Source organism: Castor canadensis, chromosome 9, assembly GCF_047511655.1.
Source record: "Castor canadensis chromosome 9, mCasCan1.hap1v2, whole genome shotgun sequence".
Taxonomy (NCBI): domain Eukaryota; kingdom Metazoa; phylum Chordata; class Mammalia; order Rodentia; family Castoridae; genus Castor; species Castor canadensis.
In genome coordinates, this window is record NC_133394.1 from 144,082,499 (window position 1) to 144,329,102 (window position 246,604).

The 246,604-nt window shown below is 38.9% G+C and overlaps 3 protein-coding genes, 1 non-coding gene and 1 pseudogene across 11 annotated transcripts; 1 reads left to right on the top strand and 4 right to left on the bottom strand.

The window, feature by feature from the left end:
* Positions 1-522: 522 nt before the first annotated feature.
* Positions 523-37,809, bottom strand: Bst1 (bone marrow stromal cell antigen 1). The gene is made up of 10 exons (XM_020171645.2): positions 37,788-37,809; positions 28,801-29,185; positions 19,109-19,235; positions 17,499-17,634; positions 16,799-16,881; positions 13,653-13,729; positions 13,234-13,326; positions 10,208-10,294; positions 6,866-6,925; positions 523-2,878 (listed from the first exon to the last, which is right to left on the bottom strand). The coding sequence occupies exons 1-10, from the start codon at positions 37,807-37,809 to the stop codon at positions 2,773-2,775; spliced, it is 1,176 nt and encodes a 391-aa protein (XP_020027234.1). The 3' UTR covers positions 523-2,772.
* Positions 37,810-47,157: 9,348 nt separating this feature from the next.
* LOC141411229 (small Cajal body-specific RNA 8) lies at positions 47,158-47,290 on the bottom strand. Its single transcript, XR_012436044.1, has one exon.
* Positions 47,291-56,057: 8,767 nt separating this feature from the next.
* On the bottom strand, positions 56,058-56,204 carry LOC141411085 (U2 spliceosomal RNA; annotated as a pseudogene).
* A 20,515-nt stretch (positions 56,205-76,719) lies between these two features.
* Positions 76,720-125,548, top strand: Fbxl5 (F-box and leucine rich repeat protein 5). Its single transcript, XM_020171638.2, has 11 exons — positions 76,720-76,901; positions 86,033-86,248; positions 89,082-89,177; positions 90,490-90,676; positions 93,242-93,424; positions 95,953-96,078; positions 99,704-99,852; positions 100,522-100,604; positions 101,436-102,158; positions 117,481-117,629; positions 124,754-125,548. The coding sequence occupies exons 1-11, from the start codon at positions 76,818-76,820 to the stop codon at positions 124,828-124,830; spliced, it is 2,073 nt and encodes a 690-aa protein (XP_020027227.1). The 5' UTR covers positions 76,720-76,817; the 3' UTR covers positions 124,831-125,548.
* Positions 125,259-224,913, bottom strand: Cc2d2a (coiled-coil and C2 domain containing 2A). Of its 8 annotated transcripts, XM_020171637.2 has the most exons (37): positions 224,742-224,913; positions 219,235-219,290; positions 216,848-216,928; positions 214,883-215,006; positions 207,002-207,090; positions 206,573-206,674; positions 202,388-202,489; positions 201,520-201,672; positions 198,154-198,316; positions 193,045-193,181; positions 192,267-192,398; positions 183,657-183,866; positions 182,614-182,717; positions 178,414-178,554; positions 177,222-177,378; positions 176,455-176,693; positions 173,381-173,558; positions 167,836-167,992; positions 165,382-165,529; positions 163,962-164,100; positions 161,961-162,164; positions 160,652-160,744; positions 159,240-159,331; positions 156,448-156,615; positions 154,206-154,311; positions 153,898-154,007; positions 152,376-152,472; positions 151,900-151,998; positions 148,915-149,091; positions 144,965-145,168; positions 140,880-140,969; positions 139,464-139,577; positions 138,353-138,487; positions 133,726-133,848; positions 131,945-132,003; positions 130,063-130,240; positions 125,259-128,887 (listed from the first exon to the last, which is right to left on the bottom strand). In XM_020171637.2, exons 2-37 carry the CDS (start codon positions 219,271-219,273, stop codon positions 128,699-128,701), a joined length of 4,833 nt encoding a protein of 1,610 aa, XP_020027226.2. In that variant the 5' UTR covers positions 219,274-219,290; positions 224,742-224,913; the 3' UTR covers positions 125,259-128,698. The 8 variants fall into 8 exon arrangements, with proteins under 8 accessions (XP_020027226.2, XP_073898680.1, XP_073898683.1 ...); XM_074042579.1 differs by lacking the exons at positions 216,848-216,928; positions 219,235-219,290; positions 224,742-224,913 and adding an exon at positions 216,354-216,824; XM_074042582.1 differs by lacking the exons at positions 216,848-216,928; positions 219,235-219,290; positions 224,742-224,913 and adding an exon at positions 216,098-216,224.
* Positions 224,914-246,604: the final 21,691 nt, after the last annotated feature.

Sequence of the window (246,604 nt, forward strand, 5' to 3'; positions counted from 1 at the left end):
CTTAAAGTCAGCCAAATGGGTGGCAGAGCAGAAAGGGAAGTCAATGCAGAGAGACCAGCATGCTAAAGGACCCCCAGGAGGGAGAAAGAATACATCTGGCTTACAGCAAGCAATTTAACTGAATGGTGCCCAGCTGGGCACAGTTTCTCTAAGAAGCTGGCACCACATTTACAACACACACTGATGGCTGCATCTACCACACTCTACCACAACCAGATCTTTGTCCCTCTACAGTCTCACTTCCCACAGTCTATTTCCTTTACCTTTCTGAGCTTGACCTGCTTCCCAACCCTCTGTCACTCTCTGTCCAGGTTGTGCCCTACCGTAACCTGGCCTTAGAGTATTCTGGTATAGAGCAGGCATTCACTGTCCCACCAAGCAACTGTACATGAAAGCTGGAAAGTGTCACACAGACCTCAATAAATGCTAGCTATTGTCATTATGATAGTAATGAGGGTAAGTGTTGATTGAGGATACATTCATCTGTTTTTTAATTACTATAATATAACAACGCAGGCAAGCTACTTTACAAAGAAAAGGTTTATTTTGGCTCACAGTTCTGGATGTATAAGGTACTAACAGCATAGCGCAAGTTCTCGTGAGTCCCTCCCACTGCCCCCAGTATGGATCCCATCATGATGGGAATGTGTGTGCAACTCTGTTCCATGTGGTCTCTTTTCCTCTCCCTATAGAGTCACTAGGGTGCCACCCTAATGACCTAATCTAATCTAACCACATCTCAAAAGTCCCACCTTTTAACACAATAGTCAAATTAAGTTTTCCCCCTTTAAATATTAATATAAAACTTTGAGGATTAAATTCCTGCATGATTCAAGAGAAAACCCATATTCAATCCCAACAAATGGCAATGGCCAAGTAGCCTGGACTTTCCTACCAGAGAAGCAACAATCCCTGGATTGAGGACCATGGGACTGATCAGTAGTATATGAAGACCCCACAAAGGAAGGGATTAGATGGGAGATGAGGGGGAATCAGGAGAGAAAGACATGGAAAGACAAGGAAACTAGAAAACAGCTGTATCATTTCCAGAAAAATAAGACTGAGGTCTGCCGAGGGCAGTCTGAGATAATCTCTGAATAGACACAAGGTTGAATTATACATACAGGGTGAACATAAAACTGTGTTTTCCCAGGTTTATGGTATTTGATCATGTGCCCACAAAAATTGAGAAAGTGCACCACCAAGTGGGCCGCTCCTATCACCCTTAGTCCAGTGGAAAAGTGGCAGGGTCAGGAAAACAGAGCTTCAGTGCTGCAGGATGGAGAGCAGCACTGTGTGGCCAGGTGCCTGGGCAGGACTCTGATTCTTCACAGAGATTGCTAGGGCCTTCCAGGGAGGCCAGGAGCTCCACTGCCACTGCTGGCTCCAGACATCAGAATCAGGGAGCTCTCATGCCCGACAATCCACATGCACTGTAGGTTAGATAAGGAGTAAAGAGAACCAAGATGTCTGTGACAAGCTTTTGTTTATTTCTCTGTTGAGTCAAATTTTTGTACATATATGTGCATGTGTTTCTTGTTCGGATTATAAAAGTAACTCATTCTCATTGGAGAAGATTTGGGAAATATGGGAAGATTAAAAATAGAACTGTTGGTAAGGCCACTAATCCAGATATAACTGCCCTGCCTTTTGGGTTATTTCCTTTCATTCACTTATAATATGTACAGCATACCTACACAATTCATAATATAGTTTATTAAATTTGCATTATATTCTGGACAAGTGGATCATATGATAAACAGTTTTATGCCCTACTTCTTGTACTTATTGTTGACATTTTCCTAGGTGTTAAGGGTTCTTTGTTGACATATTTTCTTGATTTACCTCAGTAAATCAAAAGGATTTATTCTTTTTGATGTGCAGCTCTAAGAGTTTCCAGAAATACGACTCATACAACAACCCAACACAGTGAAGACAGAGAGCAGTTCCGTCATTCCCTTCTCACTGTCCTCTTCAGTTAGCTTCTCCCCCTAGATGTGACTCTCCCTGTACCCCCATCCCTGGAAACCACTCATCTACTGTCTTTTCCTATAGCTTCCCCTTTTCCAGAATGCCATATAAATAAAGTCATGCATTAGGTAGCCTTTTGGTCTGGCTTCTTTCCCTTATCATAATGCATTGGAGATTTATCCACATCAGTGCCCATATGAACACTTTCTACTGCTGAGCAGTATTTCTCAAAATAGATGTACCACAGTTGACTGATCCATTCATTAGTTCAAGGACATTTGGGGTAGTAAACTTGACTTTTACTTGTTAAATGATATTCCTTCTTCTAGGTATACCAAACCACAGGTCCAAACAGTTCCAATAAAATGGGTAAATATTATTAGATGCTTTGGGTTGCTCTCTTAACATAATTACCCGTTAATTGAACATCTTTATACATAAATCTTTGCATATTAGATATACATGAATATATTTATATAATACATACAGTATAATAGTTTTACTAGAATTTTCTGAATGTTTGATTATGTTCGATTATACAATAGTCCAATGCTTTGTTAAATTACAAAAATAAGAAAATAACTTTAATTCTAATATAATAGATTAGCTCTATGCAGGACTAGATTAATGTCTTATTTCCAGACTCCTGGGAACAAGTCATTGGCATTCCATCTTAGGACGTTCTCCCAGAAGGCAGTTTCTTTAGACGATTGGCTCACTTGGCACACACAACAGGGCATGGACCACACAAGGGTGGGTGTGGGGATGGAGGCTGTTAGAACAGCACAGTCGGGCTTCTCGTTACATTTGAGAACCTGAAGCCAAAGCCACTAAGAGAGGAATGATAAGGCTGGCACTCTGCTCTGTACGGACAGATGGGATCTCTCCTTGAATAGATGCTGCCGCCCTGAAAGTGAAAGAGAAAATGTCAGTACTGGTGTATGACACCTACTTTCAAAAATCACATGCTCACTGCTGAAATTTTAAATAGTATAGAAAGTTATAAAGTGTAAAGGAAAAGTTTCTTAGTCTCCCTACTTCCACTTTACAATGAAAGTCTCTCAGTTGATAATGAGTTGTCCTTTCAAGAAAGTCACTAACACACACACGCACACACACATACATACACACACAATCACTCACATCCTTGTATGTAAGCATGTGGAATGCAGCTTGCTTTCTTTGCCTGACACATGTCCTAGACGTACTTCCATAGCAGTACATGTGGAGCCAATTCATGCTTCCTTGTGCATGAAGTTTCATTGTATGAATGTGTGTATGTATGTTGTGTTAGCCAAGTTCCTTATTGACGAGCAAGACATCACCAGAGTTTAACTGATGACCAGAAAGGGCCTGGCTAAAATTGAATCCTGCTTATAGCAAATAACATCTCATATTTGGAATTTTTTTTTTAGACAGAAATGACTGAATTCTTTTGAACCAATTAAGACATGAATTTTTTAAAGTTTAAAACCATCTTTGGTTCATAATTGGTTCAGAAATAAATCCTATTGCTCTGGATTAGTAGCCAGGTCTTTAAAAATACCTAACTCATGACTGGGAGTGGTGGTACATGCTTATAATTCCAGCTACTGGAGAGTCAGAGGCAGGACTATTATGAGTTGGAGGTCAGCCTGGACAAAGTTAGCAAGATGCTATCTCAAAACCAAAATAAAAACAAAAGGGCTGGGGTGTCATAGCTCAAGTGGTAGAGTAATTGCCTAGCATGCTGGGCTCAGTCCTCAGTACCACACACACACACACACACACACAAAGTCTTGCTCCATTTGAACTCTGGTAGCCTCTTCTTTTTTTTGACAAATGCTCCTCCTGCTGGCAATTGTCTACAATTGCACTTTTGATTCAGTGTCCCAGACTTGGTTCACTCTAAATTGATCATTGTTTTTGCTTTTAAGTATTTAAATAATTAACATAAAGATATATTTATTTTACTTTTAAGAAAATAAAATAACACATAACTAAATGTAGTAATGAGCATCTTCCACCATCCTTTTCCCGTTCTACTCTCTTCTCTAGAAGTAACCAGTTAGCAGTTGGGGATTCATTTTCTGTCTTTAACTCTGAAGAGAGGATAATGGGACCTACCCACGTTAGTTTGGCTCTTGTCAAAATGACCACAAAGCACAGAGGCTTAAAGAAGATAGATGTTTATTTCTCTCAGTAACTGCAAAGGGTTGATTTGGTGATTTCATGGTACAAGAGGACCCTGCTCCTGCTGCTCTACCAGTTGAAGATGGCTTAACACTGGAACCAGACACCAGCCAGTAGGAAATGGAAAGGAAATGCATGTACCTCCCTTTCAAGAGCCTAGCCCAGAGTTTGTAAATATCACTCCCACAGCAAGAAAGGAGGATGGGAAGTACATTCATTATTCTTGGCAACCAAGAATAATAGAACTCAGCCAAACTTCAAGGGTTTTATTATAAATGAAGATGGGAAAAGGGGCCGTTATGGGGTGGGGAGCTATTTATGTATGAATGTATCTATCTATCTACCATCTATCATCTATCTCCCTGCTTATCTTTCTATCTATCCAAAGAACTAGTTAAAAGGATGAATAAAATATTCTATGTCTTGCATACAGCACAATGCCTTGCATACTGTTGAGATACAGCCCTGATTACTTCTTTTTCCTGTGTAGATGGAAAAACGGATCTGATGGGGATTTTTGTGGGGTTTTTTGCAGGGTTTTTTGTTGTCGTTTTTTAGTGCTAGGGATCAAATTCAGAGCTTTAAGGCATGCTACCACTGAGCTACACCCCAGCCCCTGAATGCCTGAGCTTTCAGGAGAACTCCTATATCCAGCTGCTATGAGAAAGACAAAAAGGAAGTTGATGCAATCTCCAAACCAAGTGAGGCAGACAGAGAATGCAGAATGAACTACAGCACAGCTAGGAAGAGTGAGGATCTATGATTAAATTATGTACAAAGTCCTTGGGAGCAAGGTGAAGGAAGTTCTTCCATCCACTCAGAGAGCCAGGAATGCCTTACAGGAGAAGAAACATTTGGGCTTAATAGATAGAAAAGAAAGGGAAGAGATTTCAGGTACAGGAATCAAACCAAAACAACAATAAAGCACTATATTTTACCCACACACAGCACGGTAAAACAATGACAAATAAATCCAATCAAATCCATCAAAACAAAAAAATGAACAAACACATTTATGTATGGCAACACATGTGCTTGTTTGTGTCCTGAAAACGTACAGGAAGAGATTGACCCCAATTGTAAAGGCCATTGCTTTGAAGAAATAGAAGTTGAGCAAAAAGAAGTGCTCTTATTCATTGTTGATATGGTTAACTATTTGAAACAATCTCCCTGTCTGCCTACAGGCAATAAGGTTAAACAAATCATGATACTTGCACACAGTAGATTAATACAGAGCTGTTTAAAAAGAAAGAGGTGCTTAATCATAAGATGGAGGCATTTTCTAGCTCTGTGTACTTGAGCTCTTCTTTTTTGGTTAGTTATTTATTTTGCAGTGCTGGGAATCAAACCCAGGGCCTCATGCATTCTAGGCAAGCACTCTTATCACTGAGCAAGACCCTAGCTCTTTTTAAACTTTATTCTACGTGTGAGAGCATGCAATGTTTGTCTTTCTGTGTCTGACTTATTTCTCTTAGCATAACGTCCTTCAGGTTTACCCATCCTGTGGGAAATGGCAAGATCTCCTTTTCATGAGGCTAAATACAATTCCATTGCATTCATTATATGTATATAAACATATAATTTGTAATATACACACATACCCATTCATCAAATGGGCATTTGAGTTGTTCGCACATCTTGACTACTGTGAATAGTGAGTGCTGCAATGAACAAATACACAAAAGTGAAGAAACAGTGGTTACCATAGCAGGTGTATAGAGGAGAAATAGTGGTTACTATAACAGGCATTGGGAGAGAAAATGAGCAGATGTAAGTGAAAGGATACAAAAAAGCAAATATATAGGATGAACAAGTTTACAGGTCCAATGTACAATGTTAATATGTATTATATTGGAGATTTTGTTAAATAAGTAGATTTTAGCTGCTCTTGTCACAAAAAGTAACTATGTGAGATGACAGATATGTTAATTTGTCCGATTATTGCAGCTATTTTAGTATCTATATGTATCCCACAACATCATGCTGTAAACCACAAAATATACAATACAATTTATCTTTTAAAACATAGCTAAGACTGCCAAGTGAAAAGAAAGGTCCAGAATTCTATGTATATATATTATCATTTGTTATGACTAGTATAAGGCAACTCTCTCTCTCTCTCTCTCTCTCTCTCTCTCTCTCTCTTTCTCTCTCTCTCTCTCTCTCACACACACACACACACACACACACACACACACACACACACACACTCTCACAGCCACACAATACTCTAGAAGGATACACAAGAAACTAGAAACAGTGGTCACCATCGGTCAGGGAATCTGAGTGGCTCAGGAATAGAGGAAGAAAGTTTGTTCACTTCCTTGACCCTTTTATAGTTTTAAATCTTCTCATGCATATATATTAACTTTCCAAAAAGTGGAATAAGAATTCAAATTAGCATTAAGGAATAAATGTTAAAAGGTCCTCTTTCGCCTTTCTCCTAGAATTTCTAATAAAACAAGTTGCTGCTGGAGCAGATGGTGGCCATCAGGCCACCGCTGCGTCTCAATTCCTTGGAAGAGTTTGGTTCAGCTCGAAGATGTCTAGGCTCCAGCACACACCTCCTGGCTCATGACAGTAGGGATTCAGGGCAGAAGAGCTAAACTGACTCTGCAGCTGCCACTTTGGAGGGCTGGTAGAAAATCATATCATAAGCACTAGTGTTCTGTAATACTCAGGATCTTAGGAGAGAAAGATTTGAGTTAAGACATTCACTTACGAATTTAAGGCACAGTCAGGGTGAGTGCTGTGGTCCACGCACTTTAAAAGCTTCACTGGTCTACAGAAAGAAAATAATATTCAAAGAGATTGTTTAAATAACATCTGTCCAATCAAACATTTATAATATGTTTGAACAGTCCTGGACATAGAATGTCTCTGGAACATGCAAACTATTCCTTTTTAAAATATTAACTAGTGTTTATTCAGCACTTACTATACACCAAGAAATTTGATTATATATTTTATATAGATCATGTCAATAGGCAAATAAAGTTGGTACTATTTTCATTTCTTACAACAGAGAAAGCTGACCACAGTGACCATCCCAAATTCTCATAGTAGTGAGTTAGACAGCTGAACTTGAACCTTACAGGCTGAATCCAGAGCCTGGAACTTATAACCTCTTCCATGCACATATGACGTTTTTTTGGAAAAACTTCTTGAGAGGTGGAAGTTTGGACCTGAAATATATATATGGATGATGGCCAGTGCTCAGGCTTCAGCAAAGAAAGCTCCATGGCTCTGCACAATCAAGGAGGAAGGTACAAAGTTCCAGGGCAGCCAGGAGGGAAGGAAAAGCAACAATGGAGACAGGAATAGGTGGCAAAGACACACAGGCCATGAGATAAGAGGCAAGCCAAGACAAAATTTCTATGGCAGGATGACTGGAGAGAATTCAGAATGGAGACGTTACAGTACCATTCAATGGCATACTACGTGCTCCCTCTTGGACTTACTTACCTACATTTCAGTAAAGTCTACTCTACATACATATATGCTGCTGGTGGGTTTTGAGATGGGAGCCTCACTGTGTTGCTCAGTCTGGTCTTAAACTCCCAAGCTCAAGCACCTTCCTGCCTCAGCCTCCTGAGTAGCTGGGACTGTAGGTGCAGTGTAGGCACATATTTTTATGAGAGTAGTTGTTATTGTTTTATGCCCCCAAAAGGCTGAGTTTCACTGAGTTTGGTTCAATACAGTTAGCAGAAACCAACCAGGAGATAAGGGAGACTATGAAAAGGCCTCACCAAAATTAGCAAGAGTCTTGGAGAGAATTTTCTGAGTTAAGTTAGGGGCTACGGAAGGAGTTAGGACACCTAACTGATGGCTGAAATGTTGACATGGAATCATGTCCTGTACTGCCGACATTAATGGAATGACTTGTGACATATAACACCCACATATGGCACTTGTTGACCTATAGAGCCCATAGCTCATAGAAAATGACAAATCTGGTTTGACCATTCAAAACCAAGAACTCCCCACCCTACATATCGAAGGAGTTGATGATGCATAAACTATCTTTGGTAGTTAATGACACAATAACCCAGTTTTCCAGGGCTGACCACTCCCATGTCCACAGACCCCACTAAAAGCTCGAGTTCTTAGGACTACCAGCGTAGTGCTCCTTCTTGAGCCTGTCCACGGTCTCATCTGGAGAGCACAGTTTGGCTTTGCTTTCACTTTGCATTGTATTAATGAACCTGCTCCTGCTTAAGTCTTTTCTGTGTCTGTCCTTGAATTCTTTCTCTGATGAGACTAAGAACACTCTGGCCCCTGGACTTACTGATCTGAATCTGGCAACATCTCAAATAACACAAGATAGAAAGTAATGCCACCTGAATGCTGAGGGGCAGAGATTCTTGCTTATATGTGGGTTGGAGTTTGGTTTGTCAGCCATTGTCACTTTGCCTTTTACTATATGCTCTGTTCTCTATTACCAATACAATACCCCCACCTTTTCAGCCTATGGGTCAAAAATGAGAACCAGGGGTTGCTGAATCAGCCTTGGAAGAGAAGAGCGAATGCAAGTTGAGATGCAGGACGGCTGGAGGTCTGAGGTGGAAGGAGACCTTGGGCTCTAGCCTGGCTGCCACAACTTGGCCTGCTGACTTCTTAAGTCAGCCTCCTGGGGGAGTTTCTAAGCAGAGCAAAGTGGTTATAATGCAGACATTTAGCCACAATTTTCTTCATCATCGAGTTGGTTTTTTTAGAGTCAAAATGAGTTTTTAAAAATTTTTTTTACTAAAATCCAGTGCTTTGATTCAGGAAGGAGGAGCTTGGTAAAAAGAAGGAAAGCGCTTGCTTCAAGACCACACAAAGCTAGATCCAGACTCAGCTCTGTCCCTGTGAGCTTAGGCCATGTGTTCAACTTCTCTGATTCATCTATCCAAAGGAAATATTTAGGAAACCTTAAGAGAGACAAAACAAACCAATGACATTACAAATCTAGAGAATGGTTACTGTGAGTAGAGAGGTGACCAAAAAGGGAGGTTGGGGGAGACCCTGGGAGCTGGTTATGCTCTGCTTCATCTGAGTACGGGCTACAAGGTGACCTTGTGAACACTCCTCCAACTGTATACTTAGGTTTGTGCATTTTTCTGTACATAATTTAGATTTCTAGAAAAGGGAATTTGCTTTGTTTTATTTTTAAAAGGAATGATAAACAACATCTAACCTTTGAGTTTCCTGTGAGCCTTAGCGATAACATATGACTAAAATGGCACAGAGAACAACACTTCAGGGGTTCCTTCTTTGAGGAAGTGGAGTGGGAGGGAGTGATCCACATTTCCAGAGGACTTTGCTTGGCTGGGCGAATTATATAGCTTTAGACGGCAGCTAGAAATGACAACTGATGTCATTTCTACCTTGACACACCCGCAAGTGTTCAAGAATGCCACTAAATCCTTGTAATGTTGGACTTGAGCCCCTGAAATACCAGCAGGCCTATACACTTAGGAACTGAGGCAGAGAGGAGCAGAGGCAGGAATTCTAAGTCCAGGGGAAGACTTACAACTACCCCAGGGTTTCAGCCAAGCTTTTCTCAATGTCCATGAAGCAGGAAGGCCCTCAAATGATACCTGAGTATAAGTACATAAAGTGCCCGGCCATGGAGCGCTCACTAAATGGTAGCTACTCTTATTTTCCTACTGGTCTATGGTCAAGATATACCAGTCTGTAAATAGCTCAAACAAACTCCTACCTCAGCACTTTTCATGGATAATATTTCATAGAATCCAAAGATACAGGCGCCACAGGCCATGGTCTTCTGTTACCACACAGAAAGTAAGGGGAGGAGGAAACTGGGTGTGGGCAAATGATAAAGTTCTGCTTGAATGTCCTTTAACTGTCATTAAAATGAATTATGAGAAGAGGGTGGGACCCAGGTTGAACCCTGGTCAAAAGATTCTTCCTACACCCTTATTCAGAGACAACCCAGAAGACACAATTCTGTGTCCTTTAGAACTGACACAAGCAAAACAATTTTAAAGTTTTAAAGTCCACCCTCTCCAAAGTCACCACTGCACCTTGGTGCACCCTGGTTATAGGTAGTACCACTTACAGGTGATCATTAATACAGCTGTACTGGAACCCCATAGACTTCAGTCTGTCTTCCAGGATTTTCACACTGCCCTCCCCACAGGATTCCCTAAAACATGAAAACACATATTTTAAAAATAAATAAAAAGAGGAGGATAAAGAGGAATCTGTTCTAAGATAACTAAAATTCTTTTGACTATGTGTTCCTGGATTTTCTTCTCTTAGATAGAACATGGGAAAGTCTCTGGTCCAAAAAGTACTACTTCTAGTAAACCTGCAGAATCAGTTAAAGGATCTCTGAAGACCCAACATGGGATCTGAAGGTGGGAGGGCCAGGGATGGTCTGTGCTCTGCTGTCTTCACAGGTTATCATTCATAACCCTGCCAGGTGACACACATCTGTGATGTGCCCAGGAGACAGAACATGTTAACAGTGAAACCTGTTCAAGCTACAGTTTGTTAATGTCAAGGTTTAAGTAACAACAAAAACATACAAATTTTAAAATGACAGAAAATGCAAATAAATGAAAAAAAATCACTCCAAATCTCACATGCCTAGAGATATCTGTTACAAACATTTTCATGTACACTTATCCAAGGTTGTGTTTGCCATGGTTTCAGTTACCCATGGTCAATCTCAGCTGAAAATTACTAAGTGGAAAATTCCAGAAACAAATGATTCATACATTTTAAATTGCACACCATTGTGAGTAGCACGATGAAATCTCTTGCTCGCCCTCTCCATCTCACACAGGACTTGAGTCATCCATTTGTCCATTGTGTCTGCTCTATATGCTATCTATCCATTGGTCATTTAGTAGCCATCTTGGCTATCAGATGAACTGTAATGGAATCACAGTGCTTGTGTTCAAGCAATCCTTATTTTACTTAATAATGGCCCTGAAGCACAAGAAGAGTGAGGTGGGAAGTTTTGGATATAACAAAGGGAAGTTGTGAAGTACTTTCTTCAAGGAAAGAAAAAATGTCATATGCTAAGGTTGCTAGGATCTATAGTAAAAGCAAACCTACTATCCATGAAATTGTGTAGGAAAAAGAAATGCATGCTAGGTTTGCTGACACATCTCAAACTCCAAAGTTACAGCCATAAAAATGAGTGAAACTACTTACTCATTCTCTTCATTTTATCTCATCATATAAGCATGACCACAATATAATAAGATATTTTAAAAGAGATTACATTCATATAAGTTTATTATAGTATATTATTTATTATTGTTTTATTTTGTTATTTGTTATTATTGCTAATTGCTTACTGGGTCTAATTTATAAATTAAACTTTATTCTAGATGTTATGGTTTGTAGATGAAGCACTCTCCCAAAAGGCTTAGTCTGTACCTGGTGGCACTATTTTAGGAGTTTCTGAAAATTTTAGAAGTGGGACCTAGCTAGAGGAAGTAGGTCCCTGGGGGTATGCCCTGGGGAGTTGTATTTTGTCCCAGACTTCCATCTCTTTCCTTCCCCTCGTCCTTCCCTCTCTCTCTCTCATTCTCTCTCTCTCTCTCTCTCTCTCTCTGTCTCTCTCTCTCTCTCTCTTTCCTGTCTGCAGTGAGATAAGTAGCCTCTGCCACAAGATGCCACCACCATGGTCTCCCTTTACATAAATAGACCATAACTCATATAATCAATTCCCTCTTTTGAAGACCTGGGTTGATTAGAATATACATATACATAGTAAAATGGTTACCCTACTGAAAACAGAAGACATGTCATCTCACAGAAAGTCATAAGTTACTTTCTTATGACAAGACTGACTACAATCTACTTAACAAAATTTCTAATACAATTTTATTAGCTATAGTCCTTATGTGTTTTCTCTAAAATCTGAGCAGTCTAAGCCCCCCATTTGTTAGCTCATGACCTGCAAACTCTACCCTGTGACTTAAATGTTACAATGAGAGGTTCTGACTCCTTTTGGAACCTCTCCTGCAACAGAAATGAGCTGAGATGATACTGAATTGCAATGTCCTGATTTCACTATTGGTAGGTTCAAAGGACAAATTCCTGTAATAGATAAATTAAAACTAGTAACTTCCAGACAAAAAGCACCTTCTCATAACAAATGCAACAGTAAGTATGATTTGTCTTCTGGGAAGGGAAATGGATCTTAGTATAACTTATGTAATTTATGGTTTGTAAATTTACTATAATATATAATATATTATGTAGTAAGTAGTTTGTAAATTTATTGCAATCTGTTTCCCAAGACAGTGAATTATAACACCCATTATCTGGGGAGTTTTAGAGGGTCCTAGAGTATGGAAATAGAGAATTTGCTGAGGTTCTCTTAGACATGCATTCCAAGACATTCTCTTGGAACGCTCACATTCTCATGAAACCCACTTCTTGAGTTTGGCAATACTCTCCTCCATGTATCATCATGCTCTGAAGAACAAGACTCTAGCTTGCCTCTGAAGCTCCTGCAAGGCTGCTCAGGTTTCAGTAGATCTGGACTCACTGTTTTTGAACCAAATGGATTCAACTTTTTAAACTTGAGTTTGTGCCAAAACTGCCCTTCATTGGTGAGAAACACAAGTACAAACTCGTGTTTGTAAATTAACTAGACTAGGCTCCCAGAAAACATGGGTGTTAAGAGTTTTGTTGCCCAGTTTTCTGACACCCAGTCATGGAACAGATTGTTCTCTGAGAATAAAGTCTTAATCACATTGTCCCTGGGTTGATTCTGAAAACCCTGGCAAGAGCTGTGGGGCCTCAAATGACTAGAGAAGGAAACTGGTTTGACTTTCACAAAAGCTGACAGAACTCACCTATCCAAAGCTCCCAGATTACTCAGAAAGGAACACCATGTGCCATGGCAGAGAACACACTGGATGAAAGAGGTTTTCTCTCTGGGTTTAGGATTAGCTAGTGGTATTTCTGGAAAATCAAACCTGTCTTTCTCTATACCCACATTAGAACCAAAGAGGACTGACATTCCCCCAAACTGAAAACATAAAATGGACCTGGTCATATCATGTCCAAGAAAAGCATGTTTGAACATTTGCCATCATCAGTGATGCCATCACTTACACATTAGGTCCCCCGATTTCATGCATGACCCAGATTTCAATTCGTGTAATTTTGTCCTTCTGCAAGTATGGAATTTCAAAGTCTGCAAAAAATCTGAGATGAGAAGGACATTTTTTTTTGTAGTCAGTGCATCCTAAAGTATTATGACATTTTTTTCCATTTTAATTATCAGTTGATTTACATATTACTTTTTTAAAAAAGTTTTTAGGTGGGGTTTTAGCTTTTATTTTTAGGTTACTTATTCATGCATTCATCAGCTACTAATGGTTTAACTATTTAGACAAGGCTCTAATGACCAGGTCATTCAATTGTCTTGCTTTACCTGCATTTACAAAAGCAAGCATTAGATTGGGAATTAGGACAATTCTGTCCAGCCACTTGGTATCACCTGTTGTATTTGTTGGTGCTGGAGTTCTTACCCTTTGACGGGATAGGCTCCTGTTGGTTCAGAACCATTCAGCATGACATAAATCACCCCAGAACTATCTCTTGAATACTGCAAGAAGGAACAAGCATTTTCAGCAAACTAAGACATGTCATTTTCCTGTTATGAAATGAGTTTTTAAAAAAATGACAATTCTCAATATGGGAAAATCTGGTATTTCACAAGGCTAGTAGGGGTGCAAACTGGTTTATTTGGGGAAGCAAATTGCTTTCAAATGTCAAAAAGTCACAGACTCAATAATTCCATGTCTGGCATCGTACACTAAGAAGATGATATGAAATGCACAGCATCCTATTAGCTGGAATAAAGTAGCTTAAGCTGCCATATAGAGCTTCAAAATTGCAGTAGCTCCAAACAACGTATGCTCACCCTACAAGTTTACCATAGCCCTGTGGGTTTTTTGATGATTGTGTGTGTTCTCATTGGGGACCTAAGCTGAGGAAGTCTGCCCATCAGCAAAGCTGCTGATTGTCAGGAAGGAAGAGGGAAGATGACAAATCACAGACCAGTTCTTAAAGGCTTTGGCTCACAAGTCCACACACCACTCTCACTCCCACGTCGTTGGCCCATGTAAATCATATGTAAATAATTTCAAGAAGCAGGGGAATGCAAACCACATGTGCAAAAGACAAGCCAGAAATATTTAGTCAGCAGCACAAAGAACCACTGGAAGCATTTTGCACAGAGGTGTGTGGGTGTGACAATGCTTGTAATACCAAAATATGGTAACCCATTTAAACCATTGAACCCCAAGGGGAATGCTGTGTACTTAACCTTGAATACAGCATGGCAGTTAAGTGTCTGAAATATTAATGAGCCATTAGCAAAAATTCACAAAGCATCTGCAATAGCATAGGAAGTGTACACATTCAAAACAAAATGCAAGCACTATTCACAATAGCCAAATTACGGAAACAGCCAAGATGTCCCACTACTGATGAATGGATTAAGAAAATGTGGTATTTTTACACAATGGAATTTTACTCAGCCATGAAGATGAATGAAATCTTATCATTTGCAAGTAAATGGATGGAACTGGAGAACATTATCCTGAGCGAGGTTAGCCAGGCTCAGAAAACCAAAAATCGTATGGTCTCCCTCATATGCAGACTTTAGATCTAGGGCAAATACAGCAATGTGGTCAAACTTGGGTCACATGATAAGGGGAGAGCACACACGGGAGGTATGGGGATAGATAAGAAACCAAAAACATGATAGTATTTGATGTCCTCACTGCAGAGGAACTTATACAGAAACCTTAAAGCAGCAGAGGTCAACATGAGAAGGGGATCAGGAGCCAGTGTAAAGATCAGTTAGAGATGAATCAACTTGGGTTGTAACACATTTGTACATGGAAGCAATGCTAGGAATTTTCTGTATACCTATCCTTATCTCAACTAGCAAAAATGCTTTGTCTTTCTTATTATTGCTTATGTCTTTTCTTCAACAAAATTAGAGATAAGGGCAGAACAGATTCGGCCTGGAAGCGAGGGGGGTTGGGGGGGTGGGGGAGTAGGGGGAGAAATGACCCAAATGATGTATGCACATGTGAGTAAACGAATAAAAAACTGCAAGTTTAGGTGGACAGAGCAGGAGCTCGCTATGTTAAAAATAAATGAGCAAGGCTAAACATGTAGCTCAATGGTTAGAATGTTTACCTAGCATACACAGGCCCAGGGTTCAATTCTCAGCACTGTTAAATAAATTAAAAAAATAAATAAATAGGCAAGCAGAAATCTGGAGTTCCCAAAGAAGAATTAGATTCAGAGAACCCCCCAAATCTCCAGGTCATATTACTACTGGAGCATACAATTTCCCTCGTAAAATGTCTATGCTAGAATAAGGTAAGGCAGGGTGAATTGTGCTACTGAGCTATACAGGGCTGGGTTTACCCCCTAGCAAAGTGATGGTCAATACCAGCTGCACCAAAATGACAATATGCTCCATGTCATCCGTGTCTCGGATTGCTTCCTTATGGTGCTAACAATCTACGTTAAATCCTCAAATGCCAAGGTCTGATAACCTCTATGTTGAAGGGGTTACACTGAGGAGATAGGAAAATGGATGAGTCTCACTTATATTTTCTGTGAGTTTTCATTCTCCATCCACATTGACGATAAGGAAAAATAATTTGAAAATGCAAACAAATACAATGATAATAGACAATGTAGTATATGAGTATCTGCAGTCAGACTGTCTGTTTTCAAATCTTGCATCCCCCATTTACTGCCTCTGTAACCCTAGTAAAGTTGCTTGACCTCTCTGGATTGCATTTACCCTTCCTATAAAAACACCTCATAGGACTGCCATAAAGATGAAAACATTTAAAATAATAACTTAATATCTGGGCTGGGGTATAGCTCAGTAGTATAACACTTGCCTGGCATGTATAAGTCTCTGTGTTTGATCCCAGCACTGCGACTAGTGATAATGATGATAACCTAGTATTTATTAAATATTTATCTGGTAAGTTCCAAGCCCTCTCCTGATCCCTATCCTAGACTGCGCTTCTCATGCTTTGCTACCCTGAGTTCTAAGAGGTCAAAATTTGTGGCACGTCATTAGTTTTCTGTTTTTAAACTGGAGAATGTAGAAACGGTGGTTTGGAGCACACACGTGAAGCCTAGCAGATCCACTAGGTGCAACATATGGTCCCTTCCCATATAATGCTGATATGTCCCCTGTATTATTGTTATGATCGTTACAGTCTCCTATCACGTCCTCCCCCATTAGTATTGGTTTGTGGGTATTTCTGATCCCACATAAAATGTCTCCATAAAATGAAGATTACCTGCATTTTACACAGCAACAAAAAAATCACATTGACTTGAAATACCAAATACACCCATGGTGTAACAGAAATAATGATAGCTATGCAATACTCTAGCTAGAGCTAACATTAACTGAATGTGTTCTCTGTGCCAGGCACTGCAATAAGGATTTAACTCCTTAAATCCTCACAACCTTTTGGAGCAAAGAGAGTAAATAGGATGTTGTGAAATGGGAAAGCGAGGCTCATGGAAATTAAATAATGGCCTGGGGTCTCACTTTGTGAACTCCTCTGTTCCGTGCACATGGGTCACATATGTTCAGCCCCTGAGATATCTAACACAGGATTACCTGAATGGATGCTCTTCTCCAGAAGGAATCCACAGGATTGTTTTCACAGTCTTCTGATGTAGGGCAGGATTGGTAATCAAGTTCTAAGGGAAGAGTGGACAAACACATTGCATTTCAAAGATTATACTATGGAAGCCTTAATTCAGAATATTTTCTAGCTCCACATTTAGCCCGTGCTCTGTACAATGTGCACAAGTTGGTTACCCTACCTGAGCGTCAGTTTCCCCATCTGAAAAATGAGGATAGTAAGCAGAGTAGTTTGAATTGGGAGCTAAGACTCTGGAGTCGGACTGTAGAACTCTGCAGCTAATTAGACATACATGCCTAAGCTTCTTTAACTTTTATGTACCTCCTAAACTTTGCTGTGCCTCAGTTTCCTCATTTGTCAAAATAAGGATTATGTGCTGGTGGGATGGCTTAAGTGGTATAGCATCTGCCTAGCAAACACAAAGCCCTGAGTTCAAACCCCAGTACCATCGAAATCAAAGTAAGGATTATGGTAGCATTCCACGGGGATGTTGCAGGGATTAAGGAGAAAAGAATAAGTGCACTCTAGCTATTGTTGTTTTTGTCCATTATTATCGTTGTCACCTACCTCAGAGGACGTGGGAGATCAAAGGAGATGGACGCATATGAGAGAATGCAGCAGAAATGGGAAGTGCACGGCAAAGAGAAGCTCATACATGTGCAGAAGTCTTACCAGAGGTGTTTTTCTGTCGGCACCAACTCAAGAAATCTCCAACCCTGCCATACAGAACGTCACACAGGGGCATAAGGTGACGGGAATTCTCTGAATAGCTAGTGACAAGAAGGTGGTTATTTTCCCAGAACAGGGACTAAGGAAAAAAAGCAAAAATTAAATTTCACTCAGGCACAATGTCATCAAGACAAGTCAAAGCAACACATCTCTCATGTAACTCTGCCTTGCGGACTGAATGAAGTTTCCTTTTCTTTGCCTTTATTTACCAGTTTGGAGAGTGTTACCATCTCTCCAGTTATTCCAAAGCTCTCATGCAAATGTTAATACAATATTTTGCAGGTAGTACAAAATATATGCACATGGGGTAAGACCCTTGCATTAAAAAAGATCAAGGGACCTGGGTCTGAGCCCAGCTCTGTTGTACGCTTGACGTGTGATCTTGACCAAGGCATGCCACCATTCTTGGTTTCTACATCTGGAAAATGGGGAGCATGACTCCTTCCTTTTGTATTGTAGCTAAGATTTGGAGGATGTTAAGTCACAGAAAGCACTTCCTAGACAGTAAAGTGCCTCAAAAACACATCACTCTTACAGTACACATGATAGTCCCCAGTACAAACAGTGTTTTCATATAACACCATCACAAATAAGAATATCCCCTCATCTGACCCTCAGAAGTCCAATCAGTCTCTAGACTGGAAGGTCTCCAGGAGCTGTTTCCCATTGTTGCATCCTTAACCCTGAACACGATGCCTGGCTTGCGGAAGTAGCCAAGTAAACATTTATTGAGTCAATCAACTAGTCCACCAAATCTAGAGAGGAGAACAAAAATTATGTTTCCCCCTTTACCAACAGGGAGGCAGCAAGGTTCAAAATGCAACATATACTTAAAAATCGTGTTTGGGTCTTTGAACCTCACATTTCCATTTATCTGCCTTTGCAAATAATATACAATGGAAAAAAATCAAGTTAATGATATGTCAGAGAAATGAAAACTCCGCCTGTTTTTAAACTCAAGATACTGTTCTCAGCAACCATTTTATGTAGATTTTCTCATTTGTTTCTATTCTTGGGATTAAATTCAGGTCCTCAGGCTTCTTAGGCAAGTATTCTACCACTTAAGACATGCTCCCATTTTTTTCTACTTTACTCTCTCTTTTTTTTTTTTTTCAGATAGGGGCTCTCACTAACTTTTCCTGGGCTGATCTCAAACTGCAATCCTCCTACCTCTACCTTATTTATTTTCATTTTATCAGAACTTAAGAGTGCAGGTAAAATATAGACATGTGGTTTCCTTAAAGAAACTGGTACTGAACATTTAAAGGAGAGATGTGTCCACTGGAAAGTGCTGACACGGAGGGTTTTCTGAATTACTCATGGTCCAGGCTATGGGACCAGTTAGGATAGAAATTATCCCTAATTATCCAGATTTGGAGAGGCCCAGTGTGAAATGTCTGGCAATGTCCTGAAATCTTTGTAGAGATTCCTGAACTGACCTGATGTCTCAGTGACGCTGTATGATGTTGGGGGCAGCTGACCTCACACCTGACCTGGCACTATCTGCCTCCATAGAGAAAGAGTGATGACGTATCTGAGATAGCTATAGTTACCTTGTCTCTGGGAATGGAGTGCCTGGAGAGGTTAATAAAAAGGTCATAGTCCGAGGGAAGCACAGAGCAAGGATCCTTGTCCAGCACCACCTTAAAGGCTTCCCAGATGGCTGTGCAGTTCTTGTCCCTGTGCAAAAGTACAAGTCAAAGAAAAAAGCAAAACCCAAAACACATCATGATCAATGATCTTCCATTGCTGCAGAACTATATAAACAAAAGGAGAACAAGCTGATAGGGTTCAAGCAATGGATTTCAAAATCTGACATTGGAAGTGTTTCTCAGAAGGTATTGCCAAATTTCTTACAGCTAAATACTACAGCCTTGCCCTAGGCTAACAAAACAAGCAGAAAAGGCCACAAGCTACAAAGTGATAAGTTCAAGTTCAATAAACCACATAACTTCTGGGTTTTAAGTGCCTGTTTATTCTCTTTCTTCCCCCTCCACCCCTGTGTGTGTGTGTGTGTGTGTGTGTGTGTGTGTGTGTGTGTGTGTGTGTTTTGTGTTGTGTTATGTTGTGCAGTGCTGGGAATGGAACCCAGAGCATCAAAATGCAAGTCAAGTCCTCTACACTGAAGTACATCCCCAGCCTTTGCCTCTTTGTTTAAAAAGGAGAGTGGCCCATTGTCCTGATCCTGGGAGCTGTCATCTGGGTGAGGACAGGCCAGCAGGCAAGACTTGTGAAACCAGGAGTGAGTGCTAGGTTTTGAGAATGACTTTTTCCTGGTGAGGCAGAGAGTATGCCTCCAGTGGCAGCCTCTACTGTTGAGGTCCAGGCCACCTTTCAGAAAACACTTCCTACTGCTTTGGTCACTTTTTCTTTCCCATGCTGGCTGATGGGTAACATAGTGCTTTTTGTGTTATTCTCTGTTCTTTTTTTACCTGAAGTGCATCACAATAAAAACAATAGGCACAAGAAAGGGATTATTATGAAAACAGGAAACAAATGGATCTAAAGAAGGAAAGTAAGAACACAGTGTGGGTACAAGGGATACTTAGAAACTATTTTTGCTAAAAAGTACTGACTCTTCACTGACCCACAAATTAATGAAAATGGGATAAAAGCTTAGCATCTCAGCTTCCATTCTGCATCAGTGTCCTTTGCTTTGAGTCTCTCTCCTGAAATTCTCTCAGGATCCAGAAAAGGCAGAACTGATCAACAACAAGGAACGGCACAGCCTCTAAGGATAGATTAGTCCCCAAATGAGGACGATTATCTATAACGATGGGGAATTATGTCTGGGACCAGACTGCTCCCCTCAAGTGATGACAGTGATAACAGTAACAACTCTCAACCCCTGACAGACCCACAACTGAGATATTGATAAACCAGGCCACAATTTACCTAGGACTGTTTAATTATGCAAACCCCTCTCCCGCACCTCAGTCCTTCCTCTATTTAAATCTGAAGCTGGGAGATTCCAAGATGGCAACTGGAGGTAGGAAGCAGAAAGCGTGCTTCCTAAAATAAAATCTTGGAGAGATGCTGGAGATACACCTTACAGGAAAAACCACCGAGAAGAGGCAAAATTCTGACTCCTCCACACCCCCGCGCATAGCATCCCCACTTCACATTAAACAGAGAAACCAGGAGGGCTCCCGCGCTGCCAGACGCCAGCTCCCAGGCCACTTGGGAAGACGCAGACCACTAGGTGAGCTAAGCGGCACATGGTACTCCCACAGACAACCCTGGGCCAGATCAGCATAGCCCCCTGGATAGACTGACCCCCACCCAGGGAAAAAAGAGAAAAAAAACCAAACTGAATAATAAACAACAACAACAAAAAAGACACGTAGCAAAGAGGGTGGGGCGCCCTGAGCACCGAAGGGGGGAGAGGGGCAATCCCTCACAACAAGCCGGCTGGAGAAGGCAGGTGCAGTGTCACCTCCCCCAGTGTGCTTGGAGAGGGAAAAGCTTGTAACAGTGACTGTCGTGCCCAGGAGAACTCTAAGTAAACAAGGCCTGCGGGGCCAGGTGAGTGCTAAGCTCACTCCTGAGATCTACATAAATAAAGCCTGCAGGAACAGCAGGCTGACAGAAGCGGGCAGATAAGCCACAGCCGCAGATAGCCATTCACAGAACTGTCTCCAGACTCTTTTTTTCTTCTCTTCCTTTGATGAGAAAACAACTGAACTATAACTACATGCTGAAAAACTTACTGAAATTGTATTACATTTGAACTTGGGATACTTTGTGGTCTTTTGGGTTTTTTGGGGTTTTTTTGGGTGTTCTTCCCCTTTGATGAGACGACAGAACTACTTCTGAGACACCATCTCCAATTGGAGGCTGAGGGACAAACACCAAAATTATTAATACTGAAACTTTATTGCCTTTGAACTGGAGATTTTTTTTCTTTAATCTTCTCTCTGTCTCTCTAATGCCTGTTTAGCTTACTGTTGATTAGTATACTATCTCTCCCTGTTTATATCTTTGACACTGTTTTGTTTGTTTGTTTGTTTTGCTTATTTGTTTATTTGTTTTTCCCTTTCTCTTTACCTTCTTTGCTTTTCATTGCCTCTTACCCTTCCATTCTCAATATCACCATTGTTATTATTACAAGCTAGAAAATACTTAATTGCACACAGTACAGTGACAGTAACAATACCAAGGGCAATGATGGGAAGACAGAAAAAACAGGGAAACCAGTTTCCCCACAGCAAAAAGTTAGTACAGGAACCAGAGGGAAATGAAGAAAACAGATACTCAGATCCAAACTCAACAAAACAAAGATAAACTATGGCAAAGAACCCAATGAAGCACACAAGAATAATTTGAAAGAAGAAATTCTCCAAGTAATCAATGAGAATTTTATAGAGATGATACTGGATAGGGTCAACCAAAATGTTCAGGAGACACTCAAGAAATTCCAAGACAACAAAAATAGAGAATTTGAGAAAGCACAAGATGAAATAAAAGAAACCACAGAAGCGCTATATAAACACCAAAGTGAAACAAAGAACACGATTAATAAAGAGATAAATGAACTCAGGACAAAAATAGACAACATTAAAGAGGAAACAACTCAGGATATGGAAAACCTCAGAAAAAAGAATGAAAGAGAAATGCAAAAGAAAATGGAAGGCCAGTCCAGCAGAACAGAACAAGCAAAAGATAGAATCTCAAAACTCGAAGATGAAATGATAATTAAAGGAAAAACCGAAGAACTATTAGTTAAACAACTCAAGACCTGTGAAAAGAAAATGCAAGAACTCACTGACTCCATCAAAAGACCAAACTTGAGAATCATGGGCATCGAAGAAGAAGAAGAGGTGCAAGCAAGGGGAATCTGTAATATATTCAACAAAATAATAACAGAAAATTTCCCAAAACTAGAGAAATCCATGCCCATACAGATGCAAGAGGCCTCCAGAACACCAAACAGACCAGAGCAAAATAGAACTACTCCACAACATATCATCATTAAAACAACAAGTACAGAGACCCGAGAAAGAATATTGAAGGCTGTAAGAGAGAAAAAACAAATAACATACAAAGGTAAACCCATCAAAATCACAGCAGACTTCTCAACAGAAACATTAAAAGCAAGAAGAGCTTGGGGTGAGATCTTCCAGGCACTGAATGAAAATAACTTCAACCCCAGGATACTCTACCCAGCAAAACTGTCATTCAAAATAGATGGGGCAATAAAAGTCTTCCATGATAAGCAGAAACTAAAACAATATGTGACCACAAAGCCAACACTACAAAAGATTCTTCAAGGGATTCTGCACACATAAAGTGAAACCCAACATAACCATGAAAGGGCAGGCAGCACCAAACTACAGGAAAAGAAAAAGCAAGAAAGTAGAGAGTAATCTCAACTTAGGTACACACAATCAAACCTTCAAACAACTAAGACAACTAAATGACAGGGATCACCACATACCTATCAGTACTAACGCTTAATGTTAACGGTCTTAATTCACCCATCAAAAGGCACTGTTTGATGAAATGGATTAAAAAGGAAGATCCAACAATTTGTTGCTTACAGGAGACCCATCTCACTGACAGAAATAAGCATAGGCTTAGGATGAAAGGCTGGAAGAAGATTTACCAAGCCAGTGGCCCCCGAAAAAAGGCAGGAGTAGCAATATTTATCTCTGACAAAGTATACATCAAACCTACATTGATCAAAAGAGATAAAGAAGGACATTCCATACTAATAAACGGGGAAATAGAACAAAAGGAAATAACAACAATTATCAACCTATACGCACCCAATGTCAACACACCCAATTTCATCAAACATACCCTGAAGGACCTAAAGCATATGTTAACTCCAACACAGTGGTCATGGGAGACTTCAACACCCCATTATCATCAATAGATAGATCATCCAAACAAAAAATCAATGAAGAAATTCAGATCTAAAATATACAATAGATCAAATGGACCTAGTTGATGTCTACAGAACATTTCATCCAACTTCTATACAATATACATTCTTCTCAGCAGCCCATGGAACCTTCTCCAAAATAGATTATATCCCAGGGCAAAAAGCAAGCCTCAGCAAATATAAAAAAATAGAAATTGTACCATGCACTCTATCTGATCACAGTGCAATAAAACTAGAACTCAACAACAAAAATAAAGAGAAAAAACATGCAAACAGCTGGAAACTGAATAATTCATTGCTTAATGAACAATGGGTCATTGATGAAATAAAAGAGGAAATTAAAAAGTTCCTGGAAGTCAATGAAAATGAAAACACAACCTACCGGAACCTATGGGACACAGCAAAGGCAGTCCTCAGTGGAAAGTTTATAGCCATGAGTGCATATGCTAAAAAGACTGAAAGTTCTCAAATCAATGACCTAATGATACATCTCAAACTTCTAGAAAAACAAGAACAAGCAAATCCCAAAACAAATAGGAGAGAAATAATAAAAATAAGAGCTAAAATCAATGAAGTAGAAAACAAAAAACCATACAAAGAATTAATGAAACAAAAAATTGGTTCTTTGAAAAAATAAACAAGATTGACAGACCCCTGGCAAACCTGACAAAAATGAAGAGAGAAAAAATCCAAATTAGTAGAATCAGGAGTGCAAAAGGGGAGATAACAACAAACACCATCAAAGTCCAGGAAATCATCAGAGACTACTTCGAGAACCTATATTCAAATAAATTCGAAAATCTTAAAGAAATGGACAGATTTCTAGATACATATGATCATCTAAAACTGAACCAAGAGGATATTAAACACCTGAATAGATCTATAGCACAAAATGAAATTGAAGCAGCAATCAAGAGTCTCCCTAAAGACTTTAACACTCCATTATCATCAATAGATAGGTCATCCAAACAAAAACTCAATAAAGAAATCCAAGATCTAAAATATGCAATAGATCAAGTGGACCTAGTAGATGTCTACAGAACATTTCATCCAACTTCTATACAATATACATTCTTCTCAGCAGCCCATGGAACCTTCTCCAAAATAGATCATATCCTAGGGCACAAAGCAAGCCTCAGCAAATATAAGAAAATAGAAATAATACCGTGCATACTATCTGACCACAATGCAGTAAAAGTAGAACTCAACAACAAAAGTAAAGACAAAAAACATGCAAACAGCTGGAAACTAAATAACTCATTACTTAATGAAGAATGGATCATCGATGCAATAAAAGAGGAAATTAAAAAGTTCCTGGAAGTCAATGAAAATGAAAACACAACCTACCGGAACCTATGGGACACAGCTAAGGCAGTCTTGAGAGGAAAGTTTATAGCCATGAGTGCATATATTAAAAAGATTGAAAGATCCCAAATCAATGACCTAATGATACATCTCAAACTCCTAGAAAAACAAGAACAAGCAAATCCCAAAACAAATAGAAGGAGAGAAATAATAAAAATAAGAGCTGAAATCAATGAAATAGAAACCAAAAAAAACATACAAAGAATTAATGAAACAAAAAGTTGGTTCTTTGAAAAAATAAACAAGATCGATAGACCCCTGGCAGACCTGACTAAAATGAGGAGAGAAAAAACCCAAATTAGTAGAATGAGGAATGCAAAAGGGGAGATAACAACAAACACCATGGAAGTCCAGGAAATCATCAGAGACTACTTTGAGAACCTATATTCAAATAAATTTGAAAATCTAAAAGAAATGGACAGATTTCTAGATACATATGATCATCCAAAACTGAACCAGGAGGAAATTAATCACCTGAATAGACCTATAACACAAAATGAAATTGAAGCAGCAATCAAGAGTCTCCCCAAAAAGAAAAGTCCAGGACCTGATGGATTCTCTGCTGAATTCTATCAGACCTTTAAAGAAGAACTGATACCAACCCTCCTTAAACTGTTCCACGAAATAGAAAGGGAAGGAAAACTGCCAAACACATTTTATGAAGCCAGTATTACACTTATCCCAAAACCAGGCAAAGACACTTCCAAAAAGGAGAACTATAGGCCAATCTCCTTAATGAACACTGATGCAAAAATCCTCAACAAAATAATGGGAAACCGAAGTCAGCAACACATCAAAAAGATTATTCACCACGACCAAGTAGGCTTCATCCCAGGGATGCAGGGGTGGTTCAACACACGAAAATCAATAAACATAATAAACCACAATAACAGAAGCAAAGACAAAAACCACTTGATCATCTCAATAGATGCAGAAAAAGCCTTTGATAAGATCCAATATCATTTCATAATAAAAGCTCTAAGAAAACTAGGAATAGAAGGAAAGTACTTCAACATTATAAAAGCTATATATGACAAACCTACAGCCAACATTATACTTAATGGAGAAAAGCTGAAACCATTCTCTCTAAAATCAGGAACCAGACAAGGATGCCCACTATCTCCACTCCTATTCAGCATAGTACTGGAATTCCTAGCCAGAGCAATTAGGCAAGAAGAAGGAATAAAAGCAATACAAATAGGTAAAGAAACTGTCAAAATATCCCTATTTGCAGACGACATGATCCTATACCTTAAAGACCCAAAAAAACTCTACTCAGAAGCTTCTAGACATCATCAATAGCTATAGCAAGGTAGCAGGATATAAAATCAACATAGAAAAATCATTAGCATTTCTATACACTAACAATGAGCAAACGGAAAAAGAATGTATGAAAACAATTTCATTTACAATAGCCTCAAACAAAATCAAATACCTAGGTGTAAACCTAACAAAAGATGTGAAAGACCTCTACAAGGAAAACTATACACTTCTGAAGAAAGAGATTGAGGAAGACTATAGAAAGTGGAGAGATCTCCCATGCTCATGGATTGGTAGAATCAACATAGTAAAAATGTCGATACTCCCCAAAGTAATCTACATGTTTAATGCAATTCCCATCAAAATTCCAATGACATTCATTAAAGAGATTGAAAAATCTACTGTGAAATTTATATGGAAACACAAGAGGCCACGAATAGCCAAGGCAATACTCAGTCAAAAGAACAATACAGGAGGTATCACAATACCTGACTTCAAACTATATTACAAAGCAATAACAATAAAAACAGCATGGTACTGGCACAAAAACAGACATGAAGACCAGTAGAACAGAATAGAGGATCCAGATATGAAGCCACACAACTATAAGCAACTTATCTTTGACAAAGGAGCTAAAAATATACGATGGAGAAATAGCAGCCTCTTCAACAAAAACTGCTGGGAAAACTGGTTAGCAGTCTGCAAAAAACTGAAATTAGATCCATGTATATCACCCTATACCAAGATTAACTCAAAATGGATCAAGGATCTTAATATCAGACCCCAAACTCTTAAGTTGATACAAGAAAGAGTAGGAAATACTCTGGAGTTAGTAGGTATAGGTAAGAACTTTCTCAATGAAACCCCAGCAGCACAGCAACTAAGAGATAGCATAGATAAATGGGACTTCATAAAACTAAAAAGCTTCTGTTCATCAAAAGAAATGGTCTCTAAACTGAAGAGAACACCCACAGAGTGGGAGAAAATATTTGCCAACTATACATCAGACAAAGGACTGATAACCAGAATATACAGGGAACTTAAAAAACTAAATTCTCCCAAAACTAATGAACCAATAAAGAAATGGGCAAGTGAACTAAACAGAACTTTCTCAAAAGATGAAATACAAATGGCCAGAAAACACATGAAAAAATGCTCACCATCTCTAGCAATAAAGGAAATGCAAATTAAAACCACGCTAAGATTCCACCTCACCCCTGTTAGAATAGCCATCATCAGCACCACCACCACCAACAGGTGTTGGCGAGGATGCGGGGAAAAAGGAACCCTCTTACACTGTTGGTGGGAATGTAGACTAGTACAAACACTCGGGAAAAAAATTTGGAGGCTACTTAAAAAGCTGGACATCGATCTACCATTTGATCCAGCAATACCACTCTTGGGGATATACCCAAAAGACTGTTACTCCAGAGGCACCTGCACACCCACGTTTATTGCGGCACTATTCACAATAGCCAAGTTATGGAAACAGCCAAGATGTCCCAGCACTGACGAATGGATTAAGAAAATGTGGTATCTATACACAATGGAATTTTATGCAGCCATGAAGAAGAACGAAATGTTATCATTCGCTAGTAAATGGATGGAATTGGAGAACATCATTCTGAGTGAGGTCAGCCTGGCCCAAAAGACCAAAAATCATATGTTCTCCCTCATATGCGGACATTAGATCAAGGGCAAACACAACAAGGGGATTGGACTATGAGCACATGATAAAAGCGAGAGCACACAAGGGAGGGGTGAGGATAGGTAAGACACCTAAAAAACTAGCTAGCATTTGTTGCCCTTAACGCAGAGAAACTAAAGCAGATACCTTAAAAGCAACTGAGGCCAATAGGAGAGGGGGACCAGGAACTAGAGAAAAGGTTAGTTCGAGAAGAATCATCTTCAAAGTTAACACACATGTACAAGACGAGTCAACTCCCTGTATAGCTATCCTTATCTCAACCAGCAAAACCCCTTGTTCCTTCCTATTATTGCTTATACTCTCTCTACAACAAAATTAGAGATAAGGGCAGAATAGTTTCTGCCTGGTAGCGAGGGGTAAGAGAGGGGGAGGGGGGGAAGGGGGGAGAAATGACCCAAACATTGTATGCACATATGAATAAAATAAAAATTAAAAATATTAATAAATCTGAAGCTCCTGTCAGTACACTGACGATGGGGTGAAATGCCTTCTGTCCTCTTCCCGCACGCAGCAGGTGCACTGATAATCTTTCTCTATCCTCAGCACTGTTTCTCTCTTTGGTGTATTGGGCAGAATGCGACATATTGGAACCCCAGGAGGGGCTTCTGGACTACGATTCCAGTACATGGGCAAGAAAGATGGAAACTTTAAGGCCCCCTATATGCGATTATCTGAAATTCTGTAGGGTGTGGGCTCCAGGAACTCCGCTAAAGACCACACTCTGGGTGAGCTCTGAGGGTCTGGCTAAGCATATGGGGGCTGGCGATGGGCTTCATTCAAACTTACCTGGAGACTGGTATCTACCTGTTCCACGCACACATATCCTCACCTGTAGACTCCTGCCCCACCTAGAGGTCCACAGCCTCCACAGGCTGGTCCCTGTCCCTTAGAGCCCTTGCCCTTCGCCATACACGTCTCACGAAGACTTCCTAATCCTCCCAACGCCCGATCTGCAGACCCTGTGTCCCCTTCCTCGCACCCTGTCCACCTTTGCGTGGCGTCCCCGCCCCGCGCGCCGCGCTCACCCGCTGTGGGCGCTCAGTAGCGCGCTGTACTCGGCACAGCGGCCCAGGAAGATGCTCTGCAGGTGCGGGCTGCTGCCCTCCCCGCTCCAGCGCGCGCCCGCCGCGCCCGCCGCGCCCGCCGCCAGCAGCAGCCGCAGCAGCGGGAGCCCAGGCCGCGGCCAAGGCGTGCGTCCCCGAGCCGCCATCCAGGAGACATTGGCTTCTCCAGCCAGGAGCCTCTTGGACTCCTCCCACTTCCTCTCCCACCAGGAAGACGGTTTCCCGGGGCTGAGATGGGCACCACTCTTGCCCCGACAGCACACCTGCTTGCTTTCTGTCCCCCTTTTAGTTCCAATACTGAGCTTGAGACCGCTCCTGGGATAGGACGATTGCTCGTGGCAGAGTCCTGGAGGAGGCAGTCCCAAAGAAGTGAGGTTGGAGGATAGGTGAGGGGATTTCTGTCATCAGAAGAGAGACTTCTGGCTCCACTATAACTTTGACAGACGACCTCTTTTCCAAGGGCCAATGATGAATGGGGTTTGTTTTCAGGAAATAATAACCACAAAGGCTAATGTTGACTGGGTTATTACTATGTGCCAAACCTACCATAAGCCTTACTTTTCACAACATCCCTCCTAGCTAGGTTTGTAATTATCTTCATTTTGCAGCTGAGTAAATTTAGGAACGCTAATTCATTTCTAAGAGGTTAGAATTCCATTTCCTGTTAGGTGCAAAATCGGAAAGACAGTTTAGAGAGCCAGGGTTAACAGAATTCTCCAAGGAGCGTCAAGTCCTCAGCTCTTACATTAAAGACAGCCCTGAACTCTGAGTGCACAAGCACTTAATAAACCTGGAATTGAGGGTTCTGTAACATTTTATTAGAATTTTTTTGTAACAAAACTTTACATTCTCCTGTCCAGCCTCTCCTTAACTCAAAGTTCACATTCCAGAGATAGGCATTTTCAATTCTTTCAACAATTTTTTTCCTGCTGATATTTACTTCCACATTTCTAAATAACATGGCTGCATGCTGTTTCTATATTATTCTTTGACTTCCTAGTGTGGAAAAGATTTTAGCATTAACACCTCCCCCAGGCATCTTTTCTTACCCTTTATCCTCCCAATATGGTGCTATCACAGCTTCAAATCCATTATGAATCTATCAGCAGATAAATTATTATGACCTTGTGAACATTAATCATGACTGAGCTGATAGCATTCTATGACTACATTTCCTTGTGGTAAGCCTCTAATTAACCCTAGAGATAATTGTCTCTCTTTTCTTCCCCATTTATTTGTTTGCCTGGTATTTTATGTGTACTTAAGATTATGGTCCAACTCTGCAAGACAGAGGCAAGAGGATTGGGAGTTCAAGGCCAGCCAGGACTACAGAGGGAGACCCTGTCTCAAAAAACCAAACCAAACCATCATATAGGGGGCTCTCTGAAGAGGTGTGTGACACATAGGTCCTCTCACCCATTTCAGTAGAAGTAGAGATGGTATTATTCAGTAAAGATCTGTGGAGTAAATTCTTTTGACCCAAAAATCTTTTAAGTCTGTTATATTAAGAAACACTGCTTAAGGTGGACTATAGGGACAGAGATGAAAGAAGGCTGTTGGCCTACCAAAATCCTACAGCAGGAAACAAGCTGATCAGATCATGACAGATGTGTGTATAAGAAAGGACAGCTCTGAGAGTGGGGACACAGGTACAGAGGGCACAGATATGTTATTCCCAGACCTTGAAACCTGATGGAGTTTGCCCATTGGACTTGAAAGTAACAGCTTAGAGACTTTTTTCTTTTTTGCAGTACTAAGGTTTGAACTGAGGGCCTCATGCTTGCTAGGCAGGCACTCTACCACTTGAGCCACTCCACCAGGCCTGAGACTTTTTTCTTTTTTAACCTTTCATTTTCTCCCTTCTTGACAGAGAATGTCTCTGCTTTACCCTATACCTGTTGTGCCACTGTTTTGGAGCCCAGGAGTTGCTTTCTAGTTTCACAGGTCCACAGATAGCTTTGTCCCAGAATGGATTGTACTCAGAGCTGCACCTCTATCAATTTAGATGTGAGATTTAGGACTTTTTAGCTGATGAGACTTAAGATGAAATTTGGGACTTGAGTTGATGCTGTAATGGGTTGGAAACTGTAATGGGGACTTTGAGATGGGCAAACACATTGATCATGTGGAATGGATGAATCTTTGTGTGTGGGTGGGGGGAGCAAAGCATTAACTACAGTAGGCTAAATGGCCTTCCAAAGATGTCAACATCCTAATTCCTGAGACCTGTAAATGTTACCTTACATAATAAGAGATTTTGCAGAAGTGACATAATCACAGAAAGGCTCAAAACCTCTGGGTTAGAGACACAATTTCTCAAAAATAGCAGCCAGAGCTGGGCGCCAGTGGCTTACACGTGTAATCCTAGCTACTCAAGACACAGAGATCGGGAGGATTATGACTTGAAGCCAGCCCCAGGCAAATAGTTAGACCCCATCTCGGAAAAAACCCATCACACGAAAAGGGCTGGTGGAGTGGCTCAAGGTGTAGGCCCTGAGTTCAAACCCCAGTACTGGGCTGGGGGGGCAGCAGCCAGAGCAGTGTTATGGGTCAGTCTCCCAGGCTGCTTCTCTTCATGTGATACAGTGAGGGCCATGTGACACAGAGAGGCCAGGGCCTCTCTTTCAGTGTGTTGCACAACAGGAGGAGCCAAAATTTAAAGAGATTTTGATAGGCCTGCTGACATGTCCCCATCTTCCTCATTGGAACATAAGCAAATGTCTTTAGTAAGGGGAAAAAGGAAAGCTTTTTTTTACCTTTCTGGGATATTTCTAGGGGAGATGTCTCTAGCTTCACTATCTTGGATGTCTCCTGATACAATGTGTGTGTGTGTGTGTGTGTGTGTGTGTGTGTGTGTGTGTGTGTGTGTGTCTGTCAGTGCAGGGGGCCAAACCCAGGGCCTTGTGCATGTTAGGCAAGAGCTCTACCACTCAGCTACAGCCCCAGCCACACACATTCTTAACTTGAATTCAGGGATGTGTAGAAATGTAAGCTGTTCATACAGGAATGTCCCAACACTTTATGTAAAGCAGCAACAAAGAGGAAAAACATCTATTATCTTCAATAGAATAGAAAATCTGAAAAATCTATTACAGTAAGGCTAGGTGCAGTAGCAAATGGAAAGGAATTGCACCCTATTTGGTTTTGTATAGAAAGACCATGCCCAAAGAACCTTATACAGTGGGATCAGGGACTACACACAGAGGCAGAAGCTGAAATTTATTTGAAGATATACTATGCATACTATGTTGCTTAATCACCAGCAACAACATGAAGACACACTTCAATCAATGCAATATTTGGAGGACTGGAGGAATGGCTCCAGTAAAGCACTTGCCTAGCAAGTGCAAAACCCTGAGTTGAAACCCAATATCACCACACACACACACACACACACACACACACACACACACACACACACCCCACCACCACCACCACCACCACCACCATTTTTGGATGCTTAGACTTTAAAGAGGCAAATATTTTTGCCACTCATTTATTATTTTTGGAGATACACCTGCACATTGTAGATATCAGATATATTGAATCATTTGTTTTTTATCAAATGTATACTAATACCAGCTTAAGATGCGTCATGCAACTGGACATGATCTTTGCTTGTCACCCTGCCATCCTGCAATGAATAAAATTATTAAATTGTGTGTTACAAAGAAAAACAAATAAAAAGGTAGAATATTGGAGGACTTGCCTTAATGTGTTTAGGAATGTAACATTTAGTCCTATTTTAGGAATTAAAATAGTAGATAGGGTTTTATAAAACCTAACTCGGCTGGGCGCAGTGGTTGTAATGGCAATGATGATTTTCAGATCAGTCTGGGCAACATAGTAAGACTCTGTCTCAAAAAACTAACAACAACAAAAAACCCTAGCTAATACTCTGGAAGCAATAGGTATAGGCAAGAACTTCCTCAATAGAACCCCAGCAGCTCAACAACTAAGAGAAAGGATGGACAAATGGGACTATATGAAATTAAAAAGCTTCTGCACAACAAAAGAAATGATCTCTAAACTGAAGAGACCACCCACAGAGTGGGAGAAAATATTTGCCAGCTATACATCAGACAAAGGACTGATAACCAGAATATACAGGGAGCACAAAAAACTAAACTCCCCTAAAATCAATGAATCAATAAAGAAATGGGCACTGAACTAAAAAGAACTTTTTCAAAAGAAGAAATTCAAATGGCCAAAAAATACATGAAAAATGTTCACCATCTCTGGCCATAAAGGAAATGCAAATCAAAACCACACCAAGATTCCACCTCACCCCTGTTAGAATAGCTATCATCAAAAACACCACCAACAACAAATGTTGGCAAGGATGTGGGGGAAAAGGAACCCTTATACACTGCTGGTGGGAGTGCAAGCTAGTACAACCACTCTGGAAAACAATATGGAGGCTTCTTAAAAAACTAAACATAGATCTGCCATATGATCCAGAAATCCCACTCCTAGGGATATACCCAAAGGAATGCAACTCAGGTTACTCCATAGGCACCTGCACACCCATGTTTATTGCAGCACTATTCACAATAGCCAAGTTATGGGAACAGCCAAGATGCCCCACTACTGAAGAATGGATGAAGAAAATGTGGTATTTATACACAATGGAATTTTACTCAGCCATGAAGAAGAATGAAAATCTTATCATTCGCAGGTAAATGGATGGAACTGGAGAACATCATCTTAAGTGAAGTTAGCCAGGCTCAGAAAGCCAAAAATCATATGTTCTCCTTCTTATGCAGACTATAGATCTAAAACAAATGCAGTGACAAATTGGACATGGGTCACACGCTAAGGGGAGGACACATACAAGAGGAATAGGGGAAAGGTAGGAAACCCAAAACTTGAAAGTGTTTGATGTCCCCACTGTAGAGGAGCTAATATAGTAACCTTAAAGTGACAGAGGTCAATATGGGAAGGTGACTGGGAAGTAGTGAAGAGGTCTGGTAGAGATGAATCAATTCAGGTTGTAATACACTTGTGCATGGTAGCAATGCTAGGATCTCTCTGTATAACTATCCTTATCGCAAATTAGCAAAAGATGCTATGTCTTTCTTATTATTGCTATGTCTTCTCTTCAACAAAACTGGAGAAAAGGGCAGAACAGGTTCTGTCTGGAAGTGAGGGGAGGTGGGGGGATAGGGAGGGAATGGGGGAGGGGGCAGAGGGAGAAATGGCCCAAACAATGTATGCACATATGAATAAATAAAAAAAAAAGAAATACAATTTGCAAGTGAAAAAAATATATGTTAAGCATACTTTACATAGTTAAGATAAAGCAAATCTCCAGTTGGCTATGATTAAATATAATGGCACTTTTTTGTGCTGCTAAAAATGTCACATTGCTATTAAACTTCCCTTGTCTGTCCAGTTAACTTTATAAAATAAATAAAGTACAGTGTGAGATTAAAAAAAAAAAAAAAACCCTAACTGAGATCATGTCTTAAACCCTTTAATTGCTCTGTTTCACCAACAAAAAGCCAAAGGCTGGATAATGATTTTCAGAGCCCTTCATGATTTGGTCCTTCAATACTTCCTAGTCATTTTATAGCATTTATCTTCTAAATATTATAAAGCTTACCAGGATATAACGTCCACTAGAGAATGATCTTTGTTTTGTTCATTTTTTTATCCCAAATGTCTTTAGAAGAGATTCTAGCCTCTAAATAAGATTTATTAATTTTTTTGTTTAATGAACATAAAATCACTTAATTTTAATATTTAAATATAACAATTAAAATACATGTTACATTAACATTTAAATATAACAGAAAAAATATTACAAAATAACAATAAAAAGTAGTACGATGACAAAAATTAGGTAAGATTGTTATCTAAGGTGAAGAGTGTGGCTGCTGTTCATAAGCTCATTCCACTCTGGAGCCATCTGCTCGTTCCACTCTGCTGCACCATCAAACCCATTCCTCCCTTTGATTTTTTTTTTCATTTTTCTTTTATTATTCATATGTGCATACAAGGATTGGTTCATTTCTCCCCCCTGCCCCCACCCCCTCCCTTACCACCCACTCCGCCCCCTCCCTCTCCCCCCCTCAATACCCAGCAGAAACTATTTTGCCCTTATTTCTAATTTTGTTGTAGAGAGAGTATAAGCAATAATAGGAAGGAACAAGGGTTTTTGCTGGTTGAGATAAGGATAGCTATACAGGGCATTGACTCACATTGATTTCCTGTGCGTGGGTGTTACCTTCTAGGTTAATTATCTTGATCTAACCTTTTCTCTAGTACCTGTTCCCCTTTTCCTATTGGCCTCAGTTGCTTTAAGGTATCTGCTTTAGTTTCTCTGCCTTAAGGGCAACAAATGCTATCTAGTTTTTTAGGTGTCTTACCTATCCTCATCCCTCCCTTGTGTGCTCTCGCTTTTATCATGTGCTCAAAGTCCAATCCCCTTGTTGTGTTTGCCCTTGATCTAATGTCCACATATGAGGGAGAACATACGATTTTTGGTTTTTTGAGCCAGGCTAACCTCACTCAGAATGATGTTCTCCAATTCCATCCATTTACCAGCGAATGATAACATTTCGTTCTTCTTCATGGCTGCATAAAATTCCATTGTGTATAGATACCACATTTTCTTAATCCATTCGTCAGTGCTGGGACATCTTGGCTGTTTCCATAACTTGGCTATTGTGAATAGTGTCGCAATAAACATGGATGTGCAGGTGCCTCTGGAGTAACAGTCTTTTGGGTATATCCCCAAGAGTGGTATTGCTGGATCAAATGGTAGATCGATGTCCAGCTTTTTAAGTAGCCTCCAGATTTTTTTCCAGAGTGGTTGTACTAGTCTACATTCCCACCAACAGTGTAAGAGGGTTCCTTTTTCCCCGCATCCTCGCCAACACCTGTTGTTGGTGGTGTTGTTGATGATGGCTATTCTAACAGGGGTGAGGTGGAATCTTAGCGTGGTTTTAATTTGCATTTCCTTTATTGCTAGAGATGGTGAGCATTTTTTCATGTGTTTTCTGGCCATTTGAATTTCTTCTTTTGAGAAAGTTCTATTTAGTTCACATGCCCATTTCTTTATTGGTTCATTAGTTTTGGGAGAATTTAGTTTTTTAAGTTCCCTGTATCTTCTGGTTATCAGTCCTTTGTCTGATGTATAGTTGGCAAATATTTTCTCCCACTCTGTGGGTGTTCTCTTCAGTTTAGAGACCATTTCTTTTGATGAACAGAAGATTTTTAGTTTTATGAGGTCCCATTTATCTATGCTATCTCTTAGTTGCTGTGCTGCTGGGGTTTCATTGCCTCCCTTTGATTTTTAACTGGGTTCAGACTGAGAACTCCAGTTCACACAAACTAGTTGTTGTGAATGGTGGTAATAATAGGATGTTCTTTCTACTTAGCAAAGGAAAATCCATTGTTTAGTCATCAGCCCCGGCCCCTCCTTCCACCCCTCCTTCCACCCATCCTTCTGCCCACCCAGAACCACAGGATCCCATGAGCCCCCCACATACTCACTCTCACAGACTCTCCAGTCAGCCAGTTTCCATCTACCCTCTCCGGGAAGTGGCTGGAGCAGAAGGCATTGTGAGGGTCCATGTCCCCTTTTCCCTCACTGACCTCTCTCAGATAGAAAAGCACCTTGGCTCTTTCACCACTAACCCAGATTCTTATGTTAAAGAATTCCAATACTTGGCTCAATCCTGTGACCTTACTTGGCATGACATCTATCTCATTCTTTCCTCCACCCTCCTTCCAGAGGAGAGACACAGGGTCTGGGACACGGCTAGGGCACATGCAGATGAGGTCCATCGCACCACCCCCACCCATCCTGTAGGAGCCTAATTGGAATTACCAAACCAATGACAGAATGCTTAGGTATCAGATGGTTACTTGTTTAGTGGCAGGACTAAAAAAGGCAGCCCAAAAGGTTGTTAATTTTGATAAACTCAGAGAAATTCAACAAGAAAAAGAGGAAAATCCAGCTAGTTTCTTGTTCCAGCTCACAGAGGCACTATGATGCCATACAAAAGTTGACCCTGAAACTCAGGACGGGACAATCATTCTTATGACACACTTTATCTCCCAGTCAGCCTCAGATATAAGAAGAAAACTTAAAAGGCTAGAAAATGGCCCTCAGACTCCACAGGCTGAAATTTTAAACATGGCCTTCAAGGTCTATAATTGCCGAGAAGAACAACAAAGGGCTGCTAAGGAAAGGAGAGATAAAGCTAAATTCCAGATGTTGGCACAAGCCCTCTGACAAAGGCCTCTAACCTCTAACTCCCAAGGCCAGGAAAAATCCCAAACACCTCCGGGCCCATGTTTTCGGTGTGGCCTTGAGGGACACTGGGCCCATGCATGTCCTAAACCATGCCACTCGCTAGAGCCATGTCCTAAGTGCAAACTGGAGGGCCACTGAGCAATGGACTGCCCCTCCACCTCTCAAGGTGGAGGGTCTAAGCCCCCTGACCGTCCCTCCTCCCTAACTGATCTTTTAGGACTGGTGACTGTGGCTGATGACTGACAGAGCCCAGGAATCCCTGGCCTGACGACCATAACTTCACAGGAGCCCAGGGTAACTGCCCTCTTCGAAGGTAGGCCTATCTCTCTCCTCATAGATACCAGTGCCACTTTTTCTGCCTTGCTGGAGTTCTGGGGACCTACCAAGCCTTCTTTAACCTCCATAGTCGGGTTGGAGGGAACTCCTACCCAGCCCTTAATGACTTTTCCTTTAACCTGCATACTGGAAGATACACTTTTTACTCACTCCTTTCTAGTCCTCCCAAATTGCCCCACCCCACTCTTGGGAAGGGACATTTTGTCAAAATTTCAGGCCACTCTCACCTTACACCCACCCCCTCTTAAGCCATGACCCATTAACCCCTTGTCTCCATCCTCACAGCCCCTCTTGCTGTTATGGGTGCCCTGCTTCCAAAAGCCCCTCCTGACCCCCTTGCCCTTACCTGCTACACTGGTGGACCCCATTGTGTGGGACCTCCAGAACCCTGCAGTCACTACCCATCATGAGCCAATTATTATTACTCTCAAGGATCCCTCTGTTTTCCCAAACCAACCTCAATATCACATTTCTCTAATCCACTTACAGGATTAAAGCCTATCATCTCAGAGCTTCTCACTAAGGCCTGCTTCACCCAACCCACTCCCCCTATAACACTCCTACTCTGCCTATAAAAAAGCCCAATGGGTCTTTACAGGAACTCCGCTTAGTCAATGTGGCAGTGACTCCTATACACCTGGTGGTGCCCAACCCCTACACTCTCCTGTCTCTCATCCCCGGTACCACCACCCATTTCACAGTCCTGGACCTAACAGACGCTTTCTTCACTATCCCTGTCCACCCACGGTCCCAAAACCTCTTTGCCTTCACCTGGACTGATCCAGATTCTCATACTTCCCAACAAATGACCTGGACTGTTCTGCCTCAGGGGTTCCGGGACAGTCCCCACCTCTTTGGCCAAGCTCTGGCTAGGGACCTCCTTACCCTATGTCTCTCCCCAAGTAAATTCCTCCAGTATGTAGATGATCTCCTGCTCTGCAGCCCCTCTCTCAAGGATAGCCAACAACACACTGCCCTCCTGCTTAATTTTCTGGGAAAAAAGGGATACTGTGTGTCCCTTAACAAGCTCAACTGTCTCTCACCCAGATGACTTACCTAGGCCTAGCAATCTCCCCTACTCATAAGGCTATCACCATAGATCATAAGGCCGTTAGCCTCTATCCCTGCCCACACCACCAAGGCTGAAATTCTCTCCTTCCTTGGCCTGGCTGGCTACCTCAGAGCCTGGGTGCCCAACTTCAGTCTAATGGCCAAGCCTCTATATGAGGTATCCAGGGGTCCCATTCAAGAGCCCCTGGACCCCTCTCGGCCTATGTCAGTTCATTTTAAAACCCTCTTACAAGCCCTGTTACAAGCCCTGGCACTTCGCCTACCAGACTTCACTCACCCCTTTTTCCTTTGCATTTCTGAGAGGCAAGGGTTTGCCCTAGGAGTTCTGGGACACAACATAGGACCCTCCTTCGCTCCAGCATCATACCTCTCCAAACAGTTAGACCCCACAACCAGGGGATGGGCCTGTGGCAGCTGCCTCTCTCTTGATCCAGGAAAGCAAAAAGCTTACCTTTGGGTCCCCCCTTACTGCTTACTCCCCCCATAGCCTCTTGGAAAGCCTCACATATAAGGGACTTTACTTTATGCCCCCCTCCTGTATCCTATCCCTCCAGGTGGCCTTGGTCAAGGATCCCACTCTAACTTTCATCTCGTGTCCCCCACTTAACCCAGCCACTCTTCTTCCTCTCTCTTCAACACCCCTTGTTCACTCCTGCCCCAAGATCCTTGAGGAGCTCCTCCCCTGCCCAGACCACATTCAGGAGGGCACCCTTTCTCAGGCTGACTATACTTGGTTCATTGAAGGCAGCTCCTTCATTCACAATGGACAGTGAAGAGCTGGATACACCATCATGTCTGATTCCACCATCATTGAGGCACGCCCTCTCCCTTTGGGTGCTACTTCCCAGAAGGCAGAATTGACTGCCCTGGCCAGAGCTCTAACCCTGGCAAAAGACAACACTGTCAACATTTACACTGACTCTAAGTATGTGTTTCACACTTTATTGTCCCACTCTGCTATCTGGAAGGAAAGGGGATTCCTAACTACAAGAGGAATTCCCACTATCAATGTTGCCTTTAATAGCCCAGGTCTTAGAGGCTTCAAACCTTCCTTCCCAGATGGGCATTACTCATTGCAAAGCCCACCAAACTGACTCTTCCATAATTACCAGAGGAAATAACTGAGTGGATACAGAGGCCAAGCGAGCAGCCCTCCAAACTGCACCCCAATTGACCATGTACCCTTTACCCCAGCTTCCTCCCCCCCACCAAATTCTCTATCCCTCCTTCTGAAGTTAAAACTCTTCTCTCCTATTTACATAAGCTTTTTCATCCTAACCTTCATGCTCTTTACACCTTTCTATGCCAATCCCTTTCCCTATCTCCAGGAGACATACAATACCTTAAACAGATTACCCAATCCTGCTCAATTTGCCAGCGCACAAACCCCAACTCCAATATCAGACCCCCTCCCTTTCCTACCCACCAAGTCAGGGGATGTCTCCCTGCTGTGGATTGGCAGGTGGACTTCACACATATGCTTCCAGTAAAGAGGATTAAGTACCTCCTTGTATCGGTAGACACCTTCACAGGATGGGTGGAGGCCTTCCCTACAACCAATAAAAAGACCTCCACCATAACAATGATTTTGGTCACAGACACCATCCCACGGTTTGGTCTCCCAGCCTCCATCCAGTCAGACAACGAATTTCCCAAAAATTGGCACAAGCCTTAAATATTCACTGGAGATTTTACAATCCCTATCACCCCCAAACTGCAGGTAAAGTTGAACGTGCCAATCGCACACTGAAAAAATACTCTCACCAAACTCTCCCTTGAGCTCCACCTAGACTGGACAAAGCTCTTACCCCTAGTCCTTCTCCTCCTCCAGGGCCTCCCAAAAAGACCACTCATGCTCAGCCCCTTTGAGCTCCTCTATGGCCGTCCACTCCTCCCTATCACAGTTCAACCAGAACCCCCTAACATTTCCCCCACTCTCCTCAATCCTCTCCTCACTTTTCTTCACTCTCTCCTTTGGTCTCATGCTCATGACCAGTTGCCACAGCCCCTCCCTCCAAATGGGAGATCTGGTTTATCTAAAAAGTACAGCTACACCGGCCACCTACAAGAAAAGTGGAGAGGCCCATTTAAGGTCATCCTTGCCATACTCATGGCTGCTAAGCTAGCAGGATTTCCCTCCAGGGTACATGTTCAAAATCTAAAATTGGCAGCCCCACAAAAGACCTACTAATCTCTTCTTACAGGACCAAACAAAAATAAAGATCTCCTGCCTCTCCAAGATCCTAGAAGATGGAGACACACCCATGGAGACTCCTGGGGTATAGGCCGGAGCCCTATGCCTAGGGACCTGGCATCTCGCCTACTCACTCTTTATACTTCCCCTCTCCTATTCTTTCCTGTCAGTGCCTGTCCACGCTTTTACTCTTTCATATATACACTCCACTCTGAGATTTTTATCTTTCCCACCTCCCAGCACAATCAGCCTCCCTCCTTTTTCATATCTTCTTTTCCCCTACTTCACAGATTGGATAGCCAGCCTTTACCTCCAAGGTACTCTCTCAGACTTTACTCCTGAAGAAATCTATTCATTTTCCAATATTCTTTTTCCCTTATTGTAAACCACACCACCTATGCTTTCACTCTATCCCTTTCTGTGGGTAATTCTTGTCCTCGTCCCTTCTCTTCTAAGTATTGGCCTGTGGGCAACTTCTCCCCCTGAGTGGAGATGGCCCCATCACGCAGCTCTCTGTTTTGGATACCTCACCCTGTGCACCTTACTCCTTGTGCTCTCTTCTTTCTTATGACTTGGACCTTTGCAAGCAGGGGCCTCCCCCACACCGGCCCATGCCAGCCATTTACAGCGTATACCATCATGCAAAAGGCGTGCTATAGCACCACCACTTTATGTCAACATCTTGATCAAAAATATTGGACGGGTATCAGCAAAAGTGACCGTGCTGGCTACTGCTGCCACAGGAAGAGGGGGCAATAGGTATGCTGGACTTACCTCACAGCTTGGTATATCTGATGGAGGCGGAGTCCAGGATGAGGCTCTCTGGAAGGTCCTCCATACCCAGGTACCTCAAAGACTAAATGACTTACTCTTTCCCACCAGAAAGCCTCTTAAAATTCCTTTACACACGCTGTCCCTTTCTGAAACCCTTCTCTTCCAGGTCATAAATACCAGTCATCAACTACTCAACCACACCAATCCTACTCTAGCCTGTGGTTGTTGGATGTGTCAGCAGACTGGCCCTTCTCAGGTCATTGCCAGCCCCATAAACATTTCCACACCCTTTCCCTTAAACTGTTCCTTCACCAAAAGGCCCACTGCCTCCACTCTTTCCCCACTTCCCCTCTCCCAGCCAGCCTCTCTTTGCCTGCACAGTTCCTCAGGGATAGTTGAGGAAGGCTCCCTGGTGGCCAAAAAATGTCACGCCACTAGGGTGGCCAACAAAACCGGAAACAATATCTGCTGCTCCCCATTCCCGGGACTCTCTTTCTATGTGGTCAGGGTGTATACCCATTTACCCCAAGCCTGGAAGGGTATTTGCACTCTGGTATTTTTGGTTCCTAACATGGATATTACTACAGAAGATCAGGACCTCCCCATCCTCCTCACCGCATGCCTTTGATCTAAAAGGACAATTCAGGCTACTCCCTTGTTAGGTACCCTGGGAATAAGAGCTGCCATGGGAATGGGGGCTGCGGGAATAGGAACCTCTGTCCACTACTAAACAAAATTCTCTAATCAATTGATAAGTGATCTTCAAATGGTGGTCAAAAAGAGACTATCCTAACCTTACAAAAACAACTTGGCTCCCTAGCCTTAGTTGTACTCCAAAACTGACGAGGTCTTGACCTGCTCATTGCAAAGAAGTGTGGTCTCTGCCTATTTTTACAAGAAGAGTGCTGCTTCTATGTTAGAAAAATGGAGAAGGGAGTTGGAGGACTCTTGGAGTCCTCTAGGGAATAACATTTCACAGTGGTTCTCCTGGCTGATGCCCATCCTAATGCCTATGTTTCTTGCTCTCATATTCTTAAGCTTCCTCCCTTGTATCATAAGAACAGTACAAAGATTTCTTTTAGACCGTATGTCTGCTATCGCCAATCAAAAACTTAACCAGTTGTACCTCCAGGGATATCAATCTCTACAAAACTGCCTGGAAAAATTGCTGTAAAGGTCCTGCCAGCAGGAAGCAGCTAAAGAGACCGATGCTTCACCCCAATTCCTGATCCTCAGCCCCAGCTTCATCATTATTAAAGAAAAAAATGGGGGAATGATAGAACAATAATGCCACCATTTTATAAATCAGTAGCCATTTTAACCTCAGGCCTCACTTCTCAGAAAATGGAGCCATTCCCAATAACAGCCCTGCCCCTTAGCAAAATATCTCCTGCTCCAAGACAAGCTCCACCCAAGCTCCACCCCCATCAGAGGCCCCAGCACATGCGTTTCCCTCCCTCTTCTATAAAAAGTCATGCCTGGCCTGGACTCGCTCTGTTCCTGTGCCATCTTTCCCAAGTCAGCCAGGTGGCTCCTGCCTGTTATTAAACCCTGCCCTTGGACATGAGATTTTCTTGCGAGCTTTCTTTGTGAGCCACATTTTTCCTAACACTCTTTTTTTTTGGCAGCACTTCTGTTTGAACTCAGGGCTTCATGCTTGCTAGGCAGGTGCTCTTATCATTTGTGCCACTCCACCGGCTTTCCTAACACTCTTAACACACATCAATTCCTCCCTAAGCAAAACCTGAATGTGTCTCCCCTCATGAACCCTGGAATCTCCAGTTCATTCCTATCAGAGGCTGCCTTTCTTACTTATCTCCAGCCAATCACACAGGGCCCAAAGCCCCAACCTTCACTTTCCTGCAGCAGCTATGGGGTACCTTTAGCCCCTTCATCCGCCCCCACAACACCACTTCCGGTCTCACTGCAAAACCCCACATCCAGCCGGAAGAGGGCTGGATCTGCGGTATACGCATGCGCAGAACTGCTTTTCGCTTCCCAGCTCCGAGGCGCTCACGGAAGTCTCGCGGTATTTCCTCCTCGCGCGGGAATTATTTGAAAGCTCCGGCGGTAAGCACGCCTTGGACGCTTTGAGGCCAGCGGGCAGGAAGAAGTCCGAGAAATCTGCGAAGTGGGGCTTGGGGCTGTCGGTCAGGTGCCACGCCGCGCGGGAAGTGCTCGTCCCGACGCCATGGGAGCCGAGAAGAGGCTGCTGTCCGTTAAGGAGGCTTTTCAGCTGGCGCAGCAGCCGCACCAAAACCAGGCGAAGCTGGTGGTGGCGCTGAGCCGCACCTACGGCACGGTAAGCGCCGCGCTGCTCCCCGTCCAGGTCCAGGTCCAGGTCCCCGGCCTCGGCGCCGCCCCCGGCCCCGCCCAGCTCGGATCTGGGTCGTTACCTTAGTGGGTGATTGTGACAGTTCTTGTGCAAGACCGCAAAGATTTCTCAACTTTGATACCGTCTTACCTTGCTACTTAGAGTACTCCCTTGTATTTAATAATCACAGTATTTCTTGTGTCTCTTTAGCAGTCCATTGAATTTTAAAACATTTTTATTTAGCATATCTTAGTTGTACAGGGGGGGGTCATTGTGATACTTCCACATATGCTTATAATGTACCTTGGTTAGGTGCATCCCCACCATCATTCTCCCTCATCCCCTTCCCTTCTTAAAATGATTTCAGCAGGTTTCAATGTTCTGTCTTCATACAAGCATATAAAGTACATCAACCATCTTCACCCTCCTTTGCCATCGCCATTTGCTCCCATACTCCCATTAGTACTCGTTCCCTAACAGGGACCTGGCTTCTATTCCTGTCCTTCAATATTTAAGTGTCTGTTCATTGTTCAAAGGAGTTTCTCCATGGAATTTCACCTGTGACTATATTATACTTTAACCAGTCTAACCCCTCTACTACTCTCCCTTATCCTTTCCCCCTACCCAGCAGCTTTCAGTGCATTTCTTTATACTATCTTCATTATGTTTCAGTATTATTTACTGTCATTCTCTTTTCCTCTCCTGCCTCCCTCTAGCCCCCTCAGACAGTTCAGTAATACAAACATGTTTTATATATGTATGTATATATACGCAGACATGTATATATAATCATGTATGTATTTATAGATACATTTATCTTTTTCTGAACCTACCTTCTCTTAACATGATGATTTCCAATTCCATCCATATACCTGCAAACAACATAATTTCCTTCTTTAGGGCTGAATAATACTGCATTGTGTATATATAATCACTTTTTCTTAATCCATTCATCAGTTGTAGGGCATCTGAACTTTTTCCATAGTTTGTCTATTGTGAATAGTTGTTCAATAAACATAGATGTGCAAGTCATTGAATTTTACAATCTACAATTTCATTAAATAGGTTTAATGTATATATTTATATCTGCCCTGTAATGATTTGAATGAAACATATCTCTTGATCATTAACAAATGAGTCAGTGCAAATAAATGAATCTTTGTTACAAACCAAACACTTTTCTGGTTGATGTATTTATTGTCTCCTTATAACTTAAGAAATAGGAAAAAAGGTATAGAAGTTTAAATTTCAACTCTGAGGTTTCATATGACTGTTAGCATTTCTTTTCCTGAAACTGCTAATTTCATTACTTGAGAGGTTAATTAGACAGTTTTTTAAAAATTTGCTTCTCTTCAGGAGTGCAATCAATTAAGCAGAATAACTTGTAAAGTTGTAGAATAACTGTTGACAACAATTGTGTATTTAAAATAGGTAGTAGAGAGGATTTCAAATATTCTTACACAAAAATGAGAGATGCAATAGATAGACCAGTTAGCCTGATCTAATCATTAAGCTTTGTAGACAGGTATTGAAGTATTACATTGTACCCTATAAATATGTATCCATTATGTATCAATTAAAAATAAAGAAAATTTAAAATGAATTTTGCTTCTCCTGTTTGGATTTTTTTAAACTACTTTTTGATTAGCAATATTGACATGGCTTAAACTATAAAAAAAGAAATGCACCAAGAATACTCTCTTCTGCTCTAGTTCCCATCCAATTCTATTCCTGATAGTCTACAAGTAAGCAAACCTTGTTTATTCTTCCATTCTTCATGTACATACAAACATGAGAGTCTACATTCTTGTTTCCCTCCATCCCTCCTTCAGTAGTTTCTGTATTGCTGCACTTTTTCACCGAGCAGTATATTTTGGATATTCCTCCGTACCACTATTTAGTTAAACTCACTCATCTTTTTCCTTTCACATATTCCAATTTATACAGTCAGTCCCTAGAAATGGACACCCGTGTTGTCTCCAGTCTTTGAATATTAGAAAAAAATGCTTCAGTGGATAATGTCACTTCCTCCTTTTGCAGGGGTAACTGTCAGATTCCCAGAATTTGAGAACTGGATCAAAGAAGAAATGTATTTGCAAATGTGATAATATTAACAATTGCCCTTGACAGAGGTGGCCCATTCTACACTATTCATCAGAGAATGGAGGGTATTTTTTTTTTGAAAAGGAGTATAATTGAGGGGGATTTTTTTTTTAATAGATGAGAGAAATTATAAGCAGAATCCTAAAAAGTTTTGGAATATATGTTAGAGTGATAAAAAAAGAAAAAAACCTGGGAAAAAATTTTAAAGGGGAAAAATATTAACTTGTGTTTGGCTGGGGTCATGGCCCCTAGTTCAAATCCCAGTACCACAAAAAATATTGCTGGGCTGGGATGTGGCTGAAGTGGTAGAGCACCTGCCTAGAAAGTATGAGGCCCTAAGTTTAAATCCTAGTACTTCCTCCCCACCTCCTCCCCTCAAAAAAGAAATTGCTGTGTGATATGAAGGCTTAGTGTCAAATGGCAGTATTGAATTGGGACCATTCTTTTAAAAAACTGATACATTTCTCTAAGCAAATTCAAGGATATTTAGAAAAGTCAAACTTTTTGTGATCAAAGTCTATACTGCCTTAAACCGAGTGTGGTGGTTCATATCTGTAATTTCAGCACTCAAGCAGCATGTAATTCTAGTACTTGGAAGGCAGAGGTGGGAGTTTGAGGGAGAGTTTGAGGCTACCCTGGACTACATAGCAAGTTCAAAGTCAGCCTGAGATACATACTGAGAACCTGTCTCAACTCTCCCACCCAAATCCACTCTAAAATCTGTACTACCTTGAGCTATGACAAAAGTAATTCAATCTCGGGGAACACATGGGTAGATCTTACACAAGTTTGTTTTCCATAGTTTCTTCTACTGGATATATAAAGTAAGAATTATTAAAGGGTAAAGATTTTAGCTTGAACAGTTAATACCTTGGAATCTTAGTGCTGTGGCCAAAGGCTTTTATCAATGTAGTTTGTGAAGGGTTTGTTTTATATTTCTGGTGATCAATAAAACAGTATTTCAAGAAGCATTTGTTCATTGTATTAAATGAACTATGATGATCTGTAAATATGAACCAGCAGTAGAGTGAGAAACAGAACTGAGAGCAATTAATTACTTCATTTTACCAAACAGAAGGAAAATAATGAGTGAGAAAGATGAAAGCAATGACATTTCAAGCAATTTTAATTATTTTACTTCTTGAATATATTCTGGAAATTTTGTCAGTTTTTTTTTCTAAAAGAAAAAAAAAGATAGCAAACTCAAGTTAATACGCAAGAAAAAATTTCATTCATTGATGTATCTGAATAGTATAAAGAAACTGTCTGCCCCATATCTGTCCGTTATGATTTCACTCAATTCGTCCCGCTCATCAAAAGGCAGCTTTTATTCTAGGGAGGTATGGTGACAATTAGAGAAGTATTTCAGCCCAATTTGTGTATCAGCCTCCCAATGTCAATTTTTATTAAAAGTTTTCTGGGTCAAGCCAGGCACCGGCCGCTCACACCTGTAATCCTTGCTGCTCAGGAGGCAGAGATCAGGAGGATCGTGGTTTGAAGCAAGCCCAGCAAATGGTTTGTGAGACCCTATCTCAAAAAAAAAAAAAAAAAATCTGGGTTGAAAACCATAAGGTCTTATATCATTTAGAGAAAATCCAGCCAGGGGTTTAAAAATGTAGGTAAATATTTGTTATGTTAAAGTGACCCTATTAATATTTTTATAGGATAAAATATTAGGGTTGTAATTAGAAGCTGATTTATTAGATAAGGTTAGTTTTAAGTTAACAACTATATGAAACTCCAGTTTCAGGCAAATATATTTAAATGAGTGTTCTACTTGGGAGACAAAAGACTTTTTTTTTTTTTGGCCAAAATTTAGTGTGCTTGTTATTTGGCAAATATTTCAGAAGAGGATTATTTTGAGATTATATAAAATATATATTTAGTATGCCTATTTGTGAAATTAGCATTATAGCTTTTTTTTGCATGAATTTTAGCCACCTCATGAGTTATTATGAAAGTCTTAAGTTCTGAATTTGGGGAAAAGCAAATGGTTATTACAATGCCACCTGAGAATAAGTTTTGATTTGTTTTTGTTTCAACACTGAGGCACAGAGCAATGGCGTTCAATTTTTATTTAGTGTGACAAATTCTAGAGAAGTGTGGGAAATATGCCAGAAAATGCCCAGATTGGTAATATTTTTTAATAAAGTTAATGAAGCCAATCCCATTGTACTGGAAGATAAAACTTCAAACATGAGAATACCTGAGTCCCGGCTCTTTCAAGATTTTAGACCTATGGATAATGACTTACGTCTTTCTTCAAGGTAGGCGTAACTTCATAGTTTTGATTGGAAATTTGCAGCACTTGGATTTTTTCCTTATTACATACATAAAGCATCTACATGATAAGCACACTAAAGATATATCCTGTCCAGTGGGAATTCTCTGACATGGACATTCTATAATTCAGTTCAATATTGATACTAATCTCACAGAATTTGAACCAATCTCACAGGTTAAGGGCTCAGTGCCCAATTTTACAAGACTGCTCCCACTTCAGACTAACGTAGAAAATAGACGGGATGAACCAGTTCAGGCTGTAATACATGTATACATGGAAATGTCACAATGAAACTCCCTGTATAGCTATCTTAAACAAAAATGTCATTTTTCAAAAATGGAGAACAGGAAGGAAAACAGTTCCTGTCTGGAAGTTGGTACGGGTGGGAGCGGAGAGGATATAAGGAAAGGGTATAGGAGGGTGAATATGATGGAAATATCTTATACTTATGTGTGAAAATGAAAAAAAGTCCTGTTGAAACTATTCCAGGAATGGGGGAAGGGAGATAAAGGAGAATGATGGAGGGGGTGAATTTAACTATGATGTATTATAAGAACTTTTGAGAATGTCACAATTTACCCCCAGTACAATAATAATACAATAAAAAATGCTTGAATGACAAAAAAAAAAAAAAAAAAAAAAGACTGCCCCTGCTTCAGATGCTTGCTGCAAGTCTCAGGGATCTTTTAAGCTACTGGCACTTGTGCTTGGCTGACTCTAAATTCAGGGGTTCCCACAATTCTCCTGCACACACTCTGGTTTATAATTTGATAGAATGACTTACTTAAAAAACTCCGGAATGTGCTATATTTACTATTACAGTTTTAATGTAAAGGATACAACTTTGAGAATAATCAAATATAAAAGACAGGGAAAGGAATGGGAGACAGGACAAAGCTCTCATGCCTTCTCTGCATGTGCTATCCTCTCAACACATCTGTGCATTCCCTAGACTGGAAGCTCTTTTTTTTTAATTCATTTATTCACACGTGCATACATTGTTTGGGTCATTTCTCTCTCCTGCCCCCGCCCCTACCCTCTCTCCTCTTCCCCCCACCCTTTCAGGCAGAACCTGTTCTGCGCTTTTCTCCAGTTCCATTGAAGAGTAGAAATAAGCTATAATAAGAAAGACATAGCATTTTTGCTAGTTGAGATAAGGACAGCTAAACAGAGAGATTCCTAGCATTGCTTTCATGTACAAATGTGTTAGGACCCATGTTGACTCATCTCTAACTGAGCTTTACACTAGTTCCTGATCCCCTTCTCGTGTTAACCTCTGTTGCTTTAAGGTTTCTGTATTGGAAGCTTCTTGAGCCTGGTTGGTTGAGAGCTTTTATGTGAGCTTCATTGAGTAGACATGGTTGATTAATCATTGGCCACTTGCTTGAACCCAGACTTGATCTGTCTCCCATTCTCACACATGGGGGATGGGTTGAAAGTGCCAACTCTGTATATACCTAACTGGTTTTCCTGGTGATCAGCCTCCATCCTGAAACTACCTAGGGTTCCTCTCTACCCTCCACCTCCCATGTGTCACCTCATTAGCATAATTGAAAGGAAAACTATGAACTACAAAATATATTCTTGTCACTCAGGAAATTCCAAGGGTTTAAAGAGCTCTGTACTAGGAACCCAGGACAAAGAACAGATGTATTTTTATTGTACCTCATAAAAGGATAATAAAATGAAAGCACATACTCAAGATCCAAGTTAAGAAACAAAATGTCCAAGTAGCTTTTATACCTCCAGTGTTTCTTTCTGAATATATTCCCTCTTCCCAGAGGAAACTACTATCTTGAATTTTCTATAGTTTGCTATAGATTTAAGGTTTATCTAGATGTATCCCAACTATATGTGTTGTATCTTTGTCTCTCATTGATTTCAGTATTAATGGAGTTGCACTGCATGGATGCTTGTGTGATTTTTCCCTATCTATGACTGCTTCTAAGAGTAACCCAAATTTATATACTACAGTTCTTCCCTTGTCACTGATGTATTGTATTCTGTTTTAGATACACAGCACACTTGAATTATTCATTATATTCCTTGCTATTCTGAACTGAACTGTTATCAGTGTTCTCAAACATGCAAAAATTCCTTGGCTAATATGCCCAGAGGTAGGGTTATGAACTGAATTTTCTTACCTCAAAATTTGTGTGTTGAAGCCCTAACTTCCGGTACCTCAAAATGTGACTTTATTTGAAGATAAGACCTTCAAGGTTAACTTTAAAGTTAAAATGAGGTGCATATGTGGGGTGCTAATCCAATCTGACTGATGTCCTTAAAAAAAGCAGTTAGGACATACAGAGAGATTCCCAGACACACACACACAGAGGAATGGCCATGTCAACACATCTCAAGTGGGCAGCCTCAGAAGTCAAACCTGCTGGCATCTTGATCTTGGAGTATAGCTTTCAGAATTGTGAGAATATAAAATACCTTTCTATTGTTTAACGTACCCAGTCTGTTATTTTGTCATGGTGGCCCTAGCCAACCCATAGTTAGTATTGCCAGATGGTAGAATTGTGCAACACATGGCTAAATATTGTTGAGATTTTTCTAAAGACGTTGGACCAACTTAGAATTTTATGGTTTAAACATGGTTTGTCCATTCCAAAAACCAGTGTTGAAATTTAATCCCCATTATGAGATACTAAAAGGTGAGACCTGATGAGAATTTTAAGGGGTGATTAGGGCTCTGCTCATGAATGGGCTAATCCTTTCACACAGTTAGTTGACTGATGGATCATCTTGAGGATGGGTTTGATATAAAAGCCAGTTTTGTTTACATCTCACCTTGTGATGTCTTGCACTGCCCCAGGACTCTGCCAATAAGAAGGCATGTGGACCATAGACCTTGGGCCAGAAGTGTGAGGCAAAATGAACCTCTTTCTTTGTAACTTACTCATTCTGTCATATTGTACTATTAGCAACAGAATAGAACAGATGTAGACTTATTCTACATCTTTGCCAAAACCTGGTATTAATAGCCAGTCTGGTGGAAATGAATGAAATCTCATTGTCATTTCAATTGTTCTTTCTTGTTTTTACATCAGTAAAATGCCTTTTCATATCTTTTGTTCCACTTCTCTGTTGTAATGTTTGTTTGTTTTTTTCTTAATGATGCCTTGGAGTTAATGTTAATAAAAGCAAGATTTATTTGTCCTTTAATGGCCTGTCCTCCTTTATGGCTTAAGAAAGTCTTCCCAACCTCTAGAATAAAAAAAAAATGTCTCTCAAATTTTCTCTGAATGTTTTACCCTTTATATCTTTAATATTTTCACATCTTTAATCTACCTAACATTGTTTTTTGTTTGTTTGTTTGTTTGAGTCAGCGTATCGCTATATAGCCCAGGCTGGCCTCGAACTTTCAATCTTCTTGCCTTGGCTTCCTGAGTATTGGGATTACAAGTGAGTACTACCACACCTGCTTTGGAAATTTGGAAATTGATTTTTTTGTGTTGAATTTGAGATAGGTATGCAATTTCATTTTTTCATATATTTTTTCATTATTTATTGAACTCTTTTTCTCATTGGATTGATAGTTCCAACTCTGTCATACCTCAAGTCTGCATGCAGTGTGATTTTTCTTTCTGGCCTCCAGTTTGTTATTATTTTGCATCACATTGTCTTGATTGGGTTCTATAGACGTGTAGTAATTGAACATTTTTATCTTACATGGTAATAAGTGTATAATTATGTAATATGTCATGATCATGAGCCTCTACTGTGAGGGAATAGAGCTAAGTGTGTATTTTGGCATAGGAAATTTGTTTTCTTCAAAGGCCAAAAACAACTCTTTCAAAGAGAACACAAAAATTAAGCCAATGAGGACCTTTAAAAAAGCCATTTCTAATGTAGGACCTGGGCTTTGAGCGTATCTTTGGTGGGGGGCTTAGATGAAAAAAGATAGGCTGTGAGTTGATAATTATTGAAGCTGATTGAGTATGTTAATTAAACTTTTGTCACTGTGACAAAGCACTTTATAGAACAACTTGAAGAAGGATTAATTTTGGCTCACAGTTATAAGGGTTTCATGATTGGTCAGCTCTGTTGTTTCTGGGCTGTGGTGAAACAGAGCATCATGGTGGTAGGGCATGGAGGAATAAACTTGGTCACCTCATGGCAGCCAGGAAGCAGAGAGAATGTCAGCTCTAGTGGGCTCCTCCTTTTCTACTTTCCATCTGGACCCCCATGCCATTGGAGAGTGCAGCCCACATTCAGGGCAGGTCTTTCCCTTGCAGTCACTTGCTGCATGTCAGTTGTCTCTGGAAACACTCACAGACACACAAGAAGTGTTTTACTAAGCTCTGAGGCATCTCTCAACTCAATCAGGTTGACAGTCAAGATTAACTATCACATTGAGTGCATTAATTTTATAGGTTTCAGTGATTTATTTTCTTGATATAGAATGTAACACTTTATTAGGTACTGTATTGGACCATTAATGACTAATTGTCTTGTCTTAGGTTTGTTTTCTTATCTCAGAGAATTCTGTTTCTTCAACAAGGATTAGTGATATGTAATACCTCAGGTAACAGGTATGTAAAGTTGAATTGAAAGTCATACGTTTTTAAATGACTTATTATGAAAGTATTCATACATACACAAAAGGAAAGAATTGTGTAATTCATCCAATAACTCACCATCTTGCTTCAATATTTGGCCAGTCTTGTTTCTATTCCCTCCCCCTGTCCATACATGCATATCCTCCATGCACTCCACTCTAGTTAGCCTGAATTAGTATTTTTTTCAACAAGAATTATTTTGAAGCAAATCTGACATAACATTTCATCTACTATCTAATGGTTTGGATTTTTCTAATTTTTTCAAAAACGTTTTTGTACTTGTTTCTTTGGATTGGGAACTAGCTATATCTGTACATTTCATTTGGTTGGTATTTCTTGTATCTATTACAACCTGTAACAGGAATCCTCTCCCCTTTTTCCTTGAACTGTCAAGGAAATTTCATTTGTTGTGGAGATTGGGTCTTTTGTCTTGTTGAATTACTCATATTTTGTATTAAACTGTTTTCATTCTCATTCTGTCATTTACTCTGTTTCATTATGTATATGTCTTATAGACTGACAGTAATATCTAGATGCTTAACTAGATTGAGGTTTGGTTACTTTTTAGTGTGTTGGGGGTAACAATTATGTGATTGTTTATAAACAACCTGTAACATAATATCATGAGGTGAAAGGCTTTGATGATATTTTTGGAAGTGTCTTAATATGCATACATGAATTAGGTATTATAGCACAATCATATACTTTCCATTAGCTGTATTCTTTTGTAATGCCATCTCCTTTAACCTCCCTAGTTTTACGGATAGAAAAACTAAGACCCAGAGAGTTAAATATTTGCCAAGGCCAAACAGCTAATTAAATAGTAGAAGCAGGGTTTTTTCCTACCCTCCACCTATTTTAAACCTTTGTCTCAATTGTATATACCTATATCTAATGGTATCTTGTCCCCAAAATAGTGAGAAGTAATGAGGTTAACATTTCTGCCTGTCCAACTAGAGATTTTGGGACTGAGAAGTTAAAACATTGTAAAGTTTCAACTCCCTTGAGTGTTTCTATTTTGTACTGCCAGTGAGGTAGCTAAGTCTTGAGTTCAAAGCAGTTGGGCTTAGCTAGAACCTAAGCCTGGAGCCTACTAAATCTAGGATAATAAGAATGCAAGAAAATCTTTATAAACTAAAATAGTTATCATTTTGTTTGTGGTACTTCATTTTTTATTTTAGTATTTTCACTTCCCATTTTAACTTCTACTTGTCTTATGACTATTAATCATAAGTCAATATTAATATGAAGATGAATGATGGGAGAAAATACAGGAAGTAAAAACTCGAGGGGGGTTGCATTCCTGTGCAGCCCACATGAATGAATGTGAAATCAGTTTTGTGGAAAATCTGTAAGCTTGGTTACACTTCACTGCAACATCTTACAGTTTGCTTCAGCTGGTCTGTACAGTGGTTGGCAGCTGCAGGCTCACAGCTTTCTTCTTCAGTGACTTACAGTGAACTGATGGGAATTTACAAAAACAAATATACCTAATATGAGAAATGAATATGATCAAAAACTATTACTTCAATCACTTTCTAACATGATAGAAATGAATTGGCGACAGAGAGAAAAGTAGGTTTCATGAACAACAGTAACTTTGTATGAAGAAAGTTACGGTCACATATCACTTCACTAATATTCAAATGCAGCAGAGAAATAGTATCAAATTAACAATACAAATAAAACTGGGGAACATTTTATTTAATGTGGTGAGTGTGCTGTCTCTTCATAAGTTCATTCTAGTCTGGGGCAATTCCCATATCTGGTACACTTAATCCTCTTTATTTCTTTTATTTCCTTTGTGTTAATATTAAAGTACTGATGACAGTACTATATCTACTTAGCAATGGACAGTCTTATTTCATCCAAAAGAACAATGTGTTTAGTGTTTCATAATCATTTTTAATGTTTATGAAGTAACATAATATTTCATATTCTTGATGCATCAAGTATAACTCCATTTTAGATTCTTAGTTTTGGAAAGCAAATGATCTATATAGATATTTTCCTGGAATGCATCAAGTGGTTTTTTTTTTAGGACGTAATGTTTAAAAGTTTGAGATAGGTTAGAAACCATAAGAAATGAACAAAATATGTGAAACAATGTTTTCCAAGATATCAGACACCAGTCAATGGAACAGTGAACACTGATCAACAGGAAAATGATGTGAGTTCTATGATTGCCTGAGTTTACTGCATTGGGAACATGTGTAGGCCCAGAGAGGGGCGATAGCACAGAAAGGGTGAATACATGCAGCCTGGTGGAATGAATCCCTGAGTGAAGACCAGAGTCTGGTGAAACCATGGCAGCCAGCGAATGCAGCACAGAGTACTAGATAGGAGAGAGCTGCAAATAAATAATTCTAGAGCTCTGGATTGGATCTCCCTTGAGTTTTCAGCTAAATTCTGATCAGTGCCTATATGTGAGGAAAAGGCCACCCCACAGTATGGTAGTAATGGTGGTGTGCTCAGAGAGGATGGGAATAATAGCTGTTCCCACAAGACCAACTGGAAATGTCATCATTCACAGAGCCCTGACTAGTATACACGGAAGACTCTTGCCTTCAACTGAGCACTGTTCCCGTCTTGCCGACAAATGTTTAAAGTAAGACCTGAAAATGTCGAACTTTCCAAGAAAATGTATAGGGTTACTACACTATCCAGTGTTCAGAGATATATTTCACAAATGTACAGCCCCCAATCAAAAGTAACCCAGGACCAGAGCTAAAGGTGTAGCTCAGTGGTACAGCACTTGCCAGAGGCCCTGGGTTCAATCCTCAGCCCCCCACAAAAGACTACAAAGGATGCAAATAAGCAGGAAAATAGAACCCATAAGGAGAAGACAGATGACATGTTAGGATTCACAGACATATTGTTATTCCAAATACTCAAAAGTTAAGTAGGAAGATGGATGGCAAACTGTTAGAGATGAAAACTACACGATGTGAAAATATAAAATACGATAGGTGGAATTAATGGCAAATTAGGCATTACAGAAGAGCATTCATGAGTTTAAGGACAAGAAACTAAAATCAAAATAGATGGTCAGAGAGTTGTGCACAATTTTAAACAGCCTAATATTCCTATAATGGGACAGGGTGGGGTGCACAAAATATGTGAGGAAACAATAGTTAAGAAATTTCCAGATTTGATGGAAACTAAAGCCACAAATCCAAGACCAGTGAGCTCCAAGCACAAGAACCATGGAAAAATCTGCACCAACGCACATCATAGTCAAATTGTTTAACAACAATGATAAAGGTAAAATCGTCTTTAAAATTGAATTGATTTTTATTTCCACCTGTAGGGGGTGCACCATTTCTGGAAGTACTGCTATACCAGATCAATGCAGGGAGTGGATGGAGCAAGCTGCTATTCCATCTCCTATTTCCAAAAATCCATTTAAGGAATGGATACCACACTTGGTCTTAGCCAAAAGGCTGGGAAGCAATAATAAAGATAAAAACTTAAGAGATGGAAGGGGGAAACGCACTGGAAGTGCCTTTGCTTCCAACTTGGAAGCAAACTTACAGGGGTGAACATGACAACAGATTTCTTGTGGCAAACAATTCAACTGAGAGGTATGCAGCAAACATATTTCAAATACTGGGAAAAACAATCTAAAATTCTATGCTCAAAGAAAATATCTTATTATAATTATTAACACATAGTAATTATACATACTAGTGGTTTCACTATGACATTTCCATTCATGTGGATATCGTGATTTAAGAAAACATCTTTGAAAAACAAAGACAAAATGCTTTTCAGAGAACTAACAGAATTCATCACTTGCAGGTCTGTACTAAGAGCAATTGAAAAGAAGTTTCGTCTTTCAGGCAGATGAAAATACACTAGGGATTGGCAAACTATGAGCTACAGCCTGCTATTTCACAAGCTAAGAACGGTTTTTACTTTTTTCAAGAGTTAGTAAAGGAAATAGAAGCAATGGAAGTGTCTATTCATTAATAGATAAACTGGTATACAATGAAACACAAAAACAATATCTCTAATTGTGCTTCTTTCTAAATAATGTTCTCATTCACATATTGCAAAAATCCAGACATATGTACTAGTTAGAGTGATTACTGTCAAAACATGTCTTTTTGAACCTTGGAAAAAATTGCTGAAATAGATGCTTTTAGTTTTAAATAAACACTATTTATCTATGCAATGTTATTACTTAGATGTACTTAGATGTTGTCTTTGGAAATGTTTACCAAAGAATAATTGCTTTTCAACTGGAAAAATAGTTAACCAAATAGTAGTATTACTAAAAACTTTTCACAGTACGAAGTCAACAGAGTGTCTTTGGATACCAGAGTTTTGTTACACTGTATTAGTTGATACTTGTTGAAGCTAGGTACATGAGGGGAGTTCATTATCATTCCTTCTACTTTTGTGCTGACTTGAAGTTTTTCATCATAAAGCATTTTTTAAAATTTGTGTCACTGGGCTGGGGGCATTACTCAAGTTTGCCTAGCGAGCTCAAGGCCCTGTTCAAGCCCCATACCTCCAATATATATATATATATATATATATATATATATATATATATATATATATATCCTAGCAATATATATTTCACTCCTTTAAGTATATCTAATTCAATTTTGTGTGAGGTTATTTTTAAACAACATAATACCCTTTAGTACATACATCTGACAAATTGAGTGTATTATGCAGCTTATTCTCAATAAGCTGGAGTATGAAATCTGTACAGACTTGTGGTAAGTATTGCTGCTAAATGTTCTACAGCATTTGAAAGTAACTGAGCTGGGACTAGGGAATAGCTTAGTGGTAGAGGGTTTGCCTAGCATGTGCAAGGACCTGGGTTTTACATGCACTACTACAAAATAATAATAATGATAATGTGAATGAGCTATTGTCTTGTCACTGTTACTGTGTGCAGTCTTAATTAAGCAAGTTTTAAAGTTGTACATAGCATATACAAACATGTTAAAAGAACATATGTGAGTTGTTTTCTTTCCCACAATATTCTTAAATGATGATAATAAGACTTTATCACTCACAGTGGTGGAATAACTAAGAAATTTGGCTAAGAAGTTGAATATATTATTTTTCTCTTTATCAATAAGTTGTTTGATAAAGGGAAACATTTGTTGTTTCTAATTTTGTTTTTTCTTCAGTGCTGCATATCAAACCCAGGGCCTCACATGCTTAGACAAGTGCTCTACCACTTGGCCACAGCCCCAACTCCCAAATGGCTTTTTAGTTTTGAACATTTTAAACTTATATTCAGGAATATCATTGGCATATTTAATAAACCTACATATTAAATTACCTTCATTATAATCTTTTGTATTTTTTTCCTGTTTAGAATGTAGTTTGAAGTCAAAAGTTGCTATTTAAAGCCAACATTTTTCTTCATATTATCACTTATTTTACATCCCAGTTCAAGCAGCTGGACTTGACCATTATTTCTCATCACCATTTTTATCATTTTTGTTTTTTAAATATGGTTTAGGTACAGTTTGTATTACTTTGATTAAAATATTACAAGTCATACATTCAAAAATCTCAAAATAGATCATGATTTGACACATGAGCTAAATACTTATAACTGATACCTTTATTTTGTCTTGATACTTTTGTCAGTAGTAGATGAAATTCATTCACACATTGTCACGACTAATTGAATTACATTAACCAAAATTTAATTTTACAGCTATTTAGCTTTTTCACTAAAATAATAGTTAAACTGACATCTTACACCAGGAAATCCAATTCAAACATAGCAATCAAAATATCCCGACTAATTCATGTTTCATTTCTCCCATCCTCTTCATGAATCATTTCTCAAAATAATGACTACATCTGGTCATGGTATTTGTGGAAGTGGACACAGTCCTTGCTCAAACTTTGAGTAAACAGCTCTGCTGTTTCCTATTATAAAGAATCATTGGTTTCAATCCACAATTAGCTTTTGGTTGGTAGTGTTTAGAGGTAATGTGGGACTTTCCTTGGTCTCATTTGAGCATGATGAGTCTTTCCATATCTATATGTCAAATATGAGGATACTGCAACTTATTATGTAAGTCATAAAGAAGGTAAGTTGTTTAATACAAGTTAAAACTTCCATTTTAATAATTAGATGCCTGTGTGAGATAACAAGAACTGTGTCAAGCACTTTTCCATGTTTTCTCTGGTTTGCCATAAAGGTTAAAGAGCTTGTCCATGATCATATAATTGTTTAGTGAAAGAGCTAAGAAGAAAATCCTAAGAACTGTAACATATATTCAAGAGCCATTTGCATTATCCCATGATTCAAATCATTTTTCAAGATGATTTAACAGTTGCAATTTCTAATAGTACTTTTTTGGTTTATAATGTTCACATTAAACTAGAAATTATTCAACAACTAATTTCTTATTCATTTTTATTGATATTTCATAATTATATAATTTGTGTATTCAAATGTGATATATATATAATCAATGTGGAATGATTAAATCAATTAACATCTTTTACCTTACTTAGCACACTTTACAATGAGACACTTAAAATTTACTTAGTTATATTAAAATAACCTTATTGTTTTTTGACTACAGTCACCATGCTATATAATACATTTCAAAATCTATTCATCCTATCTAAAACTTCGTAGTCACTGATCAACACCTTCTTATCTTCTCTCTCCCCACACCCCATGAGTTCAACGTTGGTGGAGTCCACATGTTGGAATTAAAAGACCCTCCAGTGCCGAAGACACACAGGAGAGACAGAGAAAATCTTGGCAAGGCAATTTCTTTTGATCAAAATGGGTGCAAGCACGTATTCACTCCAGCTGAGTGTACACAAAAGCACAAAATGACTGACAGTGGCTTCTTATATCCCTGACACAGATGTACCTGCGCCTGGGATGTGTCCAGGTCAAAGGTTCACAGTCTTTCTTGATTGGCTAAAAGACTTGGGGGATGGGTTACGTCATGTGATTTGGTGGGCAATTTTCAAGAACCCAGAAATAGAAACAGGAACCCTTTAAACAATGCAAGTCCCCTAAGATGGCGACCTGAGGAGTTTGAAGTAATCTAAGAGGGTGACAAATACTTTGACAGAAAAGATCATTTTTCTTACACACTTACAACCAAGACCATGCGTTGTCTTTCTGTGCCTTCCTTATAGTAATTTCTTTTTAAATGAAGCTTATTTAATACCAGTGAATTAAAACACTAGCCCACTTAAAAATCCTAACTAGTAAGCAAGTGGGTAAATTTTTTCATTAGTACTATACTCCCTAACAGGCTACAGTTTAATCAGAAAAAATAACACAATATAAAGCAACTACAACAACAACAAAAAATCTCATTTTTAAAATCTGAAAAGGCAAATCAACCAAAAGGATTTAACTTACATGAGCAAGATAAGGAAATGTTCTTTAAAAAGTATCAATAGGAAATTGAGGCAATTCTGTGTGCATTTGGTCACAAGAAAAGTGAATCAACTTCTTCTTGCTTCATCCCGAGGATGTGGTAACGTGTGTAGTCTTGGACGGTTCACATAATTGTGACCCAGGTTCCTGTGGAGGGTGCTATAACATAGATACCAGTAGATAGTACTCACCAGAATCCCAGCAACAGCCAAATCCACCTCAGTTAAGAATCATGTTTTTGTTTTCTGAGTTTCCCCCCCAAAATAGCAGAATTTCTGTGCAGTTTCAAGTAGGAACCAGATAGTCTCAGTCCAAAGTTTGTGTTCCTTTCCTTAGATAAACTTTAATTCTGCTCAAATGCTATAAATTTTAATTTTTATTACATGTTCAAAAATAAATTGTTTATTAACTCTTTATTATCCCAGAGCTCTATGGTAGGCAATGGAGTTGGGTGGGAAGGCGTGAGAGAAATATAAGGTTTGATTATACACTTTGAGCATTAGCTGTGGATACCTCATGATTCCAATAATTTTAGATACATCTGGTAATTTTGTAGAGTGGCCTCATAAAAATTTTGCCAAATTAGCTGAGGTAAGTCTGGTGAGGCATATCATCCTAAGAGAAGAAATGAGCTGTATCAATTATAAAGCTGTGTGGGAGTGAAGGAAGGATTCTGATTATGGGCTATATCTCAAATTTTCCCTAGCTCGTATTCAGTGCCCAGGAATCTACAGGGTTCTAAGTGAATACAATTTAAAGTTATTTCATTAAACACACTGGCTGAAACAGTCCTCCACTGGGACTCTTAACAGATATCACAAAGGAGAAAGCCATCTTTCCTACCTTGACACTTAAGCCCATGATGACTACTTGAGAATAGAAGGGATACATTGATCTTTCATCTGAGGTATCAGCATAGCTATATTGGGAACAAATTTATGACTGAGAATGTGAGAAATGTCTTTGAGGACCCAGAAGGCCTTTGTATTAAGGGTAGAGAGGACTTTGCTGAAGCTGGAGGTTCTAAACTTGAAGGTGGTCAATGAATCATTAAGAGTCACATATCAATAATATTGTGACCTTATGTGTGCCTTTGGGCAGTTGGGTATACTATACGTAGATGAGCAAAACAGTGTCTCTATGTCTACCTCCCAAAATGATTCACTTTAGTGAGGAAAAAAGATGTATCAATGAGGCTGGCAGAGTGGTTCAAGCAGTACTAGAGCGTCTGCCTAGCAAGCGTGAGGCCCTGAGTTCAAACCACAGTGCTGCAAAAATAAATATAAGTAAAAGACGTATTGATGAGAATTAAATGCAATATATTTAACTATAAATAGGTACTGTACTAGGTGCCTCACTGAATGATTAACCTAAAGAGCCTTTGGGTCCCATTTGTTAGTAATTGTGTTGTCACTCAATGTTTAGCAAAAGGAGAGAGTCATTTTTCATATTTGTGTTTTAGAAATGTTTCTGACTAGTTGGTTTGGCAGGCGGATAGAATTGAAAAGCAGAAGTAGGGCCTCAGTTAAGTCTGTATTAGTGTAAATAAACAGTGGATGTTTTAGAGATATTTAAGAGGGCTATGTACCTTTCTAGAGCTAGACTGCCTATGTTTGAATATTGGCTTTGCTATTTACTTAATGGAATAGACTTGAGCAAGTTATGTAACTTCATAGATATATTACTTCATACAGTCATTCATACAGTCATTCTGTGAATAGTAATAAGTTCATGACTGAAAATCCTAGAATAGTGCCTTGCAACCAGGTTTATTTGCTATCCTTATTCTAGCTTGGGTACATACATAAACAGTGATCATAGTCAATGAGAGGTCAGGTGTGGTGGTACATATAGAAGTAGGATAACTTAAGCCCAGGAGTTCAAGATCAGTCTGGGCAACATAGCAGAACCAGGCTTAAAAAAAAAGTCAATGAGATGAGAAAAGAGAAGACTTAACAAAAAAGACAGAGAACATGGTTAGTTCATTTTTTGACATGATCGATTAGTAGTTTCTGAGCCACAGAATGTTTGTTGAATAATAACAGAAATAAGCATATTTTTCTTTTCTTTTTATAAGTACTTTTAAAAAAGTCATTTGCCAGGCACTGTTGTATACTTTTTACCTACACAACCTCTGCTGACTTAGTAGTATAGTGAGCAAGTTTATGGCTTAACAATATTGGCTTCTTTCCCAGGAGGCAAAAGAGGTTCTCACTTACCCTGCTGGTGGTAAGAAGTGAATCAGCTGGAATTTGAACCCAGATGATCTGATTCCAACACTGATGTGCAGAATCACTATAATTATTCAAACCATTTGAAACAGCAGGCCCTAAACATTTCAATACTAGAGTCTATTAAGATATGACATCCTATTTCGAAGTGTTAGATGTTTAGTAGTAAAGATACCTTTTAATGGTTAATCTTGATTGTCAACTTAATTGGATTGAGAAGAAACTAGGAGGAAAGTAGTAAAGCACACCTCTAGGTGTGTCAATGAGGGCATTTGCAGAAAGGATTAACTAAGGTGGGGAGGGGAGAGGCACACCATCCAAGAGTCTCCCTCTCCCTCCCCCTCCCTCTCTACTTCCTGGCTGCCAAAATGTGAACTGCTTTGGTCTGCCATGTCTTCCTTGCCATGATAGACTAAACCCTCTAAAACTGTGAACCAAAACAAATGCTTCCTCCCTTAAATTGTTTCTCTTGGGTGCTTGCCATAGCAAAGAAAAGTGATTAACACAGAAAATTGGCAATGAGAAGTGGGGGGTCAATGTTTTGACCATGTCGGATAGAAGCCTTTAGAATTGGTGTGTGGGAGGAATTTGCAAACATTTGGAGACACAGTCTAGAGAATCCCTAGAATGCTACCAGCAGAGCTTCAAAAGCAATTCTCGAGGGAGCTAAGAAAACCAGAAAACAGACAGGAATGTGAATAATAAAGATTGCTCACAAACTGGGCATTTGTGGCTCACGCCTACTATAATCCTAGCTACTTGGGAGGTTGAGATCAGGAAAATGGAGGTTCAAGGCCAGCCAAGGCAAATAGTTTGTGAGACCCCCATCTTCAAAATAACCAGAGCAAAATGGGCTGGAGGTATGTGTCAAGCAGTAGAACACCTGTTTTGGAAGCATGAAGCGCTGAGTTCAAACCCTAGTCCTGCTCCTCACCCCCCCCCTCCAGAAAAAAAAGATTTCAGATGGAACTCTGTTAGCATTAGACTAGAGATCATGCATGTTATGTTTTGGCAAAGAATATCTCTACATGTTGTCTGTGTTCTGAGACTGAGTGAGGCTGAATATAAAGATAATGGCCTACTTAATCTGACAGAGGAAATGTCAAGGCTGTGGAGTGTTCAAGCTTTTGCATGGATAATGTTGGCTGCTTTTAGTCAGGTTTACAATGATAATTGTGAACAAAAAGCAGAGCAGATTGGTTTAAAAATCTTGTAGTTTCATCAAAAAAGTCCACATAAAGTTGGGGCTAAGGAAGGTTTGTTACTCACACTTTGAGTCATTGTGACAAAATACCTGACAGAGCAACTTAAAAAGAGGAAAGAATTATTTTGCTCACATTTCAGAGGTTTCTGTCCCTCATGGCAAAAGTGCATGTGGAGCAGAACTGTGTCAACTCATGGTGGACAAAGATCAGAGATAGAGATAGAGAGGTGGTAGTTCTTTAAGCTAATACCCCTGCACCCAAAATTTCTAGAATGACCCAAAATATCTCTACAATATGGCGACCAAGCATTCAGCACATGAACCAGCCCATGGGGGACATTTCATATTCAAACCTTAACAGAAGGCATAGTTTCTGAAGAGACTAACTCCTTCCCCCCACAAAGAAAGAAGTAGTGTACTTTGCATCAGGACAATGAGAAAGAGGCCTTGAAGACATCTCATACATTAACAGACACCTGCCCATCACAGACTCAGTGGTAAAAGTTTTAAGTCATTTGAAAGAGTTTGCTTTGAAAATAGAGCTCTGAGTCTCTCTGTTCACACAGAGCCACCCAGAGAATTATTTCCCCCATTCATCCACACATGCACTATGAAGCTTTGGTTCAGGGGTCCCAGATCTTGCTTGGGCTGGCAGCAGACCTTGGCATTGACTACATGATGTTAGTTTTGCAGGCATGCAAAGTACAAGTTACCAGATTTGAAAAGATGTGAGAAGCTAGGCAATATGTATCAGGGGCAGAGTTCCTGTGGGGAGCCCCTGAGAGAGCAATGTGTTAAGCTATGAGAGTAAAGTTGAAGACATAGTGGAGACCCCAGGAAGTTAGAGGTGCCAGAAATGTGGAACATCTTCCAAGGAGAACTGTAGACAATGAGTGAAGCCAGCCTGTGCAAGAAACCATGTGGGCAGTAATCAAGGCTATAGGGGCAGGGCTGCCCAAGCCCTCGGGAGCTTATGTCACACTATTGTGTACCCAGAAACAGGACATGGAGCTTCAGGATTTAATGGTTTACCCTGAAGGAGTTCATTCTTGCTTTGATCCAGTCCTCCTTTACTATTGTTCTATTCCTCCCTTTCAGATTGGGAATGTTCACTCAGTGCCATTGTATATTGGAAGTATGTAATTTTAGAAAATCTTTTTACAGGACATGCAACTAAGAGTTTGCCTTGAGTCTCACAGGAGACTTTCAACTTGGACTTTTGAACAATGTTGGATCTGTTAAGATTATGGGAGCCTTTGGAGGTGATGAATGGAGTGGAATGTTATGGTTTAAGGAGGTGTGTTTGGGTGCAAAGTCGACAATTGCATGAACTTGTGATGATTAATTTGATTGTCAACTTAATTAGAATTAGAAGCACTTTAGGAGATCAATCAGTCCTTCTAGAGAGGATTAACTAACTGGGGAAGAACCCATTCTATATGTGAGAAGCAACATCCCGTAGTGTACGGGCCTGGATGGAATAAAAGGGTAAAAAGGAGAAAGCTCTTGAGCACAGGCATTCTCTCTGCTTCGTGGACACCATTATGTGAGCTGCTCTGTAACATCATGTCCTTCCCACCATGGTGGACTAAAACCTCTGAAACCATGAGCCAAATTAAATCTTTCCTCTTAATTTGTTTCTCTTGGGTTTTTGTCACAGTGATGGAAAATCTGACCAACACACCTATCATTTTTTGAATGACTACTATGCTAAGCATTACACATACAGTACTGTCTTTAGTCTTCATAGCAACCTATGTATATATTGATATATATATTGATATATATAATCAATGTTTATTGCAGTGTATAGAAGCTAAGGCTCACAGATGTTCAGAAATATCCCCATAGTTGTATAACTACTAAGTAGCAGAAAAGGTCTGAGCACAGGTCTGTTTGTTCCCAAAGCATATACTATTTCTTTACTGATCTAAATTTAGCTGTATTATATATTCAACCCTCTATAGCCACAGGTTCTGTATGCATGGATTCAAATCAACCATGAATTAAACATAGTTTGAGAAACAATTGTGCTATAAATGTACGGACATTTTTCTTGTCGTCATTCCCTCAACAATGGAGCATAACAAGTATGGACTTAGTACTTACTGTATTAGATATTATAAGCAATCTGGACGTGACTAAAGTGTATTGGAGGATGTACATAGGTTATATGCAGATATGATGGTATCTTACATAAAGGCTTGGGGCTTAAGCATCTGTGGAATTTGGTATCCTGGTGGGGAAGGGAGTGTTCTGGAAGCAATACTCCAAGGATACTTAGGGATAACTGTATTTATTTATCATATCCTTGTGTTTGGCACTTAATACCATAACTTCCATGGGCTCTGCATCCATGCCATTGCATTTGAAAAAGTTTTAAAATGAAAGCATGGTTAGTAACTGGAATAGTATTCCTTAAACTTTAGTTCCATAGAAATCATATGTAGAATCCTAGGCTTTGCCCCAAATGCATTCAGATTTCTAAGGTTGAGTCTTGGATATTACATCATAAGAGTACCTGATGTGATTCTGATATAGCCTCTCCAAGGATCATACTTTGAGGACACTGTAAAGGATGAGGCTATTAAGATACCCTTGACATTTGGACTCTATTTGAAATTTTACTGCAGTTGCCTTGTCAGTACCATAGAGTTTATTACTTCTTATTTATTATTTCACATCTGTTTTGTTAATTTAACTGAAGGCAAACACATACCTAAGAATCCTGAAACAAATTGTACCTCTGCCTCCTGCTCTGTTGTTCATTACTTTCTACTCTATACCCCTTCCATGATGAGGTGTCTAGCAAGGTTACATGGTCAGACTTGTTTTAAACAGAAAGTTAGAGATATGATAGTTTTATAAGCTTCAAATTCTATTCCCCCTCTGAACTTTGGTTCCCTCTTCTTTAAAACTGAGTTGACAGACCTTCCTTCACAATGTTCTGAGACAACAAGGTGGCTAGTATATAGTTAGTCTTTCAATCACTGATGGCTATGGTCAAGACATAATGATACACCTTACCCTTGGAGAGGAAGATCACAGAAGCATTATGCTATATGAAAAGGAAGAAATACCATTTCTTTGGAATGTTCAGTAAGAAACTGACAATTTTAAACTTGCGCAAATCTGATGTTCCTCATAATTAATGGCATTCCTTTTATTCCAGTCCATCCCAAACCTGACCCAAAGTAGATATTTACATTTGGCAAATAGTTCACAACCATCTCTTATTTAGTACTTGTTCACCCTGAAGACTAGGTCAATATGACCTGCTAATTTATTTTATGAGTCAGTTATTAGCTATCAAAATGTTATTTTGACAAAAGATCTGGTAGAAACAATTACGCACATTTATACTTTTTTCTGGGAATTAAATTGTCTAGTCACAAACTGCTGCTCCTTGTCTGCAACAAGAATATCTTTGCAAAGGAGAAAATTATAACTTACTATAGTATCAAATACCTAGGAATATTTAAATTACATGAAAATGATGGTGTAATACAATTTTAACCCCTTCCAGAAAACAATTCAGGAAAAGGATTTTATTATTTTAGGTTGGAAATTGTGAAAGGAGGTCATTTGAATTATTCAAGTTGAGCTTTTTAAAAAATTACCAATGATTTCTAAGTGATTTTTCGAAGGAACAAGACATCTCCAATGATCTCTTGGAATACTCTTATTGTTTTAGTTTAGCTTATATAATAAATTATTGAATACTTAGTGTGCCAGGCACTGTGAAAGCCTGTTACACTAATTAACTCACTTAATTCTCAAAAACAGCAATACGAGGTATTATTTCTTCTCACAGTTTATAAGTGAGGACTCACACTTGTTTTTAGAGGAAAAGATTTTCCAGAGGTCACACAACAAGGAAGGATGGAGCTGGGGTGGAGAACTAAATCTGATTCTGATCTCAGAGATCTAACACATTGCTATTCTTCCCATTAACACTCAAAAGTGAATTAGTTTGGGAAATAAATATATGCCATTGTTTTAGGTTTTTGAAAATGGGATGCCATAAAGTCAAACAAAATATGACAGATCTTGGTAATTCCAACTAATGGAAATCCCTGTTGTATGCATGTCTAATTTATTGGCAAATTGGTTACCTTTTCATTTCATGGTGATTATTCCAGTTTGTTTTCAGGAATTTCCCCCCAAACATTTTAGTTATTACAGTAGAATAGACTAGCACTTGCAAAGTGTAGGAAGCAATACAGCATTTTTTGTTTTTGTTTTTGCTTGTTTCTTCTTGGTTCTTTGAGACAGAGTTTAACTATATAGACCAGACTGGCCTTGAATTTGTGATCCTCCTGTCTCAGCCTCTGATTGCTGGAATTATAGGTATATACCACCATGCCTGGCCAGCATTGGGTTTAATGTTTATTAGCAATGTGACTGATGCTAGTGCCTTGGTTTACCTCATATGTAAAGTATGGTATACTAGTAAAACTTTCATAAGGTAGAGATACAGAAAATATTTTCTCTATCAAGATATAATGAATCTTAGGTATTTAGAACACTGCCTATCATTTATTTAATATTCAATAAACGTAGCTTTGCATTTGTGATTACATTTGATTTCCAAATAATTCTGAGATAGGTAATATTAATATGTCTATTTTCATCTAGAAAATCTTACTAAAATTTTCACTGGTATATTTTGCTTTCCAGGATCCTGGGTTATAGACCATGAAAAATAAGAAGGTTAGGGGTCAGGGATGTAACTCCATAGCAGAGTGCTTGCTTAGCATGCGTAAGGCTCTGGTTCAATCCCAGCACCTCGAAAAATGTAAGATGGTTCAACTTTTGTTAAGAGGCGCTAGAGACTAAGAGAGAAATGAAATGCCATATTATTTGTCAAATGAGTCCTTTGTCAGAGATCTCTGTTTGTCCCCTATGTCTTTCAACTTATTCTATAGTAATGGATTCCCTGGGTTTTGGCTTGGTAAATGGCTACCCAGAATACATAGTCATACTTCCTATCTTCCTTGCAACTCAGTAAGCTATGTGGTGTAAGTTCTAGTTTATGGAGTATAAGTGGGGGTGTCATTCAGAAACTTTCTTGCGAGATTGCTAGAGTGTATAAACTCTTTGACTCTCTTCTTCCTTTCTTCCTTTTTACTGCCTAGAATGAAAATGCCCACCCTCTTGGAACTTGAAAATGAAGATACACCCTAGAGTTGGTAGCACAATGAGTTGGAAGGTACTTGTGACCCTATAAACAAAATGAAGTAGAGCTGCCAAACCAAGCCTGGTATTCACATGAGTGTAGTAGCCAGCTTTCAAGAGTACCTGAAATAATCCTGGTGTCCGGTATATACACTCTTGTGTAGTCTTCTCCCACACTGTACTGGGAAGTCATGTGTCTGACCAGTAGCATAGAAGTGATGATGCGTGTCTTCTAAGATTACATTATAAAAGACTGGTTGATCTTCGGTGTTCAAACTCATTTTCACTTGTTCTTTTTCTCGGCACTCACCTTGGGGAAATCAAACTGCCACAATTCTTAGAAAACCGTTGAAGAGTCCTGCGTGGTGAGGACCTGGGAACCTTAATATTATAGCTTGTGAGGATCTGCCACCTCCCCACAGCCACTTGAGCAGATTTGTCAGTCCCAGTTCAGTCTTGAGATGACTGCAGTGCTGGTTGCCCACTTAGTTGCAACCTCTTAAGAGAACCTAAAGTAGAACAATGCAGTTTAAGCCCCTCCAGAATTCCTGGTCCTTTGAAATGGAAATATGTTGCTGTCTTAAGCCACTAAATTTGGGGTAATTTGTTCTGCAAGAATAAATGATTAATACAAATACATGAGAAAAAGAAAATAAAACCTTATCTTGTACAAGCCACTATCATTTTGTATTTTCTGTCACTTGTACCCAAACTAAGGTCCTTTTTTAGTTAAATTAATTTGTAGAATTAACCTAAAGAAATAACTTTCAAGGTACTATACTGAGGGTTCCCAGAAATTGAGAACAGGCAAAGGCCAAAGAGAACATCTTATCCAACCTCCTTATTTTACAGGTAAAAAGTAAGAGCTACCATTTAGTATTTCTTATGCCCGGCTCTCTGCTTAGTTCTACACATTTCATTGTCAGGATAATCTGTGAGGTAGGGACTCATTCCATTTTACATCTGAAGAGACTGGGTCCATACTCCTACCCATTTTACTTTACAGTCTCTCTACCGTTAAAGAGTACTTTAAAAATGATTCCAAGGATGATAGAACACATACTTAGTGTGGGTTCTGTACCCAGCACCAAATAGAAAACAAATCAATTATAACTATATGTCAGAGTTTTGTTATAATCTTGCACACTGGGGAAAAGATCTAAAGTAGTCCAAAGAATCAACTTGGTAGATATATTTTTGGACAAGTGGATGAAGCTAGTTATAGTTTAACTGGTTACATAAAGAAAATAATGACTGATTAAAGATCACCTGACTCTTGACTGGCTTATCTGGTTAGTTGGTGACTGGTTTCTCAGAATAGGTAAGCACTTATGTTTTTGCATGTGTTGTTCTTTAATAATATTAATTATTTAGCACTCCTTATCATTCATTAGCATCCCACACCAAGTCTGCAGGTGAGAAAACTGAGGCCTCAGAATAGGCAAGTGATTAGCTCACAGGCCCAGGTAAGCAGAGGTGAGACCAGAACTCAGGTCAGTGTTTTATATATTAACTAAGCTGTTCCAAAAAAAAAGACAGTTTTCAGTTATTGAAGAGGAATCCCTGTCTTTCCACCTACATAGCTCTCAGCATTTTAAAATTTTTAGAGAGATGGGCTGGAGGTGTGGTTCAAGTGTTAGAGCACCTGCCTAGAAAGCCCTTGGTTCAAACCCCAGTACCACCAACAACAAAAAATTTTTTTTCAGTGAGTTGTTTTATTTAACTGGGAATATTTTTTTGTACTCTGTTTTGAGATTTTTGTCTTTTTGTTTTCATCAGGGGTAGGAAAGAGGAAACAACTGATATTTCCCTAAATACTTTTTTTTCCTCCTCTCTTTGGACAGGGATTAAGCAATCGCCTGCCAGATTTCATCATTATGATGAATGTAAACCCGACTATTTACAGGAAGCTTATCATTCTTTTTCATTCCAGAAACTTGTGATACTTTCCCTTACTACATGGTGCAAACAGTTCACTGAGTCATCCATAAAGCTAGCTACCTTTCCCTCAGGCAATACACACTACACCCTGCAAGCCAGCCCATAACAGAGCCTTCGATTGTTGGAATGGAAGCCAAAGAGTTGGTGTTGAGTTAGCAATATTTATTATGAACAAGATAGGTAGGGGCTGGCTGGGGATGTTATTCAGTAGTAGAGAGCTTCCTAATATGCACAAGACCCTAGGTTCAGTCTCCAGCTCTGCAATAAACAAATGACACACCATAAAAAAGATAGTGACAGCCCAGATATGTTTAAGAAACAGAAAGCTCTTGTCTCTGGAGTGTTTGTAAAGAAGGATGGAACCATTTATACATTAAATCTCCAGATTTGTAAGGAAGCAAAGTATGGTTTTATCATTATCGAAACTACTTGTCATCAAAAGGTGATCTAAGGAATAAAGTTTATTCCATATTTGGACACTTGAGTTGTTTATGCTGTAATTTACATTCTTTTGGGAGAAGGAATTGGAATTCTGGGTAAAGAGGTGCCCCCAGGTGAGCCTCACCTAATACCCAGTTTAGGAATGACATCTTGCTTCAGGGACCAAAATGAAAACCCTTGAAAGGTAGAAAACAATTGTTCAAAGTCTGGGCTTCAAATATAGCACATTGGGATTATTTTTTTCTGAAAAACCGTTTATGTACACTGAAAAACAAAAATTTTTTTGTAAAGGTTTTAAAATGTCCATTCATTCATGTAGCAAGAAATATATTTTGCCTACTATGTATGCCTGCCACTTGTTCTGGTGATATGGATAAAGGCAGATATAAGCACATTACAAAACCAGGTACTTAAAATTGCCAAGAAATGAGATAAAGTCATTAGTAGATTAGTCTTTTATTCATGTCATAGTTCTGATTTTTTTCTTGTGTTAAAAATATTACATAGTGCTCTTTCCAGCCAGTGCAGAGTGATGGGCATCTCTTGGGACAATGGGCACAATTGCTGCAAGATGAGTGCAGGAGAAAGCTCTGCTGTAAGAAGTGGAAGTATGTGCTGGGTTGCCCTGCTCCTGACACTAAGATTGGCTCCCACCCCAGGCACATAGCCCAAGTTCCAGGAGGCAACAAGAAGTACTTCATTCTGGGGCTGGCTGTGGGGAACTTCTATGGTTCTGATCCTCAATAAACAAGGATCATTGATGTCATGTACAGCACATCCAATAATGAAGTGGGGAGCCACCTCTAGGGAAGAAAGCTCCATACATTAGAAAAGTGCACAGCATGTAGTACCCATATTCCAATCCGGTGCTCTATCCTTCATGTCAAGAATACAAGCCATATGCTCCAAATATATTGCCTTAGTCAGCTTTCTGTTACTGTAACAAATACCTGAGATAAGTTATAAAGAGAAAAAGTTTTGTTTGATGGCCACTTTTGGAGGTTTTGGGTCATGATTGGTTAGCCCTGATGCTTTCGGACCTGTGTGAGGCAGCAATCATGGTGGCAGTGGGAGGCAAAACCTCATCTCATGGCTGGGGCATGAAAGAGGAAGAAGAAGGGGCTGGTGTCCCAATATCTCCTTCAAGGGCACACCCTCAATGACTGGAAGACTTCCACTAGGCTCCACCTTTTAAAGATTTCCCCACCTTTCAATAGCATCATAGGAGGGGGACCAAGCTTTTGGGGGACACAGGCAAACTTAAAGATCTGAAAATGGACACTAAGACTCATTGTGGGCACAAAAGAGCCACTAATCAGGAAAATGCCCAAGGTAAGAAGACATGTTCTCAACTTTCTAGCCTTTAAAGAGTTCTGGTAACAACTTTGGCTGGCCATGAAAACCTAGCCAAAGCAAGGGTGTTCTGTGTGTGTCATGCAGGAAATGGCACAGGGACTTGATGGTGGTCTAAGGAATAGAACCCGGGAAGAACTCATTGAAATGGCTACCTAATGACAAGCTGGGGGACTTCTATGTCAGAAGGATTAGATCATATAGCAGGAGATGGAGCCAAAGATCGCTAGGCACAGGTATAGGAAGCATCTTGGTATGTCTGTGAAGGAGGATGGGCCTCCCAGAAACTGTACATAATAACTCTGGTATTACAGATTAGAGGTGGTTAATGTTAATTAAATCAAAAGCTTAAAAAAATCTTAAATGTTTTCCAACTCATAATTTTGGGAAATTTTTTGTTAAAATTTGGCGGGATATGAAGTTCCCCTCCAAATCAGATACAGCTTAGTCACTAAAAAACAGTGGACGGCTACTGTTATCATTTTGATATATGTAAAAAAATATTAAAACTGCTCATTTATAAGAAAGGTATATAACTGCTTTCTATTTCAGAATCACAGCTTGCAAGTTTCTGTTATAATTCTAGAAATATTTTCTCCATAAATGAGAGCATATTTAACAATGTTCTTTCTGCTTTTTTTTTTTTTTTTACTTGAGAGTGAATCTTGGCTTCATTTCACATCAGCAAATAGAGATCAAGCTTATGCTTTTTATAGAGGCATATTTTTCAATCAAATGGATGTGCCATAATTTATCTAATACCCAGTATCTTACTGATGGACATTTATTGTTCCATTTTTATCAGTGTGAGAAAAATTGTATTGTGTCTTTGGAACAAGTCTTTCTTTCTGTATTGCTATGCCTGATTTGTATCTCCTCAAAATTCTTACCTTTAAGCCCTAGCCACTGATACCTGGAATGTGACTGTATTTGGAGATTTGGCCTTTAAAGAGGTGGTTAAGTTAAAAGTGAGGTAGTTGGAGGGACAATCCAATATGACTGATATCCTTATAAGAATAGGATCAGACATATACACACAGAGAGAAGGAGGCCATCTGCAAGCTGCGGAGAGAGGCCTCAGAAGAAAACAAACCAGTTAACACCTTGTTCTTGGACTTCTTGGACTTCAGACAGTGAGAAAATAAATTTCTGATGTCTCCGTTAAAGTCACCCAGTATGTGGTATTTTGTTATGGCAGTCATAATAAATAAATAAACATGGCAAAGAGCAACATGTCTATAATTATATAGTAAAAATCAATGGGGGAAATAAATTCAGTTTAATTGAAACAAAATTGTGCAAGGATTTGGGGGAAACTATAGACAAAGATATATATATATATATATATATATATATACACACACATACACACATATGTACATATATTTTATTGACTAAGGTCCTTTTGTATATGAAGTATGGTAAAGGAAAATTGAAAAAAAAAACATAGCACTTGGCATTGCATTTTGACTCACTAGCTATCTTTTAATACCATTATTCATACTCAAACCTTACTCTTTAATCAACATAACTTGCTGCAGCAGTTTATGATTGGCTATTTTGACAGGACAGTGAGGATGAACTCTGGTACTGAGAAAGGACTATAATTCCAAATGTTTTATAATTGCAACATTCTTTCATTGCTTAGGTTTATAACCAACCCTGTACTGGGAAGTGCTGTCACTTACTGGAATTAGAGTTAAATGTCTTAGGATTGATTGCTCTTACTAAAAATTGTTCTCTCCCAGAACCCTCAAAACTAAAGTTGGAAAATTCTACAGAAAAGGCCTTGTGTCATTATATTTTTAGTTTGCCAGGTAATGATTTAACTTTTTCTTTTTTTAAGCTTTTTCAGAGAGATTGACTGGCAGCAGTGGTGAAGAGAGAGACCTACCAATCTTACAAGGCACTCTACCATGTGGATTTTCCACTGCGCTGCTCACAGCTTATCCAGTTTCCTTGTTGTGGTCAATGGCCAGATGGCCTGTTAGAATTTGTCTTGCGTCATATCTGAAGAAATCATATAGAGAGGTAACTAAATGGACAGCCTTCGCCCTGGTAGAATTTCCTATCTGCTCTAGTAGTAGGCATCACAGTGACACCAACCAATGTCTGTGTCTCAGTTAAACTTCAATATAATCATATTTTCTGTGTATCAGATGATTAATTGCTACATTACTCAGCAGATGGACATATGTTAACAGCTTCATTCAAAAGGAGAAATGACCTACAGGCCTTTTTAAAAAATCACTTTCTTTCATTTTGGCATCTTAAGCAAATTTCTTGAAACAGCCAGAGTCCAAAGTAGCTGTTACTACTCTTTGACCTACTACACAGCTTCAGAAAGGGGTTACAGTGAAACTGTGTGTGGATAGATATTTTTGTTGTTAAACACCTTCTGAATGTGCCTGGTTCCAAGGATAAGCTAGTGAACACCACAGATGCAGATAGGTGAATGGGAAGCACAACATTCGGTGTATTAAAAGTCAGTTAAAAAGAAGAAATTACAAGAATGCCATGAAGTTCCTTTATTCCTTCTTTCTTTATTCCACAAATATTTGAGGGTGTCTTTTGAGGGATATTAAAGTACAGAGACAAAGCCCTAGTGAAAGAGCAAAGGAAAATACAGGGAAAAAAACAGCATGAGAGGGTAACAGGGAGAGGGAGAGAGTAATCTGTCAAGGACTTTGTCTCTTTTTCTGTTCCATAAGCATTTGTTTCTTTAGGATAAACTATATAAAGCCATCTCTGTATCTCAACTTACATAGTAACTGGGAGAGTACTGTCAGACCCAGATTTATATGACCATATTATTCACTTCTTAATTTGTGAGCCCAGCAAGTACCAGAATGTTGATAGTTTGTGTTTTGTCTAATATTAATACTTTACAGACAGTATTTACTTTGTGCCACATAAACCTATAAGCACTTAAAATTCGCTTAATCCTCACAAAAATTCCATGAAGCAGGTATTTTTAATCCCTATTTTATATAAAAGGATACCAAGGCACAGAGAAGTCATGAAATTTGCCCAACGTCCTACAACTAGTCCTTGTTGAAACCAGGAACCGAACTTCCATTTCTAGAGTCTGTGTTGCCTACTGCTCACAATGTCTGTCAATAAATGACACATGGTAAAATTAGAACTAAGCAGATACTGCAGTGCAAGTCTCTTTCTCTTTCTGCTCCATCATTCCTATTCGTGGAACCCCCTGTTGTCATGAAATCGTGGTAGATAACGAGGGGCTACAAGGGTAAACACAGCCTATCTGGTTTTTGCCCTCTTGGAGCTCATGGCAATTAAATAACATACCCTTCCCAAGGCCCTCAACCTTGCCTATTTCTTCTGTTTCCCTCCCTGAATCATCAAGGGTTGATGATGGGTTGAGTGGAGAAGGAGTCTCCTGGAGAGCTGGGGCGCGGACAGATGACCTATGGGGATGAGGCAGCTTGACCTTTCTTTGGGCAGTGATTTAAGTCTCTTCCTTTCTCTGTGAGCCTCGGCTTAAAATGGCGGGACTTGTACCAAGGCCGTTTTCCTGCCCTCCCCCACCCCGGGCCCATCCGGCTAATCCACGATCCTGCGGTCTGTCCTGCGCTTCAGGACCCTCGGGTCACTGGCCGGACAATGTCCTCGTCCCTGGGCTTCTGCAGCCCAAGCGGCCCTTCCTCCCGACCCCCATGTTGCCGCGGGCCCAGTCACGCGCGTTTCCCGTGTGGACCACACGTTCTTGGGAGCGTCTAAGTCCTGATCACTCAGCCCCTAGGCGGGAGCCAGGCGAGGCCCTGACCAACATGGCCAGGGGTGTGTGTTGGGGGGGGGGGCGACCCTCGAAGACCTCAGTATGGCGAATGGCGGCTCGAGGGGGTTGGGTTGCGAGCGCGCGCGCGCGCTGCCCACCCAGGCCAAGGGGTCACTTGGCCAGGCGCCCAAGCCCGAACCCCGACCTTTGCGTCTGCTGTCTCGGCCTCATGGGGCTGGTGGGCGGCGCGGCAAGGCCGAGAACGCCCCCAGAACGTTTTTAGGAGGCGAAACAACAGGGAGACTCGGTTTCTTGCCGCGCACACTAAGACAAGGAATTCGGAGAGCGGAGGCGGGAGGTGGAAGACGCCGGGAGCCTGCCCGCGCGCCGGTCACGTGCGCCGCAGGCACCGCATGGCGTCGGCCCGCGCGCGCCCGCGTCTCGGCCGGCCCGGCAGCTCGGGCGCGCGCGCCGACGGGGCGGGCGCATGCGCAGGGGGGCGCGCCGCCTCTGCCCCGCGGCGAGGGTGTCTATGGAGAGGCGGCGGCCGCGGCTGCTGAGGCGGAGGCTGAGGCAGTGGCGATGGCGCCCTTCCCTGAAGAAGTGGACGTCTTCACCGCCCCACACTGGCGGATGAAGCAGTTGGTGGGGCGATACTGCGACAAGGTAATAACAGAGCGAAGGGCCTCCAGCTCGGGGCGGCGTGGAGGAACGGGCGGGTCCCCGGGGCGGCCTGGCCTGCGCGGTGACCGCAGCCCCCAGGGCCGCCTCCCTCCGCGCCAACAGCCGCCTGCGCAGTGTCAGCGTCGCGCGGCTCCCTGCCGCTGCCCAGCCCGCCCGGGTCCTCGGGGAGCTCGCGGTCCCGCCCGCCGCGGCCTCGGACGTGCCCTCGGGGCGCGCGGCGCGATCCCCGCGCGTCCGGCCGCGTCCTCGTCCTCCCTCCCCCTTCCGAGGGCCCGGCCCTGCGCACCGGGGAGGGGCGCGCCCGGGGCCTCCGCGGCTGCCCCTTGGGTGCGGAGCCTGCGAGCCCTGGGAGACCCTAGGGGACCCCCTCCCCTCCCCTCCGCTCCCCTCCCTCCCCTCCCCTCCCTCCCCTCCGCTCCCCTCCCTCCCCTCCCTCCCCTCCGCTCCCCTCCCTCCCCTCCGCTCCGCTCCCCTCCCCTCCCCTCCGTTCCCTCCCCTCCCCGTGGTACATTTCCCACCCGCGCCCGCAGGCCGCTTCTGCAGTTTCCTCGTCCGCATTGCCATCCCCCCAACTCCGGCCGCGCGCATCCATCCTCCTGAACCTCGGCTTGCTTCCTTCCTGGCTCTGTGGACGCCTTCTCCCAGCTACCCCTGCTTGTTTTATCCCCTGGTTTTTCTCTGGTTTAATTTGGGAGGGAAAACAACAACAAAACAAAAAACAGAAACAGGGTTAGAAACTAGTAGAGGACCATCAGCCTTCATTTATGGTGTTTTTTTTCCCCCCCCCTTGCAACTTTTATTGACCCGGATATTTTATTTTTACTCGATGGAGATTTTGTTTTAAGACAGCTATTCGTCTGTTGGAATTCTTTACTTGGGCTCAAATACAAGGGGCCTCGGGAAAAGTTGGTTTGACTGTGGTGGAACCTTTGTGGATTCTTGGGTGCAGCATAAGCTGAGAATCGATTTTGTGGAGGCAGCTTACGGCTTTGTGCTAAGGATATGAAAACAATATTACAATTGCCCGTATTTGTCAGTTCATTTTGGGAAAGTCATATGGGTACCCTTAAAACTAAGGGCAGTCCTGTTTCTTACAAGAGTGAGCCACATAGCATTTAAACGAAATAAACTTAAAAATTTTCAGACAGTACATAGTATTGAGCAGCATCACTGAACAGCAAAGAGGGGGTGCATTGTAGTCCAGAGAGGCGGATGGAGGATGACCAGTTTTTTCATGGCCAAGCCACCCACAGCACCACCAATTTGAAGTTTCAGATCTTAGCATCCCTGCCCCACAACCATCTTCTCCCTCCATTTTGAAAATTAAAACAAAGCAAAACACACTCCAAATCAGGTTTTAAATACCAGGACTGTTAACATTGTCATTCTCAGATTGGTTACTTATTAGGATTAGTTGAAAGCTGTTAAAAAATCCTGATGTCCAAACCCCGCAACTAAAATTAGGATCTCTGAGGATGGAACCTAGACATCAAGTATAATTTAAAGCTCTCCAGGTGTGCAGCCAAGGGTGAGAACCATTTTTCCGGGAGAAGCATAAGGCATGGCTAAGCTGGTGATCAAAAGTGTGTAAATCTGTATTTTTCAGTTGTCAGCATTGCAGTGTGTTTTTCTTCACTGCCTTTGAAACAGTATCCTTTGATTTCTGGAAAGAAAAAATAAGGTGGGTTTTCACTTTCTCAGAAATCAAAAAGGGGGTGATGAGGGCTAATGGAATCCAAGGTTTTTTCCTCCAGTTTATATTGGGAAAAGGTAGTCCAGAGATTCTTGGGTATTACAGAGAAAATTGCCATTTTCCTAGGAGATTTCTAGGATTTCCTGGGAAGTTTCAGATTTTATGCCTTCCTAAAATAGTCATAATTTTATTTAGTTGTATGCTATGCTAGACTGTCTAGCCTTATTTAAAAAATTTGAAGAAGTCAGTCATTATTTTTGTGTTTCTTTTTCTGGTGATTGAGAATACTTAAATTTTGAAAGTGCAGTTGCCTTTTTTTTAAATCTGAGTCAAGATCTTTTTTTTTTTTTTTTTTAATGGAATTGGGGTTTGAACTCAGGGCTTTGCACCTGCAAAGCAGGCACTCACAAAGCAGGTGCTCTATGGCTTGAGCCACACCTCCAGTCCATTTTGCTCTGGTTGTTTTGGAGATTGGAGGTGGGGGGGGGGTTGTCTCTCAAGCTAGTTGGGGCTGGCCTATCTCAGCCTCCCAAGTAGCTAGGATTACAGGCAGGAGCCACCAGTGCCCAGCTAAATAAGATTCTTTTCAGTATTTAAACGTTCCCTCTTGCATAACTAGTTTAATAAGCATTTTCAATTTGACATTGCATAATTCAGAATTATCGCTAATTTATCTCAGCACTGCAAAATTTATCACTAATTCTGGATTACATATAGTTAATGAGATTACATATGTGTACATCAAGATGAAAAGTCCAATTTTTGTGACCAAGGTGATTTAGCAAAGGAAAAAACTGCATAGGAATTTTATGCCATCATTTCTTCTTGATACCGAGAGCCACTGGAAGTCTCTTAGGATGTCCTTTGTGTGCAGGAATAGGAAAATAAGTATTTTGTGATGACCAAATGATCTTAAAGGAGTTAGTTTCTTTCTTTCTTTTTTTTTAAAATGTCTCACATTTTACCTTCACTGTCCTTTGTATAGATCAAGGATATCTAATCCAAACAGACTACAATAAAACTAAAAAGCTACATCATACATTATTTCACTGTATTCTAAATTTTGACTCTGAATGCCCAGTAACTATAAAGAAGTTAGTTTTATTTCCAATACTGAACTTTTTAAGTACAATATACTTTAGAAGCATCCATTTATTTACTAGTGTTAAATCCGTTATTTGTATAATTAGATTAATTTACTTAGAACAATTTATTCTGAAGCTGTAGGGTATATTAAATACTGTATTATACTAAATTTAATATTTTGCTTATGGATTTTCTCTTTTATAAATGGTCTTACAGAAAGGTTTTTCACCTTTGTTACCCAGATAATAGTCCTTTGGGGTAGGTACAGGCAGGGGGTATTTCTGTCTTTTAGCCTGGAATTTATAGGCCTAGATTAGATAGCGTAAGGATTATGTAAGCAGTTAGTGATAGACTGAGATGGAAATCCAAGTCAGGATTAGGACTGCTAGCTTCATTTTCTTCGAATGAAACAATAGTAGTTTCTGATTTGTATGGTAACAGTCTGCTAAGAAATCTTTTTTGGTAATTTACTGTCCTTCCACATAGGAATTATTTTAGTAAAAATTTCTGTTCACTATCCTCTTCCTGTTTCACTCTGAATTCTCAGCCTTTCCTCTGATCCTCATAACTGAGCTCTGTTAGTCCTGTCAGTGAGAATGGAGTTTCTGCTTGCCAGTCTGCCCTTGTTAGCTTGTGTTAGCAATGTGAGACATGGTCACTGGTCTTGAGTTCATAATTTAATATGTAGTGAGTGACGTCTGCGCTAGGAAGATGTCCAAACAGGGAAGAGTGACAGCAAAGGAAAGTGTATGGTCAACTCCGTGAGAAAGTATCAGAAGTTACCTCTTTGATTGATTTCTGAGAACAGTTAGGTGGCTGGTGGAAGGATGTGCTTAGTATGGACATTCTCAAGATTTATACATAAATGAATTGTAAAAAAATTCAAGTGGAGGAAACCTTAGGGAGTGCCTAGGTATTTTAGGTGAGTCCCATCTACCTCATTTCATATAAAAAGGGACATTTTATAACCAGAATTCTAAGAAGAAAATAATTTCAGAATAATTTGAATAGATTATTATTTTTTTTTAAATTGAATGAATATAGTCTCATGGTCAGTTCTTTTTCTTCTCATTTGTCTTCGTACCTATAAAAACTTACTGTGTTTGAGAGGATTGGTTTATAGGAAGGAATATTGAATTGAGAGCTGAGAGAAGAAGGAAAGGGGAATATAGTAAGTTTTTACTACACACTTGATGTTATTTCTTCTAATCCTCACAAGAGCCCTGTAAGACAAGTATTATCTCTCATTTAAAAGTGAGGAACGTCTTAGTGGTTAAATAACTTACCACTCATCCAACTTGTAATTAGTAAAGCCTGAGTTTTAATCTTAGAGTTTTTTTTTTCCCCTTCTGAAGTGCATGTTCTTTTGCCTTATCTCACTCGTTACTTACTACTAACTCTATGATTTTATGCAAAACAGTTTTTCTCTAAACAGTTTTTCTCTGGGTCATCGGTTTTTCCATCTGTCAAGTAAATTTGACCACTTAAGGTTTATTCATTGAGTGTAAATTTCCCTTGATTAAATGAAAGCATTGTCTAACCAAGTGGACAGAAAATTAAAAAAAATTATTCGGGACTTTGTTATGTGTTTTTATATCTATATTTGAATTTACTGGCTTTAAGAGGCACAACACTTGAGAATCAGTTTGAAGCCAGGTTGTTTTATTTTAGGTTGTTAATTTGGAGTATCTGAGACATAAAGTCAGTTACAAACTTTTTAAAAAATATGGAAGATACTGTGTTGCTGTTTGTTAATATCTGTTGAATATGTGTATCTTGTTCCATAAAGATTCTTCATTGAATTTGAAGACACCAGAGTATATTACCATATGGTCAGTAGTAACCTTTAGAGTCTACAATAGAGCACTGTTTTATAATATATGTACTATGATTCATTGGTAAATCATAAATTGATTTTGTGGATCAGAAATAGTATTAAGGGCTGGCAGAGTGGCTCAAGCAGTAAGAGTGCCTGCCTAGCAAGAGTGAGGCCCTGAGTTCAGACCCCAGTACTGCCAAAAAAAAAAGCTTAGAAAAAAGTGAAGTGGAAAAGTAAATACTAGAGTATATCACAAGTTAGAGAGGGAGATACTGTTTCCTGAAGTCTGCTTAAAGGTTTGTGATACGTGTGTATGTGTGGATTGTATTGCATTTTATCCAGTCTTGGGAACTGACTAGGTCATGGTGAACAGTGTTTCAGAAACATTTTGTCAGAAGCAGCTCACTGTTGCCTTTTTGGGCTTGGTAATTCTTTGTTGTGGGGGCTGTAGAATGTTTTCAGAGGCATTCCTGGCTTTTACCCACTAGATGTCAGTAGCACTTCTCCAGTGGTAGCAGCTGAAACTGTCTCCAGACCTTGTCCTTTATCTCCTGGGGGGGGCAAAATTGTCCCAATAGTGAGAACTTTTGCTTTAGAGCAAGTATTCTTCCTGATTACTTACCAGCTTGGATTTGGAAAGGTAGCTTTATGGTTGAGACAACATTGTACCTTGTGGAAAGAGTATAGGTGTTTGAGACATAGAGACAATCTGTTTCATTGTCTTCTGCATAGTTCTGTGATTTAGGCTAAATTGTTTCTCTGAGCCTGTTTTTAACCTTTAAGATGGGGATGATAATACCTGTGTTCTAACACCTAGTATAGACTTACAGGCCATTACTATGTACTTGAAATTATTAGTGTCCTGGTTTATTTTTTTCCTGAATTAAGTCTAAGTGCTTGAATTACCTTAGTAGAGGCAGTCAAAATTTTGAAAAAAGTATTCATAAAAGCAGACTTTTTAAAGAGTCATATGTGTTCTGGTTATTCTTTTAACTACTAAATCTACTAACTTTCTGTATTAGATTGAAAGGATTTGCACTTTTCAAAAACTGATTTATTTTAACTAATTTTGGGCCTGTCTTCACTTGCTCATGAAATTAGCAAACACTGATTGAGAACTTAGCAGAAATGAAAGTCATGTTTCTTCAGCCTATTGTATAAACCTTTTTCCATTCTCCCCCAAGAATACGTCTTTTCATCTGTTGATCATGTTTCCCAGCTGTATTGGGGGTGTAATTGACAAATAAAGTTGTACGTTCAAGATGTACAACTTGATAATTTAATATACATACACATTGTGCAATGATTACCACAGTGTAATTAATCAGCACATCCATTGTGTGTCTGTGGGGGAGATAAGGACACTTAAGATCTGTTCTCTTAGCAAATTTCAAGTAAACAAAATAGTATTGTTAGCTGTACATCAGATCCTCAAAACTTAAGCATCATATAACTGAAAACTTGTGCCCTTTGATAATCAGCATCTCTCCATTTTCCCCACCCACAGCCCTGGCAGCCACAGTTCTCTATGAGTTTGAGTTTTAATAGTTCCACTTGTACGTGTGACCATACAATATTTGTTTTTCTGTGTCTGGCTTCTTTCACTTAGTGTAATGTTCTTCAGGTTCATCCATGTTGTTAGAAATGGCAGAATTTTCTTCTTTTTTAAATGGTTGAATAATATTATGCTATGTATGGATATATGTGTTTATCACATTTCCTTTTCAGTTCATTCTTGGGGGAGAATGGAAAAAGGTTTATACAATAGGCTGAAGAAACATGACTTTCATTTCTGCTGACATTTAGGTTGTTTTCATATCTTGATTGTGAATAGTGCAGTAATGAACATGGAAGTATAGAGACTTCTTTGAGATACTGATCTCACTTCATTTATACATACACCCAGAAGTTGTTTTTCTATTTTTAATTTTTTTTTTTTTAAGGAACTTCTATGCTGTTTTCCATAATGACTGTGCCAGTTGTTTTAGGGCCTTCTAATGATAGTTTTATTTTAGGTGAAATACAGCAATAGTGACAGAAAAGGCTAAGTAGGGCTAATATCTGTTATATTCTGTGTTCTTTAAATATATTAGCTTATTAAAACATCACAAGAACTCTATGAAGTAGTTAATATTACTAGCTCTATTTTTCAGATGAAGAAACTGTAGGGCTATTTAGTGACTTGCTGTCAGAGTCCATTATTACTTGGCTTTAGAGTTAGTGCTTTGAATCACTGCTTGGCTTGACTCTTAACATAGTCAGGCTTTTATAATAGCTAATGTGCTTCTCAGGTTGTAGCATGAAATCTTAGCCTATTCTTTAAAAGAATTTCCAACGAGAAATAATATGCACAATTTCCTGCGTAACTTTTAAGATGTTATTTTCCTTAACTCGTGAGAGCATTGTTTATTTTGATATTTAAAAAATATAGCCATTAATTATATGCTTTTGATTTATGTCATATTTCTATTAAGAAATATTTTCAAAGATTTTTTCCTTTTTATCTTTCTTTAGTTAAGTAAAATAACACATAATATTCCACATCCAGCTATCAGTCACTAATGAATTTTGTCATAATCTGGTGTGGCATTTCTTAGCATTTAAAATATATACATGAATTTGAGCACATCTGCTCTGTGTACTTTTGTTAGATGGCTCAAAAGCTAAGAGTTGTTTTTACATTGTTACATGGTTGAAAAAAATTAAAGGACTATTTTGTGACATGTGAAAAGTTGGATAAATATTAAATTTCATTGTCCATAAATGCAAAATTTTATGGAAATGCAACCACAGTTTGTGTACATGTTGTCTGTGGCTACTTTTTACACTGCAGCAGATGAGTTAAGTGGTCACTGCAGATCATGTGCTCTGCAAAAGTTAAATAGTTACTGTGTGGCCCTTTGTAGAAAATTGCTAAACCCTGTTCTAGGTAATTACTCATGTATTTAGTTAGGTTAACTTTTTTTTTTTTTATTAATTTCTCTTTGTAAAAGTGTAAACTCCATAAAGACAGAGGTCTTCATTTTGTTTACTCATGTGTCTTAATTACCAGGAACAGTGCCTGGCTCATAATAGCTACTCAGTAGCTAGAGTAAAAAGTGCATGAATTTATAAAAAATGAATGACTTAATTTTCAAAATGATGATAACTCATCCACCCATGTAAAGTATAGGTGTTTTATTCCCATTTAACACCAAGAAGAAACGAAGATACTGAGAGAGAAAAGTAACTTTGGTCAGTTTACACACTAAATAAATGGTAGAACTGGCATCAAATCCTAGGAATCTGAGTCAAGGGTCAGTTCTCTGTCACTCTTATTGTTAATCAGTCTGCATTTTGTAGAAAAAACTTAGTTCTGTTATATGCAGTGGAATTGCTTTAGGAGTTTGTGTCACCTTTTTCTGTGCTGTCACCTAGACCACAGTTTTTGCTGTGAACAGGCTAGTATAACAGCTTAGATTGTGCTCCGTTTTAGAAATACTAGATAAGACTTTAGAAAGCAAGACTATAAGCATGTTGTTAGCATTTGCCTCTTGTTTATCTACCGGGTGTATTTAATCTAATTGTTTCCCCTATAAAATTTGAAGCTAGGATGGGTATAAGGCAGATTTAATATAGAGTATGGAGGATTTGACTGTTATTTTGAATTTTTTAACTTGAAACAGGTTTTTTGATAATGTGTTTTTAAATATTAGAATTTGCCACCAAGTATATATAAGAGTTGTACAGGAATTCTAAATTTCTTTCTTTCTCTTGTTGAATACTAGAATTAAAAGAAAATGATGGTATATTTCTCCATATTTTCATTGATTTGTATCTTTTCTTCAAGTGGATTTACTTTCTCATGTTCTGGTGTATTAAGTTTCTGCATTGCACTATTGTAAGGCCTCCAGCTCAGATAAGTAGATGATTTCCTATATAAGCTATTAAGCATTTATATCCATTTTCTTAAAAAAAATAGCTTCCTTAAATTATCTAGTCATGTGCTAATGTTTTATATTTCCAGACAGACCTTTTTCATTTTGATAATAAAGTTTAAACAAGCTACAATAGAATATTTCTGAATTTTTAAATTTTATAAGTAGTATAATAGCATATAGAACATTCTAAACAAAGAACAAAGCACTTACACCATTACTCTAACTTAACTCTGTAAATGTTTATGTATGTCTTTGGGATGTACCTGCCTGTATTTTTGATACGTACAAAGTAATAGGAGTTTAGGTTTGGAGGGAACCACGTCAAATTCTTTTTTATTTAAAGAAACTATGTGACTTATGCGTGCTTCATTTTTCTGTATCACTAAGTCCTTCACAATGCAATCCACTATTTCCTGGCATAGTGTACTTCTAAATTATAACTTGTTAATTTATTTGTACTTAACATAGCCAAGTATAAGGGAAATATATTGCTGTGTAAAAAAGTAAATAGGAATACATTTGAATGCTTCTTACTGGTATATTGTTTCATGTTTGCATGTATTTATATGCCTTTTCTTTCTATGTTTTTTTTTAGCTTTCTAAAACCAACTTTTCAAACAACAACGATTTCCGTGCTCTTCTGCAGTCTTTGTATGCTACTTTCAAGGAGTTCAAAATGCATGAGCAGATTGAAAATGAGTACATTATTGGTTTGCTTCAGCAACGCAGTCAGACCATTTATAATGTCCATTCTGACAATAAACTATCTGAGATGCTTAGCCTTTTTGAAAAGGGACTGAAGAATGTTAAGGTAAGTTGGAAAACTTGGTGTGTTAGTATTACAAGTTGTGCCATCTGGTCATGTTATTGGCAAAACTTATTAACAATTTATAGTCAATGCTACTATTTTAAAGAAAAATATTTTTCTTGTTGATGATGACTAGAAAGACTATTCCAGAGGACTGATTTCAGTGGAGGCTTACAGTAAGAAAGAGAAATCTGGTTCATTTGAATATAAGGACAAGTAATGGTTTATACCTGGGGAGACAGGTAGAGGGGTCAGTGTGTGGAAAAATTACTGATGGGAAGCATCAAGGCCAGGAGGATTCTCGATAAATAAATAGGATTTTTGCTGAAGGCAGGCCAGGAGAGTAAGGTACTGAGGAGGATGGTAGCAAGGAATTTGTTAAGATATTGAACTGTTCAAATACCAAGGGCAAAGGATTTTTGTTAGACCAACTAAGGAGGATTCTTGCTAAAACTAGACTAACACGTCTAAGGTCAGACCCTAGTGGAGAAGAGCCTGGCTTAGGTTTGGCTACAGTGTTTGTCAGTTGCTGCTTTATTACTGTTTAATAAAAATTTATAGAGAATTGTGCTCACCAAGTTTTAAAGTTGTTTTTATAAGTTGAAATTTTAATTACCATGAACTTGTTATATTTTGTTAACATTTGCTGAATTCTTAAAGGAAAGCTAATAATGCAGATTACTGATGACTTAAGGTAAAATTGTTACTTAGAATGAATAAACAGTTGAATTTTATAAATTTTATTTAATTTAAAATTGAGGGTTGGGGATGTAGCTCAGTAGTAGAGCTCTTGCCTAGCATGTATGAGGCTTTGGGTTTAATCCCCTGCAAAACAACAACAAGAAACAAGACTTGAACATCAACTGTAATGTTTGTTGTATTTTATTTTTTCTTATTATTGGAAGCAAGGTAGTTATATAAGATAATTTCAGTTGTACAATATAAAGTGAAAGGCACTTTTGAGTATAGTTTGGGATAATGATATAGACATTTTCTTTTTAATTAAATTTATGAATTATAGGGTATAGAAATTTGATGTTACTTCCCTTTCAGTTCAGGGATGCATAGGCTTACACTACAACTCTGTCAAACCACCATGCACCTATCACTTAGAGATTTTGTTCTAGAAAGGCTATTCAAGCTGGGTGCCATTGGCTCACACCTATTATCCTTAGGTACTAAGAAGGCCAAGATCAGGAGGATAGCAGTTTGAAGACAGCCTTGGCAAATAGTTCTCGAGACCCTATCTTGAAAAAAATCCTTCACAAAAAGGACTGGTGGAGTGGCTCAAGGTGTAGGCTCTGTGTTTGAGCCCCAGTACCACACACACAAAAAAGGCTGTTCATCAGGGAGGAAGATGGTTGAAGAAAAGAAAAACTGAACAGGAAGATTAGTATTAAAAAATTGTTCTAATCTTCAGAGGCATACTGAGTAGCTACTTGATAGGGAGGTAAGAGATTGAATAGGGTGGCTGATGGAAGGGAGGGGAGATTTACTTTTCTGTTGAATACACCTTTAATTTTATACCATATTCATGTATTACCTGTTCAGAAGATCTGAACCAAAGTAGTGACTAGTGGATGTAGAGGGGAAGGGAGAGCCTTAACAGTCATAGAAAGCAATGATTGTATATAAAAGGAGGGAGAAAAGAGAAAAAGAAATGAATGAGGATTGAACCTGACTTTCTAGGCCAAACAGAAGAGAGTGAAGAAATACAATCTGTTCTGGACACATTAGATTTGAACTACTGTGTAATTCAGGTAGACATTTATTAATAGGAGGAGAAGGCATAGCTGGGTTTGAAGGGCATAAGAATGATCTGGTGTAGAAAAGAAAATGTATTGTTAGGATATATGTGGAATTGGAAACCATGTGGGCATGCTTAAGAAACAACATTGTAGGGAGAGTGAGGCAAGAAGATTGTTAAGTTTGAGGCCAGTCTGAGCTATATAGTGAGATGCTGTCTCAAAAAACCAAAAAAAGAATATAAGTTTGAATTAAATAGAAACAGTTGAATAAGGAAAAGAGGAGACAGGATTCAACAGGGATGAAATAGTCCCATGTTTGTTTTTTTAGATTTCATTATACTGTAAGTTTTCTACACTTTTGAGAGGATAGGTACAGAAGAGGTGGATAAGTTACAGGGAGAAATGGTGTTAGTTCGTATGAGTTTGTAGCTGTTGAGAGTTGTCTAAAATTGGAATGATTTATTTTAAATTGTACTAAGACCCTTGCCTTTAGAAGGTGTGTTGATACTAAGGTGTGTACATTTTGTCAGGGTAAATAAAAAAAAAAAAGTTCCTGAATTTTTTTAGTAGCGAATATACTAGATTAGATTAGGTTATATGCAATAGCTCTTAATTGGATTATGTTATGATACATCCAGTATCATATAGAATATTCAAAGTTAATAGAGAAAACTGACATATAAGATTATATAACATCAATCAAATTAATAGAAGTTTTTGAGTAGATACCGGCTATTTTTAGACTTTTTAATGAGATTTTAAAAAAAAAGAATTGAGATCAGATTACTAAAGAAAAAATTCAAAGCATATTATTCTTAGGATGTTTTTGTTTGTTTGTTCATTTGTTTTTGCAGTGCTAGGGATTGAACCTAAGGCCTTAAGCATGTTAGGTAAGCTTTCTACCACTGAGCTGTACCCCTTCCCCTAAGGACGTCTTGTATACAACAAGTATAGAGACCACTTTGCTCTGTGTGTTTTGTTCTGAGGTTTTATGTTGAAATAGCTGAAAGTTAAATTGACTTCCTGGGATCAGGCACAATATAAATGAAGAAAAACTTTCCCAAAAATACACAATTTTTTGTTTCCAGAATGAATATGAGCAGTTAAATTATGCAAAACAGCTGAAAGAAAGATTGGAAGCTTTTACAAGAGATTTTCTTCCTCACATGAAAGAGGAAGAAGAGGTAAGAATTATTTTTCCTCATTGTCATTTAGATTTATAAAATTTTTAAAACACTGTTTTGCCTTAGGTTCTACAAAATAATGTATAGAAAGATGTAGCCAGTTTATGGAGAGAAGCTTCCAGTTCCTTTTGGGAGCTTTAGTTTTATTTCCTTAGAAAGGTTGTTCTTACTGAACAAATAATTTTATTTATTCAAGAAATGCATATGTGTTGATGACACTGTTAATAACTTTACATCACCCTAATATTTTTCAGAATCTTTAAAGGACTCTGTAAGTCTTTAGATATTTTCTGTATGATAAGTTTAAAGAATGTTTAGTTTCTTTTTCAGTAGTAGGCTTCAGTAGTTAAATTTTAGTTCAAATTTATCAGTGTTAGGTTTAATACACATATGTATTAGGCTATCATTAAACAGATGGGCAAAATTTTCTTTTTTTTCTCTATCATGGGATGATAATCAGGAATAGATACCATGACAGTATTCTATGGAAGTTGGATGGTTTTTCAGCTGTAACTCAGTTACTATAGTGATTCTCAACTGTGGCTTCACCTTGTAATTAGATTCTTAATTAAGAATAAAATAGAGCCTACTTCTTAAGCTCTTCTAAGACCAATTAATCCATATGGGAGGCATTGGCATGGTAGTTTGTCAGGGTTCCCCAGCTCATTGTAATACGTAGCCAGCATTCAAATCACTTATTGTAGCAATATTTCTTAACCTGTGATACCCATTAAAATTATCTGTGGAACTAAAAACAATGAAAAAAAACCAGCCTTATTTCATCCTCTAAAGATTATACTATAAATTGGAGCCATGGATCAGTTTCATACGAATCACTGTAGTAAAGTAATGATTTGAGGAAACATCTTCAAAGTCCAGAAAAGACTTCAGTAGAGTTGTGATTTTTATGTTTCCAGTATATTGGTAACATTGTTATTTGAGGTAAAGGCTCTATTTGGGTAGAATTCAGTTACTTAATACCTACCGGAAGGTAATTAACTGGTCTAAAATGTCTAACAATAAGAGAAGGATTAAGAGTCTTTGGCAAATTCTATACAGGAAAATCTTGTAATGCTTTAAAATTGCTTATGGCCTGACTTACTAGTTGGAGAAACTATAGACAGAAGGAACTTTTTTGGCAATATTCTTTGTAGTTTTTGTATAAACTAACTTAACATTAATAACTAAATTCTTTGATGCATATGTTCATAATACTACACTGGAACCATTAACAATTGAAAGGGTACAGAGCAAAACAAAACTAATAAGCATCTTTCCTCATGAGCATTTTGTTACATTCTGTTCAATTTAGGTTTTTCAGCCCATGTTAATGGAGTATTTTACCTATGAAGAGCTTAAGGATATTAAGAAGAAAGTGATTGCCCAACACTGCTCTCAGAAGGATACAGCAGAACTGCTTAGAGGTCTTAGCCTATGGAATCAAACTGAAGAGCGACAGAAGTTTTTCAAATATTCAGTGGATGAAAAATCAGATACAGGTGAGATTAATTTATCAGTTTACTTATTCAAGGCCACTGCTACCTTGTTATGAATTGCCAATTTTGTAATTTAAGTCAGGCTTGCACCGTGGTCAGTTGAAACCTTATTTTCACATGTAAATGTAATTGAAGACAGTAGTTTCTACTTCAGAATTTAGTGTTTATGGTAATCTAACATATACGTGGGCCGTATGCAATAGTGTTCCTTGAATGAGGTTTTTTTTTTTTTTTCCTTGGTGGAACTAGGGTTTACACTTGGGGCTTCCCCCTTGCAAAGCTTTAGCATTTGAGCCCCACCTCCAATCCATTTTGCTCTGGTTATTTTGGAGATGGGGGTCTTGAGAACTATTTGCCTGGCTGGCCTGTAATCACAATCCTCCTGATCTCATTCTCCCAAATAGCTAGGATTATAGGCACGAGCCACATGAGCCACTGACACCTGGCTTTCTTGAATAAATTTATATATACACAATAATTACAGTTACTGTTGTTACTGTGACCCATCAAAATTGAGAACTATCATGTTCAGAGCACTTTTGAACTATTATCCGACTTTCTGAGTTCCATTGACTATAGTGGCTGCCTTTATCTTTCCTTGTGTTTTTTCATCAGTTTTCAAAATCAGTTATGTTAAAACATACGGTCCATGACTTACCATGGTTTCACTTACAAGGTTTTGACTTTTAAATAGCACAAAAGCAGTTCACATATTATACTTCAAATTTTGAATTTGGATCTTTTCTTGGGTTACCTGTATGCTGCATGATATTCTCTTGCAATATGGAGCAGCCATGTGGTCACCAGGGGAAACAAATGATACTTCGTAGTACTGTTTTTAAGTATGATGTTTGGTAGGCTAGATATATTTAATGTATTTTTGCTCTTGGACGTATTTAACTTACTATGGCTTCATTGTGATGTAACCTCTTTGTAAGCAAAGGAGCATCTGTAGCTTTATTTTCATCCTTTGCTGTTTATCATTGTCTCCATTTAATTCTAGTAATATTCAGAGTACACTTACTTCTAGAATACAAGTGAGAAATGCAAATAAAATATGCCTGCCTTTTTTTCTTAATAGGCTACTTCCTTATTTTTTATTCTTATTTATCTCAATAGGTTTGCCTTTTAAAATATCATTAAAAAAGCAGTTGACATTCTTAGGCTAGTAAAAATTCTTTTGGCTTCTTGTAGGTGGACAGTAGCAATGTCATTCCTGTTAAAATAGCATACAATTTTGTGAATTTGATCCTTTTTTCATATTTTAACAAAATTTCATCATGTTGAAACAAAATGATGTAAGTTAAGCTATGATTAAACCCATAAAGCTTGTCAGCTTTACTCTGAAGTATAGCTTGTGCCTTAGATACCAAGCGAAAACCTGCTGTGTCTTGTTTAATTATAATTATAATATGGGATTTAAAAGCATCACACTTACTGTATTTAATTTTCCCACTCCTTCAAAGCAAATTATAGTTGCATTATGTTTAAAACATTTGGCATTTAAAAAGTGGCAGTTTAAAGTAATTTGATCATTGCATTTCTATATTTAAGTTGCTTTGTGAAGTCAAATCAGATATACAAGGTACTCAAATAATCCATAGTATTTTAGAGAATTTTGTGTGTGTGTGTGTGACTGGAGTTTGAACTGAGGGCTTTCACACTTGTGAAGCAGGTGCTTTACTATTTGAGCCAAACCTTCAGTTCATTTTGCCCTTGTTATTTTGGAAATGGGGGTCTCTAGAACTATTTCCCCAGCCTGGCCTCCTATGGAGCTATTTGATATCAGTCTCCCAAGTAGCTAGGATTACAGGTGTGAGGCACTGGTACCTGCCTTAGAGATAAATATTTTATACATTATTGTAACACTCCTCATTTTTCTTTCACAAAATTGCTACTGACATGGTAAGTTACAATAAATTGTATATCCACTGACTTTCCACAATACTTGCTATAAAGATTTCTTATCAATGCATCAGAAGTAAGTATGTCATCTCAACTAGTGTATAAATAATTTAAGTAGGTTAAGCCATCTGCAGGCTCAAATTAGATTTTATAGATCTTTTATCTTTCTTTTTTATTTGAAATGTGAAATTCAAAGAGGGAGCACAAGGAAGGTGCTAACAGGGGTCATTATGCCTGCGTAGAGAGTGTTGTGAGATTTGTATGTGTCATTAAAGATTTCTTGGAGCTCTCATAATCTAGCTGACTCTACTGTTGTTAATTTAAAGTTGTATAACCTGTTTGACTCCTTTTTCGAATGATGCTACAAAGTGAGTATTGTCTTTTTTTTATCTGATGCCTTTGTAAGAGGAAGTCAATTCTGTGTTCATTATTGTTGTTCTACTGATGAAGTATGATCTGGGCCATGATAGTTTAACCCTACAGGTTCTTAGCAAGTTTAACATCTCCATGTTACCTCTACTACGTGTTACTTCCTTTTTCCATCTTGCAAGCAGGAAGGAATTAATTTCAGGCACTGAATTTTACTTACAGAAATGTGATTGTGACTTCTTACTGTATTTGCTCTTGTAGCCTTTACTGCTAAATCTTTCTTCTTTATTTCAGAAGCAGAAGTGTCAGAACACTCCATAGGTATAACTCATCTTCCTCCTGAGGTAATGCTGTCAATTTTCAGTTACCTTAATCCTCAAGAATTATGTCGATGCAGTCAAGTTAGCACTAAATGGTCTCAGCTGGCAAAAACTGGATCGCTGTGGAAGCATCTTTACCCTGTTCATTGGGCCAGAGGTAGGTAAATGGGATTTTAATTTAAAAAAAAAAAATTTTCAATCTGCATTCCTGGATAAATATTCACAGCCATTAATGAGTAAGGCCAGGAAGGGGACTGAGAACTTGACCAAAAGTAGATTTTGTAGTTAGGTGATATATTTTTGGTATACATTTTATAAAAGCTAACAATGCTAAAGTATTCATGGATAAGTTATTTAGAATAATTAGGAAAAAAGTTGGAAGGAATAAAAAAAATTGGCAAAATGTTGATAATCATTAAAGACAGGTAGTAGGTGACTGGGATTCATTATACTTACTGGTTCTTTCTACAGACTATGTAATGTGTACAATTCTTCATAGTAAAGACTTAAAAATAAGTATAATTGGTTTTCAGAATGCTTTAAATAATTGGATTGAGTATTTTAAAAAAAACAGAATAAACTCTAAAAATTTAAAGATGATACATCATTATGGCTTCCTTTTGGTTGTGGCTCAAAGTATCTGTTAATCTTGTATTTAGCATCTTTTTTTTTTGTATGTGGTTAGTAATGCCTCGTTCTCTAAACCAAAATTTCACTGTGGTAAGTTACCTTTAACATATGGACAATTAAAGAAAATGTTCTTTCCCTGAACATATAATGCAATCATGGCATATATGCAGCTATTTAATGCGGTATATATTTTTCTGTTACTGAACTAAAACAGTTCTTCTAGTTAGTATTAACTTCAAAATTCATATTAATTTTTTATAGTTTTCTATTATAGGTAACTTTAATAGTCTCACATGATTTTGTCTAATATAAATTGTGAGTCTTAATGTAAAAGTTTGTTATTATTTTTGAGGGGAATGAAGGGAATGAGATTTGTACCATGCAGCTCAGGCTACCCTCTAACTTACTGTCTTCCTGCCTCAGCCTCCCAAGTGCTGGAATTAAAACCCTGCCGTCACATTTGACTTGCAGAATTTTTAAAATAAGCTGTTGTTAGATATTTAATATTTTTTTGAGTGAAGATATTTGATATATTGGGTAGACTAATATAACCCAGGTAATAGAATTATTATTTTTACGTGGATTATTTTTTTCCTGTTAGTTGTAGAATAATGAAATAGCTAAAAAGTAAAATAAGGCAACTACGGATGTAGTGAATACTTTTTGTTCAGCTGTTTTTAATTAAGAGTTATTAAGAAAAACATAATTAGATACAATTTGATACATCATCAAATGTGAGAATGCTGTGCTAACTTCCATGAAGTCACTCAGATCTTACACTTTCTAAAAACATTTAAACAAAATGTTCAGTGAAATGATTTTTAATTATTCATGGTATTTCATTGTTTTTGACCCCCCTCTCAGACATTTGAAATGTCTGGAGACATTTTTTCTTGTTCCATTTTTGAGTAGTGGACTATCATCTAGTTGGTCCTAAGCACCCTACAATCAATTTGTCTGCTCCTCCGTGTCAAAGAGTTACTCAGCCTAAAATGTCAATGTTGTCTAGGTTGAGAAACCTAAAGTAAATATAATGTTAAGATTTTAGTAAATTCTTTCTTGTCTCTTGGTTTCATGATCATATTCTTTGGTTATAATATGTTCTCTAGGATCTATAAAATTTTTAAGCATTTTTATTAGCAGATACTAGTCATGCAGGGGGAATTCATTGTGGCATTTCCATATAGGCTTACAATGTAAGCATTGTAAGGTTAGGTTCACCCCACCATCTCTCTCTCATGTCCCTCTCCCCTACTTTAAATGATTGCAGCAGGTTTCATTGATCTATTTCACTTAAGTATATAAAGTATTTATTTATGGATTTACTTTACCTTAGTTTTTTTCTTTGACTTTTGTTCCTACCTACTTTTGAATTGCTGACTGATTCACTAATGATTACAAAGTCCTGCTTCCTTTTGTTTAATTAGCGTCATTGTAATGAGATTATTCTGGAGCCAGTGTGAAAACATGGTAGGGAAAAAAGATTAGGTCAGTTTCAATGATTTTAAAAATTGCATGTAAGGCTAATAATAATTTTTCTTTGAAGTGGGAAGGTAATCATTAAGCTTATTTCCCTAAAAGGTAAAATTTTTTTTTTTTTTTTTTTTGGCAGTACTGAGGTTTGAACTCAAGGCCTCTCACTAGTTAGGCAGGTGCTTTACCACTTGAGCCAAGCCTCCAGCCCTTAAAAGGTAAAATTGAAAACCTTCTTATGTAGAGTAGGTACATAGCAGGCAGATATATAGAAAATTAAAGTTTTTTTGTAGTTCTGTTTCCTTAGTTTTAGGGAGATTTACTTTGGGATAATACCAACTGTTAATTAATTAGTATTGTTAACTGAACTGTAATAGTCACAGTTTATTTTCAGTGTTCTTGAAATTGAATCCTTTGCTTATTTAAGTATAACTTTTTAAACCATAACTAAATATTCCTAAAAATAGCTGTCCCATTTCCTGGAACTGATATATTTCTTGCATGTAGAGATTTTAGTGTAAATGCATTATTTTGGTAATGGTAGACAATGCACTCTTACTCTTAATTGTTTATTCATTGTAGGTGACTGGTACAGTGGTCCTGCCACTGAACTTGATACTGAGCCAGATGAGGAATGGGTGAAAAGTAGGAAAGATGAAAGTCGTGCTTTTCAGGAGTGGGATGAAGATGCTGACATAGATGAATCTGGTAAGTCATGCCTGGAGTTACATTATTTCATGGTGTTTTAATAGCACATTAATTATAATTACTAGATATTAAAAATTTGTGTATTTTGTGGGTTTTGTTTTCTGAAGAAACTTGTTTTTAAGTTTACTGCTTTTTAAAAATTTGGAGTATAAAAGGCAAATTTAAGATTTATTGTGTTTGAAGTGTTTTTTTAAATATATGTAGTGTGTTTTCCCCTGTGGTTTGTTTTCAGTACAGGGGTTTGAATTCAGGGCCTCACACTTGCTAACTTGCTAGACAGACATGCTATCACTTGAGCCACTCAGCCAGCCCTTTTTGTATTGGTTATTTTTGAGGTAGGGTCTTGTTTTATGCCCAAGCTGGCCTGAACTTTGATCCTCCTGTTTGTGTTTCCCTGCCATAGCTGGATGACAGGCATGCCACAGCTCCCAGCCATTCTTTGGTTGAGATGGGGTCTAACAAACTTTTTACCTAGGCTGGCCTCAGACCATGATCCTCCTATCTCTGCCTCCTGAGTAGCTAGGATTACAGGTTTGAGTTACCATGTCTGGCCCTCCTAATTTTTAATATTAAAATTAAAAACCAGAAAATGATGACTACTTTCTATATGGAAGTAAAATACATTCATTATAGTGCTTTATAATTTACAATATGCTTTTTAGGGCCTTTTTGGTTAATCATTTTATCAGAACTCATGTCACTTCATTGAGTCAGTGTTTCCCAGAAGAAGGCAACATACAGCTGTTGAGTATATTCATTTGTAAAGTCTTAACGTCCCTCCTAAGGTTGCTGTGGAATCTAGGCTGGGGTGAAATAGGAAGCTCAGTGGTGTAGCACTTGCCTAACATGTGTAAGGGCCTGGTCAGGGTTCAGTTCCCCACATCACAGAGAGAAAAAAGCTTCATATATGAAAATTCTTTGCTTTACCACACAAATATAAGGAGAGCCAGATAGTAGGTAATGTGGGAAAGCTACCCTTAAAAAACTCAGAAGTCATGGAAAATTGAGTACATAATTCTTAATCCAAGGTACATAATGAAAAAATGCTGTAGTAGAAGTACAGAGATGTTATTTTGGTATATGAAAGAGGAAGACATAAGTTCTAGATAATGTAATTATTAAAAAAACAGTGAAATAGTAGAAGATTAACAAATGAGATCTTTTTGTGGGGATTGATTTAGTTCTCCCTGTGTAGCCCAAGCTTGTCTTGAACCTATGATCCTCCTCCTCACCTTCTCACGTGCTAGAATTACAGGCATTTGCCACCTTGTCTGGTCAGATGAGATATTCTGTTTAATAAAACTGAAGCTGTAGGTAAATTTCTACAGCTTCCTACTTAAAAACAGTAGGCTAGTTTGGTGAAATATGTAAACATGGACCATAAGAACTAATAAGTACAAAGATTAGTATTTTAGCAGCTAAAGTTTTTTTTTTCTTTTAAATGAAAAAGTCACATTTTGGAATGGTTTTGAAAGTTTGGAAGGTCTTTCATGAGGAAGAGATTTATTTTCATGAAGGGTGTAGCCATGTGCTTCCCTGTGGCAGGCACTGTTCTAGGTATGAGTTTGTAATTACATACATATGTGTATGTAATGGTGAACAAAATCGAACAAAAAAATGCTGTTTTTGTTGAGCCTAAGAATTGGAGAGGCAGATAAGAAATACAGGCAAAATACATATTCTATTAAAATATATACTTCTCTACAAGTGTTGTAGAGAAAATAATGAATGGAAAAGATGCCAGAACGAGGGAGAAAGGTTGCAGTTTTAGGTAGAGTGATTGTTTAGGTTCTTGGAAGAATTTGAGTAAAGAACTGAAGGAGATGAAGTTCTTTGCTTCGATATCACCTTAGGGAAAACTTAATCTTTTCTGGGAAAATTGATAATACCCATGATAGGAATTTAAATGTCTTCCTAACAAAACTTACTATGTTTGTCTCAACACTCCAAGACAGCAAAGGGATGACCATCTTTTTCCTACATATTGAAAAGGAAAGGTTAAAACTGTCAAGATTGAGCCTAAGGCTGGGGTTGCAGCTCAGTGGTAGAACACATGCTTAGCACGTTCAAGGGCCTGGGTTGATCCACAGTGCACATGCACGCGCGTACACACACACACACACACACACACACACAGATGAAGCCTTTCTAAGATATTACATCAATTCAGTTGATTAAAAAGACTTAAGACTAAACTTTGAATCTTTCACCTGCTTCAGTGCTTTTTCAGGTTAGCAGTACAGGGGGCAGTACTGGGATTTAAACTTAGTGCTTGCTAGGCATGCACTCTACCACTTGAGCTGTGCTCCCTGCCCTTTTTGCTTTAGTTATTTTTTCAGATAAGGTCTTATGTTTTTGCCCAGGCTGGCCCCAATTTGCAGTCCTCCTATCTCTGCCTTCTAAGGAGCTGGGTTTATGTGCATGAGCCATTGGGCACCTGGCCTCCAAGTTAGCAGTCTTTGCTTATCTTGCAGAAAAACTACTATTCTTCACAGGATATTTAATTTTTAAAGATTTTCTAAAATAAACAATATACATTCAGGTAGGGAGGGCCAAAAAACTCAGAAGAATGGCTTAGCAATAAAATTTTATAGTAGAATAAGTAAGGTTTACTAAAGTAATTTTAATTTATATTTCATTTATATGTCTGGCTAAAGGAGGAATTTAAGCTAATATCGATAAATAGGAAATCAGTAGTAAAACATTTGGTAATTCTTTTTATTTATATTCCTTTGGTGTTTATGCTCCATTTTATTTTAATTAAGTCTTCCTTAGTCTGTTAAGCAGCTTTATTTTTCGTAAAGCATTCAAGTTAGGCATTAAGGTAAGCACAGCAATAAGATTCTGAAAAAGGTGATCAAAATACAGTTTTTCCTTTTTGGTGCAGTGAGTGTGGTGTTGGAGATTGAACCCACTGCTTCACACATGCTGCAGAAGCAGTCTGCCGCTGAGTTAACATCTCCAGCTCCATGGTTTCTTGTGGTGGTGGTTGTAGTAGTATAACCTGTTGTAAATATCTAATCTTCATAGATGTTGCTAAAAATTCAAAAGCTATACTCAATTTTAACTACTTCACATTTCTGTGGTACTTTCTTTTGTTTGATTTTTTTTTGATCAGACTAATTGAGTTCAGTTTCAAATTTCTTCTTTGTCTCTTTTATTTAGGCACAATAACTGATGTTATTTATGGATCGTTTATTCCTTTGAAGTCATACTTTTTTTGTGGTCCTGGGATTTGAACTCAGGCTTCATGCTTGCAAAGCAGGCACTCTACCCCTTGAGCCATACCTACAGTCCATTTTGCTCTGGTTGTTTTGGAGATGGGGGTCTTGTGAATTATTTCCCTGTGCTGGCCTCAACCTGACTGTCCTCCTAATCTCAGTTTCTCAAATAGCTAGGATTACAGGAGTGGGGCACCAATGCCGGCACTTTTCTATTCTTTTGAAGAATTTTTTGCTATTTTTTCAGTGTTCAGCAATCTTTTCATTGCCTAAAATTAGAATTGTTTGCAGAAAGGAGTTTAAAGACAGCACAAAGTATTTTACATTTAATGATTCTATGAGTCTCTAATAGCCTAATTATAATTAATTTATTAAGTTCTTTGGATGTTTGAATTATTTTACAGAAGAGTCTGCAGAGGAATCAATTGCTATCAGCATTGCACAAATGGAAAAACGTTTACTCCATGGTTTAATTCATAATGTTCTACCATATGTTGGTACTTCTGTAAAAACTTTAGTGTTAGCATACAGCTGTGCAGTTTCCAGCAAAATGGTATGTATAAATTAACACTAGTTTGTGTATTAAAAAACATAACAGTGATAGAATTTTGATTTGCAAATTCAATTAAGTGAAATTAAGTGAAAAAGAGTTCAATTAAGTGAAAAAGAATAATTGAGTACCTTCCCTTGGGTAGGTATGCACTGCTAGCTTTCAAATTATTTCACTTCTTATGACCACCTTTGTAATGTAGATAACATTGCTCACATACTATAGATAAGGTAACTGAGACTATGAGAGGTTAAATGTTTTACTCAGTTTCCTATATGTTACGTGATAAAGCCCAGTTTTATGTGATTCTTTATTATATGTAAGGCATGGTAAGATGGACAACTGAGATGAAATCACTGTTTTATAGAAGTGCAACCTCATATCAGAATCTCTTTGAGTATTCTTTATGACTTCTTACATTAAAACAGCCTTGGGTATTCCTTAAAAATGCAGATTTCCTGGGTCCAATGTCACAACTACTACAAGAGACTAAGTTTTGAGCTTGGGTGTGTGTGTGTGTGTGTGTGTGTGTGTGTGTGTGTGTGTGTAATGCACTATATGAATGATTTAAAATCTGCATGTTTGAGAACCACTGGATTATGTTAACTTGTTGTCTTTTGCTTATTTAACTGAAAGTCTGCAGATCTTCACAGTGACTTTTTCCCTTTGTAGGTTAGGCAGATTTTAGAGCTTTGTCCTAACCTGGAACATCTGGATCTTACCCAAACTGACATTTCAGATTCTGCATTTGACAGGTTAGTTATTTTAAAATGCTTAAATATAATAAATTCTAAGTATGGATCAGTAGAATTGTTCTGTAATTTTAATTTATTTGCATAATTGCTATTTAATCACACTGTTGTTTTTACTAATAAATCTAGATGACTGTAACTTGGTAGCACCTCCAGTTTTTTTGTCTTTTATCCATAGCTTCTTCTTAATCCAAAAGTTTTGTATCATCTTTTCATCTCTGTGATCTTGTACTGTGTCTAGACCTTTGAGCCCTGCTTTGTAACCATCTTGAACTACTAGATGTTTCTACGATTTCACTTGGACTCTTAAGTGCCATTTGGCAAAGCTCATTTTAATTTTAACAGTTTTTTTGGTACAGGAGCACTTCAGGCTACACTTTTTGCAGATTATACTTCCTTGGATACTACAAGCTTTCCCGTAGTGCAACCACTTTTCTTATCTGAGCATGTCCTATCACAGAGGGAGACTTATACCCTTCTTTAGCTAAGCAGAGCTTGTTTGTTCTTTACCTTCTCTATTAATCATTAGTTATTACTGGCTTTTATGTGTATATTGCCTCTCCTCTGCTGCTTCCTTTTAACATGATAAACTAGGTCTCTCCTGTCCTTATTCTCTCATGTTAGTTAGCAGTGTTATTAGTTCATTACTACCCTTACTATCTTTTTTATCCCTGCCACTAAAAATAGTGCCTGATAATAGATATTCAATAAATGCTTGCGTAGTTACATTAGATTTTAAATCTTTCTTCTAATACTTATCTGTATACATGTAGTCAAATGCTTTTGGGAAATTTAACAATATCCACTAATAGTCTTCTTACCTCTTAATTATAGTTGGTCTTGGCTTGGTTGCTGCCAGAGTCTTCGGCATCTTGATCTGTCTGGATGTGAGAAAATCACAGATGTGGCTCTAGAGAAGATTTCCAGAGCTCTTGGAATTCTGACATCTCATCAGAGTGGCTTTTTGAAAACTTCAAGTAAATTTACTTCTACTACATGGAAAAATAAAGACATTACCATGCAATCCACCAAGCAGTATGCCTGTTTGCATGATTTAACTAACAAAGGCATTGGAGAAGAAATAGATAATGCACACACTTGGACTAAACCTGTTTCTTCTGAAAATTTCACGTCTCCTTATGTGTGGATGTTAGATGCTGAAGATTTGGCCGATATTGAAGATACTGTAGAATGGAGACACCGAAATGTTGAAAGTCTCTGTGTATTAGAAACAACATCCAACTTTGGTTGTTCCTCATCTGGTTGTTTCAGTAAGGATATTGTTGGACTAAGGACTAGTGTCTGTTGGCAGCAGCATTGTGCTTCTCCAGCCTTTACATATTGTGGTCATTCATTCTGTTGCACAGGAACAGCTTTAAGAACTATGTCTGCACTCCCAGGGACTTCTGTAGTGTGTAGAAAAGCATTAAGGACTACATTGCCTAGGGGAAATGACTTAATTTATTTTGGGAGTGAAAAATCTGATCAAGAGACTGGACGTGTACTTTTGTTTCTCAGTCTGTCTGGATGCTATCAGATCACAGACCATGGTCTTAGGTAAGTAATAAGTATTAAGAAATGGAAATGTGGTCATTCTCAAATGAAATATAAAAATTTTTGATCTAAGTTCTTCCTTTTGGTTGATTTATTTTAGCAAGAGGGTTAACTAAGGTTTGTCTTCAGAGGAGTAAATCTAACTTCTGTTATCAGCATGAAGTTTCATTTCAGTACATTCAGATCCATTTTGATATATACAAGAATGTAAGTTTTAAAGTTTTTTTTTTTTTTAATAAATTTTTATTAGGAAATATTCATTATATGCTGGGGGGGTGGGGATTTGTAGTGACAATTTCAAATAGACTTACATTGTACATTATTTATATTCCCCATTGTCTCTCCCCCTCAGCCTCCTTCCCACCCCACTTAAAGCAATTGCAAGAGTTAGTTCTGTTTGATACAGATATTTGAAGTCCATCAACCATATACTATCACCTTAATCTCTTTCGTTCACACTTTCCCTCCCACCAGTAGCATTTGTTGAAGAGGCTGTCTTTTCTCCACCGTGGGGATTGGGTGACTTTGTCAAAGATCAGTTGGCTATAGATGTGTGGGTTTATGTCTGGATATTGTGTTCTGATCCATTTGTCTTCCTGTCTGTTTTGTGCCAATACCATGCTGTTTTTATTGGTATGGCTCTGTAGTATAGTTTGAAGTCAGGTATTGTGATGCCTCTAGCATTGGACTTTTTGCTCAGAATTGCTTTGGCTAATTGAGATCTTTTGTGTTTCCATATGTATTTCACGATTTTTTTTCTATTTCTGTGCAGAATGTCATTGGGATTTTGATAGGGATTGTGATGAACATGTAGATTGCTTTTGGTAGTGTGGCCATTTTCACAATGCTGATTCTACTGATCTATGAGCATGGAAGGTCTTTCCATCTTCTGATGTTTTCTTTGCGTTCTCTCTTCAGTACCTTATAGTTTTCATTAAAAAGGTCTTTGGTTTCTTTCATTAAATTTATTCTGAGGTACTTTATTGATTTTGAGGCTATTGTAAATGGGACTGTTTCCCCGATTTCTTTCTCAGTCTGTGCATTGTTGGTATATAGAAAAGCTACTGATTTCTGTATGTTAATTTTGTGTTCTGCTACTTTGCTGAGAGAGTTTATGATTTCTAGTGTTTTTTTGGTAGAGTTTTTGGGGTCTCTTAGGTATAGGATCCTGTCATGTGGAAATAGGAATAGTTTGAATTCTTCCTTCCCCATTTGAATCCCTTTTGTTTCTTGCTCTTGTCTTATTGCTCTGGCTAGGAATTCCAAAACTATATTGAATAGGAGTGGAAAAAGCAGACAGCCCTGTCTTGTTCCTGCCTTTAAGGGGAATGGTTTCCGTTGTTCTCCACTTAGTATGATGTTGGTTCTGGGTTTGTCATATATAACCTTTATTATGTTGAGGAACATTCCTTCTATTCTTAGTTTCTTCAGTGCTTTTATCATGAAAGGGTGTTAGATTTTGTCAAAGGCTTTTTCCTGTATTTATTGAGAGGATCATGTGGTTTTTGTTCTTGTTTCTGTTTATATGCTGTATTACATTTATGGATTTACATATGTTGAACCATTCATGCATCCCTGGAATGAAACCGACTTTGTAATGGTTTATGATCTTTTTGACATGTTGTTGAATTCTGTTTGCCAGTATTTTGTTGAGAATTTTTGTGTCTGTGTTCATTAAGGATATTGGTCTATAATTCTCTTGTGTGGTTACATCTCTGTTTGATTTTGGAATGAGTGCAATACTGGCTTCATGGAATGAGTTTGGTAGTGTTCCTTCCCTTTCTGTTTCCTGGAAGAGTTTGAGGAGTATTGGTGTTAATTCTTTGTAAAGATTTGGTAAAATCTGGCCATGAATCCATCAGGTCCTGGGCTCTTCTTTGTAGGGAGACTCTTTATTACTCCTTCAATTTTGTTGTAAGTAATAGGACTATTTAGCTGGTTAATACCTACTTGGTTCAATCTTGGTTGATTATATACATCTAGGAATTTATCCATTTTGTCTAAATATTCCAGTTTACTTGAATATAATTTTTCAAAGTACTCTCTAATGATTCTCTGGATTTCATTGGTTTTTGTGGTTATGTCCCTTTTCTACCTCTGATTTTATTAACTTGGGTCTTTCTTCCCTCCTCCATTTACTCATGTTGGCTTAGGGTTTGTCAATTTTGTTAATCTTTTCAAAGAACCAACTCTTTGTTTCATTAATTGTTTGTATGCTTTGTTTAGTTTTAATCTCATTGATCTTGGCCCTGTTCTTTATTTTTTGTCTCCATCTGCTGGTTTTGGGTTTGGTCTGTTCTTGTTTTTCTAGGAGTATAAGGTATATCATTAGATTGTTTATTTGAGAGGTCTCTGTTTTTTTAATGTAAGCACTTACAGCTAAATTTTTTCCTGTAGCACGGCCTTTCCTGTGTCCCACAGATTCTGGTAGGTTGTATTTCATTTTCATTGAATTCCAGGAACTTTTTGATTTCTTCCCCATTACTTTGGTCACCCGTAGGTTTTTTAGCAGTGTGTTGTTCAGTCTCCATGTGTTTGAATATTTTCTGGGATTTCTTTTGTCATTGAGGTCTAGTTTTATTCTGTTGTGGTCTGATACAATGCAAGGAGTTTCTTCGATTTTCTTGAATTTGTTGAGACTTGCTTTGTGCCCTACAATATGATCTATTTTGGAGAAAGTTCCGTGAGCAGCAGAAAAGAATGTGTATTGCCTAGTTGTTGGGTGAAATACTCTGTAGATATCAACCTATTTGGCCTAATGTGTGGAGTAGCTCTGAAGTTTCTTTGCTGATCTTTTATCTGGACAACCTATCTATTTGTGACAGTGGGGTATTCAGGTCTCCCACTATGTCTGTGTTAGTGACTATCAGTGCTCCTAGGGCCAGTAGAGTTTTTTTCATGTAGACAGGTGCCCTTGTATGTGGTGCCTATATGCTAAGGATTGATGTTCCCTCTTGATGAATTGTTCCTTTAATTAATATGAAGTGACCTTCATTGTCTCTCCTGATTGATTTTAGTCTGAAGTCTACTTTGTCACAGAGTATAGCTACTCCTACCTGTTTATGGGGTCCATTTGCTTGGAAAACTTTTTTCCAGCCTTTGACTCTAAGCCAGTGTTTATTTTTTTTTCAGTGAGATCAGTCTCTTGTAAGCAACATATGGTTGAGTCTTGTCTTTTAATCTAGTTTGCTATTCTATGTCTTTTGGTGGGGCATTGAGGCCATTTATATTCAGTGTTAATATTGAGAGGTGCTTGTTGTTTCTGGTCATTCTTGTTTAGTCTTACCTATTCCTTGTTAATTTGACTTCTTGCTCAAAAGGGTTTTTCTTTCTTGAGTCTTCTGTCTCACACTAGTTTCTTCTTCTACATGTAAATGTCCTGTAAGTATCTTCTGTAGTGCTGGCTTGTTGTAGTACTTGTCACAAATTCCTTTAGTTTTTCCTTGTTGTGGAAGGTTTTAGTTTCTCCTTCATTTAGGAAGGATAGTTTTGCTGGGTATGCTAGTCTAGGTTAACAGTTGCTTTCTTTCAGGGCCTGAATTATGTCTTTCCATGACCTTCTTGCATTTAGAGTTTGAGAAATCTGCTATTCTGGCGTGTTTGCCTTTGTATGTAACTTGTCTTTTTCTCTTTTGCAGCTTTCGGAATTCTTTCTTTGTTCTGTATGCCAAGTGTTTTGATTATGATGTGTCTGGGGGTGTTTCTTTTTTGGTCCTGTTGGTTTGGTGTTGTAAGGTTCCTTTACCTGTGTGACTCTATCTTAAGGTTAGGGGAGTTTTCTGCTATTATTACATTGAATAGGTTGGCAGTGCCTTTAGTTTGTATCTCTTCTTCTTCTACACCCATGGTTTATAGGTTTGGTCTTTTCGTGGTGTCTCAGATATCTTGCATGTTCCATTCGTATTGTCTTAGGATTCTTTTATGATCATTTACTGTTTGGTGTAATTCCTCTACTTTGTCTTCCGCTCATGATACTCTATTTTTAACTTGCTTCACTCTGTTGGCCTAGCTTTCAATTGTGATATTTATTTGGAATATTGAGTTGTTTATTTCGGATTATTTGTCAGGGTTTCCATATCTTTATTGGTTTCTTCTTTCATATCTTGGATAGTCTTCTTAATTTTATTCATCTGTTTGTCTGTATTCTCTTTTGAGCTCATTTAATTGTTTATTAACATTCTCTTTGAAGTCATATACTAACTTTTGTGTTGCTTCTTTGAGGTCGTTAGTCATTTTTACTATTGTTTTTTTGAAATTCATTATTTTTTAACCATGGTGGAATTGGCTTTTGTTTCATTCTGAGTTGAGATTTAATGCATCTGGAGTTGTTTTTAGTTAGGGTTTTGGTCCCTTACACCCCTTTAGTTGGGGTTTTGAATTTTTTCTCCTGGTACTCCCAGCAGTGTTCCTCAGACAGAGGTATGCTGGATATGTTACCCCTTGCAGGGTTCTTGTTGTGGTGTTCATTACCTCTTTTCTTTCCTCTGGAGTTTGTGCTCTTTGATGGGGGCATGGGGACTCTCCTGCAGTCACAGTGTTGGATCTCTGTGCACTCTGGGGGGCGGGCCTCCTAGCACCAGCAGAGTACTGGATTGCCACTCCGTGGAGTAGCTGGGGTTCCAGCTCTTGGACAGGAGAAATGTGACTTTTCTGCAGGGAGGTGCAGTGTGAAGCACTGGGCTTCTGGTGTCGCCTGCAGAGTGGCAGGTTATGTCTTTCCTCAGTATGGAATTTGGTGTTCTTGTTCTTTGGAGGGGGAGAGGGGGCTCTGTTGCTGTTAGGGACAGTAAGGAGTGGTGGGCCTCTGTGCTCTGTGGGGAAGGAAGCCTCCTGGTGCCAAAATATAGCAAGTCTGGAGCCTGAGGTTCACTTGGCTGTGTGGTGGCAGGCTCTTGGCACTGAGTAGCATGTTGGGGGTACCCTTGGGGCAGTAAAGCCAGCAGGCTTGAATCATCTGTGCCCACAAGGCAGCAGTGGCTCTGGAGTCTACTTGTGTTGGAGCATGGGTTTCCAGGAGCCATGGCAACTGCTGGAGACCCTGGGAAACCAAACCTTTGGATAGCAGGAATTCTGGGGCCTGCTTTCCCGGCGTGAGCTCCAGGAGGGTTGTACAGTAGTGCTGCAAGCATGGGGGTGCGGAAGGGACTGGATGGGACGCCAGGCCTTCAGGTAGTGGGAACCCTGGGACCTGATTTCTTGCTCCGGCTTCAGGGAGTGCAATTCAGTGGCTCTGTTGCCGGCCCAGGAGAACCAAGCCTGCAAGCAGTGGGAGTTCCTGGCCCTAATCTCTCATGGTGGCTTTAGGGAGTGCAGTTCAGCTCTTCTGCTACCTCAGCTTTGAAGAAACAAGCCTGCAAGTAGTGGGAAGTTCTGGGCTGATCTCATGCTGGCTTCAGGGAGCTCAGTTCTGTGGTGGTGTTTCTGGGGAGACCAAGCCTGCTGGCTTGTGCCTTCTGTTACCCGTGGAGCAGCAGAAGCTAAGGATCCTGCCTGCACAGGGGCGCTGTTTCCCTGGAGTTTGAGGGTGAAGGTAGCATGCCCTGTGTGGTGGGGGGCTGTGGAGCTCGGAGTTCCTATGTGTGCCAGGAAGTAGGATTTACTGCCAAGGGAGCACCAAGTGATGAAACCTGGAGCCACAAGGCACTCCGTGACTTCAGGGGCAGGGGATTGGGAGTGTTGAGGTGGGGGTTCTTCCCATTCCTCCCATGGTTAGCTGTTTCTCTGTTTGCGGATTCAGAGAGGGCTTTGCTTCTTGCTGATTATGGGATCCCATGGGTAACTTTTGGGGTCCTCTGATTTTCCTTTTTCAGGGTAGTTAGACGCCCTGGGCTATAAGGATGTCAACAAATCACCATCTTGCCTCCCTGAAATTTTAAAGTTTAATGCATACATAATAATGGGTCACATTACATTCTTGTAACATTTTAATGGATTAATAACTTAGTTTTTACTTTCAAGGACTTGTAACAGAGAAGAAAACATATATACCACATTCCCTTACTGGGTAACATTTGTGTATGTTACAGTTTTATGTTCAAGGATTTTAGAAAACAATGTCTGTAGCAATAGTTTAGCCATTTAAGCAGAAACCAAAGCCCTGTTGAGCTAGAGTTAGATTATGTAGCTAGAGTTTTAAGTTTTGGTTTGGGATCATGGTCTACTTATTGCTTTCTTTTTTTTTAGACAGGGTCTCACTGTCTAGCTCGGGCTGGCCTCAAACTTAGGTTCTTCTTGCCTCATTCTGCTGAGTTGCTAGGAGTATAGGCATGTGGCACCGTGCCTGGCCTTGCTGCTTTCTTAATGCCATAAAGATAACATGTGAGAGAGGTTTTTTCCCCTTTGTTTTGGAAGTACAATATTAGTCAGATTAAGCTATCCCCCTCTCCCCCTTTTTTTTCCCTAAGGGAAAGGAAAGGTAAAGGTACATTCATTAATCCTGATTGGTAGATCTCCTTAGCAGTCAGCTCTTTGGTTTTATGGGACCTATTTAGAGCTCTGCTAGGTTATGAGAATGCTCTTACTGTATAGTGTTGGAGATGATACCGTGACTTCAGGGCCAGACAGACTTGGTATGGATTGATGCTGTTTTTTCTCTATAACTGGCTTTGTGCAAAATACTTAACTGCATCGTTGTAAGGCTTACATAAGTTTAATACCTGTAAGGCCTTTAATGATGCAGAGTAGGTTTTCAGTAGATAGTACTTCTGTGCAGTAACTATTTGTCTTGGTATGAGCTTTTGAAAATTGGTTACTTATCTCTTTAATGATTAGTTATCAAGGTAGTATAGTGAAAAATTCACCCAGCATAAAACCTAATACTCTTATCACTAGAAAATATGTTTAATATGAAATTATTATAAAAATCTCTTGTAAGTTTTTTACAGAACCAGGTGTTTTCCCTGTACTATTACTATGGATTGTCTGCTGTTGTTCCAGTTCAAGTGCTTGTATTATTTATTTATTTATTTATGTTGGTACTGGGGTTTGAACTCAGGGCCTCGTGCTTGCTAGGTAAGTATTCTACCATTTGAGCTGCTCCACCAGCCCTTTTTTGTACTGGGCGTTTTCGAGATAGGGTCTTGCAGATTGTTTACCCTGGCTGATTTTGAACTGCAGTCTTCCTAATTTCTGCTTCCTGTGTAGCTAGGATTACAGGCATGAGCCACCAGTGCCTGGCAGAATTCACATTTTTTTTTCTTTTTGGTGGTTACTGGTGTTTGAACTCAGGGCCTTGTGTTTGCTAGGCAGGTGCTTGACCACTTGAGCCATTCCACCAGCAAGTGCACGTATTATAGTTAGAAAGCAAAGATAACCGTATTCTGAGTTTTATTCTTTTGAAAAATTTAATTACAGGGATACATTTATATTTCTAATATAATTTATATAATTCTATAATTTATCTGATTTTAATTTTATTGTTTGCATTACTGGTGTTTGAACGCAAGGCTTTGTGCTTGCTAGGCAAGCAAGCCCTCTACTTCCTGAGCCATGCTCCTAGCCCAAATTTTAAATATTTTTGAATGCAACTTCATTTTAAAGTAAACAAACTTTTTGGTTCACTTTATAATTAAAATAATTCATTTTCCATTACTGTTATCTTTTTCATTACCATCATACCTTATTAAAATTTGAGGGTTTGTTCAGCTCCATTTTCAGTTGTTCAAAGAAGGAAGTCTGTCTATATATATATTTTTATGGCTCTGGCATTTGAACTTGGCCTCATGCTTGCTAGGCAGGTACTCTACCACTTGAGCAATGCCTAAGCGCCCACTACTTCATATATAATAAACAGGGAAAGTTTCTTTGAAAAGAGGCATCTTTTGAGTTGAAATCAAAGTGAACATAGTACATTTTCTATATGTTTTCCAGGAAAGAGGCTAAGGAAAGAGCATACATTTAACCTTTAAAATGCAACTCTTTTTGCATTCATTATATTACACTGTTAGGTGACTGACTTTCTTTTTATTTTAATGCTAACATTCAGAGCTATAAATTTCCCTCATAGCCCTGAATCCTGGAACTGTTGTGATTTTGTTTTCATTCATCTCCATTTCCTTTGGTTTGTTCTTTGACCCACTGGTTGTTTGAGTGTGTATTGTTCAACTTTCACATATGTGACTTTCCAGTTTTGCTTCTAATAATTGCTTTGTAAGTTCATTTCATTATGATCAGAAAAAATACTTTCTTTGATTTCGGTCTTTTAAATTTTATTTTAGTTACCATTTATTTATTTTGCCAGTACTGTGGGTTGAAGTCAGGGCCTCATGCTTGATAGGCAGGTGCTCACCACTTGAGCTATGCCCCCAGCCATTTTTTTGCTTTCAGTTATTTTCCACAGACTCTCATTTTTTTGTGCAAAACTGGCATCAGACCTCTTATCATTCTGCCTATGCCTCCTTCATAGCTGGGATCTCAGGGGTGTGCCACAATGCCTGGCTTATTGATTGAGATGGCATCTCACTAACTTTTTGTCTGACCTGGCCTCAGTGATCCTCCCTGTCTCCATCTCCTGAGTAGCTGGGGTTATAGGCATGAGCCACTGTGCCTGATTTTCTTTTTTGATATTTTGAAACAGTGTCTTGCAGTGTAGGTCAGGCTGACCTTGAATTTAATATGTAGCACAAGCTGGCCTGGAACTCAAGATCTTCCTGACTCATCCCCCCCCAAGTGCTGGGATTACAGATGTGTACCAACATGTCCAGCCTGTATTTTTAAATTTTTTTTTAAAGAACCTCTAAACTATTTTCCGTGATGGCCACATTAATACACATTCCCACCAACAGTATACAAAGGTTCCTTTTTCTCTACATTCTCACCATCACTTACTTTTTCATCTTTTTTGATAACAGCTATCTTAGTAGGTGGGAGGTGATACCTCATAGTGGTTTTAATTTACACTTCATTGATGGTTAGTGATGTTGAGTACTCTTTCATATACCTGTTGGTCATTTATATGTCATCTTTAAAGAAATGTTGAAATCTTTTGCCCATTTTTAATCAGATCATATATTTTCTTGTTGCTAGTTTATATGAGTTCTTTATAAATCTTGGATTTTAACACTTTAACTCATACATTTTTTGCAGATATTCTCTCCCAGTCTGTAGGTTGCATTTGCATTTTCTTTATTACTTACTTTGCTCTGCAGAAACTTTAGTTTGATGCAGTTCTATCCATTTATTCTTGCTTTTTTGTTCTTAGTGGGGTTTGAACCCAGGGCTTTGCACTTACTGTATAGGCACTGTATTGCTTGAGCCACCCTTCCTCTTGATCTCAGCCTCCATGTAGCTTGGAATGATAGTGCCCAGCTTTTGATTGAGATGGGGTCTGGCAAACTCCCTGCCCGGACTGACCTTGAACCACAATCTTCCTGATCTTAGCCCCCCACGTAGCTAGTATAGGCACAAATGATCCACTCCTGGCTGTATTCTTGAAGTTATAACCAGAGCTTTTGGTTTGGTATCCAAGAAATTACTGCCAAGGCCAATCTCAAGGAGCTTTTCTCCTCTGTTTTCTTTAGGTCTTTTATCCATTTTGAGTTGATTTTTGTGTTTGGTGAGAGGCTGTCCCTTCTTGAAAATTATTTCACCATATATGTTTGGATTTATTTCTGGACTTTGTATTCTGTGCTGCTGGCTATATGTCTGTTCTTATGCATAATTTTGATGTATTTCATTTGATGTGCTAATATTTATTGAGGACTTTTGCATTAATGTTCATCAGAGACATTGTTTTGTAGTTTTCTTATGGTATCTTTGCCTGGCTTAAATGTCAAGGTGATGCTGATCTTGTAAAATGTTTTAGGGAAGTACTTGCTCCAGCTCTATTTTTTGGGGGGGAGGTGTGGGAAGAGTTACGAAATACTGCTATTCTTTTTTTTTTTAAATTAAAGAATTAAATAAAATTATTGGTAAAATTCAAATGTAAACATGTTCCTTGGATTTTTTTTCTTCATTGGATAGTATTTAATTATTGCTTCCATCCTTTTGTTTATTTCTTATTCTGTTCAGACTTTCTATTTCTTCCTGAGTAAACTTTGGTGGGTTGTATTTTTCTAGGTATTTGCCAGTTTCCTCTAGGATATTATATTTGTTGACACGTGATTATTCATAATAGATCCTTTTTATTTCTGAGGTGTCTGTTTTAATATATCCAGTCTCATTTCTGATTTTATATGTTTTTACTTTAGCTAAAGGTTTTGTTGATTTTATCTTTTCATAAAAGCTGACTATTAGTTTCATTGATTTGTTTTTTCCTGTGTTTTTTCTATTCTCCATTTGACTTATTTCTGTTTTGATCTTTTTATTTCCTTCCTTCTGCTAATTTTGGGTTTAATTCTTCTTCTAGTTCCTTGAAGTATAATGTTAGGCTGTCTCTATGAGATCTTTCTTTACATATTTATTGCTATAAATGTGTTATTTAGTGCTGAAGGACAGTTTTGCGGGGCATAATATTTGACTGACTTTTTTCTTTTTGATCCTTTTGGCATTTTGAGTATATCATCACATTATCCTGGCTTGCAAAATATCTACTAAGAAATCCATCTAATTGGAATTCCCCTATAATGTGGCATGATATGTATCTCTTGCTGCTTTTAAAATTCCTTTGTCTTTTTACAATTGAGTTCAAATATGCTTTGTAGAGAACTTTGTTCTGTTGAATTTTTCTTAGACATCATTGAGCTACATGGATTTATATGTCTGTATCTCTTCCAAGACTTGGGAAGTTATCAACAGTGATTTTATTAAATAATCTTAAGTCCCTATCTTGTATTTTTTATCACTGAGTTCTTTAACTCCAAAATTACCAGTTGGTTCTTTTTTTAAGAAAGATCTATGTTGAATTTCTCATTTTGATCATAAATTGTTTTCCTGATTTTATTGAAATGTCTGTTCTCATCCCACTGAGTTTCTTAAGATTTCTTTTTAGGCAGTTCATAAATTTCTTTGTGGTCAATTATGGAGAATTACTATGTTCCTTTGATGGAGTCACATTTCTTTGCTTTTTAATGTTTCTTGTTTTACTGTATTGATTTGTGAACATATGGTGGAGTAATCACTTCCTCCAAATTTTACTGAGTGGCTTTAGTAGGAAAATACTTTCACCTGAAGATGGACTTTAGCATGTTTGGTGGCTCTGGTTCCAAGTAAATGAAGTGGTATAGCGTCCGTGCTGCTTCATCAGCTGTATTCTATATCAGCAATGACTGATGTGCTTCAGTGGCCTAGGCTGCAGTAGTTTGTGGCTGCAGTGGTAGCAGTGTGTGTTGTTTGGAGCCTTAGTAGCACAGGTTTTCTGGGTTCTCATGTTCTCATTTTCCCATAATGGGACTTTTAACTAAGGGTATCCTTCAAACGTGGCTCACAGCAAGTGCAGACATGATGGGTCTCAGTGCACAGGTACTCAGAGCAGCTCTTAGATTTGAGGTACTGAATTTAGGATTTCATGACCTTATGAGGCATTTGTGTTTAGAGGAGAGGGTCAATCTGTGAGGCAGAGGTGGTTGAAAATTGCCCACAAAGCTGGTGTATGTGACTCTGAGGCACCTCTCAGCACCGTGAGCCCAGGAGTCGGGATTTTAGCTGTGACTAAACTATTCCTCTGTGGGATGGGGAATAGCAATGGCTCAGCACTAACAGAGTGAGATTCTGGAGGTTTGGGCCCAGGGAGCAGGGTATAGCTGCAGATGGGGAACGAGAGCCATTAGGGCATTAAAGCAGTTTAGGTCACTTGAAGGATGAGGTACTGTACAGTAGTGATACTGGATCCTGGATTGTAGGACCAGTAGTGTTCTAGACTCTCTGAGGCAGAGTACAGTGGCAGCAAGGACCCTTCAGTGGCAGAGTGTAGGTGTGTCTTGGGCTTTGGTGGGCAGGAAGCTGCACAGCATTGACTGTACTCTCTTGGGAGAGGGAAATGCCTCAGCAGCTCAGATTCTTAAGGAACTGGTCCCATTCTAGAGAAGCAAATACTGTACTTCTTTGGCCTGACAGGGCAAGGTTTCTCAGCTCAGTCTTTGGGATACAAGGTTCCATTTAGCTCAAGCACTGTAGGATGTGACTGCTGTGGGCAACCAAAGTACCATTTTCTTAGGAGGTAGTGTATGTACCACTTCAGTTCAGGGATAGGAGTGTGTAACTCCTTTGGGTGGCCAAGGAATTGTTTCTGCAGGTTGCTAGGTACTGCTTCAGCACTGGCACAAGGGTACATGGCTACTTATTGTGGTCAGGACATTAATTCCTTAGAAGGTAGGAATCATGGGCACCAGGCAGGGGTGAGTTAGTGACAATAAAGCCCAAGGGGTGGAAAGGTGTGGTGACTATTTACTCCTGGAGCAGAATGTGGTCTAGCAGTCATTCTGGTTCCAAGGTGATGTAGCACAGTAGCTGTGGGGGCCACAGCTGGGCTTAGCACCTGCAAGGACTGGAGGAGTTCCTAGTGGTGAGAACTGTAAGTATAGAAGGTGATGAGGGCTGCTGGAGTTCTTTTTCTTTCATTTCTCTTCAGTGAGAAGTCCTGGTTGTTAGTTGGGAATTGGGTGGTAGGGTGAGATGTTTTCTTCCATTCTCTGTGTGACCATTCTGGGCCTTTGGGCCCCTCAGGTTTTCTGTTTGATACTCCTTTGCTGTCCTGGGTTCTTTTCTTTTGTTACTTTCATGAAAATATACTTGTTTATTCCTTATTTTTGGCTCTCTTTGTTAGGGGACTGATTGCCTAGGGCTTATAGTTGGCTATCTTGCTTACTTTACTTCTAAGAGCTCTTTTAAAAGTTACTGCCTACAAATTCTGTTATCTTTATCATTTATTGATTGGTCTGTTTCTGTTGATTGATTTTCTTTTTCCAGATTCTTTGACTCTTCAGTAGCTTTTGTTTGGGTACCAGATAATGGGAATTATATACTGTTGAATTCTGGGGTTTATTTTATTCCTTTAACAATTGCCACTTCTAAACCACTCCCTTACTTGCACTGTTTCTGTAACTTGGAACATATTTCTGCAACTATTTCTTCTTCCCAGGTGAGGGAAGAACTTGTATATTACTTATCTGGCATTTTATTGTGTAGACCTGTTTTTTGGGTTATGTGACTAGCATACTTAGGCATTTGTGATAAGACATCAACTAGAATAATCTTTGTAGAATGCATTTTTCTTACTACTTGTTATTACTCCTCTATCTGAGCCTTTCTGTGACTCCTACTGCCTTTTGGGTAAAGCCCAAATTCATAGCCTTTTCTTACTTCTGTAATTTGTCTGTTACTGTCTTTAGATCTCTTGCTGTTTATTTCTTCCCATCTGTACTCTTGACAAAAAAGACAGTGAATGGTTTCTCTCTCTCTCCCTCCTTTCCCTCCCTCTATTTCACACAGACACACACACACACACACACACACACACACACACACACACACACAAAACCTACTTTCCCTACATTTTTTCATTCTCCAAAGTACCTTGTTTTTGTCCTTAATCACTGTTTTTGCTGTCTATCAGCTAACTTTTGTTCCTATCACAGCTCTGTCACTTATGGGAAACCTTTTCTTACCTCCCAAGGTTTTTCTTCATATTCTCAGGAGTACATTTATCATATGGTATTATAATTTCTTATTCACTTTGTATTTGTTTGATTTCCCAGAAAGATCAAAGACTGCTGCACAAATGGTTTACTTACTCATTTACTGAAGTGTGCATGTGTTATAAAACTTTACATTTCATGCAGTTTGTCCTGCATTGAGACATGTTTTGATATCTTTCATACTTCTTTTTGAAAGTTGTGTATTTAAATTTTTATTATGAACTATTTAGCTTTATAGACCATAAATTGGTAAACTTTAAACCTTTTACTTTCTTCCTTTAAAGACTTCTTGGGCTGGGTATGTGGTGATGCATACCTGTAATCCCAGCACTGGGAAGGCTGAGGCAGGAGGATTGCAGGTTTGAGGCCAGCCTTGGCTGTGCAGCAAGTTCAAGACCAGCCTGGGCTAATGGCAAGACTTTGTCTCAAAAAACAAACAAACACAAAAAACACCTGTCAAGCCACTGAGATTCTGAACTACATCTATTGTTAACTTAAAGTCTGTAGGGATGGTGGAAATCTGTGATTTGCAAAAAAAGGAAATATTTCCCTTAACTAATAGTTTATATGTTTTTAACATACTAATTTCATGTTATCTACACAATCTTAATTTTTTAAACTCAATTTATTATATTTACTTTCTTAACACCCCTTTTCTTTTTCATTTTTCACAGGTAGAATATTGCTTTAGTTATCATTGCACAGAAAATTTACACTTTTAATTTTATTATTGATATATTTTACCTATGTCATTGTTTCAGCCACCTTCACACTTCATCTTACATAAATTACTGTTTTATTCTTTTAGAATGTGCTGCTAAGCTCTCTTATGTTAAAATGTAACTCATATAACATAAGTACAATCCTTTTTTAGTGTGCAATTCAGTGGTTTTTAGCATATTTACAAGGTTGTGCAACCAATCACCATTATCTGATTAAGAAACATTTTTATCATCCCCAAAAGAAGTCCCAGGCTTATTAGCAATCCAGTCCCCTTCTCTCTTGTCCCCAACTAATCTACCATCTGTCTTTGGATTTACCTGTTTTGGAGTAATAGTGTTAATGGAATCATACAATATGTAGTCTTTTATTTCTGCCTTTTTTAAACTTAGTGTTGTTTTCAAGGTTCCTGCCTGTCATAGCATCTCAGTACTTTGTGACTGTGTAACATTTAATTATATGCATATACCACAATTTGTTTAGCCATTTATAAGTAAGCATTTGAATTGTTTTTATTTTTTGTCTTTTGTGAATAATGCTGCTTTGAACATTTGTGTGCAAGCTTTTGTGTAAATATGTTTTAAATTCTCTTGAATTTAAAGAATTCTCTTAAATTCTCTAGGAGTGGAATTACTAGGTTATATGCTAATTCTATCTATGATTTTCTGGGGAGCCGTAAAACTGGTCATTATTTAAAGCTTCAGTAATTTTTACTTACTTACATAATCTGGTAGGAGAATGAACATTACAACTCAAAGATTCAGCACCTTCTTCCTGTGTGGTTTGAGTTACCTTACTGTTTTTATAAAGAAAAGTTCATAGACTTCTTTATTGAATGCCTTTAGGAAAAATGTAGAAAGTTTTTCTGAGTTAAATGTATTCCCACCTAAGGATGAGGCCACTCATTAGTGTTTTATAGAAATTCTTGAATTTTCTTGTTGCCTAATTGTGAAAGATATATAAAGTGGTCCCCTGGACCATTGGGCTATAAAAGTTTTTGTAGATTAATATTGTCACATTATTCCTCTTCACAGGGTTTTGACTCTGGGAGGAGGGCTGCCTTATTTGGAGCACCTTAATCTCTCTGGTTGTCTGACTGTAACTGGTGCGGGCCTGCAGGATTTGGTTTCAGCATGTCCTTCTCTAAATGATGAATACTTTTACTACTGTGACAACATTAACGGTAATGCCTTCTAACAACAAGATGATTTTTGAGGAACTGATTTAAAAATTTTTGGCAATTCTAATAATTTTTATGGTTCCTGTTTGGTTTTCTAGATTACTAATTACACAAGTTGTCTTACTTTCAGACTTAGTGCTTCAAATTTAATAAAATTAAAAAATCATAGATTTTAATTAACTTCTTGAAAGGTAAGTTTTCTTAGGAATAGATATTTCAAATACCGTTATGTCAGAGTGATGAAATCATTCAAAAATGATAAGTTGTTAATAGAAATACTAAAATTCTTGTGAGATTTTGGGAATTTCTGTAGAGTGTTGTTGTGTTAGTTAACAATTTAGTGGTAGTGGTGTTCTAGATTACTGATTTCTTAGGGATGACAGGCTGATTTTTCTTACAGCACAACTTTTCCTGTGTGGTATATATAAAGGAGGACTTTGGTAATATGAACTTCTCAGGAGTTCTGGGTCTGGTTCCAAATGCATGTCACTGAAGTTTTAGGAGATAGTGTGTACCACTGAGTAGATGTGGAGATGCTTTAGGCATGGCCAAAATTCCTATGGTATTTTGGAAACTGACTCCTGAACTACTTTTACATTATCATCACATAAATATTTCTTGGCTTTTTTTTTTTAATTTATTCTTTTTAGCCATTTCCTATCTTCCAGTTGGCCTATTGAATATACTTATTTAAGGTACATTCTGAGTCCTTTAGGGTGTTAGGTAGTCATTGGTAGAGACTTAAAATTCTCAGAAATATAAAAAGCTGCTCCTCAGTTACTAGTAAACAAATCACATAGTATTGATAACTGCAGAAAAATTAGATGGCTCTGATTTAACTATTCACCTGTCTTTTTATAGCATCCGCTGATGTCTTTGAGAGTCCACTTCATTTTAATTTGACAGAAATTGCAGTCTGGATGTTTTGTTTTGTTTGTTTGTTTGTTTGTTTTTTGCAGTACTGGGGTTTGAGCTCATGCCTCATGCTTCCTAGGCAGGCATTCTTACCCCTTGAGCCACTCCACTAGCCTGCAGTATGAGTTTTTTTCAGTCAGGATTATTGACAGGAGCCTGGAAGACTAATGAGAATAATGACTTATCAGGAGGTAGAGAAATTAGCAAATTTGCCATTGCTCAAAAATTAAGTTTTCTTTAAAATATGCATGACGAAACAGGAAATTTTAGCTGTCTTATTTCTGGAGTCATGTTGGTGCAACAGATGATTTTTCACGTTCTTGATGTGTCAGCATTAAGTTGGAACATAGATTTGCTATCTGTTGCCTTTAGTGTATAGTCAAAGATTATATGGTGAAAATGAATGTTATTTTGGTTGTGGCCTACTAAGCCTGTAAAAAACAAAGTATGTTGATACGACAAAGCAGTTCCTTTTGTGGATGCACAGGGCTTGAGAAGTAAGGTTTTATTTTGTTTTTAAACATAAATCTTATCACTATAGGTTTAGTGTACTTTCCGAGGGCTTGCAGCAGGTATTATCAAGAATAATCAGTAAGCAGTGATTTTTTATAAAGAAAACATTTTATTTGTTGAAATTGAATTACCCAAATAATTTTAACATAGGTTATACTTGAGAAAAAAAAATCTCACAAACTAATTTGTTATATTTATTTTTGTATATATAGGTGTTTTAGGTGGTGAGATATATAGGTTTTCAATTCATTTTTATGATTTGCTTCCTTATTTTGTGTTTGTGTTTTTAAATGTCTTGAAAAAGATGAAAGAATAAGTTATATGCTTAAAATCTTTAGTACTTTATTAGTGTTCTTTTCATCTTAATCTGTTTTGAATATATAAATATGGTGTTCCAAAGGAGCTGTGGTATTTTTGTTGAATATAAGTGTTTTTTTTTTTTTTTGAATAAATGATTGGTAATTTTCAGCTAATTTTAATAAAGACATCTGACTTTGAAAAATTTCAATGGAAACTGTAGTGCTTGAATAATCTGATACTAAATTTCCTTTTATAACTTGCTAAAGCATGATTTGGAAGAAATGAAAATTCTTTAAAGTTTACAGGGTGACTTGTATAACTTGTGTTCCAGAATTCCAGGTAGTTGCTCTTAAAGCAATGCTTTGATATTATCTTTACCTTAAAATGACATATGGACAACCTAGAAAGTGTTAGAATTTTGTCCAGTTTGCAAGATGACACTGTTTGCATAGTACCTTTCAAAGCATGCACAGGAAATACTTGGTGAATGCTTCAGGACCTCCTTTTAAGTACTTTTAGTTTTATTTTTCTGAAAGTAGTCAATGTGTTCTAATATATGGTCTTAGAGTAATGAGAAAGCATATTTTAGGTGACAGATTCTATTTTAAATATTTGCAAGTAACATTTAACTTAAAATGTATTTTATTAAAAGAAAATCTTCATAATTATCAGGTAATTAACTAAAAGCATTAGTTGTAAACTAAATAGTAAATGATGAGTAAAGCAGAATTGTTTTCTAAGCACTAGCAGAGATTTTGGAGATTAGTCAGTCATCAGATTCAAATAATTACTGTGTTTAGCAAGATACTGTACTAAGCACTGATACAAAACAGGAGTTTCGATTCTTCTAAATGATCTCCATGGGTTTTAAGTTTGTTATGTAATCTGAAAATAAAAGGTTTTTAGCCATATGACATCTACAAAATTCTTTACCATTTAAGAAGTGTTCATTATAATGGTACAGTTTAGACCTCTGAAGAACATTTGAATAATGATTGCAAACAAATTGTTTTGTATTGATTTGGGTTTCAGTGTATGCATAATTTATGAATTAAGTTAGATTAGTTCATAGTTCTGGAGGTGACAGTCTCAGATGACTTGCTGTCTTATATTTCTAATTTAAGTTAAAGAGGAATTAAAGGTAAGTGAAGGTAAGTGCAGATGTATATACAGCATGAGAAATGTCCAGTATTTAAAACTGAGAAGAGTCTCATAATCAAAATTTGGAAAAATAATTGCTACCTTTACAGTTATTTTCATATAATGTTTAAAATTCTTTTTTACAAAATTTATTCTGTACCATGATTTAAAAATTGTTAACTCCAATTTTATTTCCCTGTTTCCTTTATTACTCTTTAATATAATTTAGCCCTCATGTATTATAACTATTTGGGTTCTCTTTCCCATATTGAGATAGAAATTTACCAGTGATAAGTCAAATATTTAAAGGGAACCATGTTTTGAATTGTCAATGTCTCTTGAAGTATAACTGTCTACTTGATGTGTTGGCAGCCCAACATATCTTGGTCATATTTCTTTCTAATACTGCATCACTTTTTCTGTTCATTTATTGTTTCTGACAGCTCTTCTGTTTTACTAAAGGATCTTACTGTTAACATTGCTTACAACTTTTATGCTTTGGAAATTGCTATTCTCTCTTTTTTTCTACAATATGAGATTAAGTTTAACACTTTTACTGTGCCCTGAATCTTCAACAGAATAAAATCCCTTGATGGATACTGTCACTTTTATAGATTATTAGGATCAGGTACCAATTACTGCTCTGTTACTGACTTTGTTATGGATGATGTTACAGCTTTGAGCCATTTAATACTAATTATTGGTATTTACCTATAGACTTCTAGGAGATCTGTGTTTACATTTGGAAACACCAATATAGTAATTCCCTCTCTTTATGTACGTACAATCCCACCAAAACTCAAATATCCTAAGACATACTTGAAGAAGATGGCACTCTTTGGTTTCTTTGCTTGTGGTATTAGGGACTGAACCCAGACTCTCATGCATGCTACCTAAGCCCTTTACCATTTGAGTCACACCCCCAGTGGAAAGTGACACTTTTTATGTATTTATTAACTTAATTTTATTTTGGTGTTACTAGGTTTTGAACCCAGGGCTTCACTATTGCTACACAGATGCTCTGCCATTTGAGTTATGTCCTCCAGCCCCAGGTGGCACAATTTATGTCAGTATAAGTAGGAATTTTATTTTGTGATGATTCAGGAGCTACTGACAACGGAATTGTGTTTGTTAGCTTTCTACTTAATCCAGGGTACAAATTTTTATATACGTTTTTCTCCACTATGCTGTAGACTTTGAGAGTAGAATGACCTAGGTGGCTTGGGTGGAAACTGAGGATGCTGGGGCCCTGTCTTTTGAGTAGGATGGTGAAAGCTATGTGGGGTCTGTATAGATGTGAGTCTCAAGGAAAATTACTTCATTAGTCCATTTGCACTGTTAGGATTCCCTTTTACTTTTCCCTTGAAAACCAGTTGCATACTTTACTTCCACTGCTTCCAGCCATTGCTTACAATTTTTTCCCCTGTAAGCTACACTGTTGAATTCATTGTACCATTTCTTCTTTACCTCTCTGTCATCTGGGAAAAAAAAAAAAAGTGGGTACAGCCAGGTGGGGTGGTGTGTACACTCCAGCTACCAGGAAGGCTGAGGCAGGAAGATTGCTTGGGGCCAGCCTGGGCAACATAATGAGGCCCTGGCATTAAAAAAGGGATATAGAGATTTTGAAGTATTTCAGGATGTTTTAGTTTGGAAAATTGAAAGTCTTCATGTGTGTTTCCTTTTATTTCTCCCTTAAAAATTTCAAGACTAGCTGGGCACTGGTGGCTCACACCTATAATCCTAGCTACTCGAGAGGCAGAGGAGAGCTGGAGGATCAAGGTTCAAGGCCAACTCTAGGCAAAAAGTTTGAGAGACCTGATTTCAGCCAAGTGGCATGTACCTGTCATTCCACTATGTAGGAGGTTGAGGTCAGAAGGATTGCAGTTCTAGGCCAGTCTGGGCAAGAAGCTTGTAAGACTTGTCTCAACAGAAAAACTGGGCATGGTGGTGCACACCTGTCATCCCAGCTGTGGTAGGAAGCACACCATGGAGGATCGTGGTCCAGGCTTCTCCCAGGCAAAAAGTGAGACCCTGTCTCAAAAAGAACGAGAGCAAAAGGGCTGGGGGTGTTTGGCTCAAGTCATAAAGCACCTGCCTAGTAAGCATGAAGCCCTGAGTTCAAACTCCAATCCCACCAAAACAAAATTTTTTTGAGAATAGGATTTCATACTAATAAAATGATAATCCAATACATTTTGGCAAAATCCAGCAATTCAGGAATGTCATGAGGTAAGTGTGTCACGTTAGGGGAATTGAAGTGAGGCAGGGTTTGGGTCTTGGAGCCAGGCACTAGATGATTCATAGGCAAAGCAGTAACCACTTAAGGGGTGAGAAAAGACAGCTAAGAAGGGCAAAGGTGGGGTTGAGTGGTACGTAGTAGGTAAAGCTTAAAATAGTTTTAAAGGGAAAGCCTAGTCAAAGACTAACAGTGGGAGAAGAGTTTCAAAGCCTAGGATTTCTTATCAGGGGATTTCTAATAAGTACAAATTTGTACTAAAATTTTTATCTTGAATTTGTGGTTAAGATGACTTCACTTTGTGTCTTATTTTAAGGCAAAATACTCAATAAAACTGCTTTATAAATTTTATTTTTTAAGTTTTGTAAATTTTAAATATTTGGCACATTTAAATTTTAATTAAAAAAATGAAATAGCTTTTTATTATTAAATAAATGTGGACTTTTGATCTAATTTTATAAAGTAATTTCAAACTATGTACTCTAGAAAAATTTAACATATGAGCAGAATGATACAGTGTATCCTCATATGCCATTAATTTCAGCAGTTCTAAATCTGGGGCCAGTCTCTTTTTATCCATACCATTGCCCATTCCTAAATGTGGTATCTCCCTGGCCTCATACTGATTTTTATATTAAATACAAATATTTGAAAATAAATGAAAACATAAGCTATTGCAATTCCACATACATGTGTAAAGTTTAGTGTTTCTTTTCTTACTTAAAGATAGGTTCTTGTATCCATGATGAAATGTCTGAACATTGGACTTCAGTGACTATATATCCTAAGAAATTCTCCATTTTCTTTTGTTTATGCCATCAGTAATACAAAGAGAAAAATTAAATGTCTGGAAGTACATGTATTCTGTATGTTTACTTATAAGTACTTCCTTATAGTGGTACTCACATAGTTGCCTTCTTGTGCAACAAAGTGCTATTTAAAAAACAAAATAACGTAAATTTAAAATATATTTCTTAGTGAAGCTAGGTGTCACTCCCAGTTACTATGATTTACAGTTATAATCTGCTTGATATGTTCTGTGGTAAAGTTACATTTAATGTACTTTTTTTCATTTTGTGTTGCCCTTATCACAGTTTTAAGTGGTTTTTCTACTGGATACATAAAGAACTAATTAAGTGCTCTTTATTTGTTCATGGTACAAATATACTGAAACTTCAACATAATATAAATAACCTTTTCTACATTTGCTTTTCTTCATGAAAACTGTCATTTATTCAAAGTACTTAACTTTTAAATATGTGCCGTAAGACTTCCTTGTTACTCTCTAATTCTTAGCAGTGTTTCCTAATGGGTCTTTTATTTTCTGTCTGGTAGCATATGTAACTGGGATAAGATGTCAGTTATTCCACAAATGGTTTATTATTATTCTTTGTGAGTCCCAGTTTTTGTTATGTTTTAGATGTTTATTTAATAAATCATTCATTTTATATTCAAGTTTTGGAAAACAAAATTTTGTCTAATACTGCCATATGATTTTCAGGGGTTACAGATGTTCAATAAAAATATGTTAAGCTTGTTAATTGTATGTCTCTGTAGAATATTTTGTTTTAAACTTTGAACTTAGTATTTACTGTAATTCTTCAATACTGGGTTCTTTTGCCTAACCTAACATAGAAAGGATTGGTTTTTGCCTTAATTATATTTGTAGGAAGGCTATTCATTTCATATAAATCTCTATTGTTAAATTAACCTGGCAGTTTTGCTTCTGTGGATTGACTCTTTTTCCCCCCCTTGTGTTTTGATGTTGTAGGATTTTTACCAAAAAAAAGTATTTGCTTCCCTTCTATTCATCTTTTGAACTATGAAGGATTTATTAGTTAAAATCAAGTTGGTTTTGGCAATTTTTGTCCGATTAATTTTTATATACTTATTTGGATTTTACTTCTGTGATATAAATGTACTGCTAGTAAAACAAATAATGTTTTAGCTCCTTCATGAGCAAAATTATTTTTATGTGATTTCTAAGAAATTCCTCCTTTCACATCTTTCTGTTTTCATACAGGTCCTCATGCCGATACCGCCAGTGGATGCCAGAATTTGCAGTGTGGTTTTCGAGCCTGCTGCCGCTCTGGCGAATGATCCTTGACTTCTGACCTTTGTCTACTTTATTTAGCAGAGCAGGCTTCCTTTCATGCACTTTACTTATAGAATATTTCTGTGTTAACCATCCCTTTTTGAGTGTGTCTTGTTTTGGCCTTATTTCTTACAACCTCAGAAATCTTAATTTACCAGTGAATTGTACAGTGTTGTTTTTCTTGCAAAATATATTTTTGTTTTAGAAAGGGGTTAGGTCATTTCATAAGGGTGAGAACAGTCATACTGGATTTCTTTTAAATGAAACGCTTTGAAAATACTGTCACTAATACCATGACATTTAAAGTATTTTTTAGATTATTTTGAGTTCTAAAGTTAGTGGGGATATTGGTTCTCTTTATATATAAACACTGTACTAAGCTTTGCAGATCTTTTCAGATATAATTTCTGAAGTTTTATTTTCAAAGACTGCACATTTTGGAAACTAATCTCTTTTCCCTAACATTTTCTTTAGTTGAACAAATTCTCAGAGGGCCAATTCAAATATACTCACATGTAAGATTCTTTAAGATTGTAGAATAAATTGGCTTCTTGATGTTAGCTCAGTGAGCTAGCAAAGCACCAGTCTGTATTTGCTTTCTTCCAAGACCCCTGGTTTCCACTGCTGCCCTTGAATGTCAAATTTGGGAGGGATTTTTAAAAATTCCACAGTTGTTTGAAGAAGTGTATAAATAAAATCTACTTTGAGGACTTTACCGAGTAACATCCTTTGTGTTGTGATTTTATTAGAAATTTCAATTCACGTTTACTTTGTTGTAAAATATTTTGTCTTTTCAGCCTCTAAAATCATGACCCTGCCAAAGAAACAGTTTTAGATACATCATTGAGCATTACTGAGCTGAATTGTCTTTTTGAAATTAAATTGTTCGTAGTCAAAATTTGAATCTGTAATCTGTAAGTTTTAATCTTCATTGCTTTGTGGAAAGATCAGGTGAGTGAGAACTACCTTTCAGAAAGGCACATATTGAGTCAATTTTGTATAGTTTTATCCTACACTGAAGAAAACAGTTGGTGTCATGCCATCTTTTAACAGTACATACAGGTACAGCTGTGGAGCAGGAGTAATGTTGTAGTCTGTGTCTTTGTGGTCCCAAGTATTTTTTGCTTGCTTGTTTGGCGGAGAATAGTAGGAGAGATTTAAATTACTGCTGGGCAAATTGTAGTTCAGGCTAAGAGAAACTCTTCAGAAGAAGGAAAAGTCATCTGATGGGAATTTCAATAAGGAGAATCCACAAATGCTTTTTAATTCAACTAATACTTGAAATAAGCACTTCAATTCAAAGATGATCAACTCTATAGGGAGGGTATCTGTTGACTTGTTCTGAGGGTTCTCTCTTAATTTTGATTCCATTGTTTGAATAACATTTGCAAAATAGAAGAACCCTACAAGTTTGTTTTTGTTGGGCAGGACAACTGTATAAGCAGATCATCTTACCTTTTTGAGTTTGTTATTTCTGAAGTTTAAGTAATTCATATCTTTTGTGGGCAGGACTATACCTAGCCCTAAGCCTGAAGAAAAGAACAATTTCTTCATTCTTTTAGAGAACATAAAGGAAATCTAAGCATAGTGACTAAAGCAAAAGTTTTATTTTATAGGGTTGACTGTTGCATAGTTACTGTGTTTTTTATTTAAGTATTTAATAAAATTTACTTGAAAAGTTGATGTCAGGAACTATTTTGAGAAAACAAACTGAGAATTCTTACGGGGTGAGTCTTATTCTTCATCTTTTATTAAAGTGAATTGCAAGGTAAAATTGTGCATCTATAATAATGGCCTGAGTCATCAAAGGAAAACTAAGGTTTATCCCTCATGTAATCAGAAAATACCATTTTTAAGGGAGATTTTTTTGATAATTCTTATGAGTAGAAAGTGGTGATTAAGTATGTTTCAGAACTTTGCTTAGTTGTTATCCTCATAAATTAACTCTGAGCAGCTACTTTCCCCAGAGGTTCTAAATAATTGAGCTGCCTTTTTTTCCCCCGTCTCTTAGTTTTACTGTCTTTGATATTAGCAAAGTGTTTGGGTAGTATTGAACCAGAGTGGGTTCAATATGTCAGCATATTGTCATGTTGAAACTCACTGTTTTCTGCCTCCACCCCTCTTACTCCCCACCCACAGTTGCATGAGTTCATGGCATAATCCACACTTAGTTTTTATATGTCACACTCTTTTAAATTATTAGATTAAGGTGATAGTTAATGTTTAGTGAAACACTGTATACTTGGTTTTAATCTATCTTAGATTTTGTGATTATTTTGCTTTTGAAAATAAAATGAAGCAGCTGTGTAAATTGCCTAATTGTACCTGACAAACATTACGTGTTGAGTGCCAGGCAGTGAAGTGCTTTACATACACTAGCCAGGTTAATCACACAGTGTATGAAATGGATGATGTGATCATTCTCATCTTCTGTATGGGGAAACTAAATATCAGAGGCTAACTTACATACTCAAGATGACCCAGGTAGTAAGTGGCAGAACTAGAATTTATCTTGAGTTCATGTTCTTAACCAGTATGCTACACTGTCTCTGTGTTGTTATAGTGGTGATTGTTATGGGTCAGTCATGGACCTCTCCCTTAAAAGAGTTCATCCTGGAGGTAGCGCATGCATGTCAACACATAATTGCAATGTAACTTGATAAAGGAATGCATAAGAGAAACAAAGGGGACAGTTGTTCCTTAACTTGGTCCCCTCCATTTTAGATGATTATATTTTTTTCCTTTTAAAGTGGGAACTACTTTAGTATTCTCAGCTAAAAGCGTTTGTCTCATAGGCAGTAGGCAGCAAAAGGAGATGTTTGTGGTTGCTACGGTTTACTGAAGAGAGGGGTGCAGTTGGCATGTATGGGGTGTTGTTGAACATCTTGAGCTGTGTAGGTTAGCCTTTCACAACATGTAATCAGCTAGTCCCTCAATGGCAGTAGTGCTGCTGTGGAGAAATCCTGCTTTACATATTTCTGTCTCTGTTTTAATCCTTTTTAATGGCTTGGTATGATGGAATGTGTTTGTCTTCATTTGGGTTTCTGTAAAAATACTATAGCCTGCATGGCTTAGACAATATCTACTTCTCACAGTTGTGGAGGCTGGGAACTCTAAGGTAAACCCAAGTTCCAGTGTGGACAGTCTTTCTGGTTTGCGGATGGCCATGTTGTTGTATACATTCTCACATGGCGGAGAGAGGGGGTGTGGAGAAAGAAAAGAGAGAGCAAGCTCTTTCCCATCTCTTACAGAGTTACTAAAGCCATCAAACACCACATAGGGATGGCCTAATTACTTCAAAAAGGCTTCATCCAAATGTCATCACATTAGAGATAAGGGTCTCAAAATGTGAATTGCCAGGGGTGGGGTAAGGAAGTGTGGGGGAAAACCACTAATACTGAGTCTAGAACAGTGTCTAAGAACTACTTCCCTTTTTTGCTGAATACTTAATAAACTCATTGTCTTCTTCAAATAGTGTATTACTATTTCCTATATGTTAACATTTATGAGACACTCAGCATTAAAAAAGTGTGATACTGCAAATTTGTTCAGAAAAGTTTTAAAGTATTATTTTAGTGGGTCTTAAAAGTATGTTTGATATTCTGCTGGATATGCAGAGCTCAAATAGAAAGTAAACAAATACAAAGGCATAGAGACCTAATGCTGATAGTGTACCCTACTGTGGGTAGTCTCAATTGAATTCAGGGTCAAAGTGGCAGAGACGAGAGAATATTAAATAAAAGCACTTATTTTTACACAGAGAACAGATAATGATAATTTCATTATTCAAAAATATTTTCTCCTGGTTTTATCAGCGTAATTTAAAAATACACTTACAGTCTAATTGTTTTTACATAACAAAAAGAAAAAACGTTACCTGTTGCGTATAAGAGAGGCAACATAGATCCAAACAGACAAAACGTTTTTGGGATATGGGTGGATATATACAGCTAAAGCAAATTCAACGTTAGGAACGTCAATATTATGTACTCCGGTGCTATACACAGCTTCAATTAAAGGTTTCACTTCAGAGTAAGGCATGTGAAGGGGAAATCCAGAGAACTGAGGAAAAAGAACCCATTTGTAGCCATTAGTGAAGTTCAAAGATAATATATTTTCCCCTATGTAAATTATATAATTCTGAATATAGTAAGTCTTCTGGATTGTGAGATCATTTTGTTGTTTTTCCATTCAGCTATATGGAAAATATATTCTCTATTCAGAAAATGAAGAGGGACTTAATACCTATTTTGTTTTAGTTGCTAGCATACCAGAATATAAGATACCTATTGGTCATCTAGTTTTTCTCATTGTTCCCTCTTCCTGATACCCTCTAGTATGCATAATAACCCATATTATTCCACAGACCTAGGTTAAGCTAAACTGTGCATTTCACTCCGGCCACAAAAATTAATTCACAAGAATAGGCTTGTGATCAAAATGATTCTCAGGAAACTTGCTAGGAATAGTGGCATACAGATGCCCTTACTTTGAACAGTATGTGTGCAGATGTGCGTCCTGGACCTGCTCTAGCAGTTGCTTTCATGAGTAAAGTCAGCCTCAGCACAATGTCGTGACATTAATTTAAGTAAGACAATGAATTTACTGTGGCTTAAATTTTCTGTTGCTTGAATTGAAAACATCTTGAGAATTTCTCCTGAGTTTCACTCAGTAACTCATCCATTTTGACCATTACACTTATTTAACCAAAAAGTTACTGTCTTAGTTATTTACTAAACTGCCTTCTAGGTTTTATTACCCAGCTATAGGATATGGACACAGCATTACAAACAGGGAGTAGAGAGGGTATATTGTCTATTAGTGTGAATTTTTCTTAGCTGTAAACAGCAATAATTATAAAACCATACCCTTTAAAAAACCGGTCTGGAGTGTTTATTTTCACCTTTATGTACAGTTGAGTCTAATATGAGTTAGCCAGATATTTTAATTTTACTTAATATGCTATTAAATAATATTTCATAACAATTTCAGAAATAATGTTCTTAGGATCCTATTACAAAAATGGTGGTATTTTCATTTTATAGAGGCATTTTGTTATTTAGTGTAGATTATTCACTGAGATTTAAAACTTTCAGTCACATTTTTTAGTCTATGCTTCATATATGTACTCAAAAAGGAGCCATGTAGATATTTTGATTCCAAAAACTCATTATTGGGTAATTTCCAGTTTCTAATGAGGCCATCCACAGGGTTAGTGTATGGGCCATTGTGCTTACCCGGTAGTCTCCTAGCTGTTTCACCAGTTCTGCTCTGTGGTCATCTTGTACATCTTCTCCCTGACTTCTTTCCAGCAGGGGCAAGAAATGACGCAGAGTGGAGGTACAGTACCGATTCCACCGAGTCAGGTGGCGTGGCCTCCAGTCCATGATTTTTTCTTTTAGTATTTTTTCAACCCTGTTCATAAAAGATGAACTTAGTATTTTGGTGATTTGACTTTTCCCGTGTTTAAAAATATATATACTTTGTATGCAGTGGGGATTCAAGTAATTATAAGACTACATTTTTGTTAGTGTTGTCATTCACCACACAACTTACTAACATGGGCTAGTTCCTGGGGATTCAAAAGTTAACACAAGTGATCCTTGCTCTTAAGGATTGTGTATGCATTGGGATGGGAAATAGAACTAAAGGTAGAAATAGGGTCTTTTATGGCTCATAACAGAAGCTTGAAAAATAACCCAGAAGAGAGAGTCCTGAATGACTTAAGGACTAGTTAAATTGAATACATTTAGCAAAACATTTATATTACAAAATATTTATCGTATACAGATAAACTAGACATAGGCATAAAGAGGTTTATGTTGGAAGCCTCAAATATTGGCTTCCAAATAAAAACTATTGAGTGTCTCATACAGATTTTCTTCTCCAGTGACTTTTATTCATGAATATAGATTTTTTTCTAAATTGCCTTAAAACTGCCCTTAAGATACTAGCCACCATTGCATCTGAATTTTTAATATGTATTGCGTTCATTGGATCTGAAACGTAAAGAATGAGGGGAAAAGAGCTAACATTTGTTAAGCTATTACTTACCAGGTGCCATGCCAACTAAGCCTTTATACATTTCTGGTGAGTCCTAAAAAGCCTGTGAGGTAGGGGATACTGTTTGGGGAACAATTTGAGGTAAGGTAAGAGAGAGAGGCAAGGGAACTGGGATTCAAATTGAAGCACTGCTGACTCTAAAGCCTCCTGTCCATCCTCTAATACACAAATTTAGAGATGTGGCCAGCTTCCCATTGCTCAGTAGCTGTAGTATTGCTTGTTATGGTGGTCATTGAGCACATCTTTGTTTTGGGCTTCAAGAAGGTCTAAGCAAGAAAGTTTGGAAGAACTGCACTATAATACTGGATAAATAAATGACTTGAGTCTTAACAAAATAGGATGCTGAGCTATTGGAAAAAACACGAGGATTGTTTAGAGATCAGTTGTTCTAGATGGGGGTCCCAGAAAGTCTTTATGGAGCAATTGGGAGTAAATTGGTGTTTTCTAGTAATAATGTCTTAAAAGGGGTCACATTTAATCTTGTGTACTCTGACACGTTCATACTATTTGACTCATTAGAAATGGCACACAGGCTTTTGAAATACAAAAGATTTATATGGTCCCAGAAGCCCCATTTAACACTTAACAATAATGTAGACCACACTGGACCTCAGTTTCCATATTTGTGAAACTGAGTAAGTTCTATTTTATAGGCTTAGTTGAGTTACAGGGACTCATAGGCTCTAACTGGCCTTTTCTATGAATCCAATTCATTTCTAAAAGCCACTAATTCAACAAAAGAGGCATATTTAAGCAGAGGATTATGTGTCCCCTCAACAAAACCCATAATAACATGATGTTAAGCTCTAATCTGAGATAAAGTCTTTGGAGAACTACATGTTCCCAGGGTTCTCCTGTTTGTCCTGCACCATGTTAATGGGAAAGCCACAGTTGAGCCATGGGATTTAGAGATCACATCTGAACTTGGTATCTGTAGACATGAATTAAAGTTTAATTGCCCTAGTTATTTCATATTGATCCAAGATGAGAGTTGTTTAAAGTTTGTACTACATTTCTAGTGATGGATTACATATGGATTTGTGAGTATTGTGTTACCTGTCTTGTAGCTCAGCTGCAGCTGCTTTGTCTGTGCGTTGATAAATTAACTCTTCAGGCTGTAAAAGGGAAAATTATTCAGAAATGCTAGAAATCACCTACACTTAATTTGAAAAAGTTGTGATTTTCTTTTCTAAGTTTATTTTTTTAAAGTAATTCAGACCTTGAATAAGAGAATAGTATAAGGGATGCCAGTGAACCCATGACTCAAATATAGATAAAGCATCAGCTATAAATTACAGTTTTTTCTACTTCTTTTTCAGTTTCATTTCCCTTCTCTTATCACAGAAGTGATTATGACCTGAGTTTGTTTTGCAACACTCCTTGAACATATATGAGTACTTAGTATTTCAGGCACCTTCACAGGTGATAGGATAGGACTACAGCCATGAATCGCTCTTGGTGTTTACATTGTGGTAAGTGAAGACAGGCAAATTAACAGGATGTGTTTATGGTTTTACTACAGATGTAGGTACTGCTAGTTAAACATGTGTTTTGCATATTTTCTAATTTTTTTTGATGGTACTGGGATTTTAATTAAGGTCTTCACATCTTGCTAGGCAGGCATTCTACTGTTTGAGCATGGCTCCAGTCCTTTTTTGCTCAAATTGTTTAGGAGTTAGAGACTGCCTTTTTCCTGAGTCAACTTGGACCGTGATCCTGCTACACTTCTACTGTAACTGGGATGACAGGCACGCACCACCATGCCATGCTTTTTTTCTTTGAAATGAGGTCTTACAAAGTTTTGATCAGGCTGGCCTCTCTTGATCTTATACTCCACATAGCTTGGGATGACAGGTGCACACTATTGGATGAAGTGGAGTCTTTACAAAGATTTTGCCTTCTTGTTTGTGGCCTCTAACCACAGTCTTCCTGATCTCATTGTCCCAAGAACTAGGATTATAGGAATGAGCCACTGGCAGCTAGTGATGTTTTCTAAATTTTAATAGTTTCATTTTATGAGCATGTGACTTGTTTTTTCTTACTTAATGTTATATTAGGGACAATAGTAAACATTTCTAAGAGAGCTTCCTGAGACTAATTTATGTTGACTCATTAAATTATTAGAAAATACCGCATTTTATACGTATCATTTCCAACTTTTATGCTATCTTCAAACCATGTTTGAACATGGACACTGCTTTTCAAAGCTTTTTTTGAAAGGTTTGTGGTATAGTAAAAATGTATTTTACATTACAAACCCATAACATACGTAAACCTAGTTATCAAGTGAAAAAAAAGTTTTAGTAAATAGTGGTCCTACTACTTAACATTTTTGGTCAGGATTCTCTAAGTTATTTTTATGAGCCTTTAGTAGATTATACTTGCAGTTTGACTTCTTACTTCATTAGCAGTGATGAAGTCAGTGTAGTGAATTGAAACTAAAATATGTTTAATTGTTTTGAATGCTATTTCATCCAAATCATTGTTGTTTTCACCTGAATTATTTAAATAGCCTCCTAACTGAAGACTTTACCTTCTTTGTCTAGATACAAAATAGCAAAGAAAAATCCTGTAAAATGAATTCCTCTGCTCAAAGTACTCCAGTAGTTTCCTTGCCCACCTGAGAATCAAAAACATGTCTAAAATGTATATACCGGTTCTTTTGCATTTGTGTAAATTGTTTTTTTGTGTAAATTTGGCTCAATAATGTTTAAAAATACTGTTCTAAATTAAATACTTAGGAATAGAATAAGGACCAAGTAATACTTAGTTGCTTAATATAATTTCTATCCCTTACTTTCTTTGTGCACATTTACTTACTAATGAAAGAATCATACCTGAACACTGGAAAGGCCAGGATATGGAAGGCTTCTTGAAAAAAATGATTTCCATAGCTTGGGCTTGGTGACATCAAAATTTATCCTTAGTGGAGAATCATATGATTGGATATTAAACCAAATCTATAAAAGATAAAACTATATTACCATGTATCTTAGCAGACATACCCATAGATGTGTATATTGTATGTATGATATAGAGGGAGGCAGTAGGGAAGATAAGTGTCCACACAGGCTGCACGATTGTCATCACTTTTTTAATTTTTAAAATGTGTATGCATTTTATCAGTGGCATCATAAAGTTGTCATTGGCCCTTTTTTCATATTTAATATCTGAAGTTGGGGTGCACCATAGTGTTGATTATAGATTTGGTGAAATAAGGTAGTTACTGATTATAAGAAACATTTTTTGGAAAAGACAGTCAAGACCCCTCCTTTTCTAGGCTAGACTTCCCTGTCCTTGCGCTTTCCATTCTCCTAATTGAGTTGGCTGTCCACCTCTTTGTTTCCACTGTACTCTACAGTGTCTGTGATAGCATTGTCTTGTTGAGGCAGTGAAGCATACTGGCTCCAGAATCAGTCCATTTGTGTTTGACTTTAATTCACATTTACTGACTGTAACCTTGGATTTTGTAACTTCTGTGTGTCTCAGTTTCCTCCTCTATAAAACTGGGATAAAAAATAGTAAACTACCTCAATAAGGTCAAAGAGTTTCAATGAGTTAATTCATCTATACTTCTTAGAATAACTCCTGGTATACAGTAACTGCTTAATAGTTGTTTGCTCTTATGATTACTACTTACCATTATTTATAATTGCCATCTGTGTCCTCATTAGATTGTTAAATTACTGCCTGAAGACATTTACCATATTCCTTATTTACCATATTATTTGTAGCATCTAGCATAGCTCCTGGAATATAGTCATCTCATTGGATAACCGTGTGAAAGGCATATTTATCCACATGACACAGTTAAACAAGTGTTCAATCAAGTATCCATGCAACATATTGTAATCATTGGGGATAAAGTAGTGAATGAAGCAGAGTCTCTATCCTCACAGAGTTCTAATGAGATGATACAGCGCACAAATCAACAAATGAATATGTGAAATTCAGATGACATTGCTTGATGTAGAATGTTTCATCCTTCTTCCTTTCCTATAAGCATACCTTTCTTAGGTCACTTAGTTACTTTCTTAGGTCAGTTCCTTCCACTAAAAGGGACAGAACATATTTCCCTCACCCTTGACTTCTGGCCAGTAGACTGGAATAGAAGTGTCAGTGTGCAACTTACAAGTCTAAGCTTAAGATGTTATATGTTCCTGCTTGCCCTCTTGTGCCTTTGCCATTGTCATTGCCCCAAGTCCCAGAGTAAACCCACCAGAAGTGGAGTTGCCCCATCAAATCTGCAGGTCTACAGTGAGAAGCAGAGCTGCTGTAGAACCCCACAGCTGCCTAGCCTTGATTACCAGATCCCTGCTCACTGACTCACAGATGCATGAGAGTAAATGTTTAAGCCATTTAGTTTGGGAGTGGCCTTTTTTTCTTTCTTTTGTGGTGCTTCAGGGCATACACCTCAAGCCACTCCACCAGCCCTATTTTGTGCTGGACTTTTTTGAGATAGAGTCTTGTGAACCGTTTGTCCAAGCTGGCGTTGAACCTCAATCTTCCTGATCTCTGCCTCCTGAGTAATTAGGAATACAGGCGTAAGCCACTGGTGCCCGGCTTGGGGGTGGGTTTTTACTATGTTTACTGAAGCAGTAGCTAACTGTAAGGGCTATGGAGAAAAGTAACAGGCAGGACCAGATGAAATTTTAACATGGGCAGGGAAGTTCTCTCTGCAAAAGTGACAAAGGATCAGAAATGCAAGATGTGAGGGAAAAAATTTATGAACATGTCCTTTACACAGAAAAAGCAGCAAATGCAGAGTGTTTCATGAGTATCAAGGAATAAAAAGTGGCTGTAAAGGCATGAAAAAGTTGAAGAAAGCAGGTAAGACATGGCAGCAGAGGAAGGGGCAGGGCGGGGTGTTGGATCATGGAGGCCTCAAGGGCCATTTTAAAGATTTAGGCTTTGATTCTTAAGTGAGCGAAGAAACTGCTGGAGTATGTTGAGCAGAGGAGTGACATAATTGGCCTTCCATTTTAACTTTTGAGTCTAAACAAGAGGATGGGGCAAGTGAAGTACCAGTTTGATGTAATGATGAAAATTCAACGTCAAGAAGTATAATCAGGTACCAGTACATCAAATAGTGAACTGAATTTGAGATTTTATTTAGTTGGATATTTACAGTAATGTAGGGAGAACAAATAATGGCGGGATGGGAAACAGAAGAGATAAGATTTACATAATTTGGTATCTCTTAAGTAGCATTAAATTAGACGGAAGTAAGGGAGAGGAAAAATCAAGGACAATTCTGGGACTTGAATCTGGATAAATGGCATCCATAGAAATAGGAAGCTTGGAGAAGGAGCTGGATTTGGAGGCTAAGGAGAAAAGACTTGAAACTTGGATGTGCTGAGTTCAAAATTTTGATACAGCACCTGGGTGTTTAGCAAAACAGTTGAAAGTTCAGGACTCAAAAGATTCTAGCACTGAGTAATTAGAACTTCTCTGCCAGGATTAACTAAATAGAATCATAATAATAATAGATGTGGTCCTGGGAGAAACCAAAATATAGAGTCTTTAGGAACATCTACTTTTAAGGGGTGGGAAGAAGTGAAAGAAACATATTACTGCAGAAAATGAAAACCAAAGAGTTCTTTATCAGCAAACTGGGAAAGGGGAAAGTGTTTTATCATGAAGGGATTAGCTGTGTTACGTGTCATGGAAAAGGGGAGAAGAGTGAGCAATGAGATAAGTCACTGGATATACTTACTCATTAGCAAGATAATCAGACTAATTTCTGTAGTGTGATCGGGAAAGAGGAACTAGATTGTAGTGAGTAAGGTTTAAGTGTACTGTTACAAGTGGAAACAGGAGATATATGTAGTATCTGAAGAATTCTGGAAGGAAAGGAAAAGTGGACAATGGTAGTTCAGGTGTATCCAGGTTGGAAGAAGCATATATGAGGATGGTTGAACTCTTGAGCGTGCAAACAGGTAAGAAGGAACATGGGGGCAAGTGAGATTTCTTAGTGGAGCTGGGTCTTGCAGTGGAAGTGGAAACACAAACAGGTTAGAAGGAAGGAAACTTAGTTCTTGGAAAAGGAGTGAAAGAGGAGAAAGACTGCCCATCCAAAGAGGTGGTGTGGTAAAATAGAGGTCAGCTCAGGTTGAAAGTGCTAGGCCAACACAGCCAGGATGCAGACCTCTCCTGCGAAGTTGAAATTTAGAGCAGGGTTAGAACAGCTGCCACAGAGAGGCACAACATCACAAGCCTCTGTTACCATTTGTAGAAGTGGGAAAGAGGGTTCTTTCTTCCTCACAGAATGCTGGCTCTACGAGAATTAGTCAACCATGCAGTACTTGTCTTGAGGCCTAATAATAATTTTGAAAGAAAATGGAGTTCTCTATGTATAAAGGGTGTTTCAATGTCTGTGATCCTGCTTGATGACTAATAACTTTGAAGTGATCTTCTAAACCTAGAGGCAGTTAAGCACATCATTTACAATTATGATAATGACTTTAAAACAATTTACATGACAGTAGTGCTCCACAGCACTTTTCCCATTTGTAATAGAAAGTAGCTGCCATCTGCTGAACACCTATGAAAGACAGGTACAAAATACCAGATTTTATAATCATTTCTGTTTATTTTAAAAGTGTTTTCATACTGTGTAAAATATCTATGTACACGTAAATACATGTAATTCATAAAAATACATACGTTGGTGTTGCATGTGTAACACTTTCTACTACAGATGCTCAAAGTTAAGAGATGAGTAAGATGATGATTATAAAAACAACTGGCCAATAAGTAAGGTTGTTACTGTGTGTTAAGTGCTTTATAGCAATTATCTTTCTTACTTCTCACAACCATTCAACAAAGCAGTAACTTTACAATGACTTTACTATTACCTCCATTTTTTTTTTTTTACCAAGGAAGAACCTAAGGGTGTGAGAGATTAGGAAACTTGCTCAAGCCCACACAGCTAGTAAATGATGAAGAAGCTGGAGTTTACCCCTTAACTCATGTGTTTACTACTTTACATAGCAGCCTTCACATTAATATCAAACAGCTCCCCAGACTGGGTGCAGCCAGTCACTTGAGGCTGTTGCAGGTCAGTTGGTACCTGGGAATCTCCTTTTAAAAAAGAAAGGAAGAAACCTAATCGTCTCAAGTGATGCATTTGCTTCTTTCAGTTCTCAAAACACTATGAATTATTCATTATAAGCTGTTTTAGAAGAGAAAACTGAGGATAGAGCCAGTATAGAAATTCATGTCCTATGAATCTAAATATTTTTATTTTATTCTGCTCCTCTGCAGGTCTGGTGATTAACTCAACCAAAAGCTTTACTTAGGACTATTTAGGTGACTAATTCTGCTACAGTGCTTGCCAATACATTTAACTGTTACATGTATGCATATCTATATACTTTTTTGATACATAAAATATTTAAATAAATTGGTCAGATTAAAATAACAATCAACCAATCATGTTTCAGATGAAATGGTAATACTCACATTGTCAGGACTGATTAAACAGCCTACACTTTTCAAGGGACAGAATGTATCAAATTGCCCGTAAAAATGCCCACTGCAGGGATTCCATATTAAATAATGATTTTTTTCCCAAGTTAGCACATAGGCAGTTGGACCCTGAAGAGAAATAGTCATTGAAAACAGTATCCAATTAGTTATGCAATTAAAGCCAGTAGTATTTGCCTAAACAATTCAGTATTTTAGTTGGACGTCTTACTTATAAAATCTCATAGTTAATGTGGAAAATTAGTATGAGCATTCATTTATTCAGGAGTTATTTCACTTGATGCTTACAATAGCTTTGGAGTTGGGAAGTGACTTGCTTAGGGTCTCATGGCTACTGAGGAGTGGACACAGAAGACTGAACAAATACCTATGACTTCCTTGCCCCATCTTTTCCTTACATCAGGCAGCAAATCATGCTATCTAATTCTAAGAATTCTTAGAGCGTCATACCCTCTTTGAAACTTTCTTTGGACAAACTGCTATCCATGTGAATTTCCTAGCCTTGTATCCATGATTAACTCATAGTGCCCCAAATGTGGAGATATTGCTGTATACTGGGAAATAAGATTCTGACAGTTACTAAGTCTATAATTCAATAAAAATAGCAATATAGTATGAAAAAACAGCTGCCAACACTCTTTTCTTTCTTCCTGTTTTTATCTGGCTTGCTCCCCTTTGCCTCCCAGGTCAATAGTAGACATTGGTAGAAGTAGTAGACATGTAAGAAGAGATCGCTAGCCTTACCACATCTCTGAATCCCCTTCACTCTTTAGGATGAAGAACCTTAGGTCACCAAGGAAATCAGAGTGCTTGGGAACATGAATGTGGTAAGACTCATACTGAAAAGACAGAGCTAAACAGACCTTTGTGTGGTAAAGGGTTCAGGTTTTCCAAGAAACAATCCAAAATACTGTGTAACCCTGAGTATCTCATTAAACCACTTCATGTCGTGTATATTTTTGTCTGCTTGTCACAGCATCTCTAGACCATTTCCTAGTAATTCAGAGGCTGTAATGAGAACATCCTGTCCATGATCTGGGTTAGACAACCCCACACTCCTCTGTGAAAGCCAGACATGTGGTCTTACCTCAGGAATAGCACTGCCCATCACCAACCAGGCTTTCTTACCCAGGGACAGAAAATAATTACATAACAATACTGCATGCTCTTCTTCATCTCCTGCCAGGAGATCAAGAAATTGCTGACAAAAAAAAAAAAATGTTGTATTTATTGGCTGCTTCAATCTGGATTTGCCATGCAAGATTTTTATGAGTCAGTTGAGATTAGTGCCTTAAAGTATAATACCTATTTTTCAAGTCTTTTCCCACATTTCAATACTATGCTGATAATTTTTGATGTGTTTTCTCTTACACTGATGATGATGTCGATTTGTAAAATCAATAATCAGTATAACAGTGGAGTGTGGGAGACAAATTTCTAAAGTTTAGTTTTCATTTTGAATGTGTATGTGGTAACTTACTATGTGCTAAGCATTCTTTAAAGAACATTTAACCCTAGAACAGCTTTTTGAGGGAACTCTTATATGCCCGTTTTACAGATGCAGAGGTGGAGGCACAGACCAATAAAGCAGTACCTAGGAAGTGGTAAAGCCATTCTAGCTCTACAGTACCTGAGCTATTCTGTTCTTCATGTGTTCCTATAGATCCCTCAAGGTTATAGAAATTGCATCTCTAAAGTTGTTAACATTTATGTTGCCAAAATATATTGAAGAACCAAAAATATAAAGCTCACATAAATTTCTTCAGTTTAGGACTATCCTTTAATGGAAGTTGTATAATATTGATAAATTTTATGCAAATACCGTATCACCTGAGATCCAGAAGTAGAATTAATACCTGTGATAATATATGCTTGTTTCATACTACCTAAGATCCATATGAAAATTTATGTATACCATAAAGTAAGTGTAAATTCCCTAAGAGTGGCTTGTTTATTTTTTTCATAGCAAGGACTTACGCCAGTGCCTGGTATGTGGTAGGTAATGAGAAATATGTACTGAATAAATGGTGGTAAGACATGCCTGCCTTAAGAAGCCTACAAATAAGGTATATACAATTGATTAATGAAATTTTGATTTTTATGAACATAACTGGGATACTATTAAGGATAATTCAGCATCAAGATATCTGAAGTGTTCTTTTTGTACTCTGTTTTTAATTTTTTATATTTTATACTTTGTGTAATAAAGAATGCTTTTTTTTTTTTTTCAGTTCTGGGGATGGAACCCATGGCCTTACATGTTCTAGGCAAGTGCTTACACTGAGCTACCTCCCCAGCCATTAATTTTTTTTTAACTTATGAAATTTTGAAAAATTGAACCAGGAAGAAAAAATATTTCAGAATTTAGCTCATTCTGCTAAACAGATGGCCATGTAGAATCTATGATGACTAATTGAATGTTACAGTTTAAAATTACACAAGCTACTTAGCTAATAATCAGTTAAGTCAGCTTAGGTCAGTAAATCTGAGAGGAAGGACTTACATCAGATGTGCTCCACAGGTCACAGATACCAGTAAACGAAACAGTATCAGGCAAGAAAGGAATCAAGGACACGTATCGAGCCACCAGTTCCTGTGTAAACAAAATTAGCTTAAAAAAGAATTTCTAATGAAATAGAAAGCTGTATCCCTTACCTCATTTCTCAGAACAAAATCAGTTTCATATTACTACATTTATGTTTACAAAATGAAACTAATGCTCACAACATTCTTACTGAGTGTTTTGTTAACATTATCTTCCTTGTTCCTCACCAAAGACCCTCTGCAAAGATGATTGCAGTTATCTATCTTTTACAAAGAAACTGACTCTGGTGTCCCTTTCAACTCTCCTTATCTTTTCTCTTTCCTCCTCCTTTCTTTCTTTTTGTACTTTTTTATTTTCTGGTATAACAAACTTTACAGGGTCATTTTGTATTTTCCTTCCTTAGCTCAGTCCTGAAAGGACTTGTGGTTCATTTTAAAGGGGAATAGATAGGACTGAGGAATCAAGACCGGACATCAATGTAGTTATATCTCACAATTCTTTAATTTCTAAGGAGTTACTCATTTCTTTTTTCTTCTTTGGCAGTACTGGGGTTTGAACTCAGGGGCTCATGTTTGCTAGGCAGATGCTCTGCCACTTGAGCCATTCTGCCAGTGAGGTTGCTCACTTCTTATGTTTATCAGCCTTGCATATTTCTACTTCTCCAAGTTCCCATGTTAGAATTTGCACATTTAACTTCCTTACTGATTTGTAAGAGGATTTTATTTCTTTTAAGTATATTCTGATGGAGCACCTGGCTACCTCAGTCAGTAGAGCCTGAGACTCTTGAATACATTCTGGTGATTATTCCTGTTTGTTGTATATACTCTCTCCTGATTTGTGATTTGTTTTTCAATTTTCTTTCTGGTGTCTTTTGATAGGGTAAACTCAAGTTCTCAATTTTGATGTGGTCAGTTTGTGCTTTTTATTGTCTTGCTTAAGAAATTCTTTCTATATTGGACCATAAACATAAAAATGCCTTTTGCATTTAAGTCCTCAGTCTTTGTGCATTTGAGTAGGTGTTAATATATGTTCATTTATTTTCCCATATGAAAACCAGGGGTTGGGCTGGTGGAATGACTCAAGTGCTAAGAGTGTCTGCCTAGCAAGCATGAAGTCCTGAGTTCAAACCCCAGTGCTGACAAAAAAAAAGAAAGAAAGAAAAGGAAAACCAGTGGTCTCAGTACAAGTCAGGTAATAGGCAGCCTTCTCTTTACTAATCTCCAGTCTTTGTCATGTGTCAGGTTTCCATGTTTGCATGGATCATTCGGAGTTTTATATTCTCTTCCATCTTTTTCTGTTAGCTCTGTGTCAATACCATTTGGCCCCGAATACTCTGGTCACATAGTTAATCTGCACGTGTGGTATGGCAAGTCTTCCCTTTGGTTCTTACTATCTAGAACTGCTTTGACTAGTTCTAGCCCTTTATAATCCTATGTAAATATTAGATTCCACTAAAAACTTGAAAAATCTACTTTGACAGTGGTTTCTAATAGGACAGTTTGGTCTTTATTCTTTAACTGTGATTATTGTAAATATTTAGACTATTTCTTTCATCTTACTCTATACTTTTTACTTTTTGCACTTTTCTATTACTCCTTTTCTTCCGCATTCTCTTCACTCTGTTTCATCATTTTTTTCTGCTAATTGAGAAATTATATTTAATATTTTCATTCTTTTAAATGGTTCACCTAGAATTTCCAATATTCATATTTAAATAAAACTCTAAGGTGAGTATCTTTGCTCCCTTCCTGGAAAGCACATTTAAAATACTTTTGCCCATCTGTCATACATATGTTCATTTTTCATGACTTTTCTATCTTGATTTTCCACCCACATCACTGTTATTAGTGCTATTAAGACAATAGTGCTCGTTTCGATTTACCCACAGGTTTCCCCTTTTTTTTTTTTTACCTAGCAATATGTGCTATTAGGATTTTCCTCTGAAAGCCTTCCTTTTCTTTGAAGTACAATGTATCTTTTAGCAATTTCTTTACAATAGTCTTCCGGTTGTGAATTCCCCCAACATTTGTGTGAAAGATAAGTTCTACTGCTATAAACTACTAATTCTTTGAGCCTTTTGAAGACGCTCCTTCTCTGGCTTTGATTTGTGTAGATGACAAGTGTGTTGGTCTGATCATTCTTCTTTTGTAGTCCCTTATAGTATGCCTAGATGTTGATTTCTTTGTATTTATCTTGCATAAGATTCATTGGGCTTCCTAAATCAGAGGGTTATTGTCTTACATGAAATCTTGGAAATTCTCAGCTTAGTCTCTTTGAATATTGCCTTTCTTCATTTATACATAATTTGGACTTCCTTGCTGTATCTTCCATGCCTCTTTACCCTTCCTTCATTCTTCCCTTTTATTTTTTGTCTCTGTGTGCATTCCAAGTAATTTCTTCACATGTATATTCCAGTTCACTAATTTTCTCTGCATCTAAGTGTACATAATTTAACTCGTGTTTAACTATTTAATGTTTTATTAAACCTGTTTGCTTAATTTCTAATTATAAATATTATGTTATATGAATGCAGATTCCATTTGGTACTTAAAGAACCTGTTAATTTTGACAGTAGATAATTCCATTATACTTTATTTCCCTGATCTTTAAACTTATTAAACATATCTGTTTTGTATTCTGTACCTGATCATTCTAATATTTACAGTCTTTGTGGCCAGATTCTGCAGTTACTTCTGCTTTCTTGTTTCTTGTCTGATATTTTTCTTTTCACTTCTATTTTAGCCATGATTTTTAAAAAATTTAAATATTTTATTTATCACTCAAATTGTTGTCTACTAGGACAAGTGTTCTGCACATCTGCTATGCTACGTAGAGTAGAAGCACCCATTATGGGCACTAGGGATGTTGCTCAGTGGTATAATACTTGCCCATCTTGAGTGAGGCCTAGATTCAGTCCCAAGCACAACCTATACATACACATAAAAAGTTCCTGTTTGATTTTCTATAGGGATTAATTTTATTTAAAAAAATTTTTTGTCATTCTAGCTAGTTTGATATAAAGATAGCTACACAGGGAGTTTCCTTGTGATATTTCCAGGTATGTAAGTATTATAACCCCAGTTGGTTTATCTCCTCCAATTTTCTTCATTCTTGGTCCTTTTCTTATGATAGTTTCAGTTGGTTTAAGATTTCGATATTCATTCTTGTATAGAGAGTATATCAACCCTATTCAAGTTCTTAGTTTCCCTACTTCTCCCAAGTGTGACATCCCCTAGGTATGACCAGTGTTTCATAATATTGTTGCATTTGTGTTAGATCTATATGGGAATTAATTTTAAAATATAAGCAAAATGTAGAACATGGGATTTTAAAATAACGTGTCTATATCCCCCAAACCCCATCTTATTTCTAAATCATATATTAATAACTTAGCAATAATTGCTCCCTATACTATCCACACTCCAAAAACAGTTATGGGTTGTAAGCATTCACTTACAAATGACATGCTTAGCATAGGGCTCCTGGTTTATGCAAGTGTGTGGTCAGTGGATGGTACATACTTAATGGCCCAGTGGGTGTACTTTGGGATAATGGCCTAAATGCTGAAAATTCTGAAATTGTTGAAATAATTTTTTTCTTAGCTTGGATTTAATGATGCTTATGGCATTGAGCATAATACTGAGTATTACTATTATTTATTTATTATTATTATTATTTATTTTGGTGTGAGAAAGTGCATGAGTTCTGAAGTTAGGGGCCTCGGTTCAAATCCTAGCACAGTATAGAGAATACATAATAAAAACATGTTTCTGTATGTTAAGATTTTAACACGTAATATAATGTCAGGGACACAGTAAGCACTCAATAATTATTCATTAAAAAAATATTCAGGTATCTGGTACCATCAGACTTTTCTAAAGAAAACAAGCCTCATGGCAATAAAAACTTTTTGATCATTACTTTCATCACTAATGATCTTGATATAGTTAATATCTAAGTACTAAGAAATATGGCACAGTGGCAGAATGTTGAAATCTTGGCTATACAATGCCTACAGCACTGATTGGCTATGAAATACTTACTGCAGTTGCCTGTGGATTGTTGGGGCAGACATCAAGGAGCTCCTGTGGAGGGTTTAAAGGTTTGAGGTAACGTGTAATAAAAACAGTTTTCCCACTTATGTCAGTTACTGTTGCAAGGCACTGACGATTTGGAAACTTTAAGGCACATTCAGCTTGAAACTTCTCTGTTGCTTGAAGGAGTTTCTCATCTTCCTGAGAATCAAACTTCAAAAAGAAACACCCATGGAGTTTACAGGATTATAGGAGACACAATAGCACATTTTCATATTTCACAGTCAACATGAAATAATGTATGGTTTGGGAAGTACCATCAAACAAGTTCTTTACAAAACCATTAGATTTTGGTGTTCTGCAACTTTGTTAAGTTGTATTTATAATGTAAGAATTGGATTTATTTATTAAATGCTTAAAATATATTCAACAACACTGAAAGTAGTGAACAGGCAAGCTGACATGTGGAAGCTATTGGATTAATAAGACAATCTATAAAAGTTAAATAATGAGATGCTAATTCTTTTCTCAAGGAATAGAGTTTTATGTATATTTTCATGTTGGCTTTAGAAGGGAGTAAGACCCAGAAATCCAACATCTCAAATGTGAAATGTCTGTGTCACAGATTACTCGGGTAGAACTCTCAAGTCAGAAATAATTGTAATTTTAGAAAGATGGAAAATTATGAAATAAGCATGGTATGAAAAACACTCAGTTGAATTCATCCCCGTACTTTTAAACTCATTCATTTCCTCACTTATCCAATTATTTGAAAAGAGTTTGCTGAAATTGTAAAAAAAACTCTGGATAAAGGAATAAGAAACAATCAAAGATCCCTCAAGGAACTTCTAGTCTAGAGGGGAACATTAAGCAACCAGATACTTGGATGCTACAGGGATCAGCATGGGGTGCTTTGGGGGAATCTGAGAAGGCATCTACAGCCACTATCCAGGAAGAATGAGAGTGTGTATCTTGACTATATAGCACATGTTGGGGGCAGGACCTGGGTCTGTATGTGGTCCTTCCTGGCAACTAGCATGCACATGCTAAGTTCTTAATAAGTACTAACAGTAATTAGTATTCATTTAGGTAGCCAGGATGCCATTTCATGGAGTGAAACAGGTAGTTAAAGAGAAGTGATCTAAGAAATGCCAAGTTAAAGCTAAATACTAAAAGAATTTGGGTGGTTTATTATGAAACACATTTAGATGGAACTGACAAATTCGTTTTGGTTTAACATGAAATATAGAAGATTCTTAACTTGTTCAGTTCTTTGTCCTCTAGGTTAATGTAAACATTTACAGAAAACTAAATGAGTTTATCCTGCCCTTGATAGCCACACTGTGATAACCCCAACCCACCAGAAATAATTGTCAGAGCTACACTACATCTCTGTAGAAAGGCAGCTCACAGAGCTGTTTTTTGACTCAATGCTAAGTCTTTCTGACAGATGAAGTGTGCCAAAGCCTTTTTTTTTTTCCTCCCTGGGTGCTAGGGATTGAATCCAGGGCTTTGTGCATGCAAAGCACACACGTTACCATTTAGCCACACCCCCAGCCCGTAGGTTGATATTCTTGGAACTTCAGGCAGTTATAGTTTATTCCCCTGGATCACTTGTACATCAGGACCCAGCACCTGTCTCCCTGGGGGTAGGGGGCAGTATACAAAAGCAGCTTAAAGCCTAGTACCTATTGACTGATGAACTGTGAAACAAAATAACTTAGACTTTCTTTAGTGTGTCACTGATCTACTGTAAGCAAGAATGAAAAAAATGAAATGAAAGGAAGACTTAATTAAAAAATAATGTATTTTTAAAAAAACTTGTTTTAAACCAAAACAATATAAAGATAAGGACGTTAAAATAAATATTTCAGGAGTTGCTACTGAGTTTTAAAACTTCTCCATTAGTAAATATCTTTTTAAAATCATGGAATAGGATGGTGGCAGAGGAACAACTCTAACCTGGCAATCCTGGAAGTGGCTCTTAGTGGAAAAACAACTCCAGGCTGTGGTCCCTGTTATTCTGGGGTGAGAGTTTTTCTTTCCTAAACAGTCTGCTGGTGGATTGCAGAGCAATGGGTTTTGCCACTGTGTCTTTAGGATGTGGACTCGTGTCAGTCAACATGCCTTTCTCATCAAACAGCCAGACCAAAAGAAAGCCCTCCTTTCAGAGGTCTAAGACAAATGTTTCCTACGGCCACAACGGAGCAGTGAGATGTCACCAAAGGCAGCAGCTGGCTGCCTGCTTGACAACTTAGGGAGGGAAGGCTGCAGGACTGAGAATTATGTTCCAGGCCCTGGAGGCCTCTCCAAGGTCCTGCAGTGGGAAGTCAGCTGGGAAAGGACGCTCGAGGCAGGAGTCTTGGGTTTTCACCCTTCCTGCCAGTCACAGTCACAGACTGCTTTCATGTTTTGGAAGCTGTCCTCTAGTTGACTGCCTTTTCTTTTGTCAAGAATTCAAAGGAATAACAAAATCATCTCTGTCTGAGAGCATTTTTCCTTTTCTTTTTCTGGACTGGGTCTCACTGTATAGCCCAGGCTGGTCTTGAACTCTCAATGCTCATTCCTGCTTCAGTCTGAGAGCATTTTTCTGTGTGGTTTTGCTTATTGTTTTTCTCTTGAGCTTACACATTAAGACAAATACTCAGAATATGTATTTCCCTTTCTGAAAATGCCTTGAAATACATATATTCTAATGCATTTTCTTAAAAAGCTCAGCTTTATTGACAAAGCCTAACATCTAAAATTAGTTTCAATTTTTGCACATTGTTTTCCAGTAATCCTTCATGTCTGTAAATGCCTTGCAAATGGGATATAAAAATAGTATTTTTCTCTGTAAGCCAAATTGTAATGGAAAAGAAACGGAAGCAGGATCATTTTTTCATCTGCATACGAGTCTTAATTATACCCGAAAACAAAAAAGTCAGCACAGTAATTTGACATTTAACAACTTACTCTTACCTGTGAATGTAACCTTGGTGGGATTTCCACTTGCATTTCTAAGCTGCCCTACTCCGGTGCCTAAAAAAAATGCCTCTTACATATTGGATACTCAGTAATATGTGTTGAATGTATACAATGTAGAGTTAGATGTATGACAGTACCTGTCATACTGCCTGTGTGACAGTGGATAAACAGAGCCTTACTTTCCCCATCTGTAGGATGGAGACCCACTGCCCAGTTCATCTGTGAGTATTAAAGGAGAGAACATCCATCCAATGTCTGACAGTGCTGGGGACAAATTAAGGACTCTAACATGGGGCTGGCTGTTGTTCTTACTGTATTAATGTACATACGAGTAAGAGGTCACAATTCCATACTTTCTCTTGAGTTCAATGAGGGCAGAATGCATACATGCTGCACAAATATTTTACATTCAGAAAGTTATTTCCCAATGATGGAGGCTAGGGAACACTTGCTAACAAATGGAAGTTTTAGAAACTGCTTTCTGGAGCTGTTTAAAATAGTATTTGTGCATGTATTTGTTTATTCTATAAAATGAATTGTGGTGACCCATGAAGGCCATCTGGTTTTATGATCTTAAGAACTGAATCAATGTGGAGCTCAGCTAAGGATGTGAAGTCAGACATGGAAACCCAACTGTACATGCTTGCCAATAAGTGTCAAATAAAAGAGCAATCTGATTTTCTCATTTGTCGTATTTCGTTTTCTTTATATTGAGAAAATTCATCTAAAAGCAGAACATGTTTAGATTTGTCTTGCTTTGCCAAAAAGTAAGTTGCTGATTGGCCTGTTGGCTCAGTGAACGTACAAAAGCACACATTTGTTCTGTCATCATTATTCTGCCCTAGCTGAAAGAGTAATGAATGGACACTGAAGAGAACCTCTGGTTTTACAGTGCCACCAACATTTATAAAAACTTAGCCTGCAAGCAGTTCTCACGTCTCATCGGCATCACATGTGGGTTTCCAAATTGTACGCAGTTATAACACAGTTACCTTTTCTCGAACTGACTCTCCAGGAACCAGTTGAGGCTCAATGGTAATAAACAGGGTGAGGTAGGAGCCTTCACTCAAGCTTCGGACAGAATCATAGCCTCGTTCCATGACCATGTTTCGCTCCTTACTATAGCCCAGGAGAACTGGGGGGATATCTACCTTAAATGTTCCATCAATCTGTAAAGAAAATATGACTTGGTAAACGTTTTGGTGATTTTCGAATGCAAGTCCAAAGGCAAGTGTCAATACCTTGCTATGTAGTTAATGTATTAAATAAAATTGCTAAGATGGTAATCAAACCCCATGCCAGGCTCATCTGCCATAAGTGCTTACCAGGAAGGGCTGTATATTTCCCTGCCTTCTTTTCTTTGTTTAGCAGAGGATGTATTGATTGGGCAAGTTACCTGGGTTCAAATTCTGGTTTCAACTCCAAATACCTCAGCTTCTTCATTTGTAAAAAGGAGAAAACAATAGGACCTACTTTGTAGGCCTGTTATGAGTACTGAATGAATTAAGATGTAAAACACTAAGAATGGTCTCTGGTGTATGGTAAGTGCTCAGTAATTATTGGCTGATAGTCTTTTCTTTTTTCTGGAATGTAAAGCTGTTTTTCTCTATGTTGCAGAATTTCAATAATTCAAGGCTTAGGTCTAATGTCAATTCCTCCGTGAATTATTTTACTGTATCTCCACCTACACATATTTCATTTGTTATATTAGCACATTCTGTTTGGCTTTAGAGCTGTGTCTATTTGTCCTACTTTTCTAGATAATTGCCCACTTGTAAACAGAATCTTTACCTCCTTTTGTACTGTCTTCCTCTGACATATAGCAGTGTTTCTTATATACAGTGGGTGCTCAGTAAACATGGACTGAATGGATGACAAGCCACTCATAAAAGCACAAACTTATGTAGAAGCTTTTCAACTTATGTTAAAAAAAAGGCAGAATTTTTTTACTCTTGTAAAGTCAAAACAATTTATTAAAGACTTTAATACTGTAAGACTATTCATGGCTAGAATTTGAAATTCACACATTTTCAGAGAATCTCATTTTTGTTTCAGTCTGTAATGCATTCATGTCTCAGAAGAAATAAAGAAGTTAGACTGTCAGTGAATATGCCTTCTAGGGATTAATTACATAAGCTGCCATTTGTTGTTCTCCTTATATTGAATGAGTTCACCAAAGTCTGTACCCAGTTGGATGATAAGAGTACAAGAAAAAAGAGTATAAACAATAACACAAAAAGTACAGCTGAAATAACACATTTATTCTGTAAAATAGGTAGATGATACAGAAGGAATGTGCACTAGCTTCAAATATTTGGATCAGAAGGATTTAAGCCAGAGTTTCTGAACCTGAGTGTGCTTGGTATTTGGGACCAGGTCATCTTTGTTTTGTAGGGTGGTTCTGTGCATCACAGGATGTTTGGCAACATAGATGCCGGTAGCAACCCCTACTAGTGACAACCAAAACTGTGTCCAGTAATGGGTATAACTAAGAGCATGGGCTTTGGAGTTAGACAAAACTTTACATGACAAATGAAATGAAGTCATCCTCCAAAGGTATATTGAAACATATAAAACAAAATAATTGAATAGTTCTCTCTGCTTTTACCAATCCTATTCCCCAAGGATAAGCAATGTTACCGTTGGAAATTGGTAAAAGTTAAATCCCAACTGTGCCATATAAACTTTCTGATTCGCATAAATTACTTAATCTCTCTAGACTTCTATTTTGTTCTCTTTAAACATGGGAGTAATGAGGTCAGTTGTGTTGTTGTAAGATTTAATCAAGGTGACATGTAAACAACCTAGTAATGGTATGTAATATGCACCCTATATAGAATTACTGTTGTGATTACTGAGTCAGGATTCTGCTTTTAAAGTAGTTCCAGAGAACTGAACCAGGGTTTAGGGATGGGATTTACAGGGAAGTCCATAGATTATGGCATTGTTCAAAGATGAACTTTATAATAGAGTTAGTGGGAAGAGGACAAACTGCCTCATAAGGTAGTGAGTTCCTGATAGATGAGCTCTTGGAGCACAGATATTGCCAGAGTATAGAAAAGGAAGGTTAATTATCAGGGAGTTGGGAGTAATTTTTTCTGAGTACCCTTCCAAGTGTAAAATTCAGCAATGCTAAACATTACAAGCAGTTTGATTTATAAAGTGACATGCTCTTTAATTTTTTTCTCTTAAAATCTATTCCAAGGGGAAATGTAAATTCTTTTGGTGAGCACATCACTGTGCACATAGCCTGTAGACTCCTTTTTCTAGGGAGGATTGCAATTATTGTTGACCCTTGAGATTCCAACCAACCCAAGCCTTTTAGGCTGGAGTTTTGGTGTTCATCTTGATCGAGACTGTAGCCTACACATCATTTGCTCGGTGTAGTCATCACAGGACCACAGGCTCCTGTTGCCAGGATTTAGTACTGGGATGGTAAAAAGATTTAGAACCTCTAACTGTCCCAGATTAGAGCTAATTAAGCCTTCCAGCCTTGTTAACCTTGCGGATCCCCTCAAGCAACGTCATGAACTCGGAAGAAGAGTGTCTTTGTCAAGTATATCTGTGGTCATAATTTTTGGTGTTCTAGTGTGTATTTTCAGGAATATTAATAGAATGCACTTGATTAAATGGGCCATCAGCTATCCTGATTGTCGTCTTCAAGTTATTTTCAGGCATCTATCCACTCTACTTACGTCATTTTGACAAATTTCCATGTTGTTCCACCTTCTTCACTTCTATTTAAATGTTTAAAAATTCTCAGATTTGGACAGTCATACATTAACTGTTAACTCCAATGAATGTAGCTGTTTAATAAGTCATGCAAGTATGATGTAAGATCAATGACTTTATATTATAGTGATTTTTATCTTTCCAAGGGCTTTGCACTTATATTCTCTCAGTGTTGAGAGTTTAACAGTAAAAAAAAAGGATAGAGTTGTCCCCCATTCACATGGAATCTGACTCTAGATACTTACCCTTGCTTGGAAATATATAGTTCTAAATGGAATTTTCACACATCCCAACCAGTGTCTCTCAATACGGGTATGAATTCCACTTCCTCTTTCCCGGTCATCCTAGAGAAAGTGTGAGAAGAAATACTTGTTTAAGCACTCAGACACTTAGTATCTCTGTGATCCTAGGAAAGTCATTTAACTTCTCTGAACTTCAGTTTTCTAATCAATCAACTGGACATTTTGCACTCTACTTTGCAGGGTTACTTTAGAATTAAATAAGACAATATCTGGAGGCAGCTAGTGCAATTCCTGGGACAGAGCAAGTGAAAGTAAAAGTCAGTTCTCTTCCAACTTCACCTTCCACCATGTATACAGACCAAGTTTCAAACATTTCAAACACAAGAAAGAAGGAATATGTGCTTGGGTCTTACATAGTGGGAAGAGGATATGAAAATGAATATAGGGGTCAGATGTCTTCCTTAGAACTGAGACCTTACCTCTAAGATATCACACAGTACTTCATCAAAAATGTTAATGTACACGTCATCTTTCACTGACTGTAAACTGGCTGTACTGTAATCTCCATTAGGGGCCCTGTGAAATAATGCACGACTGTGAAAACAGGCAAAACAAATTATGAGCACTCAAATGTCAACATTTGAAAATACCCAAGTAGGAGCACAGCTGTGAGGGTTAAGAGCTCTGTTTTCCTTGCAGGGGTTTGTCTTACACAGGATTCATACTGTGATGCAGCACCTGCATGTCAATGGAGAGAGCAATGAACTGTGTGCTCTGTGCAGATACCAACTTCTGGTAGCTTGTGCTGCTGCTGAGTTTTGTATTCCCTCCAACTCCATGGTACTTGCAAGGAGCCAGCTTGCCAAGACCTAGCTGGCTCTGCAGACAGCTACAAGGTCTCCAGCTAACATGAGAGTTAATTACAGACATTCTAAGTACCCAGGTTCTAAAGGGATCGTTGCCAGTCATATCCTTCCTATTGTTCTAAGGCTGGTTGAATGATCCCTGCTGCCCACTCACTTTCCCATATACAAGGAAAGCAACACAGGGTGAGATTCCTTTCCTGTGTTTTGACCCACCTGGGACCCAGCCAAGACTTCCTAAGCGTACCAGGCTGGTGCCTGGGGTGCCACATGAATTAAACATGTGCCTTTACATTTTCTTATTCTTTTTGATTGTTTTATATAATAGTATTGACTGGCCCCTCTTCTGACTTAACTAGTTCTAATCACTGCTCTGTTTTTAATTTACTATGCAGCTTTAAGTAAGTCACCTTCCTTCTAAGTGTTTTAATTTCTGTAGATAAGTTCACTTCAAGTACTAAACTAATAAAAATCTTTTAAATATCTGAAATCTTTTGACCATAGTTCTGGAATACTTGTGTATTTCTGATGAGGGAGAAAAGATCATTTATAGAAACCAGTGAGTTTCAAATTTGCTTAAGGACAGGACATGAGAAAAAAGTGAAAAGTCAGTGAAAGGTGAAGGTCAATGGCTTTGAGGAAATTGTTGGAAAATTTGGGAAATATGAAGCCAGAGCCTCAAGGAAAGTAGGGAATCCCAAAAGTGACCTCAGGTTTCAAAATTGACATCTTTTCATTTTTATTCTTGAACAGAGTCATCTTGGGCCCAAGAGGAAAAACATGGGGCTTGGTGTCAGGATACCTGGTTCTTGTTCAGGTTCACCAGTTATAAACCTTTCACCTTAGCTATTTCTCACTGAACCTCTCTTTCCTTCACACTTCCTTAAGATCCTATAGTTCTTTAAAGGGGCTCATTCCTGTAATCCTAGCAACTTGGGAGGCTGAGGTCAGGAGGATCGCGGGTTGAGGCCAGCCTAGGCAAATACTTTGCAAACTCCATCCCGAAAGTAACCAGAGAAAAATGGACTGGAGGTGTGACTCAAGTGGTAGAGCTCCTGCTTTGCAAGTGCAAAGCCCTGAGTTCAAACCCCAGTCCCACCAAAAAATAAAAAATAAATAAAGGAAAATATATGCTTACCTAAATGGAAGTTCAAGTTCTTCATTCCAGCTAGGATTTGGTCCTTCAGCTGTAGTTGTGTGGCAAATTGTTCGTTGAAAAGAAACTTCTACAAAAGGACGTACTGAAACCTTAAAGTCAAGAACAAATCCTGAGTTCATAATCATTGGTTGAATTATTTTGTTCTTTGCAGAAGTAGAATATTCTTACTAAGTACTTTGTTACCAAAAGAAATGAGCAGAAAGCAAGACTGTCCAGAAGTTGACAGGCAAGTCTTTAGAACATATGGAGCAAGATCCAATGCTAAATTCCAGCCTCTGGTCTCTCACCTGGCCTAGGGGGTAGTCAGTGCTATGCGTTGGGCTGTGTGTGCTGGGAGATGCAGCATGTTTTTCACTGAAAGTCCTTGAAGACCTTGATGGCTGCTGGAATTTGCTAGGAGGGAAAATGAAAATGTATGAAAGAAGTAAATGATTGGGAAAGTCTGTGAAAAGATGGTTTCCTTCAAAGATGTGGCTGTAGTGACTGCCATTCTCCATTTGCTTGTTGACATTTCAGAAGGCTTTTAGCATGCTCTGGTCCTCCTCACTTACCTAGTGATTGGCAGCCCCTTCCCAGCTTACATTCCCAGGCCTACATGTCTGTCTGAGAATAGAGGAAAAAGTCTCCTCGTTCCTTCACTCCCAGGGAGTGCCTAAGCTGGGGACCCGTCTTTCCTTCTGTCAATGTCAGCCTCAGTCCCTCTTCTGTCCTCTCCAGTGACCCTGGCTACTTACCCCAGGCAGGACATCTCTTTCTGGGCCTGTCAAGCCTCACAGGGAAGGGAAACTCCTAGCTCGAATTAGGATCAATGGGTCTTACCCCTTCTCTTTTCTAAGCTAATATTTTAAAGGAACAAATGAAAGTTATCTCTTGAGAGCCTTTTCTAGATACCTTCCCCCCTCACCCTACCCACTCACTTGCATATTTGTGTTGAATTGTATAGTTTGCCAAATATTTTGTACATGATACTAGGCAAAGTAACAAGTTGTCTCTTTCTATTAGACTCATCTTTTTACAGCTGAGGTTTCAAGCAAACTATGAGACAACATAAGTGGAACAATGAACACAACAGCCACCAGAGAAAACTTTTCTTTTTTGGAAAACCATCAATTACTTTATCACACAAACATGACTTTAATACCTATTAGACTTTGATCTTAAAATGAATAGGACAACACTTCAGATTAGATGAAACTGGCAGGCAGATACAAACAAATAATCTCAATAAAGTGAGATATGTGTTAGTCTACAGGGATAGACTTGGGCTGTAAAAGCCCAGAGGTAGAGATTAAAAGTTCTGTTTGGTTGGGTGCAGGTGTACAGGGAATCAGATTTTGCTTAAGGAAAAGCTGATGTCTGAGCTGTTCTTGATGTATTTACATTGGAATGTGTAGCATGAAGGATCAAAGATGCTTCCTTGAATTATTTAAGTGAAACAGTTTAACATTTACAAATGTTCTATGGAGACCAAAAATAAAAAGGTACACCTTTATGTTCTTCAAAAAAAAACCAACCAGCTTTTCATCCTAAAATTGAGCTTTGAGGCAACCAGGGTGGAAATACAGGCAGTGCCATGGCACAGATTCCAGGAAGGGGCTTAAGCAAGCACTTAAAAGTAGCAAAGTGTTGAGAATAGTTGAAACTGATGAATGTTCTGTGATAGGTCAAAGAGTCAATAAAGAAAAATAGGACAAAATAATGGGGTGAGAAGGCAGAGGAATGGAAATAAAGGCGAAAAACCTAGAGAGGAAAGATGCCAAAGGCTTGCATGGCACTTTGGATTCAGATAGTGCTGAATGACTTTGACCAAGCCGCTTGCACCCTCTTTCCTTCTACTTTTCTTTGGTAAAATGTATATGGTAAATATGCAAATGTGCCTACCATTGTACATGGTAAATGTACAACAAATTCCACTTTCTTTTATTACACCGGTAAGGGTACCAGCACAAAGAACTTTCACTTCTTGGTCCTTCTGTCTCTGTTCTCTAAAGGCATAAGAAACTAAGATTCATCTCAATTGTGTTAAAGGCTTTGCATTGCCCCCAGTATAGTGAGCCATGATGGTCAGCTCATTTCTCTGAACAGATAAGAGGGAAGAACCATGGAGACACCTCTTGTGTATCTTCCCAGCTCATGCCCTCTTCTTTGATGCTGCATCAACACCTGACCCCAGTTAACACCTTCAGCTTCTCTTCTGAGAAGGCGATGCTTAGTTAGTGGTGTCCTGGCTATATAGACCATTTTTCTATCACATGAGAAAAATGAAGCAAACGGGAAGGAAAACAATTTTAGTCACTGCAGTCTTCTGTGTAGTTCAGCTGTATCTCTTGTCTTTGAGTTCTATGAGATCGTCCCAATACCGCTTCTCTTTTGGCTGAATTTACTGAATTCACTCTGTTATTTACAAACAATAGGGCATTTGCTTGAACAAGAACTTCCAGGTCCCATGCATAAAATTATGTTAAGAATGAGAGTGACTTGACTGTGATGCTGCATATGCCATCCCCAAGCTGTACAGAAAGCTCTCACCTTGCTGTTGGCTTCCTCACTGGAATATCATAAGCTCGGATGATGTTCACCAGCAGTTTTATGTCTCCATCAGACAGGTTTTGGGCTGTCACCTTCTTCCGACCTTTTCTCCTTGGCCTCAGTGGTCGCTTTTGTTCTGCCAGCTTGAAAAGGCTTAGGCCCAAGATGCTAATGATTGCAGAACAGGATTAGGACTCAGTGGAAGATAAAGGTCCAGAAAAATTACAAGATGACCTCCCAAACTCTGCCCCAAGGTCTTTCACAGGCTCCCAGAAACTACTTTTAAGGAGGGTGGAAATAATCTAGAAATTCTGCTAAGTAAGGGAGAACCTACTGCATGGATTGTTACATTCTATTTTTTTCAACTGCTTCTCACTGGAGGAAGAAAAGCCATGTTCTGACCCCTGCCTGTGTCTTCTGACATGCTCTCTACTTTGCTCCTCACCAACCAACTCCTCATATGTGCCTTGTGCTCTCCATACCTCACCTTGGCTCCTGCAGGCAGTTGAGGTTTGCTCCTCCTTCCCCTCAGAGACCCAGCCACATCAGCTGGAAAGGACACTCTCTCTGAGCCCCTCCAGCACTATTAGCCTGCTCTGCTCTCATTATAGTTGGTCACATAGCCTTCTTATGCTGTTCCTGGGCCTTCTTGTTCTCTGAGGGTGAACAGACCTGAGTGTGAAACCTGGCTCCTCTCTTTGCCCTGGAGCAACTTACTTCACTCACCTCTTTAAGTTTCTGTTTCATCATCTGTAAATTGGGGATAATAAAAGCTACCTCTTGGGGTGGTTGAGAGGATAAAGTGAGGAGGAGTACAAAGTAGCCTGGGATTTAGGAGATGCCCTAAAGTGGTGACTGTTGGAATGATGGCAATGACTGTGATGCCAGTCATTGTGGGAGGAGGAGAAAGAGGTCTGGGAGATGGAACAGAATCCTCTCTTCTCTCTCTACTTTTCGCTGAGATGATGTACTCTAAATACTGCTAGGAAGATGAAAGCAACAAGGTCAGTGAATGAAGGAGGAAAAGCCCATGGAACAAATAAATTCTGGCCCAGAGACTAAATAGGAAGACAGATGAGACCTCGTGCCTGGAAGCTGACAAAGATTATGCCAAACAGCCATAGATCAAAGCCCACTATGCAGAACCAGGCATGGGGGTGTATGCATGGTGTTCATGGTTCTTTGATTTCCTGGTAAGTACTGATGGCTAAGTAGACCCTTGCCCATGCTCCTCTTTGCAAGAGGAGGACGGCCTTGCAGCTTCTATCTGGACATGACTGGTGGTTCCCACAGGAATCCCAAGGGAGTTCCAGGAGCTGTTCATGTTTGTTCTTCAGGGTCTTGCACAAAATAGGTACCATTCATAAGTGTCTTCTGTGTATCAAGAAAAGTGCTAGGAGCCTTACATACAATATTTCTAATTCTTGCAAGTATAACATTTAGCCCATTTCTCAGATGAAGAAACTGGAGGCTTTGAGAGGTGCTATGGTTTGCTGAAGGCTTCTTAGCAGGAAGAGAGGAGCTGGAATTCAAACTCAGTCACTGACTACACAGCCTATATTGTTGGTCACTCTGCTAGGACACTTCCCTAACTCAAACTTGGGAGCCTCAGAGACACTGCTTTAGCAGGCATCCTAACATGACAGATCCCCTGTCTTGCCAATCTTTCCTCCCTTCCCTTGAGGTGATTCTTCCCATGAGACTTTGATGCTCCATAGCAGTCATCCTGGAGCACCGTGTTGGCTGGGACCATTAAGTAAAGAAACATCTTCATTTAAAGCCAAGAACAAACTGAAATTAAAAAAATAAATAAATGAACATACCCCGAGCCTTCAGAACTTAATGCAGAAAGTAAAGCAGAAAAAAAAGAAAAGGAAAAACATGAAAATCATCATCTATTCTAAAGTATAATTTTGATGACTGAAAACATTCAATGACTGATCAGAATTATAAAAAAAAAAGAGGTTTTGCATGAATTTATGTGGACACCACCTTCCTTCTGTTGTGGCTGTAGGTGCAAGAGGCTGACATGAAAATCATTTTTTTCTCTCTTCAGTTTGATGGTGGAAAGCATGTGCATGCACAGGAAATGACCTTTTCAGGAGACCAAGAAATCTGATCATAGAAAAAGGTCATGAAGTGAGTAGCGCCCCCAAGGCCATCAATATAAGAATTTATCTTTCATCTTTTTTGCATCCATCCCTAATTCAGACTACCTGAAGGTCATTCTAAGTAATAGGGAGTCACTCAAATACAATCAAATTCCAACCATCATGTCAATATCCATTTTTTTGCTTCCCTTTACCCTCAGTGAGCACACACTCAAGGCTTCTGCCTCCAAGCTTCAGTGCTGGAACCAGGTCTTCCCCTGCAACCCCAGTACATCAGAGGGTAGGGCCTCAGCCACCTCCACAGCATGTGATGGGAGTGTAGAGAAGCCTGGCATTGGAAGGTTTGGAAAACAGAATACATGCAGGAAGGAAATGATGTCAGGGTTACTTTAACGAGAATGAGAAAACAGCAAAGCCTGGTGAGGTTGATTTGAAAGAAGAGGAAGGTAAGATGGGCTGTACTGGAATGTGATGAGAGAGACCCTAGGATGACTTGTCTTGATAGGAATCCCTAACTAATGTCATCATGAAGTATTACTCAGTTTTAACCAGGTTTCCAGCATGGTTTGGACCCAAATGCGAACATTATAATGATAAAAAATCTGATGACATCTTTCATAGAATAGAATAAAAATAAAAAATTCATAGGAAATAATAATAGATTTGTTCGATTACTTTTACCTGATATTGGGAACTTCTTCTTCTACTACCAAATCAGTAAGAAGAAAATGATGTTTTGCAATCAGGAAACGATTTACCACTGATTCTCTAACCTAGGGAAAGAAATTAGCTTTACTTAAAATATTCATATTATTTATACTTCATAGTTTACTCTCTTTGTCCAGTATCACCTCAGTGTCCCCAACCCCTCCAACTGTTACTTTCTGTGCTGCTCTGGTCTCCTCTTACCATAAATTCTCTAGTTTCCCTGACAAGACTGTATGCTCCCTCAAGGCAGATTCGTTTTGTTTTGTTCACTGTGCCTGTTATGTATTCAGGAGCTGGAAAAGTTCCTGGCACATAAGATAGCAAAATTTCACTGAGTGAATGCATTACCAGTTACAAAAAAAATAGGACCAGTCTCGAAGCACACACAATTCAGAACTGGTTCTTAAGTTCTTCCCCTATTCAGACTGATTCACTTAGTATAAATAGAGGACCTTGTAATTGTCATAAACCATTTTTTTTGCACATGAGTCACAATGAATAAACTATCTGGGAAAAAGTACATTGTAGTTACTATAGCACTTCTTACAAATTAAACTTGTTGAAGGAAGGAGAAAAAAAGAAGATAAGAAAAAGGAAGGAAAAAAGAATAGTTAAAATTATATTCCAGCTAAATTTTAGATTTTCAGTGCATAAGGGAAGTTAGTATGTGATTCAACAAGTTTTGTTTTTTTCTGATTATAATGGTAATCATTGTAATGCAATGCAACATAAATGCAAACTTTCAGATACTAGGAAAATCATGACTTAGAAACTGAGTCCCAGCAGGCCTGGTAGCTTACACCTGTAATCCTAGCTACTTGGGAGGTAGAGATGGTGAGAATCACACAGTCTGAGGCCAGCCTTGGCAAAAAGTTCATGAGAACTCATTTCAACTAATGAAAAGCTGGGAGCTGTGACACACACCTATCATCCCAACTACGTTAGAAGTGTGATTAGCAGTCTCGTGGCCCAGGCCAGCCTGGGCATAAATGCAAAACTGCATTCAAAAAATAGCTAAAAGCAAAAAGGGCTGGGGGCATAACTCAAGTGGTAGAGCACCTGAATGCCAAGCACAAGGCCCTGAGCTCAAATCCCAGTACCACACACACACACTAATAATAAGAAGAGAAGAAATGGGGTCTGCTGTAATCATATCCCATTTCAGGTGCTCACCAATAATAAACCACATATCTTAGTGGTTTCCTGTTTCAAAAGGTGAAGACACTTGGCAATCAGTTTCTTATTTGTATTTGTGGGAAAATAAGTCTAGAGAGGTTAAGTGGCTTGTATTAGATGACACAGACATTTGTAAGGGCAGAGAACTTCCCCTCCTGGACTGCTGGCTCTTTTCTCCCTATGAAGAGGGTTTTGATGATTTTTCTTACCTGCTGGAAGTACTTGGCTACTGTGGCCCTATGGGTGTCTATGTGGTCTTTGGTTTCAATTACATTTCTGTCTCGTAAACGTTTCTCATAGTCCTAAAATTCAAAGGACATCATAATTTAATGATTTTTAAGTACTCTGATACTCTTTTTGTAATTAGGGAATTACTTACCACAAGCAGTTTAAGTCATAATTGAATGGTTGTAAACATTTCTTCCCCTTTCCTCCTAACTAATGGTTCAGAATTGATCTTTGATGCAGTATCCAGGATTCTCAGTCATTGGTTGAACTGCCTTACTAGCAGAAGAGAACTCTATGTTTAAAAGTTAAAGTATTCACACAGGAAGGATCAGTGGCATGGAGATGAGAGGAAGTAGTTATAATTCAAGATGCTAAGCTCATCAAACAACTTTGCCAACGCCCCTGGTTAAGTTCTGTCTTACCTATTTTAAGTAAAGCAATTGCAAAATCAGTGAAAAGCTCCAACTAAAACATTACTATTACCACTTGACACCTGGCTATAGCTGACTTGGCTTAGCTCGTGGAGGACAATGGATTCCTTTGGCTTTGTGTGCTCAGGCCTCTCCTGTTTACTGTCAACAAAATAGTCTGTGTGCCCCCTGGGAACTGTCTTGTTCTTTTGTGCCCTCTCATGAAAAATAACAATAGTATTAATATCAAGTGACTCTTCATTTACTCATAAAATACAAACTTGTCTGTTTTTCCACTAGCCTTACCCCATCTACACAGCCTGTTCCCTGTAACTCCTTAGAGGCTTCTCTGCCCCACACCTGCCTCTGTGATTGGCCCTTCTCTGAGCCTCTGTTCTTTCTCTTGCCCTCGCCCAGATGGATGTCCAGCCTGTTCCTGGGATTCCTTCCTGCCTTCCCTAAGCCATGGCTGTTCAAATTATGTCTTGTAGGTTTCCATGGAGTGCTTTGCCACTGCACCTTAGGTAGGTGCTTAGCAAGTACTTATTGCACTAAAATGGAATTGAATTCCTGACTAAGGCAGGAATAATTAGCCATAGTAATACCTAAGATAGTTTTCATCCTCACATTTGTAATTGTAGGCAGTTCAACAAGCTGACTCGGAATCCTGATTACTGGACAGCTTATATGGTATTATAATGAGACAGAGACATTGTTTAAATGTCAAATTCAAGAAGAAATAAGGATGGGTTAGATATAAAAGTGCTATAAAAGAGAAACCAATATTGCTACTGAGAACAAGAACAACAAGAAATATATACAACAGCACATCAGATGACACAACAGATATTTTATTAACCCATTTCAGGAAATTTCTTACCTGGAATACCTTTTCCATAATTTCTCGGTCATATACTGGAATTTGCTTGTAATTTCGAAATTCTGGCACCTCTTGGTTTCTAAGACAAAGAAGCCTAAATCGCTTGGATCTACTTAATTCCTCATCTGAGACAAAATTGAATTCCTGTTGCAGCTGTTCCAATCGAAAGAAATCAGGGACATAGGATTCACCACTGCTAGCAACCTATAAAAACCAGAAAATGCTCAGCTTCTGGTAACACCCAGAGGAGCCAGCTAGGAGCTTTGGGAATGTTGAACAGTTTTAACACAGTTGAAAAGCAAAATACATTAAAATATAATAATGATGAGGTGGATTTTTATTATATTCCTTTAGTAGTTATAGAAAGTACCACTAATCTTTTTTTCAAAAGTATAAAAATGGTAAGTTTCACTTTGGGTATGCCTCCTTCCTAAAGGTGTTCTTACAGATATACAAAATGAAAAAGGAGGAATTTATATCAGATTCCAACTAGGAGCCTACTAGAAATAAGATACTCACATATACTGTACACACAGTGTGAATAATGGGAAGTGCCACACTTGATAAAGCCCCAACTGTGCCTTGCTGAATGCCTGAGCCCCCTTTGAATTCCGGTATCCAAAGCCCCTGCCTAAGTGGGCAATGATGTGTGACCTTTTTTATTTATCTTTATTTTATTTATTTTTTTCTATTTCTGTGTGACCTTTTAATATATCTGTACACATATGTAGATAAAGGCCCCGAGGCAGCTGGTCAGCTTTCTTCTGCTTCAGGGCCATGCTTTCCTGCCTGAACAGCACCTCATGGCCTTGGTCATTAAGAAGTGAGCCAGAGATGGAGATGAGCAAGCCAACCTCCCAGCCAGCTCTAGGATACTACAGAGAATCAGAGCAGTGTGGGACTCCCCCAAGCCTGACCTGCCTCTCTGCTTGGTGCTTTGCCACCTGTGACCTCTTCCTGGGCAGACAGAGGCCAGAGCAGGGATTTGCTGGACCTTGGGATGGGGATAGTGCCTTTATGTTAGGGAAAATCCTAGTCCATAATAAGAGACCAGTCAGGAAGGTATTCTGTGTTTTGTTCTTCTATGGGAAAACAAATATTCCCAAAAAAGAAAATGATGAGTGTGATATGTGCACTATATTATTGTTGATTTAAGACTAGTAATCAAAATATGATTTGAATACTTCACATGGAATATGAGACCCTTTAGGTAATATGGACTTTTTCGAATTTGTATTTTCCACATTAAATGTCATATTGGAAGGAGATTTGTAAAGACAAGTCAGACTCAAATAAATCTTGCTCTTAGACTTACAAAGACTAGAAGAAAATGAAAATTTCGTAGAGGTTATGATTTTCTCTGATGATGAACTCACATTAATAGCCTCAGTTGTGAGAATGTGTTGCATGATGTAGCACCCACTTGCTTACTGTGTTTTTGTGAGACTTATGAAGCTCACAATGAAACCCATTGTATTTGATTCCAAGAAATACAATTTACTAACCAATGCTCCACTTTATTTATAAATTCACTGAAGAATTTTGACTGTTATGGTAGATACAGCAATTTATCTAGTAAGTACTTGAAGATTTCCTTAGTACTTCAGGGCGTGAGAAAAAAATTACATGCTCTGAAACCGGATTGACTTACTAGCTGTATGACTGTCTCCAAGCTCAGTTTCCTTTCTGTGGCATGGGGGAAATAAAACCTTTCTTAGGGGTTTATGGAGGTCACAGGAAAGAATAACAACACCATGCTAATATTCATTGCACTCTGCTGTGTGCCCAACTAAGTGTTTATGTGCAACGCTCATCTTATGACCACACTGTGGGGGTGGTACAGGGCTTAGAAGCATTGATGTGCTCCTGGGTCTCATAGGCAGGTAAGCAGCAGAGCTGGGATTAAAACCTATCACTGAGCCCAACTCCTGTTCTCTCAAACAGAACTGCATAGAACACAGGAGCTTAGAAATGGTATGTATGCCTCTGGCTAAAAATTACCGAGATTAGCTGCATCAAAGGGGCGTTGTTGGGGTCATTGGGGTCAAGCTTGGACTCTGCTGCCCACTTGGCCAACTTCTTCATGTCTGTCAGTCCTGATGTGCCAATGGATGAGATGGCGTCTGCTCTCTTCAAAGCACTGGAAAACAAAACAAGCAAAAACTAAAACAAAACGATTGTTTGACTCCAAGAGCCTGACTTTACCACACAGATGTTTGTGTTAGAATCACAAATTCCAGAGACAGAATTGCTTACAGAAGCCATTCTTGCCATAGGGACTTTCGCCACTTCTCTTTACTTGATGATTGCTGATAAGTATGGTGTAGGGTAATAAGGAAATAGGAATGGAAGGAATGCAAACATGGGACCCAATCCTCTAGCTCTCCCAGTGTAATAAAGTGCTGAGTCCCAGATCCTGATAGGGAAGAGGAGTCTGCCCACACATGGATCCAGGATGCTTTGGAAGTCTCACATCTCCGGCCACAGTTACCGGAATTCAACAGGGGCCCAGGCATTCAGCATGGCACAGTTGGGGATTTATTAAGTGTGGCACTTCCCATTACTCTGACTGTGTTTTACCCCCTTTCCTGGGGTGTTGGAAGTGTTAAGCCCAGGCAAGTTCTCCAGCACTAAAATGATAGGAATGCAAAGTGCCTACACTCCAGGGCATCGCCAAGCCTCCACCAGAAATGACTCCATTCAGCTCAGCGCTGCATCTCCTCGTGGTTTTCATCATACAAAGATGGCGATTGGTATGTAAATGCAGAGGGCATGAAAGGGAGAAAACAAGCCCAATTTTGATTTCCCACACGTTGGAAAGGACAAGTCTGACTTGGAAAGTGTTTTCTCAATGATTAGGATAAATTCTTTTACTTTAGAGAGGAAGCCACTCAGGCCTAAATGGTGAGCTGATTGACTCAAGATGTGTCTATGGGGAAATGAAAGAAGATGCCTCTGACAGAGGCCTAGATGCAGGCTGCCTGGATGAGCATCACCACAAGAAGATGCTTGGGGCCAACTATGGATCTAGCAACCCAGGAAGGGGGCTGGAGAAGATAGACTTATGTATAACTAGAAGGCTGTACAACAGTCATTAGCAACAAACTTTTGATGATGGATAAATACACACAACCATATGCTGTGCACTTCCCCATCTGTAAAATGGGGAATGAAGACCTCAGAGATTTTTGTGAAGATTGGATAAATGCTCTCGTTGTATCTTACACTAATAAGCACCCAATATTTGTTAGAGGGTTACTATTTTAATTTGTTCCTTAAGAACAATTTTTTAAATACCCTGAAAATATGGGCACCTAAAGATAAAAGGAAAGAATATGATATCACAAGCCCCCTTCCACCTCTAGATAGCTTTAATCCTGGTGCTGACATAGGTCATCAGTTTATTCTAGCCACATATTACCTTCGAAATCCAATGTTTTGCTGTGACAATGGAGGAATTAAAGGTATCCCATTTTCTCCAATGGCCCATGCGACACTGTGGGACACTTTTCCCGAGGTCATTAGAATCAGTTGATTGCTGCCATCAGCTTCAAAGGAGAAGGGAACTCCTAGGGAAGCATCAAATTTGACAGAATATTGTTTAGAAAGGAATGAGCCATGGCCTGGCAAGAATGCAGACAGTAGACAAATGGAACTTGAAGTGGATGAGATGGTAGGACGATACATAGCCCAAGCCAGTGCCACTGAACGTCTCCAGGTGCTGCTGCACAGAATCGGCTACTCAGTTCCCTCTCTGACAGCAGAGTGTAGACGTTACCATGAGTGAGACCACCGGTGTGCATATCCTGGCCCTGACACTTTGTAGCTATGTGACCCTTGGCAAATTACTTAACTTGTCAGAGCCTCAGCTTTTTTTTACATGTAAATAAGGGAAAATAGCACCTCCTTCAAAGAATTATTTCAAAGATATTTATTTGTTCATCCATTCAAGATACTTGAACTCCTACTTCATGTCAGACATTATCATAGATACTGAAGTTAGCAGTAAAGAAAGAACATTCAGCTGTGTGTTACATGCCTGTAATCCCAGTTACAATGGAGGCACACATAGGAGGATCTTGGTCTGGGTAAAAAGCATAAAATCCTATCTGAAAAATAACTAAAGCAAAAAAAAATGTCTGGGGTCATGGCTCAAGTGTTATAGTGCCTGCCTAATAAGCATGAGGCCCTGAGTTCAAACCCCAGCACCACTAAAGTAAAATAAAGTAATTTAAAAAATAAAATAAAAATAATAATCCCTCTTCCCATGTTGTATTTGATTGTGTGAGAGAGGCAATAAATAAGGGAAACTCTTAGTACATCAGAGGGCAGGAAGTGCTAAGGAGCCCTGAATTAGGGAAGGTATATGAAATACTTGTGCTTTATGAGGGTGGGGAGGGGCTGAACTTTTACCTGAAAGTGTCTTGAATAAATGGCTGAGAAGGGGAGGGAGACACGAGATGTGTCTGGAGAGAGCACTCCTGGCAGAAGGAGCAAGTGCAAGTGCCCTGAGGTAGGAATGAGGAGCATGAATTCAGTGGGCCACCGTTATGAAGCAATTTGTGGTGAGCCTACAACAAGTGTCAGCTGTCACTAAACTGCTATGGCTATGTGAGGTCTCACTGCTTTGGCCTCCAGGACTTGCAAACTAATGGTTAAAAACTCTCTGGGCAGTATGTTTAATCAACTACAGGAAGAAAAGCCTTTCAAGCACTAAATATAGTAACTTCACAGTCTGGAATTCAATAGCAAACAGTAATGCTGTTACACCATCATAGCATCTTTATGTTGTTCAGATCCTTTCTTCATATTGCAAGGACTTCTTTCAAAAAACCTGTATGAAACATTAAAGGAGGTTTTATTGGATGTGCTTTATGCATGAGGAAGATAATGTTCAAAGAGACCTCTTGACTCCAAGAGTCACACAGCTTGTCAGTGTCACAGCTGGAATTAACCTCTGATTGGATTTGGGCCCCAAAGAATTCCTGCAGATAAAGTTTCAGGTGTGAGCTAAAAATAAGAAAATCATCAGAAATGGGGAAAGCCAGCTTGATGAGAAGCTGCAGAATCAGACTAGTAAACAGATATTGGAATGATCAGATAGAATATTACAAGGTATTTTAATATGTTTAAATAAAGTGAATGAATGAATGAATGTAAAAGAAATGATTGATAGACTGAGAAAAGGTTAAAAAAAATAATAACTGACCAGAATGACTGGAAAAGAATTATGTAGAATTTCTAGAGTTGAAAAAATACAGTAAGTGGAAGGAGAAAACAATGCTGAATTCTAATCATTAGACACAGCCAAAGAGTGAATGCATGACTTGGAAGACAGATTTAAGGAAATTGCATAGAGGCTTAGGGAATGGCTTGAGTGGAAGAGCACCGCCTAGCAAGTGCAAGGCAGGAGGCCTTCAGCTCAAACTCCAGCATAAAAAAAGTTAAGAAATACGTTGGACAGAGTAAGAAGGTTCATGGTGCATTTTATTAGAATTGTAGGAAGAAATAAGAGCATTAATAATCTCTAATTATTAAAGTTAGTAATGTTTTCATCCTTATAAATATTGCTGTGATATATTTTATGCACAAACATTTGTCTTCATTTCGTATTATTTCCTTACAAAAAATTACTGAAGTGGAATTAATATATCAAAGAGCATTTTAAAGGTACTTAATTCACACTACCAAATTACTTTATAGTTACTTAGTCAATAAGAAATTTACGTGGTCAACAACAGTTTATAAAGAGTGACTGTTTTCATTTGAATTTTTGATAGCAGTTTTATAATTATCTGGTTGTTTGAGAAGAGAACAAAGATATATTCAAGCTGACAGTGAAATATGAGTCATCAAATTAGTTAGCTTTCCATACCACTTCCAACTCCCTCGTGGTCCAGAGTCACATGCTGGTTACTGCTAAATTCCACTTCTTCAATGGGAGCCCTTCCAGTGACAACAGTGGTCTCAGGAATAGGCAGAAACACTTCTGCTAGCAAGGTGGTGCTACTGTGCCCCACAGTTTCATAGACCTGAAATCCGGAGAAGAGAAACAGCCAATAAAAATGACAATAGAATGTGATCCCTCTCAGAAAATAAATACACACCGTTAGAGTTTGTGCCATGAAGAACAATGTATACCACGTTTGTGGCTAAGTTGTTGACACCCTGTTTCTTCTTGCCTGACCTAATCACCTGGCGAGGAAGGCTAATCAGAGTAGTAGGTTACCACTGTCATTTTTACTGCAAGCCAACATATGGGTTACTTGGAGAGTATGTGTTCTCTTCTTCCTGGTTCAGGTTGTTCTCAGGAGCAATGGCATCAGGTACGATGGATGGGACAATATGGACATGCCACTAGTGGTTTATTATGTGCACCAACCTCAAGTAGTAGAAGCCTTCTCCCTAGACGCACTCTAGAGTGTCATGTTTAAATGTACTACTCAGTGAATCTCTCAAACTCTTCCCTTCTATACCTATTTTATTTTTCAGCTACTAAAGCCCCATCCAGCCCCTTCCAGACCCTCTTCCATGCTGGCGGTAACTAGAGCACCTGCAGCTCTGATAATTACCATGATATGTCTCATAATTGCCATCACCACAAGGTGAAGGACCCATTGACGAGGCAACCACAGATGAAGAAAGTATGACTCAGCCTCAGGTGGACCGCCATGTGGTCAAGTTTTCCCTGTATTCTTGACTCATTACTTTTGTAATAAAATATATTCCACGGTTTTGCTGGTTTCTTTTCTTTTTCTCCATGAGGTCTGACTGGTACATATTTCTTTGAGAATGCTAATTTTACTACTTTCATTTCTACTATTAATATTCACATTTTTCTTCTTATACAATAGAGCCTCTTCTAACTGGCATTTTCCACTTATCACTGGATCCTCTCTGCCCACCCTCCCTTTCAGGGCATGTGATTGGAAGTCCTTTCCTACAGTGAGGCTGAAATAGTGCCTGGCAACCATACTGGCCTCATCTCTCTGGAATCTGCTAGCCTACATTTGCAAGATGGCTAACTGAGCTTGGAGTGACTGGTGAGGCAAAGACAAAGGCAAAATTTGCATAGGAACTGAACTCAGGACCCCAGACTTAATATCACTGTGAGTTATTCTAACAGGCTGGGTCCATCAAGTGACCTGAGATGTTCAGGGCTTACCTGTGATGTGATAGCACAGGAGGAAGCCCACACATGGCTCATGTAAGTCACGCTCTCCAAATCCATCCTTATCAGTTAAAAAAGATTTTTATCTGTATTAAAAATTCTTTTGGAAAAAATTTCAAACATGTATTATACAAGAATAATAATATATTCAGGACCCATTGCCTTATCTTAACCATCACTAATTTTCCACCAATCTTATTTAATCTGTACTCTCAACTATTCCTTTTTTCCAATACCTTGAACCTAAATATCATTTAATCTGTAAATATTCAGTATGTATCTACAAAAGATAGGGTTACAGGAAGCATAATCACAATACTAGTATCAAGGAATATAATATATTATATATTATATATTATATATATATATATATATATATGTATATATATATATATATATTATAATACCAATCAGTAAGGTTCAAATGTCCTTGACAGTCTGGAATATTTTGTTTGAATCAGGACCAAAATGTATTTTATACATTGTAATTGATTGAAATGAGCTTAAAGCCTCTATTAATTTATAATTGACCTCATTTTATACTTTTATATTTTTTTATATTGGTTTAGATCTCTGTTGGGAAAAGGAGTGCTATTTATTGCTTGCTTCAATGCCTCTTAAGAGCCCATGCTTCCACGATCCTACACAGCTACGTGAACATGTAGTAGGCTATTGTTTCTTGCACGGGAGATATTGGTTTGGCCTGTTAATTATGTACTCATTGGCATGAAGTATGAACATAAGAAAATGGTGTACTTTATTTTTAAAAAATATTTAGCTTTTGCCCGAAATTTTAGTTTATTGAGGCATCCTTTTGTATGAGCCCACTAGGAGCTTTAGGTATATTATCTTGTTTAATCACCATGTGATGGTGTGTGGTGAAGACTAAACAAGATAACAGAACTGACAGTTTAAGTTGTTGGATTTGAGGGTCCATGAGAAGAGAAACTTCTCCAAACTAGGCAGCTGGTAAATAAAAAACCGGTAATTGAGTCAACAACTGTTGTAGTTTAAAACAAAACTTAGGGCTGTGTCTTCCTTGTGGGCCAGGGAAATTCCAAAAGTTGATAAAATAATTAAAAATTATCTTAAAACAATAACCTTGATCCATAAAATGTAATTGTTAGACAAACTGGTGAGAAATAGTGAGTGATTGAAAGAGAACTTAAAATCTGAGTAAAAGAACAAGAAAAAAGTAAAAACTATGGCTAAAATCAAAGCTTCCTGCATCACCTTAGTGTATGTGATTATGGTCAAGAGACCACTAGTCTCTTCCTGTCTGACTTCTTGGTTATGTGTGGCCCGAGGTAGCTGATGCCCCAGCAAGTGCCCTGTTGCACAGGCTACAAGTGCATTAGTCACTGTCACAGGCCCACACTGCACTAAGCAGGGAGCAAGGCATCATTGTCTGAATTATTAAATACCTACTGCATGGACAGAATGCCTGTGTGCCCTCAAAATTCATATTGTGAAATCCTACCCTCCAAAATGATGTATCAGGAAGGGAGGCGTTTGGGAGGTGACTAGGTCATGAAAGTCACGAGTGCTTATGAATGGGATTAGTGCAATTGCAAAAGGGACCCCAGAGAACCCTATGACTCCTTTTCTGTTGTGAGGATGCAACAGGTCAGCAATCTGCAGCTCAGAAGAGGCCCTCACCAGAACACAACCATCTGGCCCCTTGGTCCCAGACTTCCAGCCTCCAGAACTACAGAAATACATTTCTATTGTTTATAAGTGACCCAATCTATGGTACTTTGTTATAACAACCTTCTGTGATTTAGATCTTCAATGTCCCCCAAAGGTCTATACATTAAAGGCTTGGTTCTCACAGAGGAACTCTTGGTAGGTGCTGTAGGTGCTAGGACCTTGAAGGGGGGGGCGGCTAGTGGGATTTAAATCGTTGGGGGTGTGCCCTTGAATGGGATTATGAGACTCCAGTCCCTTCCAAGCTGTCTTTGCTCCCTAGCTCATGATGTGAGTGGTTTTCTCCACCATGTGCTCTCACTATGATATGCTTCCTCACCACAAGTCCAAAGCAATGGGGCCAATCCATCATAGACTGGAAACTGCAAAACTGTGAGCTGAAATAAACTTCTCTTTATGAGCTCTCAGGTATTTTGTTGTAGTGATGAAAAACTGACTAACATATAGTATGAACTGACTAGGACATCGGCTAATGTTCAATTTTATGCCATCACTATACCCTGTGACTTCCTATAGGAACACTTACCCACTCTATCAGAATTCCCTTGTTTACATATCAATTTGAGTCACTCCACATTGAGATGCTGTTTGGTATTTCTATGAATGCTGTGAATTACTGTGCTGGGAAGGTACATACTGACTCGTGATAGAAGGCATTGGAAGATCAATCCATGAAATGGAATTGCTCTCTTCTCTCAGCAGCTGGTGGACTTGCATGTAGTATGACTTTGAACTTTTCATGTGTCTTTTAATACCTCACTTACTATCAGCTCTTTCCACAACTATAGAGGGTAGCCTTGTGGCCAGGACACAGCATCTTTGTGGACCAACAGATCTGACTTTGCCACTTACTAGCTGTGTGGACGTTTGGCCTGACTCCAAAGCTTTGCTCCCTCTTTTTTGGCTTTCATTGTAAACTGAGGCTGTTACCCTAAAGCTTGCTGGAAGGCAGTGGTGATAACTCCCTTTAGTATGAACTCATTAAGTGTTCTCTGCTGCACACATAGCTGTCAATAAGATGCATTTTAATGAAACTTTGGTGGTTACATTTTTCAAATATCTCATGGAATCATCTTGGTGAATTAAGTTAGCAAACTTTATGAAATAAGAATTTTACTTATAAAAAATCAAAATTTTCAGCACATTCCACATTTAAAAAAATAAATACATTAAACTACTGAAGATTTATAGAAATTTTATGGCATATTCCTTATTATAATTAAATAATTAGAGTCAATAGAAATCTTGTAGGAGAAACCATACAACTTCCTGTGTATTTTTGGGTAAGGAATTTTGTAAGAAATTGAAAAATGATTAAGGCTTAAATACTTCTTGAAAAATCAAGAGTTAACAAAATTCTGATAATACTTCAAGTTAAGAGAATAGAAAGCATATAAATATTAGAAAATAGCAAGAATGGTGGTACAATAATTCAGAAAATGACATAAATGCTGCATTCAGTATCAGATATTGTCAAATGTCCCTCCTGGGACAAAATTATCCCTGTTCAAGAAGCATTGACTAAGCAAAGTGTGTGTGTGTGTGTGTGTGTGTGTGTGTGAGATTCAGGGTGGGATGTTCATGAAGTAACAAGACAGGAAATATAATTTAAACCACATTTAACTGTTCAGATATTCTGCTCTTGTGAAAGCAAAGTTGAAGCTATGTAAGAAATTATTACTTTCTTTGCATTTGTAATATTATTTGTTCTAACTCAAGAATCTGGTACAAATGTAACTGCTAACAGGATTTATAACTATATGCCTAAACTGAACCTTAGAAATTACGCTAAGGTAGATTTAAAAATACATTTCTCAGGGGGAGAATACTTCCTTGTGTGTAAGGCCCTGAGTTTCATCCTTAGAACCTCAAAAAACCAAAATGACAAAATTCCATCATGAAGTAAAGCTTATATTGCAGCATTTTAAGTCATGTTTCTCTGATTAAAAAGACACAGTTCCATCTCTTTCACTTAGTAGTGCTGGATCTGTCACAAGTGGTTGCTCTTTATTCTCACAGTTCTGAAAGCTATTCACCAGTCAGTCCAGTCAGTCATATCCTGGTTGATGTCCCCACTTTGGCTCAGTGTTGAACCTAACCTCCCTTGCCCTCATGTTCCCAGGCTCCCTTCCCCCACTGAAAGGGGTTGAGGACACCTGCTGTGAACTCTCTTCACAGCCCAGCCCTCCCTACAATCTTCCAAGGCCAATCCCTCTATTACATCCTGTGAGGGTCCTGATAGATGGTAACATTGAAGTATTTTTTCAAAGGATGAACCAGCCATCTCCATTGTTCCCCAGCCTGGTTCAGCCATCTGCCTGCTATTCTGCCAGCCTTTTCAGGAGGTGGGTAGGATAACAGATCTCGTTTGCTTTAAGAAAAGACTTTTTTTTCTTTAAAGAAAAGACATTTTTAAGGTAAGAGGTAGAACTGTTCCTCTTGAAAGCCTATTAAGACATCTGAATACAACAGATTTAAAACCACCTCACATCTTCAGTGATCATAAAATTCTTGGCACAGTGACTATAATTAAAATGTGTACCTGAAGTGTTAAACTCTCCGGCCAGTTGAATATTTGCAAATTGAAAATCTGTCCAAAGTGAACTCGGAAGTCTGCCCCTAGTTGCCGGCTGACTGTCCTGGACACCTCCTTGCTGTTGAAAAGCACCCTTAAGTACACCGAGCGCCTCTTTACATCTTTCCTTCGCAAGACCTCCACCCTGTAAAGTGAACCATTTGCAGCTGTAATTAGTACTGATTTACTAAAGATTGCTGAAATATGTGACAAATAGACACTGAACATAACAAGAGACTCTTGGCGGTAACTCTATCGGTCATGTTAGCTCCCATTTGACCAAAATAGCTAGAAGTCATACAGAGTTCGCTATAATATGAAATATGTGGCATGGACTTTACAGAGAAGCCATGAACAGGCATTGAAAGAGCAGGAGCACTAAGAGCTATGGGTCAAGTCTCACTGAACTCTGGTCTCAATATTCTAACAAGCCTTACATCTGTATCCAAAACAAAATTTTAAGGAAACAAGTCCCTTGTTAAATGGGTTGAATTCAAACCATAAGGGGCACTAATGATTTATATTTGAATAATAAGTTTTATACTAAAAATGTAATAGCCTACTTTATAGCAGATAGATTAAGCCTGTTTCTCTGAGATCCAAGCCTTTTCTCAACATTTTCAGAGGGTGACTGCTCATTTGAATAACAGTTGGTATCCTGGCACCTTGGAAACATAATAATCTTATAGCTAGAAAGCTTAAAAAATTAGAACCTCCAAAAGTGGGCTTTCATTTTATTTACGTATTTGTAGACACCCATTAAAAAATGCCAGGTACAATATCAATAGCAACTCAAGCTTATCGAGGAAAGGGAAAGGTTAGGGCATTAGTATCCAAAACTTGTTGAGATTTTTGATGTGATCCGTTATAATTAATTTTTCATTGTGTTAAAATATATAAAACACATTTGCCATTTTAGCTATATTAAGTGTACATTTTAGTGGTAGTCAGTACCTTCACCATGCTGTGCAACCATCACTGCTATCCATACCCCAACTCTTTCATCATCTTAAGCAGAAATTCCCTACTCAGTAAGTTGGGTGGAACTTTTAAACTTTTTATATCTCTACAATTTAGAACATGAAATTGCTCAACTGACTTCAGCTATTTTTTTTTTCTGTAAAGGACATTTAACACCAAATTCAAGTACCCAGGACACCCATGGACTTGGACTCTACTCAGAGCTGTTGTTCCCAGTATCTTTGTGCAAACAGATCCAAAATAGTCCTTTTCTCTTTATGGTTTCCCTCACCTAATGGCCTGACAAAGGAGAGATTATGGTCACTAGCTTGGGGAATATCTGGATTATAGTCCCAAAGCCCAGTCAAGACTCTGAAAGTTCTTAAGTCTGAGGTGTATATTGTCATTGAAAATGGTACTCACCATAAAAGATCACCAAAATCAAGCTCAAATTCTCTCTGTAGGAAACATAACCTGCCCTTACATATTTTGAGTGTCATGACAAAATTATATGATATGGTATTTGTGTCTTAAAAATAGTTTTCTTATTTTTAATTTATGTATAGCATCTGAATATGAGTTGAGAGAACACATAAAAATGCACAAAAGTTGTATTTTTAAAAATCGTCAGTATACTAACAGAAGTTTGAAACCAGCAAGGTCGTAGGAATCTTATAATGGCATTCTAATAAACTCTGCCATCCCAGTGAACGTAGAGACAGACTCACTTGATTTAAGTTTGTGCTTTTTATGTTGCAATATTGAGGATTCCCATCTACAATGTTCCTGATGATCGTGACAGGTCTTAGAGAACTAAGTCTGGGATCTGGTGGGAGTGAGGATTTAAGCAGATTCTCTCTTGTTGATTATGATGCGTGTACCATGCATCAGGATCACCTGGAGACTGTGTGATAATTTGGTTTTCTAGGCATCACCTGAGTTACAGGGTGGGTCAGCAGTTGTCAGGTGTTTGCATTTCTACCAAATTCTCATGTGTTGCTGATTTTGACAAACCTGAGGCTACACTTTGAGATCTATGTCTATAAACTATAGGAATTAAATTAGTAGGAAAATTTTAAAATTTTTATTACAATTCTAAAAGAGGATAGATAAAGCCAGGCATGGTGGCTCAGGGCTATAATCCCAGCTATCTGGGAGGTGGAGATCAGGAGGATCACAGTTTGAGGTAAGCCTAGGCAAAACGTTATTGAGATCCCATCTAAACAAATAAGCTGGATGTGGTGGTGCGTATCTGTAATCACAGGTAGGCAGGAAGTGAGGTAGGAAGATCACAGTCTGAGGCCAGACTGGGCAATAAAGTGAGACCCTGTATGAAAAATAACTAAAGCAAAAAAGGGCTAGGGGATGGCTCAAATGGTAGAGCACCTGCCTAGCAAGTGCAAGGCCCTGAGTTCAAACCCCAGTACTGCTAAAAAATAAAAATAAAAAAGGGTAGGCATATAATTTATGCTTATGAATTTATTGTATGTATAGGAAAGGAAAAGGTTAGGGCATTAAAATCCAAAAGTGATGTTTCTCTTGGGCAATACATAAGAATGACTAAAAATGTATTTTTATCAATTCAGAGGTTTGCCTGATTAAATACTAGCTATAGCACACACCCACAACTCTCTTTGGGAGCTTCTGTGAGCCCTTCAAAGAGAGAAGCTGGCCTCTGATGTAGTTGAAATCAAGGGGCAAGGAGAGGCTTTATTGTTCGTTCTAGGGAGAAGGGACATGCTATCAGTGACTATAAGATGCACATTGAGGCTACAGATAAGTGACCCAAACCCAAAGCCACACATGTGGCCACTGGGAGCAGCAGACACAGAAGTACAGAGCAGCTCTATGCACGATGCTACTGCATAGCCAGTGGGATGCACGGATAGGTGAATGCTAGGAAGTCAGCACCATTGTGCAAGCGTCAGCAATTTCATATGGTTCAACCCTGTGCATACAGACAGGGTTAATGAGTCTTTTGATCACACCGTGTAGCCCCACAGTCGTACTTCACATACTGTGCATTTGTATGCACATGTGAGTGCGTGCTGAGCTCTTTTATGCTTAGAACAGCTGCTCACCTGGGGCACTGGTTGTTGGGTGTCACACTCCCTGCCAGGCTCAGCTCTGGGACCAGCATAGGCTCCCCTGGCCTTCTCCTTCTGTGTGCTGCTCGCTCCCTCACCTGCTGCTCTATGACTGCTGGATCGGTGAGCTCCGGAGGGATGGGCTTCACGGGGTCCTCCTGAGGATAGGGCTCCCCAGCTTCTTCATCGGGATGCTCTTCTGCTGCCTGTTTCTTTTTCTTCTTCTTGACCCTCTGTTGGGTAAGAGGCAACCTGATGTCAAACAGGAGTCTGGGAATTTCATTTAGGTGCACAGTCTTCCAAGCTAGATAGACCTGAACACAAACCAGGCCCATCTCCATCAGTATGTCCACTTTGTGCCTCAGTTCTCTCACTCACCAAGTGTGACTTCTCCCAGGGCTGGCAAAATGAGGAAACACCTGTAAAGCACTTAGCAGAGGTATCAATACCCTACATTCTGTGTGATGATGTATATAAAATACTTAATCCCATGCTTGGTATTACTGTTATTACAAATACAGAGTGCTACTACTGAATTATCTATGGACGAAGCTGGCTTTGGTGCATTTTGGAACAAATGCATTAGCCAGTTCATCTCCCTCCCTGATCCCTAGAGGTGGGGGGCAGGGAGAGAGACAGAAAGGAGCCAGCAGGAAACCCCCGTCTGTCTGCCAGTCCAGCTTCCTCCTCCTGTCTCAAGGGGCCACCCTCTTACCCTTTCCAGGCCAGCCCTGCTCCAGGCTGAGGAACGGTTTGCAAACCTGGGCTTTCTTCCAAGCCTTCCACTGCTGGTGTGAAGTTCTGTACTCTTCCATCTTCTGTTCATACTCTTCTGTGAGCTCTTCCAACAATTCGTTTATTTCAGCTTGAATTTCTTTTTCATATGCTTCCTCATCTGCTTTCTGGTCAACTTTTTCCCTTTAAATCAATTTATAGCATCTTGGTTATTTCTTGGAATTAAGGAAGGGAGTAATATTCCCAGTAGATCCTTAAATTGGGCCTGCTGTGTGCCAAGTCCCTCTTCTAAAAGTGTTGAAGTATTGTACACGTTATTTTACTTATTTATGTATTTATTTATTTATTGCAGTGCTGGGGATGGAACCCTGGGCCTCATGCATGAGAGGCAAACACTCCACCCTAAAAAGCGTTGTGTGTGTTAACTCACAAGCCAGTGAGGCAAATGCTGTCATCACCCATGAGGTGACTGCAGCACAGAGAGGTTAAGAGCATACAGTTGCTGAGTTGGAAGAACCAGAACCTGAGTCCAAGATATTGACCGCTCTCCTCCCTGAGTTAAATGTTCCATGCTGGGAGCTGACACAATGCTTGCAAGTGCTCAACCCACAGCGCAGAAAGTTTATTGAAGTTATTTTATTAACTCTTCATTCTGTTGCTGCTGAGCCCCTGAAACCACTTCTTGATACTGAATTGATAATTTGAGTTTTTCTCTATGATTCTGATGACATTCCACATTAGATTGGTCCAATCAAAACAGTATTTCCCAGAGTGCTCTATAGAACATTAGTTTTGGGGGCTGTCCTATTTAAAAGGATGCTGTGGCCATATCAACACCAGCTTAAATAAATGTGAAGAGTTCCATGGCACTCATTTATCCAGAGCCCTTTCCATCTTAATGGCAGTGTGACTCTGGTGGGAGAGTCATAAATCTGTGGCGCCCACCACCCACTCAACAGTGGGGTTTTACCACTCCTGATGTGGTCTGGTGTCCACGCTCTAGGTGCCAAGGTTTCCTCCATACATTTTAAATAATCTTAATCAGCTGTCTAGAGCTGGCAAGTGTTTGTGGCTTGGTGGTATAACAGCAAACAGTTCCCCAAGAAACAAGCGCCTCCATGTCTTTAAGCTAATTACTGAAGAAATCAGGTATGTCTTATACATTTTTGTTGATGTATGATATCGTCCAATAATACAACTTTTGAAAAAACAACCTACTTTCTCAAAACAAGTTTCAAGGGTGTATTCGTAAACCTCTGGAAGTCTCGAAGAGATTTCATCTCTTTCCAGACTTTTATGATGGTCTTAAGCAGTGTGCGATCTTTTTCTTGCTCAGCATCACGGAGCTTTCTTGTTTGCCTACAAGATACCAGTGCAACGCATGAGTGCAGTTAAGAAGTTATTAGGTGTGCTTATAAACAAAAAGAAATTAATAATGCTACAGTGATTGTATATTCAATTAGATAGCGACCTTATTTCTAAGCAAATACTAGAATACCAAATACTAATGCAAATTTGAAGATAATAGGATGCCCACCTGTTTTTGAGAGGTTTACTTGATTGTGTTCTCTGTGACTTCTTCAATTAAACTAAATTATTTTTTCTATTTCTTATTAATGCTCTGCACCCTTAAACTAACAGCCTCCTTTGTAGTTATGACAATAAGGGACCCGGGTAAAGGCAGTTCTCACAGATTAAATTATTGTAACACTGCAAAAGTGCTGTGTCCCAGTTATGGTAAAACACTGAAGTCTTTCTGTGTTAATACAAATCATGAGTTTTGCCCTACGGAGGTGATGTAATGTTATTGCATGCCTTGGAGAATTTTCAGTGCTAATGAGATGACCAATGTTTTTGGCTTAATCTGAAGAGGCATCATTTGAAAATGCTTTTGTCTTTATTCCCATATTTGAGAATTATTTAATACCTTTTTTAAGCCTTCTTTATGAATGATAGCCAAATCCAGATGCCAAATGTGTTTTATTATGCCATTAATTACTTAGTTAATTAATGAATGAGACAATTATTTAATTTTTGAACAGGTGCCATGTGTCATTCCAGGGCATTCAGAAGTATTTGTCCCTAGGGAGTTTATAGTTTGGCTCAGGAGACACACACACATACAGAATGATGACATACAACATGAGAAAACAAGAAGCTGCAGAAATTAGCAGCTCTGAGCTCAGGAAGGTCTGACTCTGGAGGTCATGCTTGTGATGACTTGTGCTGTAGAAATGGTACAAAGAAGTCAGGAGATCTAAGTTTCTAATTATTCAGCTGGTGGCAGAGGAAAAAGAAGATGCAAAAGATAATAGCCAAGATTCAGGACTCTCTGAAGTTGTCAGAAAAGCAAGAGTAACAAACTAGGGAATAAGACACATTTGCTTTGAGGAGCAGTCAAGCATAGTAGCTAAAAATGCAGGTGTTGAACCACATCACCCAGCTTTGAATCCTAGCTCTAGCATTTTCTTGCTTGCCTTGGACAAGTTACTTCACTTCTCCATGCCTTGTTTGTAAAACAAGGATGCTGACATACCAGCCTCAACATCACGCCTGTAATCCTAGCTACTTGGGAGGGTGAGATGGGGAGGATTTCACTTGGAAGCCAGCCTGGGCAAATGGTTCGTGAGACCCCCATCTTCAAGATAACTAGAGCAAAATGGACAGGAGGTGTGGCTTAAGTGATAGAACACCTGCTTTGCAAGTGTGAAGCCCTGAGTTCAAACCCCAGTCCCACAAAAACAAAATAAAACAAAACAAAAAACCTCTTAGCAAGAAAAAATTTGACATATGAGCTAAATGAGCAACAAATCTCAAAATATATAGTTAGAAATTGTGGCCAGAGCTGTTTTGCAGAGTACAGTTTTGCATAGAAAGTTGGGGAACACTTTTTTGCAGATAGATGATATAGAGAAAGGCCACCCTGCTCAGGTGAAGGTGTGGAGCCCTGGCCTCCACATGATTTTAAAACCACCACAGGGGTAAATTCAGTTTAGAAAGCAATGCAGATTTTAAAAAGGTTAAAAGGAAAATTACACCCTAGGAACTCTGAACATTTATACACTGGATAGAAGAGGAAGACTAGACAAAGGTCAGGTGACTACAGAGAGACAAGGACATCAGGAGAGGGAAAGGAATGTCAACAGGAAATTTGTGGGGATAGTGTCAGTATCCAAGAGCTGAGAGGGCTGCAGGGGTCTTAGGGGCTGTGGTAATCCTGCTTCAGAGGCAAGGTGAGCTCAGGAGTGAGATGGGGGGGCTGGAGAAGGTTGGAGTGACAGCATGGATCATGAGTGCTTTCCAGAAGTTCGGCCAAGAAGGGAAGTACTGATAAAAGTAGTAGCTTGAGTCATAGAATTTTTATTTGCTCAAGAGTGAGCACATCAACAGCAAAGCCCCAGTGGAGAGAGTTAAACAGTCTTTCCCTTCCTGCTGAACATTCATGTTTCCTTTCTTTTATGCTCTCGTCCAGTTCAGAGGACCAGCAGTATGGTCATGGTGCTGCTATGGAAAATAAAGTGGGAAAATACTTAAAGTGGTGCTAGTCCAGGTTAAAGTCACCATCTGATGCTCAGAAGATGCTCAGGTGGAGAACTCCCAGTGCAGCTGGTAGGGAGTTTAAAGAAACAGGTCTACTTGGTAAGATGTCCAGGGCAGATTGTCTAGAATTTGTTTCACCACTTAGTGAAAAGTCAGTAAGAACTGAAATCGGTTCTTTTCCTGCATCAAAGGTGCTAAGTTTCAGAGATTTTCATCGCCAAGGGCTGTGGGATTCTTGCGATGAGTCTGTGATCCGTAACTCCACTAGGTGTGTCAGTAAGTCATACACAGGTGACTGCTTTTCAAATAGTGATTAATAGATATCCCTGGAAAACCATGGCTGCTTTCAGAACAGTTTTTTTTTTTTTTTCCCTGCAGTGCTAGGGATCAAACCCAGGGTCTTGTGTATATATCACAAAGCCCCTTTCACTTTTTTCTTACTCAGTGTATGCTAAATCAAAACTTGTGGAGGCTGAAATATGTTTTTCTTTTAACATAAAAATAATTTTTATTTTTAAACATATTCCTCATCCTTTTCTAATTATAGTATACAAACTTCGTTAACTTCCATTTTTCTGGAAGAATTTCTAATTCATGCCTAGTTTGTGTAAAGAAAAGTATACACTGAAACAACTTGATTTACTATTTTCTGTTCTAAGCATTTGTTCTGTGGAAATATTCATTCATAAATACAAAGACACAGGAAATTTAATTATCACACAATTTAAATAATATAAAACAGGAGTAACATAACTGCCTGTCTACTAGGGATTGCACAGAATATAATAAGTCCATATGATAAATGCCAGCCATTAAATGAAAGGGATTTAGATGCATTTTAAGAGGAAAAGGTCTAAGATGCATTATACATAAAAAAGCAAGTTTCAGAATGGTATATGAACACGACTTCTTTAAAAAATAAAATATATACACATACACACATCTGTGTGCTTGTGTGTGTGTGTGTACAAAGTTTATAGAAGAACTAACAAAAAACTGTTAACCAGGAGTTTCCCTGAGGGATGGGACTTTAGGTGATTTTTATATTCTATATTTCCTTATTATTGGGCAATAATCAAGGTTTTAATGTTTCAATTTTTAAATTATGTCTAATTCAAAGAAACAGGCAAGTGAAGATAATAAATAATATGACATCTATTGACATTTTGACTTATTTACTTGAGACTTTTAAATGAAGTGTTACAGTTCCATTTGAAGACCTCCTCCTCTGCACACCCTTTGCTCCGTACCAGGACAAAGAACTGGCATGTGTCTTTTCCATCTCTGCCATACATGTGGGTACCCACAACAAATAAGGATTGTTTCAGGTGTTCTTTGGGCTCTGTGAACCATATTACACAGTGAGTATCCACTGACAGCTGGATGTTTTTTCATTCAGATTGATCATGCCAGTGCATGAGATCTGACTGTCATTTTAAGTGTGGTACAGACATCCACTTATATCAAGATGTGCTCCTGCTGGTATTGGGTTGTTTCTAGTTCTCACTTTTGTGAGTGATGCTTTGCACATTTCTCCATGTGCATGTGCACACGTGACTCCTCTGACTAGACACATCTGAAGCAGAACTTCTGGGTCCACCTTCAACATTTCACTAATCTGTCACCAAGCTGCTCACTAAAATGGTGGCTGCAACAATTTCGACTTCTTTCTGCAGAGTACGAGAGTTACTATTTCCTCAGGTCCTCCTTCATATTTTCAAATTTTGTGTTAATAGGATGGGTATAACTCATTTCACTTGGCAGAATTTCACACGTATTCAAGTACATTCAGAAAAACTATCAAGAAAGACAAACTCTACCCAAGTACACATTTAGTAGGAAAAGAAAAGTAGAATTACAATGACAAATTTTACTCACCGAATTTCAGACTTATATTCATTGATGGTTTTTTGGGTTGTATCAAGAGATTGATGAGGTTGTTCTGTAAGACCAGTCTGAACAGCATTTCTTAGAGCTTGGAGCTTAAAAAGATATGGATATAAGTTTTGCATTAGAAACTCTATCCCCTACAAGCAATATGGCTGGACCCATTTAGTTCTGGGCAAAATGGTGTGAGCATTTTTGTGAGTGGATGTTCAAGCATCCACCTGTCTTTAAACTTTCACCAAAATGAACTTGAACAGAGAAATATTCTTCCTGTTTTTAAAAGTCTGGAATAATAAGGGATAGTGTTTGTCTGTCCTTGTTCTACAGTCCAGGTATGCTCATAAGAAATACTACTTTCATGTTAGAGTCTCAGACACGTGTTTATTTTCACAGCTAACGGGGTCTTTCTGAGTTCTGAATACACAACAGTATTTTTGTGATATGAAGAAATCATAAAATTATAGACTCATAACAGGACATATTGTGGAATAATCTCTTATGTGGGCAGTAAGACTTTAAAGTGAGGGCATAAGACTAACATTGTCTGCAGTCAAAATTACCTGTGAAAATCCCATAGGATATTGTTGCATTGGAAATAAGTCCAAAGGGTTGCCATTCTTTTGAGCATCAGTTGTGTTTAGGAACCACACCATGGAAAAATATATATATAAAGATAAAAATGTCTCTAAGGACAAAGGGATTCTCAAGCCGCCAATGGTCCCAGGGTCTGAGATCACTTCAGCAAGTAATAGCCACTTGTCTTCCATCTGATACCCCCTTCTTATGGTTGGGATCACTTACATTATACACAAACATTCCTCTTCAAAGCAAGTGTATGCAGCTGAATTTGGGCTTATTAAATGTACACCATCTATACCCTTCCTTTGGCTTCTAGGTAGGATGATATGTCACATATCCCAGACTGTGGGAACATGCAAAAGAGGTGCAGAAATATTTTGCTGCTAGAAAGTATTTTCATTGTTTGCCTCATCAAAAGAACCAGCCCCACCAACAGGCATGGAGATTGCATGTACCTTATCAGTGAGAAATTTTGCCTTGTTTCTCTGGTGTCTTGCAAGGTACTGGTCATATAATTGAACCAGTTTGGCTGCCAAAACATGCTCTCGGCTAAAACAAGGGTGATGAGTGAAGATTAGCCCTGAAATATCAATGTCCAGTTGGAAATTTCCTGGTGGGTCTCCAGATCCAATCATATGCTGACTACTGTGGACATACTTCACTGCCTGCCAGGAGAGAAGAGAGAGGATGGCCATAATTAAAGCACTTACTAAATGATGCTCTAGTCCTCAAAAGTACAGAGGCAAAATGTCTCCTCTCATGTCAAGCTGGGTACCAGGTACTTGATTGCTTGTTTAGGGCCCTGCTTTTTTCTGAATATTTAAAATGAAAGACCAAGCAAGAAACCATTTCAGTCTTGTTTTCCTATGCATTCTAGACTTTGCTACTCTCTCAAGTCATAGTTTTAACCTTTTTCCTGCAGACTATCCTGTTTCTTGAAATCTTAAGTTTTGTAGTTAGAGACCTTGAAATTTTTTTTAACTGTGAGAAGCATAGATTCTAGTCCCAACTTATTTATTTATTTATTTGGTAGTACTGGGTTTGAACTTAGAGTTTTGCTCTTGCTAGGTTGGTGCTGTATTGCTTGAGCCATACCTCCAGCCCCAACCTGGTCATTATTATTTGGATCATAGATGTATTCCCATGTAACTAAAATTTTAAAACGTGGAGAAGTTTTTGTTTTGTACACAGAAGCAAGAGAGTTTTTCCTTAATTGTACTTCATGCTGGTATCCAGTTTGGGGGTAGTCAATGGGCAAAATAACAGAGGAAGGGGTGGGGAACAGCTGAGCCTGTTGTACAAAAAACAGGAATGGAGATTTCCTGTGGGAATTTCTTGAATTGTTCAATGTATCAGGGCAGATAATTCTCTCTGGTTTTCTTTGGTAAAATCTTCAAGAAATTTTTCATCAATCACCACTGCTTACTGAAGTAGGAAGCTTAAAAGAGAGGGGTATCTCTGATTTTGAATTTTTATTTTCTTTCCTGGCTATAGATACTGACTATAGTCAGGACATGCTGATTTGAGACTCAATTCTTCTCTTTTATAGATATAAGCTTTAGAAGCTATTTTTGTTGTCTGGAAAATCATGAGATTGCATTGTACAAATGTTTTATTCACAAATTCTGAGGTAAAATGGAAATTGAAAAAATCACTAGAGAGAACTGAAGCTTTCATCTTTCATAAACTGTGGTAACATGATCAACAATCTCCTCATCTAATTCTCCTGTATAGCATCAGGTAAAGAAGCCTTGGATTCTAGCCCTGGTTCTACCTTGAACTTGCTTTGGGACCATAAGCAAATCACTTGTCTCTGGGCCATTATGGCTTCATCTATAAAAGTAGGAGGCTGAGGGAGAAAATTTAATTACCATTTTATAGAGCACTAGGCATCATATCAAGCACTTCATATATACCATCTCATTTATTCAACAAAGATTAATGCATGTCTACAACATAGTGGGAGTTAGAGGAGAAGAAAGACTGGAAATTGACAGAAAAAAGCTTGGGCTCTACAGAAAGTGTGGAAACTCAGAAGAGGGGATTTGCATTACAGACCTGTGACTTAAACAAGATTCTAATGTTATTTCCTATGAGGCTAAGAACAGAAAAGGAAGATGTATCTGTGTGTGTGTACATGTACATGTTGTATGTATAAGACAGCATTCCCACTGGTTTTATGGTGTGATCTGATTTTCAGTTACTCTTAGTAAAAAGGGTTCCCAGTATTTGCATTTGTACTAAAGCATACTCCTAGCCTTCATCACGGGCAGACTTGTCATTGTTTTGTGCTGTTGCCTACTGTGTGTCAGTCCTCTCAAGAAAGACTATTTTCATCACTCAATTCCACACTTTTTCCAGATTCTACACTATTAATGTATATTTAGGATTTAGAATTTTTCATAGGACACTAATACAATGTGTCCGACACTTATATTAATATAATATCAAGTTTTTTTCTGTAAAACAATACCATTTATCTTTGATGAGACTTTTTTGGCAGTGCTAGAATTTGAACTCAGGGCCTCATGCTTACTAGGCTGCTAGTTTAGTACTTGAACTATGGCCCCAGCCTCAGACTTTTTATTTTTTAAAATGTCAATGTAAAGCTGGTATATGTTTACAAATATTATAGGCTTGAACAGAAATGAATTAACTATATCTCAGTACTTTCCAAAATATACTTTATTTCCCAAATCTGTATTATCCCATGTTCCAATAATTGCTAGTGGTAATCTGCCTTAAGCTCAGCTCAACCAAATAGGAAAGCTTCCAGGACTCCTGGTGTCTATTGGACTAGACTACTCAAGACTCCACCTCTCTTGCTATTAGAGAGAAAGACTCTTAGTTCCTCGCCTTTTTGTTGCATTTGTCTTCTGTTGTGGGGTTTGGATATGAAATGTATTCCCCAAACGTTCATGTGTGGAAGGCTTGGTTCCCTCTGGTGGTGTTACTGAGAGGCAAGGGTACCATGAGGGTGTGAATTTCATGAATGGGCTAACCCACTGAGGACTTCATACTCAAGGGGCTGTTAGTAATTGGAGCTCGGTTGGAGGAAGTAGGTCACTGGGGGTGTGCCTTTGAAAAGTCCATCTTGTTCCTGCCCCCTACTATCTCTCTCTTTGTCTCTGTGTCCCTCTGTCTCTGTCTCTCTTTTCCTTCTCTCTCTGTTTCCTAGCTACCATGAGCTAAGCAACTCTGTTCTGTTATGCTCTCTTTCCATCATGATGCTCTGCCTTACTACAGGCCCTCCACAATGGGCCAAGAGACCATGGACCAAAACTTCAGAAACTGAGCCCAAATAAATCTGCCTTCTTTTAAATTGTTTCTCACAGGTATTTTGTCATAACAACAAAAATCTAACTATCACACCTTCCTTTTTTATATATTGAGAGCTATCAAAAAACCAGTACCAACAATTCCTCCCAAGCATCGCCTCTTGAATGTTTCAGAGGAAACATCCTCACGGTTCACCTTTCACTGTTCTTTGTATCTTATGGAAGCCATGTGTGGCCTTTCAGAGACGAGTTCTGATCATGGCTGTCCTTACACTTGAGGCTGCAACATGGAGGCCCATTTCTTATCTCTTTCATTCAGGTAAAAGTAACACCTGCCCTGGTGTTAGAAGTTTTTAATTTGCATGTAGCCATTACATGTCTTATGATCACCCAGATAACCTGGGTTAATTAAAAACTCTTCCTTACACAGACATGTACACCTAAATTCAAAGATGGAACAGGAAGAATCACTGACTGCCTAGCTGCTTTGTGCCTGCTAGTTCTTGCCTTGCCTTTTCTCTTTCCATGCAGGTTTCCAGAGTCATGAGCTCACTCAAAGTGTGGCTCTCAGGTTCCACCTTGTATTCTTCTTGGTATGAGTAAGCAATGCTGGCAGAAGGCTTGTATGGACTTGTAGTGTTGTCTGGGTCATCTGAATTTTCATCTCCTTCCCCAAATTTGCCAAATCTACATTAGCTCATATGTCAATAATTGCTGGTGGTCTCTGCCTTAAGTTCTTAAGCTCAATTCAGTTAAATACAAAAGGCTTCCAGAACTTCTGGTAGCCTCTGGGCTACACTGTTCAAAATTCCCCAACCCTTTTCCTTAGTGAGAAGGACTGCTAGATCTTTGTCTTTTTGTTGTATCTGCTTTCACTTCTTACATATGAAGAACTATCATGAAAACAATAGCAACAATTTCTCCCAAGGAGTATATTTTAGCTGTGAAATTGACTTGATTCTTCAGCCTTCAATTGAAATCTGAAAACCAAAACTTAAGAGGTGATGTGTATGGGTCATTTGTTGATATTCTCCATATGTACAGAGGTGCATGCCAATGGATTAAAAAGAAATTAAAAGAATTAAAAGTTATACATAAAAATAATAATTATTGGTGGGGTTAAAAAAAGAAGTTTCTACATTTTTCCTGTAAAAATAATAGCAACAAAGCCTGAGTCCAGTCCAAAGCCTGTAGAAGACTGTAAATCCAGTGTTCTGGGTTTCCCTGGGAAATTTTCTCATTTTTCTCTTCAAGATTGATAGATACATATCTCCTGAAACATGTGGCTGGTGGGGTACAGGATACACTTACTGCTACTGTAGTTTGTCCTTGGTCTTGATCATGTGAAATGTGGGAAAAATCTGATTCCCTTTTCTGTGGAGTTGTTAAGGTAGGCCATCAAAGGTCAAGTTCCCCCAATATGTGGGAAATTCTGGCCTGCCAATAATAGGAAAGAACAAGAGCCGTCGATATTTTAGGAGAACTAGAGGAAAGAGAGAAGGAGAATGATCCCTGATGGCATGGAGACCCTGGTCCTAGCTCAAGCCTTGATTCCTAAAGCTCCTCTTTCAATCTTATGATTTGTCCCCAGATCCCACCCAGTTCTATAGGTCACCAAAGTTCCTTCTTGGCTTAAGCTAATTTGCACTGAGTTTCTGTCATTTGCAACCAAGACTCCAGACCATCACGAAGCTTAGAACTCAGTGGATGAGTACTGCTTCTGTGAAAAGTTGGTAAGAACAGCACAAGGGGAAAGTGACAATTTTATGAAGCAGTGACTGTCAAGGAGGTTGGAATTCTGACAAATTCCTCTAACTGGCAAATAGTTCTGATAAGGGGCACCTCCTGTACATCACCTGATTCCATTTCTGCCTCTCACATGAGGCACAAAGTCTCCCCAAGACCAAGTTTAAATGCTGTTACCTTTGTATTCCTAGAGTTTAGCACAACTAAGTGTGTAGTAGACTTTCAGTTAGGGATGGAAAGAATAAAGCAGGGAGGAAGGAAGGAAAGAAGGAAGAAAGGAAGGAAGAAAGGAAGGAGGCTGAGGGGGCTGCTTTTCAGCAACTCTAGCCCTACTTTGCTATTGTGATTAGGTGAACCACATGTTATAGAATGTTTTATCTGTGATATTCTATTTGGCATTTTTATCTTTTAGACTTGGAATAGTCCCTTCTTAAAATGTGTCAGGTTGCATGTGTTAAATTTGAAGCTTAACTTTTTTTCTGTGCATGATATCTAATCTCTTTTTTTGCATTTCTTTATCTTTAATGGTATCTTCTCAATTTAGGAACAACAGAATATTTCACTTTTATTGTGAGTGTGTTTTTCACACTTTTTTTTTTTGGTGGAACTGGGTTTTGAACTTAGGGCTTTGCACTTGCAAAGCAGGCACACTACTGCTTGAACCACACCTGCAGTCAGTATATTTCACTGTTAAAAATTGTATTTTACACTCTGTAATTAAAGGAAATAGCAGAGCTGAAATAATAACTCTTCTAAATAGAATTCTTAGATTATCTACTCAGAAGGCATATTCATCATTTGAACTGATGGTCTAGTCTATCTCACCAAAGAACAAGCAAGTTTAACTTTAATGGTAAATAAGATCTGTCAATCTGGTCAGGTTGAGTTAGCATCAGACCTGGAAACACTGAGGTATAAGTGCCTGGAGGCTCCGTTAAGAGTCCAAGGAATTTCTGAATCCTGCAGCAGTCTGACTAGTTGTTCTATCATTTGGATATAAGACTAAGTCAGGTCTCAAGAAACACTAGTAGCTTTTCTAGCTAAGAGATAGCTAAGTACAGAGAGGAGTAGAAGAGAAGGCATTTCTTTTGAGTACACTAGGATAAGCATTTTAATGATGAGTAGTTTGCACTTGTGTTGAGGTATTATTTCTTATGTGCTAAATGCTTGATTTAAGAAGAAAAATATAATCTAGTCCTGGACCCCCAGTTACTCTCAAGGTAGAGGGGGAGGGGAAGAGAGATGGATTAGCAGTCTGTGAATAAAATAAACTCAGCCTGTTGAGCTGTTTCTCTGCTCCCATATCTTCCCCAAACTCATAGATGTAAGTAAGGTCTCTTTGGACATGAAATGGAAAATATAAGACATGTGAGTTAAAATAAGTTTTTAAAAAAGGAAAGCCTATTGCAAGACACAGGTTTCAGCATCAGACAGATAAGACTAAATGGAGCAGTATATTAAATAAATTGCTCATTTGCTAGATTTAACCATTCTATAATGATATATTCTTCAAAACGTCATATTGTACATGATAAAAATATAAATGTTATCTATCATTTAAGAAAAGAGTATTGAAGGAAATACAGCCACTGGCTGCTTCCTAAGGGAGAAGGAAGAATGGTCTGATTAGAAAGTCAGCTGGAGCACAAGATCCATTCTGTGCTGAGCAAGGGTAAGTGGTAGTCTCTGGCTGTGCTGCCTTAGCTGCCTCTGTGAGATTGTGTGATCTTGGCACTCCATGAGCTACACTCATCAGAGCAGTTCTACTGGCTCAGCTTGATGGGGAATGTAATTCATGGGCGATAAAATAGGAAGCCATCTGGTCTTGGGTCCAAGTGGCTTTCTGCTACCCAGTTTTGTGACAATCTGATCCCTCTCACTCTAGTACATTTCTCAATTAGTTTACAACTTCTAAAGGAGACAGCTAAGATTAATTGGCTCCTTCATACCTTCCATATTAATTATTCTCTCATTTTCTAATTTTAACCCAAAATTTAGTGCTTCATTTTATCAGTGTTTCATGCTGGAGTCGATGGATGGATGAAGAAATGGAAGGATTATCTGACATGTGCATAAATTGATACTGTCTTCATCACTGATTATATCATATACCTTTGCCATGTAACCAAATAATGATTAAATCCCACAAAATCTGAGGCTTATGTTCATTCTTGTTTCATATAGCTACTCACAGGATCACACTTCTATGCAAAATAGCAATTCATTAATACTTATCTTTGGTACCAATATTTTATAGAAATTTACAATTTCACCAAAGGGCAGACTTACTATCATCTTAATATTCACAATGACCCAGTGAGGTAAAGAAGATTATGATTATTCCTACTTTTTAATTAATGAAACAGGGCCAGAGAGGTAAAGAGACCTGCCAAAGCCACCCACTAGTTAGTAAGACACCACGACTCTGCTCTGATTCTCTGACCTCATTATTGCACTTTATAGAATAACCTTTATACTCCCTCATCCTGCTTCATTTTATCAGTATGCAAATGCTATAAATTTTAAAAGACACAAGTTTCTGCAGGAGGCAATCCCAGCAAAGCAAGAACAATATAATTGACCATGAGGAAGGACAACCCTGTGTGTTTGCAATAACCAGTTACTAAACTCTGTTTAAACCACTTAAATGCTGCTGTGGTTTGGAAGTGGTTTGGGTTTGCCCCTTAAAAACTCATAAACTGGAGGCTTGGTGCCCACGGTGCTTTTGTTGAGATGGCAGAACCTTTAGGAGGTGGGAGAAGGTGATTAGATCATAGGGCATGGCCCTCAGAAGGGATTAATGTTGGTTTCGTGGAGTGAACTAGGTCTTGAGAGAATGGATTGTTGTAAAGTAGGTTCCGTTGGGATTTTTTGCTCTCTCTCTTGCTTCCAGTCTCATCAAATGATCTCTCCTGCATAAGCTCCACCAGAGTGAAGGCACCCACCATGAGCCCCTCACAGGAGCTGAGGAAACACTGGCACCACACACACTTGAACCCCCAGAACTGTGAGCTAAACAAACCTCTTTTCTTTATAAAGTACAAAAGTTCAAGTATTTTGTTCTACCAGCACAAAACAGACTGGTACATATATATATTATCTCATTCAATTTGCACAGTAGTACTAGGAGGTAGACACTATCACTATGTCTATTTTGCAGATGAAAAACTGAGGCACAGAGAGATTGAAGACCAAGTTCACCCAATGAGTGGAAGAACAAGGACTCTAATCAGGCAGCTAGGTACAGAACTTAGGACAATACAGTAGAAATGGATTTGTAAGGATAGCAAATCTCCAGTTAGATCATAAAGTCAGAACAAGCAGGAAATAATCATGCAGCAGTAACTTAGTGGTGACAGAAGAGAATAAACAGTGGTGAAAGAAGAAAAATGAAAATAAGGGCAGCTGGTCTGCATATGCGAATAAAGATGCTGACAGAGCCAATCTTGGCTGGGAACCTTGCTCCCTGTAGAGGAAGGGATTAGGTAACGCAGAGTTAGACTCTCTCTTACATACTGCAGTTTGTTCTTTATGTGCAAGATCGTGAATTATTTTTAAAAAAATCAAAGTAGAAATCTGGTGTTGGTGGCTCATGCCTATAACCTTCACTACTTGGGAGGCTTGGGATTGGGAGGATTGTGGTTTGAGGTCAGCTCAGGCAAAAAGTTAGTGAGACCCCATCTCAACCAATAAGTGGATGTTGTGGCATGTACCTGTAATCCCAAGCTACATGAGGGCCAGCTTCTTCTCACCAAAAGAAGTTGGTGAGACCTCCATATCAAGAGAACAAAACTAGGTGTGGTGGTGTGGTGTATGCCTGTCATCCCAGCTATGGAGGAAGCGTGACGTACAGGCTGACTTGGCAAAAAGTGAGACTTTCTCTCCAAAATAACCACAGCAGAAAGTGTTAGAGGTGTGACTCAAGCACCTACCTAGCAAGCATGAAACCCTAAGCTTGAAACCCCAATACTACCCACCACACCATTCAATAAGCAAAGCTATTTCAATTTTGAAGGTTAAATGTGGAGGGGATGAGTGTACCTTTTTGTACAGCATTTCAAGTTCGGCCTTGACGCTCTGCTCCTGAGTTAATAGCGCTGGCCTCACGGGAAATGGCTTGATGGGGCTGGGCAGTGCCAGGATTCTGCCATTATCTCCAAACCACTTCCTCTCCTGTGGGTTAAGCAGAGAAGAGGACCATGTGTGTGTGTGTGTGTATGTGTGTATATGTGTAGATACACATATTATATATATATATATATTTTTTTTTTTTCTATTTGGGCAGAAAGTGGTTTCCAAAACAAACAACACTTGCAAGAAAATTCTGTGTTGACATACATATCTCACGTACCTCCTCTTCCACCCGCAAAACGTGAAAAGTTGCTGTTTCCTCTGAAAATTGAGTTTTCACTAGACACTCCCACAATTAAGTTGTGATATAATTCCCAATCCCCCCCCCAGAATTTAAGATAAAGTTTAAATGAATGCTTAAGAAAAATGTCATGTTCTAGTCACTAAAGATTTTAGGGAAAAAAAAACAAGAAAAACTTGATATTGAGAACATTCTATCTATGGATAATTAACAGTGAATTGGGAAAAGATTGCCACCATCTGATTTAGCAGACGCCCAGATCCAGCTAGCAGAAAAACTGGTTTTGAGCAACTGAGACCCTGTCTTGTTTGAGGATCACATGACATACCGAGAGGCCACAGTAAAAAAGAAAAAAATGAACCACTTTCTGTAGACAGAATGGAAGGAGTGTAGTGGATACAGTGATGTTGAGTGCAAGGCTCCTCTGGGAGCAGCATCTACACTCACGGGCTCCTGCATCAGAAGTCTGTTTTCCATGATGTTCTGATTGGTCCGAGACACCTCCGGTCTGGCCCCAATGTAAAGGCCTTCGTCTTCCAGGAACCTGGGCTGCACATTCTCAGGAAGCTTTTTATAGGTCGGCACTAGGTAGTTCACAGATAAACACAAGAAACATTAGTGCCGGCCTCAACTTCCAGACTGCCATTCGATGAGTGAAGACCACCAACTGAGATATTATTTATGTTCTTTGAAACTACAATTTTCCAAATTAACTTCTAGAAGCAGAAGCAAGGAAAAGATGAATGTGTTCATTTGCAGTATCACGCACTCAGAACCTGACTCACCAGTGTGGCATACAGAGAAGAATGAGAAGGCAGTAATATTCAAAGCAAAGGACTGAGGTACACGTCTCAGCTCTATCGCTCTCAGCTCACTGAATTCAGGCCAGACATTGCTCTGAGTCCTTTCCTTCCGCACAACAGATATAATGAGTTTTACCTCGCTGGGCTCCTGGGAGAATTACATGATGTAAAGTATGAAGAAATGTTTTGTAAATTTAAAAACTTTTTGAGGGATGGGGTGTGGCTAGGTGGCACAGTACTTGCCTAACATGTACAAGGACCTGGGTTTCATCCTAGCACTGAAAAAAAAATTGTTGATATACATGACTATTACCTTAATTATTTGTGCTCTTTTTTTTTTTCCCCATGTGTAGAACAGATCTTCACTGAGAGCCTCCTAGTGACACTGTGGCAGGGCATTTCTGTCTGGTCCTGTTTAGGTCCCAGTAGGAGCAAAGGCAGCAACAAGAAACATAGGTCTACACAGGACCATGTCAAAGAGTGACATGTATGACAAAGAAAATACACAGGTGACAATGACTCAGGGAAGGAGGGATGAACTTGAGAAAACAAAGAGGCTTTGCGAAAGCACACAAGGGAGGAGTGAGGATAGGTAAGACACCTAAAAAACTAGCTAGCATTTGTTGCCCTTAACGCAGAGAAACTAAAGCAGATACCTTAAAGCAACTGAGGCCAACAGGAAAAGGGGAACAGGTACTAGAGAAAAGGTTAGATCAAAAAGAATTAACCTAGAAGGTAACACCCACGCACAGGAAATCAATGTGAGTCAATGCCCTGTATAGCTATCCTTATCTCAACCAGCAAAAACCCTTGTTCCTTCCTATTATTGCTTATACTCTCTCTACAACAAAATTAGAAATAAGGGCAAAATAGTTTCTGCTGGGCATTGAGGGGGGAGAGGGAGGGGGCGGAGTGGGTGGTAAGGGAGGGGGTGGGAGCAGGGGGGAGAAATGAACAAGGCATACCAAGCCTTGTATGCACATATGAATAATAAAAGAAAAATGAAAAAAAAAAACCAAAAAACAAAAAACAAAGAGGCTTTGCTCAGAAGGTGATGATTTTGCAATGACACCTGCAGGCTGAGTAGGAATCAGTGATGGACAGGAGAGCGAATTCAACAAGGGAAGAGCATAAGTGCCACGTGACAATGTTTTAGCCAGTGGTGTGATGTCTGAGAGATGGTCCCATAAGATTCTAAAGGAGCCCAAAAGTTTCTATCCCCTAGTGACACTGTAATTACCATTGTGTTCTAGTTACCTACAATGTCAGCATGGTTACATACCATGCGTGTTTTTACCTACAGCCACAGGCTCACCACACAGCCCAGGGGTGTAGGAGGCTGTGCTTCCTTGGTTTGTGCAAGTACACTATGGGGCTCACATACAATGACAAAATCACTAAACAACACATTTCTCAGAAAGTATTCCTATTGTTAAGCAGGCATGACTGTAATAAGGACTAGGTGTCTTGAGGAAACATGTCATCTTCTAGGAGGCTGTGGTAGTGAGCAAAGGAAGGAATAGAGGAGAGAAAGTGAGGAGGCCTTTAAAGACAGAGAGAGGAGCTTGGGGCTCTGTGCCAGGGAGGGACCCAGCAGATGTAAGATTTTAACAGGGCCATGGAGCCTACTGCAGCAGAGTGGTCTAGAGGACACAGAGGAGAAGCCAGGATAGGATGACCTACGGGAGTCAGAATGTAATGTGAGAATTAGTGTTTACAGGGGACTCATTTTTTTGTGTCAGTATTATCTCACTCTGAATCGACAGTAAATACCTGACCATACTGACTTGTCTGTGTGTGGCCATTTGGATACTTCACTCCCTTCACATCCACACAAACCAACCAATGCCAGTGTTCCTAAAAAAACTCACGTCTGGTCCTCAGGGTAAATATGGTGGGTGCATTTTGTATTCATGAATGAAAATAGAATAATGGAACCTGTTACAGTTGTTCAAAGAAGGGGTAGTGAGGTGAGGGAGAAGGATGGAGGGGGTGATCTAATTAAGATATATGGTAGGCACATGTGTAAATGTCACAATGTATTCCCCTGGTACAACTATCAAATGCTTATCTAAAAAAACACTTAAGCCCTCAAAAAAAAAAAGAAGCATGGGACAAACTAATGTTTCATTCTCCATTCATAGGAGGCTAGACTTCGGCCGATCACTCATCTTTGGTCTCCATAATTTTTCAGTAAGATATCCAATATATGTATGCACTATTATGCTTCCAAAGTTAAATGAAGAAGGGTGAGGTTTCAAATACATGCTCGTCCTGCAGTCCTGGGGTGAACGCACTGTCCTTTGGAAGTCACTGCTCCTAGCAACAGAACAGAAGCTATGGATTCTGACTGCCTATGTTTGTGAGTCACAATACCAGACCCTTCACTCATTATTTCCTCAGTGTTCACGATCAGAACAAATACCCAAGGCATCGTTTAGGTGGTTTTAATTTCCTCCTGTCTTCACTTGAGGAACCTGAGAATAAATGGACGTGCTCAAGTCATACTCCAGGAAGAAAACAGCTGGGTCCACTTGGCCCCTTCATTACTTGGCTGTCGTATGGCCTCCTCGCTGGGCTCACTGTGGAGAGGGTAGAAGGGTAGGGGACGGATCCATGCTCAGGCTTGTCAGAAAAGGTCTCGGGTTCATCCATGGTTTCTCACAGCTCCGCCATGGCCCTTGCCACACTGCCCATTTCTGGCCCTGAGTGTGCCAGCCCCCAAGGAAAGGTTGCTTATGGTCTGCACCTCCATTCCTGGGCCCGACAGTGCATGATGATCTGCTTTCTACCTAAGGATGCTGCAAATGCCCTTCTTTGTACCCTCAAGAAACACCATGGGGCACTGCAGGTAATGCGCGACCCCTGGTGCAGGCCACCGATAGCACACACCTGCCCCCATCACTATCATCAGTGTCTTGGGCTGTTTCCCTAACTCCTCTGGGCTTCTGCTTCCTCTTCTGTAAACTAGGCATGATAAGGACCACCTCTTGCTGGCCAGGCATGATGGCACTCATCTGTAATCCCAGCTACTTGGAGGCAGAGAAAAGAGGATCATGGTCTGACACCAGCCAGGTCAAAAGTGCAAGAGCCTATGTGAAAAGCAAGGCTAAATCCAAAGGACTAAAGTTGTGGCTGAACTGGTAGAGTGCTCCTACAAGGCCCTGAGTTCAAACCTCAGTACTGAAAACAGAAAGAAGAGTAAAAAAGCCTCTGTCCCCCTGGTGGGTACACACTGGCAGATACACTTCACACTCTTAGGAAACTCCCAGTAAACAGTGAGGAGTTATTATTAAAAGCATGTGCTTCTATTCACAATAGCCAAATTATGGAAACAGCCAAGATGCCCCACCACTGACGAATGGATTAAGAAAATGTGGTATCTATACGCAATGGAATTTTATGCAGCCATGAAAAAGAACGAAATGTTACTCGCTGGTAAATGGATGGAATTGGAGAACATCATTCTGAGTGAGGTTAGCCTGGCCCAAAGACCAAAAATCGTATGTTCTCCCTCATATGTGGACATTAGATCAAGGGCAAACACAACAAGGGGATTGGACTTTGAGCACATGATAAAAGCAAGAGCACACAAGGAAGGGGTGAGGATAGGTAAGACACCTAAAAAACTAGCTAGCATTTGTTGCCCTTAACACAGAGAAACTAAAGCAGATACCTTAAAGCAACTGAGGCCAATAGGAAAAGGGGACCAGGAACTAGAGAAAAGGTTAGATCAAAAAGAATTAACTTAGAAGGTAACACACACGCACAGGAAATTAATGTGAGTCAACTCCCTGTATAGCTATCCTTATCTCAACCAGCAAAAACCCTTGTCCCTTCCTGTTATTGCTTATACTCTCTCTACAACAAAATTAGAGATAAGGGCAAAATAGTTTCTGCTGGGTATTGAGGGGGTGGTGGGGGAGAGGAAGGGGGTGGAGTGGGTGATAAGGGAGGGGGGTAGCAGGGGGGAGAAATGACCCAAGCCTTGTATGCACATATGAATAATAAAACAATAAAAAAAAGCATGTGCTTTTAATAATATTGTGGCAAAGTCATACTTTGTGCATTTTTGTCAACTGTATAACAGACTCTAACACCTTGAACTTGTATGGTTCAAAATGGCCTTTCAAAATGAGACAATGATTTGTCCTCAACTCAGCATTTAACTGAAACTCAGAAACAACATGGCATACTCATAGGAAGTCCACATTCCAAAATCCCATGAAGATGTACCTGTCCCCTTCCTTTCCCTCCCAACTGGAATCAGAGAAGGTAAGGCAGAACCCATGGGGCTCTTAACAACCTCAGGGAGGCTCTGTCATTTCCTGTGTCATTGGCTAGCACTGAGTGAGCATGAGGTCCCCAGGCACTGCAGAGAAAAAGAGCAAAGGCCAGAAAAGAAGCCAGAAGCAGTAACTAGCAGGAGGAAGGGAGTCATCAGATCCAGAACCCTGACCATTTCACCAAACTGAGAAACCTTACCAAGTGGGTTTCACATTCTCTCAGACCCTAGACCACACCACTGATTTGATGCAGGGGCCCTCGCGCATCTCGGTGTTTCTTCTGCTATTCTACCAGTAAGTGTTTGCTGAGTATATTTGTCACCCATGTTTTAATTTTTGTCTGAATATATTTCTTGATTGTTAAATCAGATTAGAAACTAGGATCAGTTCTGGAAACAGGCCATCCTTATATACGAGCCATATTTCATCTGAAGGAAAATGAAGACGTCCAAGTTGAGAGGAAGTACCTGTCAGTCTACTGGGTATGAAGAGAATTTCTTTTTCTTTCTGCAGCCAAACATGGGCACTTTCATACTCCGCAGGTCTGACTGCCACAAAATCACTGTCTGCATGATCCAAGCCCGACAGGAAGTCTTCAGCATCCTTTCCATGAAGCAGCTCTTCCTCATCCTGTGTTATATTAAGAGAAACAAGAAAAAGTCACACCAAGATTCTTAGTTTACCTAAGAAAATAATTACTGAATCTGAACTCATCAAACGTATTTTTCCCTTTTTAAAATGAAAGCACAGAACTATATGACCTTTCCTATTCAACAGGTGGGGTTTTGTTGGGTGTTTTCACTAGTCTATATGCCTGAAAGGTATGAAATCAGACAGGACTGACTCAGAAGAGAGCTGATAAGCAAAGTAGTTGAAATCCTAACAAACCCAGTTTCCTTTGAGGTGCTTATTTGTTGACATTTATTTTTAAAACTTGAACTCATAATTATGTAGCATTTAATCTTCTGACCCAGCACTGACCCAAGTGCAAAGACCCTGAGTGGACAGATGTAGATACCATACACTGCTCAGAAGGTCTGGGTTTGTATTCCAGCTTTGCTGAGTGCTGCCTAAGGGACTGAGAGAATTTACTTAACCTTCTGATCCTTAGTATTCTCTAATGTAACATGGGGATATTAATGGGGCTTACCTCTTAGGACTCTATGAGGATAAATTTAAATTAAATGATGCATGTGAAAATTCTAAGCACAGTGGCTATGTTAGCTGAAGTATGTTAACTTTGAGTATTTTCCAGCCTTTTTCTCCTCTCCTCTCTTCTACTTTCCTTCTCCTTCTTCTCTCCTCCTCCTTTTCCTTTTCCTCCTCCTCCTCTTTCTCCTTCATTTTTAGTTAGACAGGGTCTCACTATGTAGCCCAAGCTGCCCTCCAACGTGGGAACCTCCTGAGTCAGTGCCTCTGAGTGCCAAGATTACAGACTTGTACCGCCATTCCTGCTTCTTTTTCTTTTTATTATTTTCCTTTCTCTTTCCTCTACTCCTTCTCCATTTGAACATTTAAACCTGGCACTCATGTTTAAGCAATGTCTTTTAAGATCCTACAGAGACTTTATTTAGCTAAAGACCATGGTGGTAGCCTTTCCAAATATTTCCTTTCCAGATATATGAAACAAAAAGAAGGGAAAAGCAAATCACCATGGAAACCAAGCTTTTAGCATAGCTTGAAGAAAGAGAATGGCAAAAACATCAATAAAAGAACCAATAGCAATCCATTTTTCTACTCCTGTCTACCTCTGCTTTGTGGGGAGCAAAGGCAAAGTAAGAACAACTGCAAAGAAGACCGTAAAGAGAAGTCAGCAAGGCAGCCTCTTGATGACCTAGTTGTCCAGAAGGACTAAATTACTTTGAATATGAAAATACTTGAAAGGTGTCTGGGCAGACCAAAGACGGACTGTGGGAAGGGGTGTCCAAGTGTGCAGTTTTAGAAACATAATGTTCCTGGGGAATTGAGAAGGCAAAGGCTAAAGGGAGAACTACCCTTTAAAGGCAGAGTCATGATTTTAGAAGATGCCCACAAATTGGTCCTTCCAAAGGTGGAGCCTAATTCTCCTCCCTTGGAGAGTGCATTGTCCTTCATATCTTGTTTTATGAGTAGAATATGGCAGAAATAGTGGCAATGACTTCAGAGACTTGGTCTTAAAGGCACCATAGTTTCCTCCTTGAGTTCTCTCTTGGGTCACTTGCTTAAAGGAAACCAGCTGTCATGTCATTAAGAACACCTGAGCAATGTTATGGGGAGGTTCCATGGCAAGGCTGGACCAGCCACCTTGGAAGCAAACCCTCTAGTGTCAGCTAAGCCTACAGATACCTGCAGGCTTGTCTGCAGTCTTCTCAGAGATCCTGAATTAGAGAAAGCTGAATATTGGTACATAAAACAATTACTATAGAATAAGCAGGAACATTTCTATGTTTCTGCAGACCTGGGTAAGAAAATGCATTTCCGGGAGGCATTTTTCAAGGGATGATATTAGAGGCTGAACACAGAAGTATTGCATGTTCCATGCAAATTTTGGAACATTCTGGTGTATTTTCCTTTTTTGACTTTTTAATGTGGTGATATAAAGAATATAAAATTTACCATTTCAACCATTTTAAAGTGTAAAGTTCTGTGGCATTACGGGTATTTGCATAGCTGTGTTACCATCACCACCGTCTATCTCCAGAATTTTTATTTCCCATACTAAAACTCTGTTCCCATTAAACAGTCATTCCCTATTCCTTTCTACTCCCAGACCCTGGCAACCACCATTATACTTTCTGTTTCTATAATTCTGATTACCCTAGGCAACTCAAATAAGTGGACTCACACAATATTTGTCCTTTTGTGAATGACTTATTTCACTCAGCATAATAATGTCTTCAAGGTACATCTGTGTTGTAGCATTCATTTTTCCATTTACCTTTTGGCTAGTGTGAATGTTGAGGTACAACTGTCTATTCAACTATGTTTCAATTTTTATGGGTATATCCTCAGAACAGAATAGCTAGATCACATGGTACTTGTTAAAATTTTAATTACCACCATACTTTTTTAAAACAGTAGCCATAACCATTCTACTTGCCTTACCAGCAGTACACAAAAGTCCAATCTCTCCACACCTTTTTCAACATTTATTTTTTTTAATAATCATTCTAATGGATGAGAAGAGATATTATATTGTGGTTTTAATTTGCATTTTCCTTATGATTAGTAAGGTTAAGTATCTTTTCATGTGTTTATTGGCCATTTGTATATCTTCTGTAGAGAAATGTCTTTTGAAAACCGAAGGTATCTCACTAGTATATACAATTTTCGTGTTTTTATGCATCAGTTAAAAATAAGTAAAATAATTAAAAAACCTTAACCTAATTTTAATGGTTTGTTTTTCTTTTATGTGCCACATACCAGATTCACAGTTCTGGAATGACATCTGTAGCTTGGGTGTGGTATTGGGCACAAAAAGCTGTGGGAGAGAGAAAGGTTTCATTTGCCACAGAGGCAAATACTTTGCATGTGAAATGAACACTAATCATTGTACAGTCTAGCAAGAAAAATCTGCAAACCATATTATTTCATTTTTTTTTGTATAAGAGAAAGATGTGGACAGATTTAATCAAGGCCCTTACTACTCAAACAGTGGGGTGTAATCAAGAGCTACAGAAAACCATGTGAGGCCAGTTCACCTCACTGAGCAGTAATGCCTGCTGCCTTTGTACAGTGATGGCAGGTTTCTCCTCAGCTACTTCCTTCCTTGCTATGCTTTCTCCCTCATCATTTACCTTTGCAGTCTTTCCCCCTCCTCAGTACCATCAAGACACCAAATACCATCTGCTTACCCTTTGTGTGGGTGATTCTTCTTCCTCCCCTTTCTCTTCCTCTTGATTAGCTCCAGCTCTACCTTTTACCTTTGGTTTTTCCTCTGGCTCAGGATCAAAGTTGAAAGTAAAGAAGTTGTAGGCCTCTTCTGCAGAAGGGAAGCCAGGTGGAGCCTAAGGGGAAGCAAGGAGCACCTTCAGATTATTGAATCTGAATGACCCCTCAAGAGTAACTGACAGCTGGCATGATGTTAATGCTATCAGATGCATTGAGGCCTCCTAACTCTGTTGTCTTAGTTGAAGGTTAACTGGATTACTGGTAATGAATTTTTAACAAGAGCAACATGCTGTTGGAAGTTTTAAAAATAATTGTAGTTACTTTATAAAAAAATCAATCATTTACATTCCATTATGCAAATAAATATCTTATTTCCAGGAATATAAGCTTCAGAAATGATTAGTAACATGGCAAAAAGTGGATTCACTGTTACACAGGCCAGTGCTGAGATAATTTTGTTCAGTTATGAGAATTATAAGATTTGTTAACTTTTTTTTTTTAATGTCCTATTTTGTTTTTGGTTCTCCTTGAGTTGGTAATGTTCCTTCTTCCTCAACATGAAGGCTGGTGCAAATTCAGTGCTGAACCAAGTGTCTCAACCCTACTATTTCCTGCCATCCATGAGCCTCCCTTCTTCCCCCACGTGAAGCAGTATTCTAAGCTCTCCAGCTAGATTCTAGGAGTTTTGAGAGCCCACTCCTTTCTCACAGTTTTTTTTTTTTTTCTTGTATTCTCCAAGGCAACAGGGCTCAGGTATGTGGATGGACATCTGTTATTGGGTAGTTTTGGAAAACACAAAAAACTACTATTTAAAGAGGCAGGATTTCTCACCTGGGGTTTAGCCTTGATTTTTCGTGCAGAATCACGGAACTTTACTCTTAAATAACTTTGTGAATCATCTTCTTGTTGAGTCCCTGGTACCTCTTTACCTGACTACATGAATGGGAAAAATGACAGATAAATCAAGTAAGTCAAGAATCTAAGGTTGTTCTAAATTAAAGGTTATAACCCTTTATCTTGTTACTATTGCTGCATCTCATCATTTAGAGGGATGAAATGCTTACAAATTTCAACTATACTTAAAAGTTAAGATGGCCAAACATTTTCTTACTCAACCTTGTTTCTGTTAAGGCTATGTAAATGTAAAATTATATACTCAATAAGTCCTAAAGTGGAAGATTCTATAGATCAAAAGATTGTGCATTTTGCAGAAGCTAATTCGCAAATAATCTATTTAAAAATCATCAGTAATGTTTGAGTATAAGTAATTCCATTGCTTCCTACCCTTCTTCCCCCAGGCACAAGGTTTGTTTCTCACTGAGCCTCGGGACTTCTTGTTCATTTGGTGAACTGTCTATTTGGTGAGACTTCTGCCTATACAGGTCAAGTGTCCCTTATCCAAAATGCTTGGCTTCAGAAGTATTTCAGATTCTGGATTTTTGGGAAGGTTTTGGAATGTTTGCATAGATGTAATGAGATATCTTAGGTATGGTTCCAAAGTCCAAATACAAAATTTATTTATGTTTCATATACACTATACCTCATACACATGACTGAAGATAATTTAATACAATATTTTTAGTGCATCTGTGTTTTGACTATGATCTATCACACAAGATCAAGTATGGAATTTTTTCCTTGTGGTGTCATGTCTGTGCTCAAATAGATTTGGATTTTGAAGCATTTCATATTTCAGATGTGTGCATTAAGGATGCCCTTAACTTGTACTTGCTCAATGTGAGATTCTCTTTCTGTTATTCCCTTTGTCCTCAGAATCAACTTCCCATTCATCTCTCCTTCTAAACTCTCCCATCTAGAACCTTTCCACTTAGCAAAATCCAAATGCTGTGCCTTTCTTTTGAACAATTTGAATCCAATTTTGAACAATTAGATTCTACAATAGTAGCATCTAAATAATTCTACCATCCCATTAATGTATCTAGATATTCAAAATGAGAAGGTACAACCTCAGTCTACTGATGGAAACTTGATCACTATTATTTGGATTGAGACATTTCATAGCACGGAACAATTTTCACTTAACGACAATCATGTGGGGACTTTTAATATATCTGTCTCAAGTCCTTCCTGTTCCTCAAGACCATGCAAAGCATCCAACATGATCTTTCTTTTCTAGAATCTTATCATCTTAGTCAAACCTGGTACTGTTCTTATAAGCTTGGTCACTGAAATCATGAGCTCTAGAGTCAATACATCTGGCTCTGAATCCCAGCTCTACCTCATGTAACTTAGTCTATTGGTTTGAGCATCAAATGGGATAATGTTCATGAAATATAAGCCATATCTCAATGTTTGCTGCTATCTCATGGCTAGTTTTCTTGTTACATCTCTATCTTGTCTCCCAAGTTTGTATGTACATAATGTGACTATAAATGTTTTATTTTGGCCTGCCAGAAGCCAGAGCCTGAGAAGGTTTTTTTGTTTGACTGCTTTTGTTTTTGTTTTTGATTTTATTTTTTGCCTGTGGTTGATTTTGAGAATTAATACCAAAGAACAGGAATTGGGGACTGGGGAGATTTAAATAGGATGGAAAGTCAATTCAAGGGAACATCTTAGAGTCAGTGTTTGCAATGGGAAACACAGCTTAATGCTACTGGGGATCCTCTGAAGGCCTTGTAGAATGCTTCTCAGAACTGTTCATCTGGGACAGAGAAAAGGGTAAAATTTGTCCCTTAAGTGGTCAAGGGTTGCTCTGGGGAGGGGGTCAAGGGCAGGGGTAAGGAGTTAAGCCCCTGGTGCTTCCAGTTCTGTGTGTATATCAGAACAGCTCAGTGGGTCTTCATAGGGTTTCTGAAGAGGCAGATGGACCCCTGGGATGGAAGTTGGAGGTACTTGGCACAGTTAAGGCGGTGTTATGAAATTTTACTCACATATAGCTTGATGTCCAGTAACAGCCACCATAAAAGCAAGAGCGTTAGTTGGGCATAATCAGCCACACTATCAAGGGAATAGACGTAGTTTGCATTTGTATAAAATTTTATATTTTTTCTCTATTCTCTCATTTTGTAGTGTTGAGATTTAGTTATATACAAGCTTAATGAAAGCTGAAGTTCAATGCAGTGTAAAATAAAGGAGATAATATTTGTCTTGGTCAATTCCAGAATTTTAAATATTGTTTTTGAGGATGAGGAAAGAAGTGCCTGAGTATTACATTGTGTAAGGATAAACAAACAGACAGACAGACAAATGAATAAGCTGGAGAAGAATAAAGATCATTTCCCTGTGTTTGGTCAGGAAGGTGTTGTAAGATTCTGCCAAATCCAGGCCCCTCATAAAATAGGGCTAAGATTTTTTTCATACACTGTCCACCTCAGAATTCCCCATCTCCAGTAGCCTATGAGACAATGAAGTGTTTGAGAATAAAACAAAGCAAGAGGTCAACCCAAGGCAAAGGCAAGAAACCTGCATAGGCAAGTCTTCGGTTATAGAGATCTGTGAAGATGATTGTAATAAGATACAAGACCAGGCAGAAAGTCTAACATGAATAGTTTAGAAAATAAATAGGTTAAATCCCAAATGGCCATACAAGGGTATATAGAGGTTAGCATTTTATTCATTTGTTTCTTTCCTTCTCTCTATATTTGCTTGGTATAGAAGCTAAGTTCAGTTAATATAATTTCACTGGTGTGTTTTACTAAAGAATTGATGACTTTACCCTAATAGTTATGGAATTAATAAAAAAAATTTCCAATTTTATCAAAATCTAAAAAAAAAGTAAAAATGTAAGTACATTTAAGGCCAGTAAATATGAAATGATTGAGTGTGCTGAATTAAATTTATGGAAATATTATCTAAAATACATTTGCAGTGTAAAGTAACAGCTTACATTCAGTTCCAATCCAGCATTCAAATACTGAGTGTTTCTTTTACATGCTCATGTGTCCAGCTAGGAATTCTTTCTCACCCTTTAATTTGTTGTATCTTCCAAAAATATTCCATGATCCTCTTCCAACTTGAGCTAGACAATCTCAAGTCTCATTACTTTTATTAGAGCATAATTATAAAGTATATTTGTTTTTGCCCTGATCTCTCTTCTAAACTTCTAATCAGTGTTTTAAATCCTAACCTCATTATCTCACAGATATCTCAAATTTTATATATTCTTAATACTAGTTCTGATATTAAACAAGGTATATGATTTTCAAATAAATATCTTTTCTTTGTTGTCTTTTTCTTGACGACATCCTTTAAATCACAGAAGCTTTTAGTTTTGATAAAGGCCAGTGGATCCATTTATTCCTTTGTTACTTGTGTTTTTGGTGCCACATCTAAGAAAAACATTGCCTAATCCAAGAGACCTTAATTTTTGTATGATCTGACTCCAAGACTGGGGTTAGGTGCCATTTCTGTGGGCTCTTAATGATACCCACTGCAAAGCAGAACCACTGTATACCAACATTGGCTGTTAACGTGTCTATCACCACACTGAACTCCAAAAGGGCAGGCTGTTACTGGTATCACTGTGTGTTCAGAGCCTCCTGAATGCCTGGCAGGAAGGAGTCTCCCATAAATGATGACTGGGCAACAGATAGAGTGTGTTAGAAGATCAGATCTTGGGTCACATGGGGTTGTGAATCAAGGCCACATATGAAGACATTTTTATCACATCTAGTTGGTACTCAACATAGTCTATGCTATTTCTACTTTGATTTTTATGTGTTCTTTGAGGTTTGCATTTGTTCTCTTATCACGTCTGCTGAGTAAAAAGGGAGAGGAAACGTAAGAGATTGCTTTGGTGAACTAAGATTACTGACCAAATACTCCCATCTGTTTTCTCCTTTTCTCTCTGACATCAGCCTCTAACAAGGGCTCATACTTAAATAAAGAGAGCTTAACAGGTACTGTCTGGAACACCGTGAACGTGTGTTAACTCATTTAATCCATACAACAATACCAAGAATTAGGATCTGGTATTGTCCCTCTGTGTAGAAGTGGATACTGGGGTTCAGAGAGTCAAGAAGCTACATTTCAAAGTAGAGAGAGTCTACTTCTCACCTCTGTGCCAAACTCAGTCTCCGATTCTCTCTCACTGGGACTTCGCAGGTGCCTAGGTCTTGGGGTAGGAATTTCTTGCAGCAATGCACTTTCTGCCTTGGACTAAAAAGTCAAACAAAATTACCACTAGGGTAATGTCAGGAATGCTATGAAAACCTCAGTTGGCATCTCAGAAGAGAATAATCAGTTTAAAAATACACGCTGTCCCTCTTTAAGGGACAAAAGCAAGGGAAATAGTTTAGAAGAATGACATTAATTCTTGAGCATAATATTCATCTGGGCCAAGCAAAACACTGCATTCACATGTATGATTTGAAAGAAAATTGAACGGTATTCAAATCCACACAGTTTGGAACACACAAAGCAAGCCAGACAAGTTCTGGAAAACTGCAATCAGCACTGAACAGAATATTCACATTGTTCTCTCACCCTGGCAGCTTGAAGCTTCTCCCTCATGCGTTCCCTCATGGAAAATTCTGCAAAGCCCGTTCTGGAAGTTGAAGGAATTGGAGGTAAGCCTTAAAGAATACAGGAAAATTAAATGTTTAAGAGCTAGGGATGTAGTTCAGTGGACAGTACACTTACCTAACATATACAGAGTCCTGGGTTTGATCCCCAGCACCACTAAACAAACAGAGTAACAAACAACCAAACAAACAATGGGAAATTACTTTTAAACATTTTTCTCAAGGTGAAAATTAAATTTTAAAAGTGACAGAATGTAATTTTTCAAATTCAGAGCTTTACATAACATGAAATGAAGCTGACAATCCTTCTTTTGATGTGGTAAGTACATGTTTTGACTTCTTTGAGACTGACAGTGAAGACCATGGTCTGGTCAGAGGCTGTCACTTTGATTTAACTAATACACTGAATGTCATCTGTTTATTCAAGGCACACAAACACTAACCAACTCAATTACCACTGGGAAGAGGCTTTTCAATTTGGTGACTTTTCTCATGTTTATTCACATAATCATGATGGAAGCAATGGCTAGAGAAGATGGAGTCATGCCTTTCCTGATAACTAGTAACACAGTAGGTAATATATATTTGCATGTGTCTCAGGCCTCCAAGTGCCTACAGTGGTAGACTACAGTTGGTGAGCTATGGGTTTTTCCTCCTTTGCTCAGTGGGCATCCTTTAACTAGAATGTTCACCCCATTCTCCAGCTGCTGGGTTCCAAGGTAACACCAAGAGCCCTCCTTCAGGCTGCTCATCTCTGAATCTCAGACTAAGCTTCATAAAAATTCTTCTCTCCAGGTCTTGATGACTTTTTTTTTTAAGTTGCCAAAATTAAATTATCTACTTCATTTATATCAACTTTCACTGGATTCTGAACTTTCTCTGTAACAAATACTGAGAAATTGGCTCTGAAAATGATACTTTAATCAGAGAAACTAACATGAATGAATGGAAAACAGATGCTAGTAATGAAGAAATTTATATTATAGTTTCTCCCTGAAGAGACAGTGCAAGATGGAATTGTGGGGGATGGGCACACTTCTAATAGATGCCTATTTGATTTGGAACTACAGCATATTCAATTAAATGCTTTCCTTGTTTGGAATGTCATAACTATATATAAGTTTGATTAACAAATTAGAAGCTAAAGTTTTCAATGCATGGATTTGCATTTGTTCAAAAGGGATGTAGCACCTCTGGGCATATACCTGGTACAGTATGGGAGGCCACAGGGTCAGGGATGCTGGTTTCTTAGCCTGACCTTGATAGCACTGGGAACCCTGAATGGAGCTACAGTATGACAGAAGGTCCCAGGTTCAAGGTGAGGAGCTGGGCTGGTAACACTTAGGGCAGCCCAGACCAATGAGATGGTTAGGAAGTAAAAAGTCAGGACAGGAATCAAATATTTGCATCCTGGTGGGCAAACTTGATTGGAGGCTCTGTCGGGCATGCTTGATGTGTTCGCTCAGCTCACATTGTGTGATGCCATCTATACTTTGCTGCTGGGTGGGGCAGAGTTCAAAGTCCATTTCTGTTCTCTAGGACTTCCGTCTGGTGTTGGTGGTGGGAGGGTCTGAGTACTAACAACAAGAGACTTCAACAAGAATACTAATAACAAGATGCCACAGAGATGGTCTTCTCGGCCTGTCCCAGGCTTAAAGGGTACTTTCCAAAGGGGTGATGTATGTTTGATTTTTGAAAGATGAGTAGATTGGGTTAAAAAAGAAAACAGAAACAAAACCTCCAATAGGGAAGGGGTTTTTCTAGGGAGGGGAGCTAAGGGAGTGATCTACTTGAGTGCCTTTCTTTTTGGAAAATACTGAGGGACAACCAGATGGAGAATTTTGTGAAGACTCTAAACTGACTTTATGCCTCATATCAGGAGTCTTCTATGGGTCCCTGACAACCACTGCTGGGTTACAGTACTGCCATTGTGGGCAACTGGAGTCTATGAGCTTCTAAAGACCAACCAGGTTAAATTCAAGGATGCAGCAAGTGAGAACACAGATGCTGGAGGCCAGCAGATTAAAGCATGAATCCTGGCTCTGTCACTTCTAGCTATTGATTCTTTCTGGATCTTAGTTTCCTAATCTATAAAACAATGCATGAGGCTTGATGTGGTGGCCCATTCCTGTAATCTCAGTTACTTGGGAGGTGGAGATGGAGAGGACTGTGGTTTGAGGCCAGCCCAGCCAAGAACTTAATGAGACCCTGTTTCAACAAACAAGTCAGCTGTGGTGGTACATATCTGTAATCTTAGCTATGCAGGAGGTTTAAGTAGGAGGATCATGATTTGAGGCTGGCCAGGCAAAAATGTAAGACCCCAAATGAAAAATAACTAAAACCAAAAGGGCTGGAGGTATGGCTCAAGTGGCAGAGCACCTGACTAGCAAGTATGACAACCTGAGTTTAAACTCCAATATTGCCAATAAAACATAAAATAGGACTGGTCTGACAATTAAATAATAAAATACATGTAAAAACCTTAGCATGGTGCCTATCTGACTCAGAACATGGTCTTACATTCTTAGTGTTTAAAGTTGTCAGATTTATTTTGTTTATCTGTCTGTCCACCTATATATTGGTCTGTTATGTCTGCTTAATCCTCTCTCTCTCCCTCTCTTTCTCTCTTTCTCTTTCTGGAATAAATGAAAGCTTTCCATAGTTTTCTCAGCATCAATCCACAAACATTAATGAGCTGGTCACAAAGGAAAGCCTATGGACCCATTTATAGAACATTAGCTTCAGCCCAGGTTAACAAGCCTTTCCCAGTAGGCTCACTTTGCAAACATTCAACTCCCCCTTGACATTTAAAAAAGGGGAGGAGTTCAAGGATAGTTCAACATTTGAAAGTAATCAATGCAATTCACCACTTTGACAGACTGCAGGGCCAAACTGCATGATCATCCCAACTGATGCAGAAACATTTGACAAGACTGAACATGCTTTCATGATAAAAAACATTCAGAATCCTAGAAATAGAAGGGATCTTCCTCAACATAATACAGGAAAACTACAGTTCACATCATATTCAATAAGACACGGAAGGTAAGGAAAGATAACTGCTTTTGCTTCTTCTATTCAACCCAGCATCGGAAGCCTCCCTCAGAGCAAGTAGGCAAGTAAAAGAAATAAACACCATCCAAATTTTGAAAGGAAGATATGAAATTTTCTCTATTCACAAATTACATGATTGAATATATAGAAAACCTGACTCTACAAAAAAAAATCTGTTAGAATAAATACTTGAATCCATCAAAGTTGCACAACACAGAAAAAACACATGAAAATCAGTAGCATTTGTATATACCAGCAATAAGTAATCAAAAATAAAATTAAGAAAATAATTTCATTTATAATCACATCAAAAAATAAATAAAACACTTAGGAGGATACTTATTTAGAAGGTGAAAGACTTCTGCATAAAAAAGTATAAAACATTCTGAAAGAAATGAAAGAACATAAATAAATGGAAAGATACTGCATGTTTGTGGATTGGAAAATTTAATATTGTTAAAATGTCAATCCTACCCAAAACAATGTACAGACTTAATGCAATCCCTGTCAAAATCCCAATGATATTTGTTCTACAGAAATAGAAAAACCCTCCCTATGTTTCTTGAGGAATATTAAGGAACCCTGAGTAACTAAAACAATTTTGAAAAGGAACAAATTTGGAGAGATTACAAAGCACATTACAAAGCTACAGTAATCAAAACAGTGTTATATTAGCACAAAGACAGAAATACAGACCAGTGGAATAGAATGGAGAGCCCAAAACTAAACCCTTGAATGTATGGTCAGACGATCCTCCATAAATGTGCAAAAACTGCTCAGTGGGAAAGGATAGTCTTTAACAAATGGTGTTGGGAAAAGTGGATATCCACATGCAAAAGAATGAGTTGGTTCCTTAACTAGACCTTATATAAAACGAAATGGATAAGGGCCTAAACATAAGACCTAATACTAAAAGAAGACAAATAAGATAAAAATTTCATGACAATGGATTTGGCCTTAATTTTCTGGACCTGATACCAAAGACACGGGCAACAAAAGCAAAAATAGACAGCTGGATCCACATCAAACTTAAACACTACTGTGCATCAAAGGAAGACACAATCAGCAGGGTGATCATAGTAGACAAAGTTCTGTTCTCAGGGAGCTTCTGTCCAAGTAGAACAGACAATCTGCACACCAACAGCTCCCACAGGTGAGATGCACACTGAAGGAAAACAGGCCAGGAGAGAGGGCAGCCTGTGGGTAGAGGGAGGAGAGAAGGGCAATTCCTGCTAGTCAAGGAAGGCTTTTCCAGCCTCTGCCACTCTCCAACCAGATGCCTCCACCAGGTCCATGTCCACTTAGGTATCCAGCAGGTATCTTAAACTTCTCATGCCCTTTCCTGAAGTCTACTCCCAGACTTGTCCTTCTGCCAGCTTTCCTCTCTTTTAAATGGCAACTCCATTTCCCAGTTGCTCCCCAAAACCATGGAGTCATTTTTCCTCTTTTACAACTTTGGTTCAATCTAGTAACAAACCCTGTTGGTTGTACATTCCAAATGCCCAGATTTCCACCATTTCTTCCACCCCTCCCACAACCAGCCTGAATCCATTCCCCACCATCTCCCACCTGGATTGTTTTATTGGCCTCTACCTAGTTTCTGTACCTCTATTCTTTATTTTATTTTTTAGGTACAGAATTAAATATTCCATTTATTACTTATTAGTTTGTAAACCATAAGAAAACCAATCTGGTCATTTCCCCCACCAGCAGATCTTGTGTTGGAATGGAAAATGTCAATATACAGATTTCAGCAGCCAGCAGACACTTCATGAAACTGACCCAAAGCCATGTGGAGCTGAATGACAGGTTTACCATCTTCACATACACCATTAACATTAATACCTTTGCAGTGCAGATTGGCCAGATCTGTTACTTGGCAATGAGAAAAACTGAATGCAGACACCATGCCTCGGGAGAAGGCCACCATGCCTTGGGAGAAGGCCTGCCAGGATTGCTTCTGTCCCCTGGTACACAGCAATTGCCTCAAAACTTGGGCCAAAATATTTATAAAGCAAGCAAACAAAAAGACAGACATACAGGCTCTCCTGAGACGGGGAGGTGCATCAGTTCTCAGGTAAGCAGGACAATAAGCTGACTAAACAGCCTCCTAAAACACAAAATTCCAATTTTCAAAAGCAAAAAGAGCCTAACCTCATAGGAGTCCAGCATAAGATACGATGGAAATGTCGTGTTCACCAGGAGACAAGGGGCAAATGGCTGTTTGATCTGTGGCTCACTGTCCCCCAGTTCATCCAGAGACTGGGGACAGAAAGATGTGCCTCTACTCTTGCCTGTTCCAAAGTCTACGCTTGGCACAGTAGCATGTAGTCTGACCATGTCAGTTCTCTGCCATACTCCCCAGAGACTCTCATAGAGAGTCTTAGATTAACGTCTAAGGACCCACAGGCTGAGTGCCATCCCTCTCCTTCCTTCTACTCTGCTCCCTTCTCTTACTTCCTGCTCACTCTCTTTCATCTACCCTTGCCTCCAGGCTGTTCCTTAAACATACCAAGCACTCTCTTGTTTAAGGACACTCCTAGAATATTCCCCCACCAGGAATCGCTCATTTCCTTTTATAAACACTAGCTTTTCCCATCACTCACATCCAGCTTATTATTTTTCTCTATTGCACTTCTCCCCAGCTGCCATACTGCGTATTTATCAGGCGTATTTCAATTTTTTTCTCTCTTTTCCTCTCACGACACCAACAAATGGGACATAAAGTGTGTGAAGGTCATTTATTACATTTTATTCTTGCTCCCATTTTAAAAATTAAGAAACTGAATTTAGAGAGGCCAGGAAACTTGTGCAGATAAGACAGGTAGAGATGGTAACTCGTGTGTGATTCCAAAGTCCACAGTCTTAACTGCCACAACACGGGCGTCTTTCAGCCAATTGTTTAATAAGGAAACAGACAGACAACTTCCTTTAAGTGGGAATCAAAGCCTAGGAGTGCTCTGCTCTGCTTTGCTTTGGAGCCAACCAAAGCTGGGCAATTGGAGAAGACTGAAAAACTCAAGATGGAAGGGACCAAATTGCATAGGGCCTCAAATGCCAGAAAAATAATATTTTATGTGCTGCGCATTACAGACTTCTGAATAGAAAAGTGAAAGAAGTTTTAAAGAAAGACTAATGTGGTGTTTTATTGTCATGTGTTCTTTGACTCCTCCCTTCAAAAGGTGGAGCCTAATTTTCCTGCTCTTGAATGTGAGCTGGATTTTGTGACATGGTTCTAGGAAATAGCACATGGACAATTTCCAAAACTGAGTACTTAAAGATATCACTGCTTTCACCTTGCTCTCTGCCCACTGAGTGTTTTCTGTTCAAAGACCTCTGTCTGAAATTTCCACCCAACTCCCACACACTGTTGAAGCTCAATTCCTCTGTTGACTCTCCTGTCACACTACCCCGCCTCTTGCCATCCCATAATCATTTCTGTGATCCTCACAGTTCTCACCCTCACAGCTCTCACCACTCCTGGTGGCTTGTTTGCCTCCAGCTCTAATGTGCATTGGAATTACTATGTGTGATACCTGACCTGCTGTCTTCCCTATGTGACTGACTCTCTGCTGTTTTTGACTTTTTACTTCTGACTGACTCTGGCCATACAGGATCCATACAGGATCCATCAAGTGCTCCATTCCTCACTCTTAGGGATGTTTTCTCTGCATCTGAGTCCACCAGTAGTGCTGCCCAAATCAGCAACAGTTTTCAGCTGTATCCAGGGCTTTCTATTTAGAGATAAGGCCTATAGGAAGTAATTAAGAGCAAATAAGATCATAGGGTAGAGCTCTGTAAGGTAAGATTAGTGTCCTTACTTTAAGAATAGCCACTAGAGCTACCTTCTTTCCTCCAACACCTACATAGAGGTCGTGTGAGCATAGAGCAAGATGGCAGCTGTCTAGAAGCCAGGAAGAAGGGCCTACTATGATTTCACTCTTCCAACCTCCAGACCTATAAATTTCGGTTGTTTAAAGCACCCAGTTTATGATATTTAGTTATGGCAGCTTGAAATGACTAAGACAAGTTGTAAATCTTCAATAAGAAGAATTTTGAAAAAGAAACAGCTATATGGGATAAAGTTTGGTTCTTTTCTACTAATTCCTAACAGCTCTCATTGAATCACTGCCTTTAGATTGGAACCACATTTTTCTTAGGGTTGGACTTCAAATCAGCTTACTTCCAAAGCTCTTCAATTTCCAACAATAACTTTATTTGCCAGCTCTGCCGCAGTGAAATAGTATAACAATTATGTAACAATTGAAAAATGTAACACTCGACTTTTGTCTAATCTGCCTTTCATGAAAAGCCAGGAGTGATGGGAATGGTTTTCTCTGCAATGAGCAGATAATTAATGATGTTCTCTGTACTGGGGAAGAACAAATGCTGTAAAGTACAGGACAAGTTTCATGAACGGTGTCCTAAGAGAAGAGGTTGCCAGAAGCCACCTTCTTTTCTCTCAACATCAGATTCATTTCAAGTCCCACTTGGTTGACATGTAAGTCTTCCCTAACTATGTCATCCTCCTTTGACTTTCTACATACTTGATTATCTGCACAATTTCTATTTCAACTAACAGTCTAACTTACTATAGAAACATGTCCCAAAGCTGTGTGTCCTGTCTCCTAGACAAATGCTACCCTAGAAAACAGCCCACAGAGTTGTGACATATTGGGGGGAGCAGTAGTGGCTATGCATGAAAAATAATACCCCTAACCACACCCTGTAATTCCCTGCGCTGAGCTCACGGTATGCAATTAATAAGTCTGAGCTGGGTGACACTTACTCCGTGGCCCCCGCCGGGCTGTCACACTCAGGAGGCGAGTCCCAAGCTCTTCCTGTGAAGGATCCTCTTGGGAGCCATCGTGGGATTTTTCTGACACCATTTCCTCTGGGTCAGTAGTTGGCAGCTGTGAACAGAAGATAAAAGGTTCAGAGTTGCCCAGGGTTGCTGTTGGCCTTAGGTCTTCACTTGGGATGAGGCAGGCCACCAAGTGAGGGGATAGGCTTTAGTACTATTCAGAATGGGACAACAGTGGTCCCTTTCAACTGAGTCCCTGTAGACACACCCACCCAGGAAAGTGGTGTCAACCCTGAGTTTTTCTGGGAAATTTTATTATTGAGGCATCCCAAAACAAGATGTTTATTTTCATTTTTTTTCTAGGTAAAATGTGTAGAGCTCTGCAGAAAATCACAGTGGGGTAATTCATTCCCAACTCCAAATAGATTGGAAATACCGTTAGCGTGACTGGCTTATTTGGGGCAAATACTGATTCCACACTTTAGGTACCCCCAGGAATAGACTCTGGTATCTTCCCCAAAGTCTCAGGGGAGGAAAACAAGGAAGCACAATTGGCATTAATGCCTTGGTGGCCAGGCAGACTAAGGCTTGCAGCCAACTCAGACTGACTGTGGACTTTGGCAAGAATTCAACTTCCCTGTGCATTACTTTCTTGTCTGTAAAAGGACTAGGTCAATAGGTAGGAGGCATTGTGCACAGTTTGGCGATTCTGATTTAAATAGGTGGCCCAGGGTAGACCAGAGCCATGTTAATAAAGCCATGGTCAGGTTTTCTAGTATGTGTTGAAGGAAAAGGATAATGCCTGTAAACCAGACACACAAACATTCAGGGTTGAGGGCTGTAATATTCCTTCTCCATTCCTGTCCCATTCTTCTGTTTAGTACAAAATTCACTACAGCCTTAGCCCTGATCATCCATGGTTCACTATGCTTGTGCCTTTAGAGCTAAGGGACTGAATACTTTTTGTCTGTCACCTCTCTGTCCCGTGCCCAGAAATGCAGGGGCAGGCTGACCCCACAGGAAAGGGTTAAAGCTCTAGGGTGCTAAGTGTGGCTGCAGGTCTCCCTGGTCCCCAAGAGTGGCTAGAAAGAGACCTTTGTAACCCTTCAGCACCTCCCAACCCCCTGAGCCTGCCCCTGTGTGACTTCATCACAGCCTGCAGAACACAGGGGTGGGGGGCGGTCCTCTTGCTCAGCTTACCCCAGCAGGAATGTGCTGAGCATGGAGGAGCTGGGAGGGAGGTTTCTTCCTGGTCTAGGATCTCCCGGTGCCCTCCTCAACTTCCCTGTCCATCCCTCTGTGGGTAGCCAGCCCCACCACGTGATTGCTGGCTCAAAATGGCGATCCCTTTCCCTCCCTCCCAAGCCCGCATCTCAGTTGTTCCAGGCAATAGCCCTTTCCCTGCCTCCCTTCTCAGCTCCTTGCTAAGAGATCTGCTTTATGCGAAAAGGTTTACCTTGCATGGAGGGTGCTCCCTAGGCGAGGAGCTCCTGCGGAAAGGTGGGGATGAAACAGGCATGGTCTCTGGCTCAGAATAATGTGGAATTTGGGCTTGGAGTTGGAAAGAGGGAGTTCTATAAGATTTGTAATTCTGCACTGCCATCTACTGCCCGTCCTTGATTATGACACTCAGTGACAACACTAAAACAGGCTTCTTCCATGCTTTCTAGACTTCCTTCAGGAGATGGAAGAAGTCTTAAAGGAAAAATACTCCAACTATGGATCACAGCCTTATTATGAGGGCCATTTATAAGACCACACACTAGGGTTCTACACACTGGTTCATCCTTCTGCATCCCTGCTTCACAGTTCCCCAGAGCCGGCCAAAAATTGGTACCCATGGGAGGCATGCTGCCTACGGCAGATTCTGTGTGGTCCTCTGGGGCTGCAAGAAGATCACTGGTCAATCACACAATACACAGACAGACATAGTTTCTCATCAATTCCTACCCGTTTTTTTCTTCGTTGTCTTTGGGACTTTGAGTTCTTCCGTCTTCCCACATCTTCATCCTCATCATTTTCAGTGAACTCCTTTGTTAAAATGCAAAGAGAAGAGCGGGAGAATGTTAAAAGAGGAAGAAGGGTGTGATTTTCAGGTTTTCAAATTAAAATCACCATCTTGATCTTGAGCCTCCATCCACTAACATCAAGTGTTAATGAAATGTAAGTGGCCATCACCATCTACTCTTCTCACAGTACATGCTCTTAAAAAGCTGAGTTCACACTCGAAACATTGTAAGTTAGATGATGTTGGAGCTCCCATTGTTTCAGGTGCTCATTCTTGCTTACAACATTTATTGAGCACTTATTGTGTTCCAGGTCCTGGGGGCACAGGGAAGAATACAACAAGCTTCCCACTCTCGAAAGTCACATTCTAAGAAAGGTGACTAACACGTAAATCTGCCAGGACAGATGGAGAGCCAGGACAGACATTGGATTCATATTTGGGATTTCACAGGTTAGGTGTTTCTACTTCCAGTTTGATAAGTACATAGGGAAAAAAATACACCATTAAATCACCAGGAGAGTTTCAACTTAGAGGAAATTTTGGCAGACCTTCTCTTTTTGTACACTATGCTTTTTAACGGTTTAGACATAAAATATTAGTGGCCAACTTTAAAGTTGGCCACTTTTAAAGTTTTCTACTCACAGAGTTTTACAAACTGAGGCATCAACACTTCTGAGTGAATAAGAAATAGCAGGGAATTGTGGTTCACACTTGTAAGATCTGGGAGACTGAGGACGAGCATCAAAAGTTCAAGGTTAGCCTGAGGTACATAGTGAAACCATTGAAGGGGGGGCGCTATTCAGAGAGACTTGTAAGATAAACACAGAACCTGTGCCTTGTACTCCAAGTTTATTAGAATTCCTTCCCTAATTTTAGAAAATAAACTGAAACAAAGCTGGAACACCATGCCTGGATATTAGCAACATAAGATTTCAAAGAAACTGCATTTGGATTGCTGGGTCAGGTTCAATTATTCCTCATTCCCCTTGCCTCTTAGGGGTAGGGAAGACATGAACTTTAATTGGAGGAGAGAGGTGAGAGCTCAAGCAGAAAGCAAGCTTGGCTTGGGCTTCTGCCTGGTCTGTGTGACAAAATCTCTGTGCTTCATGCTTTGAAAGAGGCCACTCTTGCTCTGGCTCCCTTTTCTCAGGGTCCATAATCCTCAACCAATGGAAAACGGTACAGTAGTGCTTCCAGTAAGATGGAATGTAATCTCCAGAAGGGCACAGCGTTTTCTTCATTGCTAGATCCTCAGGGATCAGAGACACAAAACATGTTTGTTGCAAGAATGAATAAACAAATAAGAGATTTATGTGGTTAGTACTTGATATCTTGATAGTCGGTACTTGTTAGTACTTGATAACTATGCAGATCAACTGCATAGTTTTCTGAGGAGTTTCCTCAGGCTTTTGTAAACACTGTATTGGAAACAGCAGTGTTTCTATTTCTGTGCCTATATGCCCTTAAACCAAAGGTGAAGTAACCGTTCTGAGGAATACTCTCTCTGCTCAGCGATCTATGGTCTCCAAATTGTAGACAGCTTTCCTTGTCTGGTCTGGGCAGTGCTTTAATAAGCTTTTGTACCCATGAATCAGAAATTGCAAGACTCCAGGGACAGAGGATTTTTATTAGCATTGTAGTCTACAACTGTTACCTTCATTCTATTGTTTGGTTTTGGTTTTTTGTTTTTAAGAAGTCAACGTGCTTTAGGCAGAGCTGGGCCTAGTAGCAGGTAGTAAGTTAGAACTGCTGTATGTTGGAATTCATGAAATTCCAAAATAGTCTTAGAAAGTTCAGGTAGAGCTTGGATCCCTGGGGTTCCTACAACCCCTCCCCATATACCCCCACCCCTTCACTACTGATGATAGAGCACCCTCAGCATGCATGCACTATGTGTTTGTTAAATTGTTCTAAATTTGCCCTGAAGATGTCTCTGTACCTTAAATACTTACTTAACAAAAGGCAACCTACTTAGTATGGAAACTGACAGAAAACCTAAATTGAAAGTATACTTTTGTAACAAGTAGTTGAGTGTCAGATAATCTCAGCAACCCAGCCAGTCACAGGAAGCTACACACCATATGCAAATAAGACAACACTGAGCAGCAACCAATCAAGCTGTATCTGTACCTCACTTCTGTTTTCTGCCCCTAAATGATGCAGAGTGGAGCTCTCTGCACATCTTCTGGTCTGTTCATGAATTGTTCTTTGCTCCATTAAGCTCTGGTAAATTTTAATTTGCCTGAAATTTTTCTTTTAACATATGCAGTAAATGCTTGTTCCTGGTCTAGACTTCTTCATTCACAAATACATCCAAGCAACCACTTACCTCTGCAATTATTTTTGCTTTTTCTTCCCTGGGATTCATTTTAGCTGTGATGTATCCTGACAGGGAAGGAACAATGAAGAAATCAGGCATTTTGAAATCAGTGAAATATTGTTTCTCCTACTGTTGATGAATATGAAGACTTTCTCTTCACCAGGAATCCTGTAGACTCCAGGACTGGTGGGAGTAATGACCAGAGGAGAAACAAGGATGTCACACCCCCTCAGTCCCCATATACCTGGTTTTATTGTGCAAACACTGGGAGTCAGGTGACCTTGGTTGGAATCCAGCTCCAGAAGGACAATTTCAGAGCTTCTACTCTCTCCTCAACCTCCACATTTCTGTCCTTCCTTACTCTTTACCCTTGACTTTGGTTCTCATTTCACAGAGCAAAGAGATGAGGCCAGAGAGGGCTCCAAATCCCTTTTACCCCATCCACCGTCTCACTGAATCATGTCACCTCTCTGCTTCCACTTGCCGCCGTGAGTTAGCCCTGCTTCCATCTAGATTATCACTGGCCCCAACACTTCTTCCTCTAAAACCTTGATCTTGCTGTTGCCCGCCCTCACCTGGACAATCATTTCTCCCTGCTCTATTGCTCATTCCTAACCGTGTTAGAAGTCCTATAATTTGTTCTTTAAAAAGAAAAAAAAAGGCTTATCTTGACTTTACTTCTATTTTCAGCTATTGCTCAGTTTTTCAAACTTTGTAGGAAAGTCTCTCAAATTATTCCCTCTGTTTCTAATTTTTTGGAGGGAGGTTGGGTCTAGCATGCCCTGCAGTCACTCTCACCAGTATTGCTGTGTCTAATGATTAATTCTCAGTCCTCACATACTTGACCTCATCAGAGGTGTTCAGTGATGAAAGCCATCTATCAGTTCCTTTATAAATACTTTTATCACTTGACTTCTGGGATGAGTTCTTTCCTGGTTTTCCTTCTATCACTGGCTGCTTCTTCTCACACCCCTTTGCTAGTTTCTATTAATCTCCTAAACTCAAATACTAGAGTGCTTTGGCCTCTGCCCAGTCTGTTCTCACTCCCTTGTCTCTTTTATCTGATTCTTGCCTTATACATTAAATATATACTGATATTTCCCGAATTACATTCTGAGTCTAGATAGATGTCTCCCCAGAACGCTACATTTGAGCATGTGACCCTAGGAAGGATGCCTCCACTTGGCTTAACATGCCCCAAGCGATGCTCCTGCTTTTATCCCCAGGCCTGTCAGGACTGCAACCTTTCTGTCAATAAACTGAAAGCCATTCTGCTCATGCTGAAAGCCTTGCAGTCATCCTCAACTGCTCTCTCACTCTTCTGGAACACACACACACACACACACACACACACACACACACACGATGGTTAATTTTAGGTATCACCTTGACTGGATGAAGGAATACCTAGAAACAGGAAAGCATTACTTTGGGTGCATCTGTGTAGATGTTTCCAAAGGAGGTTAGTGTATGAGTCTGAGCAGATGAGGGGGTAAAGCCCACTCTCAATGTGAGGGCAGTCATCTAATCTGCCAGGTGCCCAGAAAGAACAAATGCAGAAGGAGAATTGGTCTCTTCTCCTGACCCTAAAGACTAGGACATGACTGTATTCTGAAGTCCATGCTCTCTTGGACTCTAGGACTCTAGAACCAGCAGCCCCCTGGGTGCTCAGGGTTTTGGCCTCAAACATAGAGTTTGATCATTGGCTTCCCTGATCTGAGGCCTTGGGACTTGTACTGCACCACGCTACCAAGATTCCAAGGTCTTCAGCCTGCAGATTGCCTGTTTGGGACTTCACAGCCACCAGAATCATGTCAGTGAGTCCTCTAATAAATCTCTTCTCATGTGTCTATAAACGTATTCTGTTGGTTCTGCCTCTCTGGAGAATGCTGGCTCCAATCCATCAGAAATCCTGCCAGTTTTGACTTCACATTATGTTTAGGACTCAGCCATTTCTAACACCACCACTATTGCCACCCGAGTCAGGCGCCACCTTCTCTCATGCAGATGGCTGTAGGAGCCCCCTGATTTCTCTGCTTCCCACACTTCTCATCTACAATATTTTCTGCATTGGAAACCAAAGTGACTGGTTGAAAAACTTTTAAAATGAGATTGTGTCCTTTCACAACTCAAAATTTTCTGATGATTCCCTTTGTCAACTGAGTGAAATCCAAAATCCTTTCAAAATCTTACATGGGATTTAGCACTTGAACCCCTTTGCACCAAGGTCTTTGCACTTGTAGTTCTGTCTGCCTAAAACTCTCTTTTCCAAGTTATCTGCACATTTCTCTCTCTCTCTTTCTCATTCCACTTCACTCTGAGACTTCTTCCCTGAGGACTCACAGTACAGTGGTAAGTTCTTACTTGTGCCCTCCTAAGAACTCCCTTCATACTTTACTGTGATCTCTTTTTAATGCAAATCAACATATATATTTATATGTTTGATTATCACCATTAGAAAAAATATAGCTTCAAGAGGGCAGAAATAGTGTTTTGTTCATTGTTTATCCCCAGAGCCTCGAACCATGGTACACAATAGACAGTCAAATATTTGTCAGATGAATGACGAAGTCACTACCTATGGCCACTGTCTTCATGGCCACATTCTGGAACCCTTCCTTTAAAGCTTCATTGTCCTTCTAAGCTGCTGTGAAGACTGAACGAGAGAACAAGTGGAGAAATAACCAGGCACTGGGATGACAAATCACAAACTGTTCTTAGTATCCTGGGATCCAAATCTTAGCTAGGAGGTCTCATTTAAGCAGCTCATTTAAGCAGATTACACTGCCCTTCCTAGAGAAATTAGCATGTTAAAGGGAAGTCAAAGATCTGCATTTTTATTATCCTCCACACTGACTCCTCACAAGGCACAAGGAGAAGAGAAATGATGAAAGCCCATCAGAAAGTAAAGAGGTGGGAAGATAATTTACAGCCAACCAAGGAGCAGACAAATAAACCTAGAAAGGATGCAAAAGCTCTCCAATAAACAACTCAGGTCATGATGAATTGGAAAAAAAAGAACTGTGAAATATTTAGTAAGTTGAAAAAAAAGATTCTCCATGAATTAAAAAAAAAGTCATACATGGAAGAAAAAATAGAAGTAGAAAATGAAAAATATAACAGCATTATTTTCTTCTCATTCTTTCCTGGTCATTACCTTTGAATGAGTTTCTAAGGAAATCAAATGACACCAAAATTTATTTTTCTTATGAACACTGTGGCTTAGAAAAGATAAATCAATACAGTTCCACTTTAATATGCCTCTTGTCATCATCATTTGCATTGGGCACTTGCTAATATATTCTTTGTGATAACGTCAAAATAAGAGCTATGATTTACTGTGCACTTATTCTGTGCCATCCCTAGATATATGTTCCCTTTATTCCTCATAATTATGCTTCTACCTGAGTAAGAACTGCCTCAGTTTATACAGGAGACTTCCACAGGTTATAGGATTTGTCCACGTTGTAGTTATTAAATGTTGTATTCAAAAACTGACCTCAAGACTTTGTGATGCCAAAGGCCTCCTCTATTCCTCTCCACCTCTGAGTCTCAATATTTAGTCTTGGCAGTGGTGTCAGTAATTATTCTCTTCCGTTTTATTATTCTAGAAATATTTAAAATTGGAAGCTGTGAAGCATTGCATTGATAGTGTTGATATTAATATAATTAATATTGAAGGACAGACTGTAGGAGGTCCCAAAAGGTGATAAGTGGTCAAGGAGACACCTCTCCTTCCCAGGAAACCTCTATCTGCACCTGAGAGACATCCCTGCCCTGGGGCAATATACAAAAAGGTTATAAAAACCCAATCTCCAACTTGACCCATGGGACCATGGGTTTCCCAGGTCCCCCTGTATGCCCTCCATGCAGCCTTTCTCTTCTCTTCTCTACAAATAAAATCTTTCCTACCTCTGCTGCTGGAGTCCGCCTGTGCTTTCATTCTCAGAGCGGGCTCAAGAACCCTGAGCACCTGAAATTCCTGCGCGTGTCATCTGCGCATCGTATTGCTTCCTCTCTCCAAGGGTGACAAGTTTATAAGGGCTCAATGACAGAAAGTGTGTAGAACAGAGAACAGCATGGACCAGGCTCTCTGTAGTGGTGGGTTGTATTATTATAGGTTAGATGACAGTAGTAGGGTTTATTATTAAGAAGACATGATGGCAGAGAGGGTCAGTGGGAGAAAGGAGTAAAGAGGAAAACAGGGTGGTGGAAAGAGGAGAGTCATAAGGAAAGTCTTAGGGATGTTCAAGCCCCATTTCTCTCTTTAGGCCCACCACAACCCACAATGCTGATCCCCTGCCTTCAGCCAGGCCCAGGATTTCCTATGTCCATCTGTGGTGCTTCTGAAACCTTCTGCCCTCCTACCCCTGTGCATTTTCGCCCCCCCCCCCCTCCCCCGCCGCCCCTAGGAGATCTTTCTACCCATCCTGCTGAACTTTCAGAAACTTCAGGAGGTGTCACACTCCCCCCTTTTGCAACTTGCTTTCTATATAAGTCATTTCAGCCACAGCTTCCTTAGTATAAGATTGGTGACAAATACCCTTGTAGAATGATTTGGTCCAATAGCTATGACTGACGTATCTATTTCCCTTGATGTGTGCACATAGGACCCTATTTGTGCTGGGCTGTGTGGTACAAGGCTGATGCATTTACATGAAGGAGTAAGTGCAGAAGCTCCTCCCAGGAAGGAGTCCTGCTGGGCTCCCAGATCTTTAGATGTCTTTATAAATCTCTTCTGGCACTTAGCTCGTTGTGCTCTTATTATCTGTTTATTGGTCTGTCTTTCCAGTAACCACCCAGCTTCTGACCTGGTTGAATTCTTTTTTGCACACGCTAAACTTTAAGCATGTTGCCTGCTGTATTGGTAGTGTTTAATAAATGCTTGCAGGAATGACTATAAATGAGCTCTAGGTGATCTGTATAAAGAGATATTTCATATGGCACTGAGTTTACTTGCAGAAAAGTTTATATAAAAACGCAGTAGCAGACATATATTTCCCATTGGACTTTATTAGCTTTTCACAGCCCCTCTTTGCAAAGAAGGAAAATGAATAGTTTAAACCATGGCCAGTAGATTTTCCTGAGGTCCTTGGAGCACAGCAGTGCTCAGCCCTGTGCTTAAGAACACTTTCTCTGTCCAATGCTAAGGAAAATGAAGTTTGCAGTAACTATTACTCCTCCCCTTGAACCAGATTGAACTAAAAGACCCTGCAATGCAACAGGCAGCAAAGAATTCACAGCGAGCTGGTCAGAGGATTTCTACTCAGGGATCCAGATGAACCGGATTTACATTTCCTGCAAACCAGACACCAGACAGCAGCTCAAATCAAAGCTGCCACATAATGGTCTGCATTCCCATTGCAGAAAGTAAGAATGCAAATAACTATGAGAGCCCCTAAATGTCTAATGCATCCAACCCACTCTAGGGCACCAAGGGAGAGGCTGAATTCCAAGCCACTAACTGCAAACGGGAAACCATTGCTGCAGCCTGGTTCAGTTAAGAACGGATTTACCTTAAGGAACTTTACAAAAGGCACTTTGTAGGTTCTGCCTTCAGGAATGGAGTGCAGTGGAGAGAGACAGGGTGGATCCTGCAGAAGAATCTTCTACAAAGGTCCCAGGGAAGGGCTGAGTGTCAGAGAGCTCCTGGGCTTCTCCCCGGAAGCCGCAGCCATGTCTCAGGGCAAAAACATCAGCTTAGCAACCCGTTCCCAAGGAAGGTCACTAGATGGCTTTTTTTTTTTAAAGTGACAGTTTACTTCTAGTCTTAGAATATGAACAGACCTGGTAATCAGAAGAAGCCCCACCATACAGAAGGACAAAGAGAAATCAACTTAGTCCCAAGGGAGATGGGTAGAATTCAGTCAGGCTTTCAACTGAACTTCACTCCTGTCACTTGGTTGTTGTGCATTTCTGGAAAGGGACAGGAGATGCTCAAGGTGGGGTGATTTAAAATCATAAAAGGCCATCGCTATGCTGAGAAGTTAGCTGGAGCAAAGACTTTGATGGCTGCAGTGTTTCAGACTAAACATGGAAGCTTGAACACACACATTTGATTTCTGCTTATTTTCTGAATCCCACTCTGGTTACTAAAAGGGTATGTAAATATTATGACTCAAAAAATCAAAGGAAATGGGAGAAAAGGCAAAACAGAGCAGACCAAGGGAAGCCACCCTTCAACTGTGCTAGTGTGTGTGTGTGTGTGTGTGTGTGTGTGTGTGTGTGTGTGTGTGTACTATAAGGGTACATACAGAATGAGGAAACAGGCTCAGAATTTGAAGCAGTGATGGTATGGGCTGAATTGTACCTGTACCCTGTACCTCAGAATCCAACCTTGTTGGAGATAGGGTCTTCAGAGGTAATAGAGTCAATGAGGTGGAATCGAATTCAAAAGGACTGTGTCCTCATATGAAGAGGTAATTTTTTATTATTATCATATTATTGCTGTATTGAGAGTACATTGTGACATTTACCTCCTCTGTCATTCTCCTTTATCTCCTCTCCTCCATTCCTGGAACAGTTTCAGCAGGTCTCATTTTTCCATTTTCATACATGAGTACGTAACAGTTCCACCATATTCTCTCTCTTACACCCTTCCCTTATATCTGTCCCCCTTCCACTGGTACCATCCCCAAAGACAGGACCTGTTTTGCCTTCCTGTTCTCCAATTTTGAAAAACAGACATTTTGTTTGCTTAAGATAGCAATACAGGGTGTTTCATTGTGACATTTCTGAATCGGTTCATGCCCTCTATTTTTCTCCTTTCTACCTTAGTAAAAAGATAATTTGGACACAGAGATAGAAACACACAAAAGAGGATAAGCAAAGACACAAGGAAAGCACCCTCTACATCAAGCAAGGAATGAATACTTGAAGCTACCAGAAGCTGAGACAGGCCTGGAACACACCTTCTCTCTCAGTCCACAGAAGGAACTAGCCCTGCCAACACCTTCCTCTCAGATTTCTAGTCTCCAACATTGTGAGAAAATACAGTTCTGTTGTTTAAAGCCACCAGTGCATCGTACTTTGTTAAGTAGCCTTCGGAAACTAATACAATCAGACACCAAGGAAAGTGGATGAGGCAGGGATCTGAGGATGCAGGAAGATCCAAAAGTCTGTGCAAGGAGGGGTGGGATCCTCAGGACCCTCCCTTATTCCTGCAGTTTGAGTGATGATTCCTACCCACTCACCTGCCTCTTCTGTTGCCCAGAGGAGATTGGGGCTTTCTTCTCTAAGGAGGTCTAACCAGACCTTCTGAAGTCTCAAGGTCCCAGGAATGGCAGAAGGTAAGTTTGTTTCAGAACTGATTGATAATTGTTTATGAAATAGAGAGATTTCAGGGCCCTTTCTAAGCCCTAATCAAGAAATTCAGCATTCAAACCAGACTTCTGGCTCCTATCTCTACCAGTGCTAAATTCTCCCCCCAAAAATTAGAAAATAACTTTCTGGAGAAACTGTATGATCACAAGAAATAGACCCTAGATAATGACATTTCTTAGTCTTCCAAAAACAAAACAAAACAAAACAAAACAAAAAACCCCTACATTGCTAATAAAGCATTATAGAAAAAAATTAAAGAATCTCCAGCTAAGAAATTCAATGTTCATTATAGAAAGAACTAAGAAAATAGAAAGGAAGAATTTAGGAAAGGAATAATAAAAAAAAAAAGTTGTCAGAAGAGAAAGAATAATCTATCTATCTCAACTTGTGTTTTGCATGTAGTAAGAAAGTTCATAATTGTTTAACTGTCTCATTTATGCTCTCTATATCCTTTAGGAACTCCCTAAGTGACACATTTAAAAAAGTTAGGGGCTCCAGAAGGTGGAGTATCTGCCTAGTAAGCGTGAGGCCCTGAGTTCAAACCCCAGTACCACACAAAAAGAAAAGTAGTTTCGGGCTAGTGTATCTTTCTAGGGAGTCAATAAAAAGCATTTTTTGAGGGACACACACCTTTTTTTTTTTTCATTTTTCTTTTATTATTCATATGTGCATACAAGGCTTGGTTCATTTCTCCCCCCTGCCTCCACCCCCTCCCTTACCACCCACTCCGCCCCCTCCCTCTCCCCCCCCCAATACCCAGCAGAAACTATTTTGCCCTTATTTCTAATTTTGTTGTAGAGAGAGTATAAGCAATAATAGGAAGGAACAAGGGGTTTTGCTGGTTGAGATAAGGATAGCTATACAGGGCATTGACTCACATTGATTTCCTGTGCGTGTGTGTTACCTTCTAGGTTAATTCTTTTTGATCTAACCTTTTCTCTAGTACCTGTTCCCCTTTTCCTATTGGCCTCAGTTGCTTTAAGGTATCTGCTTTAGTTTCTCTGCGTTAAGGGCAACAAATGCTAGCTAGTTTTTTAGGGGACACACACCTTTGAGTAACAGTTCAAGATGTTCACAGATAAGCCCTGCTGAAAATGAGCTCACAATCTAAAAATTAGACAACACAGGTAGACAAACCAGACACACTATTGGACACTGAGAATTTCTGATAATGTAATCATCAGATGGAGAATGCAAAGAAGGTAATGTCCAAATGTTCAAGACCATAAAAGAAAGATTTGAAAATATGAGTGGTGGGATACTATGAAAAAGATCAGGCAAATTTGAAAAAGAACCACCCAGAACTTTTAGAAATGAGTAACAAAGTTGTGACTTTTTAAAAAAGCAAAGGATGGGTTTAATTACAGATAACTAAGCTGAAAAGTAGATTAATAATGTGAAAGATAGGTAAAAATTAAAATGTGGCATGGAACAATAGAAAACAGGAAAGAGTAGATATAAAAACATGAGAAATTGAGGAGGTCTACTGTGCACAGGAGAGCCCCAGAAGGAGAGAAGAGAGAAAGAAGTTGAATGCTGAATTTTGTAGTGGAAGGATCTGGGTCAGTTCCCCTAACCTCTCTAGGTTTCAGTTTCCTTACCTGTAGAGTGAAGTTAATAACAGTAACTAGTAGGAGGTTGTTAATGACATCGAGTTAATATCTGTAACATGCTTATGACAGTCTTTACACATAGAAAATGCTGTAAGGTTTATTTATTTTTTCTGGGACTAGTGTTTGAATCCAGGGCCTTTGCTAGGAAGGCACTGTACCACTGAACCATAGCCCCAATCCTGCAACGTTTATTAAATAAAAACAAATGTGGATGCTCATTGTAAGTAATCATCTACCCAAAGTGGTCAGCTGTCTTAAGAGGTGAGATTTTGTTCAACACTCTTGTGCTAACACTAACATTTGGATTATGACCTCAGTGATCTTTATTTATTTATTATTCTTAATTTTCTGGGTACTGGGTTTGAACTCAAGGCCTCACACTACTGGCAGGCACTCTACTGCTTGAGCTGTGCCCTGTGTGCTCCAGTCATTTTTGCTCTAGTTATTTTGGACTAGGGTCTCACTTTTTCCCACACTGGTCTGGACCACAATCATCCTATTTTAAACTTCTTGCTACAGTGGAATAACAAGCGTGTACCACTGCACTCAGCTGTTTTCCATGGAGATGGAATTTCACAAACTTTTTTCCTGGGCTGGCCTGGAGCCATGGTCTTCCCCATCTCAGCCTTCTGTGTAGCTTGGGATGACTTGTGCCACTGTACCCAGCTCTCCTTGATCTTTTAATATTTAACTAAACTAGCTCATAAAAATTATGTATCTTCTTTATAAGTTCTAAAAAATATTAAAAAGCACCATTCCCAAACACCATGTTGCAAAAATTCTTATGTAAGCAAAATAAATGAATCTAGCATATTTGTTTTAAATCATAATACAAGATATCATTCTTTTAAGTGTCCCTCGCTGGCTAAAGAGTTTTTTAAAAAGTATTTTGTTAATTGCTTATACATTTATTCATAGCTAAAGAGTTTTTAATTAAGAATGTGTGTTGAATCACGTATCACAAGCTTTTTTCTATATCTTTTGAGATAACCAAATATAATTTTTATTCTTTCATCTGTTAATATGATGAGTTTCATTAGCAGACTTTTAAATGTTAAACTCTTGCTGCATTCCTGGAAGATATTCACCTTGATCAACATATTTTAAAAATTACTGGATTTACTGGATTTATGCTCTTAACTGAACTCATCCTATTGCCTGCTTGCTTGTTTTTTTTTTTTTTTTTTTTTTTGTTGATCTGGGGTTTGAATGCAAGGCATACACCTTGAGCCACTCTACCGGCCTTTTTTTTTGTGACGGGTTTTTTTGAGATAGGGTCTTATGAACTATTTGCCCAGGCTGGCTTAGAATTGTGATCTTCCTGATCTCTGCCTCCTGAGTAGCTAGGATTACAGGCATGAGCAACCAACAGCTGCTGCTTCCTTTCTTAACTTGCTCTTGCCTTATTTTAGAAGCAAGACATTCCAATCTCATAAAAGCAGATTACTCTCTCTCTCTTTCTCTCTCTGTCATTCTCTCTTCCTCTGCTTGTCCCTCTCCTCTCCTCCCTCTCTCCCCTTTCCACTATCCCTCTCCCTCTCTCTTTCCCCCTTCTCTCATGTCTGCAATGGATCAAGTAAAATTAGCATTATCTGTTCTGTGAATTAGTTTATAAAGCCTCCTGGGTCTGGAGAGAATTTTTATTGTGGTAAAAAAATATGACTTAAAATTTGTCATTTTTCCCATTTTTAAAGTGTGCAATTCAATGATTGTTAGTATATTCGAAAGTTGTGCAACCAACATTACTATCCATTTCCAAAACTTTTTCATTACTGCAAACTGTTTACTCATTAAAAAATAACTCCCCATTTTTCTCTCCTCCATTACCTTCTAGTATCCTCTAATCTACTTTCTATCTCTGTAAATTTGTCCATTGTAGATATTTCATGTAAGTAGATTCATATAATTTTTGTTCTTTTTGTCTAGTGTTTTCATGACTCATTCATGTTGCAGCGTGCATTACTATGTTACTCCTTATTAAGGTTAAATCATATTCCACTATACATATGTATCATGGTTTGTCCATCCATTCTTCTATTGATAGACACTTGGGTTGTTTCTACCTTTTGGCTATTCTGCATAACACTGCAATGAACATTTTCATATAGGTACTTGCTTGAGTACCTGTTTTCAACTTTTTTGGGTGTATTCCTAGGAATGCAATAGCTAGATCATATGGTAAGTATATGTTTAATTTTTTGAGGAAAATGAAAAGCTATTTTCGACATCAACTGCAGCATCTTACATTCCCACAGGCCATGGACAAGTTTCAGTTTTTGCATCTTCTCACTTATACTTGTTATTTTCAATTTTGTTTTATTATAGACATCCTACTAGGTATGCAGTGGTATTTTGCCATAGTTTGGCATTTCCCTAGTGAGTAGTGATGCCGAACATCGTGGTTCATTGTGCTTATTGGTCATTTCTAGTCTTTGGAGAATGATGTGTGTGAGTGTGTATGGGGGGGTAGTGATTTTAACTTGACTTATGACCACTGATTTAATATGATTTATTCGTATTTTACATTTCTTTTAATTTTAGTTTTAGTATATTATATATTTCAAGAAATTTTCCTTTTACTTTGCTTTTAAATTGATTAGTGTGAGGCTTTTCAAAATATTCCTTATTATTTTTAAACTGTGATCGCTCTATACAGTTATATTCCTTTTCTTACTCCTAATAGAAAACACTCTGTGCTGTAGCTTGGTATGCCCCTATAGCAGTTTTTAAAACACAAAATCTCTACATTTTTGACATGACTTTCATCAAGAAGTGGGGTCTTTTTTCCCCTCTCTACTGTGTCTGCGTGGACCTGTAGCTGCATTGACCAATTGAATAAGGCCGAAGTGATTCTGGCTTGCTGTCTGAACGCTGTGGCTAAATCATAAAAGATGATGCAGTTTCTATGTTGTCTGTTAGAACCTTTGTGCTTGGAACTCTGAGCCGTTTATATAAGACGTTCAACTACTCTGAGGCCACCATGCTGGGAGGAAGCTAAGTCACATGGGAAGGCCATGTGTCCACGCTGTTTTGGCAATCCTAGTCTGAGTCATTCAAGCCGAGACTCCAGATATGTAAGTGAACAAGCATTTGGATGATTCTAGCTCCCAGATGTCTAGTTCCCTCCTAGAACTCACATTTTTTCAGCTTAGTCTCTGACATTGAGGAGTAGGTATTAGTCAGCCAGCTGTGTTCTTACAACTTTTTGACTCACAGAATCCATGTGCATTCTAAAATGATTATTTTTTTAGTGGAACTGTGGTTTGGACTCAGTGCTTCATGCTTTCTAGGCAGGCGTTCTACCACTTGAGCCATTCCTCTAACTGTTTTGGGGTCATTTGTGATACAACAATAACTATAGGAATCACATTTTAAAGTAAAGGAATAAATAGGTGAGTGAATGAATGAATTACAGTTATAGTGTTTTTATGTGAGACTCTGAGGAACCTACAGTATACATGTTGTGTTAGCTTGGGATGCCATACAAAATACCATAGACTGAGTGGCTTAACCAGTAGATCTTTATTTACCACAGTTCTGGAGCTAAAAGTTTGAGGTCAGTATGCCAGCATAGCTGGGGCTTCTTCTTCCCTTACAGATGGCTGCCTTCCAGCTGTGTCCTCACCTTCTGAAGAGTATATGAGCCCTGGTCTCATCTTCTTTTCAGAGGGTGCTAAGACCACCATGGGGCCATGCTCTCAGGACTTGATCTAACCCTAATTACCTTCTAAAGACCCACCTATGAATGAATACCACCAGGTTGGAGGTTAGGGCTTCAAAACATGAATTTTGGGGCTACACAAAAATTTTAGTCCATGAAACATGTAAACCTTAAAAAAATAGTCAAATGCATTCAATTCCGTCAAAGATAATGCTCCTAAAGCGTCATGTACATGAAGCCTGCTTACTAGATTAGAGCTTTTTTTTTTTTTTTTTTAGGATAAACATCGAAATTTGTAAAACCTGACTCCTATGCTATCTTTTCTTTGGGGGAAAGCTAAAGGGTGCCTTATTTAGGTAAAAAAACGACTAAAATATGCTGTCCTCACTTGGGCATGTGTAATGCACAATTTCACCTTTAGATGAACATGCCATTCTTACTTGGTTCTTTGAATTTTGTAATACTTAAGGCTGTGGGTCAGTCATTCTTCACAAATGAAAACTATATCACAAGGGAACACATATCACAAAAACAAGACTCCAGTTGGAAACCGAAGAATTACCTTTGAATCATAAATTCCGTAAAACCATACTCTTCTGCTAGGGATTTATATTTTCCAGTTTACTGAATGATATATTTCTCTCCTTGAAATATAACTAGAATCCCAACAAATTGGAGCCTCTCATTTCTATAGTAAATAGAAACACTTATTGACTTAGCTGTATTGGCTGAGTAGCCTATTTTTATTTTGTAGATGTTAAAGCATTTAATTTCTTCCTTCAGTGCTGTGATTTTCAACCTGTTTTGAATTATGACACTTTCTTGTCATTTGCTTCATTTCCCAACAGTCTCACTTTGTAAGAGAGCTGTCAGAGCTCTTGAGAATAAAAAGTCCCAAGATTCATTTTCTTTAAAGACTCATGTCATAATTTGAAAGAACTGAAGATGCTCTTACATATCAGAGAAAACTGCTGCTCAAGTATGAGTAGTGGGTTTTCATGCTTTTTCTTTTTGAAAAGGTTACTTTCCTACAATTTTTACCTTCTTTTCTCTCTAGCTACTTCAAGTGCATGTCACTGTTTCACCAGCTTAGTGTACAAATATCGTCACATATTTATCATTTTCTAATTAGTTGTTTGAAGCTGTTCTTGCCCTTTTAATCAGGACACTTGGTGTCTAATCTTCTTTGCCACCTAGAGTTGTTCAGAGACCTTGAGGGGCTTACTTGACTCGAAGGGTAACCATTTGCTCAAATGCCAATGAAGAGAGAATAGCAGCATCTAGACAGTTATAGCTGGAAACAGTTCCCAGGATGTCTAAGCATTTTTGCTCTCAGCTGAATTGATGGGCAGGGTAGTCAAGACACTCATACCAAGTGTTTTGCATTTGAGATTCCAGGCTAATAATCTTTTAGTTTATATTAATGCATCTTTGAGCCCCCTGTCATTTGACAAATTTGGGGGAAATTTTTGATTGTCACAATTGGGGGGGGAAGGGAGAGGGTACTATTGTCATCTTTTGGATAGAAGCCAGGGAATGCTGCTAAACATCCTACACTTCCCTCAGTACAGCTTCCCCAACCCCCCAACACAATCACAGTTACCTGGCTCAAATGTCAGTACTGCTAAGGCTGAGAAACACTGGTTTCTCCCTTATGGCTTACACCAGCATGATCCACTACTGCCTCCAGCATTGCAGGGTGCTAGACCTCAGCTACAGGCTGTCTCTCCCCACTCCCCCACCACCTGAGTTCTGGTGTAAACTGTTCTCACCATTCCACAGTCTACAGTCTCCTTTTCCTCATGCTGCATTCCTCTCCATGGAACCAAGTATCTTTTTTGTCTGATTGATCTCAGCTTGGACCATCTAAGTTCGTCATTGCAGTTTTAATGATGTTGAAATTCATCAACAAAGAGGCCGGTCTAAGCCCATTTTCTTCCCCCTCAGGAGGTTTCTTGGTCCCTTTGCAAATTCATCCAACATATGTCAAGGATCACAAGAGGCGTTTGGAAATTTGCAAAGTATCAGTCATGCCACAGAAAATTCAGTTATATCCCATTTCCCAGGGACCTGGGTATCTACTTGTCTTAAATTTGCATAATCAAGACCCTTCACTGAAAAAGTATTGTATCTGAAGAGTCCTGCTGTGCTCAGTGTACGGGGATAGTTGACAATCCCTCCTGATTAAAGCATATGTTCTGCTTCTCTAGGCACTCTGCCCTATTTATTATTTCTCGTGCCTGGGATGCCATCAATTGGATTGTATTTCCTTCCAAAGCACCAATTGCTAAAATACTTGTGAATCAGGTAGTTTGCTAGACTCAACTGAGAAATGACTTCTCTACTGATTCCAGGCTTTGCTGTTGGCAGCCACAACTCCCTGTGAGGCAACTTTGCTTTGTCCCCCAATGCAAAGTGCTGGCATAACTATAGGGGTTTGGATCCTTTTATTGGTAGAGAATGTATTGTTAGTGTGCAGCAGCCTGTATACCCACTTCTTGATTTTTGTTGAATTGGGAAGCTATGTTCCTAATAGGTGGACTGGGGTAGAAATAGAATTTTCACAGAGCTGTCTCTGATCTCAATCACTGTGGATATTGTTTGAAATGCATGGCAGATTTCAAAGAACTGGATAGGAGACAGATGTCTAGAGTAAAAGCTATCTGTAAATTAGAAGGTGCCAACATTCTTATCACTTGAGAGATGGAGGATGGAGGAAAGGGCAAGGGAATGCCTACCACTATGAATTAGTTTGCTTTCTTGGGCTTGAATTCTGAGGGCTTTGCCATAGTTGAGGAGTTTCCTTCAGGGAGTAGAAAAAGGTAGACACTGCCATACGCTCTCTAATCTGGGTGAGACAGGGAAGCAACCTAGAGGGGCTCTACCAACCTCATGAGAATGAACCTGACCAATAGATTTCAAGAACTTTCATAGCTAGGCACTAACTTTTAGTAACTCTTTGTTATAATTCGTCTTTTACCTCTGAGATTTCAGTAAAATCTTCTAATTTCCCCAGTATCCTCTTATCTGCGCTGTCAGGGAAATTACAGAAAGGGTTATAACCATGGAAGAGTAAAAGGAAGAATAATTTCAGGAGTCAGAATGATTGTTTCAGTGATGAGTGCTAAAATCCTCAAAAGGTGAGTGGATTCCAGGAATAATAGGTGGTGGGGTGTTGGCCATGAGAGCCTTTCCCCTTCCAGTCTAGAGTTTCTCTCTCTTCTCTGCCAACCTTGGTTATTTTACCAAGGCCTCTTGAAATTTACTCATACTTTCTGCAGTATACTGATATATGGTTGATACCATCAGGGATCTCCTCTAATCCATGTTTCCTCGAATCCTGGTGAAGGATTCATCATCATTAACAAGTCTTCTTTCTTTTTCTGCATTGGTTTACCACTAGTATAGCAATTGCCACATCATTTTGACTTTCATAATAGGAATTTCACTTAGGGAATTCACTTTCACTCAGGGAATTTCCAGGCATATAGTAGACACTCAATAGAAATGTTGAATGGTTGAAGAAACAAGTCAACACAAGACAGAAAGTCTTCACTGATTCCTTATTTGAGGACAAAACTCATGACCGAAAGTCTGAAAAACACAACGCTCATGAATCAGGTGTGGTAACTCAGAGAGACAGAAAAGCTGCTTTTATTCAATTTAGGAAGGTCATCATTAGTAGGAGGGGTCTCTTGGGCAAGTGTGGAGTCCTAAGGCATGATAGCATTTAATATAAGACTGAACTGCTAGCTTGAACTCTTAGATCTGTCTTTTGCTGATTGTATAGTAAAGAAAGTAGCTTTTGGTTTTAGTTGATGTCTAATTTCAAATTAAAATTTATCTTTTCTCTAGTCTCTCCATCCACCTGACATTTATTTAGCACCTGCCATATGACAGGGATAGCGTAAAGTGCTAGGGATTAAAAGAGGATTAAGATGAAATCCTTACTGTCCAGCTGTTTATCATCTAGCAGGGATTGAAACCTTCATCAATATTTATCCAATCATGTTTTGCAATAAATCATTCTGGCGATGCAGTGATGTCACTTTTAATAGTTCATTAATTACAGTATATATGGAAAAGTAGCTTTTAAATGTGTGCCAGCCACCAATGTTCATTGCAGCACTGTTCACAAAAGCTAAGCTATGGAACAATCAAGATACCCCACTACTGATGAGTGGATTAAGAGAATGTGTATCTATCTATCTAGTGGAGTTTTATTCAGCTGTAAGGAATAATAAAATCATGTGGTTTGAAGGTAAATGGATGCAATTCAAAGACATCATATTAAGTGAAGTAAGCCAAGCTCAGAAAGACAAAGGCCTCATGTTTTCTCTCATACGTGGAAGATAGATCCAAAAGATAAACATAGACACAGAAACCAGCACAATCATATACAAACTCATATGTAGAACATGGAACTCGGGGGAGGAGGGAAAGGAAAAGAATGATGAAGAGTCAACAATATTGAGATACATTACATCTGTGCAGGTAGAGGATCTAGAAAGCTATTGAACAATAGAGGGATGGGAGGGAAGTGGTAAGGGAGAGTAACAGAAGCAATAGAACTGACCAAAATAAAGTATACTCACAGCAGGGATACATTGAGAAACCCTTTGAACACTGGCTTTGGGATTCATAATTAAGACAGGACTGTAAAATTGGTACAGTGTCTGTGGAGTACTTATGGGAGGGGGAGGTGAATGGAAGAAATGAAAGTGAAGGAATGTGGTTGATGGGCTTCCTATACATATATGAAATTGAACGATGAAACCTCTTGCAATTGCTTTAAGTGTGGTGGGAAGGGGTTTGTGGGGGGAGTTTCTGGGGGTGATGTAACCAATATACAATGTAAGCCTACTTGAAACTGTCACAATGAATCCTCCTTGTACAACGAATATATCCTGAGAAAAATGAAAAGAAAAAAATTGTGTGCCAGGCAATGGGAACCTGAAAGACAGATGACCTTAGCTCTACTCCCATTTTACAGACTACTGACCATTTCCTCATCTTTTGTAGATTCCTGTTTCCTCTTCTGTAATACTAGGGGGGAAGATTTTAGAAAAATCTCAGAAAAACCCATTCTCTAGTAAAGACATTATTGTTGCTGGCCACTAGAGGTCAGTGCCTGAAAAACTAAACTGGCCACATTCTGTTCTGTTGCTATCAGTCAGCCCTGAAGCAGAAGCAAATAACTATTTTCTTAGTGTGCTTTGGTTAGGAAGAAACAGTTTTCTCTTTGACATATTGGAGCCTTGACTTGACATTTTTCCACTACTTCGGCTGAGCACTTGCTGCAGTGTACTGGCAACCTACATGCAAGAACGAATGAACAGAAGGTATAGCCCTTGCCATTGGAGAATTTATGCTTTCCGAACAGAGCTGAACACATTTATACCTGGGTGACAGGTGGAAAGAAAAATTGAAAATTACTCTTCTGTAGAGTCAACTCCTTACATATCCAAGTGACATATTTGTTCCTAGCCAGGCACCTAGAGTTAAATGTGTTTTCAGACCAGTCAGTCCTTCCTTCATCACTTTTGCCTTTTTCTAATTTTCTGTCATTCTGAAAAATAGAAACTTCCACTCTCTTATAAGTATTTGTTCATTATTGCCAATGACTTACCTCTGCCTTCCAGGGGAAAGAGGAGGACTAATTCCTCTGATTGGTGAGGGTCTAGCATCCTTTGGCTTTGTGTCACTATTGGGAGTTGGCTATATGTAAAGGGTCATTGCTGGTGTTGCCTATCTTGAGTCCTATGAACTTGACTTAGGGTGAGGTTGATCTTTGTCTTTGCTGAGGCTAGATGAAGGTATTTCTTTTCTGCAGGACATAGAAGGGCCAGATCCAAGGCAACCATTAGGGAGTTACCTTTGGCCTCATGTCCACGTTACATTCTCTGTTGTGGTGCCACAGTGTTTGATCCATGTGTGCCCTCTGTGTGTATTTTCAATCAATTTAGTGCTTTCAGCATGGGATCAAATTCTAGCAGAAGAGGTAAGTCAATGTTCCCACACAACAGTTTTCTACAGTCTTGCTTGTGATGTGGTTGGGATGAGGTTTAAGCAAGAATAGGGCTCAGGGTTGTCCTAAGAGACATTTATCATCATTTTGTATAGCTGAAATCAAACTAATGTGAGCACAAAGGACAAAGAGTAGAAGAGAATTCATTAAAATACAACTAAGGTATATGCAAGAGAAGATGTTTCTTCTGCAACATGGTGATGGTACATAAAGAGTTAAAATTAAAACCCAGGCCTTTTTTGTTACTTGGTCATCCTTTATCTCCACTAATGCTCCTCTGTGCCCTCCTAGCATCAAGTTACCGCTTCACTCATATGAGGAGGAAAACAAGTAGGAAGGATATATAGCAATGGCTGCTGTCAAAACAATGACATTCATTTATATATAATTGCCTATCATTTATTCATTTATACCTCAAAACACTTGTTGAGTACTTGTTTATGTGCCTACTGTTTCAGGTGCAGGGGTCAAAGCAAGACCTGCTTCCTTCATGGAGGTGACATTAGTTTGAGAGTTGACAGTTAACAAAGTTAACAAGGCACTGTAGCAGAAAATATCAGTGCCTCTCCCACGTCCCTGGGACCTTGATGGCTTGAGAACACTCTGGTAGGTTTCCAACAGTGTCATACCTCTCTGTATGCCTGAAACCTTTTCTCAGAATCTTGAAATACAGCTCTGCCAGAGCACCAGTGGCACACACTGCTGGAAAAATGGCCTCCCTGGGAGCAGCCCTGGGCTAATGACTCTTGGGAGATGGTCTTTAAATACTCCAGCCTCCATTTTTTTAGGTTTGCTAATTCTGGAGTGCATACGTTATTGTATTTCTGCTTACTACCCTTTGGGATAAGCTTCAATCAGGCACAGTGGCAGTTTGCTTAGTAATACATGCACTATTGGTGTTTCTTATACTTTCCAAATAAACTACTTACACCCTGATTCTTGCTTCAGGCTCTACATTTGGGAGAAACCAGCTAAAATAGTTACTTTTCACATATATTATTACATTTGGTTCTTGAAAGACTGAAATTTTAAGCTGAACATCCTGGTGTCACACCAATGATACCCTTTTGGGGGGAAAAAGAAGGTTGGTTAACATTTCCTGAACAGGCAACCATATTTTATTCCAAGCTATGTACAATCCTAGGTGTCTGAACCAAAAGAGGGCTCTGGTTCAGCAGCAGCCACACTTTCGGCTGGCCCCTTAGGAAACAGACCTTCTCACCCTGGGGGATTTGAGCCTAGAAGTGAAGGAACAATCAGGTAGGGATTGAGTAGTTGGAGTTAAAGCCAAAAAAGAGATGCCACAAGCTAGAGCTTGGCTGTGAGAGGCCAGGAAAGGTTGAAATTATGAGAAAGTAGAGCTCATAAAGTACAAAAGATAGACAGGAGGTAAAGAAGCCAATTGGCAGTACAGGAAGTCCATGGGGACAGGAAGAAGCTATGGAGTAGAGGAGTCAAGTTCATTATTGGTTGTATCTGCCATGTCCTCCATGAGGTCCTTGAAGCTGTTGGAGCTATCTAACTTCTGCAAAGCAGAATGCCAGTGCCCATTGTTCCTACTTTGATTTTGTAAAAAAAAAAAAAAAAAGGCCTATTTTAAAACAGGTGCCAAGTTTTATAAGTGGGGATGAGAAACTAGGTATGACTTTGCCTTTTAGAACTGAATTAGGATATAAGGGATTCCAAACTTTCATTATTGCTGGAAAGAAAAGCTAAAGCTCATTTAATACAGGGAAGGCAAATTGATTTCATTTCAAGGGTGGAAACTTATTGATGGATGGTGGTCCCCTGGAGACTATGAGAATTCTAAGCTGCCCTGGGAACAGCGGGAAGGAATGCTGTGATTGTTAGCAAAGCCTGCCCTTAGTTCAGAGAAAGAAAGGCAACATCCCATCTACCCTCCCTATCTAATGTGGAAATAGAAGCTTACAGAATCTGGGTGTTTTGTCCAAAAGTCACCAAGGATGATTACTGAAATTTCTGGGACTAGAACTTGGGTCTTCTCTTTTTCCACTCAGCTTCTTTCTTCTTTCGTGTTTTTCTATTCAACTAACTTTGGTCCTTTAAAACAGTTTTGGGAAGCTAAGAAGCCCTTCTCATAAGAAAAGGTACTTCTTATTCCACAAGCAATTATATGCATTGCCCTCCTGCAGGTTACTTGGATTCATATTGTATCTTCACAGTGAGTTCTAGAAGAATAGAGGGGCCAGGTTTAGTGAATATTAACATGGGACCCCCCCCGTTAAATATGTGAGACACATTAAATATTATCTGTCATGTAATCTGATATTCAAACTTGAATTTCCTGAGTTATATCTGGTGACCTTAGAGGGAATCAAATGGGTAACAACTTCTTGTTTATGTGTATATGTTGATAAATAGATGGTCCCGATCATCTCCCACACCAACCCTCTCATTACTACGTGCCAGTCCTCTGACCTACAGAATGCTTATGTAGCTGCACTTCTAGTTCTGAATATAGAAAGCCTGAATGTTTTCTGGAGGAAATCTTTACAACTCCCTATCATTATTCCTGAGTAATTTCAGTAACGATCAAGATACATAGTGGTGCTCAGTTTGTTATCTGGAACTGTGGTAGGCATAGATCACAGACTTCCTTTTCTTGTTTATTTTAACCAAGACAGCATCTCACAAATGATCTTGTAAAAGAGCATGTTTGAAACATCATGCAGCCTCTTAGAGTGTACGATTTTTCTATTTCCTGTGCCCTCAGCTTATTTCTTGAAATTCTGACGCAAGTGAGCAAGTCTTTACAATAATTTCTGCCATCTCCATGATGGCAGTGGAGCAAAGCCATGAATTCATTCTTTTTCACACCGCTGCTCATAAACACCTTTGCCATCTGACAAAAGCATTGGTTCTGAGTGACTTCATGCTGTGGTTTATGCATTGGTTTGTAGTTCTAGACTAATAAAAACTCAATAAAGTGACGTCAATTCAAGACTCATTTCCTTCCCTGTTCAAGTTAGGGTGGGACAATTAAAAATAGATAAACAGGGATTTGTTGTCATATTCTTACTCTGAAGAATCCTCTGGAACAGACAGGTAGGTATACCACCAGAAAACTTTAAGGATGATGTCATTTTACACTTTAACTTACACTTTTAGGGAGCTTATTTTTGTCTCTCCTTAGATTACTTTCTCTGTCATTCTTTGGAAGTAAAATTATTTGCAATTACCTTGCCAGTTTTATACAACAGCTTATATAAAAAGTGTTATGTGAAATAAATAACATGTTTATTACAGAAATTGAAAATAAAGATCAAGTGGGTGGAAACAGAAAATTCTCTTTTGCTTATTTTTTTCAGAATTTTTCTGTGTATGTGTGCAAACACACTTTAGAAATAGAATAATTACTGAAAATGTTCTTTAGTAATCAACTTGGTTCTGTTAATATTTCATAATCATCTGTTGTGCTTATACATTTCCAGACTCGTTTTTACTGACTAGGTTCTATTTGGAGGAAGAAACTATAGCTCATTTAACACAAACTTACCCTGTTTTCCAACATTTAAACTGTTTCTCAATTTTACATTTCACAGTCTTTGCTGCAAGGCTCTTTCTATAATGAAGACTTTCCAAATATTATTAATTATTTTCTTGGAGTAAATTCTTAGAAATCAGAGACTTTGTAATTTTTATATTTTAGACAAAAGAGAAATATTTTGGCTATGGGAAGAGGGAATCAAGATGAGGGCAGAATTTCTTGCTGTTTCTTGGGCACTCTCTGGATTCTAAGATGGTCCCAATCGTCTCCCACAGCAACCATCTAATTACTACATGCCAGTCCTCTGACTTATGGAATGCTTATGTGGCTATACTTCTTAATCTGAATAAAGTAAGGTCTGAATATTTTTGCAACTCCCTATCATCATTATTCCTGAGAAATTTCAGTGAGAAATTTCAGTAACAATCAAGATACATAGTGGTGCTCAGTTTGTTGGGCTATCACAAGGGAAAAATAAATATTACCTAAAATTCACGACCAACCATGTGGTTATACCTATAAACAAAGATCTATTAAAGACTGTTTATGGGCAAATAGGTAGATTGTGGTGTCTGAGTGGACTCTGTCCCCATGACAAGGTTATAGAAAACTGGTTCTCAACTGGGACCCCCACATATATACAAGGGGAAGGGGGACATTTGCAATATCTGGCGACAATGCTGATTGCCATGACTGAGGGGAGTTGCTGCTGGCTTCTACTGGGTGGAAGGCATTGATGCTGCTTAATGTCCTATGATGTACAGAACAGCTCTTTACACAAGGAATGACCTGGCCCAAAAATGTCAACACTTCCAATGAAGAGAATCCATGACATAGAGAAAAAAGAAAAGGGAGTATGAACATGTGTCTTAGAAATCATAGTATGAAATTGCAAATTTCATAAGTTTTTTTGTGGCACTAGGGATTGAACCCAGGGCACTGCACATGCTAGGTAATTGCTCTACTACTTGAGGCATGCCCTCAACCCTTTTAGTTACATTTTGTTAGAGATACAGGGTCTCTCTAACTTTGCCTCAGCTGGCATTGACTTTTAGATCCTCTTGTCTCTCCCTCCCCAGTAGTTGGGAGTACAGGTGTGTTCCTCCATCCCTGAATCATATGATTTTTTAAAAAATTTTTAATTTCTAAAGGGCTCTTCAGTTATTCAACATATTTATAGCATGTATTGGACTTAGTCTACAAATCACATTGGGGGACACACGAGGCCTGTGGAAAGTGTGGTTCTGCTTGCTCTTGGCTTCTGTTAGGATTAATTTTGAGAACAATGTGTGTGTGGTATGTATGTCTGTGTGTGTGTGTATGTATTTATTGGGAACTGTCTTGGGAAGAAAATGGAGAACTCAGACTACCTGTATTTTGTAAATGTAATGATATAATAGCAATGCTAAAATTTTGCTTGGGTTCTCCTTGGCAGAACAAGACCTAACCCAAAGGGTCTGCACCAGATCCATGGGTCCAGTCTTTATTCTTTGTGTAGAACAAGAGAGGTGAGTGGATTTTAGCTCCTTAGAGTTTGCAGAGCCATGTGGTCTGGCAGCATTATTTTGAATGAGTGAGTGAGTCCTGATTGGCTCCCAGCTGAAGTAGAGGAAATTGATGCTCACTAGTGTCAAAGGAAGATGACTGTGGATGGAGTGTTTCCACCATACTGCCATGATTTCAGTATCTCTAATTGCTGAGCCTCAGCATTACCTCTAAAGAGGTAAGCAAATCATTTAACTCCTGATGAGCTGAAAGGTATTTGGCTAGAATTCTGAACTTCTGATATTTCTCCAGCTGCTCGCTGCTGTTGAAAGTTTAGAAGGGATTAGGGAGGGGACATGCTGGCAAACCCTATGTTCATCACTGCAGACCTTGATCCCATGCTCCCCTGCAGTACTGTAGTTAGTGGAGCTGGGCCACTTCTGAGACCTGAGGGGTCCTTGTGCAAAAGTTACAGGCAGCCTTAAGCAATGCAGAACATGATCCTTCTGCCTTCTCAAGACAGGCTGCCAGTTTTAGTGCAGCAGCTGTATGGAACTTTAGTGGAGAAGGAAGGGATCTAAGAAGGGAGCCTGGTGCTGGTTAGTTCCCATTCACTCCTCCTCACTCTCTTGGCTTCCTGTCTATTTTTTGCCCTTCTCTGTTTTGCTCTTTGTCACTGAAGCTCATCTCTGTGCCCTACATCAGCTGGGCTCCCTTGCAGGCTGGAGTTGTTGGATTTGACTGATGGAGAGCACAGAGGGCGAGAGAAGAACATGGGCAGGGGATTTATGGCCCCGGACTCTTCTCTGCTTCTGTGTGGTCCTAATGGTGGCTCTTCTCCAGGTATAGCTCCTGTAGGATTGTCCCTCTTCTAAATCTCAGTTTGGAAACTCCATTGCCTCCTTACCTGGTTTTCCTCACCTTGCCTGCACCTCTGAATACAGTCCTTTCATTCACCTCTCCATAGTGAAATCCTTTTGAGTGTGTCCTGCTGCTTCCTGTCTGAGCTCTGAGCAGCACATTCTCAAGAGAGAGCTCAGAGACCTTGGCATGTGGTCTCAAGAGACATGGATCGCCTCCTTTCTCATGTACAAGGAACCCCTAATATATCCATACTAACACTTTTCCCTTTATGGGGGAGGTTGGTGGGAGTGGTACCAAGTTCTCTGTAGAAGAAAGAATGTGCCACTCACATGGGCTCTTTCTGAGAATAAGGACATACTACAAATACCCAGCATGGTGTCATTTACAAAGAGCACACACAGTAAATGATAGCTGCTGGTATTCTTAGGACCTGACTTGTGATCTCTCAAAAAATAAGTCCAGACATGGTATGCATGTCCATAATCCCAGCATTTAGAGTTGAGGTTCAAGGGACTGAGGGTGTGGCTGAGGCCAGAGGATTGGAGTTCAAGGCTAGACTGAGCTACATAGCCAGACCTATCTCAAAAACAAAAAAAAGTGAAACATAACTCCCAAACCAAAATCCCAAGAGAAATCAAACCAAACTAAGACAAGCCACACAAACCAAATAAAACAAAAACCCAAGACAGAAAGCAGGACAGACAGCAATTAATTTATGACCCTGGCTGGCTTTTCAGTGCCGTTGTTATGTCGTCTAAGGAATGAATTGGATTAATGGGCCCTTTTAGGTTCAATAGAAAGACTAATCTCAAAGGCTGCTTCCTGCCTGTCTTTGTAACTGTCAAAGATAATTGCATATATTGTTGTATCTACTAGAGTATTGTTGTAAAAACTCAGAGTTCTAGAGGAAGAAGCCCATCTGTTGAGAAGAACATATTCTTTCATTAAAGGTGTCAGTTGGGAACCTCGTTATGATAGCCCATAGGATGAGATCATCGCAAATGCCAGGCTCACCTAGGGAGAAATATTTCGTCAATTCTGACCAAATGTTATCAAAAATTAGATTACCTCAGAGAAAAGCAATTTCAGGAACACATGTACTTTGCATCATGCAGACAAAATAAATGTGTATTTCATTTTGAATAGAAATAACCTTGAGAGGTCACCTGTTGTATTTGACTGTCAATTAATTAATACCTCTTTTTTCCCATCCAAGGACTAATCAGGCCTGACCCTGCTTAGCTTCTGAGATTAGACAATATCGGGCGCGTTCAGGGTGGATTGGCCATCGACTAATGCCCCTTTTTCTAGACTGGCACCTTCTTTTCTTTTGAGGAATAATCCTTTCCCCAGATTGAGTCCAGGTTATTAGATGGGACCTATACTGTTTGTAGCTCCAGAGGCAGATGTGATACAACCCTGACTGATGAGAATTGCACATTCCTTTGGCCCACCACTGACCGAGAGATAGGCTCACGACTAAGGCAGGTCTTGCCAGAGCCAGAGGGCTGTCATATCTGGGCCTTTTACTGGAATTATTGATAAAAAATCTGCACACCCCTCAAGCCCTGGGACTGCAAAATGCAAACCTGGTCTCTAGTACTGCCCCAAATACAATACAATAAAATAAAAGGAGTCCCATCACCAAAGCAAACAAATAAGCAAGCAAGCAAACAAACAAAGCAAAGCAAAGCAAATCTGAAACTGCTGGTGGCCATCTTTGCCATAAGGTAGGAGCCTGCCAAAGTTGAAGCCATCACTAAGAGTTGATCTGTGAGATAGGAAAAGAGAAAATCTTGGTGTCAATGACAATACCAGAATTTCTGTTTCTTTTTTTTTAGTCAGTCTGAGTTGAATTCTCGTATTATAGGTACACTCTAAAGAATCTATATTAAAGCACAGAGTGATTACAGGCTCTTCTGGTTTTTGGTCTCTCTCTCTCTCTCTTTCTCCTTTATCCACATGTGAAGATTTTGTCTGTAAAGAACTTGTCACTGATTGATTCTTCACACTTTCATTGAGCACACACTATGGTAGCTACCATATAGAGTCTTGGGATATAAACATGAATAAATGGACAAATCTCCACCATATACACCCCATTGTGAAATGAGTGTGGGATAGGGTACAGGTCCACCTTGGTACTGAGGAGCATGGATTTCTAGCTAGGCTGCATGGACCTTCTGTACCACTTACCATTTATTAAACACCTTTTTTCCCTTCTTTGTCCATCATTTTCTCCATTTGTAAAATGAGGATTAATTGTGAGAACTTCCTTCATTCATTTTGGCTGCTATAACAAAATACCGTAACTGAGTAGAGTATGAACAAAAGAAATTCATTCCTTATAGTCCTGGAAACTGGGACATCCAAGCAGAATCGATGGCAGGTTCAGTGTCTGGTGATGGCTCATGTCCTTGTTCATAGATGGCAGTCTTCTTCGACTCTCATGGTCTAAGAAGAGCAAGGAAATTCTGTGGGATCTCGTCTGTGAGGGTACTAATCCCACTTATGAAGGCAGAGCCCTGGTGACTGAATTACCTCCCAAAAGTCCCATCTCTTAATGCTATTGTATGGTGGTTAAATTTTAACATATGAATTTTGAGGAGACAGTAACATAAAGACCACAGCAAGGACAAGGTTTGATGACCCATGTAAAAGATGCTCAATAAGTGTTCACTATTATTACTGTGACTTTGCTCTAGTTTCTAGATGGTAAGGAAGATACACAAAGTTACCTAGTGGTCCTCTTGTGCACAGGAATGGAAAGATTAGAGGAAAGAAAGTAACTTTTGAACTGAGCCTTGAAAGATGAACTAGCCAGACAGACGCAGGCATTAATGGCACTAGAAGCAAATGAAACATCACGTGCAAAGGATCCGAGGCATATAAGGGCA

What these genes read in the sequence shown, in the direction of transcription:
- Bst1 (XM_020171645.2), bottom strand. Translation starts at nt 37,809, where the DNA reads ATGGGGTCCACCAGTGTAGCAG. An exon ending in CTACTGAGCGCCCACAGCGG is followed by an intron (nt 19,236 to 28,800) that starts GTGAGCGCGGCG and finishes ACTTTTGCACAG; the next exon opens with GGACAAGAACTGCACAGCCA. An exon ending in GGAGCCTATCCCGTCAAAGG is followed by an intron (nt 13,327 to 13,652) that starts GTAAGAACTCCA and finishes TTCTCATCTCAG; the next exon opens with ATTTTTTGCAGACTTTGAAA.
- Fbxl5 (XM_020171638.2), top strand. Translation starts at nt 76,818, where the DNA reads ATGGCGCCCTTCCCTGAAGAAGTGGACGTCTTCACCGCCCCACACTGG. An exon ending in GTGCAGTTTCCAGCAAAATG is followed by an intron (nt 99,853 to 100,521) that starts GTATGTATAAAT and finishes TTCCCTTTGTAG; the next exon opens with GTTAGGCAGATTTTAGAGCT. An exon ending in TCAGATTCTGCATTTGACAG is followed by an intron (nt 100,605 to 101,435) that starts GTTAGTTATTTT and finishes TCTTAATTATAG; the next exon opens with TTGGTCTTGGCTTGGTTGCT.
- Cc2d2a (XM_074042579.1), bottom strand. Translation starts at nt 216,500, where the DNA reads ATGGCAGTGCAGAATTACAAATCTTATAGAACTCCCTCTTTCCAACTC. An exon ending in CCCAACAACCAGTGCCCCAG is followed by an intron (nt 173,559 to 176,454) that starts GTGAGCAGCTGT and finishes TTCACTTTACAG; the next exon opens with GGTGGAGGTCTTGCGAAGGA. An exon ending in TACTGTGTGATATCTTAGAG is followed by an intron (nt 151,999 to 152,375) that starts GTAAGGTCTCAG and finishes CACTTTCTCTAG; the next exon opens with GATGACCGGGAAAGAGGAAG.